The sequence below is a fragment of the Nomascus leucogenys genome, chromosome 18, assembly GCF_006542625.1.
Source record: "Nomascus leucogenys isolate Asia chromosome 18, Asia_NLE_v1, whole genome shotgun sequence".
In the NCBI taxonomy this organism is placed as follows: domain Eukaryota; kingdom Metazoa; phylum Chordata; class Mammalia; order Primates; family Hylobatidae; genus Nomascus; species Nomascus leucogenys.
In genome coordinates, this window is record NC_044398.1 from 79,367,790 (window position 1) to 79,650,703 (window position 282,914).

Sequence of the window (282,914 nt, forward strand, 5' to 3'; positions counted from 1 at the left end):
CAGAGCGAGACTCCTTTTCAAAAAAAAAAAAAAAAGGCTGTTACAGAGCTGTATGGCAGGGCCACCCCTGAGACTCCAGACCTGTAGAGCCATCAGCATGCAATACCTGCCTGAGAGAGCCCAGGTACCTCTCTTCACCTGCTGAGAGCTGCTGGGTTGGAACTGTGCCCAGCAAAACCATAGGGTAGGGCTGCCCCGGGGCTGTGGGGGTCCAACCCCCAGCCCAATGCATCCTGAAGGCAAGATACTGAGTCAAGAATTATTCTCAAGCTTCAAGAGTTAATGTTGTTTGCCCTGTTGGGTTTTTAACTTACTTGGGACCTATTACTCCTTTCTTCTTGCCTATTTCTCCCTCTTGGAATGGGAATGTCAATCCTATTCCTGGCCCATCATTGTGTTTTGGAAGCACATGTATTTGATTTCACAGGCTCACAGCTGGAGGAGAAGTTGCCTCAGGATGAGTCATGCCTTGAGTCTCATCCATATCTGATTTAGGTGAGACTCTGGACTTTATAGTTTTGAGTTGGTGCTGGAATGAGTTGAGACTTTTGGGGCTACTGGGACGGACAAATGTATTTTTGGGTTTTTTTTTGTCTGTCTTTTGAGACAGTGTCTCCCTTTGTCCCCCAGGCTGAAGTGCAGTGGTACAATCTTGGCTCACTGTAAACAACTTCCACCTCCCAGGTTCAAGCAATTCTCATGCCTCGGCTTCCAAGTAGCTGGGATTATAGGTATACACCACCACGCTCAGCTAATTTTTTTATTTTTAGTAGAGACAGGGTTTCACCGTGTTGGCCAGGCTGTCCTGGAATTCGTGACCTCAAATGATCCGTCTGCCTCAGCCTCCCAAACTGCTGGGATTACAGGTGTGAGCAACAAGCGTCCGATAAATGTATTTTGCATGTGAGTAGGACATAAATTTGGGGAGCCAAAGGCGGTAAGCTATGGTCTGACTGTGTCATTCAAAATTCATCTGTTGAAAATTGCTAATGTGACAATACTAAAAGGTAGGGCCTCCAGGAAATGATTAAATCATGAGTACAGAGCCGTCATGGATGAGATTAAGGCCCTTAAAAAAAGATTTGAGGGCCACCACAATGGCTCACACCTGTAATCCCAGCACTTTGGGAGGCCAAGGCAGGCGGATCACCTGAGGTCAGGAGTTCGAGATCAGCCTGGCCAACACGGAGAAACCCCGTCTCTACTAAAAATACAAAAATTAGCTGGGCATGGTGGTGGGCACCTGTAATCCCAGCTACTCGGGAGGATGAGGCAGGAGAATCACTTGAACCCAGGAGGGAGAGGTTGCAGTGAGCTGAGATCATGTCACTGCATCCAGCCTGGGTGTCACAGCGAGACTCTCTCAAAAAAAAAAAAAAAATTATCGGCTGGGCACGGTGGCTCACACCTGTAATCCCAGCACTTTGGGAGGCTGAGGCGGGCAGATCACGAGGTCAGGAGATCAAGACCATCCTGGCTAACACGGTGAAACCCCATCCCTACTAAAAATACAAAAAAATTAGCCTGGTGTGGTGGCGGGCGCCTGTAGTCCCAGCTACCTGGGAGGCTGAGGCAGGAGATTGGTGTGAACCAGGGAGGCGGAGCTTGCAGTGAGCTGAGATGGCACCACTGCACTCCAGTCTGGGTGACAGAGCAAGAGTCCGTCTCAACAAAAAAAAAAAAAAAAAAAAAAGAATTATCACAGATGAATGGATAAGCAAAATGTGGTATACACATATAATGGGATATTTTTCAGCCTCAAAAAAGAAGGAAATTCTGACACATTCTACAACATGAATAAACTTTGAAGACATGCTAAGTGAAACAAGCTAATTACAAAAGGGCAAATACTGTTATGGTTCCACGTACATTAAGTACCTACAGTAGTCAAATTCATAGAGACAGAAAGTAAAATGATAGTTGTCAGAGGTTGAGGGAAGGAGGAATAAGTTTTTGTTTAATGGGTACAGTTTCTGAAGATGGTAACAGTTGCCCAACAATGTGAATGTACTTAATGTGACTGAACTGCACATTTGAAAATAATTAAAATGGGGCCAGGCGCAGTGGCTCACACCTGTAATACCAGCACTTAGGGAGGCCGAGGTGAGTGGATCACTTGAGGCCAGGAGTTGGAGATTAGTCTGACCAGTATGGTGAAACTCTGTCTCTACCAAAAATACAAAAATTAGCCAGGCATGGTGGCGGGCGTTTGTAATCCCAGTGACTGGGGAGGCTGAGGCTGGAGAATTGCTTGAATCCTGGAGGCGGAGGTTGCAGTGACCTAAGATCATGCCACAGCACTCCAGGCTGGGCAACAGAGCAAGACTCCGTCTCAAAAACCCACAAAAACAAAACAAAACGGGTTAATGGCGTATCTACAGACACTGAATCCCAATAGACCATATCTGGGTTCAGTAATTTATATTTCTAAAAAGATCCCAAGACTTAGAAATCACTGATGTATATCATCAAACACACTGGTCACGCTTACAATACTATATATAACCTAAGCATGATCACAGAACGTAATGTAACTTTTTTTTTTTTTTTTTGAGACGGAGTCTCCCTCTGTTGCTCAGGCTGGAGTGCAGTGGCGCACTCTCGGCTTACTGCAACCTCTGCCTTCTGGGTTCAAGCAATTCTCCTTCCTCACCTCCCGAGTAGCTGGGACTACAGGCGCCCGCCACCACCCCCGGCTAATTTTTGTATTTTTAGCAGAGACAGGGTTTTACTATGTTGGCCAGTCTGGTGTCGAACTCCTGACCTCAAGTGATCAGCCCGCCTCAGCCTCACAAAGTGCTGGGATTACAGGCGTGAGCCATAGCGCCCCGCCCGTAATGTAACTTTGGGGGAAAGATATGGGTGGCTTACGTTTCAAACATTTCTGAATTTTTGAGTTATCTCAACTTGAAGCAAAGGCCCAGCAGTTCAATATCAGGAGTAATAAACGGTAAAGAAAACAGAAACAAAGTACAATCAAGCAATGCCAATCAGCAGGAGACTGTGACATGGCCCTTCTTAAGCCAGAGTAAACTCTTGTGAGCTTGCCACTAACTCCCATTTTAACAAAATTATTCATTTTAGGAAACCGCAAGGTTTTTTTTGTTTTTAATTTTTTTAATCTTTGCAAGACCTGTCAGATCAGAAGGTTGTATTATTTATTTGGTTCTAGATAAAATTTTGAACTATATCGAAATTATAAACTGGCTTTCTGGAAAGGAAATGGTCCTAGACAATTTATAGGCTAACGAGCAGAGACCCACCATAACAAAATTTTGTCCCCAAAACGAAACAATAGAACACACGTGGGTGGATCCTAGCAGGGAGAAGGGGTGGGCGGGGTCAGGCACTGGGCGGAGCCAGCCCCTCGGCTGAGGAGAGCCCAGTCCGGTCTCCGCCTCCGTGACGTCCCGGGAAGCGCCGCCCACAGCTGCCCGGGACTCCGGTGATCGCCGCGGCTCGCTCGCGCCCCGGAAACTGCCCCTTCTCGGGGGTCATGATGGGCAGCAAGATGGCGTCTGCCAGTAGGGTCGTTCAGGTAAAGCAATTTGTCGCGTTTCCGCATCTTGGGCGGTAGGGACGGTGCTGACTATGGCGACGGCGTCGGGGAGTAAAGGCGGTGGCAGAGGCTGAGCGGTGACCGCGCCTCTGCGGAGGGCCAGTGGCGGCGCCCGCGGGTGTGTGTGAGGATGGGACTCTGAGCCTGTTGGACCGGGCAGTGAGGTGGGTCCGGCGCTGAGGGTTCGAGCCTTGCGGCAAGCGTGCAGCAACTTGGCAGGTAGGTCCTTTACCTACTGCCGGGATCCCCGGCTCCTCCGCCAGGACCTTGTTAGTCTTAGGCGTGTGCGGGTGAGGCGGCCCTGGCGGTAGCCGTCTAGGATTGGCTGTGGTGCCCCCGCTCAGCCAATCGGAAGGAAGGCGGTAGCGGGGCGTGGAAGGAAGCGAACCCTGGATCTGACCCAGTGTCCCTTCAAGGTCTCGGGAATGGTCGGGCAACTGGCCCCGCGTACTGCGTCCTCGCCTGAGCGGGTTCTCCCCAACCTCTCCAAGCGTCTCGCTACAGGCCAGATGAGGGAAATAGAAAAATGTTATTTAAGCTTAATTAGTGTGTGTGTGTATATTAGTGTGTGTGTGTGTGTGTGTGTGTATAAGCGTTGGTTTCACAAGCCTATTTTCCCTTGGTTTAGATAGACAGCTAAAGTAACTTTGTTAATCCACCTATCAGCTACTAACTCCTGATAGCCTTTTTATTTGTTTCTTCAGCTGTGGTTCTAACTTAGGCAAAATTACTATATAAGTGGAACACAACCTCCACTTTTGTGGTTGGTTTACGTAGTCTTTGAACCCTGAAACTGTATTATTTTATAATTGACTTTTATTTTTGATATGAGAAGTACATTCCTCTTTATATAAGTACATCTCTTAAAAGACCTTTTTCTAAGTTCCTGAAATTGTTGTCTGAATGATAATCCTAGATCCCAGTCTTTGGTCCCATTGCAATGAATGATCCTTACTTATTCAGTGGGTAGTTATTGAGCATTGACTAGTTAAAGATTCTGTAAGGACTGAGAGTATCTGACAAAAGTCTGTTATCCATAATATATAACCATATGTATCAATAATATATAACAATTTAAAAATGGGTAAAAGACTTAGCGTGTTGCACAAAAGATACCCAAATGAGCAATGAACGTTTTAAAAGGTGCTCAATATCATTACTTGCCAGGAAAATAAAAATTAAAACCATGAGGTCCTACACATCCACCAAAATGACTAAAATTTAGAAGTCAGTGGTGATGAGAATAAATGTTCATAGAAAAAAAAGAGTTACTAGCAAAGAACTGGGGTCCAGAGCTGAGGAGTTCAGCCTGGCAGCAGGAGTGTGGCATCTCAGCAGGCAGGTACTGTACATACTGCCCTCGGGTCCCTGGCTCTATTTCTGATAGCCCCCAAACCACAAACAATCTGTATGTCTGTCTTTTGCATAAACAAATTGTGGTAGTTTGTTAAAATAGTAGAGTCCAAAGCAATACTAACAGCTGATGTATGCAAACAAATGAAGAAACTGTGAGATATACAGTAAGGAATGGTCTATGCCCTTCTAACATAGGAACAAAGACCTGTACTCACCTATTTAGAATTCAAACCAGGTTCGTGACTGCGCTCTAAAAAAAAAGAAAAATAAAAAGAATACAACCAATATGCTAATATAATATCACTTGAGCCTAGGAGTTTGACGCTGCAGTGAACCACAATCACCCCCACTGCACCCCAGCCTGTGTAACAGGCTGTGTAACAGAGCAAGATCTGGTCTCAAAAAATAAATAATAAAGTATGTGCTAATATTATGTAATAATTACATATAACATTAGCAAAATTTGTTGAGTATCTCTGTGACAGGCCTATAAAGCTAGAACTACAGTACCAGTAAGAGATAGAGTTTAGGCCAGGCTCACTGGTGTATGCCTGTAATCCCAACACTTTGGCAGTTTGAGGCAGGAGGATGGCTTGAGCCCAGGAGTTCAAGACCAGCCTGGGCAACATAGCAAGACCCCATCTCTATAAAAATTTTAAAAAATCAGCTGAGCATGGTGACGTGCACCTGTGGTCCCAGCTACTCAGGAGGCTGAGGTGGGAAGATTGAGCCCGGGTGATCAAGGCTACAGTGAGCCATAATCATGCCACTGTTTTCCAGCCTGGACAATAGAGCTAGACCCTGACTCAAAAAAAAAAAAAAAAAAACAACATAGAGCTTAGAATTTGGTTGTTGATCCATATCTTGAAGGAAGAGAAGAGTGCCAAAAGACTGATTGGTACAAACTGATAGGAAGTCACAAAGCGTGGTCTCAGAACATTAAGTAAAGACAAAGCCGGCTGGGCACAGTGGCTCACACCTATACTCCCAACACTTTGGGAAGCCAAGGTGGGAAGATTGCTTGAGCCAGGAGTTCAAGATTAGCCTAGGCAACATAACAAGACCCCATCTCTATAAAAATTAGCCAGGCAGGAGGGGTAGTGTGTGGGTGTGTACTTGTAGTCCTAGCTACTCAGGAGGCTGAGGTGGAAAGATCACTTGAGCCCAGGAGTTTGACGCTGCAGTGAACCACGATCACTCCACTGCACCCCAGCCTGTGTAACAGAGCAAGACTCTGTCTCAAAAAAAAAAAAAAGAAAAGAAAACAAGAACTCAACAATAAGAAAATAAATAAAAATAAATGACTGAATTTTAAAATAGGCAAAACAGCTGGACACCTCATCAAAGAAAATACACACACTTTGGGATGCTGAAGTGGGTGGATCGCTTGAGCCCAGGAGTTCAAGACCAGCCTGGCCAACATGGTGAAACCCTGTCTCTACAAAAAATACAAAAGTTAACTGGGTGTGGTGGTGCACGCCTGTAGTCCCAGCTACTTGGGAGGCTGAAGTGGGAGGATCGCTTTAAGTGGGAGGATTGCTTGAGCCTGGGAAGTTGAGGTTGCATTGAGCTGAGATCACACCACTGCACTCCAGCGGGCAACAGAGTGTAATCCTGTCTCAAAAAAAAAAGAAAACTGATATATTTAAATGACATAAAATAGGTGTCATGAATGACACCTAGGTCTAATGAAAAGATACTCAGTCAGGCACGGTGGTTCATGCCTGTAATCCTAGCACTTTGGGAGGCCGAGGTGGACGGATCACTTGAGGTCAGGAGTTCGAGACCAGCCTGGCCAACATGGCAAAACCCCATCTCTACTAAAAGTACAAAAATTAGCCAGGTGTGGTGGTGTGCACCTGTAATCCCAGCTACTTGGGAGGCTGAGGCAGGAGAACTGCTTGAACCTGGGAGGTGGAGGTTGCAGTGAGCCGAGATCGCGCCATTGCACTCCAGCCTGGGCGACAGAGTGAGACTGTCTCAAAAAAAGAAAGAAAAGATATTCAACATCATATGTCATTAGAGAATTTCAAGTTAAGACAGCCATTACACACCTATTAGAATGGCCAGAATCCAAAACACTTGACAACACCTAATGTTGACAAAGGTGTGAATTCTCATTACTATCCCACCTAACAGGAACTCTCATTCATTGCTGGTGGGAATGCAAAATGGTACAGCCACTTTGGAAGACAGTTTGGCAATTTCTTTCTTTTTTAGGCACATACCACCATGCCTGACTAATTTTTGTATTTTTTGTAGAGTCAGGTTTTCACTATGTTGCCCAGGCTAGTCTTGAACTCTTGGACTCAAATGATCCACCTGCCTTGACCTCCTGAAGTGTTGGAATTACAGGCGTCAGCCACGGCGCTGATCCCAGTTTGGCAATTTCATACAAAAGGAAACATAATCTTACCACACGATCTAGCCATTACACTCCATAGTAGCTACCCAAGTGAGTTGAAAACTTATGTCCACATAAAAGCTGCACACAGATGTTTATGGCAGCTTTATTCATAATTACCGAAATTTAGAAGCAAACAAGATATCCTTCAGTAGGTGAATTGATAAACTGTGGTACATCTAGATATTGAAATATTATTCAGCACTAAAAAGAAATGAGCTATCAAGCCATGAAAAGGCATGAATAAATCTTAGATGGGGCCGGGTGCGGTGGCTCATGCCTGTAATCCCAACACTTTGGGAGGCCGAGGCGGGCAGATCACAAGATCAAGAAATTGAGACCATCCCGGCCAACATGGAGAATCCTCATCTCTACTAAAAATACAAAAATTAGCTGGACATGATGGCACATACCTGTAGTCCCAGCTACTCAGGAGGCTGAAGCAGGAGAATCACTTGAACCCGGGCGGAGCTTGCAGTGAGCCGAGATCGCACCATTGCACTCCAGCGTGGGCGACAGAGTGAGACTCTGTCTCAAAAAAGAAAAAAAAAAAAATCTTAGATGGATAGTTTGACCTTTTCTAGAATGTCATATGGTTGCAATCATACAATGGGAGACTTTTCAGATTGGCTTCTTAGTTATCCAACTAATATACAATTGGAGTTATTTGTTTGTCATATTTGTATTTAGAATCTAAAAAGACAGTTGAGAAGGGGAAATTTTTGTTTTGTTTTGTTTTGTTTGAGACAGAGTCTCTCTTTGTCACACAGACTGGAGTGTAGTGGCATGATCATGGCTCATTGCAGCCTTGACCTCCCGAGGTTCAAGTGATCCTCCTGCCTCAGCCCCCCAAATAGCTGGGACTAAAGGTGTGCAGCACCACTCGCAGCTAAGTTTTTGGTATTTTTTGTAGAGACAGAGTTTTGCCATGTTGCCCGGGCTGGTTCAAACTCCTGAGCTCAAGAAATCCACCTGCCTCAGACTCCCAAAGTGCTGAGATTACAGGTGTGAGTCACCACACCCAATCAAGAAGGGGAAATGTGGGCATAAGCTAAATATTAGATGATAGTAGGAATTATTGTTAGTTAAGTGTAGCAAAAGTATTGGGGCTCACCTGAACAAAAACTTGGATGAACTAAGGTGTCTACCATGATTATATTTGGAATCTCATTAGTTAATAAAGTGACTTTTTTTTTTTTTTGAGACAGGATCTTGCTGTTGCCCAGGCTGCAGTGCAGTAGCATGATCTTGGCTGATTTACTGTAGCCTCAACCTCTTGGGATCAAGTGATCTTCTCACCTAAGCATCCCAAGTAGCTGGGACTACAGGCCCACGCCACCATGCCCAGCTAACTTTTTAAAATTTTTAGTAGAGACAGGGTCTGACTATATTGCTCAGGCTGGTCTCTAACTCCTGGGCTCAAGTGATCCTCCTGCCTCAGCCTCTCAAAGTGCTGGGATTACATGCATGAGCCACTGAGCCTGACTTCACTGCTTTCAAATTGGAAAAAAAAAAGTATTGGAGTTATGATTTAACAAAAATTCTGTTTGTCAGTAATGTGTGGAAGGCATTAACAGATGAGATGGGATTAAATGTATGGGATTTGTTTAATCAGGGAAGGGATTATGAAATAAGATTGACTATATTATTGTTGAAGTTGTGTGATGAATATATCAGGGTTTATTTTATTTTATTTTATTATTATTTTTTGAGACGGAGTCTCACTCTGTCGCCCAGGCTGGAGTGCAGTGGCACCATCTCGGCTCACTGCAAGCTCCACCTCCCGCGTTCACACCATTCTCCTGCCTCAGCCTCCCAAGTAGCTGGGACTACAGGCGCCCGCCACCACGCCCGGCTAATTTTTTGTATTTTTAGTAGAGACAGGGTTTCCCATGTTAGCCAGGATGGTCTCAAACTCCTGACCTCATGATCCACCCACCTCGGCCTCCCAAAGTGCTGGGATTACAGGTGTGAGCCACTGCGCCCGGCCTATATCAGGGTTTATTTTATACCATTCTACTTTTTTGCATTTAAAACACTTTCTAGGGCTGGGTGCAGTGGCTCATGCCTGTAATCCCTGTACTTTGGGTGGCCAAGGCAGGAGGATCGCTTAAGCCCAAGAGTTCAAGACCCACCTAAGGAACATAGGGAGATCCCATCTCCACAAAAAATTTTAAAAATTAGCCAGGCGTGGTGGTGCACACTCATAGTCCCAGTTACTTTGGAGGCTAAGGTGGGAGGATCACTTGAGCCTGGGAGGTTGGGCTGTAATGAGCTGTGATCATACCACTGCACTGGGCGACAAGAGCAAGACCCTATCTCAAAATAAAAATTTTTTTGTTAAAAAGTAGGGATACCAAACAGTGCGAATTAAATTTTTAAGACCATATTATTATTATTGTTGGGTTTTTTTTTGTTTTTTTTGTTTTTTTTTGAGATGGAGTCTCACTCTGTCGCCCAGGCTGGAGTGCAGTGGTACAATCTTGGCTCACTGCAACCTCCACCTCCTGGGTTCAAGTGATTTCTCGTGCCCCAGCCTCCTGAGTAGCTGGGATTACAGGCCTGTGCCACCACACCCAGCTAATTTTTGTATATTTAGTAGAGATGGGGTTTCACCATGTTGACCCGGTTTGTCTTGAACTCCTGACCTCAAGTGATCCGCCCGCTTTGGCCTTCCAAAGTGCTGGGATTACAGGTGTGAGACACCGTGCCCGGCCTATAAGGCCATATTAAATCATGTTTTTAAGTATATAAAAGCAATGTTGCAAATGATTCCTTCTCTGCAGTGTATGTATATTTGTATAAGTATATAATACATATTTACATGCCTATACAGTTAGACCTAACTTACAAATGGTTTATTCACTTATTTGGCAACTGTTACTTGGGCATTTACCATGTAACAGGAATGCTGCTGCAGAAGTGCTTAATTTTCTGTCTCTGACTGTCCAGGAGCTTAGCGCTGTCCTATAATCATTGGCTAACTTATCTGTCCTCTGAAAACATGAGGAGAGTTTTTAACTCAGACTTTGGAATTTGGGAAAGGTTCTTAGAGAAGAGTGACATTTGAGCTGTTGTAAAGGATAAGCAGTCAGAAGGATAGGCATGGAAGTGGAATGGGGTGGGAGGGAGATTTCATGGCAGAGGACGTAAGCTCTAGATGGAATGAGGATAAATAGCAGGATGAATTGGGGAAAGGAAAAATACTTCAGAATACTTGGAGCAACCGGTACATAAGAGAGTAGGGGAGAAAGGCTGGCAAAGTAAGGAGAGGCCAGATCACAATGGGTGTTGTGAGTGCCAAATGAGAGTTTGAACTTTATCCCGAAAGCTGTAGAACATTTTTCAAACTTTTTTTTTTCTTTTAAGTTGTAGAGAGGGAGTCTCATCTTCTTGCTCAGGCTGGTCTCAAACTCCTGGGCTCAAGCCATCCTCTTGCCTCAGCCTCCCAAAGTGCTGGAATTACAGGCATGAGCCACTGAGCTCAGCCAGTTTTCAAACTTTTAAATAGGGGAGTGACAATAGGATAGACAGAACATTCTCTTAAGAAGCTTGGCTATGAAAGTGAAGAAACAGTTAATAGAGAAGTTTTTTTTTTTTTTTTTTTTTTTTTTTTTTTTTTGAGACAGAGCCTCTCTCTGTCACCTAGGCTGGAGTGCAGTGGCTTGATCTCGGACTTCCACTTCCCGGGTTCAAGCAATTCTCTGCCTTAGCCTCCCGAGTAGCTGGGATTACAGGTGCCCACCACCACGCCCGGCTAATTTTTTTATTTTTTTAGTAGAGACGGGGTTTCACCGTCTTGGCCAGGCTGTTCTTGAATTTGTGACCTCATGATCCACCTGCTTTGGCCTCCCAAAGTGCTGGGATGACAGGCGTGAGCCACGGCACGCAGCCTTTTTTTTTTTTTTTTTTTTTTTTTTTTGAGACAAAGTCTTTCTCTTTTGCCCAGGCTGGAGTGCAGGGGCACGATCTCGGCTCACTGCAACCTCTGCCTCCCAGGTTTAAGCAATTCTCCTGCCTCAGCCTCCCGAGTACCTGGGACTACAGGTGTGTGCCACCACGCCTGGCTACTTTGTTTGTATTTTTAGTAGAGACGGGGTTTCTCCGTGTTAGCCAGAATGGTCTCGATCTCCTGACCTCATGATCCACCACTCACCTCGGCCTCTCAAAGTGCTGGGATTACAGGCGTGAGCCACCATGCCCAGCCGAGAAGTTTTTTAGTGTGGAAGACTTGAGCATGATTTTATGGTGAGGTAGAGAATACATTCCAGCATTTTCTCACAGCCACAGAATTACAGTGGTGAATTTTTAGGTCAATCCCATACCTATTTGCTTCTGTGCCCATATAAAATGCATAATATGTACTACAAATATATTGCAGATAAACACACCTCAGTCTCATTCGTTACATAGCAATTTATAGATTAGTTGAAAATAGTACTTTGTTCATTAGATTCTTAGCATTGTATATTCAGAAGATTTCATATTGACAGGTTCATTTAAGGTCTTCTATACCACTATCTGGAATTTTATGGACAAAATTGTTAATACTTTTCAAACATCTGTTATAAAAACAGTATTCCAAAAATATGTATTCCAGGCCAGGCATGGTGGCTCACACCTCTAATCCCAGCACTTTGGGAGGCCTAGTCAGGCAGATTGCCTGAGGTCGGGAGTTCGAAACCAGCCTGGCCAACATGGTGAAACCCTGTCTCTACTAAAAATATAAAAATTAGCTGGGCGTGGTGGCGGGCACCTGTAATCCCAGCTACTCGGGAGGCTGAGGCAGGAGAATCACTTGAACCCTTGAGGCAGAGGTTGCAGTGAGCCATGATTGCAGCACTGTACTCCAGTCTGGGCGACACAGCAAGACTCTGTCTCAAAAAAAAAAAAAAAAAAAAGTATTCCTATGGGTATAGGAAAAAGACTAAAATAAAGTGCTATCAAATGTTTTAATTTGGGCTGGGCATGGTGGCCCACGCCTGTAATCCCAGCACTTTGGGAAGCCAAAGCAGGTGGATCATTTGAGGTCAGGAGTTCAAGACCAGCCTGGGTAAAATGGGGAAACTCCATATCTACTAAAAATACAAAAATTAGCGGGGTGTGGTGGCGCAGGCCTGTAATCCTGGCTACTCAGGAGGCTGAGGCAGGAGAATTGCTTGAACCTGGGAGGTGGAGGTTGCAGTGAACAGAGATTACGCCGCTACATTCCAGCCTGGGTGACAGAGGGAGACTCCATCTCAAAAAAAAAAAAGTTTTTATTTGTTTTATGTGGGTCTTGGGATGATAGTGTTTTCTTCTTTTGCTTTTCTGTGTTCTTCCAAATGTTTTACACAGAACTTGTGTTACTTTTGTAGTCAAAAAAAGTATTCTTTAATTTTCTAATTTTCAAAATGATTGTTTTTTCTTACCTGTTAGGTATTAATATAGTAGGGAAATAACACTCAAAACAAGTCAGGAGGCCAGGTGCAGTGGTTCATGCCTGAAATCCTAGCACTTTGGGAGGCTAAGGCGAGAAGATTGCTTGTACCTAGGAGCAAGAGGTGGAGGTTGCGGTAAGCCCACATCATGCCAGTGCACTCCATCCTGGGCAACGAGCCAGACCCTGTCTCAACAAAAAACTTAAAAAGTCAGTAAATTTCTGCCGGGTGTGGTGGCTCACACCTGTAATCCCAGCACTTTAGGAGGCCAAGGTGGGCGGATCATGAGGTCAGGAGATTGAGACCATCTTGGCTAACACGGTGAAACCCCGTCTCTACTAAAAGTGAAAAAAATTAGCCGGGTGTGGTGGCACATGCCTGTAGTCCCAGCTACTCAGGAGGCTGGGGCAGGAGAATCGCTTGAACCCAGGAGGCGGAGGTTCCAGTGAGCTGAGATTGCACTCCAGCCTGGGCGACAGAGTGAGACTCCATCTGAAAAAAGGGAAAAAAAAAGGCAGTAAATTTCTAATGTTTTTTGTTTGAGATGGGGTCTCACTCTGTCGCCCAGGCTGGAGTGCAGTGGCAAGATCTGAGCTCATTGCAACCTCTGCCTCCTTGGTTCAAGTGATCCTCCCACCTCAGCCTCCCAAGTAGCTGGAACTACAGGCACATAGCACCACATTTATCTATTTTTTTTTTTTGAGACGGAGTCATTCTGTGGTCAGACTGGAGTGTGGTGGCACTATCTCTGCTCACTGCAACCTCTGCCTCCTGCGTTCAAGCGATTCTCCTGCCTCAGCCTCCTGAGTAGCTGGGATTACAGATGCGCACTACCACCACGCCCTGCTAATTTTTGTATTTTTAGTAGATATGAGGTTTCACCCTGTTGGTCAGGCTGCTCTCGAATCCTGACCTTGTGATCCACCCGCCTCGGCCTTCCACAGTGCTGGGATTACAGGCGTGAGCCACCATGCCCAGCCACCTTTTTGTTTTTTTTTTTTTTTGAGATGGAGTCTCACTCTGTAGCCCAGGCTAGAGTGCAGTGGCACGATCTCAGCTCACTGCAACCTCCGCCTCCGGAGTCCCGGTTCAAGCAATTCTCCTGCCTTAGCCTCGCAAGTAGCTAGGATTACAGGCATGCACCACCATGCCCAGCTAATTTTTGTATTTTTAGTAGAGATGGGGTTTCACCATGTTGGCCAGGCTGGTCTTGAACTCCTGACCTCGTGATCCACCCGCCTTGGCCTCCCAAAATGTTGGGATTACAGGCGTGAGCTATCACACCAGGCCTTGTTTTTCTCTTTTTGTTTTTGTTTTTGTTTTAATTTTTGGTAGAGACGGGGTTTCACCATGTTGCCCAGGCTGGTCTCAAACTCCTGCACTCACACAATCTGCCCACCTGGGCCTCCCCAAATGTTGGAATTACAGGCATAAGCCACTGCGCCCAGCCAGCTTTCATTTTTACCAATCAATAAGTCATGCAACGTAAACTCTACATCATCTCCTCCATTGGGTTGCTTTGAAGTGAAGTACACCTTCGATAGTACAATGAAAGTCTTGTGATATATAAAGTACAAAGTTGTGTTTACCAGGTAGACAAGTTAATAATTCATACACCAGCTTTCCTGGTTGGGGAAGAGTATAATTTAAAGTTGCTGTCAAAGAGTAATTTTAACAAAAGTATCTACTTATGAGGTTTAGTAGATCATTTCTTTTAGTTAATGAGATTGTTTTTCATGCATATTATTTTTCCTTTAGGTAGTCAAACCACACACTCCATTAATAAGGTTTCCTGACAGAAGAGACAATCCTAAACCCAATGGTGAGTTGTATTTTATTTCGATTTCTTTTAAAATTGTGTACATGAATATTTATAAATGAGTATTTTATTATAGGCAATATTTCTCATTTTAAAATCAGTTAAGACTATTGTAGCTTAGATCAAAATAGTGCCTTATGTAGCATGCAAGTAGAAATTAACTTATGGCTGGGCGCGGTGGCTCACGCCTGTAATCCCAGCACTTTGGGAGGCCAAGGCAGGTGGATCACCTGAGGTCAGGAGTTCAAGACCAGCCTGGCCAACATGGTGAAACCCTGTCTCTACTGAAAAATACAAAAAAATTAGCCAGGCGTGGTGGCGGGCTCCTGTAGTCCCAGCTACTCAGGAGGCTGAGGCATAGAATTGCTTGAACCCAGGAGGCAGAGGTTGCAGTGAGCCGAGATCATGCCACTACACTCCAGCCTGGGTGACAGGGCAAGACTTTGTCTCAAAAAAAAAAAAAAAAATTATTACCTCTATTTTATTTTATTTTTTGAGACAGGGTCTTGCTCTGTTGCCCAGGCTGGAGTGCAGTGGTGTTATCTTGGCACACTGCAGCCTCCCCCTCCCGGGTTAAAGCAATTCTCGTGCTTCAGCCTCCTTAGTAGCTGGGATTACAGGCATACACCAGCACGCCTGGCTAATTTTTGTATTTTTAGTAGAGGCAGGGTTTCACCATGTTGCCTAGGCTGGTCTCGACTCCTGATCTCAGGTGATCTGCCTGCCTCGGCCTCCCAAAGTGCTGGGATTACAGGCGTGAGCCACTCACCGGGCCTTTATTACCCCTATTTTAAAAGGTAGTGACTCAACAGAAGATGTCTCTGAATTTCTAGTGAGTTTATACGGGCAAAATTTTATCCTACGTTTATTCTCTCCTATCCTTTAGAAGATTCTCCCATGCTTACATTTGCAGAGACTGGGAAAATAATAACCATTCCTGTTTCTCTCCTCACCAACCATCTTTTCTTTCATTCATTCATTTATCTGTTCATCTCAGTAAATATTTTTTGGATTGCCTTAATCCTTAGCATTTATTCAAAATTAATGGGAGAAGATTCTGAAAGGGTTCTGTTTTTCTCTGATTCCCGCCCTTTTTTAAAAAAACCAGATCCTCTGTGCCTCTCTTGATCTTTAATTCAGGCAATTTTAACACATTTTATAGGTATATTTTTAACTTATTGTAACTATTGAAGAATGAAGATGCTTAAACAAGTGTAAAGATATTGAGAAAACTACCCTCATTTACATTTACTGACTTTCTTATTCCTTATTGTAAGATATTACCTGTAAACTCCACCATGTGTTGGCCTATGAGGGGTTATGTGACATAAGCTTAAGTAGTGTAGGTTCCCCTAAAGGGCTGAATTCCACTAACTAGAAATTTCATTATTTTACATTTTTGTAATTCATTTACTTAAGACCGCCCCTTAGCTGGGTGCAGTGGCACATGCCTATAGTCCTGACTACTCACAGGCTGAGGTGGGATGGCTGGCAGGATGCTTGCTTGAGCCCAGGAGTTCAAGATCAGCCTGGGCAACAAGGCAAGACCCCATCTCTAAACAATAAATATATAAAAATTTTAAAGCTACCTCCTTAGTTTTTAAAAACCTTTATGAAATTATATATAGCCAACTGAGTTACTCTACAATATTTACCTTTTGGAATTATAATACTTCAAGAGTTATTTGAAGAATGACTTCATTTCAAGAATGACTTGATTATTTGATAGTATTTTAAGACTCAGTATTTTGACATCTGAACAATTTCTCTAATAAGGTCTTTTTTTTTTTATTTCAGTATCAGAAGCTTTGAGATCAGCAGGGCTACCATCTCACTCTTCTGTAATTTCACAACATTCTAAGGGAAGTAAATCACCAGATTTGCTGATGTATCAGGGTCCACCAGACACTGCAGAAATAATAAAAACATTACCTCAGAAATACAGAAGGAAACTTGTGTCTCAAGAAGAAATTGAATTTATCCAAGTATGTCATTGCTCTTTGTCCCAAGACTACGCAAAACACCATAACATTTTGGCTTTGGGGATTTCATTTGCTGATTTACATGCTATTCCTATTGTCTTGTCAGAGTGTGGTCAGAGCTAAGACAGGATGGTCAGGTAGGCCAAGACTATGAGAAAGAAACCATAGTCAAATCCCTCTGTAAATATGTGTGATATATCAATATCAAAAGATATAATCACATAAAAAACAGTTCTTTGGGGTCCTCAATAATTTTTCAGAGTGTGAAGAGCTTCTGATACCAAGAAATTTAAGGACGGGTCAACCTTGAGTCCCTTCCAGGTCTGAAATTATGTTTATAAGAATTGATAAGAGGGCTGGGCATGGTGGCTCACGCCTGTAATCCTAGCACTTTGGGAGGCCAAGGCAGGTGGGTCACCTGAGGTCAGGAGTTGGAAACCAGCCTGGCCAATGTGGTGAAACCCCGCTTCTACTAAAAATACAAAAATTAGCTGGGTGTGATGGCGGGCGCCTATAATCCCAGCTACTCGGGAGGCTGAGGCAGGAGAATCTCTCTAACCCTGGAGGCGGAGGTTGCAGTGAGCCAAGGTCACACCACTGCACTCTAGCTTGGGCAAGAGTGAAACTCCGGAAACTCCATCTCAAAAAAAAAAAGAAAAGAATTGATACGAGTACCCAAAAGTTTTGACTAATTCAAAACTATTTTTTAAAACTGAAGATTACGGCTGGGCGTGGTGGCTCACGCCTGTAATCCTAGCACTTTGGGAGGCCGAGGCAGGTGGATCACAAGGTCAGGAGATCGAGACCATCCTGGCTAACACGGTGAAACCCCATCTCTACTAAAAATACAAAAAATTAGCCGGGCGCGGTGGCAGGTGCCTGTAGTCCCAGCTACTCGGGAGGCTGAGGCAGGAGAATGGCGTGAACCCGGGAGGCGGAGATTGCAGTGAGCCGAGATCCCGCCACTGCACTCCAGCCTGGGCGACAGAGCCAGACTCCGTCTCAAAAAAAAAAAAAAAAAAAAAAAAAAACCGAAGATTACTTACTGAAGATTGTATAAATTTGTAAAATTGCCATCAAAACATTTCCTGCGTCAATTTAACATCTAATCTTACTGCTTTATTTTTTCCTTTTCAGCGTGGAGGTCCTGAATAACCATGGTGGCTGCTGTTTGTCATCAGACAATAGAATTGTCTTTACAATAAAGGACTTCCAGAATGACAGATGAGAAACTGTATATTAAACACCTTTAATAAATATTATGAAAAAAATGAAATATAGAAAATTTAGGTGGACACTTGTATTTCCTAATTTATGTATCTTGGTCAGCTTCTCCACAAGCTTACCTAATTGTTTATATACTTTATACTTATTAAAGTATATATTTTTAAATGTTAGCCTATTAATTTACTCTTGATTATCAAACATTACCAGTGTTAAACTATTAAAAGCACACAATGTGTAGTAAACTATCATAGGGTTCCCGTAATTTCACTTTACTTTCTGTTCAGACATGGAAAAATTTATCAGTCAGAATTGCTGTTTTAGGGACATGATTTTCCTGAAATTGGGTGAGGATTAGTGAAATAATTGCTCTATTACTTGTTCTTAATTCTCTGTTCTCTAATGTTTTTTCATTCACAAGTTTACTGGAGTATAACTGGCTTAGTAAGTATATCCTACTCGGAATGATAAAAATATAGTCAAGCTAAAATAGGTGACTATACTATTAAGATAGAGGAGATCATACAAAAGATTCCAAAGATAGTCAAAAAGTGTAAAATGGAAAATAAGAGATCAAAATGAATCTAGCATAGGAATAAAGATTTCACTAGAAATTGCAATTTATTATGTTTCAGAGGTTGTAAGGAAGTCTTGTTCTTTGGTTTATTTTACTGTTTTGTGATCTTGTATGCAAATCCTGATAACCATTAACTTTCTCAAACTTAATGTCTGAAAGCCTCATAAAATCAACATATTTACTTATTAAGCAGTTTATGAAACTTTCATGGGGCCCCTCCTGTGCCAAGGGTATGTATACTGTGAAGTAAAGCCTCACAAAGCTAAATAAATTCTCTTCCATACCTTTAATGATTTCTACAATATGCTTTAAAGAAGTCCTCCCTGAGAGTTAAGGGTAGGTCATGAGCAAGAAATAGAATTGGTTTTGAGTATGCTTCTGTATTTACTGAGTTGCCTGTGGGTTAATTTTTACTTATTTCTATTACTCCACAGAGTTGATCTACTTCTCTTATAAATTTTTTGCTGTGGCCTAGTGTAAATGTTGTTCAGCACAAATATGAGATAGGGATTGGAGTTTGATGCTGGCAATAAGCTGTTCAGGTGACTCATTGAAAAACATGATTCAGGCCAGGTGCAGTGGCTCATGCTTTGTAATACCAGCACTTTGGGGAGCCAAGGCAGGTTGATCACCTGAGGTCAGGAGTTCAAGACCAGCCTGGCCGACAGGTGAAACCCCGCCTCTACTAAAAATACAAAAATTAGCCAGGCAATGTGACACGCACCTGTAATCTCAGCTACAGGGAAGCTGAGGCCAGAGAATCACTTGAACCCAGGAGGCAGAGGTTGCAGTGAGCCAACATTGCGCCACTGCATTCTAGCCTGGTCAACAGAGCGAGACTCCATCTAAAAAAAAAAAAGAAAAGAAAAACATAATTCATTTCTTTATTATTTAAAAATGTATTGCCAGGTGTGGTGGCTCATGCCTGTAATCCCAGCACTTTGGGAGGCCAAGGCAGGTGGATCACCTGATGTCAGGAGTTCAAGACCAGCCTGGCCAACATGGTGAAAACCCACCTCTACTAAAAATACAAAAATTAGCTGGGCATGGTGGCAGGCACCTGTAATCCCGGCTACTCAGGAGGCTGAAGCAGGAGAATTGCTTGAACCTGGGAGCTAGAGGTTGCGGTGAGCCGAGATTGCACCATTGCACTCCAGCCTCTCCAGCCTGGACAATAAGAGAAAAACTCCGTCTCAGAAAAAAAAAAAAAAAAAAAAAAAAAAGCCCAGGGCCATTATTTTGCTTTCAGAAATAAATTCGGATTCAGGTAGTGAAGAGTGGTATGAGTAATACTGTGAGCCAACAGTTAGAAATCCTAATACCGAACTGTGGATGTATATCTGAGGGCAATCTTTACTACAGCTGCTGCTGTGAAAGTCAGAATGAAGAAAATCTGTCACTGTTAGAGAATTTGTGAGTATAGGTATGGCAAAAGGTATGCCAGTGGGAATTGCTGTCACAGGATGAGCTCCCAAGGACAGTATTATAGACTTCTGGTGAGGCTTACAGTCAAATAGCCTGTATTTTCATTTAGAGGTTAGGCAGTTAAATATATGTAATCAGCAAATTGCTTAATTTGTCCAAGTTTCCATTTTTCTTTCCAGTACTACACAGTGTGATAGGCAGGATCAAATTAGTGTATTATCTATTACTTTGTAACAAATGACCCCAAAATTAAGTGGCTAAACTCTTAATTTCTCTGGTTTCTCTGGGTCAGGAATTCAGAAGCAGCTTCACTGGGCAGTTTTGACTTAGTGCCTAATGCGGTTGCAGTTAGAAGCCACTGAGGCTACAGTCATCTGAAGGCTTGGCTGAGGCTGGCTGATCCACCTCCAAGATGGCTCACTCACAGAGCTGACAAGCTGATGCTGGCTGTTGGCAACAGGCCTTAGTTTCTCTCCACATGGTTGCCTGAGTGAATTCATGACATGGCTGGCTTTCACCAGAGCAAGCATGCGAGTCAACAGCATCCTTTTATGTTCTAGCCTTATAAATCACACTTCAGCCCTATTCTATTGGTCACACAGAACAGCCTGTCTCATTGTGGGAGAAGACTGCACAACAGGATTAATACCGGAAGGCAAGGATCATCATAGCCATCTGACAAGCTGGCTAATACAGATGCATGGAAGTGCTTTTAAACTGAAAAATGCTTTGCAAATGTGTAATGCTATTTTTTTTCTTTTGGTTCAAAGTGCTCAAATGATATATATACAGTGTCTCACTGTCTCAGAATATCATCTAAATGCTGTCTTCATTATCCTATTTTAAATGTCCCAGAATGGGAATTTACTTGTCAGCAGCATGCTGTAATATACTGATTATCAACTCATACGCCATGGCACACTTGGGGACCTCAAGTCTCAGAACGGTATCATCAAATTTAGCTCACTAGCTTCTCTCTCTCTCTCTCCCTTTTCTTCCTTTCTTTCCTTCGACGGAGTTTTCACTCTTGTCGCCCAGGCTGCAGTCCAATGGTGCGATCTCTGCTCGCTGCAACCTCCGCCTTGCGGGTTCAAGTGATTCTTCTGCCTCAGCCTCCCTAGTAGCTGGGATTACAGGTGACTGCCACCACACCCAGCTAATTTTTGTATTTTTAGTGGAGACAGGGTTTCACCATGTTGGCCAGGCTGGTTTGGAACTCCTGACTTAAGGTGATCCACCTGCCTCGGCATCCCAAAGTGCTGGATTAAAGGCGTGAGCCACTGCACCTGCCACTCACTAGCTTATTTCTACAAGTGAGGTTAAATTATTATTTCAGTGATACCTGTCAGCAGAAACTAGGACAACAGCATCACTAGGTATGACTTGCCTCAAGACAGATGGTGTGTTTTCTGCAATGTGTGAGTTTTGCCTAAACCCAAGTAATGACAAGGGACTGAAAGATAATGGCTAGCATATAGTAAACACTTAACTGTCAAACGTTATTCTAAGGGCTTTGCAGGTGTGAGGTCATTTAAGCCTTGGAGCAATCTTTTGAGTAGATCCTATTAGGGACGCAGAAACTGGAAACAAAGTAAGTAATTTGCCGTAGTTGTATCTAGTGGCTGAATACTGATAGGGCCGCTATTCAAATGCAAGCAGTCTGATTCCAGAGTTAAAAAAAAATAACTAAATTATTGGCCTTGGTATTTTGCTACTTTCTTCAACATATCTCTGAAACTTAGGATTTTCAACTCTTAGAAATACCAAATGTAGGCTGGGCGCGGTGGCTTACGCTTGTAATACCAGCACTTTGGGAGGCCGAGGAGGGTGGATCACATGAGGTCAGGAGATTGAGACCAGCCTGGCCAACATGGTGAAACCCCATCTTTACTAAAAATACAAAAATTAGTTGGGTGTGGTAGAGCAGGCCCGTAATCCCAGCTAATCGGGAAGCTGAGGCAGGAGAATCGCTTGAACCCGGGAGGCAGAGGTTGCAGTGAGCTCAGATCGGGCCAGTGTACTTCAGCCTGAGCAACAGAGTGAGACTGCCTCAAAAAAAAAAAAAAAAGAAAAAAAGCCTGGGGGAGGGGCGCACATTTCCATGTTGACAGCTGCTCTGGCTCAGAACCTTTTAATTATCCACTAGTAGAGCCATCTGGATTACTGCAATAGTTCTCTAATAGGCCTTCTTTCTTTTTCTTGTCCCTCAAAATCTATAATATAGTCTCCCAGCAGCAAGAGTGAACCTTTTAAAAGCGAGTCAGGTCATATCACTTGTCTGCTGCAATCCCTCCAGTGGGTTTTCAGTGATGCCTTTCTTGTACCACCCTATTTAAAACCTCCATCCCTGCCCCTGCCCTGATTTGCTATCCTTTATCTGCTTTATTGTCTCTATAGCACTTACCACCTATGTATCATAACACATATTTGACTTGTTTTTTATCTCCTCCCATTGGAAGGCAGGGATCTTTGCTCCCTGCTGATATCTCAGATTCTACAATGGTGCTTGGCACATAGATAACACTCAATATCAGCATCCTAAGAGAGGGAAAAATGAAAAAGGAAAAGCACTCAATGTATGTTTTTGAATAAATGAATTAGTGTGTTATGACAATTTATGATAATCAAGGGGTTGGGTACTCATTACTAAGTTAATTGAGCTCTGTCTCAATTCAGTTCATGTCTAAGCTTTCCGCATGTTTCATTTAATACCCACAATCACCTGTGATGCAGTTCATTTTTTTTTTTTACATTTTACCGAGTAGAAAACTGAGGACTAGAAGCTGATTCCCATAGCACGTTTCGGTTGAGTTGGATTTTGTTTTCCTGGGCCTGCTTCTTCATAAAGGGACTGGACTAAGAATACTCTTGACCAGCCCGTAAGAACTTGGCACTCGTCTCAGTAATCTGAGATAGCAGGGTTTGGCGTTCATAGCAACCATGGCGACAGGACGCGCTCGAGCAAGAACCAAAAAGCGAGAACAGGTACAAGGCCAAACCTTCTACATTGACAGACACCTACCAAATCCCGAACATGGAACACCAAATTAGAACGCTGACCAGTCCCTGGTAATGTAGAAAATACCCAAGTTAAAACGGTAACAGAGTGACACAGCAGACCTTGAAGATGCCCCACTTCAGGCACCGACAGGCGTCACGTGACGGGTGGGGAACGCAAACCGCCTGGGCCTAGCGCAGCTTCCTCCGCCCACCACGGAAGTGGGGCGGGGATACTAAAGCGACAGAGCCAAGTGGACGGAAGTGGCTGTTGGAGGCTTTAAGGTAGCTTTAAATTCGTGCTGTCCTGGGAGCTCGCCCCTTTCGGCTGCAATCGGGCTTTACGGCGCCGGATGGCTCTGGACGTGAAGTCTCGGGCAAAGCGTTATGAGAAGCTGGACTTCCTTGGGGAGGGACAGGTGAGGCTCTCTGGAGGGACGGGGAGGGCCCCGAGCTGACAGCCCCGCGCCGCCTCCACCTTTGCCGGTTTTCCCGTGGAGGGCAGAGGTCTGGCTTGGCTGCTCGTTCTCGTTGGGGGAAACCGCCCAGACGCACTTGCTGCCCCTTTACATCCTGGGGGTGAATCCCTGAGCGGCCTTTCCTTGCTGAAGAGTAGCCTGGAGCTGGACGGAGACTGACCCGCCGCGTTTCCAGCCGCCGCGAGTCTGCTCAGGAACTCTGGGCTCTTTGCTTCGCGAAATGTAAAAATGCAAAAAGGCAAACACAAAAACTCCCATAAACTTATGTTATTCCTATTCTTCTTTCTAGTTTGCCACGGTTTACAAGGCCAGAGATAAGAATACCAACCAGATTGTCGCCATTAAGAAAGTGAGTTACCTTTTTATGTTGTTTTTCTTCAAGTCTCCTTGAAGATGTCTGTATTATTAATTGACTGATAGCCATTTTATTAGTGTTGACCATACTCTGATAATGAGTTAATCATGTCATTTTCAGAGACAAAATAATTAGTGCTTTGTGTTCCCAAACGGAACTCTAGGGTTGAACCCGTTTTAATTTCTATTGAAATGAAGAAGAAGCTGTATGTTATTTTCACTGCATAAACTCGTATGTTGTGGGCAAGTACTGCCCATCTTTTCGGTCCTCAGAACTATTTGATACCATGATCTTTCTAGGTCACTGTTTATGCCTCACCTGCATCCACTCAGTGTGTCGTATCTGTATTTTCTGTGTACGGATTTACCATGAAAGACTTTCATGAGCATTAACAACATTGATGTGAAGTCTAAAATGAGTTCAGTATCTTCTTACATTCATTCAAAAGATTTGGGTCGGATTCAGTAGCTTCTTATATTCATTCAAAAGACTTGCGTCGGGCCGACAGCGGTGGCTCAAGCCTGTAATCCCAGCACTTTGGGAGGCCGAGGTGGGCGGATTACTTGAGGTCGAGATCGAGACCATCCTGGCCAACATGGTGAAACCCTGTCTCTACTAAAAATACAAAAATTAGCTGGGTGTGGCGGCACGTGTCTGTAATCCCAGCTACTCGGGAGGCTGAGGCAGGAGAATCACTTGAACCTGGGAGGTGGAGGTTGCAATGAGGCAAGATGGCGCCACTGTGCTCCAGCCTGGTGAAAGAGGGAGACTCCATCTTAAAAAAACAAAAAAAAAACAAAAAAAAAACCTTGGGTCATAATTACATAACTCACGTTCACCTACATTGTTTCTTTTAACCTTTAAAACAATCTGTAAAGTGGTTAAAAGTAACCCTATTTTACACTTGAGGTACCTGAGGCTGAGCGATCAGGTGATTTGTCAAGATCACACAGTTAGTAATTGCCGAAGCTGGGATTTAAATCCAGGTGTCCTGATGTTGCTTTTGTTACCGTTGCTACTTTGAATCTGCTTCTCCTCCTTCAAAAACCCTAACTCCTTGGAAGTTATCCATATTTAACATTAATTCCCCCCTTTTTTGGTCATCTTCCAGCCTCCAGGCACTCTCTTGCATTCATTTAAAACCTGGCTGACTCCTTCTCAATTATTCCTGCCATAATTTTTTTATTTTTTATTTTAATTTTATTTATTTATTTTTTTGAGACGGAGTTTTGCTCTTGTCGCCCAGGCTGGAGTGCAATTGTGCGATCTCGGCTCACTGGAACCTCTGCCTCCCAGGTTCAAGCGCTTCTCCTGTCTCAGCCTCTCCAGTAGCTGGGACTACAGGAACCTGCCACCATGCCCAGCTAATTTTTGTATTTTTAGTAGAGACAGGGTTTTGCCATGTCAGCCAGGCTGGTCTCGAACTCCTGACCTCAGTTGATCCACCCACTTCAGCCTCCCACAATGCTGGGATTACAGGTGTGAGCCACCGTGCCTGGCCTTTTTTTTTTTTCTTTTTTCTTTTTTAACTTTTTTACTTTTGTTATGTCCTTGTTTTCTGGTTTATGTTTTGTGATCCACCACTACAGCCATTCCCTTTAAAACCCTTAACTCTCCTGAATCTTTCATCATCTTTCTTTCTTTTGTGGTGGCAGGGTGGGAGGAGGTCTCACTCTGTCGCCCAGGTGGAAGTGTTGGAGTCTAGTGGCACAGCCATAGCTCACTGCAGCCACGAACTGCTGGACTAAAGTAATCCTTCCACCCCAGCCTCCAAGGTAGCTGGGACTATAGACACATGCCACCAAGCTTGGCTTAGTCGTCTTTTTAATTCTCTCTCTGGTTCACTATATAATAGCCACACTGACTTTTCTGTCCCTGTACAAATTAAATTTATTCCAGTCCCAGAATCACTGGATCATTGCATTTGGTCTGGTTTCTTGGTTGGTATATTTTCCCTCTAGAACATGGCATGGCTGATTCCTTACCATCCAGGTTTCACTCAAATGTCTCCTCCATAGAGGCCTTCTTTGTTCATTCCAGCTAAAACAGGTATGCCTCCCTCCTTCCCTATGCTTTGCTGTATTTCTGTCATCGATGTGGCATTTGTCAAAATTTGAAATCCTCCTATCTATGAGTTTATTGTCTGTTTAATTCCATTCACACTGTACCTAGGGCCATGGCTAGTACATTTGTAGACACTGTTAAAAATGTATTGGCCTTTCGGCTGGGCACGGTGGCTCACGTTTGTAATACCAGCACTTTGAGAGCTCGAGGGGGGCAGATCACCTGAGGTCAGGAGTTCAAGACCAGCCTGGTCAACATGGTAAAACCCCTGTCTCTACTAAAATGCAAAAATTAGCCAGGCATGGTGCCCCTGCTAGTCTCCTGGCCTCAAGTGATTGTCCTGCCTAGGCTTTCCTAATTGTTGGGATTACATGTGTGAGTCACTATGCCTGGCCTATTTCTTGAGGTGTTTTTTCTCCTCCAGTTTTAGACGTTGTGTATACTTTCTACTATGAACATTGAGGATTTGGTGTTGTAGACCTTATTCCAACACTCATAATTTCTACTCCCATTCATTTGCTAGCATGTGTTTAATTTTATAAAAAGGGAAGGAATGATTAAATAAGTTACTCTGTACTCATTCACCTGTTGTGTCTTGGACTTTAGAAATACTGATTTATCTCATCCTTTTAAAAAGATTATGTGGAATTTGTTTCCCAATTTATTTAACCAATCCCCTATTGATGGCCTTTTGGATTATATCTCCTTTTTCAGTGTGTGTCTCAAATCTGTGTATCTCAAAACAATACATAGTATTGCATACTTTTTTTTCCTTTTCCTTTTTTTTTTTTTTTTCTTTTTTTTGTGAGACAGCAACTTGCTGTGTGTTTCCCTGGCTGGAGTGTAGTGGCACAATCACAGCTCAGTGAAGCCTTGACCTCCTGGTCTCAAACATTCCATCTGCCTCAGCCTCCCAACCAGCTAGGAGTACAGGTGCATGCCACCATGCCCCACTAAATTTGTTCTTTTTTTGTGGAGACAGGGTCTCACTATGTTGACTAGGCTGGTCTTCAACTTCTGGGCTCAAGTGATCCTTCCACCTTAGCCTCCCAAAGTGCTGAGGTTACAGGTGTGAGCCACTGTACTCAGCCAGTATTGCATACTTTAAGCTGTATATGTATATTTGGTATATATATATATATATTTTTTTTTTTTTTTTTTTTTTTTTTTGAGACGGAGTCTCGCTCTGTCACCCAGGCTGGAGTGCAGTGTTGCGATCTCCGCTCGCTGCAAGCTCCGCCTCCCGGGCTCACGTCATTCTCCTGCCTCAGCCTCCGGAGTAGCTGGGACTACAGGCGCCCGCCACCACGCCCGGAGAATTTTTTGTATTTTTAGTAGAGACGGAGTTTCACCGTGTTAGCCAGGATGGTCTTGATCTCCTGACCTCGTGATCCACCCGCCTCGGCCTTCCAAAGTGCCGGGATTACAGGCGTGCGCCACCGCGCCCGGCCGGGTATATTCTTCTGCAACTTCTTTTTTTTCTTTTTTTTTTTTTTGAGACAGGGTCCCACTCTGTCACACAGGCTGGAGTGCAGTGGCGTGATCTCGGCTCACTGCAACCTCCACCTCCCCAGGCTCAAGCAGTTCTCCTGCCACAGCCTCTCAACTGCTGACCTCAGCTGTTCCGCCCACCTCGGCCTCCCAAAGTGCTGGGATTACAGGCTTGAGCCACCACACCCAGACTGCAACTTGTTATTCTGAGTCAACATATTTCCGAAATCCTCTATATCATATGATACATGTAGATCCAGTTGATTCACGCTCATTGATTATTAGATTCCATTATGTGACTACACTGAAATTTTCTATCCAAACTCTCATTGATAAACATTTAGGTTGCTTTTCAATGTTTTCCTCTAATACATTCCTTCTCTGGATAGTCATCTGTGAGTCATCTTGTATGCAGGTTTAAGTTTCTCTAGAGAATGTATCTATAATTGAAACAAATTATGAATTGTTGCTTCAGAGTATCACAACCAGCTTTACCAGATATGGTCAAATTGCTCTCCAGAATGATTGGACCAGTTTACTGTCCCACCACATTCTCAACATCATTTGCATTGTCAGACTTTAAAACGTTTGTCAATTACGTAGATTGAAAATGGTATGTACTTATTGTTTCAATTAACATTTCTCTGATTACTGGTAAAGTTCATCATCTTACACTTACTGGCTTCTTAGATTTTCTCCTGTTTTCTGTTGGATTACTTACATTTTTTTGTCCTGTTGATTTATTGGACTTATTCATACTTTTTGTTTTTTTTTAATAGAGACAAGGTTTCACTTTGTTGTCCAGTCTGGTGTCAAACTCCTGGCCTTAAGCAATCCTTCAGCATCAGCCTCCCAAAGAACTGAGATTACAGGTGTGAGCCACAGCAACCAGCCAGAATTCTTTTATATTCTGGATATTGATCCTCTGTCAGAAATATACATTGCATATATCATCTCCCAGTCTTTGGCATGGCTTTTAGTTTATTTATGGTATCTTTGAGGTACTTGAAAGTTAATTTTTTTTTTTTTTTTTTTGAGACGGAGTCTCGCTCTGTCACCCAGGCTGGAGTGCAGTAGCGCAATCTCGGCTCACTGCAAGCTCCGCCTCCCGGGTTCACGCCATTCTCCTGCCTCAGCCTCTCTGAGTAGCTGGGACTACAGGCGCCCGCCACCACGCCCGGCTAATTTTTTTGTATTTTTAGTAGAGACGGGGTTTCACCGTGGTCTCGATCTCCTGACCTCGTGATCCGCCCGCCTCGGCCTCCCAAAGTGCTGGGATTACAAGCGTGAGCCACTGCGCCTGGCCGAAAGTTAAATTTTAATATGATTGAATTTGTTAATTTTTTTGAAACCTTTAAAGGCTTCCTTTTTATGTGCTTTCCTGTTTCTGGATTACAAAGAATTCTCCTGTATTTTCTTCTAAAATTTTTTAAATGTTGATTTTAATACTTAGATCTTTATTCCATCAACAAGTTTTTTCTTTGTTGTATGATATGAGGATCCAGTATTTTTTTTTTTTTCCAACAGAGACAGGGTCTTTCTTTTTTTTTTTTTTTTTTTTGAGACAGAATCTCGCTTTGTCACCCAGGCTGGAGTGCAGTGGCGCAATCTCGGCTCACTGCAAGCTCCACCTCCCGGGTTCACGCCATTCTCCTGCCTCAGCCTCCTGAGTAGCTGGGACTACAGGCGCCTGCCACCACACAGGGTCTTTCTATGTTGGCCAGGCTGGTCTTGAACTCCTGGCCTCAAGCCATCCTCCTGCCTCAGTCTCCCAAAGTACTTGGATTACAGGCATGAGCCACTGTGCCTGGCTAAGATTGAGTATTTTTTCTCCAGTTGTCCCAGTACTATTAATAGTCTGTCCTTTTCCCGATGAGTTGTAATGCCATATTCCCCATACCCTTGCAATACCAAGTTCCAGTATTGGAACTTGGGTCCAATTTCTGGGCACACTATTCTGTTCCAGTGGTGGGTTTGTTTTTTTTTTTTTTTCCCATTGCTGCTGAAATACTACAGTGACTTTAATAAGTCTTAAAATCTGTCAGCTCCCATACACCTTGTTTTTCTTCTTCAAAATCGTTTTGACTACTCTATGAGACAGTTGGGAAATCTGAATCAGGAAAATTTGAATAGGAACTAGATATTAGATACTACTGTGGCATTATTGTTAATTTTGTTAGGTGTCAAAATGGCATGGTTATGTAAGAATGTCTATTTTAGAGATGCTTACTTAAGTATGTTGGAGTGAAATGACATGAAGTCTGGGGTTTTAAAATATTTTAGCCAACAGAAAGGAGAGGTTGGATGAATGAAGTAAGTGTGGCAAAATATTGTTCACTGTTGAATCTGGGTGATGGAGTAGAGGGCTTTATAAAATTACTCTATTTTTTATTATGTGTGGACAATGTAAGAATTTTAAAATCAACTGTTCTTAGCTCCTTCCTTTTTTTTTTTTTTTTTTTTTTTTTTTGAGACGGAGTCTCCCTCTGTCGCCAGGCTGGAGTGCAATGGCGCAATCTCGGCTCACTGCAACCTCCGCCTCCCAGGTTCAAGCAGTTCTGCTGCCTCAGCCTCCTGAGTACCTGGGATTACAGACATGTGCCACCACACCCAGCTAATTTTTTGTATTTTTAGTAGAGACGGGGTTTCCATGTTGGCCAGGATGGTCTCTATCTCCTGACCTCAAGTGATCTGCCTGCCTCGGCCTCCCAAAGTGCTGGGATTACAGGTGTGAGCCACCGCACCTGGCCTCTTTTTTATTTTTGAATGTTACTCTTTGTGTATATGCACCACATTTTCTTTCTTCATTCCTTTGTTGATGGACGCATAGATTGCCTCCAAATCTTGGCTATTGTGAATAGTGCTGCAATAAACATGGGAGTTCAGTTATCTCTTGGACATACTGATTCCGTTGGTATATATACATAGCAATGGAATTGCTAGATCATATGATAGCTCTATTTTTAGTTTTTTGAGGAACCTCCAAACTGTCCGCCATAGTGGTTGTACTAATTTACATTCCCACCAACAGTGTACCTAGGGTTCCCTTTTCTCCACATCTCTCACCAGGATTCATCCTTATCTTTTGGATAAAAGCCATTTAAACTTAGGTGAGATGCTCTCTCACTGTAGGGTTTTTTTTTTTTTTTTTTTTTGAGATGGAGTCTTGCTCTGTCACCCAGGCTGGAGTGCAGTGGTGCAATCTCGGTTTACTGCAACCTCCGCCTCCCGGGTTCAAGCAATTCTCCTGCCTCAGCCTCCTGAGTAGCTGGGATTACAGGTGCGCACTGCACCACCACACCTGGCTAATTTTTGTATTTTTAGTAGAGACATAGTTTCACCATGTTGGCCAGGCTGGTCTCGAACTCCTGATCACGTGATCCGCCCGCCTCAGCCTCCTAAAGTGCTGGGATTACAGACATGAGCCACCGGGCCCGGCCCTCATAGTAGTTTTCATTTGCATTTTTCTGATGCTCAGTGATGTTGAGCACCTTTTCTTATGCTGTCTGCCATTTGTATGTCTTCTTTTGAGAAATATCTACTCATCTTTTGCCCATTTTTTAATTGGATTATTAGATTTTTTTCATATAGAGTTTGAGCTTCTTATATATTCTGGATATTAATCTCTTATCACATGGATAGTTTGCAAATATTTTCTCTCATTCTGTGGGTTTTCTCTTCACTGTGTTGTTTTCTTTGCTCTGCAGAAGCATCTTAACTTGATGTGATCCCATTTGTCCATTTTTGCATTGGTTGCCTGTGCTTGTGGGGTATTACTCAAAAACTCTGCCCAGTCCAATGTCCTGAAGAGGTTTTCCACTGTTTTCTTTAGTAGTTTCATAGTATGAAGTCCTCAATTTAAGTCTTTAATCCATTTTGATTTGATTTCTGTATATGATGAGAGATATGGGTCTAGTTTCATTCTTCTGCATATGGATATCCAGTTTTCCCAGCACCACTTATTTATTTTGTTTGCAGCAAAGAAATAGTTTAATTGTTACAGGGCCAACCAAGTGAGGAAGACAGTAGATAATTCTCAAATCTGCCTCCCTGAGAATTCGGAGGCTAGGGTTTTTCAAGGATAGTTTGGTAGGCAGTGGGCTAGGGAATGGGGAATGCTGATTGGTTGGGTCTTGGATAAAATTGTAGGGAGTTGAAACTGTCTTCTTGCCCTGAGTCAGTTCCTGAGTAGGGGTCACAGAACCGGTTGAGTCAGTTTCTTCTTATGGGCTCCTGGACCAAGTGGCACCAATTGGTCCATCAAAATGCAAGGTCTGAAAGATACCCCAACCACCAGTTTTACATTTTATGATAGTGATGTTATCTATAGGAGCAATTGTGGAGGTTGCAAAATTCTTGTTACTTTTGGCTACATAACTCCTAAACAATAATTCTAACCTCGTGTAATTTTACAAAGATGCTTTTAGTCTCTGAGCAAGGAGTGGGTTAATTTTGGGAAAGGACTGTTAATCATCTTTGTTTTAAAGTTAAACTCTAAACTGAATTTCTCCCATAGTTAGCATTGCCAACACTCAGGAGTGAGCAAAGAGCTTGTGAGATTAAAAGCAAAGATAGGGCCAGGGGCAGTGGCTCATGTCTGTAATCCCAGCACTTTGGGAGGCGGAGGCAGGCGGATCACCTGAGGTTGGGAGTTTGAGACCAGCCTGACCAACATGGAGAAACCCCGTCTCTACTAAAAATACAAAATTAGCCGGGCGTGGTGGTGCATGCCTGTAATTCCAGCTACTCGGGAGGCTGAGGCAGGAGAATTGCTTGAACCCAGGAGGTGGAGGTTGCGGTAAGCTGAGATTGCACCTTTGCACTCCAGCCTGGGCAACAAGAGCAAAAACTCCGTCTCCAAAAAAAAAAAAAAAAAAAAGCAAAGATGGAGTCAGCTATATCAGGTTTTGCTCACTGTTGTAATTTTTGCAAAGGTGGTTTCAAAAATATGCCTTTTGGCATGTTGATTATTGTGAGCTGGTTATCCTGAGAAACTGCAGATACAGGAGTAGTTCTGAAAAGTTGCCCTTTTTTAAGGGAAGTGTACGTTTGTAAAGGAGTATCTGTTTGACAGGGTGTCTCCCTCTCTGCACCAGGAAAAGAAGAAAGACTAGAAAGACTAAATCTCTAGAGACTGTCAATGCAGAAGGCATCAACTTAAATCTGTACAGCAAACCTAACCTCTGCTTAAGGCACAGCACCATTTATTGAAGAAACTGTTTTTTCCTCATTGTATGTTATTGGCACCATTGTTGAAAATGAGTTTGCTGTAGATGTATGGATTTTTTTTCTGGGTTCTCTATTCTGTTCCATTGGTCTGTGTGTCTGTTTTTATGCCAATATCATGCTGTTTTGGTTATTATAGCTTTGTTGTATGAAGTCGGGTAATGTGATTCCTCCCTTTTGTTCTTTTTTCTTAGGATAGCTTTGGCTATTCTGGGTCTTTGTGGTTCCACACGAATTTTAGGATTATTTTTCCTATTTCCATGACGAATGTCATTGGTATATTGATAGAGATTACATTGAATCTATAGATTGCTTTAGGTTGTATGGACATTTTAACAATATTGATTCTTCCAATCCGTGAATATGAATTATCTTTCCATTTTTTTGGTGTGTTGTCTTCAATTTCTTTCACCAGTGATAGTTTTTTTGTTTTTTTTTTGTTTTTTTTGTTTGTTTGTTTGTTTTGAGACGGAGTCTCGCACTGTTGCCTGGGCTGTGGAGTGCAATAGTGCGATCTCAGCTCACTGCAACCTGTGCCTCCTGGGTTCGTGCCATTCTCCTGCCTCAGCCTCCTGAGTAGCTGGGATTACAGGCGCATACCACCACAGCCGGCTAATTTTTTGTATTTTTAGTAGAGACGGAGTTTCACTGTGTTGGCCAGACTAGTCTCGAACTCCTGACCTCATGATCCGCCCTCCTCGGCCTCCCAAAATGCTGGGATTACAGGTGTGAGCCACCGCACCCATTCAATAGTTTTTATTTTAGAGATCTTTCACTTAATTTGGTTAATTCCTAGATATTTAATTTTATTTGTAGCTGTTGTGAACGGGATTACTTTCTTGATTTCTTTTTCAGATTGTTCACTGTGGGCATATAGCAGGGCTACTGATTATTGTATGTTGATTTTTGTATCCTGCAACTTTTGTGAATTATCAGTTCTAGTCGTTTTTTGGTAGAGTCTTTAGATTTTCCCAAATACAAGATCATATCGTCTAGAAACAAGAAGAAGAATTTGACTTCTTTGCTTGCTCTACCTAGGACTTCCAGTACTGTATTGAATAACAGTGGTGAAAGTGGGTATCCTTGGTGTGTTCAAGCTCTTAAAGGAAATCAGTTTTTCCCCATTCAGTATACTGGCCATGGGTCTGTAGTATATGGCTTTTATTATGTTGAGGTATGTTCCTTCTATACCCAGTTTTTTAAGAGTTTTTATCATGACGGGATGTTGGATTTTATCAAATGCTTTTTCAGCATCAATTGAAATGATTATATAGTTTCTGTCCTTCATTTGTTGATATGATGTATCACGTTGATTGATTATAGCATATGTTGAACCATCCTTGCATCCCCAGGATAAATCCCACTTGGTCATGATGATCTTTTTATGTATTGTTGAATTCACTTTGCTAGTATTTTTTTGAGGATTTTTACATCAATGTACATCAAGGATATTGGCCTGTAGTTTTCTTATTTTGGTGTGTCTTTGTCTGATTTTGGTATCAGGGTAATACTGGCCCCATAGAATGAGTTTGGAAGTATTTACTTCTCTGTTTTTTGGAATAGTTTCAGTAGTATTGGTATTAGCCCCCTCCTCTCCCCCCTCCTCCGTCCTTTTCCCCTCCCTTCCCCCTCCCCTTCCCCTCCCTTACCCTACCCTCTTATTTATTTATTTATTTTTCTTGCTCTATCGGCCACCCAGGCCTGGAGTGCAGTGGCGTCATTTCAGCTCATTGCAACCTCCACCTCCTGGGTTCAAGTGATTCTCCTGCCTCAGCCCAAGTAGCTGGGATTACAGGCATGCACCACCACCCCCGGCTACTTTTTATATTTTTAGTAGAGATGGGGTTTCACCATATTGCCCAGGCTGGTCTCAAACTCCTGACCTCAAGTGATCTGCCTGCCTCGGCCTCCCAAAGTGCTGGGATAGCCACTGTGCCCAGCCTAGCCCTTCTTCAAATGTTTGGTAAAATTCAGCATTGAAGCCATCAGGTCTTGGGCTTTTTGCTGGGAGATTTTTTACTGTGGCGTCAATCTCATTACTTGTTACTGGCCTGTTTAGGTTTTCAATTTTTTCCATGGTTCAGTCTTGGTAGTTTGTATGTGTCTAGGAATGTATCTATTTCTTCTAGGTTTTCCAGTTTCTTGGCATATAGTTACTCATAGTAGCCACTACTGATCCTTTGGATTTCTGCGGTATTGGTGGTAATGTCCCCTTTTTTCACATCTGTTTTTATTTATTTGCATCTTCTCTCCTTTTCTTTTAGTCTAAAGGTTGGGTAAGTTTTTTAGTGGTCAGGGTTTTTATTGGGACTGGTCATGTAGGCATTTTCTGCCTGGCATGTACCAAAAATCCAGACTTAATCATGGCGGAAGGTGAAAGGGAAACAAGGCACCTCTTATGGTGGCAGGAGAGATTTTTTTTTCTAGAGCAGGAGTGGAAGTTTGTTTGTTTGTTTATTTTTTGAGTTGGAGTCTCGCTCTGTCGCCAGGCTGGAGTGCAGTGGTGCGATCTCGGCTTACTGCAATCTCCACCTCCCAGGTTCAGGTGATTCTCCTGCCTCAGCCTCCGGAGTATCTGGGATTACAGGCGCCTGCCACCACGCCCGGCTAACTTTTGTATTTTTAGTAGAGATGGGGTTTCACCATGTTGGCCAGGATGGTCTTGATCTTCTGACCTCGTGATCTGCCCACCTCGGCCTTCCAAAGTGCTGGAATTACAGGTGTGAGCCACCGCGCCCGGCCAGAAGTTTATAAAAAGCTTTAGAGTAGGAAAGAAACAAAAGTGCACTTGGGAGAGATCCAGGTGGGCAACTTGAAGAACATGTGTCCAATTTTGATGGTCTTTTCAACACACCAACTTGTTATTTTGTTGATCTTTTGTATTTTTTTGTCTCAATTTCATTTATTTCTGCTCTGATTTTTATTATTTTCTTCTAACTTTGGGATTGGTTTGCTCCTGCTTTTCTAGTTCTTTAAGATGCATCATTGTTTATTTGAAGGTTTTGGGTTTTTTTTTTTTTTATGTAGGCAGTTATAGCTATAAACTTCCCTCTGAGTACTGCTTTCCCTGTATCCCAAGGTTTTTCATATGTTGTGTTTCCATTATCATTTCTTTGAAGAAATTTTTCAGTTTTCTTCTTCATCTGTCCATTGACCCACTGGTCATTCAGGACTGTATTGCTTAATTTTCGTGTATTACACAGTTTCCAAAATTCCTCTTGTTATTGATTTCTGGTTTTATCCTATTGTGGTCAGAAAAGATACTTGATATGATTTCAGTTTTTTGGAATGTTTTAAGACTTGTTTTGTGGCCTAACATATGGTCTGTCCTTGAGAATCATTCATTTGCTGAGGAGAAGAATGTTTAATCTGCAGCCATTGGATGACATTTTCTATAAATATCTATTAGGTCCATGTGGTCTGTAGTGTGGATTAAGTCCAATGTGTCTTTGTTGATTTTCTGCATGGATCTGTCCAATGGTGAAAGTGGGGTGTTGAAGCCTCCAGCTATTATTGTATGGGGTCTGCCTTTCTCTTTAGTGCTAAAAATATTTTATATATCTGAGTACTCCCTTGTTGGGTGCATATATAGTTTCAATTTTTATATCCTCTTACTGAATTGACGCCTTTATCATTATATAGTGACTTTGTCTCATTTTACAGTTTTTGCTTGAAATCTGTTTTATTTAATATAACTACTCTTGTTCTTTTTTGGTTTCCATTGGCAGTGAATATCTTTTTTTCCATCTCTTTATTTTTAGTCTGTGTGTCTTTATAGTTAAAGTGTGCTTCTGGTAGGCAACAGATCATTGGGGCTTCTTTTTTTATCCATTCAGTCACTCTGTGTCTTATGATTGAAGCTTTTAGCCCATTTATATTCAGTGATATTATTGATAAGTAAGAACTTTTATTCCTGCCATTTTCTTACTTGTTTTCTGGTTGTTTTGTGGTCTTTTCTTCCTTCTTTCCTTCCTTCCTGTCTTCCTTGTAGTAAAGGTGGTTTTCTCTGGTGGTATGTTTTAATTTCTTAATTTTTATTTTTAGTGTATCTATTGTATGTTTTTAGATTCGAGGTTACATGAGGCTTGCAAATAATATTTTAAACTGATGACAACACTGATTACATAAACCAATAAGCAAAAAGAAAACTAATAAAACTCTACGTTTTAACTTTGTCTCCCCACTTTGTTGTACTATGTCTTGAAAAATTGTTATTGTTTTTGATTGGTTCATTTTTTATCTTTCTGCTGGATATGAGTAGTTTACATACCACAATTACAGTGTTATAATATTATGTGTTTTTCTGTGTACTTACTATTACCAGTGAGTTTTGTATCTTCAGATGGTTTCTTCTTGCTCATTAACGTCTTTTCTTTCTGATTGAAGAACTCCCTTTAGCATTTCTTGTAGGACAGGCCTGGTGTTTATGAAATCTCTCAGCTTTTGTTTGTCTGGGAAAGTCTTTATTTCTCCTTCCTGTTTGAAGGATATTTTTGCTGAATATACTATTCTAGGTTAAAAGTTATTTTCCTTCAGCACTTTAAATACATCATGCCAGTCTCTCCTGTCCTGTAAAGTTTCTACTGAAAAGTCTGCTGCCAGACATATTGGGGGCTCCATTATATGTTATTTGTTTCTTTTTTCTTCTTGCTGCTTTTAAGATCCTTTCTTTTTCTTTTCTTTTTTTTTTTTTTTTTTTTTTTTTGAGACCGAGTTTCATTGTTGTTTCCCAGGCTGGAGTGTGGAGTGCAATGGCATGACCTTGGCTCACCGCAACCTCCTCCTCCCAGGTTCAAGAGATTCTCCTGCCTCAGCCTTCCCAAGTAGTTGGGATTACAGTCATGCACCACCACGCCCAGCTAATTTTGTATTTTTAGTAGAGGCGGAGTTTCTCCATGTTGGTCAGGCTGGTCTCGAATTCCCGACCTCAGGTGACCCACCCTCCTCGGCCTCCCAAAGTGCTGGAATTACAGGTGTGAGCCACCGTACCTGGCCTAGGATCCTTTCTCATTCCTTGACTTTGAGAGTTTGATTATTAAATGTGTTGAGGTAGTCTTCTTTGAGTTAAACCTGCTTGGTATTCTATAACCTTCTTTTCTTTTTCTTTTTTTTTTTTTTTTTTGGAGATGGAGTCTTGTTTTTCTTGCCCAGGCTGGAGTACAGTGGCACAGTCTTGGCTCACTGCAACCTCTGCCTCCTGGGTTCAAGTGATTCTCCTGCCTTAGCCTCCTGAGTAGCTGGGATTAGTGGCGTGAGCCACCGTCCCCAGGCCAGTGTTCCATAACTTTCTTGTACTTAAATATTGGTACCTATTTCTGCGTTTGGGAAGTTTCCTCTTATCCCTTCGAATTAACTTTCTTCTTTGCCTCTCTCTCTACCTCCTTTTTAAGGCCAAAAGTGCTTAGATTTGCCCTTTTGAGCCTGTCTTCTAGATCTTGTAGGCATGTCTCATTTCTTTTTAATTTTTTTTCTTTTGTCTCCTCTGTTTTCAAATAGCCTGTCTTCAAGCTCATTAATTCTGCCTTCTGCTTTATCAATTCTGCTATTAAAAGGCTGATGTGGCTGGACACAGTGGCTCATGCCTGTAATCCCAGGACTTTGGGAGGCCGAGGTGGGTGGATCACTTTAGCTCAGGAGTTTGAGACCAGCCTGGGCGACATGGTGAAACCCCATCTCTACAGAATATAGAAAAATTAGCTTGACATGTTGGTTTGTGCCAGTGGTCCCAGCTTCTTGGGGGGTATGAATGGAGAGGATGGCTTTAGCCTGGGAGGCGGAGGTTGCAGTGAGCCGAGATTGCACCACTGCACTCCAGCTTGGGTGACAGAGTGACAGAGCAAGACTCTGTTTCAAAAAAGGAAAAAAAAAAAAAGGGTTGGGCATGGTGGCTGACACCAGTAATCCCAGCACTTTGGGAGGCCACAGTGGGTGGATCATTTAGGTCAGGAGTTGGAGACCAGCCTGACCAACGTGGTGAAGCCTCGTCTCTACTAAAAATAGAAAATTAGCTGGGCATGGTGGTGCATGCCTGTAATTCCAGCTACCTGGGAGGCTGAGGCAGAAGAATTGTTTGAACCCAGGAGGCAGAGGTTGCAGTGAGCTGAGATTGTGCCATTGCACTCCAGCCTGGGCAACAAGAGCAAAACTCCGTCTCCAAAAAACAAAGACTGATGCATTCTTGAGTATGTCAGTTGCATCTTTCCACTCCAGAATTTCTGCTTAATTCTTTTTAATTCTTTTGAGTATTTGTTGAATTACCTGATAGGATTCTGAATTTCTTCTCTGTGTTATCTTGAATTTCTTTGAGTTTTCTGAAAACAGCTATTTCGAATTCTCTGACTAAAAGGTCACCTATCTTTCTCTGCAGGATTGACCCCTAGTGCCTAATTTAGTTCATTTGGTGAGGGTATGTTTTCCTGGATGGCCTTAATGCTTGTGAGTGTTCACTGCCATCTGTACATTGAAGAGTCAGGTATTTATTATAGTCTTCGCAGTCTGGACTTGTTTGTACCATTCTTATTGGAAGGTATTCCAAGTATTCAAAGAGAATAGAGTGTTGCGATCTATGTCTTTGGTCACTGTAACCGTATGTGCATTGGGGGTACCCCGAACCCGGTAATGCTGTAGTTCTAGACTCATAGAGGTACCATCTTGGTGGTCTTGGATAAGGTCCAGAATTCTCTGTATTACCATTCTGTCTTCCCCTTTCCTCAGGTGGAGAAGTTGCTCCTATGTCCACCAGCACCACAGGCCCATGGGGAGGGGAGTATTGCCAGGGTACCACCAGTGTTCACTTAAGGCCCAGGGCTCCTCGGTCAGCTTATGCTGGATGCTGCCAGGCCTGGGACTCACCTTCAGGGTAGTGGGTTCCCCTCTGTTTCAGGGGTAGGTCCAGAAATGCCATCCAAGAGCCAAGGCCTGGATTCAATGACCCTAGTAGCCCACCTGGTGCTCTTCCCCAGGGCAACCAGGCTGGTCCCTAAGCTGCAAGACAGAATCTCCTTTACTCTTCCCTCTCATTTGCTCAAACAGGAGTCTCTCCTGGTAGCCACTACAGCTGTGAATGTGCTGTGTCATACCTGAAGCCAATATGTCTCAGAGTTTCACCTGAGGCCCATGGTGAGGCCCTGGTTACCACTGCTGATTATTCAGGGCCCAGGGGCTCTATAGTGAGCAAATCATGAATCCTAAATGGCCTACTTTGAGAAATTCTGTGGGTTTTTTTTGTTTGTTTGTAGAAGTAGGATTTCCTGTTCTGTTGCCCAGGCTGGAGTGCAGTGGTGCAATCATAGCTCACTGCAGCCTCGAACTTCTGGGCTCAAGCAATCCTCCCACTTCAGCCTCGCAAGTAGATGGAACTACAGGCACGTGCCCCGGTAACTTTTTTTTGTTTTGTTTTGTTTTGTTTTTTTGAGACGGAGTCTTGCTCTGTCACCCAGGCTGGAGTGCAGTGGCACGATCTCGGCTTACTGCAAGCTCCGCCTCCTGGGTTCAAGCGATTCTTCTGCCTCAGCCTCCCAAGTAGCTGGGACTACAGGCGTGTGCCACCATGCCTGGCTAATTTCTGTATTTTTTTAAATGGAGACGAGGTTTCACCATATTGGCCAGGCTGGTCTCGAACTCCTGACCTCGTGATCCGCCTGCCTCGGCCTCCCAAAGTGCTGGGATTACAGGCATGAGCCGCCACACCCAACCAATGCCCCGGTAACTTTTTACATTTTTTTTAGAGACGGGGTCTTGCTATGTTGCCCAGACTGATCTTTAACTCCTGTACTCAAGCGATCCTCCTACCCAGGCCTCCCAAAATACTGGGATTACAGGCATGAGCCACCTGTGTTTTTGTTTGTTTGTTTGTTTGAGAAAGTCTCTCTATGTTGCCTAGGCTGGAGTACGGCAGTGTGATCATGGCTCACTGTAGCCTGGGCTCAAGCAATCCTCCTGCTTCAGTCTCTTGAGTACTTGGGACTGTAGGTGCGTGCCACCACTCCTGGCTAATTTTAAAAAATGTTTAGTAGACACAAGGTCTTGCTATGTTGCCCAGGCTGGTCTTAAACTCCTGGGATCAAGTGATCCTCCCACCTTGGCCTGTCAAAGTGTTGGAATTTACAAGTGTGAGCCACCACGCCCCACCAGTGTTTTCTTGATTACTGACAGTTTTTTAAAAAACAGTGAGAGAATGTTCTTTACCCGGGTAATTTATTTTGCGTAAGACTAAACCTGCTAATGTACTTTGTTATGTTTATTCAGAGTAACAACATTTTAACCATCACAATTTGGAATTTTGCTTTTTGAAAAATGTGTCTAAGAGCATATTATTGGGCTTATTACCAACTATACAGCATGTTATTTTCTGTATCTTTCCTCCCAAGTGGGCTAATTTGAAGTTACGTATTTATTTTTAATCAGGATACCCTTAGTTATTTGGTCCACGTTGAACCTTGAAAAGATAAAACAGATTTTTCTTAATTTTATTATTTGAATGTGTAGTTCAGAAACTTAAGGGACAAGGGGTAGGTATTTGATTCTCTCTTATATTGTTTATCTTTCTGATCATGATTCCTACTCTTTTTGCCTAGTAGGTACATATCGGTTGCTAATTTTTGTTTTCTGTGGCGAAGTATTTGAAGTGTTTACATATTATTCATTGATTCTAAATAATTTAACACATTTTTAATATATTTGGGTTTTTTTCTCTTTCTACCAGATCAAACTTGGACATAGATCAGAAGCTAAAGATGGTAAGTATTTCATGTAATCTGACAGATAGGAAAAGTTTTCTCCTCTTTTTTTTTTTTTTTTTTTTTAAAAAAGACAGGGTCTTGCTCTGTCACCCAGGCTGGAGTACAGAGACACAATCGTAGCTCACTGCAGCCTCGAACTTCTGTACTCAAGCAGTTCTCCCACCTCAGCCTCCTGAGTAGCTAGGGCTGTAAACATGTGCCACCACTTGTGGTTAATGTTTTATTTTTTGTAGAGACCAGGTCTGGCTGTGTTGCTCAGGCTTCTCTCAAACTCCTGGCCTCAAGCTATCCTCCCACCTCGGCTTCCCAAAGTGCTGGGATTACAGGCTTGAGCCACCATGTTTTCATTCTCACTGAAGAAACGAGCAAAGTATGAATTAATAAGAGTTAGTAATGGTTCTGGATAGAGTTACTGCAGGGTCCCCGAAGAGTAAAGATAGACTCAGCATAGAGAAGGAGTATTTGGTGATTTTTACCAACTGGATGTTCAGAGAAACATTCCAAATCACCCACATAAATGGAAGGCAGCAAGCTTAATTAGTCTTTCTGTCTTCATTACTGTTTTAGATGTTACAAGCCATTGCTTTTTCTATTTCTGAGTTTCTAATTACTTTGAAAATTCAGGGTACATTTTCATGAAAGTACATAAAGCTTATTATGGAATAGATACACGAGGAAAAGATTTCATTAAACTTTCTTCCAAAGTCTTATTTATTAGGAGTCATCTTAAAATAGCTCTTATAAAAGAGATCCATTGTCTGTGTAGGTGCCAATACTATATCTTATTTTTATTTTATTTGAGACAGATGCTCTGTTTCCCAGGCCGGAGTGCAGTATCGCGATCTCGGCTCACTGCAACCTCCACCTCCCGGGTTTAAGCGATTCTCCTGCCTCAGCTTCCTGAGTAGCTAGGATTAAAGGTGCACACCACCATGCCCAGCCAATTTTTTGTATTTTTAGTAGAGATGGGGTTTTGCCATGTTGGCCAGGCTGGTCTCGATCTACTGGCCTCAAGTGATCTGCCCACCTAGGCCTCCCAAAGTGCTGGGATTACGAGCCACCGCGCCCGGCCTGTATCTAATTTTTAATTTTGAAATCTGTCATTTGTATTGGAAAATATAATATCTTATCACTAGTTTGCTTTTAGCACAAACAATATGCCACTAATATTTGTAGGGCAAGAGTAGGGACGCTTATCACCTATATGCTGCACACTTCTATATGTTGTTAGTCTAGTAGTGGTCTTCAGATCCTGATATAGATAAAGTGAAATTTTTTTCACCATTTGCCATAGTCTTTGTTAAGCTATTTGAAAAGTAAAGCAATATAGGCCTGGTGTGATGGCTCACGCCTGTAATCCCAGCACTTTGGGAGGGTGAGGTGGGTAGATCGCCTGAGCTCAGGAGTTCGAGACCAGCCTGGCCAATATGGCAAAACCCTGTCTCTAACAAAAATACAAAAAATTAGCCAGGCGTGGAGGTGCACGCCTGTGGTCCCAGCTACTCGGCAGGCTGAGGTGGGAAAATTACTTGAGTCTGGGAGGTGGAGGCTGCAGTGAGCCGAGATCATGCCACTGCACTCCAACCTGGCTGACAGGGTGAAACCCCATCTCAAAAAAAAAAAAATAAAAATAAAGCAATGTAAAAGAACAACAGATTTGACATAAAAATTGTCAAAGTAGCCCTTATTTTTGTGTGTAATGTTCACTATTTTCTGAGATTACTAACCTTTCTTTAAAAATATGTGTTTGTGGCTGGGTGCGGTGGCTCACGCCTATAATCCCAGCACTTTAGGAGGCCAAGGCGGGTGGATCACGAAGTCAGGAGTTCGAGACCAGCCTGACCAACATGGTGAAACCCCGTCTTTACTAAAAATACAAAAATTAGCCAGGCGTGGTGGCACGTGCCTGTAATCCCTGCTACTCTGGAGGCTGAGGCAGGAGAATTGCTTGAACCCGGGAAGCAGAGGTTGCAGTGAGCCGAGATCATGCCACTGCACTCTAGCCTGGACGACAGAGTGAGACTCCGTCTCAAAAAAAAAAAAAAAAAAAGTGTTTGTAAGGTTTGAGATTTCAGAATTATTCACTTTTTGCTTTGCCTTTTTATATAGGTATAAACAGAACCGCCTTAAGAGAGATAAAATTATTACAGGAGCTAAGTCATCCAAATATAATTGGTGTGAGTATGATCAAAACTGTTACTGGAATTTGGGACTCTGCCTTTTCTTAACATAATGGATGTTGATTAAAGGCTCAGCACGATGACTTGTTCTAGATGAGCCCTGCAGAAGCTTAAAGGAAATACATTTCTTATCCCAGTTGTTTTGATAGGCATTGTCTTTAAAACTATACCACTGATTAAATAAATGAAATATTGACATGTAGGCTAATTTTGTCGGAAATAATTTTGAAGTCTAGGGAGCTCTAGCATATAGTGGCTGAGCGTGTCAACCTGAATTCAAAACCTTTCTTTCTGCCTGTGTGAGACCTTGAGTGTTTTCACTCACAACTCCCCAGAGTCCCTGCCTCATAGGGTAGTTGTGAGACTAGCCAATTGAATAGATGTAAAGTATCTGGAATAGTGCCTACCATAGAAAATGTATTCATTCATTCAATGATAGCTGCTGTTATTTAGAGGATTTCTTAAGAATCACGTTTGGGACTTTTCTTTTGAATTGGAGACTGGAATGAGGTTTTCATTTGTCAGTTTCTTAATTCTAACTCCAAATATTTGGGGAAAGAGGTTGGGTATTTTTTTTAAGTAAAATTTAATATTTTTGTGCTTCAAAATACTAATTCCTTTAGTACTGCCTAAAAAAGGACAAATGTCAAATTTAATCAAATGATTTAAGCTTTATAGGGAATTACCAAGAGTTTAAATGCTTTTTAAATTTTTAAAAATTGCCTCAGTTGCTATGATACTGTCAGGTATTAAATAGTGAATCACATTTTAATTTTTTAACTTTGCAGCTCCTTGATGCTTTTGGACATAAATCTAATATTAGCCTTGTCTTTGATTTTATGGAAACTGATCTAGAGGTAAGATTAAGATTCCTGGAGAAATTCCTTTGTCCCAGTTTATCAAACAAGAACCTAAATATTTGTTTTCTACCTAAGAAGATACTGGTAGTAAAAGAAAAAAAGCTTAATTTTGTTGAAATTTGGATGTACTCTGAGTCAAAAGGATCTCTTGAGTTATTTTCTTCTAATCATTTAGTGATATTCCCAGTGTTACATACAAAGATTTGGATTTCATTGGCATTTCTGCCTTCTCAGTTCCCATAGCTAGTTGACGTCATTTTTGGAGAAATGAGCATTAGACCTATAAGATTTTTTTTTTGTTTTTTTTTTTTTGTTTTTGAGATGGAGTCTCACTCTGTTCACTCAGCCTGGAGTACAATGGCGTGATCTCGGCTCTCTGCAGCCTTCACCTCCTGGGTTCCAGTGATTCTCTCACTTCAGACTCCCAAGTACCTGGGATTACAGGTGCCACCACGCCCAGCTAACTTTTATATTTTAAGTAGAGACGGGGTGTCACCATGTTGGCCAGGCTGGTCTTGAACTCCTGACCTCAAGTGATCTGCCCACCTCAGCCTCCCAAAGTGCTAGGATTACAGTTGTGAGTCACCATGCCCAGCGACCTATAAGAATTTAAAGTTTATTTCTGGCCAGTGCAGTGACTCACGCCTGTAATCTCAGCATTTTGAGAGGCCAAGGCAAGAGGATTGCTTAAGCCCAGGAGTTCAAGACCAGCCTGGACCACATAGTGAGATCCTGTCTCTACTTTAAAAATTATATTAAAAAATAAACTTATTTCCATATAATCAGAGTAATGTCATTCTTTTGAAAGCCAAGTTTTCTTTGTTTGTTTTTGTTTTTGTTTTGTTTTTTTGAGACAGAGTCTTGCTTTGTTACCCAGGCTGGAGTACAGTGGCGCGATCTCAACTCACTGCAACCTCTGCCTCCCAGGTTCAAGTGATTCTCGTGCCTCAGCCTCCCGAGTAGCTGGGATTACAGGCGCCCATCACCATGCCCAGCTAATTTTTTTTGTATTTTTAATAGAGACGGGATTTCACTATGTTGGACGGGCTGATTTCAAACTCTTGACCTCTGGCGATCCACCTGCCTCAGCCTTCCAAAGTGCTGGGATTATAAGTGTGAGCCACCATGCCTGGCCTCTTTTTTCTTTTTCTTTTTCTTTTTTTTTCTTTTTTTTTGAGACGGAGTCTCGCTCTGTCGCCCAGGCCAGAGTGCAGTGGCGCAATCTCGGCTCACTGCAAGCTCCGCCTCCCGGGTTCACGCCATTCTCCTGCCTCAGCCTCTCCGAGTAGCTGGGACTACAGGCGCCCGCCACCACGCCCGGCTAATTTTTTGTATTTTTAGTAGAGACGGGGTTTCACCGTGTTCTCGATCTCCTGACCTCGTGATCCACCCGCCTCGGCCTCCCAAAGTGCTGGGATTACAAGCGTGAGCCACTGCGCCCGGCCTCGGCCTCTTTCTTTTAGATAAATACTAGCAGTGGTATTGCTAGATCACAAGATTATTGATTAGTGGTATCGATCACAATATTAGTGATGCTATTATAGATCACCATACTAATGGTATTGATGCTGGAAGGACCTATCACAATAGGCTATGGACTCACCACTAGGCTATGGATTGCACCACTGCACTCCATCCTAGGTGACAGAGTGAGACTCCCATCTCGAAAAAAGAAAAAAAGAAACAAAAACATATGCCAGAATTCAGTTGGTACACAGATGTTTGGTTTATTAATAATTTTCAAAACTGGAACAATTCAAACATCCCTCATTCTAACTGTACAAACAAACTGAAATACTACTCAGGAATAGAAACACGCTATTGATAAATGCAACAACACAGGTGAATCTGAAATGCATTATACTAAGTGAAAGAAGCCAGGCTAAAAAGACTATGTATTGAATCATTTCATTTATATGATATTCTGGAAAAGGCAAAACCAGATCAGCAGTTATGGGGGCTTTGGGGTAAAGGAAAGGAGTAAGTACAGAGGGGCCTCAGGGAATTTTGGGAGGTTACGGAACTATGCTTTGATTATAGTGGTGGTTACATGACTGGATGCATTTGTCAAAACTCATGGAACTATACACTAAAAAGGGTATGCTTTACCTTAAATCTGATTTTAAAAAAAGAAAAGGGGAACTTTCAGTTCCTAACTGATAAATCTAGAATAAACTGACATTAGGCACAGCTCATAAATAATGCCATCAAAACTCAGTCTTACACTTTAAATCAGCTCCGTTTTGTTTTTTTTTTTGGAGACAGAGTCTTGCTCTGTCACCCAGGCTGGAGTGCAGTGGCTGGATCTCTGCTCGCTGCAAGCTCTGCCTCCCAGATTCACACCATTCTCCTGCCTCAGCCTCCCAAGTAGCTGGGACTACAGGTGCCCACCACCACGCCCGCCTAATTTTTTGTATTTTTAGTAGAGACGGAGTTTCACCGTGTTAGCCAGGATGGTCTCGATCTCCTCACCTCATGATCCGCCCACCTCGGCCTCTCAGAGTGCTGGGATTACAGGTGTGAGCCTGGCCAAATCAGCTCCGTTTTCTTCTCTGTTGCATTCTTCATGTGTACAGTTCTCAATATGGTGTTCCAGATGTTCTAGGTATATGTTTGTAGAGTTTAGTAATACCTGAGGAACGAAAGTGCTTTCTTTTCTTTGATGCTAGCACAAGTACTTGCCCTGGTTGATTGACTTGTCTTGTATCCCTGAACCAGCCACTTGGCCAGGAGACTGCAGTGTGATAATGGGGATGCCTGGGTCATGTGCCTACCTCTGGAGGCCTTAGGTTGGCTCAGTCCTACCTTAACCATTTGGACTAAGCTGAGAAGAGACAGCTTCCCAAAGGAACACTTAACTGCTATTGTCAGAAGACGCAAGCAAAAACAACAGGTGTTTGCTACTTTCATGCAAAAGCAGTAGAGGACAAGGCACTGCTTTCTTTTCAAACCAGAAATGCTCTGCCTACCCATCTAACTCTGGAGATTCTGACAATTCTTCCTGAGGAAACTTAGATAACCTCTCTTGAGAGTCTCCTGTATTGATACTTACATTTTAAGTCTGTAAATTGTTTTATGTGGTAGAGTTTATTTGAAATAATAAAGGGTACCTGTATATTGTATACTTGCTTTACAGGTTATAATAAAGGATAATAGTCTTGTGCTGACACCATCACACATCAAAGCCTACATGTTGATGACTCTTCAAGGATTAGAATATTTACATCAACATTGGATCCTACATAGGGTAAGGTTTTTAATATTGCTTCTTTATACTAGTCAAGTTTGATATAGCCAATTTGGTACATAATGGTCTGAATATGTAAATTGTTTAACAATTAATTTATAGCTGACCATTTTATCCCATCTTTTTCCTATATATTGTTCCCTTCGCTTGTTGCAGCAGTTGGTGCTGTGAGGACTCCATATTACTTTGTGAAATTTAGAACTGGAAGAGATCCAGTCCCTTATTTTATTTATTTATTTATTTATTTATTTATTTATTTATTTATTTATTTGAGATAGTCTTGCTTTGTCGCCCAGGCTGGAGTGCAGTGGCGTGATCTCTCACTCACTGCAAGCTCCGTCTCCTGGTTTCATGCCATTCTCCTGCCTCAGCCTCCCGAGTAGCTGGGACCACAGGTGCCCGCCACCACACCTGGCTAATTTTTTGTATTTTTTTTTTTAGTAGAGACGGGGTTTCACCATGTTAGCCAGAATGGTCTCGATCTCCTGGCCTCATGATCCGCCCATCTTGGCCTCCCAAAGTGCTGGGATTACAGGCGTGAGCCATTGCGCCTGGCCCCTAAGTGACCTGACCATGGTTATATTTTTTTTCAAGGTTGGCTGCTGATAATGGACAGAGTATTAAAACATAGGTTTTGACCCAGGCATGGTGGCTCACTTTTGTGTTCCCAGCACTTTGGGAGGCAGAGGCAAGCAGATATCTCGAGCCCAGGAGTTCTAGACCAGCCTGGGCAATATAGCGAAAACTCGTCTCTACAAAAAATATAGAAATTAGCTGGGTGTGGTGGTGCATACCTGTAGTCCCAGCTGCTCAGGAGGCTGAGGTCGGGGGATCACCTGAGCCCAGGAGGCGGGGGTTGCAGTGAGCTGAGACCTCAGCACTGCACTCTAGCCTGGGTGACAGGGTGAAACCGTGTCTCAAAAAACAAAAAACAAAAAAAGTAGGTCTTTTGGCTTTAACTTCAGTATTCTTTGTGCCATAATGTTGTTGTTGGGAAAAAATATAGTTATAGTGATGGTCTTGGATTAACTCATACAATGCCAAAATACTAGAAAAGTAATGTTTCTTGTAGCTCTAAAATTCAAGGTACAAAATACAGTTTATGAAATAGTGGGAACATTCAGCTTTTAGAACAACGCTGATAATTTAGCTAGGTAGATGCTAGCTACCTAGCTATTTAGATAAGTAGCTAAGAATATATAATTTATAACTAGTAATTCTCATATCGTAAGTTTGGAATCCCTCTTAGGTTATTGCTGATGTCTTTTTAGCATAGATTTTGAAGAATGCCATTCTCATTCTTATATTATACATTAACAAATGTGTATCATGAAAGTTCATATTTATTATTAAATTAATAGGAACCATTTATTGAATGCCTACTATGAGCCAGTTATTACACTAGACTACAGAAAATATCAGATTTTATCCTCACAGAAACTCTATGAAGTATGTAAATTATGGCTTAGTGAAATTAAGTGCCTTACCAAGGTTATATATTATAACCAATTCAATTTTGCTTTGATGGGATTTTATATCATTGGAAAAAAAATGATTGTTTAGATTTCAGGTGTTACCTTGTTTTTGCTAAGTTTAAAGTTATGCCAACTAAATGTAGCACTACAGTGTTCTCCCCTACCCTGCTTATTTGTTTGTTTAAAACTTCCGTCATATAGGATCTGAAACCAAACAACTTGTTGCTAGATGAAAATGGAGTTCTAAAACTGGCAGATTTTGGCCTGGCCAAATCTTTTGGAAGCCCCAATAGAGCTTATACACATCAGGTTGTAACCAGGTAAGAATCCCTTAAAGCTACATGTACAGGAGGTTGATCAGAAATGAGCATCAACTGGCTTCTCTGAACTATCTTGGCAGAGTTAAGGAATCATTGTTGATTGATATCCTCTTAAAAAATACTGCCATTTGGCCAGGCGCAGTGACTCACGCCTGTAATCCCAGCACTTTGGGAGGCCAAGGCAGGCGGATCACGAGGTCAGGAGTTCGAGACCAGCCTGGCCAACTAAAAATACAAAAAATGTATTTGTCTGTACTAAAAATACAAAAAAATTAGCCGGGCATGGTGGCACGCCTGTAATCCTAGCTACTCAGGAGGCTGAGGCAGGAGAATTGCTTGAACCCGAGAGGCAGAAGTTGCAGTGAGGTGAGATCGCGCCACTGCACTCCAGCCTGAGCGACAGAGAAAGACTCCCTCTCAGGAAAAAAAAAAAAAAAAATGCCATTTTTATGTTAGGTATACTTTACCATGATGAAAAAATACATAGCCCCTTTTCAAACAGAGTCTAACTCAATCCTAAGACATTTACCTTGTAAATGGGAATAATTTATACTTTTACATTTTAGTTAGATAATCTAGAATTTCAGTGGCTATTCTTCTACCTAATCATCTGATTTATTGGACCCGTGTTTATTATGTTGGTCAGTGCTGATTCTGTATCCTTCTATGTAAATGAAAATACTGTAAACAGAGCAATGTCTTGATATTTGAATTTTTCATATTGGTAATTATATTTTCCATTTGTATTTTCGATGTGAAAAAACAGAAAATCACATTAAATAGGAATGATAGATTTTATAATTTTTGTCCCAGTGGCATTTTGTTAATTTCCAAGACCGTTTTAAGGATCTGCAGATTTTCAAATTCTCTATTTTTTCTTTTTCTTTTTTGAGACAGGATCCCGCTCTGTTGCCCAGGCTGAAGTGCGGTTGTGCAAACAGTACTCACTGCTGCCTTGACCTCCTGGGTCCAAGCAATCCTGCTACCTCAGCCTTCCAAGTATCTGGGGCCACAGTCATGCCCCACCATGGGTGGCTAATTTTTTTAAAGTTTTTATAGAGATAGGTTTCGCCATGTTGCCCAGGCTGGTCTCAAAGTCCTGCACTCAAGCGATCCTCCCACCTCAGCCTCCAATAGTTCTGGGATTACAGGTGTGAGCCATTGTGCCTGGCCCCAAATTCTCTAGTTTAAATTATTTTGCCACCTTCTTCCAAATAGATGTCACTGAGTATAAATCACCTAAGCCCTGAGTAAGAAGTAGGGGATGTGAGTAATTGTTTATGTAATTGCTAGAGCAGTTAAGCTCAACATTCAGGAACTCATAGACACAGGGGCCTGTGTACAAGAGCATTGTTAACAGAGCTTTCTTATCTACCAGTTTCTCATATTTTCTCTGTCTATAAATCAAATTAAGATGAAGACTCTGGCCGGGCGCGGTGGCTCACGCTTGTAATCCCAGCACTTTGGGAGGCCGAGGCGGGCGGATCACGAGGTCAGGAGATCGAGACCACGGTGAAACCCCGTCTCTACTAAAAATACAAAAAATTAGCCGGGCGTGGTGGCGGGCGCCTGTAGTCCCAGCTACTCGGAGAGGCTGAGGCAGGAGAATGGCGTGAACCCGGGAGGCGGAGCTTGCAGTGAGCCGAGATCGCGCCACTGCACTCCAGCCTGGGTGACAGAGCGAGACTCCGTCTCAAAAAAAAAAAAAAGATGAAGACTCTGAGAATTGACAATGGGATTTAGCAGTGTGGACATGACTGATAAGGTTGATAAGAACAGTTTTGGTGGAATGGTAAGGATGAAAGCCTGATTGAAAAGGTCCTTGTGTGTGTGTGTGTGTGTGTTGTGTTTTGTTTTGTTTTGAGACGGAGTCTGTCACTGTCACCCAGGCTGGAGTGCAATGGCGCAATCTTTGCTCACTGCAACCTCTGCCTCCTGGGTGCAAGCAATTTTCCTGCCTCAGCCTCCCAAGTAGCTGGGAATTACAGGCACCCGCCACCATGCCCAGCTAATTTTTTGTATTTTTAGTAGAGACAGGTTTCACTATGTTGGCCAGGCTGGTCTCAAACTCCTGACCTCGTGATCCACCAGCCTCGGCCTCCCAAAGTGCTGGGATTACAGGCGTGAGCCACCGCACCCAGCCTGAAAAGGTTTTAAGAGAGGATGGAAGAAAAGGAATTAGAGACAGTAAGAATAGACAATTCTATGAACTAACCAGAGAATGAGGAGGCACCTATTAGGGGAGGTAGGGTCCAGAGAAGTTTAAGACTTGAAAAATACTAGTATGTTTGTACACTGTTGGGAAAAGTCTAGTAGAAAACAAAAGACTGATGCTGTAGGAGAAAAAGTAGAGAACTGCAAGAGTATTATATTTAAAACTTCATGAAAGAGTATGGCATCTAGTCCTTAAAGTAAGGGATTGGCTTTAAAAACAGACAAGGATCGTGCAGCTGTAGAGATAGAAGTGCTTTGATAATTTCATGCTAAAATGATACTAATTCTTTTTGTTCTTTAGGTGGTATCGGGCCCCTGAGTTACTATTTGGAGCTAGGATGTATGGTGTAGGTGTGGACATGTGGGCTGTTGGCTGTATATTAGCAGAGTTACTTCTAAGGGTAAGTCTAAATTAATGTACACACTTTAATATTGTTGTTGCAGTTATTTGTTCTTACAGTTTGTGTAAGAATTCTTGTCCTAGGCCAGGCACGGTGGCTCACGCCTGTAATCCCAACACTTTGGGAGGCCGAGGCAGGTGGATCACTTGAGGTCAGGAGTTCAAAGCCAGCCTGGCCAACATGGTGAAACCCCATCTCTACTAAAAATAGAAAAATTAGCTGAGCATGGTGGCGGGTGCCTGTAGTCCCAGCTACTCGGGAGGCTGAGACAGGAGAATCGCTTGAACCTGTGAGGCAGAGGTTGCAATGAGCCAAGACTGTGCCACTGCACTCCAGCCTGGACAACAGAGCAAGGCTCCATCTCAAAAACAAAAAAAAAAAAAGAAAAAAAAAGAAAAAGAATTCTTGTCCTGCCAATGTCCTTACAACAAAAAGCCTACAAATAGTCCAATTTTTAAAAAGCCAAGTGCAGCATTTTTTAATGTTAATATGAAATGAGAATATATTCCATTTAGAACAATAAGAACTTTATTGTAGATAGTTTTATACTTCAGAACATAGAAATTCACTTGTAATATGGAAGTATCTCTATAATAACTAAATATGTTCAGATAAACTTTTGTCCTCCTGAGGGGTTTTTTGTTTGGGGCTGTTTTAAGTACGCTTTAGGAGATGTATAATACCAACCACTGCAGCTACTACTCTGTATAACTTAAACCTTGTGTGAGACCATTATTTTAGTTCTGTTGAAACAGAACAGATACAATGTTACTATAGCATTTCTGTGACTGAGACCATCATCTTACAGTAAAAAAAAATCCCCTATTTCCCCTCACCAGAGAGATGCTGACTTGGATACTTCTCTTTAGCTATGAAGTTTAGATCTCCAGAAAGACTAGCCCTTATGAATGATGAAGGTAAAGGGATACAGAGGAATCCTGAAGCTGGGAGTTTTTTTCTCTCCATATTCCGACCCCTGCTCTCCCTCTCCTTAAGCCATATGTATTTAAAGAAATTCAAACCAAGATTGAATAGCTTTTTTATCTCCTTGAACACAGAAAACAACTTCTGTACACCAAAGAGAAAAACACTAAACTAAAAATGTTTAGTTTAGGCATAGTGGTGGCTCACGCCTATAGTCCCAGCTACTTGGGAAGCTGAGGTGGGAGGATCACTTGTACTCAGGAGTTTGAGGCAAGCCTGGACAATATAGCAAGATCCCAATCTCTTAAAATAAAAGTAAATTCTGTGCATCATTTTGAGAAACTTACCCAATGGGCATTTGTAGAAACACACATTCAAACTTGGAAGGCAATATGGGAATCACAGTGCTAACAGGGGGTCCTGTGAATCAGCTGGCATGATAACTCTGCTACTTAACCTGAACACAGAGTATACCAGAAATTCACATTGAGAATTTATCAACCACCACAATCCATTCATGGCCAAGAAGAAAACAGAATTCCATAGCCCCTAATGTTATGACTGATCACTGCATTGAGAAAGCAAGTGAAGAGAGACAGCAGTTGAGAGTAAACAGGTGAGAGATTGTGGACCTGTTAACAATCATACTTGGAAATTTATTAGTCATTGGCATTGTTGCTGGAATCATCTTTAAAGTTATAAGGAAAATAACATGCAGACTAAAGAATCGTTCTTCTACCATACCTTTTGTCCTGTTTTAAGCTGTCCCTGCGCTCAATTGAAAAGGTAAAAATGTTGCCCATATGAATGCTTAGCCAGGGATCACCAGATAGTTATTAAGGATCTTCAGATAGTAATGAATACTTCCAAAATGAAAGGCAGACTGGAACAAACTAAAAAGAAACTTGGAAAAAATGGAAACAACCAAATCAGAAGAAAATTCACCGCCCCCAGCCCCCTTTCCAAATCTTCAGAGATCTAAGAGATTATAGTGCATCTATAGAATAAGCACACCATACTTTTTAAAAAGGGGAACAATCAAATAAGAGATACTTGAAATATTAAAAATAGAAGATAGCCAAAGGCAAACAAAAACAGTGAAAGGAATGGGAAAGTAAGCTGCAAAACTCTTTCATTAAGTAAAATCAAAAGATGAAGAGATGGCCAGGCACAGTGGTGCACACCTGTGGTCCCAGCTAGGTGTGAGGCTGAGGCAGGAGAATCTCTTCAGCCCAGCAGTTCAAGACCAGCCTGGATAACATTGTGAAACCCTGTCTCAATAAAAAGATAGATGGACTATAGTAGAGAAAAGATAAAATTAACAGATTGATCCAGGATTGATTCTAGAATGTACCAAGAGAAAACAAAGAAAATGGAGGGTAGGAAATCTCAAAATAGTGAAGCATTGCTAGATGTGAATCGTCAGACTAAAAGTGCCATGAAGAGTACAATTTTGAGGCTGGGTGCTGTAGCTCATGCCTGTAATCCCAGCACTTTGGGAGGCCGAGGCGGGCGGATCACCTGAGGCTGGGAGTTTGAGACCAGCCTGGCCAACATGGAGAAACCCTATCTCTACTAAAAATGCAAAATTAGCTGGGTTTGGTGGCACATGCCTGTAATCCCAGCTACTCGGGAGACTGAGGCAGGAGAATCGCTTGAACCCGGGAGGTGGAGGTTGCAGTGAGCTGGAGATCACGCCATTGCACTCCAGCCTGGGCAACAAATGTGAAACTCCGTCTAAAACAAAAAGGCCAGGCACGGTGGCTCATGCCTGTAATCCCAGCACTTTGGGAGGCTGAGGCAGGCAGATCACGAGGTGAGGAGATCGAGACCCCATCTCTGCTAAAAATACAAAAAAAATTAGCCAGGCATGGTGGCGGGCGTCTGTAGTTCCAGCTACTCGGGAGGCTGAGGCAGGAGAATGGCATGAACCTGGGAGGTGGAGCTTGCAGTGAGCCGAGATTGCACCACCGCACTCCAGCCTGGGTGACAGAGCGAGACTCCGTCTCAAAAAATAAAAGTAAAAAAAGAGTACAATTATGAAAATTACATAGAAAACTTTTTAAAAAAATACTATAAAGGCTCTGCATAAATAAATGAAAAAAATACCTGTACCAAGACACACTGTTGTGAAATTTCAGAATATGAAGGGATAAGGAAAATTTTATTTCCACAGAGAAGAAAAGCAGCATACATAGAAAAGAAAATAAAGTGTTAGTGAAAAAGAATGACATGAGCCTTCTCAACAGCAGCACTGGAATCTGGAAGTGTTCACATTGTGAGGGAAAATGATGTTCAACCTAGAATTCTTTGCCTGTTCATATTTTCAGTTAGCTCTGAGGGCAACTACAATTTATTACATCAGAAATTTACATCTAGGCCAGGCGGGGTAGCTCACTCCTGTAATCCCAGTACTTTGGGAGGCCAAGGCGGGTGGATCACTTGAGCTCAGGAGTTTGAGACTCACTTGGGCAATGTAGTGAAACCCCGTCTCTACCAAAAATATAAAAATTAGCCAGGCATGGTATTGAGTGCGTGTTTTCCCAGCTACTCAGGAAGCTGAGGTGGCAGGATCACTGGAACCTGGGAATTTGAGGCTGCAGTGAGGGTGAGATCGTGCCACATCACTCCAGCCTGGGTGACAGAGCAAGACACCGTCTAAAAAAAAAAAAAAAAAGAAATCAAGAAATTAGCCAGACATGGTAGTGCATGCCTGTAGTCCCAGCTGCTTGGGAGGCTGAAGTAGGAGGATTGCTTGAGCCTAGTTGTCAAGGCTGCAGTGAGCCACATTTGTGCCACTGCATTCCAGCCTGGGCAACAGGCTGGGGTTCACCTTTAATTCGGCTCTGCAGGCGCTTCCGCGCTCTCCACCTGGTGTGTATAGGGCATTTGGGGCCTTTAGAGGGCGCACTTGCGGTCAGCAGGCTGAAGAGGCTGCAGCGGCGAAGGCTGGGGAGCCAAGCTGAGCTGATGCAGAGATAGCACAGGAGAAAAACAGAACCGAAAAATTCACACCAAATTAGAGGAGACAGACCTTGTCTCAAAAAAAAGAAAGTTTAGGGCTGGGCGCGGTGGCTTATGCCTGTAATCCCAGCACTTTGGGAGGCCGAGGCAGGTGGATAACCTGAGGTCAGGAGTTCGAGACCAGCCTGGCCAACATGGTGAGACCTGGTCTCTACTAAAAATACAAAAACTAGCTGGGCGTGGTGGCGGGCGCCTGTAATCCCAGCTACTCGGGAAGCTGAGGCGCTTGAACCCACAAGGCAGAGGTTGCAGAGAGTAAACCAACAGGAAGACATGAGATGCAGGGAACATAAGATTCAACACAGGAAAGAGGCAATTCAAATTCTCATTTAATAGTGAAGGAAAGTTCTGGGAAAGCAGGTATGCATCAGGCCTGGAGAGTAGCTAGTCCAGATGGGAGCAGGTGGGGTGAGGACTTCAGCAGGAGTGGCTTCCAGGAAAAAAAAAAAAAAGGAACCAATGGATATGATTGGTTTAGTCATATAGAAATTGATATTTAATAACTGGAATATTTAACTTTTGTATAAACCAAGTTGCCAAAGAGCAGGCATTACAAGTTGGTGGCGGAGGGCTAGGAAATCATTACCTTTAGGAAAACCAAATTGTATAAGAAGGGGAATTAATCTTAATTTTGGCTCTGCACTGAGCAAAAGTTACATAATTATCAAAAGTGAGAGGGAGATGATGGGTCAAAGAACAAATTTTTATTATAAGTCCTTAGTACTATTTAGTGTTTTAACAAGGTTCATGTATTTAATACAAATAAGACATTTTAAACACACAGCTTAAGTCCCAAAGCAGCTCTTTCTTTAGGGAAAAATAGTTTTTTTAGTATGGATATTTTCAAACATGCAAAAGCAAAGACTAGTAAAATGAGCCTCTATACTCATCAGCCAGTTTCAATAGTTTCAACATATGATCCATTTTATCAGTACTCTCCCACACTAGATATTTTTGCCACAAATCCCAAACATGTAATTTTATCCATGTTTCTTTAGTATTTTTCTCTATAAGGATTCCTTTTTTTTCTTTTTTTTTTTTTTTTTTTTTTTGAGACAGCGTCTTACTTTGTCGCCCAGGCTGGAGTGCGGTGGCGTGATCTCAGCTCATTGCAACCTCTGCCTCCCAGGCTTAAGCGATTCTTGTGCCTCAGCCTCCCAAGTAGCTGGGATTACAGCCGTGCACCATGACACCTGGCTAGTTTTTGTATTTTTTAGTAAAAATGGTTTTGTGATGTTGACCAGGCTGGTCTCGAACTCCTAGCCTCAACTGATCCACCCGCCTCACCCTCCTAAAGTGCTGGGATTACAGGAGTGAGCCACCACACCCGGCCATCTATAAGGATTCTTTAATCATAACCACAATACCACGGTCATCTGAAAAAAGTGAACATTAATTCCTTAATAAAATCAAGTCTGTATTCAGATTTTCCTACTTTTTCTCATAAATGTCTTTTATATAGGCTTGTTCAAATTGGAGTGTGAAATCCATACATCAGACAGGTTAGTTTCATTTTTACATCATACAAAAGCATACCAATTCTTAAAATTTGTTTAAATTACAAACTTGTCCACAATTTGGCCTGCAAAGTGAGGGTACAGGTGCCCTACAAAAGAAAAAAGATAATCCTTTTGGGTTTAAGAAGAAAATTAGTATGTCTAAAAATAGTTGTAATATTATTTAATATCCTTTTAGTTTTTTTTTTTTACGATGGATTCTTGTTCTGTCGTCCAAGCTGGAGTACAGTGGCTCCATCTCTGCTCACTGCAGCCTCCATCTCTCAGTTCAAGTGATTCTCCTGCCTCAGCCTCCCAAGGAGCTGGGACTACAGGCGTGCACCACCATGCCTGGCTAATTTTTGTATGTTTGGTAGAGACAGGGTTTCAGCATGTTGGCCAGACTGGTCTTGAACTCCTGACCCATCTAGAGTAGGTGCTCTTTCGATGTGGTCCAGGATCTTGTACTTACTCAACACACCAAATTGTATATGCTTGTTTATGTGTATCAGCACTGCTTACCACCTCCACCTAAGGGGAGGGCAGGGAATGTCTCATTTTCCTCTCTCAATTCCTGAGGCTTAGCACAATGCCTGTTATATGGTGAGTGTTTATTAAAATTTGGAGTGAATAAAATGGATAATAAAGGTGCTGTTCTGTTGGTTAGTAGTGGCAGGATCTAATAACATACCCAATACACTTCATACTAAATTTTCAATATTTGTTGCAGAGTTTTTAAGTTTTTCTTAATTAAATTTATAGTATTTGTCTAACACATATCAAAAACCACCTCGAAGGCCGGGCATGGTGGCTGACGCCTGTAATCCTGGCACTTTGGGAGGCCGAGGTGGGCAAATCATGAGGTCAGGAGATCTAGACCATCCTGGCTAACACAGTGAAACCCTGTCTCTACTAAAAATACAAAAAAAAAAAAAAAATAGCCAGGCGTGGTGGTGGGTGCCTGTAGTCCCAGCTACTCTGGAGGCTGAGGCAGGAAAATGGCCTGAACCCAGGAGGCAGAGCTTGCACTCCTGCACTCCAGCCTGGGCAACAGAGCAAAACTCTGTCTCAAAAAAAAAAAAAAAAAAAAAAAAAAAAAAAAAAAAAAAAAAACCACCTCGAAGCCTGGCGTGGTGGTAATCCTAGCACTTTGGGAGGCCGAAGTGGGCAGATCACTTGATGTCAGGACTTTGAGACCAGCCTGGCCAACATGGCAAAACCCCGTCTCTACTAAACATACAAAAATTAGCCAGGCATGGTGGCATGCCCCTGCAGTCCCAGCTACTCGGGAGGCTGAGGGAGGAGAATCGCTTGAAATCAGGAGGAAGGTTGCAGTGAGCCAGGATCGCATCACTCACTGCAGCCTGGGTGACAGAGCGAGACTCTGTCTCTCTAAAAAAAGAAAAAAATTTAAAAAAAAAAACCCACCTTGAAAAGTCTCCCTCTTACTTTCTTTCAGGTTCCTTTTTTGCCAGGAGATTCAGACCTCGATCAGCTAACAAGAATATTTGAAACTTTGGGCACACCAACTGAGGAACAGTGGCCGGTAAGCCTTTATGCATTTTCTTTGAAATGTAATTAGGACTCTGTAAAGTTCTTAAACTGTCATATACTTTATATAGTGCTGTCACGTGAATATTAAAGACATTCATTATAATATGTACTCAGAACATTTTAAATGATAAAGTATATAAAGTAAGAAGTTACAATTGTGATATACCATCCAACCCCTTGTATACATGTAGTCCTTTCCCCCCACCCCAGTAATCCCGACCTCGGAGTAATAACTAGTAACAATTCAGTGTAAAGTCATGTTAGTTTATACGCACACTGAACATAAAAGGGTTGCATGTTCTTTCACTCCTTGACAAAAATGGGTTCATGTCGTATATATACATGGTGTGAACCCATTATATATACAAAACCCATTACACACACATGCACACACGTAGGTATACATATATGTATATATGATGTTTCTCTTAGATTTTTTTAAAATCAATTTTTGTTTGTTTTTTTTTTTTTTTAATAGAGATGGGGTTTCACCATGATGCCCAGGCTGGTCTCAAACTCCTAGTCTCAAGCAGTTCTGCCTCGGCCTCCCAAAGTGCTGGCATTACAGGCATGAGCCAGCGCACTTGGCTAACATGATTTTCTAAATAGTAATTGCTTACCGATGTTTCTCTTCGATTTTTTAAAAATTAAACTTTTTGGCAGGTGCGATGGCTCACGCCTGTAATCCCAGCACTTTGGGAGGCTGAGGCGGGCAGATCATTTGAGGCCAGGAGTTTGAGACCAGCCTGGGCTACAGAGTGAGACTCTGTCTCCAAAAAAAAAAAAAAAAAATTAAACTTCTTATTTTGAGAATATTATTCACATGCAATTGTGAATATATAATTCACAATTATATATTGTGGCTGGGCACAATGGCTCATGCCTGTAATCCCAGCACTTTGGGAACTGAGGTAAATGGGTCACTTGAGCCCAGGAGTTTAAGACCAGCCTGGGCAACATAGTGAGACTTCGTGTCTATAAAAAACAAAAATTAAAAATTAGCCAGGCATGGTGGTGCACACATTATGGTCCCAGCTACTCAGGAGGCTGAGGTAGGAGGATTGCTTGAGCCCAGGAGGTCAAGGCTGCAGTGAGCTGTGATTGCACCACTGCGCTTTACCAGCCTGAGTAACAGAGTGAGTCCCTGTCTCAAAACGATAATAGTAATACTACAGACATATTTCACGGACCCTTTACCTAGCTTTTACAAGATGGGAGCATCTTATAAAATCAGTACAGTATCACACCAGGATGCTACAGTCAAGATACAGAATATCACCACAAGAATCTCTCATGGTATTCTTTTATAGCTATGCTTACTTGCCTTCTACCCACTCCTTAACTCTTGGCAATCACTAATTTGTTCTCCAGCTCTGTAATTTTGTCATTTCAAGAATGTTATGTAAATGGATAAATGGAATCACACAATATGTAACTTTGTGGGATTAACTTTTTCATATCCATCATAAATGGAAGTTCATCCAGGTCATTGCATGTTAATAATTCATTCTCTCTTTTGTTAACTGCTGAGTATTGTGTGGATTTATTTCAGTTTCTTCAACCATTCACCCATTGAAGGACATCTGTATTTGTGGTGTTTCCAATGTGGGGCTATTACCAATAGAACTGCTCTAAACATTTATGTACAGTTTTTTATATAAGAATATATTTTTATTCCTCTGGGATAAATGCCCAGGAGTTCAGTTCTTGAGTCATATGGTAGTTACATATTAATTTTTAAATAACCTGCAAAACTCCAGAGCAGCTATACTGTTTTACATCCTCATCAGCAGTAAATGAATTCTCCAGTTTCTTGGAATCCTCTCCAGCATTTGGTGTTGTCACTTTTTAATTTTAGGCATTCTAATGAGTGTGTCATGATAGCTCATTTTGATTTTAATTTTTCACTGCCCTAATGGTTAATGGTGTTGAATATCTTTTCTTGTGCTTATTTGCCATCTTTAGTTAAATGTCTCTTTCCCATTTTCTGATTGGATTCTTTGATTTTTGACTGTTGAGTATTGAGAGCTCTTCATATATTCTAGATAGTAGTCCAAAAAGTATATGTAGTTTGCAGATGTTTTCCCTTGTGCTGCCTTTTCATCCTCTGCAAAATTGTAATCAGGCTTGTCACTTTTTCTTTAATTGATCATCCTTTTGATGTCAAGTCAAAGAGCTCTTTTGCCCAGCCCAAAGATTTTTTGACAATTTTTTTTTTTTTTTTTTTCCTCGAGACAAGATCAGGCTCTGTTGCCCAGGCTGGAGTGCAGTGGTGTGATCTCAGCTCACTGCAACTTCCACTTCCCGGGCTCAAGCCATCCTCCCACCTCAGCCTCTTGAGTAGCTGGGGCTGTAGGCGTGCACCACCACGCCCAGCTAGTTTTTGTGTTTTTTGTAGAGACAGGGTTTCTGCATGTTTCCCAGGCTGGTCTGAAACTCGTGAGTTCAAACGATTTGCCCGCCTTGGCCTCCCAAAGTGCTGGGATTACAGGCATGAGTCACCATGCCCTTGGCTGTGACAATTTTTTTTTGTATTTTTTTCTACAAGTTTTGTGGTTTTACACTTAAGTCCAAGATCTGTTTAGAGTTTACCTTTATATGATGTGTGAGACTTAGGGCAAGGTTCAGTTTTTGTTTTTGTTTTTTTCTTTGAGATGGTCTCACTCTGTTCCCCAGGTTGGAGTGGGGTCTCATTTTCTTGTCCAGGCTGGTCTCGAACTCCTGAGCTCAAGTGACCCTCCTGCCTCAATCTCCCAAAGTGCTGGGATTACAAGCGTGAGCCACCACACCCAGCCAAGTTCAGATTTTTGCACATGTATGTCAAAGTGCTCTAGCAGTATTTGTTGAAATGACTGTCTCTTCATTTAGTTTTTCACTTTTTTCAAAAATCCTTTTGGCAGATTTGTGTGGATTTCTAAGTCCTTTATTGAGTTCCATTGATTTATGTATCTATCTCTCTGCCAATACAACACAGTCTTAATCAAAGTAGCTATATATTAAATCTTGAAATCAGGTAAAATGAGTCTTCCCACTTTATTGTTCTTTTTCAAAATCATTTTAGCTACTGTAGTCCTTTGCCTTTCCATATAAATTGTAGAATAATTGGTCCTATATCTAAGATAATTTTGCTAGGATTTTGATAAAAATTACATTAAACTTGCAAATCAATTTGAGGATAATTAATATCTTTCCTCTGTTGAATATTCCAATATGTGAACGTGGTATGTTTCACCATTTATTGAGATCTTTTGATAATTTTCATCAGCATTGTATAGCTTATAGTATATTACCCTATACATGTTTTGTTACATTTTTCACCTGTTTCATTTTTCTTTTTGGGCTGATTAGAAATAGTACTGTGTTTTTAATTTTGATGTCCACATATTCATTGCTAGTGTACAGAATTACAATTGATTTTTAAATTTTCAATTTGTATCATTTTCAGCCTTGCCTTACTACTAGTTCTAGGACTTTTTAATAGATTTCTTGGAATTTTCTATATAAACCACCATATCACCTGAAAATGATTTATTTCATTTGCAATCTATATGCCTTTAATCCTTAAGTTTGAATTATACAATTATTTTTACAGGACATGTGTAGTCTTCCAGATTATGTGACATTTAAGAGTTTCCCTGGAATCCCGTTGCATCACATCTTCAGTGCAGCAGGAGACGACTTACTAGATCTCATACAAGGCTTATTCTTATTTAATCCATGTGCTCGAATTACGGCCACACAGGTATTTTAGTGTATCTTTTTTATACTAGGAAATATAAAAATAATCTTAACTGTAGCATTGATAAAAATAGAATTTCATAAAATTAACATTTTTTAAATACTGGAAAGATGTGTTTTTGTTTTAAGAAATAACAAACTTTGTATCTTTTCCCCAAACTACAAACACTATTAAGACTGAGATTAAATTATATGCACCCAGAGACACAGGAGAGTTTACACTTATTACACTTGCTTAGGGACATTTAATTGGCTTGTAAATACTTTACTTAGAGAGAAAAAGAAAACCAAGGCTTTTTATTTGTTAAGAAACTCGTATATTTCAGTTGAGCTCTTTCGAATTCATTTAAATCTTGTAGCAAGCCTAATGCTGAAAGTAGTTTGTTCGGCTTATTTTTCCTTCCCTATATAATGCAATCCAGGTATGCATGCTGGTCATCTTCACATTCAGAACATGGGGAGGAAATGGTATAGTCAGATATAATTGTATGCTTACAAAAGCTTGAAAAATATTTGAAATAAAACAAAAACTGAAACTAACTGCTGTTTAAAGGAAATAACAATCAAACTCATGAAAAATTTGGAAAACCTAGAATAACTTAGGGCAAAGCAGTGTACAGCACAGTGCAGTGATTTTACCTCATGAAGGGAGAGACTAATGAAAGTGGGATCACAGGTCTTTATGGAAACATATTAATGTACAGTAATATTAAGCATACAAAATAGATTTTTTTCTCTTTAGGTTTGTTCCAGGCTACAAAATCATTGTTTAATGCATTTGCTTGTATAAGCCTTCTCTTTTTAGCAATATGTGCTATGTGAATATAGAGATGGATGGATGGATAGATGGATAGATAGATAGGTAGATATAGATGGGTAGGTAGGTAGGTATATGCTGGGTATTTACCATTAGAATTATTCTTCTCTTTTTTAAAAATTTTTATTATTTTTATGTCCATGTGTACACATACTCTTTTAATTTCAAACAAGTAATTTGTTGCCTTTTCACTCATACTTTTATGTGTATTATTTCCATCATAATAAACTTGAGACCACATTTAATTATCTAGAAAGTTGTTTTCATTGGTAGTATAGTTTGAAACTTAACAGAAAAATACTAGTTGTTGTATTTGGGTTGTATTTTAATAGAATGAAGTTTTTAAAGTGAGTTTGGTTTCATGGATGTCTTTATTAAAGTTGGAATGAGGTATTTTCTTAGATCCTTAGCCCAGAATTAGCCTAATTTGCATATAGAACTGCTGTGATTTAGAAGTAATGCCTTCAAAATGCAGCTGTAGGCTGGTGCAGCGGCTCACACCTGTAATCCCAGCACTTTGGGAAGTGAAGGAGCAAGGATAGCTTGAGCCCAGGAGTTGGAGCCCAGCCTGGGCAACATGACATCATCTCTACAAAAAATAAATAAATAAAAAATGAAAATGCAACTGTTGAAGTAAGGAATCTCTAAGTTACTGCAAATAATATTGGGAGTGGTGAGGAATGCTTGCAAAGTTTATATGGGCTTCATCTTTCTTAAAGGATTATTCTAAAGGAAGTATTTATTTATTTATTTATTTATTTATTTTTTTTTTTTTTTGAGACAGAGTCTCGCTCTGTCACCCAGGCTGGAGTGCAGTGGCGCGATCTCGGCTCACTGCAAGCTCCGCCTCCCGGGTTCACGCCATTCTCCTGCCTCAGCCTCTCCGAGTAGCTGGGACTACAGGCGCCCACCACCATGCCCGGCTAATGTTTTGTATTTTTAGTAGAGACGGGGTTTCACCGTGGTCTCGATCTCCTGACCTCGTGATCCGCCCGCCTCGGCCTCCCAAAGTGCTGGGATTACAAGCGTGAGCCACCGCGGTTTTGAGACGAAGTCTTGCTCTGTTGCCCAGGCTGGAGTGCAGTGACACTGCAACCTCTACCTCCCAGGTTCAAGTGATTCTCCTGTCTCAGCCTCCCTAGTAGCTGGGATTACAGGTGCACACCACCATGCCTGGCTAATTTTTGGATTTTTACTAGAGACAGGGTTTCACCATGTTGTCGAGGCTGATCTCGAACTCCTGACCTCAGGTGATCCATCTGCCTCAGCCTCCCAAAGTGCTGGGATTATAGGCATGAGCCACCCTGCCCTGCCAGAAGTATTTTAAATCATTGTAGCCACTGGACAGCACTATGCTGCTGATGTAAATAGACAAGCATGTGAACCCAGGAGGTGGAGGTTGCAGTGAGCCAAGATTGTGCCACTGCACACTCCAGCCTGGGCAGCAGGGTGAGACTCTGTATCCAAAAAAAAAATAGATAAGCATGACCTGACAAACTTGTCATTTAGGATATAATTATTTTTATCAGAATTGTGGACCCAAGTCAAGAAAATGTCATACTATAGCACTATAGTGGGGGGAAGAAAGAGAAAATGTATTATAGAACATCGGCCTGGTAATTAATAGAAATAATCTTGGAGAAGCCCTTCCAAGTAAAATTTCTTCCATTTGCAATGGATTGTTGAATTAGAATCCATTGGTTCCAACCTACTGTATTTTTTTTTTTTTTTTTTTTTTTTTTTTTTTGAGGGAGTCTCGCTTTGTCTCCCAGGCTGGAGTGCAGTGGCGTAATCTCAGCTCACTGCAACCTCCACCTCCCAGATTCACGCCATTCTCCTGCCTCAGCCTCCCGAGGAGCTGGGACCACAGGCGCCTGCCACCACGCCTAGCTAATTTTTTGTATTTTTAGTAGAGACGGGCGGGGTTTCACCATGTTAGCCAGGATGGTCTCAATCTCCTGACCTTGTGATCCGCCTGCCTCGGCCTCCCAAAGTGCTGGGATTACAGGCATGAGCCACCACGCCTGGCCATACTATATTTTTTAAAAAGCCTTATTTTTTAAGAATTTATATTTTACATGACTTGGAATTTGAATATATATGGATAGTGTGGGCAACTTGTAAGTTCTTTTTAAATTTCTCTCTTTGCATTTTGAACTGTAGAGCTCAATATGTAGAGAATGGAAATGTACAATATTTCACTAAGGATAGCTCATAATTAGTATAGGTTGAGCATCCTTAATCCAAATATCTGAAATGCCCCAAAATCCAAAGCTTTTTGAATGCTGACGTGATGCCACATGTGGAAAATTCTACACATAAGGACATTAACACAAACTTTGTTTTACGTACAAAATTAAAAATTTCGTCAAATTAAAAATATTTTATAAAATTACCTTCAGCCAGGCGCGGTGGCTCACGCCTATAATCCCAGCTCTTAGGGAGGCAGAGACTGGAGGATAGCTTGAGCCCAGGAGTTCAAGACCTTCCTGGGCAATATAGCAAGACCCCATTCTCCACAAAAAAAAAGTGTAAAATTACCTTCAGTTTATATGTATAAGCCGTATATGAAACATAAATTTCATTTTTAATCTTGGCTTCCATCCCCAAGGTACGTCATGTATATGCAAATATTCCACAGTCCAAAATCTGAAGCACTTCTGGTCCCAAGCATTTTAGATAAGAGATATTCAGCCTGTATAGGCTATTTAATTATGGAAAAATTAGAACGGAGTCTCTTTTTCTTTTCTTTTTTTTTTTTTTTTTTTGATATGGAGCCTTGCTCTGTCGCCCAGGCTGGAGTGCAATGGTGCGATCTCGGCCTACTGCAACCTCCACCTCTGGGTTCAAGCAATTCTCCTACCTCAGCCTCCCGAGTAATGGGGACTACAGACGTGCACCACCACGCCCGGCTTATTTTTGTATTTTTAGTAGAGATGGGGTTTCGCCACATTGGCTAAGCCGATCTTGAACTTCTGACCTCATGTGATCCACCCACATCAGCCTCCCAAGGTGCTGGGATTACAGGCATGAGCCACTGTGCCCGGCCAGTCTTTTAATGGAATTATCAGCCAATCTTAGGATCCTAGATGTTTATTTGTAGTAATTTCCATTTGTAAATACTTGACATTAATTTTGTTTTGTTGGGAATGAGGGCATTCACATAGTATTTTTAATGCTCCCTATAATCTTGAAGGTAAGATTTTCCTTAACACATTTCAGATACTCACCTACCTTACTTTTGGTGTCTTTTCTTTTAAAAGGCACTAAAAATGAAGTATTTCAGTAATCGGCCAGGGCCAACACCTGGATGTCAGCTGCCAAGACCAAACTGTCCAGTGGAAACTTTAAAGGAGCAATCAAATCCAGCTTTGGCAACAAAAAGGAAAAGACCAGAGGCCTTAGAACAAGGTAAGATTCCCACTTTTATAAGAAATCAAATGAATTTAGAAAACTCCAAATAGCTCATGTATGGCTAGCGACTGAACAACAGCAAAGAAATGTAGCTTGCTAGCTATTTAATTTTTATAAATTTAATTGTATGAAGTAGAGAGACTGTGCTGTTTTAGGTATGTTTACTTTCATTGTGAATACTTCAGCAACTTTTGTGTATACCTCAGAATTATGGGAACTATCTATGTGTACCTTGTTCCCTTCATAAATTCCTTCTGTAAACTGCATGCTAAATGTTTAACAAGTGCTGCTGGAAAAATGTGTCAGTGAAATAATGTAGTTGGAATGCAGTGACTGGTTAAAATTGCTATGAGAATGTGAACTTTGTTAAATGTGAACAACTTTTTTTTTTTTCTTTTTTTTTTTCTTTTTCTTTTTGGTTCCTAGGAGGATTGCCCAAGAAACTAATTTTTTAAAGAGAACACTGGACAACATTTTACTACTGAGGGAAATAGCCAAAAAGGCAAATAATGGAAAAATAGTAAACATTAAGTAAATGCTGTAGAAGTGAGTTTGTAAATATTCTACACATGTAAAATATGTAAAACTATGGGTTATTTTTATTAAATGTATTTTAAAATAAAAATTCTGGTTTTTCTGATTAGAGTGCAAAAGTGAGAAAAGTTCAATTCTCTTGAAATGTAGAATTGAAAATGCATTAGGGAAAACTTAATAAAAATTATTACCAGTTATTCGGAAGATCTGACCCATATAGTATCACAGATCTGTAGTAGCATGGGTAGAGTTTAAAAATAAAAATGTTGGCCAGGCGTGGTGGCTCACGCCTGTAATCCTAGCACTTTGGGAGGCCGAGGCAGGTGGATCACAGGTCAGGAGATCGAGACCATCCTGGCTAACACAGTGAAACCCCGTCTCTACTAAAAATACAAAAAAAATTAGCTGGGCGTGGTGGCGGGCGCCTGTAGTCCCAGCCACTCAGGAGGCTGAGGCAGGAGAATGGCGAGAACCCAGGAGGCAGAGCTTGCAGTGAGCCAAGATGGCGCCACTGCACTCCAGCCTGTGTGACACGGCGAGACTGTCTCAAAAAAAAAAAAAAAAAAAAAAAAATGTAGTGGTGTAGTAAATACTACCCAAACTTAACAAATATTAATATACGGAATGTACTAAAAAAAAAACATTGCAGATAAAATTGAGATTCCCCCCAACCTTTTTTCTGAGGCAGGGGACAAAGTCTCACTCTGTCACTCAGGTTAGAGTGCAGTGGCGCAATCTCAGCTCACTGCAAACTCTGCCTCCCAGGTTCAAGTGATTCACTTGCTTTAGCCTCCTGAGCAGCTGGGATTGTGGGCACGCACCACTACACCTGCCTAATTTTTTAAATATTTTTAGTAGAGATAGGATTTCACCATGTTGGCCAGGCTGGCCTCTAATTCCTGACCTCAAGTGATCTCCCCACCTCGGCTTCCCAAAGTGCTGGGATTACAGGCATGAGCCACTGCACCTGGACAGAGAGGTTCCCTCTTAATTCACTTTTTTTTTTTTTTTTTTTTTTTTTTTTTGAGATGGAGTCTTGCTCTGTCACCCAGGCTGGAGTGCAGTGCCGCGATCTTGGCTCACTGCAACCTCTGCCTCCTGGATTCAAGCAGTTCTCCTGCCTCAGCCTCCCAAGTAGCTGGGATTACAGGCATGTGCCACCACGCCCGGCTAATTTTTTTTTTGTATTTTTAGTAGAGACAGGATTTCACCATATTGGCCAGGCTGGTCTCGAACTCCTGACCTTGTGATCCACCCGCCTTGACCTCCCAAAGTGCTGGGATTACAGGTGTGAGCCACTGTGCCCAGCCAATACTTCATTTTATTTCTATTTTTTCCTTTTCACTTTCCCCAGAGGGAAATGACTCTATGAAATTGGTGTGTATCTTTCCATGATTTTATGCTACTATTCTGTAAGAATGCATGTAGTGAGATGCATAACAATGTACAGCATTGTTTTGGGTCTCAAAATTGTGTATAAATTGATAGAATCTCTCTCTCCTTTTTTTTTTTTTTTTTTTTTTGTGAGAGAGTCTCTGTTGCCCAGGTTGGAGTGTAGTAGTGCAATCATGGCTCACTGCAGCCTCGAACTCCTGGGCTCAAGCCATCCTTCCACCTCAGCATCCCCAGTAGCTGGGACTACAGGTGCATACCACCATGCCTGGTTAATCTTTTTTTTTTTTTTTTAATGAGACAGAGTCTTGCTCTGTTGCCCAGGCTGGAGTGCAGTGGTGCAATCTCAGCTCACTGCAACCTCTACATCCTGGGGTTCAAGTGATCCTCCCACCTTAGCTTCCCAAGTAGCTGGGATTACAAATGTGTACCACCATGCCCAGCTAATTAAAGTAACACAAAGGTATTAGCTCACAGTTCTGTAGGCCATATATCTGGCTCAGCTGTGTTTTCTGCTTAGGGTCTTACAAGGCCAAAATCAAGGGGTTAGTCAGACTACAGTTTTATTTGGAGGCCCCTGGAAAGAATCTGCTACCAAGCTTATGCAGGTTTTTTTTTTTTTTTTGAGACGGAGTCTTGCTCTGTTGCCCAGGCTGGAGTGCAGTGGCATGATCTCGGCTCACTGCAACCTCTGCCCCCCGGGTTCATGCCATTCTCCTGCCTCAGCCTCCCGAGTAGCTGGGACTACAGGCGCCCACCACCACACCTGGCTAATTTTTTGTATTTTTAGTAGATACGGGGTTTCACTGTGTTAGCCAGGATGGTCTCGATCTCCTGACCTCGTGATCCGCCCGCCTCGGCCTCCCAAAGTGCTTGGGATTACAGGCGTGAGCCACCACACCTGGCCACTCATGCAGTTCTTATAGTTGCAATCCTTGTGCTCCATTGCCCCATTTCCCTTTTGACTGTTAGCCCAGGGCCTCTCTCAGCTTCTTAAGGAACCTTCCATGCCTTTGTCCTGTGGCACTCACCACAGGACAGCAGCAGTGCATCAAACCCACTTGTGCTTCAGATCTGTCTGATTTCCTTATCTCTGTGTGTGTGTGTGTGTGTGTGTGTGTGTGTGTGTGTGTAGACAGGGAGCTGCCAAGGGAGAAGCAGCTAAGAGTCCAGGAGATAATAGTGCCAAAGGCATCTGAGGACACTCATAAAATGTGTCTAACACGTGAGGCAGGATAGGAGTGTATTATTCCGTTCTCACCCTGCTATAAAGATACTACCCAAGACTGAGTAATTTATAAAGGAAAGAGGTTTGACTCACAGCTCCACATGGCTGGGGAGGCCTCAGGAAACTTACAATCCTGGCAGAAGGGGAAGCAGGCATGTTTTACATGGCAGCAGGAGAGACTACCATGTATAAAACCATCCGATCTTGTGAGAATTCACAATCATGAGAACAGCATGGGGGATACCACTCCCATGATCCGATCACCTACCACCAGGTCCCTCCTTCAACCTGTAGGGATTATGGGGATTACAATTCAAAATAAGACTTGGGTGGGGACACAGCCAAACCATATCAGGTAGTCAAGGAAATGACCATGTTCTCATGACCATACAGCCAACACAATAAACCTCAGCATTCACATTGTAATTGAGCTCATTTAAGCAAAGCTATCTTCAGTAGGGACTTTCCCTTCTAGAGAGCATGCACATTTTGATTTTACCTGTCCTCAAACTGATCCTTTGCACATATAATAATAAAAAACATACCTCTAGGTGGAAATTCAAGATGCTAATGAGACATGTGATGTACGAACAAGCATTAATAGCTACTGCACCTGTGCAGAGGACCACCCAGGACATGATTACTAGCAACACCTCACCTCCTTATGAATAATAATGCAAAATTCCCATAAAGGGAGTTTCTCCAGCAATGATCAATGCTGTCTCACCCTTATGAGCAGCCGGCCCTGAATTCTCTCTCTCAGGTGTACTGTCTATTCTGCACCTAACTTTCAAAATATTCCTTTTGCAATAAGTTATGCTGCATCTCCTTTGCTGGCTCGTTTAAATTCTTTTAAACCAAGAAGATAAGAACTGAGGTATCACAACAGCTGTCAACACATGCATTTTGCTTTATTCATTTGCTTTATCTTATGGAGCTCTCCATTTTGTAGAGTATTCCATTGTATGGCTGTACAGTAATTTAGATAAACATTTTTGTATTGATAGCCTTTTCTTTTGGAGACGGGTCTCTGTCACTCAGGCTGGAGTGCAGTGGCACAATCACAGCTCAACTGCAGCCTCAAGCTCCTGGGCTCATGCCATTCCTCCTGCCTCAGCCCCCTGAGTAGCTGGGACAAGAGGTGCATGCCACCATGCCTTGCTGAGTTTTTGTATAGATGGGGTTTCACCATGTTGCCCAGGCTGGTCTTGAACTCTGGACTGGTCTGGACTCAAGAGATTCAGACCAGATCTGTGAGCCACTGCACCCGGCCTTGATAGCCATTTGTTTTCATACACAGAGCAGCATTTAGTAGCCATTTAAGATATCTGTGCGTCAGGCTACAAGAAATACAAATGTACAGGGTAAAATCCTAGCTGGATCAAATATGAGCTTTGTAAATTTTTAAAAACTTTTTTATTGAGTTGTGGTGGTGTATGCCTGTAATCCCAGCACTTTGAGAGGCTGAGGCAGGAGGATCCCTTGAGGCCAGGAGTTTGGGACCAGCCTGAGCAACACAGTGGGACCTTGTCTACACACACACCCCACCCCCACACACCCCAATTCACATACCACAAGCAAACTCCTAGAAATCACCTTGGCTCAGGCAGCTTCTTCAGATTCCTGAGACCCCATTTCCTGGATCATCACAACCATCTCACAGGATGCAATGAAAAGAGCTGTTAAGCACTTTATAGACTTGGCTACAAATCTGTGCAGATTTGGTTGCAAAATGTTACTACCCTGACAAGAAGCCATGAACGTAGCCGGCAATGACTCAATATACTTCTGCCAAGGTTCCACCATCATAACTGTCTTATTGAAGTTAAGGAAATTGTTATTTCTAAACTTTATACGGTAAATGAAAAATACTGAACAAGGCAAATAAGATAAATGAATTCCAGAAATTAACATTCAGTCACTCCTAGGTATTACTTTTTAGAGCATTAAGATACATTGCTATATTGTTGATTTAGCCAATCTAAGATCCCTATAGTCAATCAAAATAGTTAAATAATTTTTTGTTTTCCCAAAAATCATTATTATTTTTTGTTTTAGGATGTTGGCAAACACTGTAATGTGTTTTTTTTTTTCTTTTTTTGAGACAGTTTCACTCTTGTTGCCCAGGCTGGAGTGCAATGGCACAATCTTGGCTCACCACAACCCCCGCCTCCCAGGTTCAAGCAATTCTCCTACCTCAGCCTCCCGAGTAGCTGGGATTACAGGCATGTGCCACCATGCCTGGCTAATTTTTTGTATTTTTAGTAGAGACGGGTTTCTCCATGTTGGTCAGACTGGTCTTGAACTCCAACCTCAGGTGACCCACCATGCCCAGCCTGTAATGTAATTTATAAATACAGTAATGTAATTTATAAATAAAATGTCAACACAGAATGCTAATTTCTTGTAGAAAATGTAGAAAATAGGCTGGGTGTGGTGGCTCACGCCTGTAATCCCAGCACTTTCGGAGGCCAAGGCGGGCAGATCAATTGAGGTCAGGAGTTCAAGACCAGCCTGGCCAACATGGTAAAACCCTGTCTACTAAAAATACAAAAATTAGCTGGGCATGATGGCACATGCCTGTAATCCGAGTTACTCGGGAAGCTGAGGCAGGAGAATCGCTTGAACCGGGAGGCGGAGGTTGCAGTGAACCGAGATCACACCACTGCACTCCAACCTGGGTGACAGAGCAAGACTCCATCTCAAAAGAAGAAAAAGAAAATGTAGAAAATATTTGATTTAAGCGACCTCCTAAAATTCAGAAATACCTAGGAAACACAACTTCTCAAGATGCAGCAAAATTTACAAAATCATTTTTCAAAGTATCTTGATACAAACAACTCAGTTCCAATTTCAACTGGCTTGTCTTTAAAATATGATACTTGATGGCAAAGAATGGGATCTTTTAAGAGTTCTATAGTTTGGATCTATTTGAGAGTGCTGGATTGAACAAATGCAGCCCACAGAATTTAAAATGCAGACACTTGAATGTATAGGATCACCCAAAACAGAGAATTCTGAAGTCTTACGCCAGGGGTTGTTGAAAGGGAAATTCTGTTTTATAGGATTTTTTTCTTTATTCTCTTTTGAAGCAGTGTCTTTGTCTTCCAATGCCCGAGCAAGCATGTAACTAACTTTTCTTTGATGAGCCAAAGCTTCTTCTTTATCATTAAGCTGCATGCACAGAAATTAAATATGTACAAGTTAGTCAATAAATCACAGAATATATTCAGAGAAATATTGTACTATTTTATAAAATATTCAACCCTAATATTCATATTGATCTGTCCATCAGTATGAATAAATTAGGTATCACCTGATCCCCAAACATTATACTACGTGTTATTCACGATTCTTTTTTTTTTTTGAGACGGAGTCTGGCTCTGTCGCCCAGGCTGGAGTACAGTGGCAAGATCTCCACTCACTGCAAGCTCCACCTCCCAGGTTCACACCATTCTCCTGCCTCAGCCTCCCAAGTAGCTAGGACCACAGGTGCCCACCACCACACCCAGCTAATTTTTTGCATTTTTTAGTAGAGACGGGGTTTCACTGTGTTTGCCAGGATGGTCTCGATCTCCTGACCTTGTGATTGGCCCACCTCTGCCTCCCAAAGTGCTGGGATTATAGGCGTGAGCCACCGTGCCCAGCCAGTTCTTTTTTTTTTTAAGACAGGGTCTGGGTCTGTTGCCCAGGCTGGAATGCAGTGATGCCATCTTGGCTCACTGCAGCCTCTGCCTCCCAGGCTCAAGTGATTCTTGGGCCTCAGCCTCCCGAGTAGAGTAGCTGGGACTATAGGCGTGCACCACCACACCTGGCTAATTTTTGTAGGCTGGTCTCGAACTCCTGGCCTCAAGTGATCCACCCGCCTCGGCCTCCCAAAGTGCTGGAATTACAGATGTGTGCCACCATGCCAGGCTGACAATTTTTTTTTTTTTTTTTTTTTTTTTTGAGACAGAGTCTTGCTCTGTCACCCAGGTTGGAGTGCAGTTGCACGATCTTGGCTCACTGCAAGCTCCGCTCTCCCAGGTTCACACCATTCTCCTGTCTCAGCCTCCCACATAGCTAGGGACTACAGGTGCCAGCCACCACACCTGGCTAATTTTTTGTATTTTTAGTAGAGACGGAGTTTCACCATGTTAGCCAGGATGGTCTCAATCTCCTGACCTCATGATCCGCCCGCCTCGGCTTCCCAAAGTGCTGAGATTACAGGCGTGAGCCACTGCCCAGCCCCGACAATTATTTTTTAAAAGAACAGAAGACAGCATTGAAAATTTTGCAAGTCATCTGGAAATGAAGGGAAAATGTAGATCTATATGAAGTGTGTATAGATAGATATATAATATCAACATATAAAAAATATATCAACGTGCATATTTATAAAAGAATGTTGAAGTTATTAGTATATAAAATTGCTTTCATATATTTGTATGCAAATATATAACAGTCTAGAGATAAGTATGTTCATATAACCTGAGTCTCAGTGTCTTAGTTTGAGTCATCTGTGGAACGTGGGTAGCAGGACTGTAAAGGATATGATGTGTGAGGAAATGTCTTGAACACTTTAAAAATGCCTCAATAAACAGGCAGACTTGTCACAAACTGTATATATATAAATGTAGATGGCAAAGCTGGCTGGAGTTAACCACAGGAGCCCCCTGTTTTCCAAGATGGAGCCTTTAAACCTGCATGGAAAGAATATGGATGACGAGAAAAGAGGAGCTGAGGGAGATAAAGATCATGAAGGTGGAGTCTGGTACTCCAACTGGGAAAAGGACATAGAAGGCAAGTGCAAGTCTAGAGAGATGAAGAGTTGAATTAACAGGAAGCAAATAGATTAGCTTAACCTAGGGGTGTCCAATCTTTTGGCTTCCCTGGGCCACACTGGAAGAAGAATAATTGTCTTGGGCCACACATAAAATATGCTAACACTGGCTGGGCACGGTGGGTCACGCCTGTAATCCCGGCACTTTGGGAGGCCGAGGCGGGCAGATCACTTGAGGTCAGGAGTTCAAGACCAGCCTGGCCAACATGGTGAAACTCTGTCTCTACTAAAAACACACACGCAAAATTAGCCAGGCATGGTGGTGGGTGCCTGCAGTCCCAGCTGCTCTAGAGGCTGAGGCAGGAGAATTGCTTGAACCCGGGAGGTGGAGGTTGCAGTGAGCCGAGATCGCACCACTGCACTCCAGCCTGGGCGACCAAACAAAACAAAAAACCAAAAAACAAAACAAAACAAAACTTTAATACACTAACACTAATGATAGCTGATGAACTAAAAAAAAAACTCAAAAAGATCTCATAATGTTTTAAGAAAGTTTATGAATTTGTGTTGGGCCACATTCAAAGCTGTTCTGGGCTGCATGCTGCCCACAGACCATGGGTTGGACAAGCTTGGCTTAACCATAACCTGCAAAAAAAAGAAAGCAAAGACACTAACCAAATCTATGAGCATCTTAAGGACCTCTTGAGGACTGTCCTGGTCTTCCATCCTCTTAGAACTGTTTTCTGAAGGGAGCATATCCAACAGTCTCTGCCCGAAGGTTTTCTTACTCCTTGGAGATGGAAATCCTAAAATTGAACATGAAAATCCGCTGAGACATTAAAATATCCTCACTGATATACTTCCAGCAAAAGAGGTAACTTGATCTCTAGGACAAGTGAGTCCAGGAGCACACAGTGGAATGTAGTGAGCAGAGCACTGCCTTCAGAGCCAGGAGCAACGCAGGTGAGAGGCAGCAAGAGTGCTACCCTGCCATGCAGCACAGCCACCCCTCTGTGCCAGCTGACACACAGGCCACACAAGAACACAGTCCATATCACTGGATCATCACAGTCTTCAAGAGCTGCCAGAAATGCAGATCTGCCATGACATCTTCCAATTCTAAATGTCAGCCACTAGTCTTATTGTTTGAATACACTAAGGCAACCTAACAAAACATGTCTGCAGGCCACAGGGGGCCTCTGAGCCATGCAAACTCTGCTTCCGAACCGCAAAGACCTGGACCTGAATCCTCATTCAGCCACTTACTAACTGTATGACCTCGGGTGAGTTTTCTTGGCTTGATTTCCTCATCTCTAAAATGAGAATAGCATTACCTTTTTCTCAGGGAACTGTGCCATTAAATAATAAATCACACGGGCTGGGGAAGGGGAAGTGAGTTAACTGTTTCATGGGACAGGGTCTCTGTAAAGAAAGATGAAAATGTTTTGGAGCTGGATGATGATGAAGGTTACATTACATAATGTGAATATACTTAATACCATTTAAAAACGGTTCAAATGGTAAACTATATATATATATATATATACACAATTTTTTTTTTTTTTTTTGAGACGGAGTCTCGTTCTGTCGCACAGGCTGGAGTGCAGTGGCGCAATCTCGGCTCACTGCAAGCTCCGCCTCCCGGGTTCACGCCATTCTCCTGCCTCAGCCTCCCGAGCAGCCAGGACTACAGGCGCCCGCCACCACGTCTGGCTAATTTTTTTGTATTTTTAGTAGAGACAGGGTTTCACTGTGTTAGCCAGGATGGTCTCGATCTCCTGACCTCGTGATCCGCCCACCTCAGCCTCCCAAAGCACTGGGATTACAGGCATGAGCCACCGTGCCCTGCCTAAATCAATTATTTAAAATTCTGCCTTCGGTCTCTCTCAGTGCCTTACTGGAACTCAGACTTTGGGAGCTATACCCCTCTGAATTGAATTTTTTGTGGGAATTTTCCTCAGATTTGTCAATGGCTGAGTGTGATATTGTAATACAAGAAATATATATTTGGTCTTTGCCCTCAGTTCCTGACACAGAGCTCCTAAAATCCTAGTAGATAGGGGTGTTAGGTGAATCTTTTCTCATAGTTGGTCTTTGACCCCAGTTCCTAACACACAATTCCTGACTGTAATTTCCTCAGTGCTAGAAGCATCTGACACGGAGCCCCTAAATCCCTTGGAATTTCCTGGGTAATAGGTGCATGTTTTGTTCTAATGAGGCTCTTGGTGGGCTCCTGGACAGCCTCAGGACGGGGGCTGGTTGTCAGGGGAACCAATCTTGTGATTAGAAAGCTGGAACTTTCAGCCCCAGTCCCCAAACTCCGGGGAAGAGAGAGGGGCTGAAGGTTGAGTTGATCACCAATGGCCAATGACATACCATGTCCATGTAATGAAGCCTCCATAAAAACCTAAAAGGGTCTGGGGAGCTTCCAGATAGCTGAGCATGTGAGGTTCCTGAGGGGTGGTGCGCCAAAGAGAGCATCCCTTCCCACGTGCCTTGCCCTGTCCATCTCTTTATCTGGCTGTTCATCTGCATCCTTTGTAAGATCCTTTATAATAAACTGGTAAACGGAAGTGTTTCCCGGAGTTCTCTGAGGCATCCTAGCAAATCAATGGAGCCTGAGGAGGGTGTCATGGGAGTCCCAATGTATATACAGCCAGTCAGTCAGGAGCAGCAGAGACAACCCCGTGCTTTTGACTGGCATTTGGAGTGCAGGCCATCTTGTGGGACTGAGCCTTTAACCTATGGGATCTGACTCTAACTCCAGGTAGACGGTGTGAGAACTGAGGGAAATGATAGGATACCCAGCCAGTGTGTGGGGAACCCCCCACCCCCAACATCTGGTGTCAGAAGTGCTGAGCTGAGTGGTGAGTGCTGTGTAAATAGGAAAACCCTTTGGTTTTTCCTGTCTCTTACACTGAGGAAGGTAGGAATTATGGAACATCAAATGCACATATTCTCAAGTGCTGAAATGAGTATGAATCTAGCTCTTGAGAAAAATGCAGCTTTGTCTACACTGCACTATCCTAATGGCCAAGCTCCACACAGGGTTGCAGGCCTTGCATGCATGTGACAGGGTCTGACAGACTTTCATAAGATTAAGATTACTTTAACCCTGACTTTCCCCTTCGTCTCTTCTTTTTCCCATCACTTTTCTTTCCACCTCTATCAAAACAAACAAATATTTACAATCTGACTTTCTAAGAAGATCTGCCTTCAATTAGCACAAAACACCAGGGCTTTCCTCAAAGAGGATTTTACAATCTGCTGCTATTAAGGGCTTAGCTGAGAGAGGAGGTGTCTGAGGAAGATTATCTACACATAGCTGTGGTCCATGGTAGAACCAGGTATTCTTAGTGTTTTCCACTTGTTCCTAAAAGGCTAAATACATGGACCATGTTAGCTTTTTCCCTGGAAAAATCACCTACCCTGGATTGAACATTGAAGTTGTACCTTGGCCGGGCGCGGTGGCTCACACTTGTAATCCCAGCACTTTGGGAGGCCGAGGCGGGCGGATCACGAGGTCAGGAAATCGAGACCATGCTGAAACCCCGTCTCTACTAAAAATACAAAAAATTAGCCGGGCATGGTGGCGGGCGCCTGTAGTCCCAGCTACTCGGAGAGGCTGAGGCAGGAGAATGGCGTGAACCTGGGAGGCGGAGCTTGCAGTGAGCCGAGATCACACCACTGCACTCCAGCCTGGGTGACAGAGCGAGACTCTGTCTCAAAAAAAAAATAAATAAATAAATAAATAAATAAATAAAGTTGTACCTTCAGCTTTTATCAAGAGATCATTATAGAAAATGACCATATTATCTAAATACATTATTTTGTATTTATTATAAGACATTGTTGGCCAGGTACAATGGATCACATCTGTAATTGCAGCATTTTGGGAGGCCGAGGAGGGAGGACTGCTTGAGCCCAGGAGTTTGAGACCAGCCTGGGTAACATAGTGAGACCTCACCTCTACAAACAAATACAAAATTTAGCCTGGCATGGTGGCACGTGCCTGTAGTCCCAGCTGCTAGGGAGGCTGGGGTGGGAGGATTGCTTGAGCCCATGAAGTAGAGGCTGCAGTGAGTCATGATCACACCACTGCACTCCAGCCTGGGCAACAGGACAAGATCCTGTCTCAAAAGAAAAAAAAAAAAAAAGCTAAAACATTGTTGGGAATTTAGCCATTATATTTTCTCAAAACTTTCGTATCAGAAAACATTTTTAGAAATTAATTTCAGGATAATATGAATGACTTTCTCAGAATGAGTGTTATAAAACATTATATTTTCCTGTTTTGCCCTGGCTTCCATCTAATGAGCACTCCAAACTTGTAGCTTCTATGATCTGTTTTTCCCTACTCTGTAGTTCTGATTTACTGCTTGTTTGTATCATCCCTCTGCATCACTTCTTACCCTTTTCAGCAAAGAAAAGGAGGAAAGCTTAGTTAACGAAACTAAAATTCACAACAGCTGACTCCTATACTGTTAGTAATATATACTGTTCGAAAAGAAATATTTCAAACAAAATGGCTATCTATTATAAAGGTTTCATTTTATTATTTTTTTTTTTTGAGACAGAGTCTCGCTTTGTCACCCAGGCTGGAGTACAGTGGCACGATCTTGGCTCACTGCAACCTCTGCCCCCAGGTTCAAGCGATTCTCCTGCCTCAGCTTCCCGAGTAGCTGGGATTACAGGTGAGTGCCATCATGCCCAGCTAATTTTTGTATTTTTAGTAGAGATGGGGTTTCTCTATGTTGGCCAGGCTGGTCTCGAACCTCAGGTGATCTGCCTGCCTCAGCCTGCCAAAGTGCTGGGATTACAGTTGTGAGCCACTGCGCATGGCCAAGTTTCATTTTTCTTTTTTTTTTTTTTTTTTGAGACAGTCTCGCTCTTTCCCCCAGCCTGGAGTGCAGTAGTGTAATCTTGGCTCACTGCAACCTCCACTTGCCAGGTTCAAGTGATTCTCCTGCCTCAGCCTCCCAAGTAGCTGGAACTACAGGCACCTGCCACCATGCCCAGCTAATTTTTGTATTTTTAGTAGAGATGGGGTTTCACCATGTTGGCCAGGCTGGTCTTGAACTCCTGACCTCAGGTGATCTGCCTGCTTTAGCCTGCCAAAGTGCTGGGATTACAGGTGTGAGCCACCGCACATGGCCAGGTTTCATTTTTCTTTTCTTTTTTTTTTTTTTTTTTTTTTTTTGAGACAGTCTCGCTCTTTCCCCCAGCCTGGAGTGCAGTAGTGTAATCTTGGCTCACTGGAACCTCCACTTGCCAGGTTCAAGTGATTCTCCTGCCTCAGCCTCCCAAGTAGCTGGAACTACAGGTGCCTGCCACCATGCCCAACTAATTTTTGTATTTTTAGTAGAGGCAGGGTTTCACCATGTTGGCCAGGCTGGTCTCAAACTCCTGACTTCAAATGATCCACCCACCTCGGCCTCCCAAAGTGCTGAGATTACAGGCGTGAGCCACCACACCCGGCCACCAGGTTTCATTTTAAATATTTTCTATGATGGTGTTCCCCTAAGATCATTTTAAATATTACAAGATGTGTATTAGTCTTTCTAAATTCACCTGAATATGAGATATTAGAATTAGAATTATAGATCTGACAGATAAGAAAATATTTAGAAATACAGTCATCCTAGAATTTTTCTATAAAACATTTAAAATTCTTATAAACTTCACTTGATTCTTTCTCAACTGATAAATGGTTTCAAATTATAATTCGGCATTTTAAATTGAAGCAATATGAATTGTACAGAATAATACTGATAAAAATTGATATGAACTACTTAGAGAAACTAAGATTTCTAAAAAATAACAGCTACTTTGTTTATACTGGAAGATCCTCAATTCTCTCATGCTATTTTAATATATTTTTTAATATACAGATATAATAATACTCAATACTGATCATTAACTTTTTTTTTTTGAGATGGAGTCTCATTCCATCACCCAGTGGTGCGATCTCAGCTCACTGCAACCTCTGCCTCCTGGGTTCAAGCGATTCTCCTGCGTCAGCCTCTCAAGCAGGTGGGATTATAGGCGTGTGCTACCATGCCCGGCTAATTTTTGTGTTTTTAGTAGAGATGGAGTTTTGCCATGTTGGCTAGGCTGTTCTTAAACTCCTGACCTCAGGTGATCCACCCTCCTTGGCCTCTCAAAGTGCTGGGATTACAGGCGTGAGCCACTACACCCAGCCTGGCCGTAAACTTTTGATGGGCTCATGTACCAAAACCTAAACTTCTGCTTCATGTTTTCTAAGAATATTTTATTAATTTGTCCAACTTAAGGTTTTTCCTCTATTCCTCAATATCCTTCTGAGAAGGATACATTTCAATAAAGTTTAATTAGATAGATACATTTAATGTCATGTTTAAATGACATTTTTCACATTACTTCCTTCTTGGCAGTTTCCCTTTAATCACCTAGCACTTTTATTGTAAAGTTTTTTCACTAAACATGGTCTTATTTAAATGAAACAGAAGAGTACTAGAAAAGAGATATTCCTGTTATGGTTTGTAGATTCCAATAGTTCATCTGCACATGTAATATCCAATGACTCCTTTTCTTCCATAGTTGCTAAGTTTTTAAGTAAACCACAAACACATGTGAAGTTTCAATTATTTTTGCCCACATTGGATTAAGTGTGCTTCATCAACTTGGATTATAAACAAAACAAAATTACACCTACTTATTGCCATTATAATTCATAGTTACCATCCTCTTTAAGGCGCTTCCAATTCATCCATTTTGTTGCTTTTTTACTCATTTTATCCATTTGTGTCAATTGTAGTGCCTGGTCATTTTTTCTCATTAATTGTTGCTCAAATGCAATTCTGAAAGCATCTGCCATCACGTAAGCTTCTTCTTTACTCTTCTGCAAAAGTTCCAACTGATTTTGAAAGAAAGTTTAGAGGTGTCAGAGGCAAAACCAGAACAATTCTTGCTGAATGGGGAGTCAAATTAACATATGCAATCTCCCTGCCTAGCACTGGTCTATTGCCTGTGTCTGATCTAGTTTATCTGCTTATGCTAATTAATACTTGCTACTTCTGCAGTAGCAACTTACTCTGATCCAGATTATCCGCAGTTTCCCTTGTGGTGCCTGTCAACTGCCTGCTAATCTAACCCCTGGACCTCACTACCCCATGCAGGCCCTGCTCAAGTCCTGGGACAAAGGGCCCAACATGAAAGATAAGAGGATGCCAAAGGCTGCATTTCAACTCCGCTTTGGGCCATTCCAGACCACACCACTGAAAATAATGATGAATACCACCTTTCAAATACTTCTCATAGATGACCTTGACTTTGATCAATGTAATCTCATGTTTTTCTTTTCTTCTTCTTTTTTTGTTTTTTTTGACGGAGTCTCGCTCTGTCACCCAGGCTGGAGTGCAGTGTCACAATCTCAGCTCACTGCAAGCTCCCCCTCCTGGATTCAAGCAATTCTCCTGCCTCAGCCTCCTGAGTAGATGGGACTACAGGTGCATGTTGCCACGCCTGGCTAATTTTTTGTATTTTAGTAGAGGTGGGGTTTCACTGTGTTGCCCAGGCTGGTCTCGAACTCCTGAGCTCAGGCAATCCACCCGCCTCAGCCTCCCAAAGTGCTAGGTTTACAGGCGTGAGCCCCTGCACTCGGCCTTTTTTTGTTTGTTTTTGAGACAGGGTCTCTCACTCTGTCACCCAGGCTAGAGTGCAGTGGTATGAACACGGCTCACTGTAACTGTGATGTCTTAGGCTCAAGTGATTCTCCCACCTCAGCCTCCCAAAGTGCTGGGATTACAGGTGTAACCCATTGCCCCCTCATGCTTTTCTTAATGAATGGCTACTGTCCAACTGTTGGCTTTCCTATATACTTTAAAGACTTTATTTTGGCTGTGTGTAGTGGCTCACGCCTGTAATCCCAGCACTTTGGGAGGCCGAGGTGGGCGGATCACCAGGTCAGGAGTTCAAGACCAGCCTGGCCAACATAGTGAAACCCCATCTCTACTAAAAATACAAAAATTAGCCAGGAGTGGTGGCAGGCGCCTGTAATCCCAGCTACTCAGGAGCCTGAGGCAGAGAATCACTTGAACCCAGGAGGTGGAGGTTGCAGTGAGCCGAGATTGCACCACTGCATTCCAGCCTGGGCAACAGAGCAAGACTCTGCCTCAAAAAAAAAAAAAAAAAACTTTAATTTTTTTCAATGTAATTTTGTCCTATTTTATTCTATTTTAAGTTCTAGGATACAGGTGCAGGATGCAGGTTTGTTACCTAGGTAAATGTGTGTCATGGTGGTTTGCCACACCTAAGGACTTTAAATTCCATAACTTCAAAGACCAAATATAATGGCAGCTATCATTTGAATTAATGTCTGGCATGTTCATGGTGCTGTGCTAAACATTTTATGTCTATTTCCTCACAACAACCATCCAAGGTAGTTATTACCCTCCACTTAACACAGTAGGAAAACTGAGACCTACCCCATCCAAAGCCACACAGCTAGTAAATGGTGGAGCAAAGATGCAAACCTAGGTCTGGCTGGGACAAAGTTTCCTTTCACTGTGCCTTGCTGCTGTTCAAATACACTCCATGCTTATCTCTCCATTAATCAGTGTTGCTGATCCTGGTGATTTTAAGCATAAATGTACATTTTCCTTCTGTTATATAGTAATTTTAGGGCCATGTATAGATGAGAACAATATAAATTTTAGGAATATTAATTATGAGCTTAAGCAAATGACTTTAGGTAACTTCAAATATCATGCCAAGTACTTTTTTTTTTTTTTGGAGACGGAGTTTCGCTCTTGTTGCCTAGGCTGGAGTGCAGTGGTGTAATCTCAGCTCACTGCAACCTCCGCCTCCCAGGTTCAAGTGATTCTCCTGCCTCAGCCTCCCAAGCAGCTGGGATTACAGGTGACCGCCATCACGTCTGGCTAATTTTTTGTATTTTTAGTAGAGACGTGGTTTCACCATGTTGCCCAGGCTGGTCTTAAACTCCTGACCTCAGGTGATCTGCCTGCCTTAGCCTCCCAAAGTGCTGGGATTACAGGCGTGAGCTACTGCACCGTGCCCCAAGTACTATTAATATTTGTATTTTGGAACCAGGTAAACAAAATCCAGTTAATAAGTTGATGCTATCACATGAAAACTAAGCATAAGTTCCATAGTCAATAACTACTAAAATGAAGTTAATTATTGCAAACATGTCCATTTATTCTACTATTAATAGAGAAACAAAACTAAAGCTTTTGCTGTTGCGATAACGCAATACCTCTTGTTTGAGCTGAAGAAGCAGTTTCCGAGTGGACGCTGCCATTCTGGCACAAGAACAGGGGTTCCCTCCAGGCCCATGACAAAGGCAGGCTCCGAGGACTGCAAGCTGTAAATTGAAAAGCATTGCTTCTGTTACTAAGTGTCGCACTGTTTTAGCTGCACACAAACACAGGGGCATTTACACACATATCCATGCACACTACTACTCAGGCATCTGATCCAAAAAAACTGGAAAGGAAAAACAAAATAGAAGAAAGCTGAGACTGGGATCTTAGAATACAAATAGAAATTAACTACAAATGACGAAAAGAATGTCATGACTTGGACACAAACAAAAGGGAATTTTACTTTCCTTCATCTCACTCTTAAAACCTTTAATCCTGGCGCCACTCTCCTATAGGTCTGAGTCCTTGGCAGGAGTTTAGCCTAACAATATCGTTAACGCTAACATCCACAGCACACCTTTCCTGTGACAGTGTGGCCCTGATGCCTGGCATTCACTACTGCCAGTTTCCTCTAAGCTGAGTCATCTACTCAGAAATGACGAGGGAATTTTAATATATAATGAGAAAAAGTCATCCCTCCACTCCTAAAAAAAATAAAAAAATACGATTGATTCCTGTGTAAAAGAATAAAACTTTAGCACCATCCAAACTTATGCCAAGGGTGAAGTTAAGCCCTGGAGACTGAGTCAGGTAGCATGTTTGAAATTCTGCCTCTAGATTAGAGAGTAACCCTCTTCCTCGTTGCTCTTGTTCTGTAAATGAGGAGGAGAGAACAGAGACCAGATCTTTCTGCTTCCATCACTGACCTCTGTTACAGATTAGCTGTCTTATTTTCTTATACCTAACTCAGACTAGATGACTTCCAAAAGAACCCCATGGCTGTTACATCTTCAGTGTGGAATGTTAAATATACCTTCCCCAAAAGAAAACGATCACCTCAACTAATAAGATCTCTGTAACTATGCACCAAATCATACCATCAAAAGATGTTGAAATTCTGTTAAACTTCCCTAAACATTGTCCATATAAGCCAGCACAAACTTCTACACTTTAGAACACTGACTTTTTTTTTTTTTTTTTTGAGACGGAGTCTCGCTCTGTCACCCAGGCTGGAGTGCGGTGGCGCGATCTCGGCTCACTGCAACCTCCACCTCCCAGGTTCACGCCATTGTCCTGCCTCAGCCTCCCGAGTAGCTGGGACTACAGGCGCCCGCCACCACGCCCGGCTAATTTTTTTTTATTTTTTAAGTAGAGACAGGGTTTCACCGTGTTAGCCAGGATGGTCTCGATCTCCTGACCTCGTGATCCGCCCGCCTCAGCCTCCCAAAGTGCTGGGATTACAGGCGTGAGCCATTACACCCGGCCTAAAACACTGACTTCTTTGGAATATGTGGCTCCTTGGGTGATCCATCCTCAACTTTTGTGCTTGAATAAACTCTTTAAACTAGATTCTGGCCAGGCGTGGTGGCTCATGCCTGTAATCCCAGCACTTTGGCAAGCCAAGGCAGGTGGATGACCTGAGGTCAGGAGTTCAAGACCAGCTGGACCAACATGGTGAAATCCCATCTCTACTGAAAATACAAAAATTAGCCGGGCGTGGTGGCTCATGCCTGTAATCCCAGCTACTTGGGAGCCTGAGGTAGGAGAATCACTTGAACCTGGGAGGCAGAGGTTGCAGTGAGCTGAAATCATGCATTGCAACTCCAGCCTGGGCAACAAGAGCAAAACTCTGTCTCAAAAATAAATAAATAATAAACTAGATTCTGATCCCTTATTTTTGGTTGACATTTGGTTGACCACTGTAGTTGGAAGAAAAGTAGTATAATAATTTTACTTTTTAAAACTCCACTTTAAAAGCTAACCACAAGTGGGCCAGGCATGGTGGCTCATGCCTGTAATCCCAGCAATTTGGGAGGCTGAGGCAGGTGGATCACCTGAGTTCAGGATTTCGAGACCATCCTGCCCAACATTGTGAAACCCGTCTCTACTAAAAAATACAAAAATTAGCTGGGCATGGTGGTGGATGCCTGTAATCCCAGCTACTTGGGAGGCTGAGGCAGGAGAATCGCTTGAACCCAGGAGGCAGAGGTTGCAGTCAGCAGAGATTGCACCATTGTACTCCAGCCTGGGCAACAGAGCAAGACTCCATCTCAAACACAAAGCTAACCACAAATACTTTCCCAACATATTCCAGTATGTACCAATTTCACAGGAGCAATCTATACAACATAGTGTGCCATATATTTTATTTTATTCTTATTTATTTATTTTTGAGATGGAGTCTCACTCTGTCACCTAGGCTGGAGTGCAGTGGTGCGATCTCAGCTCCCTGGAACTTCTGCCTCCCAAGTTCAAGCTGAGATTTCAGGCATGTGCCACCCTACCCAGCTAATTTTTTTTTTGTATTTTTAGTAGAGATGGGGTTTCACCTTGGTGGTCAGGCTGGTCTCGAACTCCTGACCTCAAATGATCCACCTGCCTCGGCATCCCAACGTGCTGGGATTATAGGTGTGAGCCACTGCAGCTGGCCTGTGCCATATTTATTTATTTATTTATTTATTTATTTTTCTGAGACAGAGTTTTGCTCTTGTTGCCCAGGCTGGAGTGTAATGGCATGATCACGGCTCACCACAACCTCCGTCTCCCAGGTTCAAGCAATTCTCCTGCCTCAGCCTCCCAGTATCTGGGATTACAGGCATACACCACCACACCCAGCTAATTTTGTATTTTTACTGGAGACAGGGTTTCTCCATGTTGGTCAGGCTGGTCTCAAACTCCCGACCTTAGGTGATCCACCTGCCTCAGCCTCCCCAAGTGCTGGGATTACAGGCGTTAGCCACCGCACCTGGCCCATATTTTAAAGTTTCATATGGGCTAGGTGTGGTGGCTCACACCTGTAATCCCAGCACTTTGGGAGGCCAAGGCAGGCAGATAGCTTGAGCACAGGAGTTCGTGACCAGCCTGGGCAACATGAGACACTGTCTCTACAAAAAATAAACAAAAAACATTAGCTGGGTGTGATAATGGTGTGCACCCGTAGTCCCAGCTACTTGGGAGGCTGAGGTCAGAGGATGACTTGAGCCCAGGAGGTCTAAGCTGCAGTGAGCCATGACTGTGCCACTGTACTCCAGCCTGAGCTACAGAGTGAGGCCCTGTCTCAAAAACAAAACAAAACAAAACAAAAAAATAAATTAAAAATAAAGTTTTGTGTGGAATTTACTGTAAAATTGTTATCTAAGCATCTTCCTGTTGCTGTACATTTCACATGGATGAGCTGACATAAAATATAATCCTATTTTAGAGGCTTTTCAGAGAGGAAAATTCCACTGCCTCCCTTAGTGTAAAGGCCATTTCGGAACATTCTTTCTCACATCAATGATAACCGTGAAGCACAGAGTGAGCTTTCAGTTGAGCTGAATGTACAAATGGTGGATCTGTGGCGAAAGGTCTTTTCCCTTTTCATTTTCCTACTTCTGATAATCGCCCATGCCTAAGTTGCCAAAAGCAACTAAGACCTGGGAAGGGCCAATATAAATCACAGCAGGTTTCGGCCAGGACCCGACTCCCCGTGCTACTTCCTCACCTCAGTGCTCCCTCACCAGCTGTGTCGGGGCCTTTGTTCCTGCCTGGCTGGAGGTAAGGCTGGCCCATAGTCTACTCGAGACTATCATAAAACACCCTGTCCCTAAACTTTCTTTAAGCTGTTTCTTGCATTTTTCCTTTTTGCTACTATACTAGTTTTCCACCCATGGCAGTAGAACATGGTGCTCAAAAGCACAGACTCTAAGCTCAGTCTACAGGCTGCAAATCCCAGCTCCACCATGCACTAGCTATGTGACACCAGGCAAATTACCTAACCCCTCAATGCCTCTGTTACCTCATTTGTGAAGTGGGGGTTATAACAGTACCCACTTTATGGGGTATTTGTGTAGACTAAATACGTCAATGTATGTAAAGCACTTAGAACATCATCTGAACTTGCTCAGGACTATGCAGGTATTTGCTATTATTATTACCAATTTTTCTTAAGTTCTACAATAAGTGCATGGCTGCCCCCTATCACTCTACTGCTCCATTATTTTTTTGTGAGTCCCAGGCCCCTTCTGACCTCATTAGCCAAACTCCCACATTGCCAGCCATTGGCATTGCACCAGCAGATTTTTTTCTGAACCTGGCTTTACCACAGGTTGACCTTGCCACCTCAGGAAAGTAACTGAACTAATTTGAGCCTTAGTTTCCTCTTCTCTAAAATGGTGAAAATACCTGCTTTGCAGCCCTCACAAGACTCCGATGAAGATCAGATACAACAATGTGTATGAAAGCACTCAAACGGTTAAGTCCCGACCCACATGTGAGACATTCCCAACACAGCTTCTGCTGGAACTGTAAAGATGAGAATAAACGGGGCAGAAGTGGCCAGCACATTCCCTCATGTCCAAGAATGTCCTGTATGAAGGGCATGGAACCAGCAGAACTGGAAGAACCAACCTGGGCCCAGGGGCGTCTCTCACTGTCATCCTCAAATTGCTAAGTATGTGCTATCCTAGAATGTGTACACAAGGGCAATGAGGGAAAGAAAAGGAAAGTAGAAAATGTCCCTTCTGTTCAGCTTTCCTGCATGCTTACCTACCTCAAGACCTGAAGCCTCTGCAGAGCCACTTTTATCACAGCACATGTTTTCCTGAGCCATCTTCTGCTGTTTGATATCAAGCATGGCGAGGGCCTCCAAATACCGTTGATTCAAAACTAGGAAGGGCCATATGAGAAAGTATTCATTATGAAGCCTAACTCCACCTTCATCCAATCTAGTTACCCCAACATCACATGTTCATTTCGTACAAGCAATACACTACCCACAAGATCTGGCTCCATTCAGAAAACCTATCTGATAGAATAGTGAGTATCACATAAGATCATATATATGTAATACTAGATGAGATGGTGTCATTTTTAATGGAAAAGCATCTTAACTTTGCAACTGAAGTTGGATTCCTGTTTCCTCTTGGAAAATTTGTAGGATTTTCCAAAAGGGAATATGTAAAAGGAAATTATTCAGAGACTTTATGGTTAGTGAGAAAACTGGATGGTGAGATCTCATATATTGTATCCATATCAAACATACCAGCTGTCCAAGCTCTATCAGATTTTTGTATTAGGAGTTTTCACAAGAAGATCTCAAACCAAACATTTAGAAAGAGAGGGGTCCTGCTGTCTACTGGAGAGCAGAAAACAGTATCTTTTCCCTGTCACTGCAGGGTGGAGTGGTAGGACAGAAGGGGAGGACTTATGGTGGTGAGCAGCTTCTGTCCTGAACTTATCTAACACAGGAGACATCTGGAGTCCCTGGTGCTGAGAAGCGCCAGCTGTGTGTGCAGATCTCAGCTGGAGGAGTTTATACAACTCAGCTAAGACACAGCATAAAGTGCCGCTCTCAGCCCCAGGGCCTAATTTAGAGCTTTTTTTGTCCTTTTCTTCTTTTTTTCCTTCCTTTTCTTTGTTTAAGAGACAGAGTCTTGCTCTGTCACCCAGGCTGGAGTGCAGTGGTCCAATCATAGCTCACTGCAACTTCAAACTCCTGGGCTCCAGGGATCCTCTCACCTTAACCTCCCAAGCAGCCAGGAAGTTGCAGTGAGGTGAGATTGCGCCATTGCACTCTAGCCTGGGCGACAGAGCAAGACTCCCTCTCAAAAAAAAAAAAAAAACCAGGTGCATGCTACCATGTCTGGCTAATTTTTGTTTATTTTTTGTAGAGGAAGAGTCTCGTTATGTTGCCCAGATTGGTCTCAGACTCCTGGCCTCAAGCAATCCTCTCCCCTTGGCTTTCCATAGCACTGGCCATTACAGGCATGAGCAACAGCGCCTGGCTTGTGTTTTGTCCTCTTCAAGCCACCTCTTTAATTTCTGCTAAGAAGGAAGAACTAGCCTCTTCTCTAAATTTTTAGGGCTGGGTGCAGTAGCTCACACCTGTAATCCCAGCACTTTTGGAGGCCAAATTGGGAGGATTGCTTGAGCCAGGAGTTGAGCCCTCACAAAGTGAGTCACCCCCATCTCTACAAACATTTTTTTTTTAATGTTGCACTTTGGGAGGCCAAGGCAGGTGGATCACCTGAGGTCAGGAGTTCAAGACCAGCCTGGTCAACATGGTGAAACCCCGTCTCTACAGAAAGACAAAAATATTAGCTGGGCATGATGGCAGGTGCCTATAATCCCAGCTATGTGGGAGGCCAAGGCGGGAGAATCCTTGAACCCGGGAGGAGGAGGTTGCAGTGAGGTGAGATTGCACCACTGCACTCCAGCCTGGGCGACAGAGTGAGACTCCGTCTCAAAAAAAAAAAAAAAAAATCTGGGCATGGGGTGGGTGTCTGTAATCCCAGCTACTCAGGAAGTGGAGGCAGGAGAATCACTTGAACCTGGGAGGCAGAGGTCATAGTGAGCCGAGATTGTGCCACTGCACTCCAGCCTGGGCAACAGAGTGAGATTCTGTCTCAAAATAATAATAATAATAATATATTTTTTAATTAGCTGGACATGGTGGAACATGCCTGTAGTACCAACAACTTGGGAGGCTGAGGTGGGAGGATCTCTTGAGCCTAGAAAGTCGAGGTTGCAGTGAACTGAGATTGTGTCACTGCACTCCAAACTGGGCAACAGAGCAAGATCCTGTGTGAAAATAAATAAACAAATAAATAAATAAAATATGTAAAAAGTTAACATCAGTTCGGACATGGTGACTCACGCCTGTAATCCCAGCACTTTGGGAGGCCAAGGTGGGTGGATCATTTGAAGTCAGGAGTTTGAGACCAGCCTGGCCAACATGGTGAAACCCTGCCTCTACTAAAAATACAAAAATTAGCCAGGCGTGGTGGCAGGCACCTGTAGTCCCAGCTACTTGGGAGGCTGAGGCAGGAGGATCACTTTAACTGGGAGGAGGACGTCGCAGTGAGCCAAGATGGCGCCACTGCACTCCAGCCTGGGCAACAGAGTGAGACTCCACCTCAAAAAAAAATAAAAATAAAAAGGCCAGGCGCGGTGGCTCACACCTGTAATCCCAGCACTTTGGGAGGCTGAGGCGGGCGGATCACAAGGTCAGGAGATTGAGACCATCCTGGCCAACATGGTGAAACCCCTGTCTCTACTAAAAATACAAAAATTAGCTGGGTGTGGTGGCATGCGCCTGTAGTCCCAGCTACTCAGGAGGCTGAGGCAGAAGAATTGCTTAAACCCAGGAGGCAGAGCTTGCAGTGAGCTAAGATTGCACCACTGCACTCCAGCCTGGCGATACAGTGAGACTCTGTCTCAAAAAAAAAAAAGTTAACATCAAATATCTTAGTATCCTTGCATCAACTTTTATCGTAAGGTAGACCATTATATAAGAGATATAGAACATATAAATTATATACATATATATATCATTTCTACTTAGGTTCTTCAAATATCAGGTGCTCTACAATTTTGCTTTAAGTGAAAACTAAATAAAAAGGAGAAAATGGGGAGAAATTGCTTAATAGGTATGAGATTTTACTTTGGAGTACTGGAACTGTCTGGAACTAGACAGAGGTGGTGGTTAGGCAACTTTGTGAATGCCACTGAATTGTTAACTTATTTTTTCGAGACCGAGTTTCGCTCTGTCACCCAAGCTGCAGTGCAGTGGCACAATCATGGCTCACTGCAGCCTCAACCTCCTGGGTTCCAGCAATCCTCCCACTTCAGCCTCCCAAGTAGCTGAGACTACAGGCCAGTCCACCACATCTGGCTAATTTTGGTTTTTCTGTTGTTGTTGTTGTTTGTTTCTAAAACAAGGTTTTGCTATGTTGCCTAGGCTGGTCTCAAACTCCTAAGCTGAAGTGATCCTCCTGCCTTGGCCTCCCAAAGTTCTGGGATTACAGGCATGAGTCACTGTGCCTGGCAAGAATTGTTCACTTTTTTTTTTTTTTTTTTGAAATGGAGTCTCACTCTGTTGTCCAGGCTGGAGTGCAGAGGCACAATCTCAGGTCACTGCAACCTTGGCCTCCAGAGTAAAAGGGATTCACCTGCCTCAGCCTCCTGAGTAGTTGGGACTACAGGTGCGCACCACCATGCCTCGCTAATTTTTGTATTTTTGGTAGAAATGGAGTTTCATTATGTTGGCCAGGCTGGTCTTGAACTCCTGACCTCAGATGATCTGCCCACCTTGGCCTCCCGAAGTGCTGGGATTACAAGCATGAGCTACTGCGCCCAGCCAGGAATTGTTCACTTTTAAATAGTTTTATGTTATGTGAATTTCACCTTGATAAATTTTCTTAAATTTAAAAAACCTAAATGATACATTTCTTCCCTCTATTATACTTAATGTATATTATTTCAAAATACTAGCATGTTATCTTTACTGATACATGTGCTCTTAATACAAAAATCATCATTACCTGCATTGTCAGACTTCAGCATTTTAATTTCTTCTGTTTTCACTTTCAAATTCTCTTTGAGGACTGCATTTTCACAGTTTAGCCTGGAAAAAAGTAGCCTTCAAATAACTAAAACATTAAAACTTCCTTGCTGAGTGAGAATATTTTTATTGCCATAATTGGAACACAAAAATCTAAATATAGTTTTTCCTACTTCAAAATAGTGTGGAATTTACATGTATCATAAAAATAAAAGCGATTTAAAGGAATGTGGTAAGTTTTGTTTTTTTTTTTTGAAATGGAGTCTCACTCTGTAGCCCAGGCTGAAGTGCAGTGGGACAATCTCAGCTCACTGCAACCTCAACTTCTTGGGTTCAAGTGATTCTCCTGCCTCAGCCTCCCAAGTAGCTGGGATTACAGGCGTCTGCTACCACACTTGGCTAATTTTTGTATTTTTAGTAGAGATGGGGTTTCACCATGTTGGCCAGGCTGGTCTCGAACTCCTGACCTCAAGTGATCAGCCCGCCTCAGCCTCCCAAAGTGCTGGGATTACAGTTGTGAGCCATCATGCCCAGCCAAGATTTTAAACATACCCCTTTTTTTTTTCTCTCTTTTTGAGACAGAGTCTTGCTCTGTTCCTAGGCTGGAGTGCAGTCGTGTGATCTCAACTCACTGCAACCTCTGCCTCCCAGGTTCAAGTGATTCTCCTGCCGCAGCCTCCTGAGTAGCTAGGATTACAGGTGCCTGCCACCACGCCCGGCTAATTTTTGTATTTTAGTAGAGAAGTGGTTTCATCATGTTGGCTGGGCTGATCTCAAACTCCTGACTTCAAGTGATCTGCCCATCTCGGCCTCCCAAAGTGCTGGGATTACAGGCGTGAGCCACTGCACCCGGCCTAAACATACTCTTAACCCTTCTTAGTTGAGACATAATCAGAACCAGAAATATTTCTAAGCCATCCATTTTGCATACTCATTCTCTTTACTTAATAACCATTTGAATATCAACTATATGCTTAGGTCACCTTCAGAAACTTACATACATAGGTCCTCATGTAAACTATGGACTTCGGGTAATAATGATGTATCAACATTGGTTATAAAAAATGTACCACTCTGGTGGGGGATGTTGTCAGTGGGCGAGGCTGTGTATATGGGAAATCTCTGTACCTTCTGATCAATTTTGTTGTGAATCTACAACTGCACTAAAAAAAAAAAAACCAACGAAGTATTTCACGGAAAAAAAAGATACATAGGGTACACCCATGTTCATAGCAGCATCATGCAAAATAGCCAAAAGGTAGAGTTAACTCAAGTATCCATCAGGAATGAATGGATAAACAAAATGGCGTACATACATAACATAGAATATTATTCAGTCTTTCTGTTTTTTTTTTGGATACAAGGTCTCGCTCTGTCATCAAGGCTAGAGTGCAGTGGCCCAGTCTCAGGTCCCTGTAGCCTCTACCTCCTGGGTTCAAGTGATTCTCCTGCCTCAGTCTCCTGAGTAGCTGGGATACAGGTGTGTGCCACCATGCCCAGTTAATTTTTGTATTTTTGGTAGAGACAGGGTTTCGCCACATGGGCCAGGTTGGCCTAGAACTAACTCCTGGCCTCAAGTGATCCACCTGCCTCAGCCTCCCAAAATGCTGGGATTATGTAGAGAGCCGAAAGCCAGAGGATCATGACCAACTTAGCATTCCACTGAGGCTGTATGATCCAACAGCAAACTGTTTATCATGAATGCAGGATGTAGGCAAACTCACATCTGCACCTGCCGCCAGAAGGTTTGCTGAGGGCAGTCACTCTCTGGCGCCATGCTCCTTGAGGTTATCTACTGGAACATCTGGATACTACTGTTCAGAGAATGCCATTCTGCAAGCCTGCACCGAGTCAAGCAGCTGACTGAAAACCACCTCCTCCCTATCTCCTTTACTCAGTAAATACGAAGGGCGCTAAAAGCTCAGGGCCCTTGTTCACTAGAGCAAGGAGCCCCCTGACCCCTTCTTCCAAATATACTCTTTTGTCCTTATTTTTATTCCCACGTCCGTCCCCCTTTGTTCAGTCCAACAGGGACTGGGGCGTGATAGGATTGTGTGAGCCACCATACCCAACTGAAATGACTGACTTTATAGTAAGTGTATAACTTAAAGTTATTAAATAAACTCACACAAATAAAAGAGTTGTTCCAAAGATATTTTTTCTCTCTTTGGAGTTGATTGTCAGAACATAAAAATTTACCATCTTAACCATCTTATTTTTCATCTTTTTTTTTTTTTAACAAGATGAGGATCTTGCTATGTCATCTAGGCTGGTTTTGAACTCCTGAACCAAGCAGTCCTCCCACCTCGGGCTCCCAAAGTGCTGAAATTACAGATCTGAGCCATCATGCCCAGCACCTCAAAAGATTTTGTTTGAAAAAAACAAATAGTTCCAATTCTAAAATAATTCTTACACTGTATTTTAAGATAGAGTTTATACTATTTTGGTTTTAGTTTTTTTGTTTTATTTTTGAGACATGGACTCACTCTGTCATCCAGGCTGAAGTGCAGTGGCACAATCATGGCTCACTGTAGCCTCCAACTCCCGGGCCCAAGTGATCTTCACACCTTAGCTTCCCATGTAGCTGGGGCTACAGATGCAAGCCACCACACCCAGCTACTTTTTGTATTTTTGTAGAGATAGGGTTTCAACATGTTGCCCAGGCTGGTCTCAAATTCCTGGACTCAAGTGATCCTCAGATCCAAGTGCCTCAGATTCCCAAAAGTGCTGGGATTAAAGGTGTGAGACACCACACCCAGCCTATGCTATTTTTTTTCTTTAAGGAAAATTAACACTAACAAAAATATGTGACTAGTAAGTGGATAAGCAATAAAAATTTTATAATCTTTTGCACTTGGCTCAAAGAAGAAAGCATAAATTACTTTTGAATTACATACATTTTAAAGGTTGTCAAAGAAAAATAATGGAGTAATATACAAACCTGTCATATTTTTGGATCCAAGATTCCTCTATATTTTTAAATCTATTATGATCAAATTCTATTTCCCACTGCAAGGCATTTATTTCCTATGGAAAGAAAATAGTACCTTCATGGCAAATTACTACAAATAAATCATTTCAGGACATTGTGAATAGCTGAAATAAATCATATAATCAGTTCTCAGAAGTGGTTTAAAGAGAAAAATTAATTATTGCTATAAAAGTATCTCTGACATTTGCAAACACATATAATATGCCTCTTTAGCACTCAAAACAACTCTGCCAAAACTCACTTAATATAGAAAAAATTTCAAATTGTTTGCCTTCAAAATTTGCTGGACTGCTACACCTAGATTTCTCAGTGCCCACCTCCGCTGCATGTAGAGACCTCAAGCAAAATCCACTCCTGGAAATCTTAGCTCAATTGTCCCATCAAGGGAGAAGACACCAAGCACAGGAGACATGACCATCTAGGATGATTCCTAACTACCTTTATAGTGAAGATGAGATGGTCAGAAAGACATACGTCCTGCCAGGCAAGGATAAGGATTTAAAAAAAAAATTTTTTTTGAAGAAAAATGGGCTAGGCATGGTGTCTCACTCCTGTAATCCCAGCACTTTGGGAGACCAAGGTGGGCAAATTACAAGGTCAGGAGATCGAGACCATTCTGGTTAACACGGTGAAATCCCGTCTCTACTAAAAATACAAAAAATTGGCCGGGCGTGGTGGCAGGCACCTGTAATCCCAGCTACTTGGGAGCATGAGGCAGGAGAATGGAGTGACCCCGGGAGGCAGAGCTCATAGTGAATGGAGATCGCGCCACTGCACTCCAGCCTGGGCGACAGAGCAGGACTCCGTCTCAAAAAAAAAAAACCGAAGAAGAAATGAGAAGTACCAATTTGGCAGGCCTCCTACTACCTTAACATGGGGAAATAAAAATAACCTGAATTCATTGTGCACATGACAATCTGTTTTAGATTGTAAACTCCAAAAGGGAAGACCATCAGAACTGAAGCACACCTAGCAGAGGGTATGCACAAATGACAGATCCATTAGTATGGTGAGTTTAGGGAAATTATATTTAAAGCTTATTGGATTCAATAAGTCTACACTGAAAGCACCAAATACCTTCTCCAAGGATCTGTTTTGTTCCGTAGTTTTTTGAAGCACTGCCTGCGTATGACTTGTGGCTTTGCCAAGTATTGCCTAAGAAAAATAAAACTAGCATCAGTATAAATTAAATCTGTAATCACTCCTATGTACATCATGAAGTTCTCTTCTATTTTAAGGCAATGGAAAATTAAGATGAATTGAGATAAGAATTTCCCAGTGACCACCTTTTATGGAGAGTCTGATAGTTCAGAAGTCAGGAGATCTTGGTTTGGCTCTTTTCCCATGAATGTGGAAATTAATGAATGAATTTTCCACACAAAGAAAGTGTTCAGAACAGTACTATTCTTCAGTCAAAAAGTGGAAACCACCTGATATGGTTTGGCTCTGTGTCCCCACCCAAACCTCATTTTGAATTGTACTCCCATAATTACCACGTGTTGTGAGAGGACCCAGTGGGAGATAATTTGAATTATGCGGGCGGTTGTCCCCATACTGTTCTCATGGTAGTGAAAAAGTCTCACAAGATCTGATGATTTTATCAGGCGTTCCGCTTTGGCATCTCTCTCATTTTCTCTTGCTGCTGCCATGTTATAAGTGCCTTTTGCCTCCCGCCATGATTCTGAGACCTCCCCAGCCATGTGGAACTGTAAGTCCAATTAAACCTCTTTTTCTTCCCAGTCTTGCGTATGTCTTTATCAGGAGCATAAAAATGGACTAATACAGTAATTTGGTACCAGTAGAGTGGGGCATTGCTGAAAAGATACCCAAAAATGTGGAAGCTACTTTGGAACTGGGTAACAGGCAGAGATTGGGACAGTTTGGAGGCTCAGAAGACAGGAAAATGTGGGAAAGATTGGAACTTTCTAGAGACTTGCTGAGTGTCTTTCACAAAAACACTGATAATGATATGGACAATGAAATCCAGGCTGAGGTGGTCTCAGATGGAGATGAGGAACTTGTTGGGAACTAAAGCAAAAGTGACTCTTGTTATGTTTTAGCAAAGAGATTTGTGGCATTTTGCCCCTGCCCTAGAGATTTGTGGAACTTTGAACTTGAGAGAGATGATTTAGAGTATCTGGTGGAAGAAATTTCTAAGCAGCAAAGCATTCAAGAGATGGCTTGGGTACTGTTAAAGGCATTCCATTTTAAAAGGGAAGCACAGCATAAAAGTTCAGAAAATTTGCAGACTGACAACGCAATAGAAAAGAAAATCCCATTTTCTAAGGATAAATTCAAGCTAGCTGCAGATATTTGCATAAGTAATGAGGAGCCAAATGTTAATCCCCAAGATAATGAGGAAAATGTCTCCAGGGCATGTCAGAGACCTTTGCAGCAGCCTCTCTCATCACAGATCCAGAAGTCTTGGAGGAAAAAATGGTTTCGTGGGCAGGGCCCAGGGTCCCCGTGCTGTGTGCAGTCTAAGGACTTGGTGCCCTGCATCCCAGCCACTCCAACAGTGGCTGAAAGGGGCCAAGGTACAACTTGGTCTGTGAATATAGAGGGTGCAAGCCCCAAGCCTTGGCAGCTTCCACGTGATGTTGAGCCTGTGGGTGCACAGAAGTAAAGAATCGGGGTTTGGGAACCTCCACTAGATTTCAGAGGATGTATGGAAATGCCTGGGATGTCCAGGCAGAAGTTTCCTGCAGGGATGGGGCTCTCATGGAGAACCTCTGCTAGGGCACTGCAGAAGGGAAATGTGGGGTTGGAGCCCCCACACAGAGTCCCTACTACACCACTGCCTAGTGGAGCTATGAGAAGAGGGCCACCATCCTCCAGACCCCAGAATGGTAGATCCACCCATGGCTTACACTGTGCACCCGGGAAAGCCACAGACACTCAATGCCAGCCTGTGAAAGCAGCCAGGAGGGAGGCTGTACTCTGCAAAGCCACAGGGGCAGAGCTGCCCAAGGCCATGGGAACCCACCTCTTGCATCAGTGTGACCTGGATGTGAGCCCTGGAGTCAAAGGAGATCATTTTGGAGCTTTAAAATTTGACTGCCCTGCTGGATTTTTTACTTGTATGAGCCCAGTAACCCCTTTGTTTTGGCCAATTTCTCCCATTTGGAATGGCTATATACCTACATCCTCATTGTATGTAGGAAGTAACTAGCTTGCTTTTGATTTTACCAGCTCATAGGCAGAAGGGACTTGCCTTGTCTCAGATGAGACTTTGGACTGTGGACTTTTGGGTTAATGCTGAAATGATTTAAGACTTTGGGGGACTGTTGGGAAGGCATGATTGGTTTTGAAATATGAGGACATGAGATTTGGAGGGGCCGGAGCAGAATGATACGGTTTGGCTCTGTGTCCTCACCCAAATCTCATCTTGAATTGTACTCCCATAATTCCCACATGTTGTGGGAGGGACCCAATGGGAGATAATTTGAATCATGGGGGTGGTTTCCCCCATACTGTTCTGGTATGTGAATAAGTTTCATGAGATCTGATGGTTTTATCAGGGGTTTCCACTTTTGAATCTTCCTCATTTTCTCTTGCTGCTGCCACGTAGGAACTGCCTTTCACCTCCCACCATGATTCTGAGGCCTTCACAGCCATGTGGAACTGTAAGTCCAATTAAACCTCTTTTTTTTCCCCCAGTCTTGGGTATGTCTTTATCGGCAGCATGAAAATGGACTAATACACCACCCAAATGTCCATCAACTGGTGAATGCATAAGCAAAACATGGTGCGTCTACACAATGGAGTATTACTTGGCAATAAAAAGGAAGAAAGTACTGATACATGCTACGACATGTATGAACCCCTAAAACATGCTAACTAAAAGAATCTCAATGCAAAAGAACCCAGTCATATATCTTATGATTCTATTTATATTAAATAGAAAAGGCAAATCTACAAACAGAAAATAGATTCCTGGGGATAGGGGTGGGAATGAGGAATGACTGCTGATGGGCACCAAGTCCCTTTTTTGGTGTTGGAAATGTTCTAAAATTAGATTATAGTGATGGTGGTATAACTCTTATATCCAGTAAAAACGAATTGTAGTGTACATTTACATGTGAACTTCATGATATATAAATTATAAAGCTCTTAAAAATATATATACCTAAAAAAACCCTCAACTATATTAAGTCCTTCTGCTTTGGTTTTAAAAGTTAAAACCATACCAACATTATTATTGGAATGTGTAAGTGGTGAAAGTTTAAAAACAACTTCTTACCATGCTTTGAAGAATTTTCAATGCTTCCTCTTTACCTCTGAGTTGTCTTTGAGATGCCTCAAGTTCAGTTTTTAAAATTTCTACCTCCTGAGGACAGAAAGAAAATTAGTCTTCCTATCTGCAAGATATGCAACCCTAAAATTATCAGTTTGGCTAGTCTACATTTACCCTTGGCTCAAACCACTTACAAATGAGGCTGAAAATTCTTCTAAACTTAGTGAGTGAACCAGACCTACTAAAACTGAAAGCCTCGGCCAGGCAAGGTGGCTCACGCCTGTAATCCCTGCACTTTGGGAGGCCGAGGTGGGTGGATCACCTGAGGTCAGGAATTCATGACCAGCCTGGCTAACATGGTGAAACCACGTCTCTACTAAACATACAAAAAATTTGCCGGGCGTGGTGGTGCATGCCTGTAATCCCAGCTACTCTGGAGGCTGAGACAGGAGAATCACTTGAACCCGGGAGGCGGAGGTTGCAGTGAGCCGAGGCTGAGGCACTGCACTCCAGTCTGGGTGACAGCAAGACTCTGTCTCAATTAAAAAAGTAAAAAATAGCTGGCCATGGTGGCTCACACCTGTAATCCCAGCTACTCCGGAGGCTGAGGCATGAGAATTGCTTGAACCAGGAAGGTCTCTGAGACAGTTTCACTCTGTCACCCAGGCTGGAGTGCAGTGGTGTGATCTCAGCTCACTGCAACCTCTGCCTCCCAGGCTCAAGCGATTCTCCTGCCTCAGCCTCCCGAGTAGCTGGGATTGCAGGCACGTGCCACTACTGCCCAGCTAATTTTTGTATTTTTAGTAGAGACAGGGTTTCACTATGGTGGCCAGGCTGGTCTTGAACTCCTGACCTCAAATGATCCACCTGCCTTGGCCTCCCAAAGTGCTGGGATTACAGGCATGAGCCACTGCCCCCAGCCCGTTGGCTTTCATGTTGTTTACATACTGAGGTTGCAGTTCCTTATGTAGGGACTCAAGGTGAGGAGGCAGCTGCAGGCCCCAATCCAATGACTAGTGTCCTTATAAATCGAGGGAAATTTGGACCCAGATTCATAGAGAGAAGGCCATGTGACAGGCAGAGGCTGGATTTCTGCAGCTACCAGCCAAGGAACACCAAGGATTGCAGCAAGCATCAGAAGCTAGGAAGAGGCAAAGGACTCTCCTCTAAAGCCTTCAGAGGGAGCACAGCCTGATGAAACTTTGGTTTCAAACTTCAGCCTCCAGAACTAAAAGCAAACAGATTTCTGTTGTTTTAAACCACCAGTTGTGGTACTTTGTCTCGGCAGCTGAATACAGTAGCTTTCACGGGACGAGTCCCAAACACACGCTAAGGTGGGCTTCCTATTTCCCAAAGGACAGACACTGCTCGCAGAAACTGCTATTTCCACCAAGGCAGTGGGCTACTCAGTCTGCCTGAGACTCTGGGCTTCTGACTTTAATGAGGTTAAATTAAGTCAGATTGTTTGAAGCCACACATACGGGGAAGGCAGGTGGAAGGAAGTGATAACTTACTTTCTCAAGGAGGAGATAGGAGAAGTGGGGTGGAAAGGAGAACTGGTGGGCATGTTTACATAAGTGGTTTCTTTTAAGAGATGAGGTGGATAAGAAACAGAAGAGGCCAGCTGAAAAAGATGAGCTCTCAAGTTCAGCAAGAATATCTGGAAAACCAAAATTTGCCTTCCACACAGATTTGGTACCATTTAAACAAAATATCTATCAATGGACTTTATTCACTTGAGAATTTTTTTTTTTTTGTAATCAAAAGTCTCTTACTGGTCCTGCTTCCATGAGTAGCAGTGACCAGGGGAAAAGGGAGAGGAACCAGCCAGCACAGGGAGGGGTCATCTCCACAACATTCCATTTATACACAGAACTAAACAGACAAGCACAGAGTCACTATTGCAGTTACCAGTCAGCAGCAAGGGAAGGGGGAGGAATGGGTGGGGAGTGGGGGTGTTGTTAAAGAAAATACAGGCCCCCCCATAACTGGGGTGCCTGGGGGGAACTTGGTCTTCTTCAACCCAAGAAGAATCAGAAGATCGAAAGCAGTTTCAGAAAGCCAGAACCATCAGGGATGGAGGGAGGAGGAAAATCCAGGGGGTGGGGGGTCTGTTTGTCAACTGGGGTGAAGGGATTGCCCTTCCTCTGCTGGGATTCCCCCAGCCCCTCCTATCTGGATGGAAGGGGGCAGCCTGCAACCCCCAAGGACAGGTGTGGGGCTGCCAGATGCTCTAGGCAGGGGGCCAGAAGGGGCTCACAAAGGCTTGCCCTCCAGGGAGATGATGGCACTGCCCCCCAGCTTCTCTGCCAGGGTGCAGTGGTCCTTGACCTCCTCATAGTAGTTTGCTTGTAATTCTTGCTTGATTCCTGTCAGCTTCTTGTTGATGGCGTCCTTGGAGCTGGCACTGATAATTTTGCTCTTAAGGGGCGCAGACTCAGGGGCCCAGAAGATAAACACCAGGTCCTCCTTCTTGCTCTCCTTGGTCTCGTAGGTTGCGTCATAGAGGGCACAGAGGCAATCCTTATCTGGTAGCATCTTGACAAAGATGGCATAGGGGTCATCAATGTTCTGGTCCACATCGCCCAACAGGATCTCCTTGCCCTCCCCTTCAAGATGATGTTCTTCTTGTCTTCACTCAGGCAGAAGAGCACCGCCTTCTTGCGCTTCTTCACCTCCTCTGGTGTTGAAGACTTACACACCTTCATGTCGTTGAACACCTTGATGACACCATCAGAGACAGCCACGCCAGAGGCCATGTTTCCGGAAGCGAGAAGGAGAGGGTACGGAGAGCTGCAGAAGACAAGAGCACTGCAGCCGCTGCTGGGACCCAGGTAAACCGAGAATTTTTATATTAGCTAGAGTACCTACCTCTAAAGTTTCATGAAGACATTGCCTTAATTCTTCATTTGACAATTCTGAATTCGAATCTACTTGGGGGGGAGGAGAAAAGAATCTATTAGGGGAAAAAATTTGAATATTTTAACTAATTAAACAGGACATTTGTTTACAAATTACCAAATACAGGTATCCCCTAAATTGCAAAGAGAAGAAAATTATAATATACCACCAGGTGCAGTGGCTCACACATGTAATCCCAGCACTTTGGGAGGCCAAGGTGGGCGGATCACGTGAGGTCAGGAGTTCAAGGCCAGCCTGGCCAACATGGTGAAACTCTGTCTCTACTAAAAATACAAAAATTAGCTGGGCGTGGTGGTGCCTGCCTGTAGTCCCAGTTACTTGAAAGGCTGAGACAGGAGAATCACTTAAACCTGGGAGGAGGAGGTTGCAGTGAGCGGAGATCGTGCCACTGTATTCCAGCCTGGGCGACAGAGTGACTCTGTTTCAAAAAGAAAAAATTATAACAGACCAAATTATGGTAAAAATAGGAGTGTAAAACATTTCACAAATGAAAAGACATATACTGTACTTTTGAATAAAAAAAATTTTTAAATAGACTCTAAGGATCACTTGAGGCTAGGAGTTAGAAACAAGCCTAGGCAACACAGACCTCCATCTCTACAAAATATAAAATAAAAAATTAGCTAGACGTGGTGATGTGCCAGTAGTCCCAGCTACATGGGAGACTGAGGTGGGAGGATCACTTCAGTCCAGGAGTTTGGGGCTGCAGTGAGCTATGACTGTACCACTATACTCCAGCTTGAGCAACAGAGCAAGACCATCTAAAAAAAAAACAAAAAAGGACTCTAAAATAAAACTGATGTTAATGAGTTGGTTAATTGCTACATTCAAACAAAAATATAGAAAAACATGAATATTGGTGAGTAAAATAAATAGATTTTGCTGTTTTGGCTTAAGCTTGAATGATGTAGTGGTATAAATACATAAGAAATAACTTTGTCTGGGCACAGTGGCTCACGCCTGTAATCCCAGCACTTTGGGAGGCCGAGGCGGGCGGATCACTTGAGATAAGGAGTTCAAGGCCAGCCTGGCCAACATGGGGAAACCCCGTCTCTACTAAAAATACAAAAATTAGCTGGGCATAGTGGTGCCTGCCTGTAGTCCCAGCTCCTCGAGAGGCTGAGGCAGGAGAATTGCTTGAACCTGGGAGTTGGAGGTTGCAGTGAGCCGAGATTGCACCATTAGACTCCAGCCTGGGGGACAGAGCGAGACTCTGTCTCAAAAAAACAAAAAAAAAAGGCCGGGCGCAGTGGCTCACGCTTGTAATCCCAGCACTTTGGGAGGCCGAGGCAGGCGGATCATGAGGTCAGGAGATCGAGACCACGGTGAAACCCCGTCTCTACTAAAAATACAAAAAATTAGCCGGGCATGGTGGCGGGCGCCTGTAGTCCCAGCTACTCGGAGAGGCTGAGGCAGGAGAATGGCGTGAACCCGGGAGGCGGAGCTTGCAGTGAGCTGAGACTGTGCCACTGCACTCCAGCCTGGGCGACAGAGCAAGACTCCGTCTCAAAAAAAAAAAAAAAAAAAATTAAACAAACAAATAAAATAAAATAAAATAAATTGGCCAGGCGCGGTGGCTCACGCCTGTAATCCCAGGACTTTGGGAGGCCGAGGCGGGTGGATCACGAGGTCAGGACATCGAGACTATCCTGGCTAACACAGTGAAACTCCGTCTCTACTAAAAATACAACAAATTAGCCGGGCGAGGTGGTGGGCGCCTGTAGTCCCAGCTACTCGGGAGGCTGAGGCAGAAGAATGGCGTGAACTCCGGGGGGCGGAGCCTGCAGTGAGCTGAGATCGCGCCATTGCACTCCAGCCTGGGCGACAGCGAGACTCTGTCTCAAAATAAATAAATAAATAAATAAATAAATAAATAAATAAATAAATAAAATAAAAAACCTGAAGGCTGAGCGCGGTGGCTTACACCTGTAATCCCAACACTTTGGGAGACTGAAGCAGGCAGATCACCTGAGGTTAGGAGTTCAAGACCAGCCTGTCTACATGGTGAAAACCTGTCTCTACTAAAAATCCAGCCTAGGCAACAGAGCAAAATTCTGTCTCAAAAAAAAAAAAAAATGCCGGGTGCGGTGGCTCACACCTGTAATCCTAGCACTTTGGGAGGCTGAGGAGGGTGGATCATCTGAGGTCAGGAGTTCTAGACTGGCCTGGCCTACATGGTGAAACCCCATCTCTACTAACAAATACAAAAATTAGCCGGGCATGGTGCTGAAATTTCATTAACATGACAGTATCTAAGGCAAAACCTAAATCATGTTTGTACTGTGATGGATGATACAGGTTTCCAAGGAGGGACAGAGTGACTCTGGGTTGGTGGTGACAAGTTCTATTCTATTAATACTTGTGGTAGGCAGAATATGATGTCCACATGCCAATTCCCAGAAGCTGTGAACACATGGCAAAAGGAACTTTGCAGATGTGATGAGATTAAGGATTTTGAGATGGGAGAGTACTTTGGATTATCCAAGTGAGTCCAGTGTACCTCATAAGAGTCCTTATAAATGAAAGAGGGAGACGAGAAAGTCAGTGTCAGAGTGATATGATGTGAGAAAGACTCAGCCATTGTTGGCTTTGAAGATGGGGAGGGGGCCATGAGCCAAGGAATGCAGTAGCCTCTGGAGCTAGAAAAGGTAAGGGAGTAGAGTCTTCCCACTGAACCTCCAGAAGGAATGCATCCTGCCAACACCCTGGCTTTAGCCCACTGAAATTTATTTGGGACTTTTTTTTCCACAGATAGAGGGTCTTGCTTTATTGCTCAGGCTGCAGTGTTCCTGCATCAGCTTCTCAAGTAGCTGGGACTACAGGTGCACATTACTACACCTGGCTAATTTTTAAACATTTTTTTGTGGAGTTGTGGTCTTTCTATGTTGACCAGGCTGGTGTCGAACTCCTGGCCTCAGGTGATTCTCCCACCTTGGCCTCCCAAAATGCTGGGATTATAGGCATCAGCTACCACACGTAGCCTGTTTGGGACTTCTGACCTACAGAACTGTAAAATAATAAATTTGTGTTGTTTTAAGCCATTAAATGTGTGGTATTTTGGAAATTATCTATTAGTGATAGGGCCAACTTTAATAAAAAGAAAAGTTCATAACTCAACAAAATGGGAACTCACACTATTACTATTTAAATCTTATTTATACCCCAGTGTTTCTTCATGCTGTTTGTTTGTTTGAGACGGAGTCTTGCTCTGTTGCCCAGGCTACAGTGCAGTGGTGTGATCTTGGCTCACTGCAACCTCCGCCTCCCGGGTTCAAGTGATTCTCCTGCCTCAGCCTCCCGAGTAGCTGGGATTACAGGCACCTGCCACCATGCCTAGCTAATTTTTTTGTATTTTTAGTAGAGACGGGGTTTCACCATCTTGGCCAGGCTGGTCTCAAACTCCTGACCTTGTGATCCACCCACCCCAGCCTCCCAAAGTGCTAGGATTACAGGCGTTGGCCACTGCACCTGGCCTCTTCATGTTTTTATAAAGGCATCTTGGCATCATGCTCAGTTTTCAACATTTTGCTTGCAAAACAGTATCCATTCGCTATACACAATAAGGAATTGGAAGAAAAATATAAAAATAATCCCATTCTAATTTCAGAGGGATTTTGAAGGATGGGGACAAACCCTGAGCTATCATGTATTTTTGTAAATCTGAAACCATGTTTCTTAAATCACTCTCATGTTGTTCTAATTTGTGTTTGTTCAACTTTGAGGGGAAGTTTCAGAAGAGGAAGTTTTACAACATAGATTACAAAATATTTAGCCAGATAAGAGCTGGTGCCATGGTACAGGCATGGGCTTATCCACAAATTCCCGATCATTTTGGAGTTGTAACATTTTATCACAATATGATGCTAAATTTTATTATTTCCATAAGGTAAGGTATAATTTCTTTTTGGTTATGATAAATTAAGACGAACTGTTTTGACAATTTTTGAGAGTTTCATGACATCCTAAAATAACCAGAAGCATCTCTGTTGTTCCTGGAACACTCCTTTCCCAAAGGTCCACTGCCTTACTCCCCCTTTCATTCCGGTGCTCAGGCCAAGGTGGGAGGACTGCTTGAGGTCAGGTGTTTGAGACCAGCCTGGGTAACACAGTGAGACCTTGTCTCCAGAAAAAAAAAATTTTTTTTTTTTGAGACAGAGTCTTGCTCTGTTGCCAGGCTGGAGTGCAGTGGCACAATCTCAGCTCACTGCAACCTCCACCTCCCAGGTTCACGCAATTCTCCTGCTTCAGCCTCCTGAGTAGCTGGGATTACAGGTGCATGCCACCACGCCTGGCTAATTTTTGTATTTTTAGTAGAGATGGGGTTTCACCATGTTGGTCAGGCTGGTATCGAACTCCTGACCTCGTGATCCACCCGCCTCAGCCTCCCAAAGTGCTGGGATGACAGGCGTGAGCCATGGCGCCTGGCCGAAAAAACTTCTTTTAAATTAGCTGGATATGGTGGAACATGCCTGTAGTCTCAGCTACTCAGGAGACTGAGGCAAGAGGATTGCTTAAGCCCAGGACGTTGAGGTTGCCATGAGCTGTGATCATGCTACTGCACTCCACCTTGGTGACACAGTGAGACCCTCTCTTTTTAAAAAAGAAAAAGGCCGGGTGCGGTGGCTCACGCCTGTAATCCCAGCATTTTGGGAGGCTGAGGTGGGTGGATCACTTGAGGTCAGGAGTTTGAAACCAACCTGGCCAACGTGGTGAAACCCCATCTCTACTAAAAATACAAAAAAAAAAAAAAAAAAATTAGCCAGACATGGTGGCGTGTGCCTGTAATCCCAGCTACTTGGGAGGCTGAGGCAGTAGAATAGCTTGAACCCGTGAGGCGGAGGTTGCAGTGAGCTGAGTTCGTGACACTGCACTCTAGCCTGGGCGAAAAGAGTGAGACTCCACCTCAAAAATAAATAAATAAATAAAAATAAAAATAAAAGAAAAAAAAGTCAACTCCTTACAGAAGCCTTCCTAACCCTGACTTGAAATACTAGCACCCCATTCCCCATAATCGCTCACTATCCCTTCACTTACCAGTGCCCAGTGTTACACATCTGTTGATTTGCAGGGTTTTGGTTTTTTTTTCTTTTTCTTTTTTTGAGACAAAGTCTTGCTCTGTTGCCCAGGCTGGAGTGCAATGGTACAATTTTGACTCACCACAACCTCCGCCTCCCAGGTTCAAGCAATTCTTGTGCCTCAGCCTCCCGAGTAGCTGGGACTACAAGCACGTGCCACCACACCCAGCTAATTTTTATATTTTTAGTACAGATGGGGTTTCACCATATTGGCCAGGCTGGTCTCAAGCTCCTGACCTCAGGTGATCCACTCGCCTGGGCCTCCCAAAATGCTGGGATTACAGGCATGAGCCACTGCACCCGGCCTGTAGGTTTATTTTCTATCTCCTCTGTTAGAATGTGAAATCCATGACATTAGGGCCTTTGTCTATTTTGTTTACTGACATTATTCTCAGAAATTAGACCTGTGCCTGATACCTAATGATGCCCAATAAATATTTATTGACTACAAAAAAAGTACATCACAAAAAAGGCAAGGCTGGTAATCACTTACAGACATCATTAACAAATATATTAGATGCATAACTACTGTACTTCAAATCTGTACAATTTTAGAAATATAAACATCACCTACTTTTGTACTACCACCAGTCCCAAGAGATGAATGAAGATAAATTTCTAAAGGCTGGGTGCGGTGGCTCACACCTGTAATCCCAGCACTTTGGGAGGCCGAGGCGGGCAAATCACTTGAGGTCAGGAGTTTGAGACCAGCCTGGCCAAGATAGTGAAACCCAGCCTCTACTAAAAACACAAAAATTAGCCAGGTGCAGTGGCTAAGCTGTAATCCCAGCTACTCCAATGGCTGAGGTAGGAGAATCGCTTGAACCCTGGGGGCGGAGGTTGCAGTGAGCCGAGATCACGCGCCACTGCACTCCAGCCTGGGTGACAGAGCAAGACTCTGTCTAGAGAAAAAAAAAAAATTCTAAAATGCAATGTGATTATTTATTTTAGATTTTGGAAGTGTTATAGCTTTGACACTATTCACAGGAGAAAGAAAGGAGAGGAAATTCAGCATTCTTACCAGTGCTACTTTGTCGTCTGTAATTGGAAATTCTGGACACTTGAGGGAATGTATCTTGCAGGCTGTTATGCTTGGAATACTGAAAACTCGCTTCACTTCTTTCTTCTCCTTTTCTCGGAAATGGAGGAGGGCTAAAATTCTTTCCATCTGATCTTTTTCTAGACCTATGTGAAACTTCTACCTCATAAATCCCACCAGGTTTCCTTCCAAGGCCATACCCTAAATCACCTTCTGTCATGTCATCCTCTTCTGTTTCCCAGAGCTGCACGTCTGACTCACTTGATGACCTCGCCACCTTGCTCATGAGCCAAATGCCGTCTTTAGCATAAGAAAGAAAGGGTTGTCTGTAGTTAAGAAGAAGAGTAGTTAGGAAATCATCAGTAGATCCAGCAACCCCACTTCTGGGTATTTACCCAAAACATTTGAAATCAGTATGTCAAAGAGATGTCTGCATTCCCATGTTCACTGCAGCATTGTTCACAATAGCCAACATGTGGAATCAACCTAAGTGTCCATCAAAGATGAACAGGTGAAGAAAATATGGTGTAGTGTGTGTGTGTGTGTGTGTGTGTGTGTGTGTGTGTACACGATGGAATACTAGTCAGCCTTGAAAAAGAAGGAAATCCTGTCATTTGAGACATCATGGACAGAACTGGAAAACATTATGCTAAGTGTAATACGCCAGGCACAGAAAGATAAATGCCACATGTTCTTTCTTATGTATAAAATAAAAAACTATCAAACTCAAAGGAGCAGAAAGCAAAATGGTGGTTACCAGAGGCTGGGGGATGGGAGGAATGGGGAGATGATGGTCAAAGGGCGCAAAGTCCTAGTTAGATGGGAAGAATAAGATTCTTTCCTTTGCCATACATTGCACAGCACGGTGAATATAACAAAAATGTATTGTACATTTCAAAATTGCTCATAAATTTCAAATGTTCTCACCACAAAAACGATAACATGATGGATATGTTAATCAACTTGATTTAATTACTCCAAATTGTATTCATAAATCGTAACATCATTTTGTACCTCATAAATATAGACAGCTATAATGTCAATCTGCAATTAAAAAAACAAAAAACCTAACAAACAAAATGAAAAAACCCATCAGTAAAGTCATGTGTCACTTAATGATGGGAATACATTCTGAGAAATGTGTTGTTAGGCAATTTTGTCATTGTGTGAACATCGTAGAGCATACATACACAAACCTAGATAGTATAGCCTACTATACCCCTGGGCTACATGGTGTAGCCTACAGTTCCTAGTCTACAAACCTGTACAGCATGTTAAAGCACTGAATACTGTAGGAAATCGTTACACATGGGTCAATATTTGTGTATGTAAACATACCTAAACATAGAAAAGAAACAGTAAAAATACAGTAGTATCTTATGGGACCACCACTGTCTATGTGGTCTGTCATTGACTGAAACATAATTTGGTAAACAACTGTATAATAAAGCTGAATTTTTCAGGGAAAAAAGTTTCTTCCTGTATTATACAGGCACGAATATCCCAGCAATGCACTCACATATAAATGCCCTTGCAATCCAATTATAAGTATTTAACATTTCAGAATTCTTTTTTTTTTTTTAGACAGAGTTTCGCTCTTGTTGCCCAGGCTGGTGTGCAGTGGCACAATGTTGACTCACCGCAACCTCCACCTCCCGGGTTCAAGCGATTATCCTGCCTCAGCCTCCCAAGTAGCTGGGACTACAGCCATGCGCCACATGCCTGGCTAATTTCCTATTTTTTTTTTTTTAGTAGAGACGGGGTTTCTCCATGTTGGTCAGGCTGGTCTCAAACTCCTGACCTCAGGTGATATGCCTGCCTCGGCCTCCCAAAGTGCTAGGATTACAGGCGTGAGCCAACGCACCCAGCTGGGTTTTGTTTTTTCATTTGTTTGTCTGAGAGATGAGGTCTAGCCATGTTGCCCAGGCTGGTCTCCAACTCGTGGGCTCAAGTGATTCTCCCAACTCAGCCTCCGGAGTAGCTGGGATGACAGGAGTGAGGCACCACATGGGGGTGGGGAGCAGATACACTCCACACTCAATAAATACTTGTTTAATAACTGAATAAAGGAAGAGAGAAATAAAGAAACAAACTGAAATACAATCATCCCAAGGAATCCAAGGGGAACTGGTTCCAAGACCTCTGTGTATTTCCTCAGATCCTCAAATTCTTAGCCAGGCATGGTGGCTCATACTTGTTAATACCAAGGCTTTGAGAGGCTGTGGCTAGGAGAGGATTGCTTGAGCCCAGGAGTTTGAGGCCAGCCTGGGCAACACAGTGAGAACCTGTCTCTACAAAAAATTTTTTTTAAATTAGCTGGTGGCACATGCCTACTCAGGAGGCTGAGGTGGGAGAATTGCTTGGGTCTGGGAGGTGGAGGCTGCAGTGAGCCATAACTGTGCCTCTACACTCCAGCTTGAACTATAGAGCAACACTCTATCTCAAAAAAAATTTTGTTAATTTATTAATAAAAAAGGTATCATATTTGCATATTATCTAGGCACATCCTCCTATGTACTTTATATATATTTTCAATTGTCTCTAAATTACTTATAATATCTAATACAATGCCTATACATCACTTCATTCCCGTGGATTTAACCTCGTACTCTGAGTGCTGCAAACTCGTCTTTGTTTTTGGAACACTGTGGATTTTTTTTTCCAAATATTTTCAACCCTGGTTGGTTGAATCAACCAACTGGAACCCACGGAGCTCCTATCCTACCTCAGGCCATGCAGAGCAGGTTTGCTTAGACTGTACTTGCTTTTAGGGCAGAAAAACAAAGCCAGCACCCTAGCAGGACTCCACAGCAGATACAAAGGAGTTACGCCTCCCTTTCTTCCCAGCAGAAAACTTCTCCTGGCAAAAATGCCTACCAATCAACTAGTATCACTGAGCCCTCCCCATGTGGAGGCCACCCCAGTCACCTACCTGGTGACAGCGAAGCAGCCAGGAGAAGCAGAAATGCTCAACCTTGTGCCTCCAGTACAGAGTGCAGTTAAGAGGGACTTTCACCACCAGGCATTTCAAAACAGCTGCTTTGCTATAGCTATTTAGAAATATTTCATCCTTCTCTCAAGTCTCATTTTAAAAAAAAGTGGAGTGTGGGGGTATAAACACATCTAACATTTTTCTCTAAATATCCTGCTGTTTAAGTAGTTGCTTCCAAAACTTCCAAAGAAATTTAATCTCAGTCTTGCATTTGTTGTGGAGATCTCTCTATTCTTCCACTATTAAAACCTTATGTAGATACCAAATAAATCTGACCATGTATTAAGGCATTTCTGTCATTTTTAGGGTCAAAATGCCATATATTTTCAATGTTAAAAACAAAGACCCTTAAAAGATTCAAACAGATATGTCATAAAAGAAGATACATGGATGGAAAGATGCTCAGCATCATTAGTCATCAGGCAATTATAACTTAAACCACAGTGAGATTCTACCTCACAGCACTGACAATTCCAAGTGCTGCTGAGGATGTGGAGTAACTGAAAGTCTCACACATTGGTGATGTGAGTTAAACATGGTACAACCACTGTGGAAAACAATTTGATAGCTTCTTATAAATATGTGACATGGCAACTGCATTCTTAAGGATTTACTCAAGAGAAATAGAACCCTATGTCCATATAAAGATGTGTGCATGAATATTCATACATCACTCAATTTGTCAAAAATTGGAAACAACCCAAGTGTCCATCTCCAGTAAAACAAAGAAATTATAGTCTGTCCATACAACAGAATGTACTTGTCAGTAAAGAACAATGCATTTCTGATATATGCAATGAATTTCCCAGACATTACGCTAACAAAAAAGCACATACTAGGCCAGATGTGGTGGCTCCCGCCTGTAATCCCAGCATTTTGGGAGGCTGAGGTGTGAGGATCACTTGAGGCCAGGAGTTCGAAACCAGCCTGGACAACATAGCAAGATCCCCATCGCTAATTAAAACAATAAATAAATCAACAGCAGCATATACCGTATGAAATACTGGCAAAAACTAACATACAGGCTGGGTGCGGTAGCTCACGCCTGTAATCCCAGCACTTTGGGAGGCTGAGGCGGGCGGATCACGAGGTCAGGAGATTGAGACCATCCTGGCTAATATGGTGAAACCCCGTCTCTACTAAAAAATACAAAAAAAAAAAAATTAGCCAGGCGTGGTGGCGGGCACCTGTAGTCCCAGCTACTCAGGAGGCTGAGGCAGGAGAATGGCGTGAACCTGGGAGGTGGAGCTTGAAGTGAGCCGAAATCGCGTCACTGCACTCCAGCCTGGGTGACAGAGTGAGACTCCGTCTCAAAAAAAAAAAACAAAAAAAACTAACATACAATGATGGTAAACAAATTAATGGTTGCTTGGCATGGGAGAAATGACCACAAAGGGCATGAGGGAAGTTTTCTGGGGTAATGGAAAACTTCTATATCTTCACTAGAGTGGCCACTTATCAAAACTCATTAGGCTAGGTGTGATGGTTCACGCCTACAATCTCAGCAGTTTGGGAGGCCAAGGTGGATGGATCACCTGAGGTCAGGAGTTCAAGACCTGCCTGGCCAACATGGTGAAACCCCCTCTCTACTAAAAAATACAAAAAATTAGCCAGGTGTGGTGGTGCACGCCTGTAGTCCCAGCTACTTGGGAGGGTGAGGCAGGAGAACAGCTTGAACCTGGGAGGCAGGGGTTGCAGTGAGCCGAGATTGGACCACTGCACTCCAGCCTGGGCAACAGAGTGAGACCCTGTCTCAAAAAAAAAAAAAAAAAGATGTAATAATACCTAGCACTTGTTGCCTGCTTTCCATGTGCTAGACAGTTTTAAGTGCCTTAGATTATTATATTTATTCTTTACAAACACTCTGCAAGACAATACCATTATTAAGTATGAAAATTAAACTGAAGCAGAGACTGAGTAACACAGCCAACCACAAGTGGAGATGGATTTTAAGAGACAGGGTCTTGGGCTGGGCATGGTGGCTTATGTCTGTAATCCCAGCACTTTGGAAGGTCGAGGTGGATGGATCACGAGGTCAAGAGTTCAAGACCAGCCTGGCCAACATAGTGAAACCTCGTCTCTACTAAAAATACAAAAATTAGCTGGGTGTGGTGGCGGGCGCCTGTAATCCTAGCTATTTGGGAGGCTGAGACAGGAGAATCACTTGAAACCAGAAGGCAGAGGTTGCGGTAAGCCAAGATCGTGCCACTGCACTCCAACCTGGGTGAGAAAGCAAAACTCTCTGTCTCAAAAAAAAAAAAAGAGCATCTCATTCTGTTGCTCATTGCTTAGGCTGAAATGCAGTGATGCATCCACAGCTCACTGCAGCCTCAACCTCTTAGGCTCAAGTGATTCTCCCACCTCAGCCTCCAAAGTAGCTGGGACTACAGATGTGTACCACCTTGCCAGGCTAATTTTTAATTCATCTTGTAGAAACAGGGTCTCGGACCAGCCAGTCTTGAAGTTCTGACCTCAAGGGATCCTTACACCTCAGCCTCCCAAAGTCCTGGGATTACAGGCGTAAGCTACCACCCCTGGCCCAGAGACAGATTTTTAATCCAGATGTCTGATGTCAGAGCCAACACTCTTAGCCACTATTTTGTATTATTTGCAGAATTTCAATGAAATTAACATCACAGTATACCAAGTTTCTATTATTTATGACTTCAGATAGAACTTAAAGTCTAAAATACCTAGTTTGAGCAATATCTAACAGAGATTCTGGATCCATTTTTTCCCAGATTTTTATAAAATCATCTTGGTTCTTTTGCAAGATTATTTCCTTAAAAAGGAGATTTATCTATGTTGTCAAGGTAGATAGGAAGATATTTATTGAATCAAAGAATAATCCCTCGGGAGGCTGTGTTTCACCTCTAGTGCAGTAGACTCCTGCTTATTAAGGCAACCTCTGGCCTGTGTTAAGAAGGGTGTGGTCAGGATTAGGCAGGCAGCAGAGAAGAAAATGGAATTGGTCAACACAAAGGGGAAAAGCTGTAAAAGGAAAAAGTAAGCAATTGTAGAGTTAGCTAAGAACATTTTTCAACGCACCACATAAATTCAGGCATCATGGGTACGTCTTCCTGCTATTCAGAGTTGAATATAATGAGGTGGTGGTGGTGTTGTTTTGTCTGTTTTTTATCCCTGCCTACTGTTTCTTAAACTTAACTTCAGGATGGGAATGGTGGCTCACACCTGTAATCCCTGCACTTTGTGAGGCCAAAGCAGGACTGCTTGAGCCTAGTAGTTCAGACCAGCCTGGGCAACACAGTGAGACTCATCTCTACAAAAAAAGGAAAAGAAAGAAAATTGCTGGGTATGGTGGTGCACACCTGTAGTCCCAAGCTACACAGGAGCCTGGTGGGAAGTCGAGGCTGCAGTGAGCTGTGATCACGCCACTACACTCTAGTCTGGTGAACAGAGCAAGACCCTGTCTCTAAAAATAAATAAAATGTAACTTCAGGGACTGCTGACTGTATATTCTCCCACCTTTTTTTTTTTTTTTGAAACGGAGAATGCTCTGTCCCCCAGATTGGAGTGCAATGGCGTGATCTCAGCTCACTGCAAGCTCTGCCTGCCAGGTTCACACCATTCTCCTGCCTCAGCCTCCTGAGTAGCTGGGACTACAGGTGCCTGCCACCACGCCTGGCTAATTTTTTGTATTTTTAGTAGAGATAGGGTTTCACCGTGTTAGCCAGGATGGTCTTGATCTCCTGACCTCGTGATCTGCCCGCCTCAGTCTACCAAAGTGCTGGGATTACAGATGTGAGCCACCCCACCTGGCCTATTCTCCCACTTTTTATATGCTAATAGTAAGGTAACATGAAATACCATACAAATTAAACTTCACTTTTGAAACACATTACCTCCAAGAAAGTGAAAATATTTGAAGTCACTAAACTATTCAACCAGTTTAATGTATTCAGGGTTGATGACCAGGGAAGCAGCAGGATGTGTTAACGGAGAAGGCACTGACTCGAGAGGTCTGGGTTCAAATCTCACTTCACCACTTGCCGCTTTTTGATCTTAGGTAAGTCATTTAACTTCTTAGAGCCTGTTTTATTTCTTAACAGGGGTTTACGCATAACTACTTTATCAGGACACTTTTGGACACCACTGATATATTTGAAATCAGCTATGGTAGCCAAATCAATGTTTATTGAATTTGAATACTATTTTCTTCAATTGTCAATTTAGGGGACTAGATTTTTGGTTCTTCAGAGCTCTAAAATTGTTTCTGTATCAGCATTTTCCAAAGTGTGCTCCATGGAACATATTCTCCAGACTATTAGGTTTTGCTAGGAATAAAAGTGTCCTTTTGGTTTTATTGAGGGCTTTTTTTTTTCTTTGAGATGGAGTCTCGCTGTATCACCCAGGCTGGAGCGCAATGGCGCAATCTCAGCTCACTGCAACCTCCGTCTCCTAGGTTGTAGCAATTCTTGTGCCTCAGCATCCCAGGTAATTGGGATTGTAGGCACCTGCCACCATGCCCACCTAAAATTTGTATTTTAGTAGAGACAAGGTTTCACCATGTTGGCCAGGTTAGTCTCGAACTCCTGACCTCAGGCAATCTGCTCGCCTCTGTCTGCCAAAGTGCTGGGATTACAGGTGTGAGCCACCATGCCCGGACTTTTTTTGTTTTAATTTTTTAAATTAAAATGAGTCTGTATTTATGCCTGTTTTATGTTCAATCCATTCAGCGATTTACTCTACCATTTAATTTCTAATTGGACAAAATTAGGAAATAATAAAATATGTTGAACAATAAAGAAACAGTTAAATCTTGGTTTAACAACTTTATAAAATACTATGCAATTAAACAAAATTAACTAAATAAGTATTAGAGTTATAGTATATTTAACATAGTTTAAGAATAATCTCCAGCCTGGGCAACAAGAGTGAGACTCCATCTCAAAAAATAAAAATAAAATAAAAATAAAAATAAAAATACTATGTAGTGTAGACTAGGCAGCAACATGATAAATGCTCACATATACAAGTGTAAAACATAAAAAGCAGAATTCAAAGTTGTCTGTACTAGGGACAAAGATTAGAAGAAAAACAAAAGATAAAAATAAATTAGTAGGATTAGAGTATTTTTCCATATACCACTTTTACAATATTGTATTTTTTAACAGTACCACAAAATCTAAGAATATCTACAGCTGATTCTGTACTATATGGTAATCTTGAATAGATAAACACAGAGGTTCCTTCATACTTTATACCTTTGACTTTTTTTTTTTTTGAGATGGAGTCTCGCTCTGTCACCCAGGCTGGAGTGCAGTGGCACCATCTCAGCTCACTGCCAGCTCCGCCTCCTGGGTTCACACCATTCTCCTGCCTCAGCCTCCTGAGTAGCTGGGCCTATAGGCGCCCGCCACCATGCCCGGCTAATTTTTTGTATTTTTAGTAGAGACGGGGTTTCACCGTGTTAGGCAGGATGGTCTCGATCTCCTGACCTCGTGATCCGCCTGCCTCGGCCTCCCAAAGTGCTGGGATTAGAGGCATGAGCCACTGCGCCCGGCCTACCTTTGACTTTTAAAAGACGGCTTGAACCAATATATGCTGTCTAAAATAGATGTGTCAACTTTTGGGATTAAAGTATTTATTTTTACATGGACGGAGTCTCAGTCTGTTGACCAGGCTGGAGTGCAGTGACAGCTCACTGCAGCCTCGACCTCTGGGCTCAAGTGACCCTCCCATCTCAGCCTCCCAAGTAGCTGGGACTAGAGGCATGTGCCACCACACCTGGCTAATTTTTTTTGTTCCTGTAGAGGCTAATTTTTGTATTTTTTGTAGAGACAAGGTCTCCTTATATTGCCCAGGCTGGTCTCGAACTCCTGGGCTCAAGCAATCCTGCCTCAGCCTCCCAAAGTGCTGAGATTACAGGTGTGAGCCACCATGCCCAGCCAGTGGGACGGAGTTTTTTTGAGACGGAGTTTTGCTCTTGTCACCAAGGTTAGAGTGCAATGGCGTGATCACGGCTCACTACATCCTCTGCCTCCTAGGTTCAAGCGATTCTCCCACCTCAGCCTCCCGAGTAGCTGGGATTATAGGTGCCCACCACCACACCCAGCTAATTTTTGTATTTTTAGTAGAGATGGGATTTCACCATATTGGCCAGGCTGGTCTCGGACTCCTGACCTCAGATGATCCACCTGCCTCGGCCTCCCAAAGTGCTGGGATTACAGGCGTGAGCCACCGAGCCTGGCTCGGATGTATTTTTTTCTATTCCAGTCCAGGCATACATGACTTGCCCCAAATACAATGGTAATTAGCAGCAGAGCCAGGACTAGAAACAATATTTCTGGCTCTTTGTCCAGTCCTCTGGCCACTTGGGAAAGGCTGTAGGATGAATAGATTATAGTCTGTTAGCAGTCATCTCACTTTTCCACTAAAACAACTCTTTAAAAGATAACCAGTTACTTCCTCATAGATAAATCCAAGATCAAGTTTCATTCCTCAGTCTCCTCTACCTTTGCAGGAGCTGTGACACTACTGACTCACTAAGTCCAGGTCCACCTGACTCCTGAAGCCCCAAGAAATAGAAATCTGATCCTCCTCCTTCCCTGACTCATATCTCCTCATATCTGTCCTCTAAGGCTCTTTTTCTTTTTCCTGTCCCTTTTGTAAATGTTTGGCTTCCTCTCTTACTACTCTTAAATACACATCTCCAACTGGATATTCCGCCAGCAATCCAAGCACATCGTGCTCAAAAACAAATTCACGGCCGGGCACAGTGGCTCATGCCTGTAATCCCAGCACTTTGGAGGCTGAGGCGGGCAGATCATGAGGTCAGGAGTTCAAGACCAGCCTGGCCAACAAAGTGAAACCCCGTCTCTGCTAAAAATACAAAAATTAGCTGGGCACGGTGGTGTGCACCTGTAGTCCCAGCTACTCGGGAGGCTGAGGCAGGAGAATCACTTGAACCCGGGAGGCAGACGTTGCAGTGAGCCGAGATTGCGCCACTGCACTCCAGCCTGGGCGACAGAGCAAGACTCCGTCTAAAAAAACAAAAAAAAAATTCACTATCCTCCCAGCCTCCAATCCAAGTCTCCCTCTGAGTCATCTATTTCTGCAAATGCATCAACCATGCTCCAAAACACTCAGGAGCAAAACTTTAGAATTGTTTTTTCCTCTTTGGTCTTCACATGCCTTCAGTTGCTAGGTCTTCTAGACCCACAAAAATCTCCCCAAACCATGTCATTCTTTGCACATTAATTTCACTGCCCTGGTGGAACTTCTCTTTAATTCCCCAAGACTAGCCTGATAATTCCCTAATTGGTCTACTTCAAGCCAACCTACATACTGCTGCCAAGTCAGTAATATCCAAGTGCAAACCGAATGATGTCTCTCTCTTGCTGTAAAACATTCCATGGCTCCCATGGCATGTATAATTATAGTCAATGTCACCCTGTTTTCCTTTTTAAAAAAAATTTAGGCTGGGCACAGTGGCTCACACATGTAATCCGAGCACTTTGGGAGGCTGAGGTGGGCAGATCACCTGAGGTCAGGAGTTCGTGACCAGCCTGGCCAACATGGTGAAACCCTGTCTCTACTAAAAATACAAAAATTAGCCAGGTATGGTGGCAGGCGCCTTTAATCCCAGCTATTTGGGAGGCTGAGGCAGGAGAATCGCTTGAATCTGGGAGGTGGAGGTTCCAGTGAGCTGAGACAGCACCATTGTCTGTCGCCCATGCTGGAATGCAACGGTGCGATCTCGGCTCACTGCAACCTAGACCTCCTGGGTTCAAGCGATTCTCCTGCCTCAGCCTCCCCAGTAGCTGAGATTACAGGCGCCCACCACCATGCCCGGCTAATTTTTGTATTTTTGTAGAGACGGGGTTTCACCATGTTGGCCAGGCTGGTCTAGACCTCCAGACCTCAGGAGATCTGCCCACCGGTCTCCCAAAGTGCTGGAATTACAGGCGTGAGCCACTGCGCCCAGCCGAAACTGTTTCAAAAAAATAAAAATAAAAATAATGTATCCAACTGAAGTGTCACCCTGTTTTCTACAACAAAGCTACAGTTTTCACCTCCAGTTTCATCTGGCAGTACTCCCTGGATGTACTCTGTGCTTCCACGTAAGAGGAACTGCACTTACTCCCAGGGCTCCTCCCTCAGCTCAGCTTGGTCACCTGCAAGCCTCTGTTGGTGCCATTCTTCACCCCAGAAATGCTGTCTCCTCTCAGACCCCCCTCAGTTCAGGACAGCACTCCCTCCAGTAGCCTTCCTGACTCCCTTGGACCAGATGTGATTTCTTCCATATCTGAGTCTTCCCAGTTCTGGGAGGTTTTACTGAATCTTTTTAATAGTGCTCACTTCCTACCTGACCTAGACTGACTGTATATTCCCTTGTGCAGAGACTTTGTGTGTCTCGTTTGCTTATGCACAGCAGGTGTTCCAAAGATATTTGATAGAATCGAAAGAGAAAACCGATTCCTGCCCGGAAACCTTTGGACAGAAGAATCTACATTCAGTAGCCTGACAACTCTGCCTTAGCAAACAAGTTGGTCAAACATGCCTAACTCCCTGACAAAGAGGAACTAACTTGAGCCCTCCCTGGTGAACAATGGCCTGCTGCACTTTGCTTTAGGATTTTGTTTCTTAATTTTTCATTTTAGAATAATTTTAGATGTACAGTAAATTGCAAAGATAGTACTAAGAATTCCTGTATACCTTTTACCCAAATTCCTCTAATGTTAACATTTGTGCACGATTTGTCAAAATTAAGAAATTAACATGGGTACGTGCTATTAGCTAAACCATAGCCTTTATTGTTTTTTCCACTAATGTTCTTTTTCTGTTTCAGGATCCAAACCAGGATACTGGCGCTATAGTTTTATGAGGCTCAAAATTAACAGAAAAGAAAAAAAATAAAGCAGGTGGGGAGGGAGACAGAGAGAAATAGGGTCTCTGAAATCTATTTCTTATTTTTTTCTTATCAGACGAGGCCACTAAACTGGCATTCAGGGAAAGGGAGCCAGTTTGGGCAGTTTGTCCACAACCTGCAGAGTTTCCACGAACCTGCGCATCCCGCCCCCGCCCTGGGTCCTCCCCACTCCCGGTTCCCACCTGCCAGGTCTGACCCCGGGTACCCTCTCAAGGTCCGTGGCGGGGACCGGAGCCCGGACTCTGGCTCAGCGAGCAGCGCCCTCTTACCGCCCCGGCGCCCCAGTCAGCTCGCTCACCTGGCAAGCAGCCTCCTCTCCGTGCGCGTGCGCAGCTGCCGCCGCGCGTCCTCTGGGCCACCACGTGACCGCGTGGGCGCAGTCCCAGACCGGAAACGCCGGTGAGGTCGCCCTGGGCCTTTGAGGCAGCTTGCGCTACTTTTTCGCGACCTCACTCGGTTCCTGTGTGCAACCTGATGTTAGCTCTGTCCACCTTCAGCTCCAAAGCCAACCACAGGTAACCAATATACAAACAATGACATGAGATTTAGAAAAACAGCAAGACGGGGCGTGTGTCAATACAGGTAAAATTCGGTGGTTCAAACATTGAGGCTCAGACCGGCGCGGGGTTCCACATCTGTAATCCCAGCTTTTGGGAGGCCAAGGCGGGAGGATCGCTTGAGGCCAGGAATTCGAGACCAGTATGGCCAACATAGTGAGTCCCCACTCTACAAAAAAGTTAAAAAGTAGGGCCGGGCACAGTGGCTCACGCCTGTAATCCCAGCACTTTAGGAGGCCGAGGCGGGCGGATCACGAGGTCAGGAGATGGAGATCATCCTGGCTAACACGGTGAAAACCCTTCTCTACTAAAAATACAAAAAATTAGCCGGGCGTGGTGGCGGGTGCCTGTAGTCCCAGCTACTCGGGAGGCTGAGGCAGGAGAATGGCGTGAACCCGGGAGGCGGAGCTTGCAGTGAGCCGAGATCATGCCACTGCACTCCAGCCTGGGCAACAGAACGAGTCTTCGTCTCAAAAAAAAAAAAAAAAAATTAAAAAGTAGCGGGTGCGGTGGTGCGTACCTGTAGTCCCAGCTACTCGGGAGGCCGGGAGGCTGTCAGGTGGGAGGATCCCGTGAGCCTGGGAGATCCAGGCTACAGTGACCACTGCACTCCAGCCTGGGCGACGGAGCGGAGACAGTGTCTCAAAAAAGAAACAAACCAAAACCAAAATATTAAGTCTCTAGGAATCCTGTAAGAGAAAGGTAGATCGGGCCAGGCGCGGTGGATCATGCCTGTTAACTCAGCACTTTGGGAGGCCGAGGTGGGTGGATCACCTGAGGTCAGAAGTTTGAGACCAGCCTGGCCAACATGGTGAAACCCCATCTCCATTAAAAATACAAAAATTAGCCGGTCGTGGTGGCAGGTGCCTGTATTCCCAGCTGCTCAGGTGGCTGAGGCAGGAGAATCACTTGAACCCGGGAAGTGGAGTTTGCTGTGAGCCAAGATCGCGCCACTGCACTCCAGCCTGGGTGACAGAGCGAAACTTTGTCTTAAAAAGAGAGAGAGAGAGAGGGAGGGAGGGATGGAGGGGGAGAGAGAGAGAGAGAGAGAGAGAGATCTAAGCTGAGGTTCAGAGGTAGGGGCAGTCATTGAAAAACAGGCTTGTGGGGGCGGGCGTCGTCCACTGCAAGGATGTGCTGTCTGGCTCCCTCTGGAGCCCTTGAGCCTGTGGATGGTGGCCTCGGCGGCCCGCAGGCCATGCTGGAGTATCTGCCAACCTGATGAAGACGAGGACGTCCCATAAGTTCCAGACAGACGTGGCCGCCAAATTAATGAGGAAAGAAAAGGAGTCTTCTTTTTTTTTAAAGACAGAGTTTTGCTCTTGTTGCCCAGGCTGCTGTGCAGTGGCGCGATCTCAGCTCACTGCAACCTCTGTCTCCCAGGTTCAAGTGATTCTCCTGCCTTAGCCTCTGGAGTAGCTGAGATTACAGGTATGCACCATGCTCAGCTAATTTTGTGTTTTTAGTAGACAGGGGGTTTCTCCATGTTGGTCAGGCTGGTCTCGAACTCTTGACCTCAGGTGATTTGCTCGCCTTGGCCTCCCAAAGTGCTGGGATTACAGGCGTGAGCCACCGTGCCTGACCAAAGGTGTCTTAGGCTTAGAAAAATGATAAAAGATATAAAAGCTGCCTAGGAGTGAAACTACTGGTCATATGAGGCTCCTTCAGGGTGAGCAAAGGCCTGAAAACCAGCATGCAGATAAGGAAGGAAAGAGACCATCAGTCCATGCAGTTGTCAGCTGGCTGGAAGCTGAGGAGAGTCACTTGTGGAGGCACCTGGTCTTTGTCCCCCATGTCCCAGACAAGCCAATATCTCACCTTCAGAACTAAGATGCTCGGGAAACCAAGACAAGGAACTGTGTATTGCAAACAGCATTACCCTAGAGAAGAGGTGGCAGGAGATGACCTACAAAAAAATGGAGCAATAGCCTAGAGCAAGAAACACAGAACAAAAGAGAACTGAGACATTACACCACGTCCTGGAAGGTCACATGAGACAAGCACATATTCAGGGGCTTCCAGCATCCTCAGATGGGGCTAGACACTTTTTACATAGACATTCAAGACTAGAGAAGTCAGGGACATCTGATTTATACCACGAAATACATACACAGCAGATGTGTGCCTGTGGAGCAGAATTCTGGAAAAGCTCACAGCCCAGAACATAATGCAGACTCCCCCAGCCACAGCACCTTCCCATCCTGAGAAGAGTGCTGATTCTCCATCTGAGCACCCATTCTCCTGCAACATTATGGGAGAGGAGTTCACCTAAGGATCAGACCAGTGTCTCCAAACCCAGCTCCCCACCTCTGCGTGTTGGTGGCACTTGTGGGTGAAGGGGAGATGGTATGAAAAGACTCACAACAGGAGTCACCTGAACAGGGTGGGGCTTGGTGGAAACTGACATTTGTTCCTGTTGGAGGCAAATGTGGAATTTGGCATCTTGCCCTAGCATCAGACACATGAAATTCTCCAGTGCCCAGGACTTTTGACAGTGACTTCAAAGCACAGCTGGGAGACCCATGTGGCCCAGGCTCTACCCAGGCAGGAGCTCAGCTTCACTCACAGCAGAACTCCTAGTGCCAAGAACACCATGGGTGCATAGCAGGTGATCAAAATAATTGTATGTGGCTGAATCAGTGAGAGGTAAGAGAGAGGACTTGAGGCCGGGTGCAGTGTCAGCTGTCCATGCAGCTGACAACTGCATGGACTGATGATCTCTTTCCTTCCTTATCTGCATGCTGGTTTCCAGGCCTTTGCTCACCCTGAAAGAGCCTCGTATGACCCAGTAGTTTCACTCCTAGGCAGCTTTTATATCTTTTATCATGACTGTAATCCCAGCACTTTGGGAGGCTGAGGCGGGCGAATCACAAGGTCAGGAGATCAAGACCATCCTGGCTAACACAGTGAAACCCCGTCTCTACTAAAAACACAAAGCATTAAGTCGGGCCTGGTGGCACGTGCCTGTAATCCCAGCTACTCGGGAGGCTGAGGCAAGAGAATCGCTGGAAGTCGGGAGACGGTGGTTGCAGTGAGCTGAGATTGCACCACTGCGCTCCAGCCTGGGCCACAGTGCGAGACTCCGTCTCAAAAATAAAAAAAAAAGAGAGAGGACTTGATCCTAGCAGCAAACTAAGAGACCTCATTAAAACCTAAAATGTGAGGCCCAGCAAGGTGACTCATACTTGTAATCCCAGCACTTTGGGAGGCTGAGGCTGGAAGATTGCTTAAGCCCAGGAGTTCAAGACCAGCCTGGGCAACATAGTAAGACTCTGTCTGTTAAAAAAAAATTAGATGAGCATAGTTATAGTCCTAGCTGCTTGGGAGGCTAAGGCAGAAGGACTGCTGAAGCCCAGGAGTTTGAGGTTAGAGTGAGCTATGATTGCACCACTGCAATCCAGCCTGGGCAATGGAGCGAGCCCTGTCTCTCTCTACAAAAATCATATATATATAATATATATATAATAGATACATATTATATATAATGTATGTAATATATAATATATACATTATATATAATATATACATAATATATATAATATACATTTAGTGTGTGTGTGTATGTGTGTGTGATATCAGAAAAAAAAAAAACTATTCTTCGTGAAGTAAAAAAGAGCCTGACTTTGGAGGCATATAAGCATGGCATTGGGTTCAAATCAAGCTCTGACCATTACCAAGCTCAGCCTCAGCATCTCTACCTGTGAAATTGGCTTGATTCAGTACCTACCACACAGGGCTGCTATATGAATTAATGTTTGTGAAATATTTAGAATGGTGCCTGACACATGTTTCACAGTAAGAAACAACTATTGCTATTATTAAGTGCTTTGCACTTTGGTTTTCACAGAGCTAACAATGTTTACTGTCTAGCTTTGCGTCTTTGAAATATTTTTGAGGTCTAAGAATGCCCTTTTAAAACCTCTCAACACTCCTGGAAGAGTTCACACTTTGAGCTTCAATAACTGCCTTTTTTTTTTTTTTGAGACAGAGTTTCACTCTTTTGCCCAAGCTGGAGTGAAGTGGCGTGATCTCGGCTCACTGAATCCTCAGCCCCCTGGGTTCAAGCAATTCTCCTGTCTCAGCCTCCCGAGTAGCTGGGATTAGAAGCGCCTGCCATCACGCCTGACTAATTTTTGTATTTTAAGTAGAAACAGGGTTTTGCCATGTTGGCCAGATTGGTCTCAAACTCCTGACCTCAGGTGACCTGCCCGCCTCAGCCTCCCAAATTGGTAGGATTACAGGCGTGAGCCACCATACCCGGCCAATAGCTGGCATTTTTGTCAATTAGTTAACAGTATGCTTAGAGCAAGTCCCTGTAGAAAGTGTCCATGGGCATAAGCCACAGGGAATACAGTGCGAGGCCTGCCACCCAGGACAGTTCTTTGTTAGCTACCCGGTGGCAGCCCGGACACCTGAAGATAGAGTTGAAGACACCTCTAATGCAAGAGGTGGGTGCCCCGGAGATGTGGCTGATTCCTCCAGCCCCGCCATCGTGCAGCTTCAGGACTTCCTGGAGAGCTTTACATGCAAGCAGAAAAGTCCCAGAATAAAGCAATGTGGATATTGCAAACATTTTTTTTTTTTGAGATGGAGTCTCTCTGTGTTGCCCATGCTGGAGTGCAGTGGCTCAATCTCGGCTCACTGCAAGCTCCACCTCCTGGGTTCACACCATTCTCCTGCCTCAGCCTCCGGCGTAGCTGGGACTACAGGCGCCCGCCACCACGTCTGGCTAATTTTTTGTATTTTTAGTAGAGACGGGGTTTCACCATGTTAGCCAGGATGGTCTTGATCTCCTGACCTTGTGATCCACCCGTCTTGGTCTCCCAAAGTGCTGGGATTACAGGTATGAGCCACCATGCCTGGCCAATTGCACACATTTTTAAAAGAACTGGAGGGGTGAAGAGGACCAGCTGTCCCTATTGGGCCAGGACTGCCCTGGTTTTAACACTAAATGTCCCACATCCTGATAACCCTTAATCCCAGGCAAATCAGGCCAGATGGTCATCTACTTGGAGGTTATCAAAGGAGGTGGGTTTTAGCGTCCCTTCCCTTTCCTGTTACATTGAGACCATGAGGTGCTATTAACTTGATTTAGTTTCTTCAAAAATGCCAGAAATTGAGCTAATACGTTTTCCTTATATTTGTTAATTGAATTAGACTATATACAGTCTGCATGTTTACCTTATTTTCCATTATATAATGGCACCAAATATTGCAATAATTTTTTTAAATTAATGTCTTTAGTAGTGGATTGCTAGGTGTTGAAATGCTTTAATATATTTATGAAAACATTTGTACAAATAATTTTATCCTCCACATGACATTTAGAAAAGTTTAGTCTGGCTGGGCATGGTGGCTCACTCATGTAATCCCAGCACCTTGGGAGGCCGAGGTGGGTTGATCACCTGAGGTTAGGAGTTTGAGACCAGCCTGGCCAACATGGTGAAATCCCGTCTCTACTAAAAATACAAAAATTAGCTGAGCGTTGTGGTGCGCACCTGTAGTCCCAGCTACTCGGGAGGCTGAGGCAGGAGAATCACTTGAATCACTCCGGGAGGTGGAGGTTGCAGTGAGCCAAGATTGCACGACTGCACTCCAGCCTGGGCGACAGAGTGAGACACCATTTAAAAGAAAAAAAAGAAAAGAGAAGAGAAGAGAAAATAAGAAAATAAAAGGAAAGGTTTTGTCTGAAATTCCATTACTGAAAGTTCCTGGGGTTGGGGGAGGTGGAAGGCAGTATCTTTTTGCTGTTATATTTCTTATACTGCAGTGTCAGTGAAACTACATCATCCTTTGTAAAATCAATAAAATCCCTGATAATTAAAAAAAAAAAAAAAAGAACAAAAGAAAAGCAGGCTTTCATTACTGAGAAACCAAGCAGGCATTGTAGGCCAAAGGAATTCCTGGAGCAAAGGCATGGAAGTGGAAACCAACAAAAGGGAATGGCCCTGTGGGCTTAGAAAGCTACTACTGGAGACTGTTACCTATTCCTGGTGGTTTTCTGAGATGGGTGCTACCTACCTATAACCCCATGAAAGCATGCTGGATCATAACTTCATTACCTTGGTGAAATAATTTTGGTTTTATTTCCTAATATCCTACAACCTTGGAATAACTGAAGGGACGTGGTAGTCATCAAAAAACTGCTGGGTCTAAAGATCATTCTGCATTAACGACAAAGACAAGTAATAAACACTTTCCTCACAGTGACAAACCTCTTTATTCTTTCTCTTCTCAAGATCCAGCTCACATTTGCCTTAACCACTTATACCCCAAAAGTAAACATATCTAGGTATACTGGGAAATATACGAGACTTAAAATTGAGGCTCTAAAATTTCTCCTGATTATAAATAAGATCAATGCTATGTGCACATTAGATGCTCAAGGATTTAAGATTATTTTAAAAGATTAATACATAGGCTGGGCGCAGTGGCTCATGCTTGTAATCCCAGCACTTTAGGAGGCCGAGGCAGGCAGATCACGAAGTCAGGAGTTCGAGACCAGCCTAGCCAACACAGTGAAACCCCATCTCTATTAAAAATACAAAAATTAGCCAGGCGTGGTGGCAGGTGCCTGTAATCCCAGCTACTCAAGAGGCTGAGGTAAAAGAATCACTTGAACCCAGGAGGTGGAGGTTGCAGTGAGCCGAGATTGCACCACTGCACTCCAGCCTGGGCGACAGAGCTAGACTCCATCTCAAAAAAAAAAAAAAAAGATTAATACATTTATAATTTTAAAGTCAGTTTGCCTAGTATCTATTATGGTAGAGTAGGCACATCAAATAGCTTTTGCAAACCAAAAATAATTTTTCTTCACTTAAAACTCTGACACGTATTTAAAACAGCAGTCTTTACCCTAAAAATATTTCAAGGTTTACTCCCACCTGTCCCCCTTAAAAAAACTTTAAGATAACCCTAATTTCTTTGTCAGAACTTTTCCAAAATTTAGAACTGTGGAGGCATGGATATAAAATTTATTTTTGGACTGGGCACGGTGGCTCGCACATGTAATCCCAGCACTTTGGGAGGCTGAGGCGGATGGATCACCTGAGGTCGGGAGTTCAAGCCCAGCCTGACCAACATGGGGAAACCCTGTCTCTACTAAAAATACAAAAATTAGCCAGGCATGGTGGTAGGTGCCTGTAATCCCAGCTACTTGAGATGTACTCAAATTGCACATAGAGCTTTTAAAGACTTTCAGCATATATTTGTTAAGCAATAGTTTAGCAGCATTGTACATGTATTTTTTGTCTTTTTTTGTTACCTGAGCATGTTTTTTAAAAATAAATTTTATTTTAATTTTTTTTGAGACGGATTTTCAGTCTTGTTGCCCAGGCTGGAGTGCGATGGCACAATCTTGGCTCACCACAACCTCTGCCTCTTGGGCTGAAGCAATTCTCCTGCGTCAGCCTCCTGAGTAGCTGGGATTACAGGCATGCGCCACCACGTCTGGCTAATTTTGTATTTTTAGTAGAGATGGGGTTTCTCCGTGTTGGTCAGGCTGGTCTCGAACTCCCGACCTCAGGTGATCTGCCCACCCTGGCCTCCCAAAGTGCTGGGATGACAGGTGTGAGCCACCGCACCCAGCCAGTACTGCATTCTTTTTATGGCCAAATAATATTTAGTTTTATGGACATACCGCAATTAACTTATACCATTCAGGCCGGGTGCAGTGGCTCACGCCTGTAATCCCAGCACTTTGGGAGGCCGAGGTGGATGGGTCACCTGAGGTCGGGGGTTTGAGACCAGCCTGGCTAACATGGTGAAACCCCATCTCTACTAAAAATACAAAAATTAGCTGGGTGTGGACGAGTGCCCTGTAATCCCAGCTACTCAGGAGACTGAGGTGGAAGAATCACTTGAATCTGGGAGGCGGAGGTTGCAGTGAGACAAGATCGTGCCACTGCACTCCAGCCTGGGTGACAGAGTGAGTCTCCATCTCAAAAAAAAATTATACCATTCATCAGTTGATGAACATTTGGATTATTTCCAATTCTGGGTAATTATGAATAATGTTATAAACAGTCATGGACAAGTTTTTGTATGGGCGTATGTTTTCATTTCTCATGGGTATAGAACTAGGAGTGAAATTGATGGGCCATATAGTACTCTATATTTAACATTTTGAGGAACTGCCAAGTGGTTTTTCAAAGTGGCTGCACCATTTTATATTACCACTAGTTATGTGTAAGGGTTCCAGTTTATCCACATCCTCATCAACACCTGTTATTGTTTGTCTTTTTGCTTTTAGTCATTCTAGTGGGCGTGAAACAATCTCTCATGATGGTTTTAATTTGCATTTTTCCTAATGACTAATGATGTTGAGCATCTTTTATGTTCTTATTGGCAATTTGCATATCTTCTTTGAAGAAATGTCCATTAAATTTCATTGTCCATTTTTCAGTAGGGTTATTTATTTATCTTTTTATGATTAAGTTATAAGAGTTCTTACTACTACTAGACTCTAATCAGATATAATTTGCAAATATTTTCTACCATTGTGTAGGTTGTCTTTTCACAGTCTTAAGGGTGTCTATTGAACCACAAAAGTTTTTAAATTTTGGTGAAGTCTGATTTGTCTATTTTTTTCTTTAGTTGCTTATGCTTTTGGTGTCATACCTAAGAAGGCTTTGCCTCACAAAGGCTGATGAAGGTTTACTCCTATGTGTTCTTCTAAGAATGTATTTTTTTAGCTGTTACGTTTAGATCTGTGATCCTTTAGAGCTTTAGAGTTACTTTTTGTGTATATGTGAGGAAAAGATTCTTCTTTATTCTATTTTTTTTTTTTTTTTGAGATGGAGTTTTGCTCTGGTTGCCCAGGCTGGAGTGCAGTGGCACACTAACGGCTCGCTGCAACCTCCGCCTCCCGCGTTCAAGCCATTCTCCTGCCTCAGCCTCCCGAGTAGCTGGAATTACAGGCATGTGTCACCACGCCCAGCTAATTTTGTATTTTTAGTAGAAATGGGGTTTCTCCATGTTGGTCAGGTTGGTCTTGAACTCCTGACCTCAGGTGATCCGCCCGCCTCAGCCTCCCAAAGTCCTGGGATTACAGGTGTGAGCCACTGCGTCCAGCATCATCTTTATTCTTTTGTGTGTAGTTTTTCCAGTTGTTTCAGCACTATTTGTTTAAAAGATTGTTCTTTCATAGCATTAGGAGAAATACCTAATGTAGGTGATGGGTTGATGGGTGCAGCAAACCACCATGGCACATGTATACCTATGTAACAAACCTGCACGTTCTGCACATGTATCCCAAAACTTAAAGTATAATTAAAAAAAGAAAAAGACAAACACACAAAAAAACAAAAAACAAAAACAAAACACAACAAACAAAAAAGATTGTTCTTTCGACATTCATTTGTCTTGGCAAGCTTATGAAAATTAATCGGTCATAAATATAAGGACTTATTTTTGGTCTCTCAATCCTATTCCATTAATCTGTATGTCTATTCTTATGCCAGTACTACCCCGTCTTAATGTGGCATTAGTAGTAAGTTTGAAAATCAAGAAATGTGAGTCCTGCAACTTTGTTTTGGCAGTTCTGAGTCCCTTGAATTTCCGTATGTATTTTAGGATTAGCTTGTCAGTTTCTACAAGGAAGCCAGCTGGGAATTATGATATGGATTGTGCTAATACTGTACATCAATTGGCAAGTATTGCCATTTTAGCAATGTTAAGTTTTCTGATCCATGAAGATGGGATAGCTTTCTTTTTTGTGTGTGACATGGAGTCTTGCTCTGTTGCCCACGCTGGAGTGCAGTGGTGCGATCTTGGCTCAATGCAACCTTTGCCTCCTGGGTTCAAGCAATTCTCTTGCTTCAGCTTCCTGAGTAGGTGGGATTACAGGCATGCACCACCATGCTCAGCTAATTTCTTTTCTTTTTCTTTTTTTTTTTTTTTTTTTGAGACAGTCTCATTGTGTTGCCCAGGCTGGAGTGTAGTGGCGCAATCTCAGCTCACTGCACCCTCCACCTCTCAGGTTCAAGCAATACTCCTGCCTCAGCCTCCTGAGTAGCTGGGATTACAGGCATGCGCCACCACGCCCAGCTAATTTTTGTATTTTTAGTAGAGATGGGGTTTCACCATGTTGGTCAGGCTGGTCTCAAACTCCTAACCTGGTGATCCACCCACCTCAGCCTCCCAAAGTGCTGGGATTAAAGGCATGAGCCACCGCACCCGGCCAGGTCTTTTTTTTTTTTTTTTTTTTTTTTTTTGAGACATAGTCTCATTGTGTCCCCCAGCTGGAGTGCAGTGGGGCAATCTTAGCTCACTGCAACCTCCACCTCGTGGATTCAAGCGATTCTCCTGGATCAGCCTCCCAAGTAGCTGGGATTACAGGCTCCCACCACCACACCCAGATAATTTTTTTTGTTTTTTTTTTTTGAGAAGAAGTCTCGCTCTGTCACCCAGCCTGGAGTGCAGTGGTGCAATTTTGGCTCACTGCAAGCTCCGCCTCCTGGGTTCACGCCATTCTCCTGCCTCAGCCTCTGGAGTAGCTGGGACTACAGGCGCCCGCCACCACGCCCGGCTAATTTTTTTTGTATTTTTAGTAGAGACGGGGTTTCACCATATTAGCCAGGATGGTCCTGATCTCCTGACCTCACGATCTGCCTGCCTCGGCCTCCCAAAGTGCTGGGATTACAGGCGTGAGTCACTGCGCCCGGCCTATAATTTTTGTATTTTAGTAGAGATGGGATTTTGCCATGCTGGCCAGGCTGGTCTCGAACTCCTGACCTCAGGTGATCTGCCTGTCCCAGCCTCCCAAAGTGCTGGGATTCCAGGCATGAGCCACCGTGCCCAGCCTTATTTATTTGTTTGTTTATTTTTCAACTTAACATCCTTTTTTTTTTTTTTTGAGATGGAGTCTTGCTCTGTTGCCCAGGCTAGAATGCAGTCACACCATCTCAGTTTACTGCAACCTCCACCTCCTGGGTTCAAGCAATTCTCCTGCCTCAGCCTCCAGAGTAGCTGAGATTACAGGCGCCTGCCACCATCCCTGGCTGATTTTTGTATTTTTAGTAGAGATGGGGTTTCACCATGTTGGCCAGGCTGGTCTCGAACTCCTGACCTCAGGTGATCTGCCCACCTTGGCCTCCCAAAGTGCTGGGATTACAGGCATGAGGCATCGTGCCCAGCCAACAGCAATTCATCCTTAATATAAACTTTTTAATATGTGTTGGGAATTATTCCCCCATCTTCTATTTGTTGGGAGAAATTTTAAAATAAGTGGTATTGGCTCTTTTTTAAACATTTAATAAAATTCACCAGTGGCTCTCTCTTCTTCCTGCTCTAGCCATGTAAGACGTGCCTGCTTCTCCTTGGCCTTCTACCATGATTATAAGTTCCCTCAGGCCTCCCCAGCCATGCTTCCTGTATAAGCTGTGGAACCATGAGCCAATTAAACCTCTTTTCTTTATAAACAATAAAAAAAAATCGCCAGGTGTGGTGGCTCACACCTGTAATCCCAGCACTTTGGGAGGCCAAGGTGGGCCGATCACCTGAGGCTGGGAGTTCAAGATCAGTCTGGCCAATATGGTAAAACCCCATCTCTACTAAAAATACAAAAAATTAGCTGTGTGTGGTGATGGGCGCCTGTAATCCCAGCTACTCGGGAGGCTGAAGCAGGAGAATCACTTGAACCCGGGATGCAGAGGTTACCCTGGGCCGAGATGGCACCATTGCACTCCAGCCTGGGCAACAAGAGCAAAGCTCCATCTAAAAAATAATAATAATAAATTAATTAATTAATTAATTTAAAAAATCACCAGTGAAGCCATCTGTGCCTGGACTTTTCTGTGTAGGAAATTTTAAAATTACTAATTTGTTACGTTTTCTTGTTATAGGCCTATTCATAATTTGTATTTCTTCTTGAATCAGTTTCACAAGTCTGTGAATTTCTAGGAATTTGTCCATTTAATATAAATTATCTAATTTGTTGGCATACAGTTATTTATAGTTTTCCTTTATAATCCATTTGATTTCCATAGTCAGTAGTGATATCCCCTCCCTTCTCTTTTTTGTTAATCTAGATTAAGTTTTGCCAATTTTGTTGATTTTTTTAAATCAAGTTGTTTTATTATTTTGATAATTCTGTACATATTCTAGATACACACCTGATATCAGATATTCATTTTGCATTTTCTCCAATCTGTGGTTTGTGCTTTCATTTTCTTTCTCTTTTTTAAAATTTGTAGAGATGGAGTCTTGCTATGTTGCCCAGGCTGGCATGCAGTAGCTATTCGCAGGCACAGTCATACCTCACTACAACCTTCAACTCCTGGGCTCAAGTGATCCTCCTACCTCAGCCTCCCTAGTAGCTGGGAATAGTTGGGACTAGGGTGAGCACCACTGCCCTGGCTCTTTGTGCTTTCATTTTCTTTTTTTTTTTTTTTTGAGACGGAGTCTCGCACTCTCGCTTGGGCTGGAGTGCAGTGGCGCGATCTCGGCTCACTGCAAGCTCTGCCCCCCGGGTTCATGCCATTCTCCTGCCTCAGCCTCCTGAGTAGCTGGGACTACAGGCGCCCACCACCATGCCCGGCTAAATTTTGTATTTTTTAGTAGAGACGGGGTTTCACCATGTTAGCCAGGATGGTCTCGATCTCCTGACCTTGTGATCCGCCCGCCTCGGCCTCCCAAAGTGCTGGGATTAGAAGCATGAGCCACCACGCCCAGCCTGTGCTTTCATTTTCTTAACATTGTCTTTTGAAGAAAGAAAGAGTTATGAATTTTGCTGAAGTCCCATGTATCAGTCCCCTTATGGTTTGTGCTTTTTGTGTCTTATCAGAAAAATCTTTTTTCTAATCCAAGACACTAAATTTTTTCACATGTTGAAAGATTATTCTTTCCTCCATTGACTTGCCTTTGGACTTCCATCAAAAATTGCCACAAGGCTCGGTGGCTGTCACCAGTAACCCTAACACTTTGGGAGACTGAGGCAGGATGATTGATTGAGCCCAGGAGTTCCCGACCAGGCTGGGCAACGTGGTGAAACCTTGTTTCTACACAAAGTTAAAAAATTAGCCAGTTGTACTGGCGAGCACCTGTAGTTCCAGCTACTTGGAGGCTGAGGTGGGAGGATCACCTGAGCCTGGGGAGATTGAGGCTGCAGTGAGCAAAGAGCATGTCATGGCATTCCAACATGGGTGACAGAGCAAGACCCTGTCTCAAAATAAAAAAATGGCCCGTCAACTATTGTCAGCTTCAGGTGTGTGTGGGGGGACTTTAAAAAGAAAACATTAAAAAAATGTGCCCATATGTGCGGATTTCTTTGCTTTTTTTTTCTTTCTTTTTTTTTTTTTTTAGACAGGGTCTGTCTGTGTTGCCCAGGCTAGAGTGGTGCAGTGGCGCAATCTCAGCTCACTGCAACCTCCACTTCCTGGGTTAAAGCAATTCTCATGCCTCGGCCTCCCGAGTAGCTGGGATTACAGACGTGTGCCACCATGCCCGGCTAATTTTTGTATTTTTAGTAGAGAGGAGGTTTCACCATGTTGACCAGGCTTTTTTTTTTTTTGAGACGGAGTCTTGCTCCATCGCTCAGGCTGAGCACAGTGGCGTGATCTTGGCTCACTGCAACCTCCGTCTCCCAGGTTCAAGCAATTTTCCTACCTCAGCCTCCTGAGTAGCTGGGATTACAGGCACCCACCACCACGCCTAGTTAATTTTTGCATTTTTAGTAGAGACAGGGTTTCACCATGTTGGCCAGGCTGGTCTCAAACTCCTGACCTCAGGCACCAGCCTCAGCCTCCCAAAGTGCTGGGATTACAGGCGGGAGCCACCGTGCCTGGCCTTTTTGAAAATTTTAAGATGGTGTCTCACTCTGTCACCCAGGCTGGAGTGTAGTGGTGCGATCTCAGCTCACTGCAACCTCGAGTTCCTGGGTGTAAGCGCTTCTCCCGCTTCAGTCTCCTGAGTAGCTGGGATTACAGGCACGTGCCACCACACTCAGCTAATTTTTGTTGGTTTTTCTTTTTTCTTTTCTTTTTTTTTGTGATGGAGTCTCATTCTGTTGCCCACATTGTAGTGCAGTGGCACAAACCACTGGCCTTGTATGTTTTGTACAGACAAGGTTTCACTAGCTACTCGGGAGGCTGAGGTCAGAGGATCACTTGAGCCCAGGAGGTCGAGGCTGCAGTGAGCTGTGATGGTGCCACAGCACTCCAGCCTGGGTGACACCGCAAGAGTCTGTCTCAAAAAAAAAAAAAAAAAAGGAAAAAAATTAGTCTACTAAATGTTAAGTTTGCATACAATTTGTCTTTGGGAATTTACTCAACAGATAAACTTGCTCATATACATAACGCATATGCATTAGGGAACACAACTTAGTGAGTGAAAGCCTGCCTAAGATAGAACCCCGTAGCTGATACTTTTTAGCTATTATCTTGGATAAGCCACTTAACTCATCTGTGCCTTGGTTCCTGTAATGGAAATAATAATAATATCTACCTCAGAGAGTGGTCATGTGGATAAAGAATTCACTTTTGAAGTGTGTTTAGAAGTTCGTGGCATAGTAATATATTTACTCTTTATTATTCTTACATCATTGTAATAGTAAAAAGCTGGAAACAACCTAAATGTCCATTAGTAGAAGACTGATTAAATCAAACTTGGCATGTCTTTTTTTTTGAGACAAGTTCTCACTCTGTCCGCCCAGGATGGAGTGCAGTGGCTCAGTCATGGCTCACTGCAGCCCCAACCTCCTCAGGCTCAGGTGATCCTCCTGCCTCAGCCTCCTGAGTAGCTGGGACTATAGGCGCATGCCACCACGCCGGGCTATTATTTTATATTTATTTATTTATTTTTTTTGGAGACAGTGTCTCACTCTGTTGCCCAGGCTGGAATGCAGTGGCATGATCTGAGCTCACTCCAACCTCCGCTGTCTGGGTTCAAGCGATTCTGCCTCAGCCTCCCAAGTAGCTGGGATTACAGGTATGCACCACCATGCCTGGCTAGTTTTTGTATTTTTAGTAGAGACGGGATTTCACCATGTTGGACAGGCTGGTCTCGAACTCCTAACCTCAAGGGATCCACCTGCCTTGGCCTCCCAAAGTGCTGGGATTACAGGCATGAGCCACTGTGCCCAGCCTTTTTTTTCTTTTTTTTAAATAGAGACGAGGTCTCACTATGTTGCCCAGGCTGGTCTCGAACTTCTGAGCTCAAGTGATCCTCCCACCTCGGCCTCCCAAAGTGCTGAGATTACAGGAGTGAGCCACTGTGCCTGGCCTATTTTTTTTTTTTTTTTTTTGCGACGGAGTGTGGCCCAGGCTGGAGTGCAGAGGCACTGTCTTGGCTCACTGCAAGCTCCGCCTCCTGGGTTCACGCCGTTCTCCTGCCTCAGCCTCCCGAGTAGCTGGGACTACAGGTGCCCGCCATCACGCCTGGCTAATTTTTTGTATTTTTAGTAGACACGGGGTTTCACTGTGTTAGCCAGGATGGTCTTGATCTCCTGACTTCGTGATCTGCCTGCCTGCGCCTCCCAAAGTGCTGGAGTTACAGGCGTGAGCCTCCGTGCCTGGCCTGGCCTATTTATTTACTTTAATTAATTAATTAATTTTTAGGAATAGCGTTTCACCACGTTGGCCAGGTTGGTCTCGAACTCCTTGGCTTAAGCCATCCGCCTGCCTTGGACTCCCAAAGTGCTAGGATTACAAGTGTGAGCCACAGTGCCTAGGTACTTGGCATATCATTAATGGCATTTTTTTTTTTTTTTTTTTGAGATGGGAGTTTCACTCTTATTGCCCAGGCTGGAGTGCAATGGTGCAATCTCAGCTCATTGCAACCTCCACCTCCTCGGTTCAAGCGATTCTCCTGCCTCAGCCTCTCAAGTAGCTGAGATTACAGGCACCCACCACCACGCCTGGCTAATTTTTGTATTTTAGTAGAAACAAGGTTTCACCATGTTGGTTAGGCTAGTCTCAAACTCCTGACCTCAGGTGATCCACCCACCTCAGCCTCCCAAAGTGTTGGGATTACAGGCATGACCCACTGGGCCTAGCCTCATTAATGCCATTTTATGCAAACATTAAAAAGATGAGGGGCAAGCAGTCATGGTGTTCTGGATGCTGGAGGGCCTACTTGACCCATCACCAGAAGGTGTTGCTGCTTTGTAACCAGGCACTACACCACCTCAAGCCATGGTGCATCCAGAGATAAATAATGGTATATTTTGCCTGTTTGATGAGAGCCTGGTTTGAAGAGCATAGGGCAAAAAAAGGATATGATGGGGGCTACCCTGCTGCTGAGGGAGGCAGAGGAATTCTGGTATTGTCAGCATTCACAGCCATTCTCTTCCCTGACTCTCTGGGGGTACTTCCTATGAGAGATACGCTACAAGTCTCTGGAGTGGTGCTTAGATGACTGGAATCCTTCTGAGAAGGCAATGTACCCTGATTACTTAGCCAAGAGAGAGCAGTGGAAGAAACTGCAGAGGGAAAGCGGGGAATGAGAGGTTAAGCAGCTGCAGGAGGAAATCCCACCTGGTGGTCTAGGACTGAAGCTTTGCCCCCTGTGGTGGTGTATTGTGACCAGACCCCGGGAGTGGCCCATGTAGAGAGAGAGACCTCACCCTGTCATGCCTGCAAGTGAAGTTAAGTTACAGAACATACACACACTTACCCTAATAAAAATCGCTGAAATGGTAAAAATCAACAACAAAGACCGTAACAAGTGTTGGCAAGAATGTGAAGAAACTGAGTCCTTAATACATTGATGGTGGGAACATAACATGCTGCAACCACTTTGTGACATTTCCTCAAAAAGTTAAACAGGGTAGCCCTATGACCCAGCAATTCCCCTCCCAGGTGTATGCCTAAGAAAACTGAAAACATACATCCACACGGAATCTTGTACATGAATGCTCATAGTATGCTACTATTATGTATTCAACTTCACAATACCCAAAGTGGATACAACCCAATTGTGCAAGTGATGGAAACATAAGCAAAATGTGGTAAATCCATATAATGGAATATTATTCAACCATAAAAAGGAATGAAATATTGGTACATGCTATAACTTAGATGAACCTTGAAAACATTATGCTAAGTGAAAGAAACTGGACACAAAAGGCCACATACTGTATAATCCCATTTATATGAAATATCCAGAATATGCAAATCCATAAAGTAGACTAGTGACTGCGAGGGGATGAGGAGGAAAGAATAGAGAGTGACTGCTAAAGGGCAGAGGATTTCCCTTTATCATCACTGCTTCCCCCACAGTTGACAGTTACATAACCTTGTTAATAAGCTAAAAACCAATGGATTATAAATTTTATTTATGTTTATTTTTAGAGTCTAAGGTTTCACTATGTTGCCCAGGCTGGTCTTGAACTCCTGCCTCAAGCGATTCTCCACCTCAGCCTCCCCATTTGCTGGGATTACAGGCATAAGCCACCATACCCGGTTCTGATTATACACTTCAAAATGGTAAATTTTATTGTATGGTATGTATGATATGTATATCTCAACTAAAAAAAAGAACAGGGAGGTCTGTACTGAGATGATATAATCTTCAAATATATTAAGTGAAAAAAGAAAGGTACAGAATAGTGTGCACAATATACTGTTATATTCTTTAAAAAATGTACACATGTACATATACACTGTGCAGGCATAAAACCTCTAAAACGACATATAGGAAACCAGTAACATTATTTCCTAAAGGGAAGGAACCTGGGGTGCCTGGGGATAGGGTGGTCTGGAAGGGAGACCTAACTTTTCAACATGCTGTTTTGTACCTTTTGAACTTTGTATCGAGTAAAACACTTAACTTTTTTTCTAATTTAAAGAAAGAAAAAAGGAATACTCTGTTGCTTTATCTTTAGTTTTATTTTAAGAGATCATCTGCATTTTTTTCTGTAATAAACTTAAAAGATATCCACCCATTTTGTCAGATGATTTATTTATTCTTTAGCAATTTAAGTATTAAAATCACAGTTTTTGTCTCAATCCTTAATAATACTATATTCATTCTATTTCATGTTTAGCTTTCTCATGGAGAAAAAGAAACACAGGCATAAACCTATATACTATCCACCTGCTGGTCCTGCAACGTGATTTTAATAAAGTGTTACTGATACTTGAACAATTTCTATGATGTCGGCAGAGATATCAACAAGTATCAACAAGAGTGATTATTAAGTAGCTAGCCTTATAAGTCAAGAGTTATGATCTTTGATCCACTGCTCAATCCATTTCAAGATCTGATCTACATTATTTTCTAGCTCTTCTGGTTTATTACTGGGCAGCTGATGCACGATTTCTTCCTTGTAGGATGCTGTGGCTTCTTCATAAAGAACTTGAAAAATCTCACACTGAATATTGTCTGTTAGTTTCTTCTCATTATAACCCCTAGAAGGCAGGGAGGTTAAGCAAACAAAAAGCAAAATAAATGGCATTAACTGGAGTTTTAGAAACATACCAGAAACTGGACACTTTTCAATACACGAAAAATTACTGAAATGGTCTCTTCACCTAGAGAGGAGTGACTGGTGCCTGTTTATATGACAGAGTTTCTTGACACTAGGGTTAAACTAAAGATCACCAAACCAGCATTTAGGTTTGTTTGAATTTTTCCCCTCACAATTTGTCAGCTACTCAATAAATTCCCAATGAATTAGTAAATTAGCAAAACTCTAAAACTTAGTAATAAAAAGATTTGTAACCCAATTAAAACTTAAGCAAAGGATCTGAGTAAATATTTCTCCAAGAAAGATATACAACTGTCTAATAAGGACATGAAAAGATGTTCAGCATCTCTAGCTATCTAGGAAATGCAAATCAAAATTACAATGAGATATTACTTCACATCCAGTAGGATGACTACAACCAAAATATGAACAATAACAGCTGTTGGTGAGGATGTAGACAAATTAGAACCCTCATACACAGAGAGTGTGAATATGAGATGATGCAGCTGCTATGGAAAACAATCTGGCAGTTATTGGAAGGGTCAAATACAAAGTTTCCATATTACCCAGAAATTCAATTCCTAGATATGTAAACAAGAGAAATAAACACATGATGTCCACACAAAAACATGTGCAAGAATGTTATGGATACAATATTCATAACAGCCAACAAGTGAAACAACCCAAATGTCCACAACCTGATAAATGTATTTAAGAAATAATATATCCATACAATGGAATATTATTTGGCAATAAAAAGAAATGAAGTACTGGTATATGCTACAACATGAATGAACCTTGAAAACAAACTAGTTTGACAGGAGACAGGCATAAAAGTCCACATCCTGTATGATTTCATTCATATGGAATGTCTAGTATAGACAAATCCATAAAGATAGAAAGTAGGTTATTGGTTGCCTAGGGCTGGGGAACTGAGGGTAAATGGGGAGTGACTACTACTGGGTATGGGTTTCTTTTTGGGGTAACAAAAATTTTCTATTTTTTTTTTTTGAGATGGGAGTCTCGCTCTGTTGCCCAGGCTGGAGTGCAGCGGTGTGATCTCGGCTCACTGCAACCTCCGCCTTCCGGGTTCCAGCAATTCTCCTGCCTCAGCCTCCTGAGTAGCTGGGATTACAGGTGCACGCCACCACGCCCAGCTAATTTTTGTATTCTTAGTAGAGACGGGGTTTCACCATGTTGGTCGGGCTGGTCTCAAACTCCTGACCTCATGATCCATCCACCTCGGCCTCCCAAAGTGCTGGAATTACAGGCGTGAGCCACCGCACCCACCCCCAGAATTTTCTAAAATTGGTTGAGGTAATGATTGTACAACTTTTTGATATACAAAAAAACAAATGAGCAACTGATATACACACCTACTACGTACCCATAAAACTAGAAAAAAAACCCTGAATTATGTACTTTAAATGGGTGAATGTAAACTAAATCTCAATAAAGTGGATATTTTTGTTTTTTGGTTGCTTTTGAGACAGGGTCTTGCTTTGTCAACCAGGCTGGAGTGCAGTGGTGCAATCACAGCTCACTGCAGCCTCAACCTCCCAGGCTCAAGCATTCCTCCCACCTCGGCCTCCAAAGTAGCTGGGACCACATGTGCATGCCACCACACTTGGCTAAATTTTTTATTTTTGTAGAGACCGAGGTCTTGCTATGTTGCCCAGGCTGGTCTCAAACTCCTAGGCTCAAGCAATCACCCTGCCTCAGCCTCCCAAATTGCTGGGATTACAGGTGTGAGGTGTGAGCCGTCCTGCCTCCCCCTCACCACCCAACCATGCCCAGCCTAAATCTGTTACTTTTTTACAACCTTTTCAGTAGTTAAAAATACTAACTAGCTCTCTCATAGTTTTTTCATACCTTAGTCATACCCTTGGCTATATATGTAAAACAGTAATTTTTTAATCAAAATTTTAAATTGTCTTGATTGAAAAAAAGCATATGTACCATATAGTCTGTATTACTTCTCTGCCCCAAAACTTTTAATGGCTTTTCACTGCCTAAAAAAGATAAAAGTTTTAGGTTTAGCCCCAATTTAACTTTTTCTATATGTGTATTTGCTGCCATACTATTCTGTGCAAGGATTTACAAGTATCCCAAATAATAGTGGTTAGTCAGATTTGATTATAATCAGTGAAAACCACACATTCTGACCCCAACCTTAAGCAAAATTCTGGAGCTTTCCTTTCTGAGATTGCTCTCTAATTTCTCTAGAATCCCCATATTCCCACAGCTTTGATCAAAAGACAGTGGGGATAAAAGACTTCCCTAAAAGTTTCTCTTTACTGGTTCTTCCGCATTAAATCTGATGCTCTATTTGTGGGTTTAACTCGGTATCTATTAAAGACGGTGAAATGCTGGTTTATTTTGTTAGTTTTTCATAAACTTTCCCATTCCTGATGTGGGGATAATTTGAGTGGGTAGTGTTCAGTCAATAAGCAAAGAATATGTTAGGGGCTTGGCTGTTTTCCTAGCAAGGGTTTACATCAAAGAAAAAGCACAGCTAAATAGGGTTTCTTTCTTTTTTTTTTTTGAGATGGAGTCTCACTCTGTTGCCCAGGCTGGAGTGCAGTGGTGCGATCTCAGCTCACTGCAAGCTCCACCTCCCAGGTTCACGTTGTTCTCCTGCCTCAGCCTCCAGAGTAGCTGGGACTGTACAGGCGCCTGCCACCATGCCTGGCTAATTTTTTTTTGCATTTTTAGTAGAGACAGGATTTCACCATGTTAGCCAGCATGGTCTCGATCTCCTGACCTCGTGATCCTCCCACCTCGGCCTCCCAAAGTGCTGGGATTACAGGCGTGAGACACCGTGCCCGGCCGACTAAATTGGGTTTCTACACAGTACATTTTACTCAGTCAGACTGTCAGTTGAGATATTAATTTACTCAAAAAATACTGCCCATATTTTAAAGTAGTCATATTTTCAAATAAAACCCTTTATTAGCTGGGTGCTATGACTCACACCTGTAGCCCCAGCACTTTGGGAGGCCGAGGTGGGCAGATTGCTTGAGCCCAAGAGTTCGAGACCAGCCTGGGCAACATGGGAGACCCCATCTCTACAAAAAATACAAAAATTAGCCAGGCAAGGTGGCATGTGCCTGTGGTCTCAGTCAGGAGGCTGAGGCACAAGAATTGCTTGAACCAGGGAGGTGGAGGTTGCAGTGAGCCAAGATCACACCACTGCCCTCCAGCCTGGGTGACGGCGAGACTCTGTCTCAAAAAAACAAAACAAAACAAAAAACAAAAATCTTTTATCGTGGCCAATTTCAGGAATCTGAATAAAAGTTAATATTATGCTTTAAGAATCTGATGTTTTTCCTTTCTTACCTTGTTTCAAGTCTTTCGTACAATACATTGGTATCTGTTCTCAGCACAAAAACTATATGAAACCAGCGTTCAGGGAAGAAATCACAACCATGGTAATCAACAATAACTCCACCTTCTCTCATCTGGTTATCTAACTCATCAACTACCTGTAAGAAAAGTTTAAAAAAAAATGCTTCTTAAGAAAACTGAAGTCAACTTTCCTATGAAATTCAACAAATGCATACTTTATGAAAAAGTCATACTTACTCTGTCTTCATCTAAAATGGGACAATCATACTCTTCATCATAGCCATCATACAATTGCTCTAAAAGAGATTTAGAATTGCTTGTTGAAATATTTTCTAAGTAACTTTAAGTAATTTTCAATTAATTCTAGACTTTAGGAAAGGAAATGTATCATCAATTATTCTTTTAGATACAAGGGTGAATACTAACAAAATAAATGTCACATAAACACCAGATATAAAGGAGCCATACTAACTGATAAATTGGAATTTTGTCTAGAGGGAAACTTGGATAGCAATATATCTAAAACTGCTTTAAATATCAAAACTGAAACCAACTAAAAAGAGTGAATAACGAACTTCAGAATTTGTGGGGCTATTAGGACTACACTATTTTTGTTAAACTACAAATTGGTGGGAAGAGGAAACACCTGAACAGATACAAACGCACTCACATACATTTAAAAGCAGATTAATTTATCAAAAGCAGTAACAGGCCAGGCGTGGTGGCTTTGCGCTTGTAATCCCAGCATTTTGGCAGTACGAGGTAGGAGGATCTCTTGAGCCCAGGAGTTCAAGACAGCCTGGGCAATATGTTGAGAACCTGTCTCTACAGAGAAAAAAAAAAAAATTAGCCAGGCATGGTGGCACACACCTGTAGTTCCAGTTGCTTGGGAGGCTGAGGCGGAAGGATTGCTTGAGCCTGGGAGGCGGAGGTTACAATAAGCCGAGATCACACCACCGTACTCCAGGCTGGGCGACAGAGCAGGACCCTGTCTCCAAAAAAAAAAAAAAAAAAAAGAAAGAAAGAAAAAAGCAAGAACAGATTCTTTATTCCAGAAATGAATGCTCTGTCACTGAGCTCACATCCTCATGGGGATAGAGAAGGGTCAGGACCCAGATGCTCCTGAACAGTATCTTTACTTCTAGATTTCCAGCATCCCAAACTGCCGTTCCTCATAAGAGTTAAATAGTCTCATTTCAGAAGGCAAAACAAAAATAATGTTCAAAGTTACAAAGGAGGCAAATTTAAATTTAACATAAGAACGTTCTAACAAATCACAGCTGGTTTTCAAAAGAAGTATTTTTTCAGGAGGTAAGACATACCATCTTACCCTTGGCCCCAGCCCTTCGGAGGTATTAATCTAAGGCAAGCTTAGATCATCCATTAACCATCTCTCAGAGCATGTTATATAGCAGTCTTCCCACCTCTTTCCCCTTAATATTTTGGTACGGGTTGAAATGAGGTTAAAATGAACATAAATTCTTTTTTTTTTTTTTTTTTTTGAGACAGAGTCTCGCTCTGTCGCCCAGGCTGGAGTGCAGTGACGCAATCTCGCCTCACTGCAAGCTCCGCCTCCCGGGTTCACGCCATTCTCCTGCCTCAGCCTCTCCGAGTAGTTGGGACTACAGGCGCCCGCCACCACGCCCGGCTAATATTTTTTGTATTTTTAGTAGAGACGGGGTTTCACCGTGGTGTCGATCTCCTGACCTCGTGATCCGCCCGCCTCGGCCTCCCACAGTGCTGGGATTACAAGCGTGAGCCACCGCGCCCGGCCAAAATGAACATAAATTCTGAAGGGACACAGGAGTAGTCTGATGGTCACTGGGGGGCACAGAAGCAGTTGTAACTCCTTGTCTTGCCTGGAGGGTCTGTGGACTGATTCTGGGCACATAAACCACCTTTCTAGCACTCTAGTGTAGCCTCTGCCTCCTTGGGCTATTGCTCACCTACCAGAAACTCTACCAACCTAAAAAATTAAACTGTCTTGGTATGAAGAAAACTGGTTAACAATTTAGAAAACAATCTAAATCCTTTCTTTATACCACAAACCCCAGATGGAGCTATAAAGGAATGATTCATTTCAGTTTGTTGAGTGGCAGAAGAAATAAAAAGACTGATCCAGTTATTTAAAATGTTGACTCTCTGTTCCTTGAGAAATAATCAAATTCTAAGAAAAGTAACAGAATGGGAGAAAAAGCAAAGGACTGAAATGTAGATAATATAAAGACCTTAAAACCAAAATTACAATTGCTCAATAAACAAGAAAAGAATTCACACAAGATGGAAGACTGGAAAAAAATCAGTAAACACACATGAAAAAATATTGAACTTTCCTAGCTATTAAAGAGATGCAAATTAAAATGAGTCTGTATTTATGCCTGTTATATGTTCAATCCATTCAGATATTTACACTACCATTTAATTTCTAACTGGACAAAATTAGAAAATAATAAAAAATGTTGAATAAGAAAATAGTTAAATCTTGATTTACCAACTTTATAAAATATTATGTAATTTTGTAAAAATTATGTAATTAAAGTGAATAAGTATTAGAGTTATACTATTATAGTTAACATAGTTTGAAAATACTATGTAGTATAGACTAGGCAGCAACATGATAAATGCTCACATATACAAGTGTAAAACACAAAAACCAGAATTCAAAGTTGTCTTTACTAGGGACAAAGATTAGAAGAAAAACAAAAGCTTTGGAGTATTTTTCCATATACCATTTTTACAATATTGTATATTTTTTTAACAGTACCACAAAATCTAAGAATACCTACAGCTGATTCTGTACTATGTGGTAATCTTGAATAGATAAACACGGAAGTTCCTTCATACTTTAAATCTTTGACTTTTAAAAGATGACTCTGGCTGGGTGCAGTGGCTCATGCCTGTAATTCCAGCACACTGGAAGGCCGAGGTGGTTGGATCACCTGAGGTCAGGAGTTGAGACCAGCCTGGCCAACACGGTGAAACCCCATCTCTACCAAAAATACAAAAGTTAGCCAGGTGTGGTGGCAGGTGCCTGTAATCCCAGCTGCTTGCGAGGCTGAGGCAGGAGAATCACTTGAACCCGGGAGGAGGAGGCTGCAGTGAGCCGAGATCATGCCACTGCACTCCAGCCTGGGTGACAGAGCAAGACTCTGTCTCAAAAAAAAAAAGAAAGATGACTTGAACCAATATATGCTGTCTAAAATAGATGTGTTAACTTTTAGGATTGAAGTCTTTATTTATTTTTTTTGAGACGGAGTCTTGCTCTGTTGCCCAGGCTGGAGTGCAATGGCACCATCCCAGCTCACTGCAAGCTCTGCCTCCCGGGTTCATGCCATTCTCCTGCCTCAGCCTCCCAAGTACCAGAGACTACAGGTGCCTGCTACCACGCCCAGGTAATTTTTTTGTATTTTCAGTAGAGACGGGGTTTCACCATGTTAGCCAGGATGGTCTCAATCTCCTGACCTCGTGATCCGCACCCCTTTGGCCTCCCAAAGTGCTGGGATTACAGCCGTGAGCCACCGCGCCCGGCCAATTTTTCTATTTTTAATAGAGACAGGGTTTCACCACTTTGGCCAGGCTGGTTTCAAACTCCTGACCTCAAGTGATCCGCCCGCCTCAGCCTCCCAAAGTGTTGGGGTTACAGGCGTGAGCCACTGCGCCCAGCCATGTTAATGTATTTTAATAAAATAGTGTAATCTAAACTTTTATTTTTGAGTCAGGGTTTCACTTTGTCACCCAGGCTGGAGTGCAGTTGTGCGATTTCAGCTCACTGCAGCCTCAGCCTCCAAGGTTCAAGTGATCCTCCTGCCTCAGTCCCCCCAAGTATTTGGGACTACAGGTGTGTCCTATCATGTCTGGATAATTTTTATATTTTTTGTAGAGACAGGTGTCACCATGTTGCTCAGGCTGAATCAAACTTCTGAGCTCAAGTGATCAGTCCACCTTGGCCTCCAAAAGTGCTGGGAATGCAGGCATGAGCCACTGCGCCCAGCTGTAATCCAAACTTTTAAACACTCATTCCAAAAAACATTTACTAAACACCATATACCAGTGACCTAAGGGATAATGAGGACATAATTTATAAAGTGAACAAGTAGACAAACAATCCTTCCCTCAAAGAGTTTAAAATAAAATGGGAGAGGACCGACAAGTCACCTGGAAATTATAATATTTTAATGTTATGGTTCATGGTGATATGGGAGCAATAAGGATGGGCACCTAACATAAACTTGGGATGTTAAGAGAGGCTTCCTGGAGGAAGTGATGTCTAAGTAGAGATTTGCGGTAGTTATAGACATAAAAAAGCACTAGGGAAGACTCTTCTAAATAGAGAAAACAAGATATTCAAAGGTAGAGACTAGGAAGGGGCAGGCCCTTTCAAGGGAGGGAAAGTCAGAACAATGAGAAAATAAGTGGTAAGGGGTAAGCTGAGGCCAGATCAAAAAGGGCCTTGAAGGCTGCATGAAGGAGTTCAGACTTTATCCTAAGGCCAAGGAAAATCATTAAAGGATTTTCAGCATTAAATGACATGATAAATTCCAAATTCAAAAAAATCTTTTTTTTTTTAATGCAGAATGAGTTGGAAGGAACCAAATCCAGAAACAGGGACTTCTAGTCTACTGCAGATTTTTAGGTAAGTGATGATTGTAGCCTGTACCAGAGAAATGAACGGATCCTAAACTTCATTTCAAATTTCAAAAAAACAATAAATTTTATGCTACTTTAGAAAGTTTCAATTAGAAGCCAAATTTATACTTGCCTATACATAGGATCTTAAGCAAAGATGAAAAAGGTTGATTCGGTTAAATGACTGAGAGATTAGAAAATTAAATCAACTTTCTAAACAAAGTTTTGCGGTTTATTTTTTTAATTCCAGGTACAGATATATTGCTTGCAGAAAAAAAATCAACTGTGGGGCCAGAGTTAAAAGGCTGAGCATGGTGGTTCGCGCTTATAATCCTAGTACTTTCAGAGGCCAAGGTGGGAGGATCGCTTGAGCCTAGGAGTTCGGGATCACCCTAGATAACATAGCAACACCCCACCTCTACCAAAAGAAAAAAAAAAATTAGCCCAGCATGGTGGTGCCAGCCTATAGTCCCAGCTACTCTGGAGGTTAAGGTAGGAGGACTGCTTGAGGCTGGAGTGAGCCAGGATTGTACCACTATATTCCAGTTAGGGTGACAGCGATACCCTGTCTCAAAAAAAAAAAAAATTTTTTTTTTTTTAATTTTGAGACAGAGTTTCACTCTTGTCACCCACGCTGGAGTGCAATGGCATGATCCTGGCTCACTGCAACCTCCGCCTCCTGGGTTCAAGCAATTCTCCCACCTCAGCCTCCCAAGTAGCTGGGATTACAGGTGCCTGCCACCACGCCTGGCTAATTTTTGTATTTTTAGCAGAGATGGGGTTTCACCATGTTGGCCAGGCTGCTCTTGAACTTTTGACCTCAGGTGATCCACCCGCCCTGGCCTCCCAAAGTGCTGGGTTTACAGGTGTGAGCCACTGCGCCAGGCCCCACAAAAAAATTTTTTAAAGCTCATTCTTACCTTAAAAAACCTTCCCAGCTGCTGCTGTTTGTCAAACTGTAAAATCATGACATGTTTAACTGCCATCCTAGAACTTATATACACTCAAGTGAAAGCTGTTCTTTAATCATATTGGGATGCTAGTTGTTTTGACACTGCTGCCAATACTTAAAATTTTTATTTTCATATTTCTTCTTTTGAAAACATATTCACCACATTTACCTCAACTCAACAAGAAGCTGATAACTCTAAAGCAATTAGAACAAGAAATTAACCGGTTTAGAGTGAATAGTTGCCTTTAAAATACCTGGCTTTTTATGTGAAAAGAAAAGGGCAATTAATTCTGCATAGTGAAGTTAGGGAGCCAAAGATATGACATTGGAGTTGGGCCTCCAAGCAGTTGTAAGGAAGATAAGGGAACCTATAAAGAGAAGAGCATGCATAAATACTTGAGGTGGAAAATTCCTAGTGTGAGAACAGGGTATGATGGCTGCACTGAAGGGGACATAGGGGAGAGAATGGCTGCAGGTAAACTGTGGCCATTTTATAAAGAATCTCCTATATTTCCTTAAGGAGAATGGACTATGTGAGTAAAAAGTTCAAATCATGTCATTCTCCTTCCCCGCTTTTAAGAAAATGATAGTGTAGAAGAGGGAGGAAAGAGATACTTAAGAAGTCAAACAGGAGATTCTCGGTAGGATTCTAGGCACAGCACCAGGAGTCTTGATGAAATAGGGGTACTGTAGGGATGTGTCGGAGAAACCATCAAGATTTAAAGGCCAAGTGGATCTGTGTGGAGAGAGTGAATGTGTATTTACATGCTTGGGAGGTAGAAATCAGAAGAGTGGGCAAGTATAGTCAAGGATGCTTTTAGAGCACGTGCTTTAAACATACTAATTTAGAGCTGTAAACTTCTGGGAACTATCCAGGTGGTTGTCTAATAGGTGTCTAGAAATTGGGCTGTTTTAATTATAAATTTAAGTCATCAGCACAAGGGAGTGAATGAGTGAGATTACTAGTGGGAGGGGCAGAATTACAAGATGGCTGCAGTGAAATCATGGGGGAACAGGTGGAAGGGGAAGGACCAGAGGCAAAGATGGGGAGAGAACAGTGTCAGAGAGGTCAATAGAGGAGTTAGTTTCCAAGGCTTCCAGTGGGAGTTGATAAGGGGAGAGAAAAATGTGATTCAGAAAAGGATAGAAGAGGGATCAGCATTTTTTTTCTGTAAAGGGCCAGATAACACCTTACGCTTTGCAAGCTAGTCTTTAGCTCAGAAGTCATACAAAAACAACAGTAGCTTGCCAACCCCTGGGTTAGAGATATATCAAGATTCTAAGTGTTCAAAGCCAAGCTATGCTTTACAATTTCTACGGAAAATGGATCCAATGTCAATATATTACTTCGTCTAGACCTATGGGTATCCTGCAGTTAGGAACAGAGGCTGAAGACTGAAAAACTGCTGCCAGGAAAATTAGGGATGCTAGTAACAGTATAAAAATGATTGTATATAGGAAAGGATATCAAGTGAAGAGGAGTCTTGAGACTGGAAGAATAGCAATAAGAGAAGCATTCTTATAGTCATACCACAGTAAGACTCTTTTTTTTTGAGACAGAGTCTCGCTCTGTCGCCTAGGCTAGAGTGCAGTGGCGTGATCTCGGCTCACTGCAAGCTCCGCCTCCCAAGTAGCTGGGACCACAGGCGTCTGCCACCATGCCCGGCTAATTTTTTGTATTTTTAGTAGAGATGGGGTTTCACCGTGTTAGCCAGGATGGTCTCAATCTCCTGACCTCGTGATCTGCCCGCCTCGGCCTCCCAAAGTGCTGGGATTACAGGCGTGAGCCACTGCGCCCGGCCCACAGTAAGACTCTTAATAGTTTTGTTTTTTTTTTTTTTTGAGATGGAATCTCTCTGTTGCCCAGGCTGGAGTATAGTGGCACGATCTCGGCTCACTGCAACCTCCACCTCCCAGGTTCAAGTGATTCTCCTGCCTCAGCCTCCTGAGTAGCTGGGATTACAGGCGCCCTCAGCAACGCGGGACTGATTTTTTTTTTTTTTTTTTTTTTTTTTTTTTTGAGACTGAGTCTAGGGCTCTGTCTTGCCCAGGCTGAAGTGCAGTGGTATGATCTCGGGTCACTGCAGCCTCCGCCTCACGGGTTCAAGTGATTCTCCTGTCTCAGCCTCCCGAGTAGCTGGGATTACAGGGACCCACCACCATACCTGGCTACTTTTTTGTATTTTTAGTAGAAATGGGGTTTCACCATGTTGGACAGGCTGGTCTTGAACTCCTGACCTTAGGTGATCCACCCGCCTCGGCCTCCCAAAGTGCTAGGATTATAGGCGTGAGCCACCGTGCTGGGCCAAAGTGCTGGAATTTACAGGCATGAGTCAGTTTTCTTAAACTTAATTCCTATCTAATTTTTTTTTTCTTTTTGCCTTGGTTTTGGGAGTGAAGATGACCTCTCTCAACTACTGCAATTCCACATGATCACTAGGATGATAGTAAACTTTTAGAAATACGTTTAAAACTAGGGTTTTCTTAAAAGCCTCATTTCTTTTTTTCTGACTTTAGTGAGCATCAGAATAAGCCTTTTTTCTTTACAGCAAGATTTCTCAATCTTATTACTATTGACATTTTGAGTCTGGTAATTGTTACTAAGGGAGACAGGGGACTGTCCTGTGAACTATAGGATCTTTAGTAGAATCCCTGGCCATCACCTCCTCCTCCATGTGACAACCCAAAACGTCTTCACACATTGCTATACCCCCAAAGGGCAAAAATCACCTAGTTGAGAATCACTGCATTATAGATGATTGCCTGGTTTCCCTTAAAATATATCCCCACTTGAAATAAAAATGAGGTTGGATGCCTCAGAATATTTCCAGATATATTCAAACAGGATCTGGGTTAAAAAATCTGGTATGTCAAACCTTACAAAGTACCTCATCAGGCCGGACGCAATGGCTAACACCGGTAATCCCAGCACTTTTGGGAGGCCAAGATGGGAGGATCACTTGAGCCTGGGAATTGGGGACTAGCCTGGGCAACACAGTGAGGCCTTTTGTCTGTAGTCCCAGCTACTGGGGAGGCTGGGATTGCAGTGAGGGGAAACTGTGCCACTGCACTCCAGCCTGGGCCACACAGCAAGACCCTGTCTCAAACAAACAAACAAACAAACAAAACCCACAAAGTACCTCCATCAAACTCCATGTCAAGTCAGAGCAGAAATCTTTTATCTGGCATTACAGGAGGGGAAAAAAAATACTTTTCCTTTAAGACTTAGATCCCATTTTCATGAAACAATCTCACTAATAACAAAGAGGATGGTTGGGACTATACACAACTGACTAAAATGGTGTTGAGTACTCGAGGTACGCTGGCTCTCATCTGTAATCCCAGCACTTTGGGAGGCTAAGGCAGAAGGATCACTTGAGCCCAGGAGTAAACCAGCCTGGGGAAAAAAGCCAGACCCTGTCTCTGCAAAAATAATTTTAAATTAGCCCAGCAGGATGGTGTGAGCCTATAGTCCCAGCTACAAGGGAGGCTGAGGCAGGATGATCACTTGAGCCCAGGAGTTCAAGGATGCAATGAGCTATGATCAGGCCACCACACTCCAGCCTGGGCAACAGAGCAAGACTCTGTCTCAACCAAATGAAATGGTTGTAAGTACTGGTAGGAGAGGACCCAAAGAAGAGGAAGACAAGTGCCTTATACTGGATTGTCCTTGGTCTGGTGTTACCATTGCTCTCAATGCTATTAATGCTCTAATTAGTTTAGAAATGTTAAATTGAGTGAAAGTAACATTGGAATGCATGAATGAAATTGATTATTATGTGACTCAGAAATCACTTGTCAAAAATGGTGGTGTTCAACAGTGAAGAACAAAACCACGTTTCATATAGATATAAAACAGCAAGGCCAGGCTTGGGGCAGTGGCCCACGCCTGTAATCCCAGCACTTTGGGAGGCCAAGGCGGGCGGATCACGAGGTGAGGAGATCGAGACCATCCTGGCTAACATGGTGAAACCCCGTCTCTACTAAAAATACAGAAAATTAGCTGGGCGTGGTGGCAGGCGCCTGTAGTCCCAGCTACTCAGGAGGCTGAGGCAGGAGAATGGCGTGAACCTGGGAGGCAGAGCTTGCAGTGAGCCAAGACTGCGCCACTGCACGCCAGCCTGGGCGACAGAGTGAGACTCCGTCTCAAAAAAAAAAAAAAAAAAAAAGGAAAGGCCAGGTGCGGTAGCTCACACCTGTAATCCCAGCACTTTGGGAGGCCGAGGTGGGCAGATCACTTGAGGCCAGGAGTTCAAGACCAGCCTGGACAACATGGCAAAAGCCCATCTCTACTAAAAATATAAAAATTAGACAGGTGTGGTGGTGCACACCTGTAATTCCAGCTACTTGGGAGGCTGAGGTGCAAAGATAGCTGGAACCTGGGACATGGAGGTTACAGTGAGCTGAGATTGTGCCACTGCACTGCAGCCTGGGCAACAAAATGAAATTCTGTCTCAGGAAATAAAGTAAAATGAAATGGAAAATGAGTAGTTGTATGATAGCAAATAAAAATCTAGGTTTTAGAAACTATAACCTTGATAAATTGATGTTCTTTTGGACAAAAAAATTTTTTAAATTAAAAAAAATATATAAATAAACTATAACCTAATTATCAGCCCTGGATCAAAAATGAACATGATACTGGCTTATAGTATGAGAATATGAAAAACAAAGATGCTCAAAATTAACCTGCAAAAAGAGACACAAATTTTTTTTAAAAAGTGGAGACATACTGGGAGACACTAAGGGTCCTTAATATAACCAAAAGGACAGAAAAATGGGATCTAGGAAGTTGGGCAATTGAGGAAGATAATCAAAGCAGGTTAAGAATTCACTATGAATAAAAATCCTGACCAACTGGCCTCTCCAAAGAGGAATCAGTTATACTTCAGCAATCTGAGAGAACAGAAGACAAGAGTGACGTACACACCAAAGATCATACTATGATCTATATATCTGAAGACGTTTAAGGTGACACTCTAGTGGTCAAAAATAGACTGCAGTACTGCATATTGCTGCAACTGCCAACTGTTACTCCTGTTGGTGACAACAGGGAGAAAATTGCTTTTAAAAACATAACTGCCAAAGCACCAACAATCAAATGAATGAATGAGTTTATTTTTCTTACACTTTTAAGGCTGATGAAAAACCTTCATTTCAATTGAAAAGTATGGTAACTGTGTTTACTCATTAATTATTATGAAAGTTTTCTAAAACACAACTTGAAAACATCCAGCATGCATGTTTAATATCAGTACAATGAATTCAAGACCAAGTATACATGTTACATTCAGCAAGACTAGATTACAAATTATCATAGTCATCATCATCATCATCGTCATCATCATCATCTTCACGTTTTCTTTTCAATGCATTTGATGATTCATTGGCAGTATTTTGTGATGATACCATATTAGTGGTAATAAGAATGTTTTTGGACCCGATTAATGATGGATTAATCAGAACATTCTGAACTGCTGAGGTTGCAGGAATTGAAGCTTTTACAGCTGGAGACTGAGAAGTAGGCATCTGTACTGTAAACCTTTGACCTGTGAGGGACATGGGAGTCCCTACTTTAGTTGAAACAGACATGGTCTGTGGGGTTGGTGTGCCTAGTGTGGGAGTACTTGGTCTGCTAGTAACTGAACCAACACTTAACCGCGGGACTGTTATTCTTCCCGCAGAAGTTGATGCCTTTTTCTGTAAAGATTTCAGCCTATAGTTTGGAGCTGTTAAGCAGTATCTATCAGGTGGCAACCTAGGACCTGAATATGGCTTGATCAATGGCAAAGGGGTTTGATTTCTTTGCCTTGCAATATCTAATAAAAAATCTCTTGGGGGAGGAGAGGTAAAAGACTGATCAGCGCGGCACTGGATTGCCAATCGCACATCATCTGCATCAACAGTAGCTTTCTTAGCATGGCTTGAATAAATTTTTGCATCATCTAGAATTGTGGTCACATATCGGAAGGCAAACTCCAACATCTGATTTATAACTCTTGGCTCATATTCTGTAATCCCCATATCCTTCAGGATTTGTGCCATCATCTGTGCATCTTTCGGCATGCTCTTGGGAGAAGCCATCTTGCCAGACTCCATGATATCCGATGATCAGACTTTAGATCATTTGAAAAAAATATGTACATTAGATCAATATGAAATAGTTACTTTAGTAGCAACTGTCAGGAGCTTAAAAAAATTTTAAATCTATGTTAAACTGTAAAAAATTTTTTTAAATTTAAACCATATGTTTTCTTAATTTTAATGAGGCATACTTAAGGTCGCTTTAATTTATTGAGTTCCTACCATGTACAAATCATTGTCGACTATAAAAAGCTGAAGACACAAATAAGGGAGCGATAAAAGATTAGGGGAAAACAGGGTAAAATAAATAAAAACAATGATCATCTTAGAATATATGCAGTTGCATGCAAATCTCACACTAATCTAAGATACCATAGCATAGTCATGTCCTACACCTGAGCTCAAAACAGTCTCTTTCCAGTGAGACCAATATACTCACTGTGCTCATATATATGTTTAGCAGTACCAAACCTTTGTTTGCTCAACTTAAAAACATTCTCCTTATTCACATTCTACCTATCCGAAATCCAGTCTCTTTATAGGAGCCTTCCCAACTATTCACAAGAATTGCCAGCCATTTTCAAGGCAGAAGGGAAAATGGTCAAAATAACCAGGATATAGCATTAGACACTTAATATTTCTGTGGATTCCCTAACAGAGTATATATTCTTTAATGGCAATCTCTGTTTTTTGTACCCTATGACAATACCTAGCACTCACACTCCACTTATCAGACTTTAAAAAACAAAACAAAACAAATCTAACACCAAAGTGTCCCTTACCTTCTCGAGCTAAATCACCCACATTAATGTATTTCAGTCCTGATTTTGACGCAAGTTCTTTGCCTAGTGTGGTTTTTCCAACCCCTGGTGTACCTGTAAGACAAGCCACAGAAAAATACTGTTTGTGAAATACTACTTATCACACTGCAGTCCACCTTCTGCCCTTCCTTTTTTTATTTTTGAGACAGAGTCTCACCTGGCCTCTGACCTTAAAAGTTCTTCACTACTGAAATGAAAAATTTCCTAATTAGCAATCATATGTAAAATTTTTTTTTTTTGAGACAGAGTTTCGTTTGTCGCCCAGGCTGGAGTGCAGTGGCGCGATCCTGGCTCACTGCAACCTCCACCTCCCAGGTTCAAGCGATTCTCCTGCCTCAGTCTCCTCGGTAGCTGGAATTATAGGTGCCCACCACCATGCCCAGCTATTTTTTGTATTTTTAGTAGACGGGGTTTCGCCATATTGGCCAGGCTGGTCTCAAACTCCTAACCTCAGGTGATCTGCCCGCCTCGGCCTCCTAAAGTGCTGGGATTACAGGTGTAAGCCACCATGCCTGGCCATATGTAAATTAGCATGTACTACGAGCTAATAAAAATTTTCCAAAGCTAACTGAATGTCAGAATATTACCCAGTGTATTGATTCCCCAGGGGTGGGGCTCAGCAGATTCTGACGCCAATTCAAACTGCCTGCTGCTACCGAGGAACTGCTGAGAATAAAATTAGCCACCTCGTGCTGGGTGCAGTGGCTCATGCCTGTAATCACCGTACTTCGGGAGGCTGAGGCGGGCAGATCACGAGGTCAGGAGATCGAGACAATCCTGGCCAACATAGTGAAACTCCATCTCTATTAAAATACAAAAATTAGCCGGGCGTGGTGGCGTGTGCCTGTAATCCCAGCTACTCAGGAGGCTGAGGCAGGAGAATCCCTTGAACCAGGTAGTTGGAGGATGCAGTGAGCCGAGATCGCGCCACAGCACTCCAGCCTGGCAACAGAGACTCCGTCTCAAAAAAAAAAAAAAAAAAAAATTAGCCACCTCGAATCAATTACAATAATTTATTTACCTTTTTCTTTTTTTAAAGACAAGATATCTCTTTGTTACCTAGGCTGGAGTGCAGTGGAACTTGGCTCACTAGAGCCTCCACCTCCTGGGCTCAAGCAATCCTCCCATCTCAGCCTGTCCGGTAGCTAGGACCACAGGTATGCACCACCATGCCCTGGTTAAATTTTGTAGAGGTGGGGTTTGGCTATGTTGCTTAGGCTAAGCTCAAACTCCTGAGCTCAAGCAATCCCCCCACCTCCACCTCCCAAAGTGCTGGGATTTACAGGCATGAGCCACCCACCTGGCCTATTTGCTTTAATTTATAAAGATTTAAAAACTGTTCATGGCCAGGTGTGGTGGCTCACGCGTGTAATCCCAGCAATTTGGGAGGACAAGGCGGGAGGATCGTTTAGGCTCAGGAGTTCGAGACCAGCCTGGCCAACATGAGACTCTGTCTCAAACAAAAACAAAAACAAAAACAAAAACTGTTCATGTTAAAATTAAGCAGTCTGAAAGACACCGTATTACCTCTACTGACCCCTTGCACCCTTCCATAGAGATAACCACTGTAAACCAGTTTCCTATACAGGTATATATTCCCAAAGAAACCCTATTTATGTTTGCATATAAATGTACATGTATGTACAAACTCTTTGTAATATATATAAATACAACATATATTCCCTTTTACATAAATGACAATACTATATACATTGCTCTTTACCTTCCCCTTCTGATACCTATTAAAATTACATTTCAAGATCATCAAATTCATAATTTTCAGCTTTTCAGGTTTAACATCCCTGAAATTAAACTTGAGCATAAAGATAACAGGGATAATCCAGTTCCCATACCCAGAAGAGTAACAGTCACCTCAAGTCCACTATAATACACCGAGTCTGAACCCTGGACTCAACATGTTTTCAATAAAATGTTCACTTTAGAGTTTTGACAATGACTTAATAACCAGGGCACTATGTTTGATCCATACAAAAAGATGTAAAATCTTCCGCTTAAGGAATCTAAAATTCTAAACGTTATTTGTGAGGTGGTTAACCTGCACCTCTCAGAAACAGGCATGTCTTGTGCGCTGCCAACAATTTTACGTTTGGGTGAATGATATAACTTTACTGTTCCCAGAAGGAGTCTTAATTTTTCTGTACGTTGCAATAAAATCTACATGCATTAGATTTTTCCACGAATGGCCTACAATTTGATAAACACTTTCAGGACTAAACGGCTAGCAAAAATATTCGTTAAAGTCGTTACGCAGCATTTTAGCTCCCTTCACTGATAACACGCACCCTGAGTATGGCTTCAAAGCCCCACTCCTACGCGAGAAACGACCCGAAATGCTCACTGTATGCCTTCCTTTTAAGGGGCATGGGGAGCCACTATGGACCTCAACAAAAGCGTACAGTAATTTCGTCACGTCACAAACATCTGAACTCGTTTAACCGAAATCTAATCTGAGGCGTTTACCAGAAGCAAAGAAAAAATAAAATACGGCCCACGGAGGCCTAAGGAGTGAGGCATCCACCATTAAGGGCTCTACCGGGAAGCAGATATGGCCTTACGTTATTCCGCTAAAAATCCCAAGGCCAACCCTCCAAAGAATCAACAACCCATTTTACAAACGAAATACCAGATTCAGAAAAACTAAGCAGGTTGCCAAGCTGGAGAGCTGGATCTGCCGACCTCTCTCCACCTCCTCCGGGAGCCTCAGGCCAACGGAATTAACGTTCCGCGTCCCCTCCCCCGCCTCCCGCAACGCCCGCGAGGGTCGGCTCCCGGGGCGCCGACAACCGCCTCGTGGCCCTCGGCCTGCCTCTGAAGAGAGCAGTGAGGGGCCCCCACCTGGGCGCCCGACGCCCAGAGCACTCTGCGCCCCTAACCTGCCCCAGCCCAGCCCCTGCTGGCCGCGCGCCCTGACCGGTGAGCAGGATGTTCGGAAGCAACATGGTCCCCGCCGCGACGGCTTCGGGCGCCTAGCTCACGTGCCCTTTGCACTACCGGGAGGAGCCGGAAGGGGCGGGCGGCAGCAAAAGCCCAAGGCCCCAAAGGCCTCGAGGCCCACCGCGGCGCCCCTAGTCTGCCCCGGCGGCCCAGCCGCGGCCCACTGGTTACCTGGCTTTCGATGACACATTTCCATCGCAAAGTTGGAGGGTGGACATAACTCGGGTCGGTATTTCGGTTCAGGCAGTGCGCTGGATGCCTAAGTCACACACACCTTCGGCGGTCCCCGCCCTTCGCTTGCGCCGACCAGTCTGGAAGGTCCCCGGGAGGCCGTACCTCCGAGAGGCTCGGCGTTGAGCTCGGGCAGGGCCAGGTGGCTGCCCTTTCACCTAGGGTAGACCCTGGTCGCCTCCGCTCTTCGCCCAAAAGGGGATGCAGCTCCGGGAAAGTAAGGCCGCCGCGGCTGCGGCTATATTATGTATCTGTCTTAGAGACGCGAGTCTATCTGCCTTCAAGCTTTCCTGGGCTCTCGTCGCTCCTCCTCCCGACCCGCCCATCCCATCTAGGGATGAGAAGATTGAGGGTGCAGAGCCCTGTCCTGCAGCGGGGATTTGCGAGCTCAACCCGGCACCCCACTGATTACAGGATTACGTTGGACGAATATTTGAGCTTAGTATTCCCTGTTCACTGTGTGGGGTGGTGGTGGGTCGGCTAGCAATAGTCTTGAAGGTCTACCTCTGACATCTCATTTCAGGAACCTGGCATCTTCAGGGACAGTTATCTGCTTTTTAAAGGAGGTAATTGTCAATCTTGTTTTCAAGAGTGAATAGAGCCCTGACCGTGACAACAGTCTGCATCTTTTTTTTTTTTTTTTTTTTTTTTTTTGAGACGGAGTCTCACTCTTGTCGCCCCGGCTGGAGTGCAACCTCTGCCTCCTGGGTTCAAGTGATTCTCCTGCCTTAACCTCCGGAGTAGCTGGGATTACAGGCGCCCACTACCACGCCCGGCTAATTTTTGCATTTTTAGTAGAGACGGGGTTTCACCATGTTTTGGTCAGGCTGGTCTCAAACTCCTGACCTGAGATGATCCGCCCGCCTCGTCCTCCCACAGTGTTGGGATTACAGGCGTGAGCCACCGCGTCCGGCCCCTGGTCTGCATCTTTTATTTCGAGCTACAAACTATATTTACTCAAATAGGTGTTTTTTTTCCACCTGTATACCATTTGAAACTTCACAGCCTCTAATCGTGAACGATTTGGGGCGGAGGGCTAAACAATGTGTTTTCTAGTGTGTCGGGGTGTTTATAGGCTATGTGTGCCTCCAGACTGTAAAGTAGTCCAGTATACTTTCCAGTGTAGGCCTTAAACTTTTCTTCTGGCTAACTTAAAATCGTTGAATTCACTAGTTTGCATAAACATTTAAGAATTTGAAAACGCGGTTGAAAAACACAGTGTTACCAAGAAATTTTCTAATAACATGTTCAAATGAAAACAAAAATTTTACAGTAAGACTTAAATTCTTCGTCCACAGCAAGTGAATTCATGGTATTTTACTTTTTTGGGAAATATTGGAAATGAAGAACTGCAACTGTAATTCGAAATAAGGAAAACTTTAATTTTCAGTATAAAAATTGCTCAAATAGAATTGCCTGATTTTAATGACAAAAGGTAAGTACGTAGTATGTGTGGTATTTTTCTGTTTTTCTAATACATCATTGAGTTCATGTGAAAAACTCTGTAACACCACAAGTAGATTATTTGATACAGTTATAGTCATTAAAATTATTTTAGAATTTTGATTTCTTGTATCACTTAAATTTACTGTTCTTTTTCACTAATTCTGGAGCCTTTATTGTGTTGTTGATTATATCAGTATACATTTATTACTATAATTCTGCATTTACAGTTTTTCTTCATTTGAGGGCTTCTCTTTTTTTCCCCGCTAGGTGAATTATAGTTTAATGTACTACAAGTCTTAAACTACGGATGGGAACTATTACAGTTTATAATGTCAAAAACTTTTCTTAGACCAAAGGTATCTTCCACAAAGGTATGATACACTAGAATGGCCATGTAATAATTGCCTTAAAATAATTACTAATTTTTATATATATTCTTAATAACTTATTACTGCTATCAAAGTAATAGAGCCCAGTATCTATTGTAATTAATGATTTAAGCAAGTCTGGTAGTAAGTTGTGAAACAAGTGTTCTCTAAAAGCGCAACCTTAATTTTGAAAAAGTGTTTTACAATCCCAGTCAGAAAGGCTGAAAACATTTGAATGAAAGAACATAGAAGAGAGAAATATGAGTGGTAGTTGGTGTTATAGCTTAACCAAAAGCACTACTTCTTAGAAGTAATGTGATTCAGTGTGTCAGTTCTCAGCAAGGTAGGGGTTAAGGTGGGATGGGGGTCAGACAGTTTCATGCATGCAGGGTAGCTGTTTCCCTAAGTAGTGGCTCTAAATTTTCTTTGATGTTAAGTAAGTTACTTAACTTTGCTGTTTATCTTTCTCTTTTTTTCAGTATATGGGAGTCCACATTTATGTAAGAAATGAAACTATAAAATGTATAAATAATTTGCAAATCAGAATTGCTGTCGAAAGTTTTACTATAATGAAAGATATTTTCATACACTCAAAAATATAGAGGAAAGGGGCCAAAATTATAGTACCAGTCACAATCTTTTGATGAGGACGAAATGAATCAGGTAGCTATGACTGGAATTTTTTCCAGTGGTCTTCCTTTTTTAATCCACTGCCGATAATATTCCTAACTCTCTGTCTTAAAAGAAGAGTGAAGTGTGACTTAGCATTCGTATTTATAAGCCCCAAATTGTCTCCCCAAGCCTACTTTCAGCTCCAACTTCTGGTTCGTTTTCTTCAAGAGAGGAACATTGTCTAATAAATAGCACACAACTATGATTGAGTATTCTTGAAGGAAATATATAACTTGGTTTCTTTTTGTTAGCCAGGCAGTAGATTCTACAACCAGATCTGAAGCTATATTTTTCTAGATTTATGCTATTAGAGTGTTAAAAAAATCTAGTAAAAGTTTCTAATTTCTAATTATTTGTAATTATTAGCTAATAATTTCTAATTATTAGCAAAAAAAATTTTTTTTTTTGAGACAGGGTCTCACTCTGTTGCCCATGCTGGAGTGCAGTGGGGTGATCATGGTTCACTGCAACCTTGACCTCCCGGGCTCAAGTGATTCTCCCACCTTAGCCCCCCAAGTAGCTGGGAATACAGGTGTGTGCCACCATGCCTGGCTAATTTTTTATTTTTTGTAGAGCTGAGATCTCCCTGTGTTATGCTAGCTGTTCTCAAACTGCTGGGCTCAGCAGTCCTACTGCCTCTGCCTCTGAATGTGCTGGAATTACAGGTATGAGCCACCACACCCGACCATTCCTAGGCATTTCTGAGTGACAGTTCCCCCTCTGGAAAGCCTGCCTCAATTATAAAAATATTAGTTGCCTCGAACACTGAAGAAAAATATAATCCAGTTGTAATTACAGATTACAACGTTATGATCTTTGGCCTATATCTTCACTAAGTCTTCAAGCTGATACGGATTATTTGGATGTATGAAATGGTTCTTAGTTTGTGAATGTATTAACCTGGCCAAGGCAGATGTGTTATTGCTATTTCTGTTAAAATATTATCATTTGTTTATTTTGTTTTGCTTTTTTTAATAGGTAATTTTAATATGTTTCAATCCTACAGAGAGTTAAAAAAATCATTCTAGTGTTTGTTCTGGGAAGGTTACAATTAATAAAAATAAGTTTGTGTTCTTTACTCCTTTAAGGTCAAGTAGACAAGTATGCACTTGCACTTACTGTAAAGTAGAAAAACAACTATTACAGAGAGAGTTTTATTTAAAAAGAGTTAATTTGTAAGATTTTTAGGCCGGGTATGGTGGCTCATACCTTTAATCCCAGCTCTTTGGGAGGCTGATGTGAGAGGATCACTTGAGCCCAAGAATTGTTTGAGACCAGCCTGGGCAACATGGCAAAAACCCATATCTACAAAAAATACAAAAAAATTAGTTGGGCATGGTGGTGCATGCCTATAGTCCCAGTTACTCAAGAGGCTGAGGCTGGAGGATTGCTTGAGCTGAGATTGTACCACTGCACTCCAGCCTGGGTGACAAAGTGAGACCCTGTCTCAAAAAAAAATTTTTTTAAAGGTTATAAATTTATGAATATGTTGTTTCCAGAGTAGTTCAGTTATTTGGGGGAATAGATGGGAGAAAATGTGATTATATTTACATGATTTCTTTTTTTTCAGGTAACAGACTGGGTTGACCCATCATTTGATGATTTTCTCGAGTGTAGAGGCATCTCTACTATTACTGCCACATCATTAGGTGTGAATAACTCAAGTCACAGAAGAAAAAATGGGCCTTCTACATTAGAAAGTAGCAGATTTCCAGTGAGAAAAAGAGGAAAACTATCTTCCTTAGAACAGATTTATGGTTTAGAAAATTCAAAAGAATATCTGTCTGAAAATGAACCATGGGTGGATAAATATAAACCAGAAACTCAGGTACTGAAAAGCATGCAGACATATCTACATAATTTAATTTCAGGGTGCATAAGGGTGGATGGGAAGCAGAGGGATGTACATTTTCAGATTTTTTACTCATAAGAATCTTTCTAAGTGTTAGAAAAAATTCTGGATTTTTCTATTTTCCAAGGCTCAGATTTTTCTCAATAGTTATTCTAAAGTTGTATGATTAGTTGTCTTAGATTTAATTTAATCCCAACATAGAATTGATCTTTTTAAAAATTTTTGTACTAAATGTAATACTACTCTCTACTGCCTTCTCAAAATGTATTTCTGAATTTTAAAAAATGTTATAACTGCAAACTTGCCAAAATTATCATACAGAGGTATCAACTTAAGAATATAATTTTTCCATAATAGTATAAAAATTCAAGTATAATCAGAAGGATCATTTTATTATATAGACTGTTACCGATTTGCTACTTCTTTTTGTTAATAATGCTTAGGTTCGTATGTGCTGATGTACCAAAAAATCTTCAGTTAAGAAGTTTTGTTTTAAATTTGAAATTTTTGTTGTAGCATGAACTTGCTGTGCATAAAAAGAAAATTGAAGAAGTTGAAACCTGGTTAAAAGCTCAAGTCTTAGAAAGGCAACCAAAACAGGTAACTAAGAAATGTGTTTTTAAATATTTAACATCAAATATTTTTCTGATTTACAGTGTGTTGTTAGAAGTTAAAGTTTTATGATGATTTTGCTCAAAATAAGTCTAGATCTCCTCCAGTAGAAAGCTCCCTAGTGGGGCATGGTGACTCATGCCTGTAATCCTAGCACTTTGGGAGGCCAAGGCGGGAGGATCACTTGAGCCCAGGAGTTCGAGAGCAGCCTGGGCAACATAGGGAGACTGTCTCTACAGCTAATTAGCTGGGCATTGTGGTGCATGCCTCTGGTCTCAGCTACTTGGGAGGCTGAGGTGGGAGGATCGCCTGAGCCCAGGAGGTGGAAGCTGCAGTGAGCTGTGATCACACTAGTACACTCTGGCCTGGGCAACAGAGCAATACCAAAAACCGTAAAAAGCAAAACAAAACAAAAAGTGAAAAAGAAAGCTTCCTGACTTTACTACTTCCAACTTGACTAAAAGACTCAGAGACTTTGAGTTTTTCCCTTTATTTGTAACTTTTTCTTCATGTCTTATTGTTAGCATAAAGAATCAGTAAACCAATTAGGGTACTAGTGTATTTAGCACATCAAATTATCTCAGGCTGAGGAAAGGAGGCAAATTACCTCAGGCTGAGGAAAGCAGGCAAATTACATGTTAGTTTCTCTACTAAATATAGCCAAAAACAGTCATTATTTATTTTAGACCGATATTTTTTGTTTCACTTCCTTACTGCACAATTACCTTGAACCCCCAAGGTAGACTATTCTCTCCTTCCATCAGTCTCGCTTTTTAAATGTTTTTATTTTGAGATTTTTCAAGCATAAAAGAAAATAGAATAATAAAAATATATATACAGAATATACTCATTGTTTGGCCCTTAAGTATTTAAAGTAAATTATAAACATTGTGACATTTCAGTTAGACTTTTAGATACTTCAGTATGTCTCTGTGTTTTCTTAAAAAAATGATTTTCCTAATTAATTATGCATACCATTATTCTCTCTAACAAAATTAACCAGGATGCCCTAATGCTGTCTAATGATCAATTCATATTCACGTTTCTGCATTTGTCCCCAAAATGTCTTTTGTAGCTGATTTGTTTCAAACAGGATGTAATCAAGGATCACGCGTTGCATTTGGTTGTCATATCTCTTAGGCCTTTTTTTTTTCCCTGAATCTAGTAATAGTTTACTAACCCTTTCTTTTTCCAAGGCACTGACTTATGAAGGAGACCAGGCCGGTTGACTTGTAGAAGTCTCACACTGGATTTGTTAGGTTGTTTCCTCCTAATGATGATTAACTTGTTCTTCTGTCCTGCATTTCCTATAACCTGAAATTTTGAATCAAGGGCTTGATTAGACTCAAGTTGAACATTTTTGCAAGAATAAAAGTCATGTTGTGTGTTGTATAGGGCGTCAAACTGGAAAGTATTTGTGGTTCTCCTGCTGTCTTAAGTTTGGTCACTAGATTAAAGAGATGAAAGTCAAAAATCTTCATTGTAGAGTAACTTCCCCTCACAACTGGCACATAATCCATGGGGAGATACTGTAGCAGCATGTGAGTGCCCAGTTCTCCATCAGTCGTCCACCTAAGTGCTGTAGCTTCAATTTTTCAATCCTTGCCTGAATCACTTATTTTATTAGAGTTGCACAATAGTGACTTTCTTATAGTTCTGTTATTTCTACAGTTATTACTGGCATTTTTCTACAAAGAAAAGTTTGCCATCACTAGCTAGGGTTGTTTAGTTACCTTGAAATACATTTCCAACTAGAAAGGCAGGATAAGTTTTGTATCTTTTCCTTTTTTAAAAAATAGACTTTTATTTTTGGAGCAGTTATAGGTTCACAGCCAAATTGGGTAGAAGGTACAGAGATGTCCCACATATGCCCTGCCCCCACACATGCATAGCCTTCTCCCGTTACTAACCTTCCCTCACCAGAGTAGTACATTTGTTAAAACTGATGAACCTACGTTGACACATCACTAACACCCAGAGTCCATTGTTTACATTAGGTCTTTCCTTTAGTTTTCGACCTTGAGATGAAGGAGTTGGTGTTTTAGTTGCTTTGATGGTAACAGATCCTTCTCTTTTTTTCGAGAGAGAGAGTCTCGCTTTGTCGCACAGGCGAGAGTGCAGTGGCATGATCTTGGCTCACTGCAACCTCTGCCTCCTGGGTTCAAGCGATTCTCCTACCTCAGCCTCCCGAGTAGCTGGAATTACAGGCATGCGCCACCACACCCAGCTAATTTTTGTATTTTTAATAGAGACAGGGTTTCACCATGTTGGCCAGGCTGGTCTTGAACTCCTGACCTCAGGTAATCTACCTGCCTCGGCTTCCCTAAGTGCTGGGATTGCAGGTGTGAGTCATCACACCTAGCCAATCCTTCTCTCTTGAACCAGGCTCCTTTCTTTCTGGCCTGTGGATCTAAACCTTTTGGTTTAGGGCTAAGATCATGAATTTAAGATGGATTTTCAGTGTCAGCATTGGTATTCCTCTGATGTTTCATGGAAATCTCATCTCTCGTCTCCGAATACAGATTTTTGGGCAGTCTATCTGACACACCTCTTATATCCAAGCTTTTTCTTATTGATTTGTTTTTGGTCAGCTCAGCTAATAGTTTTTATTTTTCAGTGTCCATTGTGTTTTCTCACTTAACAATACTCTGTCAGTATAAACATTATCATGTCATAAACCTACATTGGTGTTACTATTATTATTCTACCAGTTGGATAAACTTAGGTATATATGTACATATATATATGTGCATATATATATGTACATATATATGCGCATATATATGTACATATATGTGTGCATATATATGTATATAGGTATATGTGTACATATATACGTATATAGATACCTATATACGTATATAGGTATATATATATATATACCTATATACGTATATAGGTATTGGGAAAAGTATTTTCTTTATGGTTTCAAAAGTTTTCCCCCTAAGGGGTTGGACTTTAATCATATACTCTATTCATCTATTTAATTTTTTAGAGACAGGGTCTTGCTAGAGACGATTGCCTAAACTGGATTGCAGAGGTGCTGTCATAGCTCACTACAGCCTTGAACTCCTGGGCTCAAGCAGTCCTCCCACCTCAGCTTCCTGAGTAGCTGAGGACTACAAGCGTGTGCCACCACATCTGGCTAATTTAAAAAAAATTTTTTTTGTAGACATGGGGTCTTATGGTGTTGCGCACGCTGGTCTTGAATTCCTGGCCTCAAGTAGACCTCCCACATTGGCATCCCACAGTGTCAGAATTAATAGGCATGAGCCACACCATGCCTGGCCCAAATCACTTACCCTTTATTTTACAGAAGTTTCAGTGATGTCAGTAATTAGAAAACGTCTTTATTCAAAAAAATTGGTAAGATCTAGATTTATCAATGGGCAAACTAAATTTACTTTTCAAAATTTATTTTAAATATAATATACCAAATATTTGCAGAGTTTAGTTTTTCAGGACAGCTTCTTTCCTTCAAAATTCAGTAAAACTCTGTTACAGTGTAGACAAATGGGATTAACAAAATTCTTCATGTTATAATGTCCTGATAAGAAACTACCTCCTAGTTCTCTTACTGGAAGGGAAACTTGCTATGTGGCTATACCCAGTCTGTCAGAAAACAGGCACTTAAGTATATTATTACATGAGAAAAATGTATAATACCTGTGCATAGGCCTCTTTTTCTTTGTAAAGAAGTGATCTGTCTGGTATTGTAGTTCTCATTATTCAAGGTAGTTATGTTCTGTAAAGTTGCTGAATTAGCAAATACTGAACCATTATTTCTAAGAAAAACACTAAATTAGGTTTTTGCAAACCTCTGGTAATATTTTTGTCAACCCATCAATATATAGCCTTGTTTTATATGTGTTTTTATTTAAAGTTATTTAATGTTCAGTCATGCTTCAATTACTGATGGGGATACATTCTGGGAACAATGTGTCATTAGGTGACTTCATTGTTGTGAGAAGATCATAGAGTGTACTTAGACAAACCTCCACCTAGGCTATATGGTATAGCCTCTTGCTCCTATGCTACAAACTTGTATAGCTTGTTACTGTATTGAATACTGTAGGCAATTATAACACAGTGGGAACTATATGTGTAAATAAACTATATGTGTAAATAAACTGTATGTGTAAATAAACATACCTAAAGCATACCATTAAAAAGTACAGTAAAAAGGCCCCGGCCCTGAGCTTGGTGGCTCAGGCCTATAATCCCAGCACTTTGGGAGGTCGAGGTGGGTGGATTACCTGAGGTCAGGAATTCGACACCAGCCTGGCCAACATGGTGAAACCCCATCTCTACTAAAAATACAAAAATTAGCCAGGCATGGTGATGTGTGCCTGTAGTCCCAGCTATATGAGAGGCACAAGAATCACTTGAAACCGGATGACGGAAGTTGCAGCGAGCTGAAATCGTGCCACTGCACCCCAGCCTGGGCAACAGAACAGAGACTTTGTCTCAAAAAAAAAAAAGTTTGGTAAAAACATGGTTATAAAAGATAAAAAATGCTATTACACATTTATATAGGGAACTTACCATGAATGGAGCCTGGACTGGAAGATGGTTAAGTCAGTGAGTGCGAGTGGTTAGTGACAGTCTGAGGACATTACTGTGCACTATTGTAGACTTTTATAAACATTGTACACTTAGGCTACACTAAACTTAAAAAGTTTTTTATTTAATAAATAACCTTCACTTACTGGAACTTTTTGTAAAGGCCACGTGAAGGACATTATGTAGCATTTTTACTTTATAAACTTTTAGATTCTTTCATAATAACACTTAGCTTAGAACACAAATAAATGGTATGGCTGTACAAAAATATTTTCTGTCTTTATATCTTTATAAACTTTCTTTGTATTAATTTAAAAAAATTTTTTAAGCTTCTTTTAACATTAGAAATGAAGACACAAACACACCTATTAGCCTAGGCCTACACAGGATTAGGATCATTAATAGCACTGTCTTCCATCTCTATATCTCATCCACTGGAAGGTCTTCAGAGGCAACAACACGTAAGGAGCTGTCATCTCTTATGACAACAGTGCCTTCTTCTGCAGTACCTCCTGAAGGACTTGCCTGAGGCTGTTTTATAGTTAACTTTTTTTTTTTTTTTTTGACAGAGTTTCATTCTCGTTGCCCAGGCTGGAGTGCAGTGGCGCGATTTTGGCTCACTGCAACCTCCACCTCCCGGGTTCAAGCGATTTTGTTGCCTCAGCCTCCTGAGTAGCTGGGATTATAGGAATGCACCACCACGCCCGGGTAGTTCTTGTATTTTTAGTAGAGACGGGGTTTCTCCATGTTGGCCAGGCTGGTCTTGAACTCCTGACCTCAGATGATCTGTCCGCTTCGGCCTCCCAAAGTGCTGGGATTATAGGCGTGAGCCACCGTGCCTGGCCAACTTTTTTTTTTTTTTAAGAACAAGTAGATTCTAGTAATAAAGATAGGCACTGTAAATACATAAACCAGTAAGATAGTTGTTTATTATAATTATCAAGCATTATGTATTACACATAATGAGATATACATGTAACACTTTTATACAGCACAGTAGGTGTGTGTACACCAGCATTACCACAAATGTGAGTGATGTTTTGCATTATTGTTACTAGGAATTTTTCAGCTCCATTATAATTTTATGAGACTACTGTTTATATGTGGTTCATCACTGACTGAAAATTGATTATCTGGCACACGACTGTATATTGTTGATCCGTATAATTTGAACTCGTGAACAGCGCTATAAGTCATGCACTGCCCTTTTCAAAAGTGGAGCAGGCTCTCTTTGTCCAAGTACATAGATTCTTATTAAAGGAAAACAAGCAAGAATTATAGCCTACCATTGTATGTAGGAAATCTTTTGATATTTCTGTAGCTTTAACTTTTTTTTTTTTAATCAAATTTACGGTGTGAGGGAATGTTACTGGGATCCGTAACCTCTAGTCTCTCATTAGAGTCCTATCTCTGGTAAATATGTTTCTTTTTTTTCCTTTTTTTTTTTTTTTTTTTGAGACAGGATCTCACTCTAATGTGCAGGATGGAGTGCAGTGGCACAATCTTGGCTCATTGCAGCCTCCACCTCCCAGGCTCAAGTGATTCTTCCACCTCGGCCTCCTGACCAACTGGGACTATAGGCGCACACCACCATGCCCAGCTAATTTTTTGTATTTTTTTGGTAGAGACAGGGTTTTGCCATGTTGACCAGGCTGGTCTCAAACTCCTGGGCTCAAGGAATCTGCCTGCCTCAGCCTCCCAAAATGCTGGGATTATAGGTGTGAGCTGCCGTGCTCTTCCCAAATATGTGTCTTAATATGCATTTCTGAAAGAATCTAATAACCAAACTGGGGTCTTTCCGTAAGAATATTGTATTTGTATAACAGTAAATTATATCATCCAATAAGATGTCTTTATTAAGTATAAATTTTGCTGGGAGTGGTGGCTCACGCCTGTAATCCCAGTGCTTTGGGAGGCCATGGCGGGCAAATCACAAGGTCAGGAGATCGAGACCATCCTGGCTAACATGGTGAAACCCTGTCTCTACTAAAAATACAAAAAAATTAGCCGGGCGTGGTGGCGGGCACCTGTAGTCCCAGCTACTTGGGTGGCTGAGGCAGGAGAATGGCATGAACCCAGGAGGCGGAGCTTGCAGTGAGCCGAGATCACGCCACTGCACTCCAGCCTGGGTGAAAGAGCAAGACTCCGTCTCACAAAAAAAAAAAAGAATAAATTTTATGAGTTCTGGTAACCTCTAAAAATCTTTGTTTCAGACATCACCTCCCTAATTTAGCCAAAGTTTAGTATTTGGCTACTAAATAGTCCTTGGGAGGGACATAATGCAAAAATTGAGAAATTATCAGAAGCGGAATTTAGAGTTGAAGAGTTAAGATTCTCTTATTTCCATATTTGCAGATGTTTTTGTATGGAAAAGGGAGGAAAAAGGCAATTTAAAAAAAAGAAAAAAGAAAGCTGGTTTATTCCAGCAAGCATTATTATGAAATTTAATGTGCTTATATGAGACATTCAGCAAATATTTATAGAAATAAATAATATTTAGAATGAAAAGTCAGAAATAATATTCTAGCATTCCAATGATTTTGGTTTTTAATTGATATTTGTATTTGATTTTAGGGTGGATCTATTTTATTAATAACAGGTCCTCCTGGATGTGGAAAGACAACGACCATAAAAATACTATCAAAGGAGTATGGTATTCAAGTACAAGAGTGGATTAATCCAGTTTTACCAGACTTCCAAAAAGATGATTTCAAGGGGATGTTTAATACTGGTAAGATTTGCTGTGAAGGTAGTGGAAGTAGTGGGGAAAACCTGTGCTTAAGGGAGCTTTCAGATAAAGTTCTATGAGTGCATTTTTTCCCATACATCTCGCTTTCAGAGGGATGGAATTTCACAGACCAGGTGTGATGGCTGTCACATGGGAGGCTGAGGCAGGAGGATTGCTTCAGGCCAGGAATTAAAGACCAGGCTGGGCAACATACAAAGACCCTTTCAACATACAAAGACCCTGTCTACAAAAATAAAAAAATTAGCTAGGTATAGTGTTGTGCACCTATAGTTCTAACTACTCAAGGGGTGAGGTGTGAGGATCACTTGAGCCCATGAGTTCAAGGTTGCAGTGAGCTATAGTGGTGCCATTGTGCTCCAGCCTGGGCAACAGAATGAGACACTGTCTCAAAAAATAAATAAATAAAAGTTATTTCAGGAGAAGGAAAGAAAGCATGTCTCCAATGGAAGAGAATGGAACTTTTTGAAGATTAAGTCTTAACTGTTTTGTTAACATATTCTTCTGTTTGCATTATTTATCTACTTTTTTTCTAAGATCTGGCTAGGAGGTTAGACAATATTAACTAAGATATTTTATTTGTTAAATCAAGCCTTAAGATGTGTTAAAAAGAACTTGCCCCCCAACAAGATAGCTTAGATCAGTAAGTACCTGTTAGAACAATATCAAATGAAAGCAAAAGGCAAAGATGTCTTTGGAATTTGGAAGGAGGCCTTAAGATAACGATTTAAAAATTGATAATAGTAACAATTTTATTTATTTATTTTTATTTTTTTTGAGACAGAGTCTCACTCTGTCGCCCAGGCTGGAGGAGTGCAACCTCTGCCTCCCAGACTCAAGCTATTCTTATGCCTCAGCCTCCTGAGTAGCTGGGATTAGAGGCATGTGCCACCGCACCCAGCTAGTTTTTGTATTTTTAGTAGAGATGGGGTTTTGCCATGTTAGCCAGGCTGGTCTCAAACTCCTGGCCTCAAGCGATCCACCTGCCTCTGCCTCCCAAAGTGCTGGGATTACAGGCGTGAGCTACCATGCGTGGCAATAATACCAATTTAAAGATGTAATACATTATAAGTTCAGCATATGCTTATGTACCTTAGCACTTCATTTTTATCTTTCATAGTTTCCCATATTGCAACTCTAGGTGGTGAAACTAGGGATAGCCAAATCTCCTAGGCCATTTTGAAGGGAAAAGTGTTCTGTAGAAGGATAATTTTATTTTAATGTGGAGTGTTCCTCAAAATCCCTTCTCTGGACTCTTCTTTAATGCACTCCCTTGTGCTACTAGTATCCCATCCTGCTGGGGCTTTTACTGTTTTCTTTATTATTATTATTACTATTACTATTTTTTTTTTTGAGACGGAGTCTTGCTCTGTCGCCCAGGGTAGAGTGCAGTGGTTTGTCTCACTGCAAGCTCCGCCTCCTGGGTTCAAGCAATTCTCCTGACTCAGCCTCCCAAGTAGCTGAGATTACAGGCGCCCACCACCATGCCCGGCTTATTTTTGTATTTTTTAGTAGAGATGGGGTTTCACCATGTTGGTTAGGTTGTTTTCGAACCCCTGACCTCAGGTGATCCAACCACCTCGGCCTCCAAAAGTGCTGGGATTACAGGCGTGAGCCACCACACCCAGCCCATTATTATTATTTTTTTTTTAAGAGACAGAGTCTCACTATGGTGTCTAGAATGAACTTCTTAAGCGTTTAAGGGATTCTCATGACCCAACCTCTGGAGTAGCTGGGACTACAGACGTGTGTTCCTGCATCTGGCTTTTACTGCTTTCTAAATAGTAGCATTACTTTTGACAGTCTGATAAGCTTTAACGTAAACAGTCTTCAATATGAAACATGTCTTCAGAGAGCTTCCCTCATTCTCAAGTTCACTAATCAGTTATTCTGTTTTTGTTGTTAAACCTTTATCACTCCAGCCTGACCAACATGGAGAAACCCCGTCTCTACTAAAAATTCAATAATTAGCCAGGCGTGGTGGTGCGTTCCTGTAATCCCAGCTACTCAGGAGGCTGAGGCAGCAGAATCACTTGAACCTGGGAGGTGGAGGTTGCAGTGAGCCAAGATTGTGCCACTGCACTCCAGCCTGGGCGACAGAGCGAGATTCCATCTCAAAACAAACAAACCAAACCCTTATCACTGAAGGTAATTCATTTATAGGCTTGAACTCATTTAGAGATTCTTCATTGGGTAGGCCACAGTCATAAATATTTTTACCAATTATATGAATGTTATACTGACAGCTGTGTTCTTAGGTCAGTTAACTCAGGGTCGCACTCTGTCACCCAGGCTGGAGTGCAGTGACACAATCTTGGCTCACTGCAACCTCCGCCTCCTGGGCTCAAGCTATTACCCGCCCAGCCCCAACCCCCACCTCAGCCCTGCAAGTAGCCAGAACTACAGGCACAAGCCTCCACACCTGGCTAATTTTTGTATTTTTTTGTAGAGACCAGGTTTCACCATGTTGCCCAGGCTGCTCTTGAATTCCTGAGGTTAAACGACCCACCCACCTCGGCCTCCCAAAGTGCTGGGATTACAGGCGTGAGCCACTGCGCCTGGCTACATGTTGACTCTTGTCTTTTGAAAGGAATATCCTATTTTAAATTTAAATGATTTTTCCTAATTAGGAAACAGTCAACAGTATTGTGAGATGCATCAAGTATGTGTGTGTGTACATACAGATGTATAATATTAATGTATATAATTTGTTGAAAATAAAAGTGGTTATGTGTTTCCTTTCAGAATCAAGCTTCCATATGTTTCCCTATCAGTCTCAGATAGCAGTTTTCAAAGAGTTTCTACTAAGAGCGACAAAGTATAACAAGTTACAAATGCTTGGAGATGATCTGAGAACTGATAAGAAGATAATTCTGGTTGAAGTAAGGACAACTTTTAAAATCTTTTTCTTTTGAAACGGAGTCTTGCTGTGTCACTGTCACCCAGGCTGGAGTGCAGTGGCGCGATCTCAGCTCACCACAAGCTCCACCTCCCAGGTTCGCGCCATTCTTCCTCCTCAGCCTCCCGAGTAGCTGGGACTACAGGCGCCCGCCACCACACCTGGCTAATTTTTTGTATTTTTTAGTAGAGACCGGGTTTCACCGAGTTAGCCAGGATGGTCTCGATCTCCTGACCTCATGATATGCCCGCCATGGCCTCCCAAAGTGCTGGGATTACAGGCGTGAGCCACCATGCCTGGTCTAAAGTCTTTTTTTGTTTTTTTTTTTGAGACAGAGTCTCACTTTAACCCCTAGGCTGGAGTGCAGTGGTGCAGTCTTGGCTCACTGCAACCTCTGCCTTGTGGGTTGAAACAATTCTCATGCCTCAGCCTCCCCCGAGTAGTAGGGATTATAGGAACCTGCCACCATGCCGGCCTAATTTTTATATATTTAGTAGAGATGGAGTTTTGCCACGTTGGCCAGGCTGGTCTGGAACTCCTGACCTCAAGGTAATCTGCCTGCCTTGGCCTCCCGAGTGCCGGGATTACACATGTGAGCCACCACACCCAGCCAACTTTTAAAATCTTGCTGCAGTTATTGACTAAACAATTGTGAGATATATCTTACCTGATAACGTTAATTGTCTCTATAGTAGTGATATTGGTAAAATACAACACAAAGGCTTTGTAATAGTAGAAACCTAAAGTCTCTTTTAGTAAACTTGAATGGAATAGCTGTAGGATAAGGAATGTTATAAATTTTAATGGTTTAAGTATAGAAAAACAAAAGAGAAATTTGGAAAATTGCTTCCTAGTGAAAATACTGTAACTGGAAAGCAACCCTAAGAAATTTTGTCTAAAAATTGGGATCCCCATTGATGTATATTACTGTTTGGGATATCATCTATTTCATGTTTCCTTTCACTTCTATGAAAGTTCTGTTTAAAATACATTGAATAAATATATTTTTGCGTATCTCAATAAATATAAATTTGAAAAATAAATTTGCAATGGAATAAATCTATACTATTATTTATTTTTTATTTTCAATAGGATTTACCTAACCAGTTTTATCGGGATTCTCATACTTTACATGAAGTTCTAAGGTAGGTTTCAGTGAAGTATTCTAAAACTCCAAATTAAATGAGAAGTGGCTTAAATTTCAACATTGCTGTATTTTGTTATTTTAGGAAGTATGTGAGGATTGGTCGATGTCCTCTTATATTTATAATCTCGGACAGTCTCAGTGGAGATAATAATCAAAGGTTATTGTTTCCCAAAGAAATTCAGGAAGAGTGTTCTATCTCAAATATTAGGTAAGAAAGAAATTTCTGCTTATAAAGGTCTCATACATGTTATATTTTTAAATTAATCATTTAACTGCTATCTTTCTTTATAAAACTTTTAGTTTCAACCCTGTGGCACCAACAATTATGATGAAATTTCTTAATCGAATAGTGACTATAGAAGCTAACAAGGTAAGTCTCTGATAATTAAACCTTACTGATAATTATAGAAAGCCTAGCTTAAATAATATTATGTAAACTGAAGGAGTATTATTTTAATTTTTTAGAATTAAAACATTTTATTATACTCATAAGGCATGTCATTTTAGCAAATGTAGGAAATACTGATTTTAAAAATCTTTAACATTTTTCTACTATTAAACTTCCACTTTCACATTGAGGTAAATTTTTCCTTTGCTTGGTTTACTGTTCTAAATTGTGTCTATCAGCAAGAAAATGTTTTCTGGCATGTAGGTGTGGTAGTTATCAACAATTCAACTCTTCCTGTTGTCCTGTTGTCACTTTTTTATTTTCACATTTTTTTTAATTGTGGTGAAAAACATGTATCATAAAGTTTGTCATCAACCATTTTCAAAGAAACACTTCAGTATTGTAAAGGCTATTTACATTCATATACAGCTGTTGTCACTTTTTTTTTTTGGAGACAGGGTCTCACTCTTTTGCTCAGACTGGACTACAGTGGCATAATCATGGCTCACTGCAGCCTTGACCTCGGGCTCAAGTGTTCCTCCCACCTCAGCCTCCCAAGCAGCTGGGACTACAGGCTGGTACCACCATGCCTGGCTAATTTTTTAATTTTTTTTAGAGACAGGGTCTCCCTGTATTGCCCAGGCTGGTCTTGAATTCCTGGCTCAAGTGATCCTCCCTCCTCGGCCTCTGAAAGTGCTGAGATTTCAGGCATGAGCCTCTGTGCCCAGCTTCTTTTCACTTTTAGTACGTCATTTTTTCTATATTTCAAATCAAGATGATGTTAAAAACTGATGGACCTTCTGCTCCCAGCGTCATGTTTTTAGGGAATCTTGTTGGTATAAATCAACCAAATCTTGCATGAAACATAATTTTTGTTGCACTGCTAGGACCACAGGAACTGAGGGAAATCTCCAAGGGAGAGGTTGTTTTGAGGATTAAACACGTTAGTGTAGAGCACCTAACAATAAATAACAGATATTAATAGTGAAAAATGAGAAACAAACTGAGTCCAATAATATAGGAAGCAATTACTGTGATGAATTATTATGCCATTAGTGTTTTGAAAATATTTAATGGGTCAGGTGCAGTGGCTCACGCCTGTAATCCTAGCACTTTGGGAGGCCGAGGCAGGTGTATCACCTGAGGTCAAGAGTTCATGACCAGCCTGACCAACAGGCGAAACCCCATCTCTAATAAAAATACAAAAATTAGCCGGGTGTGGTGGCAGGCACCTATAATCCCAGCTACTCAGGAAGCTGAGGCAGGAGAATAGCTTGAACCCAGGGGGTGGAGGTTGCAGGGAGCCGAGGTTGTGCTACTTCACTCCAGCCTGGGCAACAAGAGCGAAACTCTGTATCCCAAAAAAAAAAAAAAAAAATTACCTGGGCATGGTGGTGTGCTCCTGTAGTCCCAGCTACTCAGAAGCCTAAGACAGGATGATCACTGGAGCCTAGGACTTTGAGGCTGCAGTGATCTAGATGACATGACTGTAGTCTGTCATGGACAGAGCTAGACCCTGTCTCTAAAAAAACATCTACATTCTCTACTATAAGCATGAGAACTGCAAATTGAGCCATGGTGCATGCCTGTAGTCCCAGCTACAAAGGCTGACAATAGTGGGAGGATTGGTTGAGCCTGGGAGCTCAAGACCAGCCCAGGTGTGATATAGTAAGACCTTGTGTCAAAACAAAAATTTTTTTTTAGTGAATTGATTGGTTCAAGTGACTCTGGTTTAAAAAAGAAGAAATAATTGGTGTAATTGTGGCTTTTTCATCCTCACCAGACTGTATAATGTGTTGAAAACCCTAGTAAAGGAATTTTCATGTAAATTTCATAAATTTGTTAGATTATTTTGTGTATATTTAATTTTATCACATTCTGTTGCATTTTGAGGGTTTTTTTGTGTGTACACATATATGTTGTGTTATATCTGTGTGTACGTAGTGAGAAAGAGTAAAAACTTCAAAATACAACCTGGTCAAAGTGAAAAAGTAAAATAATACAGTATTTAATATTTCCTGAAAGTATACCTTAAACTGTAAGAAGTCATTGAAGCTTGTACCATTCATAGACCAGTGTTTAGCATGAAGGCTTTTTAGTTTTTTATTATTATTTTAAGGTAATTTTTTTTTTCTTGCTCTATTGCCCAGGCTGGAGTGCAGTGGCAAGATCATAGCTCACTGCAGCCTTCATCTCCAGGTCTCAAGTGATCCTGCCATTTCAGCCTCCCAAGTAGCAGGGACTACAGGCACATGCCACCATGCCCGCTAATTGTTTTGATTTTTTGTAGAGATAAGGTCTTACTACCTTGCCTAGGCTGGTCTCAGACTCCTCAGCTCAAGTGATCCTCCTGCCTCAGCCTCGCAAATTGCTGAGATTATAGGAATGTGCCACCGTGCCCTTTTTAGTATTTAAATTTAAAAGAATCTAATTTACTTTAATTAAGTTTAGAAAATAGGTTGGGGTTTTTTGTTGTTATTTTTAAGAAAATACTTGTTTTAAAATTTAATTTTCTTATTTTAGAATGGAGGAAAAATTACTGTCCCTGACAAAACTTCTCTAGAGTTGCTCTGTCAAGGATGTTCTGGTGATATCAGAAGTGCAATAAACAGCCTCCAGTTTTCTTCTTCAAAAGGTAACTATGGAAGATACAGTCATGTGGCATTATATAGGTGACTGACTTAATTGATTCAATGAAATCAAACATTTTAACTTACATTTGGTCTATACCTATTTATCCTTCTTTATTATTGAGACAGTGGCTTAATTAAATGTATACACATGCATACATACCCTTCTATGAATATGTCGTAGTATATATCCTTGTTTCTGTTTGAGATAGTTTACCTTTCAAAGTTAATTTAGAACGAGATTTCCTGGATAAAAATTCTGCCTCTGCCACTTACCAGTTATATAGGCGTATGCAAGTGACTCTTATCTTTCTGTGCCTCTGTTTTCTCACCTTTTATGTGAGCACTTACCTCTTAGGGTTCTATGAAGAATATGTGAGGTGATACTTATAGAGTGCTTCTTACAGTGCTTGATTCATGTTAAGTGTTCAATAAATGGCCAGCCATTAATCAGTTTAATAATACTGTGCTGTTGTAGGTTTACTTTTGAAATTATTATTACTTAATTTTGAAACGGAGTCTCGCTCTGCCGCCCAGGCTGGAGTGTGGCATGATCTCAGCTCACTGCAAGCTCCGCCTCGCGGGTTCATGCCATTCTCCTGCCTCAGTCTCCTGAGTAGCTGGGACTACAGGCAGCTGCCACCACGCTCAGCTAATTTTTTTGTATTTGTAATTGAGACAGAGTTTCACCGTCTTAGCCAGGATGGTTGCGATCTCCTGACCTCGTGATCCGCCCGCCTCGGCCTCCCAAAGTGCTGGGATTACAGGCGTGAGCCACTGCCTCTGGCCTGAAATTATTTTTATAATAATTTATGAGATATGTTTAATAAATTTATTTCCTGTTAATATTAAAAAGTATACATTTATGAGATTATGTTTAAATTTACTGTTAATGTGTAGAAAGATGTTAAAAGATAGTTTCACTAATGACAGTGAGTTACATTTTTACTGTAATGATCATAGTTTACTGCATAGTCCTCCTTCAGAAGGCATTTAGCAGACTACTTAATGCTTAACATTGACAATTGACATCAAAGAGTGGGCCAGGAACTACGTTAGCAATTATGTTTTTTTCATTTAATTCTCATATCAACCTGATGAGATAGACAGTACTTTGATTCAAATCCAGATCCTGTGCTCTTTCTGCTGTTCGAGGTAGCTTTTAAGCCATGCACTCTTGAGTTCTAAATAGCAGACTTAAAAATGAAACTTGGGGCAGGCATGGTGACTCATGCCTGAAGCCAACAAGGTGGGTGAATCACTTGAGCCTAGGAGTTTGAAACCAGCCTGGGCAACATAGCAAGACCTTGTCTCTACAAAAAAATTAAGGAAAAAAAATAAAAACCCAAGAAATTTGATCACATGCATATTCATAAATTGGATACTCTCAACATCAATAGAGAGGTTGTTAAACATAGATTGCAGAACCAGACTGCCTGGTTATTCACTCACTGATGACCTTGAGCCAATGACTTCACCTCTTTGTATCTCATTTCATTAACTGTCTAATAATAATTGGTCAGGTGCAGTGGCTCTCGCCTGTTATCCCAACATTATAGGAGACTGAGGTGGAAGAAAGCTTCAACCTCAAGAGTCTGATACCAGCCTGGGCAATATAGCGAGGCCTCATCTCTAATTAAAAATATATATATATAGCCAGTATGGTGGTGCGTGTAGTCCCAGTTACTTGAGAGGCTGAAGTGGGAGGATTACTTGAGCCTGGAGGTTGAGGCTTCAGTGAGCTATGATTGTGCCACTGTACTCCAGCCTGGGTGATAGAGCTGGACCCTGTGTCAAAAAAAAAAAAAAAAGGCCAGGCATGGTGGCTCATGCCTGTAATCCCAGCACTTGGGGAGGCCAATTAGTGTGGTTGGGAGGTCGTGACCAGCCTGGCCAACATGGTGAAACCCCATCTCTGCTAAAAATACAAAAATTTAGCCGGGCATACGCCTGTAATCCTAGCTGCTCAGGAGGCTGAGGCAGGAGAATCACTTGAACCCAGGAGGCAGATGTTGTGGTGAGCCGAGATCACACCACTGCACTCCAGCCTGGGCAACAGAGTGAGACTCCATCTTAAAAAAAAAAAAAAAAAATTCTCCCTTCACAGGATTGTTATGAAGATTAAATTCATATGTATCACATGCCAAGAACAGTACCTTGCACATAACACGATGAGAAACCAAGGCGATGTGACTGTACAGGTTGAATATCCTTTATTTGCAATTTTTGGGAATAGAAAGATTGCAGATTTTTTTAGATTTTGGAATATTTGCATTATACGAATTGAAAATCCCTCATCTGAAAATCTGAAGTACAAAGTGCTCCAATGAGCATTTCCTTTGAGCATCATATTGGCACTGCAAGTTTCATATTTTGGAGCATTTTGGAGTTTGAATTTTTGGATCAGGAATGTCAACCTATATTAGAGATTGTGCTATTGTGCATGTGAAAGTTTGAAATCTGCATTATGAAATAACTTTCAGATAATACTTTATTCCATTTTAATGTTAGTAACCCAAAGAGGATTCTGACTCAGTTAATGTCATTTATAATTTTTGTTTATTAGGAAAACATATTTTAATTAGAATATTTAGTGTAACTATATCTGAAGTGTTCTTAGTTTTAATTTTCATATTTTAATTTAAATATTGTCACTTGGATGTATATTATTCAGGAGAAAACAACTTATGGCCAAGGAAAAAAGGAATGTCTTTAAAATCGGATGCTGTGCTGTCAAAATCAAAACGAAGAAAAAAACCTGATAGGGTTTTTGAAAATCAAGAGGTCCAAGCTATTGGTGGCAAAGATGTTTCTCTGTTTCTCTTCAGAGCTTTGGGGAAAATTCTATATTGTAAAAGTAAGAAATTTTTACATTTTTAAAATCTGTTGGATATCACATAGTCTTAAAATGGAAATAAAATGTCACTTTTAAAAAAATGTCACATATTTTGGTTCTGCTCTACGAGTTAGCGCTAGGTCAGATACTGTTTGCCTAGGCCTAAGACATAGTAGGAAATCAGAATATTTTCTGACCATAAGCAGGATTAAAAGTAAAAACATGCTATTGCAGGCCATATCCATGTGTGTACATCTTGAAAATTATAGTTTGCTGAAGGTAAGAGAGCAGATCATCTAGACTTTTAGTGGCAAGTGTTGGTAGCCTAAAGCCCTCTTAACACTGGCCTCCAGCCAACGAGCCTTAGACAGATTACCAAGTAGTTTAAGGTTTCTTTCAATCCTCTTGTATTTCTAATTTACAAGCTTTCTGTCTCCCCAACCAGAGATGTTTATTGCCTTTTCTGTCTTTTTTTGATGACGCTCCCCCTCAGTTCTTTCACTCCCTATTGCCCATTTTAGTGTCCCAAATAGTCCCTCCTTTTGATAGCAAATGCCTGTTTTCCCTCCTTTTGATAGCAAATGCCTGTTTCCCAAATAGTCCCTCCTTTTGATAGCAAATGCCTGTTTTCTTTCCTTTTCCTAAAGGAAAGAAACTGGGATTTCTAAATGGAAACCTTCATACCATCTGTGAAAAATGGGCATCACTTAGGTGGCAGTGAGGACACTCCTCTGTCACTGGATCCTCTTACTTTGAACCTAAGTGACTATTCCCACCTGATTCTTTTCTTTCTCTCCTTTCTTTTTTTTTTTTTTTTTTTTTTTGAGACGGAGTCTCGCTCTGTCGCCCAGGCTGGAGTGCAGTGGTGCAATCTCGGCTCACTGCAAGCTCCACCTCCCGGGTTCACGCCATTCTCCTGCCTTAGCCTCTCCGAGTAGCTGGGACTAGAGGCGCCCGTCACCACGCCCGGCTAATCTTTTGTATCTTTTAGTAGAGATGGGGTTTCACCGTGGTCTCGATCTCCTGACCTCGTGATCCACCCGCCTCGGCCTCCCAAAGTGCTGAGATTACAAGCGTGAGCCACCGCACCCGGCCTCTCTCCTTTCTTTTCCTCCCCAACATACGTTTATTGTCTCTTGCATTAGTGAATGGAATTCGTATTCTTTCGTGTAGAGAGCAACATCTTCCTACATGGTAAATAAAAGAGTAAAGACCACTGTACTGAGATGAGAAACCAAGGGAAGAAAGCAACCCAAAGCTGAAAAAGGTGAAATGGGAGTGCATTAGGAAATCGAATATTTTAAGTCTAGAGAAGCCATAATCTAAGCATCAGAATTGTTAATTTAGTTCTTGCTAATATGAAAAAAATAGATGCTTGCTTCCAGTTGTTTTTTATTTATTTATTATTTTTTAACAGTTTGCTTACTATGTTGGTATTATATGTCTAAAATTTTCAAACTCTTCAAATGAGAGGTGCTATATAATTATAAAGAAGGTATTATCTTTAATAATTCCAGAAATTTTTTATAGGAGCATCTTTAACAGAATTAGACTCACCTCGGTTGCCCTCTCATTTATCAGAATATGAACGGGATACATTACTTGTTGAACCTGAGGTAAGTTATTTAATGACAGTACAGGTTACAAAGGATATATTATTTGTGTGCATATATATTTGACCATTGCATTTTTACCAAATTTATGTACATATGCTTCTTTTTATAGGAGGTAGTAGAAATGTCACACATGCCTGGAGACTTATTTAATTTATATCTTCACCAAAACTACATAGATTTCTTCATGGAAATTGATGATATTGTGAGAGCCAGTGAATTTCTAAGTTTTGCAGATATCCTCAGTGGTGACTGGAATGTAAGACCATTTGACTTAAAATGTTTATGTTTATAGTATTTCCTTAGAATTAAGAAAAGAAAGTTTACTTTTATCCCTAATTGTCTGACATTATTTTATGTGACTCTTCTTCATAACTATGCTAAAGTTAATGTGACCAACTCAGTGTTTATAATGAAGCTTCAGTAGCAAATCTGATTTTTCTGCTGATAATATAGCACCAATTGTTTCTAAAGTTATTTTCTTTTTTTTTTTTTTTTTCTGTGTGTGTATAGAGACAGGATCTCACTATGTTGCTCAGGCTGGTCTCAAATTCCTGGACTCAGACAGTCCTCTCACCCGAGCCTCCGAAAGTGCTGGGATTACAAGTGTGAGCCACCACTCCTGTCTCTAAATTTTCTGGTTTTGTGTTATGGTGGTTTTTTTTTGAGAAGAGGCTGTATCCACAGCTATGTTACCCAGTCTGGTCTTGAACTACTGGGCTTAGAGGATCCTCTCCTCTCTGCCTTCGAAGTAGCTAGAAATACAGGCACACACCACCATGCCCAGCTTATTTTCTTTTTTTTTTTTCGAGACAGTATCTTACTTTTTTGCCCACACTGGAGTCCATTGGTACAAACACGGCTCACTGTAACCTTGACCTTCTGGGCTCAAGCGATCCTCCAACCTCAGGCACTCCCCCGTCGAGTAGCTGGGACTACAGGCAAGCACCACTATCCTTAGCTAATTTTTTTTCCTTTGTTTTTAGAGACAGGGTTTCACCATGTTACCCATGCTGGTCTCGAACTCCTGAGCTCAAGCGATCTGCCTGCCCTGGCCTCTCAAAGTGCTGGGATTACAGGAGTGAGCCACCATGCCCAGCCCCAGCTTATTTTCTGATTTTAAAATTAATACATACTCAAAATATGACAACCATTAAGAAGTAGATACAAGAGAAAGAACTGTACATGTTGCTATACTTTCTGCTAGTTTTTAAAATTTTCTTTTACATATTTGAAACTATTTACCATAAAATTTGTATTTTGTTCTTAACATCTTAACACTGCCCTTACCAGTACAACAGCCACCAACCACATGTAGCTGTTTGCATTTAAATTTAATTAAAAATTCAGTTCCTTAGTCATACTAGCCACATCTCCAGTACTTGATAACTGCATGTGGCTGATGGCCACTTTATTGAACAGCCCAGATACAAAACATTTCCATCATTGCAGGACGTTCTGTTGGACAACACTGTTTTGATATGTTAATATTTCTGTGTGTTATAAATGTTAAAATAAGGCCAGGCTCAGCGGGTCACACCTGTAAACCCAGCACATAAGGAGGCCGAGGCAGGTGGATCACTTTAGCTCATGAGTGCGAGACCAGCTGGGGCAACGTTATGAAACCGCATCTCTACAAAAAATACCAAGAAAATTGCTTGGGTGTAGTGGTCCCAGCTACTCAGGAGGCTGAGGTGGGAGGGTGGCTTGAGCCTGGGAGGCAGAGGTTGCAGTGAGCTGAGATCACACCACTGCACTCCAGCCTGGGCAATAGAGCCAGACCTTGTCTCAAAAAATTAAAAAATTGAAATAGCAGTAATAAGTAAAATTAGGAAAGACACAGAAAAACCATTTATGATACAGAACTTCATTACTCAGCAGTTGAATTTGCTTAACTTTTAAAATAATTGTTTCTTATTTTGAAATTTTCCAACCTATAAATAAATTAAAAGGATAGTACAATGAGCCAGGAGCGGTGGTTCCTGCCAGTAATTCCGCACTTTGGGAGTCCAAGGCAGGAAGATCACTTGAGGCCAGAAGTTTGAGAACAGCCTGGGAAACACAGTGAGACCCCATCTCTAGAAGAGATTTTAAAAATTAGCTAGGTATGGTGGCATGCACCTGTAGTCCTAGCTACTTGGGAGGCTGCGGTGGGAGAATCACTTGAGCCCAGGAGTTTGAGGTTATAGTGAGCTGTGATCGTGCCACCACACTCCAGGCTGGGCAACAGACTGAGACGCTGTTTTAAATAATAATACAAAACAACGAAAAGAGTATAATTGACTTGTTTGTGACACCAAGGATAAATGCTTGAGGTAATGGATACCCCATTTACCTTGAGGTAATTATTACACATTGTATGCCGGTATCAAAATCACTCCTGTAATTCATAAATATATATAGCTACTAGGTACCCACACAAATTAAAAATCTGAAGAAAAAAATGATAGTACAATGAATAGCTGCATATCCTTAACTTTTGTTTGGCAGTTTGCATATTTTGCCACTTTTTCTTAATCTCTATATATATTTACATATTTGTTTCTCGCTGAATAATTGGAAAGTATTAGTAATTGTGAACATCGTGACACTTAAGCAGCATAAGGACATTGTTCTATTACAACTACCATAGCATTATCATACCCCATTGAAACTAAAATATAACTAGTTAATATAACTGGCCTCCCAAAGTGCTGGGATTACAGGCGTGAGCCACTGTGCCCAGCTGCATAGTCATATTTTAGTTTCAATTATATTGTAGTTATATTAGCTAATTAGTTACATAAACTAATTAGTTATATAATTAAGTTAACTTTCCAGAGAAACTTGACACTAATCTAGCAATATATTGTCCCTATTCAGATTTCCTCATTTGCCTCAAAAATGTATTCAAAGTTGTTTCCCCCACCCCTGTCCAAGATCCAGTCAGGGTTTACACATTTAATTTGATGGATATGTCCCAGTGGAATTTGCTTTAGATAAGTTTATAATGCTGTTATTTATAGGGCTGTAGTGATGTTGAAGAAAGTGAACACATAGAAAATATGGTTAGTATTTTTGTATTTATCAGGAATATCAGTAATGCTGTTTTATAAATCTCTTTTTTTTCACATCTTGTCTCATTTGTTAGACACGCTCTTTACTCAGGGAATATAGCACATCTATAGCTACGAGAGGTGTGATGCATTCCAACAAAGCCCGAGGATATGCTCATTGCCAAGGAGGAGGATCAAGTTTTCGACCCTTGCACAAACCTCAGTGGTTTCTAATAAATAAAAAGGTAAAAAAAAAAAAGAATTCTGTACTTTCAATATGTGAACTTTATGGTGCGTGAATTATAACTCAAAGCAGTTATTTTCTTTAAAACATAACAAAGGAAAAAATATTTCATTTTTAATAGTTGCTAAGGTCCACAATTAGATTCTGAGTTTTTATAAAACATAAAAAGGTGACTCTTAAATGCTTATACAATTTTTTAAGGGAAAAAAAACCATCAAAATTTGAAAACATTAGTTCAGTTTTATTGAAATCAAAGCATAGTTACATTTTATTTTATTTTTTATTTTTTTATTTTTTGAGACGGAGTTTTGCTCTTTTTGCCCAGGCTGGAGTGCAATGGTATGATCTCGGCTCACTGCAACCTCCGCCTCCCAGGTTCAAGCAGTTCTCCTGCCTCAGCCTCCCAGGTAGCTGGGATTACAGGCGCCAGCCACCACGCCTGGCTAATTTTTTGTATTTTTAGTAGAGACAGGGTTTCACCATGTTGGCCAGGATGGTCTCGATCTCTTGACCTCATGATCCTCTCGCCTCGGCCTCAAAGTGCTGGGATTACAAACGTGAGACACCATGCCCGGCCGTATTTTATTTATTTATTTATTTTTTATTGAGACAGAGTCATTCTGTTGCCTAGGCTGCAGTGCAGTGGTGCCATCTCGGCTCACTGCAACCTCCACCTCCTAGGTTCAAGCAATTCTCCCACCTCAGCCTCCTGAGTAGCTGGGATTACAGGCGTCTACCTCCATGCCCAGCTAATTTTCATATTTTTAGTAGAGACGGGGTTTCACCATGTTGGCCAGGCTGTTCTTGAACTCCTGACCTTAAGTGATCTGCCCGCCTTGGCCTCTCAAAGTGCTGGGATTACAGGCATGAGCCACTGCGCCCAGCTGCATAGTTATATTTCAGTTTCAATTAAAAACAAACTTTAGGGCCAGGCATGGTGGCTCACACCTGTAATCCCAGCACTGTGGAAGGCCAAAACAAGAGGATCACTTGAGCCCAGGAGTTTGAGACCAGCCTGGGCAACATAGTGAGATCCCATATCTACAAGAAAAAGAAAAAAATTATAAATAAACCCTAGTTCAACCTGAGAATGCTGATTGGAAAATAGAAATCCCTAGTATATAAAATTTCAGTTAGGCAGGAGGAATGAGTTTTTTTTGTTTTTTGTTTTTGAGACGGAGCCTCGCTGGCCAGGAGGAATAAGTTTTAAGCTCAAGAGATATGTTGTATAACATGGTGACTATTAATAACAATGTGTCATGTATTTGAAAATCATGGCCGGGCATGGTGGCTCACGCCTGTAATCCCAGCACTTTGGGAGGCTGAGGCAGGCAGATCACGAGGTCAGGAGATCGAGACCATCCTGGCTAACACGATGAAACCCTGCCTCTACTAAAAATAAAAAAACTTAGCCGGGTGTGGCGGCATGCGCCTGTAGTCCCAACTACTCTGGAGGCTGAGGCAGGAGAATGGCGTGAACCCAGTCGGAGCTTGCAGTGAGCTGACATCGCGCCACTGCACTCTACCCTGGGAGACAGAGCAAGACTCCATCTCAAAAAAAAAAAAACACAGAAAATCACTAAAACAGTAGATTTTAAGTGTTCTCACCACACACACAAAATATATGTATGTAAGGTAATGCATATGTTAATTGGCTCGATTTAGCTATTCTACCATATATACATACTTCAGAACACCATGTTGTATACCTATAAATACATACAGAGCTTGTCAATTTAAATTAATCAAAGAAAGGAGAAGAAATCTTGGCCTTGCCTGTATGTAGACAAGGTATTCACCTAATGTGTTCTTACTCTCCACAGCTAAAAATGTAGATGATTGAATTATTTAGAGGTAAAAAATTGGTGGCACACAAGTTGAAAACAAAATACACAACAGAGTTTTCAAAATGAATTGCCAGTCTTTAAAAATCAGACTAATGATTAAAAGTCAGATATGAATTTCGGCTGGGCGCTGTGGCTCACACCTGTAATCCCAGCACTTTTGGGAGGCCGAGGCAGGCAGAACACGAGGTCAGGAGTTCGAGACCAGCCTGACTAACATGGTGAAACCCCATTGCTACTAAAAATACAAAAGTTTTCCAGGTGTGTTGGTGCGCTCCTGTAATCCCAGCTACTCAGGAGGCCAAAGCAGGAGAATCACGTGAACCCGGGAGGCAGAAGTTGGAGTGAGCCGAGATCATGCCACTGCACTCCAGCCTAGGCAACAGAAAAAGACTCCATCTCAGAAAAAAAAAAAAAAGTTAGATATGAATTTCTAGCTTCAGAATTTCTGGAATCTCCTGGTTTAAAAAAAAAAAAAAAAAAAAAGGCCAGGTGCAGTGGCTCACACCTGTAATCCAAGCACTTTGGAAAGCTGAGGTGGAAGGATCACTAGAGCCCAGGAGTTTGAGACCTGCCTGGGCAATATGGTGAAACCCCATCTCTATTAAAAAAATAAAAAATAAAAAAATTAGCTGGGTGTGGTGGCACACACCAAGAGTTTGAGACCAGCAATATAGTGAGATCCCATATCTACAGGAAAAAGAAAAAATTTTTTTTTGTTTTTCCTACCTAGTCCCAGCTACTTGGGAGGCTGAATTGGGAGGATTGCTTAAGCCTGGGAGGCAGAGTTTGCAGTGAACAATGATTGTGCCACTGCACTCCAGCCTGGGCAACAAAGTGAGACCCCCATCTCTGAAAAAAATAAAAGGAAAGTGAAGTATAACACTGGCTCATATTTCTGGGTAGCAGCAATCACCTCGCCATGTAGCATCTGCCCCTTTGAGATGAGAGTAGTAGGCATCACTGTCCCCAGCTGGTTCATTCACTTATATTGCCTGCTTGACTTCTGTAATACCTGAATTCATGACCCCTGGACTGGGTCGTCTCTGAGATGTCTTCCAGTTCTAAAATCATACAGCTGAAAATTACCCTGTAATTTATTACCTAGGACATTTTTTCCAACAGGTTTCTTGGAGAATTTAATGACTTCTAAGCAATTTATATCTCATTGACTTGCTTTGTCTTTTATAGCATATACATTAATTTTGCATTGTAGCTGCATATAAATTATCTAAGAAGGGCTTCTTGAAGGCAGGGATTGTGCTTTTCTCTTGCTCACCATAACACTGTGTTGACTAAAGAAAACATTATTTCATTGAAAAATATTTTCCTGTATTTTGTGATGTGTGTGCTCATTAACAATTCCTTTGAGTTTTAAATTTGGTTTTCTTATGCATTCAATGTCTTTTAAAAATTCTTGGCCGGGCGCGGTGGCTCACGCTTGTAATCCCAGCACTTTGGGAGGCCGAGGCGGGCAGATCACGAGGTCAGGAGATCGAGACCACGGTGAAACCCCGTCTCTACTAAAAAAAATACAAAAAAATTAGCCGGGCGTGGTGGCGGATGCCTGTAGTCCCAGCTACTCGGAGAGGCTGAGGCAGGAGAATGGCGTGAACCCGGGAGGCGGAGCTTGCAGTGAGCCGAGATTGTGCCACTGCACTCCAGCCTGGGCGACAGAGCGAGACTCCGTCTCAAAAAAAAAAAAAAAAAAATTCTTGTTTATCAAATGTGGAATAGTTGTGTAGGTAAAATACTTTATTAAACAATGCTAAAAAAACTACAAAGGACTACTTAAATAAGCTATTAAAAGTATATTTGTGGCATATAAACCTACAAGTTAATATAAACTTATCGTGTAAGTTTATATAATAAACTTACTTTGTCTAGGAATATATATTTTTAATTTCATTTTTCCTTTCATCTTTTTTTTTCTTTTCTATACAGTATCGGGAAAATTGCCTGGCAGCAAAAGCACTTTTTCCTGACTTCTGCCTACCAGCTTTATGCCTCCAAACTCAGCTATTGCCATACCTTGCTCTACTAACCATTCCAATGAGAAATCAAGGTAATAACATAGGTTTTTCTTTTCTTTTAAGAAGTAGGGTTTATTTATTTATTTATTTTATTTTATTTTTTTAGATGGAGTCTCACTCTATTGTCCAGGCTGGATTGCGGTGGCATGATCTCGGCTCACTGCAACCTCTGCCTCCTGGGTTCAAGCAATTCTCTTCCCTCAGCCTCCTGAGTAGCTGGGACCACAGGCACGCGCCCCCACACCTGCTAATTTTTGTATTTTTAGTAGAGATGGGGTTTCACCATATTAGCCAGGATGGTCTCGATCTGCTGACCTTGTGATCTGCCTGCCTTGGCCCCCCAGAGTGCTGGGATTACAGGCGTGAGCCACCGCATGCGGCCAGAAGTAGGGTTTTATAGCAATATCTTTTTGTGGGTCAACTTACTGCTATATGCAGTGAGATACTTTTTTTCCTTTTATTTTTTGATCCAGATAATTCTGGATCCTTTATGTTGTTTTTTTTTTAAAAAAGCATCAAACAGGCCAGGTCCAGTGGCTCATGCCTGTAATCCCAGCACTTTGGAAGGTCAAGACAGGCAGATCACTGGAGGTTAGGAGTTCGAGACCAGCCTGGCCAACATGGCGAAACCCTGTCTCTACTAAAAATACAAAAATTAGCCAGGTGTGGTGGCACGCGCTTGTAATCCCAGCTACTCGGGAGGCTGAGGCAGGAGAATCACTTGAACCCAGGAGGTGGAGCCTGTAGTGAGCCAAGATCGCACACCTGCACTCCAGGCTGGGTGACAAAGTGAGGTCTGTCTCAAAAAACAAAAAGCATCAAATGATATAGAAATATATAACGGGCCGAGCGTGGTGGCTTACACCTGTAATCCCAGCACTTTGGGAGGTCAAGGCTGGGAAACACCGTTTCTACTAAAAATACAAAAAATTAGCCAGGCATGGTGGCATGCGTCTGTAATCCCAGCCACTCGGAAGCTCGGAAGGCTAAGGCAGGAGAACCTTGAACCCGGGAGGCAGAGGTTGCAGTGAGCCAAGATCAGGCCATTGCACTCCAGCCTGGGCGACAGAGTGAGACTGTCTCAAAAAAAAAAAAAAAAGAAGTTTCTAAAGTAAAAATTGAAAGTACTTCCCCTACAACCACAGGTTGCTTTGACAGATTAATGTAAATTCTTCCAGATACTCTTCTGTGAATGTGGAAACATGCAGAATGAGGCAAGCTTTAATTTGCTTATGTCACTTACTGTGGATAGCCTTTCATATCTTATAAGTTAATGTCAGAGCAGCAATCTAACTCATTTTTTTCCAATTTATAAACATTTTATTTAACCTTATGGATATTTTGGTGGATTTCAGTATTACAAAAATGCCTATTAATAGTATATTTTCATTATATTTCTATGTTATGAAATTATAATGCTACAAACATTACTATGCCTGTGGCAGTATACATCTGCACAAGTTTTGAAAATGTTATGCATTCATAGGCAAAAATGGGATAACTTTTGGGCAGTGGTCATGATTAATCTGTTGATCAGAATCCAGAGATTGCCCTTCTCCTTGCCAATTGCTTTAAAAGTACACTAGTTTTTGGCCAGGTGCAGTGACTCATGCCTGTAATCCCAGCCCTTTGGGAGGCCAAGACGGGCGGATCACAAGGTCAGGAGATCGAGACCATCCTGGCAAACACGGTGAAACCCCATCTGTACTAAAAATACAAAAAAAAAAAACCACAAAAAACAAAAACAAAAAAAACCGGGCCTGATGGTGGGCGCCTGTAGTCCCAGCTACTCGGGAGGCTGAGGCGGGAGAATGGCATGAACCCAGGAGGCGGAGCTTGCAGTGAGCTGAGATCACGCCGCTGCCCTCCAGGCTGGGTGACAGAGCGACACTCTGTCTCAAAAAAAAAAAAAAGATTACACTAGTTTTTAAACTTTTTTTTTTTTTTTTGAGACGGAGTTTCACTCTCGTTGCCGAGGCTGGAGTGCAATGGCATGATCTTGACTCACCGCAACCTCCGCCTCCCAGGTTCAAGCGATTCTTCTGCCTCAGCCTCCAAAGTAGCTGGGATTACAGGCATGTGCCACAACACCCGGCTAATTTTTTTTGTATTTTTAGTAGAGGTGGGGTGTCACCATGTTGGCCAGGCTGGTCTCGAACTCCTGGCTTTAAGTGATCTGCCCACCTCGGACTCCCAAAGTGCGGAATTACAGGCGCGAGCCACTGTGCCCGGCCACTAGTTTTTAAACTTTATTTTGAAATTATTTCAGGCCGGGCACGGTGGCACACGCCTGTAATCCCAACACTTTGGGAGGCCAAGGCGGGCGGATCACGAGGTCAGGAGATCAAGACCATCCTGGCTAACACAGTGAAACCCCGTCTCTACTAAAAATATAAAAAATTAGCCAGGCGTGGTGGCGGGTGCCTGTAGTCCCAGCTACTCGGTAGGCTGAGGCAGGAGAATGACGTGAACCCGGGAGGCGGAGCTTGCAGTGAGCCGAGATCGCGCCACTGCACTCCAGCCTGGGCGACAGAGCAAGACTCCGTCTCAAAAACAAAAAGAAATTATTTTAAATGTAAAGATGCAAGAATAGTACAAAAAAATTCTTGTATATCCTTCACTAAGTTTCCTCATTGTTACATTTTTTTACCATATTTGCCTAATTATATTCTCTCTCTTTATAAGCATGCACATATATGTATTATTTTGCTAAACTAGTTTTGAGTAAATTGCAGGCATGATATCCCATTATTCTTAAAAACTTAAGTCTGCACTTGCTAAAAACAAGGACATTTTCCCGCATAACCACAGTATGCAATCAAATCAGGAAATTAACATTAATACCATTTATTTTATAGTCCCCATTCAAATTTTTCCAATTGTCCTAATAATATCCTTTTTTTATTATTTTTAATTAATAGAGACGGGATCTTGCTATGTTGGCCAGGTTGGTCTTGAACTGCTGGCCTCAAGCAATCCTCTTGCCTCAGCCTCCCAAAGTGCTAGGATTATAGGCATGGGCCACCGCACCCGGCTCTAATAATCTCCTTTGTAAATGATAACTCCCCATTTCTTGTCCAGAATCCAATGAAAGATAACCTGATGCATTTAGTGATTTAGTTTCCATGTGTTTTTAGTCTCCCTTTATCTGGAACAGTTTTGTAGTCTTTCCTTATCCATGACATTTTAGAGGGATATAGGACAGTTACTGTGTATACTATCCCTCAATTTGAGTTTGTCTGGCGATTCCTCATTATTGGATTCAGGATATGTATTTTTTTGGCAGAAATACCACAGAAGTGATCTTAAAAAAAATTGGCAAGGGGAGGAAAGATATCTGGATTCTGACCAACAGATTCATCATGTCCACTGCATAAACATTATTTTTGCCTATGAATATACAACATTTTAAACACTTTAAGTATCAGTACTTACAAAAGCTATAAGATAAAACACTTCATTGTATCAAAGTAGATATTTACTGTTTAATCCTTTCTTCTGATCACTGATAAGGTCAACTCTATCTTTAAAATTTCTGGGCCAGGCATGGCGGCTCATGCCTATAATCCCAGCACTTTGGGCAGCCAAGGTGGGAAGATCGCTTGAGCCCAGGAGTTTGAGACCAGCCTAGGCAACACAGTGATAACTTGTCTCTACAAAAAAATTTAAAAATTAGCTGAGTGTCATGGCTTGCATCTGTAGTCCCAGCTACTTGGGAGGCTGCAGTAGGGGGATCACTTGAGCCCAGGAAGTGAAGGGTGTAGTGAGCTGTGATCACCCCACTGCACTCTAGCTTGTCTAGCTTGGGTGACAGGGCGAGACCCTCTCCAAAAAAAGAAAATAAAATTTCTGAGATGTTTTGGTAAGTTATATGGTAGATTACTAATATTTTTAATATGACACAAATTCTGTTTTCTGTTTTGAAGATTAGCACTACAGACAGGTGATCATTAATGAAATATGGCCCTTAAAATACACATTACAAAAGAGAAACTGATGGTAAAATTGCTGGTGAAGTAAACTTTTATCATTTATCCACTAATTAAAAATTCAGATTCTGGGATCACATTTCTAAGCTGTTCATATCAAAGACCTGTTTTTTAAAGATCCTGATTATAGGCAACAAAAGCAAAAATAAACAAGTAGAAAAAAAATGAATACATCAAAACTAAAAAGCCTCTGCACAGCAAAGGAAACAACAGAATGAAGAGCCAACCTACATAATGGGAGAAAATATTTGTAAATTGTACATCTGATAAGGGGTTAATAATCAAAATATATAAGGAACTCAAAGAATGCAATAGTAAGAAAACAACCCAATTAAAAAACAGGCAATTCCAGCCTGGGCAACATGGTGAAACCCTGTCTCTACAAAAAAAATAGATAAAATTGGCCGGGCGTGGTGGCTCACGCCTGTAACCCCAGCACTTTGGTTGGCCGAGGTGGGTGGATCGCCTGAGGTCAGGAGATCGAGACCAGCCTGGCTAACATGGCAAAACCCACCTGTACTGAAAATAAAAAAGATTAGCTGGGTGCGGTGGCGGGCGCCTATAATCCCAGCTACTCAGGAGGCTGAGGCAGGAGAATTGCTTGAACCCGGGAGGCGGAGGTTGCCATGAGCCGAGTTTGCACCATTGCACTCCAGCCTGGGCAACAAGAGCAAAATTCTGTTTCAAAAAAAAAAAAAAAAAAATAGATAAAATTAGCTGGGTGTAATGGCACACACCTGTAGTCCCAGCCACTTGGAGGCTGAGGTGGGAGGATGGTTTGAGCCTGGGAAGGGAAGGTTGCAGTGAGCCGAGATCACGCTGCTACATTCTATCCTGGGGGACAGAGTGAGATGCATGTCTCAAAAGGCAAAGGACCAGATAGACATTTCTTAAAAGAAGACTGGCTGGCCAGTAGGTATATGAAAAACTGCTTAACATTAAGGCTTAACACTAGTGATCAGGGTAACACACTTTAAAACCACAATGAGATATCATATCACAGCAGTTAGAATGGCCATTACCAAAAGACAAATGATTAACAAGTGTTGGCCAGGGTGTGAAGAAAAGGGAATCACAGAGTTAGTAAGAATGTAAATTAGTACAGCTGTTTTGAGGAACAGAATGGAGGCTCCTTAAAAAACTGAAAATAAGCCGGGCGCAGTGGCTCACACCTGTAATCCCAGCACTTTGGGAGGCCGAGGCGGGTGGATCACGAGGTCAGGAGTTTGAGAGCAGTCTGGCAACATAGTGAAACCCTGTCTCTGCTAAAAGCACACACACAAAAAAACACCAAAAAAAACTAAAAATAGGCCAGGGGTGGTGGCTTACGCCTGTAATCCCAGCACTTTGGGAGGCCAAGGTGGGTGGATTACATGAGGTCGGGAGTTCGAGACTAGCCTGACCAACATGGTGAAACGCTGCCTCTACTAAAAATACAAAAATTAGCTGGGCGTGGTGGCACATACCTGTAATCCCAGCTACTTGGGAGGCTGAGGCAGGAGAATCGCTTGAACTTGGGAGGCAGAGGTTGCGATGAGCCAAGATCATGCCATTGCACCCCAGCCTGGCAACAAGAGCAAAACTCTGTCTCAAAAAACAAACAAAAAAACTCTAAAAATAGAACTACCATATGATCCAGCAGTCCCACTACTGGACATATATCCAAAGAATATGAAGTCAAGGCCAGGCGCAGTGGCTCATGCCTGTAATCCCAGCACTTTGGGAGGCGAGGCAGGCAGATCACTTGAGGCCAGGAGTTTGAGACCAGCCTGGCAAACATGGTGAAACCCCGTCTCTACCAAAAATATAAAAAATTAGCCAGATGTGGTGTTGTACTCCTGTAATCCCAGCTACCCTGGAGTCTGAGGCAAGAGAAGTGCTTGAATCCAGGAGGTGGAGTTACAGTGAGCTGAGATTGTGTTGCTGCACTTCAGCCTGGGTGACAGAGCCAGACTCCATCTCAAAAAAAAAAAAAAAGAATATGAAGTCAGTATGTTGAAGAGATATCTGCCCTCCCTCCCATGTTTTATTGCAGCATTATTCACAATAACCAAGATATAGAGTCAGTCTAATTGTCCATTGGATGAAGAAAATGTGTATACACACAATGGAATACTATTCAGCCATAAAAAAGAACAAAGTCTTGTCATTTGCAGTAACATGGATGAACCTGGAAGACCTTATTTGAAATGAAATAAGCCAGGCACAGAAAGACAAATATTGCATATTTTCACTTATATAGGAGCTAAAAAAGTTGATCTCATAGTAATAGAGTACAGAATGGGATTACCGTGGGCTTGGGTGGTAGGGGAGATGTTGATCAAAGCATACAAAATTTTGTTATGTAGGAGGAATAAATTCAAGAATTCTATTTTACAACATGGTGACTATAATTAATAGTAATTTGTGTGTGTGTGTGTTTGTGTGGTTTTGTTTCTTTTTTTGAGTCAGAGTATAACTCTTGTCACCCAAGCTGGATTGTGGTGGTGTGATCACGGCTTACTGCAGCCTAAACCTCCTTGGCCCAAGTGATCCTCCCACCTCAGCCTCCTGAGTAACTGGTAACCACAGGTGCGCACCACCACACTTGGCTAATTTTTGTATTTTTTTTTTTTTTTTTTGTAAGGACGGGGTTTTGCCATGTTGCACAGGCTGGTCTTGAACTCCTGGGTTCAAGCAATCCTCCCACCTCAGCCTCCCAAAGTGCTGGGACTACAGGTGTGAGCTACCACACCCAACCAATATATTGTATTCTTGAAAAATGCTGAGAGTGAATGTAAAGTGTCTTTGCCACAAAAATAATAACTCTGTGAGGTAATATATATGTTAATTAGCTATAGTCATTCTACAATGTATATATTAAAACAATATGTTGCCCACAGTAAATACATAAAATTTTATTTGTTAATTAAAATAACTCTGTAGTAGATTTTTTTTTTTTTTTTTTTTTTTGAGTTGGAGTCTTGCTGTATCTCCCAGGCTGGAGTGCAGTGTCACCATCTTGGCTCACTGCAACCTCCACTTCCCAAGTTCAAGCGATTCTCCTACCACAGCCTCCTGAGTAGCTTGGATTACAGGCGCACACCACCACACCCAGCTAATTTTTGTATTTTTAGTAAAGATGGGGTTTTACTATGTTGGTCAGGCTGGTCTCAAACTCCTGACTTCAGGTGATCTGCCTGCTTCGGCCTGTGTAGTAGAATTTTTAACAGGTAAGTATCCAAAGGTCCTCATAGTGTTACATGTGCAAACTTTAAAAGGTTTATAAAAATTAGTAAAAGTAAAATGTTTTGGTTTTTCTTATCCATTTTTATACTGTTTCTGCTTTTATTTACTATGTCATTTTCAGCCATTATTTCTTTAAATATTTTTCTGCTTCTTTCTGTCCTTCTAGTCTTTCATTAGGGTATGTTCACTTGACAGTGTTCCACATTTTTCTGAGATTTTGTTCTTTTTTTTTTTTTTTTTTTTTTTTTTTTGAGACGGAGTCTCGCTTTTTCACCCAGGCTGGAGTGCAGTGGCTCAATCTCGGCTCACTGCAAGCTCCGCCTCCCGGGTTCATGCCATTTTCCTGCCTCAGCCTCTCCGAGTAGCTGGGACTACAGGTGCCTGCCACCACGCCTGGCTGATTTTTTGTATTTTTAGTAGAGACGGGGTTTCACCATGGTCTCGATCTGCTGACCTCATGATCTGCCCGCCTCGGCCTCCCAAAGTGCTGGGATTACAAGCGTGAGCCACTGCGCCCAGCTGTTCATATTTCTTTTGTCTTCTATAAGTCAATCTATGTCCAAGTTTTTTTTTTTTTTTTTTTTTGGAGACAGAGTCTCCCTCTGTTGTCCAGGCTAGAGTGCAGTGGCACCATCTCAGCTCACTGCAATCTCCACCTCCCGGGTTCAAGCAGTTCTCCTGCCTCAACCCCCCGAGTAGCTGGGAATACAGGCACGTGCCACTATTCCCGGCGGGGTTTCGCCATGTTGGCCAGGCTGGCCTTGAACTCCTGACCTCAGGTGATCTGCCTGCGTCGGCCTCCCAAAGTGCTGGGATTATAAGCATGAGCTACCACGCCTGGCCTATGTCCAAGTTTGATGATACTTCTGGTTCAAATCTACTGTTGTGCCCCTTTAGTGAATTTTTCATTTTAGTTATTGTACTTTTTGACTCCAGAATTTTCATTTGGTTCTTTTTATAATTTTTGTCTTTTTGTTGATACTCTTCTTCATGAGACATTGTCATTACAGCTTTCTTTACTACTTTAAGCATGATTTCCTTTTCTACTTTGAAAATATTTTTAATGGCTTATCTGAAGTGTTTTTCTGTTAAATTTAATGTCTGAGCCCTCGCAAAGGCAGTTTCTTTTACCCACCTTTTTCTTGTGTGTAGGTCACACTTTCCTGTTTCTTTACATGTCATAATTTTTGTTGAAAACTAGATGTTTTAGGGAATATATTGTAGCAATTCTGGAGAATATTGATTCTCCTCCTCTGGGGCTTGTTTTCATTGTTGTGTGCTTGTTTATTTGTTTAGTGACTTAGCTAAACTCATGTAATGAAGTCTGTCTTTTGCAATATGAAGCCTTCCTCCCTCTTCAGAGAGCTCATCCTTGGCTGTGCCCACAGTTTACTTGGGATGATGGTGGTTTTAGCAGAGCTCACTTTGTCTCTTTCCGTGATATCTCTGTATAGCTCTTTGCTTCCTTTGTTATCACACTGTTGACTACCCTAATTACTTTTTTTTTTGAGGAAAGGGTCTCGCTCTGTCACCCATACTGGAGTGCAGTGGTACGATGGCTCACTGCAACCTCTGCCTCCCAGGCTCAAGCAATTCTTATGCTTCAGCCTCCTGAGTAGCTGGGACTACAGGCGTGTGCCACCATCCCCAGCTAATTTTTCTATTTTTAGTAGATATGGCGTTTCACCATGTTAGCCAGGCTGGTCTTGAACCTGACCTCAAGTGATCCACCCACCTTGGCCTCCCAAAGTGCTGGGATTACAGACGTGAGCCACTGCGCCTGACTGCTCCCTAATTACTATCTAATTGCTCTGTTTTCAGCAGTGTTCTAGGACAAAAATTTCTCCACAGTCTGATCCAATTTAATTTGGGCAGGTGTAGGCTTTCAAGCCAGTTTCTGAGGGTTGTTCTGAAACCAGGAAGGCTCTTCTTAGTTGTCTCTTTCCCTGGTTGTTTCTTATGAACTAGTTGGCTTATGCTTAGCTTGTTCTTATTTAAGAGGAGCTGGTTTCTGGGGTGCCCTTTAGGCTTGAACTTCCCCACACTATGTTTCAAATAAAGTGAGTTCCTTTGGGGAAGGCTTCAGAGCTTTTTCCTATGGACTGCCTCTCCTCTGGGCAAAATCTCTAAGCCACTTATTCTGGGTGGGTGCCCAGCTGCAGAGGTAGCCTCTGATTATTTTGGCTTGCCTCTCCCAGTGTGGACCCTCTGCTATGTAACAAGCTGGGGTAAGGGAGACTGCAGTTGGGACAGGGGACAGTGCCTTTGGGTTAGAAACTCTTATCCTATGAGTAGGGCCAGGTGGAGAAAGGAAGCCCCAAACACCCTGCTGCACTCCAGTAGGAAGGAGTCCTTAGTTCTTGGCTGTACCTACCTGGAATGAAATGTTCATCAAGCTGAGCCCTCTCAGCTCAGGGCTGGGAATGGGAGGGAGGAGATAATGGCTCAAATGTCTCAGATTCTTCATGTTTGATTTTCTTGAATAGATCTTTTCTCATTTGCTGTATGCTATTAGGACAATTTCCAGAGACTTTAAATGATTGATTTTTGAAAGTTTTCACCGATTTTGCTTATCTCTGGGAGTGGGTGCACAAGAGCTTATGCTGTCATCCTGAAAGTTTACTATGTCATTCTTTTTCTTTTTGAATTTTTAATTGTGATAAAGTATACAAAGCATAAAGTTTATCATCTTAACCATTTTGAATTATGCAGTGCAGTAGTGTTAAGTATATCTACCTTGTTCTGCAACCAGTTTCCGAAACTTTTGCTTCTTGCAAAACTGAAATTCTGTAACTATTAGCATTAATTCCCCATTTTCCCTTCCCCCTGGCAGCCACCATTCTACTTTCTGTCTCTATTAATTTATGACTCTAAATACTTCATATAAGTGGAATCATACAATATTTGTTCTTTTGTGACTGGTTTCACTTAGAATGATGTCATCGCAGTTCATTTGTGTTACAGCATGTGTCCTTTTTAAAGCTGAGTAATATTCCATTAGATGTATATACCATATTTGGTTATCCATTCATCTGTTGATGGACACTTGGGTTGCTTCCACCCATTGATTATTGTTAATGCTGATATGAACATGGGCATACAAATATCTTTTTTAAACTCTGCTTTTAATTATTTTGGGTATATACCCAGAAGTGGAATTGTTAGATCATACAATAATTCCATTTTTAATTTTTTGAGGACGCACTGTACCGTTTTCCACAACAGCTACACCATTTTACATTCACATGAGCAGTGCACAAGGGTTCCAGTTTCTCCACATCCTTACCCACACTTCTTGTTTTCTGGTTTTTTATAACAGTCATCCTAATAGATGTGAATTGGTATCTCACTATGGCTTGGATTTGCATTTCTCTAAAGATTAGTGATGTTCAGCATCTTTTCATGTGCTTATTGGCCATTTGTATATTTTCTTTGGAAAATTGTTTACAACTTTTAAAAAATCTGTTTCAGCTCAGATTTCTTTTATCCAAGATATTGGAAGGCTCCCTCTGAAGCGACACTTTGGAAGGTAAGCTGATCATCTCAATTTCCAAAAAGCTGATAATGAAATGTCTACTGAATATGTTCAATATGAATCAATAACTGTTATCTGTAACATCCAAGAAAGACATACTGTACCTAATAATTTATAAACATAATTGTATTGTAGACCCTTCCTTTTCTTAAATATAACAGCATATTTTCACCCACTCCCAATGGACTATACCAGATTAAATGGAAGCGTGGAATCACAAAGGCAGAGGAATCTTTAAGATCCTCCAATTCAGCAAATCTAGAAACCCCTTTCCAGCTTTCCTGTTGAGAGATATTCTTAGCCTATGCTTGAAGACCTGCAGTGACTAGGAACTGCCTCAGAAAGTAGAAGAGTCCTTCATATTTTCTTATTTTAGAAAATTTAGACAAGCAAAAAATAGATGTCTGTCTATCTATATATATACTATTCATTTTATTGGAAAGTAGCTTCTGTGCCATTATCAGTGATTAACACAAAACCTATATTTCGGTTTGACTTAGCTTATTTGTAAGATCGAATTAAGCACTCAGGAATTGCTTAAAGATTTTTGAAATGGCCGGGAGTGGTGGCTCATGCTTGTGATCCCAGCACTTTGGGAGCCTGAGGCAGGTGGATCACCTGAGATCAGGAGTTCAAGACCAGTCTGGACAACATGGTGAAACCCCTGGTGAAACCCCATCTCTACTAAAAATACAAAATTTAGCCGGGTGTGGTGGCACATGCCTGTAATCCCAGCTACTCAGGAGGCTGAGGCAGGAGAATCGCTTCAACCCAGGAGGTGGAGGTTGCAGTGAGTCAAGATCATACACCATTGCACCCCAGGCTGGGCAACAAAAGCAAAACTCCATCTCAAAAAAAAAAAAAAAAATTAAAAAATCTTGCTTACTGAATGCATAGACAAAAGTAAGTGATAGAAATGGCACCTCTGACTCCTCCTACCTTTTCTCCTATTTCTGGTCCCAGATGGAAAACTCCTGTGATGTGAGCTTTTTTCCCCCTCTCTACCCTCAAAGATTCATTGAGGCCTTTGTAGTGTTAATGTTTTTTTCTGTATACTGGCTTAGCTATGTGGAGCCCATCTTTCCTATCACAGAAAGATCATGATGGATGGATCTTGAAGCATTGTCCCACTGGGATGTGATCAGGGCTTATACATTTCATAAACACTGCTTTTCTTCTCACATCCCTCTGAATGAAAGCAGGACCAAGTCTCTTTGATGGCCTCTCTCCCCCACCCACTAAGATTGTGGTATCAAAATAAAGACAAGTATGTTCTATTGTATTTTTGCTCCTGAGATGTATTGGGTTGCTGCAATTTATACAAGCCTAAATTGAATGAGAATCTTCACTATTTTATTATTGGTTCAACTACCTACTTGATGTGACTTGAGAGGCAATATTTTCTTTTTTTTTTTTTAGACAGAGTCTCGCTTTATCGCCCAGGCTGGAGTGCAGTAATACGATCTTGGCTCACTGCAAGCTCTGCCTCCCAGGTTCATGCCATTCTCCTGCCTCAGCCTCCCGAGTAGCTGGGACTACAGGCGCCTGCCACCACGCCCGGCTAATTTTTTGTATTTTTAGTAGAGACAGGGTTTCACCGTGTTAGCCAGGATGGTCTTGATCTCCTGACCTTGTGATCCGCCCACTTCGGCCTCCCAAAGTGTTGGGATTACAGGCATGAGCCACCGCGCCCGGCCACGAGAGGCAGTATTTTCAGTGCTATATATTACAGTGACTGGTACTATCTTTTATTTATGTTGACCATATTTAAAACCATCGTTCATATGTTTAGTATTTAGTATTAAATATTAATACTTAATATTTAATAGATGTTTAATTTCCTATAATTCAACCTACACATTATTTTTGCCCATTTAGCTTTTTTTCAGCTTTTACTATCCCAGCCTTACAGATAAGTCATCATGCATTTCAAATACTATTTACTTAGGATGAATTCCTACAAATGAAATTGCTGGATCAATAGGTATATACCTTTTGGGGCTTTTCCTCTTTATTGCCAAATTGTTGACAAGAATATTTTGCCAATTTTATATCCACTTACAGTGTATCAGTATGTTCTTTTCTCCTAACCCTTGCCACCACTGGGTTTTAAAAGTATCTTTGCCAGTTTAGAAGATGACAGTAATAGGCCAGGCGCAGTGGCTCATGCCTGTAGTAATCCCAGCACTTTGGGAGGCTGAGCTGGGTGGATCATCTAAGGTCAGGAGTTCGAGACCAGCCTGGCCAACATGGTGAAACCCCATCTCTACTAAAAATACAAAAACTAGCTGGGTGTGGTGGTGCCTGCCTATAATCCCAGCTACTCCAGAGGCTGAGACAGGAGAATCGCTTGAACCTGAAGCGGAGGTTGCAGTGAGCCAAGATCGTGCTACTGCCCTCTAGCCTGGGTGACAGAGAAAGACTGTCTTAAAAAAAAAAAAAAAAAAAAAAAAAAAAAAAAAAGATGACAGTAGTAGCTCATTATGTTAATTTTCATTTTTAAAATTACAAATTAGATTTAACAATTTTAGTAACCATTTGTATTTGTTTTATAAGTTGTCCATGTTTGTGCCCATTTTTCTATTATATTTCATTTTTTCCTTTTTAATTTGTAAAAATTCTTTACTGAAGGCTGGGTGTGGTGGCTCACACTTGTAATCCCCGCACTTCGGGAGGCGGAGGCAGGTGGATCACCTGAGTTCGGGAGTTCAAGATTACCCTGGCCAACATGGTGAAACCCCATCTCTACTAAAAATACAAATTAGTTGGGCTTGGTGGCGTGTGCCTGTAATCCCAGCTATTTGGGAGGCTGAGGCAGGAGAATCGCTTGAACCTGGGAGGCAGAGGTTGCAGTAAACTGAGATTGTACCACTGCACTCCAGCCTGGGCAATAGAGCAAGACAGTCTCAATAAAAAAAAAAAAAAGAAAAAATCTTTACTGAAGACATTATTTCTTTTATTTTTAGGTGTTTTTGTTGTTGTCGTGGTTTGGTTTGGTTTTTTTGTTTGTTTGTTTTTTGTTTGGAGACAGAGTCTTGCTCTGTTGTCTAGGCTGGAGAGTGGCACGAGCTTGGCTGGCTGCAACTTGCGCCTCCTGGGTTCAAACAATTCTCCTGCCTCAGCCTCCTGAGTAGCTGGGATTACAGACGTGTGCCACCACGCCTGGCTGATTTTTCTATTTTCAATAGAGATGGGGTTTCACCATGTTGGCCAGGCTGGTCTTGAACTCCTGGCCTCAAGTGATCTGTCTGCCTTGGCCTCCCACAGTGCTGATAGTACAGGCATGAGCCACCGTGTTCAGCTCCTTTTTGTATTTTAAGTTGTAGGAACTTACTCACAGTTTGTCATTTACCTTGTAGTTTTGTTTCTATAGTTAAAGGGACTAGCTAAACAGCACAATGTAGGTAAATGAAAGATGGCTTCATAATCATCACACTCATGGTGTAATTTAACAATCTCTTCCTTTGGTTCTTATTAATGCCTGCACTGTGAATCCGACAGATTGAAAATGGAAGCCCTGACTGAGAGGGAACATGGAATGATAGACCCTGACAGTGGAGATGAAGCCCAGCTTAATGCAGGACATTCTGCAGAGGAATCTCTGGGTGAACCCACTCAAGCCACTGCGCCGGAAACCTGGTCTCTTCCTTTGAGTCAGAATAGTGCCAGTGAACTGCCTGCTAGCCAGCCCCAGCCCTTTTCAGCCCAAGGAGACATAGAAGAAAACATAGTAATAGAAGACTATGAGAGTGATGGGACGTAGAAGCCAGCCTTCTAATCAGATTGCTACTTCACAGCTTCATTTTTGTTTCATTCAGTGGTACTTCAGCAGAGTTAATATGCTTTTCTGATGAATTACACAACAGTTTGTTAATTCTTCATTCTTGTAGTATTTCATCACAAGAAACCTCTTCTGTCATCTTGAAGTAAATAGAAGATCAAGACTTCAAATCTCTTAATTTTTTCTGTATTTATTAAATCTGTGAGTGGTTTAAGGAGCGGTCAGTGTGTATAAAGTGTGTTTGAACATTATGCCAAATATCAAAATGTGAAGGACTAATTCAGGATGCAAAAACGTTATGGGGGGTTGTAAATATGAACTATACAACAGTTTAGGATGCAATTATGAGTGTAAACTGTGTGCCTTATTTACACTTTATTGTCTCCAGCTTCTCAGATAAAGTTTTGATGTGTTGTACAGTGGAATATCTTAGATACTTTTTGGAAAGTATTTACATAAGTTATATCACAATTAAAATGTTGAATTTCATTTTGTTTCTCCTGTCTTTTAACATTATCTAGCATGCACTGTCTGCCATGGGTCCTTCGGCACAGTGCACGAATCTCCCTCCCCCAGTGTCAAACTTTTCAAAAGATAGGGAAGAGGATGGCAACATTGCGATGAGAACTGTAAACTATCTTTCCAAAAGAGCCCAGTGTGTAGTCATTGCCGCGAGGTGCCGGCTGGTGGCACCGAGCAGCCTGGGCCCAGAGCGGGAGTCGGGCCGACAGATCCGGGCGGGGCAGAGCCGGGCGGGGAAAGCTGGGCTCGTCCCGTCCCGGCCCCACCCCCACCCCGGGAGCCCGATACCGGTTTCCGAGTCCCGGGCGGCGTGCGCGCTCTTCCTGGTGGCTGCGCAGGTAAGTGGGACCGGGGTGGGCCCACGTGACCGGGAGAGGAGGGCCCGGCGGCCCCCGGCCCAGGTGTGCGGGGACGGAGGGGTGCCTGCGCTCGGCGCTCAGCCTGCCATAGCCCGCGGGGGAGGCCGGAGCCAGGGATCCGGGGAGGCCCGCGTCCCGCCGGGTTTCGCTTTGAGGACGCAGGTGCGGCCGAGCTGCCGTCCTTCCGGGCGTGGGGCGGGGCGCCCACCTCGGGGCGATCCCGGTGTTCCTTACCTGGGAGGTCTTCCGGCTTAGTTTCGGCCTCGTTGGGGCGGAATCTCCAAAGACAGTGGGCGTCAGCCAGAAACGCGAAGACGAACGCCTAGCCGGCGCGGGCAGAACCGAGGACACAATGAGATTTGTGGAACCGGGCGCCCAGAGGCTGGCGCAGGGGAGACCCCACAGCGAAAATGCTCGGTACCCCCGGGCAGTCGTGGGTTAGTTAGAACTGCAGACCCCTTCCCGACCCCTCGGAAGCGCAGAAGTATCGAAATCTACCGTTTCTTGGGTCCAGCAAAACTTTTAAGCCAGGTAAACCGGTGGTTCTCTTTGTGTAAAGGTGACCAGGCATGATTCCTGTGACACTTTGCTGGGGGAGCCATTTCTCCTGCCACTGCCGCGGCTTTCCAAGATGAGTGTCCAAGAGTGGAGTAAGGGTCCGGGGGCCTGAGCAGGACAAAGACGCACGCTGCCGCGGCCTGCGCGACCAGAACGGACTCTCAGTGACATCCTGAAAGACATTAGGGGTATCCAGATATTTAAGATGTAATGAAATACAACTAACCATTCCCTTCTAAAAATCACATTATCTTGCTTTTCCACAACTCTTTAATAATTGCTTGTTTTTTCTTTAAAAATGGATAAAGTGGTTTGATTCAAATAAGCCACTTCACAGGTGAAGAGTTAAATCCATTACAGTGAATCGTATGTTTACCAGTGAATTGAATTAAGCATAGCGTATCCCGTAAATGCTGTGTAAAACTTGCTAAAATCATTTGTTGTGCTTTTGCTTCTACATTTCTTAGGAATGTGTTTCAAAAACTAGAGTCGTAATAGCGTTTCTAGAACTTACACTTTTTTAGAGAAAGAAAGAGAAAGGTACAAAAATAACTGATTGTTATAATATACAGAGCCGCTTTGCATTGGGCACCCTGCTGGGGCCATCACAGTTAATCCTCTAAGGTCGGAGTGCCCTATTAGAAGACCCTGGGTTTCCACCCCATTCCCTTGTCTCCAGTCTGTACAAACCCTCTGTGCCTTGCTTGCCCTCTTAACATCTCTACCTGGATTTTTAACGCATCTGAAACACTCTTCAGTCTGTTGCTCCCCAAGGCTAAGCTGGAGGGGTGGAGAATGAAGTATAGATAGATAAAATGATCAGATGTCTGGGGTTTACTTCAGAGGACTCTATTGGCAGAGGAAATAGTATGGGGAGTATAAATGAAACAAGTTTGGCCATAAATTGATAAGCGTAGAAGCGGGATGTGGGTACACAAGGGTTCATAATACTATTCTTTCTACTTTTTATTATGTTTGAAAAATTCTATAATAAAAATTTTAAATACCTGTCTAGCATTTGACCTCTTCTCACGATCTCAGTGATCCACTGGATTATTTCAATGGCCTAGCCAGTCCTCCTGTTTTACCTCTTGCCTTCTGGAGTGTACTCTCAACACAGCATCCATAGTGATACTGTTAAAACAAGTCAAATCATGTCACTCCTCTATTCAGAATCCTCCAGTGGCTTCTCATCTCACTCCTATCAAAAGACAAAGTTGTTTCTTTCCAGTGGTTTTCGAGGCCCTACATGATTCAGATGGCCTCAGTTCTACTATTCACCTTCTTACCCACTTTGCTGCTGCCACAGTAGCCTCCAGGCCTAAATATTTCTCGAACATACCAGGCACTCCTGTCTCAGGGCATTTGCACTAGCTATTCCTTCTGCCCGAACACTTGTCCCTGATAATGACCTGGCTTCCTCCTTCACCTTCAGTTCTATACTCAGATATCCCTTTCTCTATGAAGATATCTCTGGCCACTCGGTTTAAGATTGTAACATCCTGTCCCCATTGCAGTCTTTACCCCATTTCTCAACTTTGTTCTTTAGCATACTGTATATTTCATTTATCTATCATCTGTCAATCTGCCGGGCACTCCCCCAGTTAAAGCATCATGAAGGCAAGGATTTCAGTCTGGTTTGTCCACCAGTATACCTTCAGCATGCCTGTTGCAAGGCAGGTTAAATGTGGGGTCTTTGTTTTCCAAAGTAAAATAAAATAAAGCCTTAGGAATTTCCAAATTGTTCAACAGTATAAAGATGGGGTTATCAGACCAAGTGCAGTGGCTAACATTTGTAATCCCAGCACTTTGGGTGGCCAAGGCAGGAGGATGGCTTGAGCCCAGGAGTTCAAGACCAGCCTAGGCAACATAGTGATACTTAATGTCTACTAAAATTTTTAAATAATTAGCGGCCGAGTGTGGTGTCTCACACCTGTAATCCCAGCACTTTGGGAGGCCGAGGCGGGTGGATCATGAGGTCAGGATATCAAGACCATCCTGGCTAACATGGTCCCCATCTCTACTAAAAATACAAAAAATTAGCCGGGCGTGGTGGCGAGTGCCTGTAGTCCCAGCTACTTGGGAGGCTGAGGCAGGAGAATGGTGTGAACTTAGGAGGCGGAGCTTGCAGTGAGCCGAGATGGCACCACTGCACTCCTGCCTGGGCAACAGAGCGAGACTCCATCTCAAAAAAAAAAAAAAAAAAAAAAAAAAAAGAATTAGCTGGGTATGGTGGCATGCACCTATAGTCCCAGCTACTCAGGAGACTGAAGCAGCTGGAGTGCTTGAGCTAGGGAGATTGAGGCTGCAGTGAGCTATGATTGTGCTGCTACGCTCTGGCCTGGGAAACAGAGTGAGACTCTATCTTGAAAATATTAAATAAATAAACAAAACAATAACAAAAAAGATGGGGTTATCCATTTTAATTTTGAGACCTTCATAGTATCAAGTACAATACTATGTGCCCAGTTTAAGTCTTCAGTAATGAGACTTGGCAGGGTGTGAATGAAAAAAATTTTTTAAGTCTTCAAGGAAAATACTTATAAACAATTTGAGAGAAATTCAGCATACCTTAAACCTAGTAGTTAATTCACAAATGGTTTCCTTCTTTCTGTATATGGGTGCAGAGCATTGATTTCATGAATCAACAGGCTTAGTAAAAGTGCATTTTCTTTGCTTTATTTTTGAGGTGGATTGAATACCTTCTGAGATACTTGAGTCTCTCCTTGGGAACAGTAAATCACCTGAATTGCTCTGGAAAGAGTAATAGTAATGGTCATTGCTGCCATTCTCTATTGTGCCTTGGGGGAGCCTTTGCCTTTGGTGATGTTGTCTCTGAGATTCAACTTTTTTACATCTAGTTTCAATTGTTAATATTTTAGACTGGAAGAAGCAAGTCCTCTAAAATGACTTTGTTGATTTAGGAAGGGGAAGGGCTGTGCACTCCCTGTTTTTTAACAGACTGCCTCTCCTAGCCTATTCCAAGTGAAAATGAAGAATATTTGCTGACCCATCAAATTTCGCTACACTCAAACTCTTAGTATTTTGATTTAGATGTTTGAGGAAATGACGCTACTTGGGAGTGTGTTCACGTTCTGTTTTGTTAAAGTTTTGTCACTTTTGTTCTTTATTTTATTGTTAATAGGGCTCACAGATAAATTAGATTTACAAATACTTCATTTTTCATTTCTTTTTTTTTTTTTCTTTTTTTGGAGACAGAGACTCGCTGTGTCACCCAGGCTAGAGTGCAGTGGTGTAATCATAGCTCACTGTAACCTCCGACTCCTGGGGTCAGGTGATTCTTTCCTCCACCTCAGCCTCCCAGGTGGCGGAGACTGTGGGCACAGCACCACACACGGCTAATTTTTAAAAATTTTTTGTAGATACAGGGTCTCACTATGTTGCCAGGCTGGTCTTTAACTCCTGGCCCTAAGTGATCCTCCTGCCTTGGCCTCTCAGAAGTGCTAGGATTACAGGCATGAGCCATCATGCCCAGCCTAAGATTTTTAAATCTTGATTGCACTTAAAATGGCATAGAATGATGACTGTATCCCTGGGTAATATAATTGTTTAAAATATACAAAATCTATTGTTTTAAAATATACATATTTATCTTTTTTCTTTTTTTTTTTTTTTTGAGACAGGGTCTAGCCTTGTCACCCAGGCTGGAGTGCAGTAGTGCAATCTCAACTCACTGCAACCTCGGCCTCCCGGGTTCAAGCGGTTTCAAGCGGTCTATACCTCAGCCTCCTGAGTAGCTGGGATCACAAGCGCATGCCACCACTCTTGGCTAGTTTTTGTATTTTTAGTAGAGATAGTGTTTCACCATGTTGGTCAGGCTGGTCTCAAACTCCTGACCTGAAATGATCCGCCTGTCTTGGCCTCCCAAAGTGCTGGGATTACAGGCATGAGCCACCGCACCCGGTCTCATATTTATCATTTTTGTATATCATAATAATTAGACATGATCCTGTTGGTCTCCTAAATACTTTTTGCTACTACATGAATAAAATCAGCACCATTGAGAGGATAAGTAACTAATCATAAGTGATAACTTTAAATTTGGCCACAGGTGTGAAAATCACAAATGTCGTCAAATGATGGAAGATCCAGGAATCGGGACAGGCGCTATGATGAGGTACCAAACGACCTGCCTTATCAAGATAGCACCATAAGAACCCACCCAACTCTTCATGACAGTGAGCGGGCAGTGAGCGCTGATCCCTTGCCACCACCCCCTCTCCCATTACAGCCACCATTCGGCCCAGACTTCTACTCAAGTGACACAGAAGAACCAGCTATAGCGCCAGAGCTCAAACCAGTAAGGCGCTTTGTCCCCGACTCCTGGAAGAACTTTTTCAGAGGGAAGAAAAAGGACCCCGAATGGGATAAGCCAGTGTCTGATATCAGGTACATCTCCGATGGAGTGGAGTGTTCACCACCAGCCTCTCCAGCAAGACCAAACCACAGTTCGCCCCCTAACTCCTGCAAAGATCCCTACGGAGGGTCAGAAGGAACGTTTAGTTCCCGGAAAGAGGCTGATGCAGTGTTTCCCCGGGATTCCTGTGGATCTCTAGACCGACACACACAAACAGTTCGAACATACAGTGAGAAGGTGGAGGAGTACAACCTGAGATACTCCTACATGAAGTCGTGGGCAGGCCTGCTGAGAATACTGGGTGTGGTGGAGCTGCTTTTGGGGGCCGGCGTCTTTGCTTGTGTCACAGCTTACATTCACAAGGACAGTGAGTGGTACAACTTGTTTGGATATTCACAACCGTATGGCATGGGAGGCGTTGGTGGACTGGGCAGTATGTATGGGGGCTATTACTACACTGGCCCTAAGACCCCTTTTGTACTCGTGGTTGCTGGATTAGCTTGGATCACCACCATTATTATTCTGGTTCTTGGCATGTCCATGTATTACCGGACCATTCTTCTGGACTCTAATTGGTGGCCCCTAACTGAATTTGGAATTAACGTTGCCTTGTTTATTTTGTATATGGCCGCAGCCATAGTCTATGTGAATGATACCAACCGAGGTGGCCTCTGCTACTATCCGCTATTTAATACACCAGTGAACGCAGTGTTCTGCCGGGTAGAAGGAGGACAAATAGCTGCAATGATCTTCCTGTTTGTCACCATGATAGTTTATCTCATCAGTGCTTTGGTTTGCCTAAAGTTATGGAGGCATGAGGCAGCTCGGAGACATAGAGAATATATGGAACAACAGGAGGTAAGTGATTTCATAATCCCTCATTTGTGTGTGTATGTTTGTTTTTTTCGGTTATTTATTTGCTCCCTTGTTAAAAAATGTATAGTGCTCAAAACAGAAAGCTTTCATAGAAATCTTTTCTTCCTTTTTTTTTTTTTTAAATGGTCTGAGATTCAAAAGTCCTAGTGCAATATCTGACATGCTTTGACTGGGATAATCCACTCTGGTGTTTGGCTGTTATATAACATTGCAAGTAGACACCAGATGTGTAATATATAGTTTGTTGGCTGCATTATTATGTCTGTCTGAAGCTTAAGGGAAAGATACAGCTACTGAATTTTTGCAAAGAAGAAGAATATACTCAGTAAAATAAGTGTCTCATCGTTAAAGTAAGTTTGAGAACAATCTTAATTCTTTAATAAAAACTCCTAATTTTTCATTTAAATGTTATGATTTACTTTCTCCCAGTGAGTTGAATAAAGCCAAATAAGAATATGGTAAACCATGTTTGATTTTTTTAAGTATTGAGAGATTGAATTGTAATGAATATACTCTTAAAACTTGCCCAGTGGTTTTGATAATTTATCTTTATTTGAGGAAGACGTATGGTCCAAAATGAGAATGGAAGTCCTACATTGTTTTTACATTTCTAGAACTTAATAGGATAATAATGAGAATAAATAATAATGAGAACAATAAGAAGAATAAAATAATAATAACTGAAGGATGAGATAAAAGCCCTACCTAAAATTATTTTGGTTGAACAGTAGTAAATGTTAGAGTATGTTCCACTGGCTACATTATTCTCTGAAGTTAGTTGATATTTTGCTTTCTTCCAAGGAGATGTGTGTAGTAGACTCTCCTATGCCACTGGAATTTTCAGTATTTACCTTAAAATTTTTTGTAATTTTAAGTTAACTGTATTATGAATTTTTGCTTTTCCACTTTTCCTAAGACTTCTTTGATACTATACAATTGCACATGGTATATATTGGGCAAAACTATAAATAAAAATTAAATCATGTCCTTATAACAGCACACACTGACATATGTATTTTGTTTTTAATCTTTTGCTTGAATCTGATGCATAACAACAAATAGCCCTTTGGTTTTAAAATTTTTTTATTTTTTTTTTTCTTTAGAGATGAGTATTTGCCATGTTGTCCAGGCTGGTTTCAAACTCCTGGACTCAAGCAATCCACCTGCCTTGGCATCCCAAAGTGCTGGGGTTACAGATGTGAGCCACCATGCCTGGCCCTTCTTTTCTTTTGGTTTTTTTAATTTTCTTTTTTTTTGTTGTTTTTTTTGTTTTTTTTGAGATGGAGTCTCACTCTGTTGCCAGAGTGTAGTGGCACTGTTGCAGGAAGTCAGGGACCCCGAACGGAGGGACCGGCTGAAGCCATGGCAGAAGAACACAAATTGTGAAGATTTCATGGACATTTATTAGTTCCCCAAATTAATACTTTTATAATTTCTTACTCCTGTCTTTACTGCAGTCTCTGAACATAAATTGTGAAGATTTCATGGACACTTATCACTTCCCCCAATCAATACCCTTGTGATTTCCTATGCCTGTCTTTACTTTAATCTCTTAATCCCGTCATCTTCGTAAGCTGAGGAGGATGTATGTCGCCTAAGGACCCTGTGATGATTGAGTTAACTGCACAAATTGTTTGTAGAGCATGTGTGTTTGAACAATATGAAATCTGGACACCTTGAAAAAAGAACAGGATAACAGCGATGTTCAGGGAACAAGGGAGATAACCTTAAACTCTGGCTGCCTGAGAGTCGGGCGGAACAGAGCCATATTTCTCTTCTTTCAAAAGCAAATAGGAGAAATAGCACTGAATTCTTTTTCTCAGCAAGGAGCATCCCTGAGAAAGAGAATGCCTCCCTAAGGAGAGGCCTCTGAAATGGCCACTTTGGGGACAGCTGTCTTTTACAATCGTAGATAAGGGATGAAATAAGCCCTGGTCTCCTGTAGTGCTCCCAGGCTTATTAGGACAAGGAAATTCCCGCCTAATAAATTTTGGTCAGACCAGTTGTCTGCTCTCAAACCCTGTCTCCTGATAAGATGTTATCAATGACAATGCATGCCCAAAACTTCAGTAGCAATTTTAATTTCGCCCCGATCCTGTGGTCCTGTGATCTCGCCCTGCCTCCATTTGCCTTGTGATATTTTATTATCTTGTGAAGCATGTGATCTCTGTGACCCACACCGTATTTGTACACTCCCTCCCCTTTTGAAAATCACTAATAAAAACTTACTGGTTTTACGGCTTGGGGGCATCACGGAACCTGCTGACATGTGATGTCTCCCCCGGACATCCAGCTTTAAAATTTCTCTCTTTTTTACTCTTTCCCTTTATTTCTCAGACTGGCCGACACTTAGGGAATATAGAAAAGAACCTACGTGAAATATTGGGGATGAATTTCCCCCATTATCTGGCGCCAGGCTGGAGTGCAGTGGCACAATCTCGGCTCACTGTAACCTCCGCTTCCAAGGTTCAAGCGATCCTCCTGCCTCAGCCCCCCAGTAGCTGGGATTACAGGGACATGCCACCATGCCCAGCTAGTTTTTGTATTTTAGTAGAGACAGGGTTTCGCCATGTTGGCCAGGCTGGTCTTGAGCTCCTGACCTCTGGTGATCCATCTGCCTTGGCCTCCCAGAGTGTTGGGATTACAGGCGTGAGCCACCGCACCCAGCCTTAGATTTTCTTTTTACACCTAGTAGAATGGGAAACAAATCGTTTTGTTGTCGTTGTTGTTGTTGATGGTTTGTTTTGAGGAAGGATCTCACTCTGTCACCCAGCCTGCAATACAGTGGCACAATCATGGCTCACTGCAGCTTTGACCTCCCAGGCTCAAGCAATCTACCTCCGAGGTAGCTGGGACTACAGGCATACACCACCACACCTGGCTATTTTTTAATATTTTTTGTAAAGACAGGGTATCACTATGTTACCCAGGCTGGTCTCGAACTTCTGGGCTCAAGCAATCCTCCTGCCTCAGCCTCCCAAATTGTTGGGATTATAAGTATAAGCCACTGTGCTTGGTGGAAAAAAATAGTTTTATAACAAGTACCTACATGTTATACAAAGAACTTTGACATGTGTCCATGTGATCTCTCTATATATATTTTTTAAATTTTTTGTAGAGACGGGGTCTTGCCATGTTGCCGAGGCTGGTCTCAAACTCCTGGCCTCAAGCGATCCTTTCCCCTCAGCCTCCCAAAGTGCTGGGATTACAGGCATAAGCCATCGTGCCTAGCTTGATTGTCACAGAATAATTTATCTTGCTAGAACTCTACATAGATTCAAGTTATTTCTAAAAATGTGTCTTAGCACTTTAAGCATATTTCTTACATTTTTGTCTTTTTATGTAACAAACCTTCACATGTATTAAATTTTTGTTTCTTAAAGTTACAATTTATTTCTTAAATGTACATCTCTGTGTACAAAGTAAAAAATGTTAATTCTAATCAATATGAAATTCAGATAGTGAAACACATACTTCCTCATAATTTTATGCTAGTTGCGTAAATTATTAAATCTTAATATTTAAAAATTCTATGTGAATAGAATGATCAACATAATACTTTTATTTCTTTTTCCTTTCTCAACAAAAACTTATGTCTATGAGACTTTTCATAATGCCTAATTAGACTTCAGTCACCTGATGTTGAAGGTTGTGCCTGTCTGTACATTGCTGTAACTTCCTAAAAGTTAGAAGATGTAATGGCCTAGGGCTTTTTTCTATTAATTTTATAGAGTAATTGTCCTAACTCTTTAATCATGCAAAGTAATGGGAGGCAAGAGTAAATAAACTTTGAGGGTAATTCAGAGTGGTTTATCTAACAGTTTCCACCATCCCCGTATTCCCTACTCCTCTCTATGCCCTGATTGACAGGGAATTACAGTTATCCCTCTTCTCAGTTCTCCACTGGCCCTTCAAAACCTAGGCAAAAAGAGGATGAGAAACACCCATCAAGTAGAGGATCGACCTCTTAAAATTGAGATTGGGCTATAAATGTAAATGGATGAAAATATTTGCAAAGTAGCTTCACATGCCTTTGAAAAACTATTTGAACTCTTTTTGTTCCAGATAAATGAGCCATCATTGTCATCAAAAAGGAAAATGGTAAGAATAAAGTTTACTTCACATTATACTTTAGATTTGTTAATACTTTTCTCTTAGGTCTATTTATCTACATAGTAGTATTGTACATCTGTGAAATGTAGCTATTGGCCAGGCGTGGTGGCTCACACCTGTAATCCCAGCACTTTGGGAGGCTGAGGAGGGTGGAGCACTTGAGACCAGGATTTCAAGACCAGCCTGGCCAAAATGGTGAAACCCCGTCTCTACCAAAAATACAAAAATTACCTGCACGTGGTGGCACGCACCTGTAATCCCAGCTACTCCAGAGGCTGAGGCATGAGAACCACTTGAATCTGGGAGGTGAAGGTTTCAGTGAGCCGAGATCACGTCACTGCACTCCAGCCTGGGTGATAGAGTGAGACTGTTTAAAAAAAAAAAGAAAAAGTGTAGCTATTAGATCGAGTTCATATTAGGACTTTGAGCTTTTTTCCAGATACTAAAAGGACCAAATTAAACAATCATATCTGTAGCTTCTTTTAATTTTGTTAGATGAAAATTTATGCAAGTAAACAACATATGTTTGAAATTTAATTATTTTTTAAATGAAAGTGATTCTCCCAAACTTTCTTCACTTGTATTTAAAGTTCTGTGCTGTTCTTTGTATCCTTCTCACCTTGCTTTCAGATGCCAAATTTTTTACTACACAGGACAGTTAAAAAAGAAATTAATAATAATAATTCTTTTTTTTTTTTTGGAGACGGAGTCTTGCTCTGTTGCCCAGGCTGGAGTGCAGTGGCGCCATCTCGGCTCACTGCAAGCTCCGCCTCCCAGGTTCACACCATTCTCCTGCCTCAGCCTCCTGAATAGCTGGGACTACAGTTGCCTGCCACCGTGCCCGGCTAATTTTTTGTATTTTTAGTAGAGATGGGGTTTCACCGTGTTAGCTAGTTTCACGAGGTCAGGATGTTCTCGATCTCCTGACCTCGTGATCCACCCGCCTCAGACTCCCAAAGTGCTGGGATTACAGGCATGAGCCAGCGTGCCCAGCCAATAATACTTTTTTTTAAAGATGACAAATTTTATAGTGTCAGGGAATTTCTATTCCACAATTTACCAGCTGTGTGGCAGTAGACAAATTATTTTTCTATGCCTTCATTTCTTCATGTGTGAGATTGTAATAATAATAATTCCTACCTCGCAAGTTTGCTGAGAGGACTCAGTGAGATGCTGTTATCATTATTTACATATATGTAATAATTTATTTTAATAATCATAATTTTACCCTCATTGAAAATTTTACCCTCATTTTTTGAGATACTGGACATTATTATTTTTTATTTTTTTGAGACGGAGTCTCGCTGTGTCGCCAAGGCTGGAGTGCAGTGGTGCGATCTCGGCTCACTGCAACCTTCACCTCCCAGGTTAAAGCAATTCTCCTGCCTCAGCCTCCTGAATAGCTAGGATTACAGGCACCCGCCACCACGCCCAGCCAATTTTTGTATTTTTAATAGAGACGGGGTTTCACCACGTTGGTCAGGCTGGTCTCGAACCCCTGACCTCGTAATCCACCCGCCTCGGCCTCCCAACGTGCTGGGATTACAGGCGTGAGTTACTGCGCCTGGCCTGGACATTATTTCTTAGCAAGGAGTTGAGAATTCAACCTTTGGATTTGTTTCTCTGAAAAGAGAGCATATTTACTTGGTTGAAAATTCAAAAGAGTCTGTCAGCCAGGCTGAGGGCAGCCCCAAACTCCTGGGCTCAAACAATCCTCCCACCTTAACCTCCCAAGTAGCTGGGACTACAGGCATGCACCACCATGCCAGTTAATTTTTAAATAATTTTTAGTAGAGAAGAGGTCTAACTATGTTGCCCAGGCTGGTCTTAAGTGATCCTCCTGCCTCGGCCTCCCAAAGCACTGGGATTATAGGTGTGAGCCACCTCGCCCAGCCAGCAAGTGAACTTTAGAATCAGACAATCTAAAGCTACTTACCAGCTCTGTGATCCTGGGGAAATTGCTTACTTTCTCTGAACTTCAGTTTCCTGTTTGTTGTTCGGTCTAATACCAGGGGGTGCCTTCTTATTTTGTGTTTTAATTAATATAATTTTTTAAAAGCAAATAAGACCACTTTTAAAAGAAATAATAGATATAAGATAAGATCACATAGAGACAGCAACAAATTCTGGAGGCTGTGCTTTAAGTGCTGTGCAGGTTTATATTATAAGCTAGAAAAGCCAGAATCTAATGTGGACATGGAACGTGATGGTATGGGTTTGAGGTCAGGAGTCTGTGCATTATTATATTATACACTCAAAGGGAGAGAGAATCAAGAATTGGAGAAGTAAATGCATACTGAAACACATAGCTAGTTCTCCCTATATCTTTTCCCTTTTTTTTTTTTTTTTTTTTGGTTTGTTTTTTTGAGACGGAGTCTCGCTCTGTCACCAGGCTGGAGTGCTGTGGCATGATCTTGGCTCACCGCAACCTCCGACTCCCTGGTTCAAGCGATTGTCCTGCCTCAGCCTCCCTTAGTTCTGTCTATTTCTAACCTGACAGATATTCATTCAGCCCATTTTTAAGTTGAAAAGTTTAATAATTATATTCATAACATTACTTGGACTAGTTTTTGCTGGAAGCAAAGAACGGTCATGTTACTCTGGGGCACTGGGCCATTTTCCCCCTTCCTTTGACATGTCTGTCATCAAGAGTACTGTCTAAGAGTGGCCTTTCCCGTGCTGGGGCTTAATGCAGTCTTCCCACAAAAACCTGACGAGGATTTAATTCTTTGTCTCATATGTGGTTTTAGATTTCTTCCCAATAGAGAATGGGTGCAGTGGCTCACGCCTGTAATCTGAGCACTTTGGGAAGCCAAAGCAGGTGGATCTCTTGAGGCCAGGAGTTTGGGACCAGCCTGGCCAACATGGTGAAACCCCATCTCTACTAAAAATACAAAAATTAGCCAGGCATGGTGGTGCATGCCTGTAATCCCAGCTACTTGGGAGGCTGAGGCAGGAGAATGGCTTGAACAGGGAGGCAGAGGTGGCAGTGAGCCAAGATCGTGCCACTGCACTCCAGACTGGGCGACAGAGCGAGACTCTGTCTCAAAAAAAAAAAAAAAAAAAAAAATAGTTTTTTCCCAATAGAGTTTTCCAAACTCATGATCAGGAAGGTTCATCCAAAAAGAGCAGAAAAAAAGTTAAGACCATGAAAATAAAAAAAATTTAGGCCGGGCATGGTGGCTCACACCTGTAATCCCAGCATTTTTGGAAGCCAAGGTGGGTGGATCACCAGAGGTCAGGAGTTTGAGACCAGCCTGGGCAACATGGCAAAATCCCATCTCTACTAAAAATACAAAAAATTAGCCGGGTGTGGTGGCGCAAGCCTGTAATCCCAGCTACTTGGGAGACTGAGGTGGGAGAATGACTTGAACCTGGAAGGCGGAGGTTGCAGTGAGCTGAGATCGAGATCGTTACCACTGCACTCCAGCCTGGGCAATAGCGTGAGACTGTCTCAAAAATAAATAAATTAAGTAATTAAAATAAATTTAAAGCAGATGAAATGTCTACATGGAAATATTCTGATTCCTTCAGGCTCCCTTTCTATATTAAAAGGTAAGTCTTAGAATTAGGGATGGGCAAGTAAGAAAAATGATTAGTTCTTCCTTAAAAAAATTTTATGTAGAAAACAAATTAATGATGAACCCTCTGCCCAAAGCAGCTTTGACCAGGAGATCTGAGATTGATGCTGGGACTGCTGCTGAGATCCAGAGGATCAACAAGCTCATAGCAGCTTCCTTAGCGCCATGAGATCTGGGTTGTTAAACATTTAGGAGTTAAACCACGTGCCCATATGGGGGTCAAAAAAAAGAAAACAAGTTAAAGAGAAATAGAAATTCATTTATTCAAGCCAAAAAAGCTCCCCGTAGTGTTTAATACCATTATTCATTTTCAAGACTAAATATAGCCTGGCGTGGTGGCGGGCGCCTGTAGTCCCAGCTGCTCGGGAGGCTGAGGCAGGAGAATGGCGTGAACCTGGGAGGCGGAGCTTGCAGTGAGCTGAGATCGCGCCACTGCACTCCAGCCTGGGCGACAGAGCAAGACTCCGTCTCAAAAAAAAAAAAAAGAAAAAAAAAGACTAAATATATAGGAATTCATTAGGATGAAGAAATGGCATCCTAATCAGCAAGAAATACAGCAGAATAAATACTAACTTCAAAATGTGTTGCCTAAAAATATCCTGGCTTAATTTCATTTCCTCGGGGTACTCTGCTCACCGCTCATGTTTTTGCAGATTTGGAGACCAAGTGGTGAGGCATGCTTTCTGCATCTAGGTGATCTGGCTTCTTTCCCACCTGGAGCCAGGGTTGGAGAGCTTTTCCTTTTCATAACCTTCCCCTAGGGCTGGTTAGCAGCCTCCACACCTAATCCAATCTAAAGGGTGTGCTATTTGGTGAGTTAAAGTGCTAGTGGTTTTTAGAATGAGCTAATATTAAACCAAAGCCAGTTTCAGGGTAAGGAAATCAGGAAACAGGATTTTTAAAGCTTCCTGGCAAGATGAAGATTAAGGTTTTAAAATCCTGTTTGGTTTTTTATTTGCAGTGAAGTAGGGGCCCTCCCAGGCCACTCTCAGTTTAGTTCAGCAAGCATTTCTCGAAGGCTTAAGAGGTCAGTAGAGGGGAGGGAGGTTTCTGCTCCAAAGAGGAATCATGTTCCTAAGCACGATCTTACTTTCCAGTAGCAGTATGGCATTACTTGCCCTGTCCATCACAAGCTCACTTCTAGTGTGCTACTAGAACTTCATGCAACTTTAGGATATGAACAATATACATTTAAGTTAACAGGTTTCTTTATGTTATTCATTTAAAGTATCAATGAACCAGGCCAGGCACCATGGCTCACACCTGTAACCCTAGCACTTTGGGAGGCCAAGGAGGGAGGATAGGTTGAGCCCAGGAGTTCGAGGCTGCAGTGAGCTATATGATCTCGCCACTGCACTCCAGCCTGGGTGGCACAGCAAGACTCTGTCTCAAAAAAAAAAAAGTATCAATGAACCAAATAGTTCTGGGGTTTTTATTTATTTATTTGTTTGTTTGTTTGTTTGTTGGAGACACGGTTTCACTCTGTCACCCAGGCTGGGTGGAGTGGCATGATCACGAAGGTGCATGCCACCACACCCAGTTAATTTTTTATTTTTTGGCCAGGCATTGTGGCTCATGCCTGTAATCCCAGCACTTTGGGAGGCCAAGGTGGGTGGATTGCCTGAGCTCAGAAGTTCGAGACCAGACTGGGAAACATGGTGAAACCCCATCTCTACTAAAATACAAAAAATTAGCCAGTCATGGTGGTGTGCACCTGTAGTCCCAGCTATTTGGGAGGCTGAGGCAGGAGAATTGCTTAAACCTGGAGGCAGAGGTTGCAGTGAGTCAAGATCATGCCACTGCACTCCAGCCTGGGCAACAGAACGAGACTCTGTCTCAAGAAAAAATATTTTTTTTTAATTTTTTTTGTAGAAACAGGGTCTCCTTATGTTGCCCAGGCTGGTCTCAAACATCTGGGCTCAAGCAATCCTCCTGCCTTGGTCTCCCAAAGTGCTAGGATTACAGGAATGAGCCACTGCACCTGGCCTAGTTCTGGGTTTTATTTATTTATTTATTTATTTATTTTTGAGGCAGAGTCTCGCTCTGTCACCCAGGCTAGAGTGCAGTGGCACAATCTCAGCTCCTTGCCACCTCCGCCTCCCGGGCTCAAGCCATTCTCCTGCCTCAGCCTCCTGAGTAGCTGGGATTACAGGCGCCCACCACCACGCCTGGCTAATTTTTGTATTTTTAGTAGAGACAGGGTTTCACCATGTTGGCCAGGCTGGTCTTGAACGCCTGACATTAAATGATCCACCCCCCCTCGGCCTCCCAAAGTGCTGAGATTACAGGTGTGAGCCACCTCGCCTGGCCCAGTTCTGGGTTTTAATTGTGGCTTTTCTACTTAATAGTTACGTGACCTTGGAGAATTGACTTGACCTCTCTGAACCTCACTTCTGTTTTTAATTTTTTTTTTTAAGAGACAGAGTCTTGCTCTGATGCCCAGGCTGGAGTGCAGTGGACCATTCACACTCCCTGCAGCCTCGAACTCCTGGCTTCAAGTGATCCTCCCACCTCAGCCTGCCAAAACGTTAGGCTTACACGTGTAAGCCCCTGTGCCTGGCCTCAACCTCACTTCTTTTCTTTTCTTTTCTTTTCTTTTCTTTTTTGAGACAGAGTCTCGCTCTGTTGCCCAGGCTGGAGAGCAGTGGCGCGATCTTGGCTCACTGCACACTCTGCCTCCTGGGTTCACGCCATTGTCCTGCCTCAGCCTCCCAAGTAGCTGGGACTACAGGCGCCCACCACCATGCCCGGCTAATTTTTGTATTTTTAGTAGAGACGGGGTTTCACCATGCTGGCTAGGCTGGTCTCAAACACCTGACCTCGTGATCTGCTGACCTCAGCCTCCCAAAGTGCTGGGATTACAGGCATGAGCCACCGTGCCCGGCCAACTCATTTCCTTTTCTAATCCACTCAGTGGTTACTTACAATTAAATCATCCCAAATTGCCAGTATCATTACTTTCTCTTTCCATTTAAGTAGGCTTGTTCCATTTTTATCCTTGAATTTATTTTGAATTACATGTTTTATTCTTTTACGGTTAGTTGGGGTGTAAATTCTAAATAGGTAAGTTCTGAAGACTGCGTGTTTGACATTGCATCATCCACCTTTGACATGTACACGATTGGGGCTGGAGTGTGTTTTACCTACTGTGTATTACCATATCCCAAATGTGATTCCCTTAGCTATTACAGAAACGTTCAGAACAACTTTGTGACTATAAAACATGTAATTGTGATGTGAAATGTTAACTCTTATTTCCACTCTTCTTCCTCCTGTCTTCCTCCCCATTTCCTTCTTCTTTTTTTCTTTTTTTTTTTGAGCCAGAGTCTCACTCTGTCGCCCAGGCTGGAGTGCAGTAATGCAATCACAGCTCACTGTTACCTCTACCTCCTGGACTCAAGCAATCCTCCCACCTCAGCCTCCAAGCCTCTCGAGTAGCTACTAGCAGACTACAGACACACACCGCTGCATCTGCCAGATTTTTTTTTTTTTTTTTTTTAGAAAGAGTCTCAGTCTGTCTTCCAAGCTGGAGTGCAGTGGTACAATCTTGGTTCACTGCAACCTCCGCCTCCTGGGCCCAAGCGATTCTCCTGCCTCAGCCTCCTGAGGAGTTGGGATTACCAACCCGCCACCACTCCCAGCTAATTTTTGTATTTTTAGTAGAGATGGGGTTTCACCATGTTGGCCAGGCTGGTTTCAAACTCCTGATCTCAAGTGGTCTGCCCACCTCAGTTTCCCAAAGTGCTGGGATTACAGGCGTGAGCCACCATGCCTGGCCTTAAACTTTTTATAGAGATGGAGTCGTGCCATATTGGCCAGGCTGGTCTTGAACTCCTGGCCTCATGTGATCCTCCCTCTTTGGCCTCCCAAAGTGCTGGGATTATAGGTTTGAGCCACCCTACCTGATCTTTCACCTCATTTTCTAAGAATAAATTCAGAGGGTTTTTTTCTACCTATATTTATTAACAAATCCTCTTTTTCTCCCTAACTGCAGTGTGAAATGGCCACCAGTGGTGACAGACAAAGAGACTCAGAAGTTAATTTCAAGGAACTGAGAACAGCAAAAATGAAACCTGAACTACTGAGTGGACACATCCCCCCAGGCCACATTCCTAAACCTATCGTGATGCCCGACTATGTGGCGTGAGTATCAGTCTGAATTCTTCCTCAAGGTAGAAGTTGAGGGGCCCCATTTGGTCCTTTCATTTTCCAGTTTGTCTCCAAGTTAATACTCTGTGCTTAAAATCATGTATGTAAATAGTTGTTATCTGAGAGGTAATGTATTGAATTGAAGGTACAATATGATCAGTAAGGAATAAGATAAGCTGATTCAGCTTCTTTTAGTGAAACAATTACATCTTTGGCTTATGTTTTTCCCCCAGAAAATACCCTGTGATTCAGACAGATGATGAGCGAGAACGCTATAAAGCTGTGTTCCAAGACCAGTTTTCAGAGTACAAAGAGCTGTCTGCAGAAGTTCAGGCCGTCCTGAGGAAGTTTGATGAGCTGGATGCAGTGATGAGCAGATTGCCACATCATTCGGAAAGCCGACAGGTTAGTGTGTGCAGCTGCCTAGGAGGAGCACTGAAATCTAGAGGATGAATAAAATCTGGCTTTTTTTTTTTTTTTTTTTTTCTGTGAGACAGAGTCTTGTTCTGTTGCCAGGCTGGAGTGCAGTGGCACAATCTTGGCTTGCTGCAACCTCCACCGCCCGGGTTCAAGAGATTCTCCTGCCTCAGCCTCCCGAGTAGCTGGGATTACAGGCACATGCCACCACACCCGGCTAATTTTTTTCTATTTTTAGTGGAGACGCAGTTTCACCATGTTGGCCAAAACTGGCCTCAAGTGATCCACCTGCCTTGGCCTCCCAAAGTACTGGATTGCAGTCATAAGCCACCGCATTCGGCATAAAATCTGGCTTTTTTTTGTTTTTTTTGAGACAGAGTCTCACTGTGTCGCCCAGGTTGGAGTGCAGTGGCGCAATCTCGGCTCACTGCAAGCTCCACCTCCTGAGTTCACGCCATTCTCCTGCCTCAGCCTCCGGAGTAGCTGGGACTACAGGCACCTGCCACCACGCCCAGCTAATGTTTTTGTATTTTTAGTAGAGACGGGGTTTCACCGTGTTAGCCAGGATGGTCTCGATCTGACGTCGGGATCCGCCCGCCTCGGCCTCCCAAAGTGCTGGGATTACAAGCGGGAGCCACCACGCCTGACCCCCAAAATCTGGCTTTTAAAAAAAATTATAACCATTTACATCTGCTTTCTGTGTCTAGGAAAGCATTTGAGATCCTCAAGGTGTCTAGTCAAGATGAAAATTTAAATTATGTAACTTAATATCTTTTGTCTTCAATCATTAAACAGTATTTCTTCTTTTTTTTTTTTTTCACTCTGTGCTTACATTTTATTTTCTTACTTAAGTAAAATACAAATTTGCCTAAGATACATACTGAGTCAGTTAGGGTCCCAAAGGAGACAGATAGCACATTCTAACTAGGATAATTCACAAAGGTTTATTCAGAAAGGGAATGTAGGGAAGCCACGAGGGGCATTGAATTCCCCTGCTAAGCCAGAGCCCAGCAGTTAGCACCCCAGGCCCAAAGGCAGAGCGCCCGTTGAGTAAGAGTAGAGAGCAGAAATGGCCAGGCGCAGTGGCTTATACCTGTAATCCCAACACTTTGAGAGGCCAAGGCGGGCAGATTGCTTGAGCCCAGGCATGCAAGACCAGTCTGGACAACATGGTGAAACCCCGTCTCTACAAAAAATATAAAAATTAGCCGGGCATGGTGGCAAGCACCTGTAGACCCAGCAGGAGGCTGAGGTGCAAGGATTGCCTGAACCCAGGAGGTGGAGGTTGCAGTGAGCTGTGGTTTTGCCACTACACTCCAGCCTGAGGGACAGAGTGAGAACATGTCTCAAAAAAAATAAAATGAAATAAAAAGCAGATATGAGATATGCTACAAATGTGAGTTGCTGGACACACACATCAGACAGGTAGCTATGATTATGACAAAGAGGAAAACCAGGAGTGGAAATGGTAGTTACAGAGGCTTAAGCTTTTTTGTAGTGCTCTTCCCCGCCCCCCACATTTTTCACATTTTGAAATAGGAATATTGAAATAGGAATGCCTTATAACCTGTGCCATTTTTTAATTTTTAATTTTTTTTTTTTGAGATGGAGTTTTGCTCTTGTTGCCCAGGCTGGAGTGCCATGGCGTGCTCTCGTCTCACTGCAACCTCTGCCTCCCGGGTTGAAACGATTCTTCCACCTCAGCCTCCCAAGTAGCTGGGATTATAGGCATGCGCCACCATGCCCAGCTAATTTTGTATTTTTGTTAGAGACGGGGTTTCACCATGGTGGTCATGCTGGTCTTGAACTCCTGACCTTATGATCCGCCCGCCTCAGCCTCCGAAAGTGCTGGGATTACAGGCGTGAGCCACCGTGCCTGGCCACCTGTGCCATTTTTTAATCAGATGTACTCTTTTTTTTTTTTTTTTTGAGATGGAGTCTTGCTCTGTCACCCAGACTGGAGTGCAGTGGCACAATCTCGGCTCACTACAACCGTTGCCTCCCAGGTTACGCGATTCTCCTGCCTCAGCTTCCTGAGTAGATGGGACTATAGGTGCACACCTGGCTAATTTTTGTATTTTTAGTAGAGACAGGGTTTCCCCATTTAGGCCACTCTGGTCTCGAACTCCTGACCTCAGGTGATCCACCCACCTCAACCTCCCAAAGTGCTGGTATTACAGGCATGAGCCACTGCATCTGGCCCAGATGTACACTTTCTAATTGAGATCTCATTCACATATAATAAATCCACCCTTTTAAAGTGTACAATTCAGTGAATTTTAGTATAGTTACAGAGTTGTGCAATCAGCACCACTCAAATTCTACAACAGTTTCATCACCCCAAAAAGAAACCCCATATTGGCTGGGGGCGGTGGCTCATTCCTGTAAGCTCAGCACTTTAGGATGCTGAGGCAGGCAGATCACTTGAGATCAGGAATTCGAGACCAGCCTGGCCAACGTGGTGAAACGCTGTCTCTACTAAAAGTACAAAAATTAGTTGGGCGCGTTGGCAGGCTGAGTAATCTCAGCCACTCGGGAGGCTGAGGCAGGAGAATCACTTGAACCCAGGAGGTGGAGGCTTCAGTGAGCCAAGATTGCACCACTGCACTCCAGCCTGGGCAACAGAGCGAGAACCTGTCTCAAAAAAAAAGAAAAAAGAAACCCTTTACCCATTAGCAGTTATTTCCCATTCTCAGCTCTGTCCAACCATTGACAACCACAAATCTACTTTCTGTCCGAATGGATTTGCCTAGTTTGAACATTTCATATCAATCTTTTGTGTCTGGCTTCTACATTTTGCATAATGTTTTCAAGGTTCATCCATATTTTAGCATAAGTCAATACATATTCCTTTTTGTGGTGGAATAATATTCTGCTATGTGGATATACCATATTTTGTTTATCCATTTATCAAGAGATAGACATTTGGTCATTTCCAAATGTCTATATAGTCATTTCCACTCATTGGCTGTTATGAATAATGCTGGTATAAATATTTGTGTAATCTGTCTTTTTAAAAGAGGCTGTATTAATCTATTACATGTATGATTAAATTTTAAAAACACAGCTTTGTAAAAACTAAATGTCAGTCTGGCTGTGGTGGCACATGCCTATAGTCCCAGCTACTCGGGAGGCTGAGGCAGGACAGTCGTGTGAACCCGGGAAGCGGAGGTTGCAGTGAGCCAAGATCGTGCCACTGCACTCCAGCCTGGGCGACAGAGCAAAAAAAAAAACAAAAAACAAGAAAACTAAATGTCAAATTTATGTATGGGAACACACACACACACACATTTATGTATGGGTACACACACACATATATATATAAATTTTTTACCTGAGAAGGTAGGTGTCTTTGTTTCAATCACAGACTCTTTGTTAAGTATACATTTAAATCACATATCACTATGAGTTAACTAAGCCAAATGTGTATTACAGTGACATTTTCCTAATCCTGGAGCAATGGAATGATGTTGGCTAAGAAACGCCAGTACCAGGAAGCAAGAGAAATTCAGCAAATACTGAGGTCGAATGTCAGTACCATTTGGAAAATAAGCAAGGCCCACAGGTCTAAGAAGGGTGACCTAGTTTAGAGGCCGTCAAAGGAGTGCAGGAAGGCATGAGGCCCCAGGAATCTGGATCAACACAGGTTGGGAAATGCAGGATTGTTGGGAGAAATAATGCAGAAAATCCTGACCTGTAAGGCCGAGCGTGGTGGCTCATGCCTGTAATCCTAGCACTTTGGGAGGCCGAGGCAGGCAGATCACCTGAGGTTGGGAGTTCCAGACCAGCCTGACCAACAAGGAGAAACCCCATCTCGGCCAGGCGTGGTGGCTCACGCCTGTAATCCCAGCACTTTGGGAGGCCGAAGCGGGTGGATCACCTGAGGTCAGGAGTTCTAGACCAGCCTGGCCAACATCATGAAACCACATCTCTACTAAAAATACAAAAATTAGCCAGGCATGGTGGTGTGTGCCTGTAATTCCAGCTACTCAGGAGGCAGAGACAAGAGAATTGCTTGAACCTGGGAGTCAGAGGTTGCAGTGAGCTGATACTGTGCCACTGCACTCCAGCCTGGGCAACAGAGCGACACTTCATCTCAAAAAAAAAACAAAAAAACAAAAAAAAGAAACTATCTCAACTAAAAATATAAAATTAGCTGCACATGGTGGTACATGCCTGTAATCCCAGCTACTCGGGAAGGCTGAGGCAGGAGAATCGCTTGAACCCAGGAGGCGGAGGCTGTGGTGTGCCGAGATCACGCCATTGCACTCCAGCCTGGGCAACAAGAGCGAAACTCCGTCTCAAAAAAAAAAAAAATTGCTGGGCGCAGTGGCTTGCACCTGTAATCCCAGCACTATGGGAGCCCAAGGCAGGTGAATCATGAGGTCAGGAGATCGAGACCAGCCTGGCCAACATAGTGAAACCCTGTCCCTACTAAAAATACAAAGAATTAGCTGGGCATGGTGGTGGGCACCTGTAATCCTAGCTACTCGGGAGGCTGAGGCAGGAGAATGGCTTGAACCTGGGAGGCAGAGGTTGCAGTGAGACGAGATTATGCCATTGCACTCCAGCCTGGGCGACAGAGTGAGACTCTGTCTCAAAAAAAAAAAAAAAAAAAAAAAAACCAAAGAAAATCTTGACCTTGACCTGTAATCTTTGAGCCAGCACCCAGTAGTATCTGGTTTGTGTGCTTTGTATGAATGGACAAGGGCTGCAGCACGTGGTCTGCAGTTGGGAAATCAAGAGGGTCCTGATGACAGTACAGGTTGAGAGACCAAGTCTTCCCATGATGTTTCCACACAATATCAACAACAGCCATTACCTGTGATTTTTAACAAGACAGGGCTTGTAAGTAACCCAATGGCAGGCCCACGGTTATTATTATCAGTGTATCCTCCAGTCCTTATCTAAAGTAGAAATATTAACCGTATTACAAAAGTTAGCTTCTCCTTGGCCACAGGCTGAGCTTTGTCCTGGGCAGGAGGCCACAGGCTCATTCATTTTCCCACCATGTCCCCATCGAAGCATGTGAGGCATTTCAAAGCCCAGTGGGCCTGTTTGGAGGCAGATTCTCTCACAGACATGGTTGTGCACCACTGAAAAATAGTCACATGACTTTTCTGAGCCCATAACATAGAAATATTGCCCCAAACAGTCCCTCTGGTCCTCACCACTCCTTAAATTCAGTGACAGACTCTAGATGGATGTTACAGCTCATCTCTGCCTGCATCTCCAGCACAGCAGTGCTAACCCCAACAGCAAGTTTATTCCTTGTCCAGGATCTGTTATTACAGATTACAATTAAATCGCCAGGTTTATCTTCACTGCTGGCAGGCATTCAAAACACAAACATACTCATGATCTCAGTATGTAAGAGAGACTGAAGAATTAAAATAGTTCAGGCAAGGGGGCTCATGGCTGTAATCCCCACACTTTGAGAGACAAGGCAGGAAGAGTGCTGGAAGCCAGGAGTTCAAGATGAGCTTGGGCAACATAGCAAGACCACGTCTACACACAAAAAGTAAAAATTAGCAGCCAGGCATGGTGGCTCACACCTGTAATCCCAGCACTTTGGGAGGCCGAGGTGGGTGAATCACAAGGTCAGGAGATCGAGACCAGCCTGGCCAACGTGGTGAAACCCCGTCTCTACTGAAAATACAAAAAATTAGCTGGGCACAGTGGCAGGTGCCTGTAATCCCAGCTACTTGGGAGGCGGAGGCAGGAGAATCACTTGAACCTAGGAGGCAAAGGTTGCAGTGAGCTGAGATTGCACCACTGCACTCCAGCCTGGGTGACAGAATGAGACTCCGTCTCAAAAATAAATAAAAAAAAAATAAATAAAAATTAGCCAGGCCTGGTGATGTGCCGTATAATCCCAGCTACTCGGGAGGCTGATACAGGAGGATCACTTGAGCCCAAGAAGTTTTGGTTACAGTGAGCTATTACCCCACTGCACTCCAGCTTGGGCAACAGAGCAAGACCCTGTCTCAAAAAACAAAAAACAAAAAAAAAAATGAAGAAAATATACTGGGAAAAGGATATGGATCAGTGATAGAAAAAGTTCTCAGGCCAAGCTTTTATTTTGTTAGTATTTTTATTTATTTATTTATTTATTTTTGAGACAGAATTTCACTCTGTTGCCCAGGCTGGAGTGCAGTGGCGTGATCTTGGCTCACTGCAACCTCCGCCTCCTGGGTTCAAGCGATTCTACTGTCTCAAACTCCTAAGTAGCTGAGATTACAGGTATGAGCCACCATGCCTGGCTAATTTTTGTATTTTTAGTAGAGACGGGGTTTTGCCATGTTGGCCAGGCTGGTCTCGAACTTCTGATCTCAGGTGATCCACCCGCCTCAGCCTCCCAAAGTGCTGGGATTACAGTTGTAGGGCAAGCTTTTAGAACTATAAATTACTGGCTGGGCACAGTGGCTCATGCCTGTAATCCCAGTACTTTGGGAGACCAAGGTGGGCGGATCACTTGAGGCCAGGAGTTCGAGACCAGCCTGGGAAATATGGCAAAACCCCATCTCTACTAAAAATACAAAAATTAGCTGGGCATGGTGATGCACACCTATAGTTCCACCTACTTGGGAGGCTGAGGCTCAATAATAGCTTGAGCCAGAGAGGTGGGAGTTGCAGTGAGCTGAGATCACACCACTGCACTCCACCCTGGGCAACAGAGGGAGACTGTCTTAAAAAGAAAAAAAAAAAAACACTGTAAATTATTATATTTATTTATTTATTAGGTTTGCATTGTCTGACAATCTCTATGCATAGGTTTGCATGGATGAATGAGGGCATTGCTATAGTAATCTGTTCATTTGGATAGGCCATTCAACTCCTTAACAAAGTTCATATTTATTATAAAACTTAGAAAAAAGTTACGAGGAGCCTTATATTAGCTATTTTCAAAAGTTGCATACTCTCAAACTTCTTAATCCCAACACCTAATAACTCGAAAAAGAACTTTCCAAAGGGGATGAACTTTCCAGAAAGGATGAACATAATCATAGCTAATGTGTTTATTATGTGGCAAGCACTTTATAAGGATCATTTCAAATAAGTGAACCTTCTTACAACCCTTTGAGGTCATTATGGTTTTATTTCCATTTTACCAATAAGGAAACTGAGCATGCCAGCTGTATAACCCTGGGCAAGCTATGTATCCTCTCTAAGGGCCCAGGGCTTGGGTCTGGTTGCATGTGGTCAGGGCCCTTTCTCTCTTTTATCGCCTGGGCCTAGCAGATAGTAAGCCTTCAAATATTTGCCTGTGAGTTGAATTTTTGTGTATGAATGTTTTCATTAGTTTCTTAGGTAAAAATTGTTTTTTGTTCTAATTCTCAGTGTGCTTTGAGATATGATTTGAGTAAATGCAAATGTTTTAACGTAATTATACAATATATTATTTTTAGGAACATGAGAGAATTTCAAGAATCCATGAAGAGTTTAAGAAAAAAAAGAATGTGAGTAAAACAGTTTTCTTCTTCAAACTGTATTCTTATCCAGGTACATACGTGATAATTGACAGACTCTATATTCTGTTAGATAAAATAGTTCCTTTTTGTATTTCATGAGATGCTCCTTTAAAGGGAAAATGGCTGCTGGATGCCATTTCTTGTCGTGTCTGTTCTGAATACATTTTGCTGTGTCCTGATTTAGCAACCTAGAGAAATGAGCATTAATCAGGAATTCTCCACCTGTTCCTTCAAAAAGATGAACTGATTTTACATCTTTCCAACTCTAACTTAATCTCAAAATCAGTAGAGGTGGCTGGACACTGGCTCAGGCCTGTAATCCCAGCACTTTGGGAGGCCAAGGCGAGTGGAACGCTTGAGCCCAGGAGTTTGAGACCAGCCTGGGCAACATGGCGAAACCCTGTCTCTACAAAAAAATACAATAGCCGGTAATGGTGGCACATGCCTGTAGCCCCAGCTACTTGGGAGGCTGAAGTGGGAGGATCACTTGTGCCTGGGAGGCAGAGGTTGCACTGGGAGACATACGCCACTGTACTCTAGCCTGGGCAACAAAGTGAAACCCTGTCTCAAAAAGAAAAAAAAAATCAGTAAAGGCTGGAGAGACTGTTTATTAATATTTTCTATACTTTTTTTTTTTTTTTTTTTTTAAAGAGATGGGGTTTGGCATGTTGCCTAAGCTGACCTCAAACACCTGGGCTCAAGCAGTCCTTCCACCTCAGCCTCCTGAGTTGCTGGGACTACAGGCACATACCACTGTACCTGGCTTTATTTACTTTTTTATGTACATCAGATATTAAAATGAAAGGCGCCTCAGCACTTTGTACGTCTGCTTGATTTTGCTGTGAACCTAGAACTGCTCTTAAAAAAAAAAGTACATTTAAAAAATGTGTAGAGAGCTTAACTGTTACCCTGAGTTCAGAATCTGCTGTAGAGACTTTTGCTGTGTATGATCATTTCCTGGGTGACAATGTATGTTTCTGTGTTTTTCACTGAGGAAGCCAGGAGCCAAAATAATACTTATATTTCTTTTATAGGATCCTACATTTCTGGAAAAAAAAGAACGCTGTGATTACCTAAAGAATAAACTTTCTCATATAAAGCAAAGAATTCAAGAATATGATAAAGTAATGAATTGGGATGTACAAGGTTATTCTTAACCCTTATTTGAAACCACTTTATTTTTTATTTTATTTTATTTTTTTGAGATGAAGTCTTGCTCTGTTACCCAGGCTGGAGTGCAGTGGCACGATCTCGGCTCACTGCAACCTCCACCTCCCGGGTTCAAGCAATTCTCCTGCCTTAGCCTCCCCAGTAGCTGGGATTACAGGCGTGCGCCACCACGCCTGGCTAATTTTTGTATTTTTAGTAGAGGCGAGGTTTCACCATGTTGGTCAGGCTGGGAAACTACTTTTTTTTTTAAATAGCAAGTTTACTATTTATTTACTGCCTTTTTAATGCTAGCCTCTGTGGTAGAGAAGCAAGCACTTCCCGAATCAGCTTCCAGTTGGTTTAACCAGTATGCAACATTAAAGATTTTACTCAGACATTTTTAAACAAATTCAAATGTACTAAGGGCCTTTACTAAGAATGGAAAAAATCCTGTGTTCATCTTTCATCTGTGACTAATTTCATATTCATCTATCTCATTTAAATGTGTCATCATTTTAGAGATCGTATCCTGGCAGTGTGATGGGCAAGTGGACTATTAATTCTGGTGCTACTTTTTCCTTTTTTACTCAGGCAGGTTCCTAGGATTTTTCTGGGACAAATTTCTCTTCCTAGAGAAATTCCTAGGGGATTTCTAAAGGATTTTTCTAAGGGAAAAAGGGTGACATCTTTCAAAGGTATCATTTATTTCCTTGAAAGGTGTTTGAATCCCAGATCAACATTTTCATACATGCTGATCTTGGGCAAATTGCTTAATCTCTCTGTGCCTTTTCCCTCTTCTGTAAAATGGGGCTAGTAATAGTCCCTTCCTCATAGAGTTGTTGGGATTAAAGGAGTTACTAATATGGTAGGGACTATATCAGTGTTTGTGAAGTCTACAGAAGTGTTTGTGAAATGAATAAATTATAAAGAATGAGTCTCAAGAAAAGGTCCTTAATGAGCAAGCCCAACCTACTTAACTAAAAGCCCAAGTGTCTGGTGCCTTTCTGTTTTGTGGTGTTAACTCATGGCCTTAGCCTGATGCTTCACTGTGGCTCTGTGGCCCCTGGGGTTCCATATGGCCTCCCTGTCTTTCATCAGTGTGACTGTACATCTCTCCATCTCCCCACAGTCCAGCCTGCCCTGGACACATTGAATTGTATGAATGGTATTGCTTTTCTTTTTCTTTTTTTTTTTTTGAGACGGAGTCTCGCTGTGTTGCCCAGACTGGAGTGCAGTGGCGCGATCTCGCCTCACTGCAAGCTCTGCCTCGTGGGTTCATGTCATTTTCCTGCCTCAGCCTCCCGAGTAGCTGGGACTACAGGCGCCCGCCACCACGCCTGGCTAATTTTTTGTATTTTTAGTAGAGATGGGGTTTCACTGTGTTAGCCACGATGGTCTCGATCTCCTGACCTCATGATCCGCCCACCTCAGCCTCCCAAAGTGTTGGGATTACAGGTGTGAGCCACCATGCCTGGCTGGTATTGCTTTTCTGTCCCCTTTGGACATACATGCTACAGTCCCATGATGTACCATTTCCTTGGAAACTCCCTTTGAATTTTTGAATTTTGGGGATACTTCATCTTTCTTTCTTTCTTTCTTTTTTTTTTTGAGATGCAGTTTTGCTGTTGTTGCCCAGGCTGGAGTACAGTGATATGATCTTGGCTCACAGCAACCTCTGCCTCCTGGTTTCAAGTGATTCTCCTGCCTCTGCCTCCCAAGTAGCTGGGATTACAGGCACCCACCACCACGCCCAGCTAATTTTTTGTATTTTTAGTAGAGACAGGGGTTTCACCATGTTGGCCAGGTTGGTCTCAAGCTCCTGACCTCAGATAATCCACCAGCCTCAGCCTCCTGAAGTGCTGGGATTCAGGTATGAGCCACCGCGCCCAGCAGGGATGCTTCATCTTTCTAGGAATTATCTTGGCTTTGGACTTTATTCATAAGAAATGTTTTATTTCTGTTAGTATGAACAATAGACGGCCTTAACAAAGTTTTTCTTTAAACAAAATCATTCTTGTTGGATTTTATTCAGCAGCGTCTATCATGTAGATAAATTCCCAGGTGTAGCATTACAACTTCTGACTAATATAGCTGCCATTCGGACAATTAATGTTCAAAGAGTTTTCTAAAGTGACAAAACCAAAGAAAAGCATGTGGAAAAGCAGAAGCTTAGAAAGTTGTGGTCACTGAATGCACTCCCTGGTTTTTATGTGTCAGTGAAATCTTTATGCATTCATTGTTAATATTTTAATTCCATGGCTTCCCAGGCTGTGCTGTGTCTGAAGGGGTAACACCTAGGGAAGCATGAGGCCCCTTATGGTACCCCCCAAATGGGGAGTCAATACTTTCTCTTTTATGTATTGAGCCCTGTGTTAACATTTCACTTAAGAAGAGCACCAGTGCTTTAAAAAAAAAAAAAAAAAAAAGTAAAATATTACCATTTTGATAGACTGTAAAGAGTTAGATTCCTGTTGAAGTGTTAAGGAAATTTAACTTTGTGAAACTTGTAAAATAAAGTTTATAAATGTAGCTAATCTTTGAAAAACCAATGCGGTAACACTGATTTGTAAATGTTGTGGTCAATCCCTAGGTGCATTAAAGTTTCAGTCACCTGCCGTGTGTGTGTGTGTGCCCTTTTATGTTTGCCTTCCTAGCATTCCTGTGTTCAGTGTGCATGTTCTTGAAAATATTTTCACTTGTCAGAAAATAAACTGGAAAGTCATTGAAAACCTGTAGGTCACAATGCTCAGGTGACTCACTGTTTCTCCTTCCCCCATTATTTGCAATAATTCAAAGTCCAGGCCATTGTATTAGTTTCCTAGGACTGTCATGACAATGTACTACAAACTGAGTGGCTCAAAACAACTGAAATGTGTTGTATCACGGACCTGCAGCCTAGAAGTCTGGAAGCGAGGTGTCAGCTGGGACATGCTCCCTCGAAAACCTGTAGGGGAGTCCTTTTCTAGTTTCTGGTGGTTTGCTGGCCATGTTTGACGTTCCTTGGCTTGTAGATGCATCTCTCCAATCCTCCATTCTCAGATGGCCTTCTCCCTGTCTTGGCTATATGAGTCATATTGAATGAGAGGCCCACCTTCTCCAGCACGACCTCCTGTCAACTCATTACATTTGCTAGGACGCTATTTCCAAGTAAGGTTACGTTCTGAGGTGCTGGAGGTTAGGAACTTCAACATTATCTTTTTGAGAGGCCACAGTTTAGCCTGTAATACCTACCTTTGGCAAGTTACAAGATTCAGAAGGAAAAGTACTTCCCTGTACATTTTCTTTCTTCCATATGATTTTTTCTTTTATTTTTTGTGGTGGAGACTCACTCTGCCACCCAGGCTGGGGTGCAGCAGTGTGATCGGCTCACTGCAACCTCTGCCTCCTGGGCTCAAGCTATTCTCCTGCCTCAGCCTCCCAAGTAGCTGGGATTACAGGCACTCACCACCACACCCAGCTAAATTCTGTATTTTTAGTAGAGACGGGGTTTCATCTTATGTTGGCCAGGCTGTTCTCGAACTCCTGACCTCAAGTGATCTGCCCACCTTGGCCTCCCAAAGCAATCCCCCTGCCTCAGCCTTCCAAAGTGCTGGGATTACAGGTGTGAACCACTGCACCCAGCCCTTCCATATTGTTTTAACATGTATTCTAATTTGAAAATTAATATGAGGATATGTCAGTATATCTAAAACTTGAAAAAAGTATATGCCAGTTATATGTCAAATGCTTTTATTGTGCCAGATGTGTTAGCATTAAAGATACTGAAATCAGTGAAACAGAGACTTTGGGGGTGGTAGTGAAGTACGTATTTCTAGAAATTGTTTCTGATATTGAGATGCACCGACGTTTGAAACATACAACACAGGAAAAGTTTACAATTTTTTCTGACCATCTTTTTTTAACTATTATAATTTTTTAAAATAATGAGTATAAAAGCTTAGAAAATAGAAAACAAAAGTCCTACCAGTACCAATTCTATTCCCTGGCAGTATATACTGTTTGGAGTATACCCTCCCAGACCTTTGTGGTGTGTATAATCACTTTTATTTATGTATTTATTTTTACAAAAATAGGTTTAGGCATTTTGTTTTTGAGATGAAGTATTGCTCTGTTGCCCAGGCTGGAGTGCAGTGGCATGATCTTGGCTCACTGCGACCTCCCCCTCCTGGGTTCAAGTGACCCTCCCACCTCAGCCTCCTGAGCAGTGGGGACTACAGACACACACCACCACGCCCAGCTAATTTTTGTATTTTTAATAGAGATGTGATTTTGCCATGTTGGCCAGGCTGATCTTGAACTTCTGACCTCAAGTGATCTGCCCACCTTGGCCTCACAAAGTGCTGGGATTACAGGCATGAGCCACCACACCTGGCTATAAAATCACTTTAAAATTGTCTACTTTAATGCTTTCAATGGGCTTTTTGGGGATTGCCGTTGTTGTCGTTTTGATATGGAGTCTTGCTCTGTTGCCCAGGCTGGAGTGTGGTGGTGCTACCTCAGCTTACCACAACCACCACCTCCTGGGATCAAGCGATTCTCCTGCCTCAGCCTCCTGAGTAGCTGGGATTATAGGCGCACACCACCATGCCCAGCTAATTTTTGTATTTTTAGTAGAGACAGGGTTTCAGCATGCTGACCAGGCTGGTCTTGAACTCCTGACCTCAAGTGATCTACCTGCCTTGGCCTCCCAAAGTGTTGGGATTACAGGCATGAGCCACCGCGCCCAGCTGCTTCAGTGGGTTTTTAAAGGAGATTATGACAGATCTGCTCCAGCATGTAATAGACCACCTGTTGTGTAATAGACAAACTGACTGGGGATAGGCAGAAGGTAGGAGGGATGGTTTAGCCCCGCAGAAGGAGAAGAAGGTTAACTTCTGAGCTCATCACAACCAAGACTCCATTTCTTACTATATGGCTTTGACAAATTAACATCCCCAAACATCAGCCTCCTTAACTGTGACGTGGCGATAATAATACCTGATGAAATTGTTGTGAAAATTAAATAATGTAAAACACCACGAATATACTTGCTCAATAACTAGTGGCTAGATACTCAAGATATACTTTTCATTGTGTTAAATAATAAGGTGGCTATAGACTATCAAAATGACTATTCTTTTGAATAATAAAAGTTATAAAAAGCTTTTTAAAAAAGTATATAGGTAATATATTTATTATAGAAAATTGATTAGGTCAGGGGCAGTGGCTCATGCTTGTAACCCTAGCCTTTTAGGAGGCTGAGGTGGGTGGATCACTTGAAGCCAGGAGTTTGACAACAGTCTGGCCAACATGGCGAAACCCTATCTTTACTGAAAATACAAAAATTAGCTGGGCGTGTTGTTGCACACTGCAGTCCCAGGAGGCTGAAGCACAAGAACCGCTTGAACCTCAGAGGTGGAGGTTGCAGTGAGCTGAGATCGTGCCACTGCACCCCAGCCTGGGCGACAGAGCAAGACTCTGTCTCAAAAAAAAAAAAAAAAAAAAGGACAAAAATTAGCCTGGTGTGGTGGCGCACGCCTGTAATCTCAGCTACTCGAGAGGTTGAGGCATGAGAATTGCTTGACCCCAGGAGGTGGAGGTTGCAGTTAGCTGAGATCATGCCACTGCACTGCAGCCTGGGTGACAGAGTAAGACTCTGCAAAAGAAAGGAAGGGAGGGAGGGAAAGGGAGAGAGAGAAAGAAAATAGAAAGGGAAGGGAGGGAGGGAGGGAGGGCACGGCGGTTCACGCCTGTAATCCCAGCACTTTGGGAGGCTGAGGCGGGTGAATCAAGAGGTCAGGAGATCGAGACCATCCTGGCTAACATGGTGAAACCCCGTCTGTACTAAAAATACAAAAAAATTAGCCGGGCGTGGTGGCAGGTGCTGTAGTCCCAGCTACTTCGGAGGCTGAGGCAGGAGAATGGTGTGAACCCGGGAGGCAGAGGTTGCAGTGAGCTGAGATCACGCCACTGCACTCCAGCCTGGGCAACAGAGTGAGACTCCGTCAAGGAAGGAAGGAAGGGAGGGAGGGAGGGAAGGAGGGAGGGGGGAGGGAGGGGGGAGGAGGGGAAGGAAACAATTGAGAAAATGGGCTGGGAACAGTGGCTCATACCTGTAATCCCAGCACTTTGGAAGGTCTAGGTGGGAGGATCACTTGAGGCCAAAAGTTTGAGACCAGCCTGAGCAACACTGAGACTCCATCTCTACAAAAAAATTTTTTTAGTTAGCTGAGTGTGGTGGCACACACCTATAGTTCCAGCCACTTGGGAGGCTGAGGCAGGAGGATAATTTGAGCCCAGGAGTTCAAGGCTGCAGTGAGCTATGATCATACCACTGCATTCTAGTCTGGGTGACAGCAAGATCTTGTCTATAGAATAATAAATAAATTTCTTAAAATAATAAAAAATTTTTAAAAAGGAAGGTTTAGAAAATTAAGTTCTTTGTGTGTGTGTGTGTGTGTGTGTGTGTGTGTGTGTTTTTTTTGAGACAGAGCCTCACTCAGTTGCCCAGGCTGGAGGGCAGAGGCGCAATTTCAGCTCACTGCAGTCTCCGCCTCCCGGGTTCAAGCAATCCTCCCACCTCAGCCTCCCAAGTAGCTGGGACCATATGTGTGCACCACTATACCCAGGTAATTATATTGTATTTGTTTGTTTGTTTGTTTTTGAGGTGGAGTCTCACTCTGTCACCCAGGCTGGAGGGCAGTAGCACAATCTCGGCTCACTGCAACCCCTGCCTCCCAAGTTCAAGTGGTTCTCCTGTGTCAGCCTCCCAAATAACTGGGATTACAGGTGCACACCACCACACCCAGCTAATTTTTGTATTTTTAGTAGAGACAGGGTTTTGCCATGTTGGCCAGGCTGGTCTTGAACTCCTGACCTCATGTGATCCATCCTCTTCAGCCTCCCAAAGTACTGGGATTAAGGCATAAGCCACCACACCTGGCCCTATTTTTTTTTTTTTTAAGATGGAGTCTTACTCTGTCGTCCAGGCTGGAGTGCAACCTCCGCCTCCCGAGTTCAAGTGATTCTCCTGCCTCAGCCTCCTGAGTAGCTGGGATTACAGGTGCCTGCCACCATACCTGGCTAATTTTTATATTTTTAGTAGAGACGGGGTTTCACCATGTTGACCAGGCTGGTCTGAAACTCTTGACCTCAGGTGATCCACCCACCTTGGCCTCCCAAAGTGTTGGGATTACAGGCGTGAGCCACCGTGCCCAGCCCTATTTTGTATTTTTTATAGAGACAAGGTCTTGCTATGTTGCCCAGGCTGGTCTCGAACTACTGAATTCAAGCAATCCCCCTGCCTTAGCCTTCCAAAATGCTGGGATTACAGGCATGTACCACCGTACTGGGCCAAAGATGAATTCATACTTCTCCTCCCAAGCACACACAAATAAAATTGTCCGTAATTTCACCCCCCAGAAATACTCACTGTTAACATATTGGAGCACATCCTTTCATTCTCATCTTCCTCATTTGTTTTAGTCTGCTTTGTGTTGCCATAAAGGAATGCCTGAGGCTGGGTAATTTATGAAGAAAAGAGGTTTATTTGGCTCATGGCTTTGCAGGCTGCACAAGAAGCATGGTGCCAACATCTGTGTGTGATGAGGCCTCAGGCTGCCTCCACTCATGGTGGAAGGTAAAGGGGAGCTGGTGTGGAGAGTCCACATGGTAAGAGAGGAAGCAAGAGAGCAAGGGGGAAGTGCCAGACTTGTTTAAACAACCAGCTCTCCAGGGAAACCACAGAGCAAGAACTCACTCTTCCCCTTCCCGGGGAGGGCATGAATCTATTCATGATGGATCTGCCCCATGACCCAAACACCTCCCATTAGGCCCCATCGCCAAGAGTGGGGATCAAATTTCAGCATAAGGTTTGAGGGAACAAACACCCAAACTCTAACAACATGTATACATTTATATAAACATTAATATGCTTAAAGAAAGAGTTTTGGTATTTACAAAAGTGAAATTGTATAGCACATTGTGTTTTGTGTTTTAAGAATTACTAAAACTGGCTGGGCGCGGTGGCTCACGCCTGTAATCCCAGCACTTTGGGAGGCCGAGGCAGGCGGATCACGAGGTCAGGAGATCGAGACAACCCTGGCTAACACGATGAAACCCCGTCTCTACTAAAAATACAAAAAATTAGCCGCACGTGGTGGCGGGCGCCTGTAGTCCCAGCTACTCGGGAGGCTGAGGCAGGAGAATGGCGTGAACCTGGGAGGCGGAGCTTGCAGTGAGCTGAGGTTGCGCGACTGCACTCTGGCCTGGGTGAAAGAGCAAGACTCCATCTCACAAAAAAAAAAAAAAAAGAATTACTAAAACTAATTTTGTATTATTCTGTTTTTATTCTCCTTGGCTAAAACTAGATCATGTAATTTTTCTGAATTCTGAGTCTTTGTTTTCTATTTATTTCATTCCATTGTATTATCATTGCTTTAGTTATGATGTTCATACTGTATGGTGGAAAGAAGAGGGAATGGGAGATAGGCCTAAGTTCAAGCTGTGTGGCCTCAGGTAAGTCACTTAACTCTTCCATGCAGTGGAATCACATGAGATAAAAGTATCTCAAATCATATTGCAAACCATAAAACTCAATGAAATTCCCTACATTTACCTTTACATTTTTGTTTTGATACTGTTACTGATAAATTTTCATTAACAGAAGTATGCTTCATTATTAATAACTGATGGCCTAAGTATGTTTATCACATCATCTCCTCATTAGGCTATTTTTGGATGTTTGTACATACTGGTGCAATCTACTAGATCCATGATGGCATTCACACATTCACATAACATTCCCATTTCAATTGATTCACTTGACTACAGCCACAACTTTGAGACTCTGTCTCAAAAAAAAAAAAAAAAAAAGAAGAGGAATGTATTTATTTATTTATTTAGTTAATCTTTTGAGTCAGAGTCTCATTCTGTCCCCCAGGCTGGAGTGCGGTGGCACGATCTTGGCTCACTGCAGCCTTCGCCTCCCAGGTTCAAGCTACTCTCCTCCCTCAGCCTCCAGAGTAGCCGGGACTACAGGCGTGTGCCACCATGCCCAGCTAATTTTTGTATTTTTAATAGAGACGGGGTTTCACCATATTGGCCAGGCTGCTCTTGAACTCCTGGCCTCGAGTGATCCGCCTGCCTCGGCCTCCCAAAGTGCTGGGATTACAGGCCTGAGCCACTGCATCCAGGCAAGAGGAATTTATTAACACGCATCATAGAGCTTACAGAATTGCTGGGAGAGCTGCAGTTCTGAGTTGGAGACTATGCAGCAGGCCAATGTCCAAAATCATACCTAAAAGGCCCTCTGATGAAAACAGCTCTCCTGCTCCTGCTACCCAGTATGCCAAGTGCTTCACCAAGCCTCCTGACTCCCTCAGGTGCTGGAAGCCCCCAGGACTCAGCTTCTGAGTGATCAAGTGTGAGACATGGCTTGGTGGGACGGAGGTCAGGTGCCATGCTCGGGTTGCAAGGGAGGCTCAGGGAGCAAGGGCCTTTATAGCTTCAGTTACTGGGCGGGGCTTCCCATCGGGATCATCAGTAGGGAACTCCCCAAAAGTATGAAGGGATTTCTATGCTGACAGCCAAAAAGAATAACCAATATCTCCTACAGAATACTAGTTGTCCTAACTATGGGCGTAGTTGGGGATTATCTTACTCATTTATGAATGGGTCAGATATATAAATGACAGCCACTGTCAGAACATCCCCAAATTTAAAGCTTCCAGGGCTGAGAGGAAAGGCAGGAAGGGTCCTGACTGATGTCATAGATACAGAAGATGTGTTTCTGGCCTCCAGCTTTGAGATTCAGAAAACATTATCACCCAAAAAGCATGGCAATACAATAATTTCTCAGCCTCTCCAGTTTAGGTCAAATCCTATGACCCAGGTGTTGTGGCCCAGACCTGTAATTCAGCACTTTGGGAGGCTGAGGCAGACAGATCACTTGAGCCGAGGAGCTCAAGAACAGCCTGGACAAAATGAAGAAACCCCCTGTCAACAACAACAACAACAACAAATTAGCCAGATGTGGTGGCACACACGTGTAGTCCTAGCTACCTGGGGATCTGAGGTGGAGGATCGCTTGAACCCAGGAGGTTGAGGCTGCGATGAACCATTCATGCCACTGCACTCCATCATGGGTGACAAAGCAAGATGCTATCTCAAAAATTTTAAATATCTTCCTATTATATGCTCTTATACACCTGTACTTCTCTTTAAAATGAGTACAATCGTTTGCCAAAAGACATGTACAAGAATGTTCATAGTAGCTGTACTCATGATAACCCCAAATGGGCAATAAGCCAGATGTCCATCAATAGCAGAGCAGTAGAAAGGAGAGATAAATTCTGGTAAAGCTGCACTGGGGAATACTACAGAGCAATAAAAAAGAATGAACTGCTGTTAAATGTAAACTATGACATCATGTTTTAGGTAAAATTAAGTGATAGTGATTTGTGTCAGAATGGAGGTTGCTTTGGAAGAGCAAGTATGAACTGGGAAGGGGTATGAGGGAGCCTCTAGGGCATGAAAATGTGCTCTATACTGCTTTGGATGGAAGTTACATGGTTGCATACTTTTTTATTTTTACTTTTTGACAGGGGTGTCTCACTCTTTCGTGCAGGCTGGGAGTGCAGTGGTGCCACTATGGTTCACTGTAGCCTCAACCTCCTGGGCTCAAGGCTCCCAATTAGCTGGGACCACAGGTGCATGCCTCAGCCTCCCAATTAGCTGGGACCACAGGTGCATGCCACCATGCCCAGCTACAGGATGCATACATATGAAACATGGTAGAACTCTATCCTTGAGATGCACGCACCTTGTGCGCTTAACATATGTCTGTTATATATCAATTAAAAAGTATTTTATTACTATTTTAAACAAAATGAGTTACTAAGCAAATAATTATTGAATATATAAGTATTTTAAAATATCTTCTTTATATAAAAATCCTATTAAATGATTAAAGATATGTTTTAATACCTCATATTAAGGAAAAATATATTCAAGCATTAGAAATTTATATGTTAATCAAGTAACTTGTGCTTCAAATGCTATTTGGACGTATTTTTCTATTACTTCAGGATCCTACTTTTCTGGCATATATATGCCGCCTTTAAAAATAATTAAATTTCAGGCAGGCCACCATGACTCATGCCTGTAATCTCAGCCCTTAGGGAGGCTGAGACAGGCAGATCACTTGATCTCAGGTGTTCGAGACCAGCCTGGGCAACATGGTAAAACTCTGTGTCTACAAAAAATAGAAAAATTAGCCAGGTATGGTGGCATGTGCTTATAATCCCAGCTACTTGGGAGGCTGAGGTAGGAAGATCACTTGAGCCTGGAAGGCAGAGGTTGCGGTGAGCTGAGATCACAGTACTGCACTCCAGCCTGGGCGACAGACAGAGTGAGACCCTGTCTCAAAAAAAAAAAAAAATGCATTGAGATAAATAAACTCCATCTTCTATGTTCAAATAAAAACATTTATTTTTTGTTTGTTCACTTAATTTGTTTTCTTTTTCTTTATTTTCCTATTTTTCTACTTTTTTTACCCAAGCATTTGACATGCATAATGAACACATTTATAAATGTCCATATTTATGAAAGACATTGAGTCATCTTATTAAAACAATAAACTTGAGTTAATCTTAAATAAAAAGATTTTGCTAGATCAAATAGGTTTTGTTTATATTTTAACACTCGCCAGGTGTGGTGGCTCATGCCCTTAATCCCAGCACTTTAGGAGGCCGAGGTGGGTGGATCACTTGAGGCCAGGAGTTCAAGACCAGCCTGGACAAAGTAAGAAGATTCTGTCTCTGTTAAAAAAAAAAAAAAAAAAGTTAGCTGGGTGTGGTTGCATGCGCCTGTAGTCCCAGCTACTTAAGGTGCTGAAGTGGGAGGTTCACTTGAGCCCAGGAGGTTGAGGTTGCAGTGAGCCGTGATTGTGCCACTTCCCTCCAGCCTGAGTGAGACCCTTTCTCAAATAAATAAATAAATAAAACTACATTTGATTTACTTTCTTTTAAAATAGTTATTTTAGCCAGGCGCAGTGGCTCACGCCTGTAATCCCAACTTTGGGAGGCTAAGGCAGGAGGATCACGAGGTCAGGAGTTCGAGACCAGCCTGGCCAACAAAGTGAAACCCCATCTCTACTAAAAAATAGAAAAACCAGCCAGGCATGGTGGCATGCACCTGTAATCCCAGCTACTTGGGAGGCTGGCAAGAGAATTGCTTGAACCTGGGAGGCAGAGATTGCAGTGAGCCGAAATCACGCCACCGCACTCCAACCTGGGCAACAGAGCAAGACTCAGTCTCGGAAAAAAAAAAAAAAGAAAGTTATTTTAAAACTCCAACCTCTGATGATAGAATCCAGAATAGGAGTTACCTGTGAGAGATGTTTATTGGCTGGGAAGGAGCATGAGGGAGCTTTCTGGGTACTATACCTTCATCTGGTTCATTGCTTACCAGGATATATACATATTTAAAAATCCATCAAGCTAAACATTTAAAATTAGTGCCTTTTACTGTACATATATTATACATGTACTTTACCTCAATTTTTTTTCTTTCTTTTTTGAGACAGAGTCTCTCTCTGTCACCCAGGCTGGAGTGCAGTGGCGTGATCTCGCCTCACTGCAACCTCCACCTCCAGAGTTCAAGTGACTCTCCTGCCTCAGCCTCCCGAGTAGGTGGGATCACAGGCGTAAGCCACCACACCCGGCTAATTTTTGTATTTTTAGTAGTGACGGGGTTTCAACATGTTGGTCAGGCTGGTCCCGAATTCCTAGCCTCAAGTGATCCACCCACCTCGGCCTCCCAAATTGCTGGGATTACAAGTGTGAACCACTGCGCCCGGACAGGGTCTTGCTCTGTCTCCCAAGCTGGAGTGCAGTGATGTGATCTCAACTCACTGCATCCTCTGCTCTCCAGGCTCAAGCAGCCCTCCAGCCTCAGACTCCAGAGCAGCTGGGCAGCTGGGACCACAGGAGCAAGCTACCACGCCCAGCTAATTTTTTTTTTAAGAGATGGGGTTTCCATGTTGCCCAGGCTGGTATATCTCAATTTTTTTTTTTTTTTTTTGAGACGGAGTTTTGCACTGTTGCCCGGGCTGGAGTGCAATGGCACTGATCTCAGCTCACTGCAACCTCTGCCTCCCAGGTTCAAGCGATTCTCCTGCCTCAGCCTCCCGAGTAGCTGGGATTACAGGTGCCTGCCACCATGCCCGGCTAATTTTTTGTATTTTTAGTAGAGACGGGGTTTCACTATGTTGGCCAGGCTAGTCTCGAAGTCCTGACCTCCAGATCTGCCCGCCTTGGCCTCCCAAGTGCTGGGATTACAGGCGTGAGCCACCGTGCTTGGCCCTCAATTTCTAACAATTATACTGTATACATGTTTGACAAAAGTATGTTCCCAGTTTTTGTTTTTTTAAGTAATGTTGTTGTTGTTGTTTTGAGACAGTGTCTCACTCCTTCGCCTGGGCTGGAGTGCAGTACTGTGATCTCTGCCCACTGCAACCTCTGCCTCCTGCGTTCAAGTGATTCTCCTGCCTCAGCCTCCTGAGTAGCTGAGATTAGTGAGCCACCACGCCCGGATAATTTTTGTATTTTTAGTGGAGATGAGGTTTCACCATGTTGGCCAGGCTGTTGTCGAACTCCTGACCTCAGGTCATCCACCCACCTCAGCCTCCCAAAGTTCTGGGATTACAGGCATGCGCCACTGCGCTTGGCCAAAAAAATGTAAATTTAAGAATACAATGCTTTCATAAATTGGGAACTGCCTGTAGTGTTCTAGTGATCTCTGGGAAACATTTACAAAGTTCTGGAGAAACAAAAATCTTACAACTATTGGCTTCATGAGCCATATTTGAAACCCAAGCCTGTGTGTGTGTGTGTGTGTATGACTTTAAGCCAAACCCCACATCTAAGATGGTAGATATAACCATTTCATCCCCTTTTCCCCTATGAGTGGTTCTAAAACAAAAAGTCTGCAAGTGAATGGGCCTGATTTATACCTGTTTAAATGCTTTTATTCAACTTAATTGCATTCATGCCTATGAATTCCCTTTGTGTATAGGGCAGGAGGCTGAAGGATGTATGACACGTGGGGAAAATGCTGTTAGTTAATGTGTGAACAGAGTGAGACTCCACCTCAAAAAAAAAAAAAAAAAAAAAAAAAAAAAAAAAAAAAAAGAAGGGCAATGGATTTGAATGGCCATTTTTCAAGGAAGATGTACACATGGCCAATAAGTACATGAAAAAAATGCTGAACATCACTAATCATTAGGGAAATTCAAATCAAAACCATAATGAGATACCACTTCGCATCTATTAGGATGGCTATTTATTTATTTTTTGAGACAGTCTTGCTCTGTCGCCCAGGCTGGAGTGCAGTGGCACGATCTCGGCTCACTGCAACCTCCGCCTCCCGGGTTCAAACGATTTTCCTGCCTCAGCCTCCCGAGTAGCTGGGCTTACAGGTGTATGCCATGACGCCTGGCTAATTTTTTGTATTTTTAGTAGAGATGGGGTTTCACCGTGTTAGCCAGGATGGTCTCGATCTCCTGACCTCGTGATCCACCCGCCTCGGCCTCCCAAAGTGTTGTGATTTATAGGCGTGAGCCACCGCGCCCGGCTGGTCATTGCCCATTTTTAAATTGGGCCGTGGTCATTTTGTTGTTCAGTTGTAGGAGTTCTTTATATATTTTGAAATTGATTTAGTTTTGAACTTGGCTAAATCCATCTGTTTGTTCATCATAAGAGTTGTAAAAATATATTCCAGAAAATAATCTCAGCTAAATTATCTTTGGATACAAAAATAATATAATCTGATAGGGGGCTTAATGATGGTAGAGTTTATCTAGGTCAACAGTTGTTACTGTTGGGCTGCTGGTTGGGCTGGCCAAATAAGTATAGTAGGTCACAAAAAAATTAAAAGTATAGAAGTCAAGCAACAAGGCCAAGACTCCTTTGAGACCTGCAGCTGCGTTTTCTGGGTACCCAGTACCCAAGCCTTGTGCTTGGTACTTGTCCTCTGTACTCCAAACCTGGGTGTCCATAAATTGGGTAGAAAATGGCAGAAACAGCTGGGCGCAGTGGCTCACGCCTGTAATCCCAGCACTTTGGGAGGCTGAGGTGGATGGATCACCTGAAGTCAGGAGTTTGAGACCAGCGTGACCAACGTGGTGAAACCCCGTCTCTACTAAAAATACAAAAATTCGCTGGGTGTGGTGGCAGATGCCTGTAATCCCACCTACTCAGGAGGCTGAAGTAGGAGAATCGTTTGAACCCAGGAGGCAGAGGTTGCAGTGAGCCAAGATCATGCCACTCCACTCCAGCCTGAGAGACAGAGTGAGACTCCATCTCAAAAAAAAGAAAAAAGAAAGAGAGAGAAAGAGAAGGAAGGAAGGAAGGAAGGAAGGAAGGAAGGAAGGAAGGAAGGAGAAGGAAAGGGAAGGAAGGAAGGGAGGAAGAAAGAAAATGGAAGAGACAGGTTTCACACGTGTTTTTGGTTTGTAGCAGTGGGGAGGAAGTGCTTCAGTGAATCATTCACAGATCCTCTAGGTCAAAAGATTCTGAAGAAAATAGAACGCATACTTGGTGAAACTGTTGTGGGACATGTGAATGAAATTAGGAATATATGATGGGAGAGCTCATTCGGAGAACTGGGAGAATGGGGATTCAGGTATAAATATTGAGTAAGAGAATAGGAAAGTGTTATCAGAAACAAATACTTGGGACCATGGTATTAAAATTATCATAAAACAAACCTCCTGATTATACTTTCCATCTCCAGAGCTGGTTTCGGTATCACTATTTTACAGGAATATTGCACCTGGCAGAGTTAAGAGGCAATCTAAATATTTACTTTCATGCTGCAACCTTTGCCCTGTTTGCAGTCTAGTTTCCCTGAGCCTTTAGAAGACAAGATACAAGCATTTGAATTTTGAGATAGTTTCATAAATATCGCAAATAACTGAAGCACCATGCTAACAAAACCTGACCTTTTCAAAACAGCAACACAAAGATTGGTTATATCTAATGTTATAGAAAATTATTTTTATCTAGTTATCTCATTATAATAATTGAACATATATTCTGAATAAGAAGAAGGAAAACTATGTAAAATTTTACCAAAATCAATAAGTTAATAAGCCTTTTAGCTTTTTTCTTTTTCTTTCTTTCTTGTTTTTGTTTGTTTGTTTTTGTTTGTGGCTATTTCAACTCCAGATAAGCTCTTTAAATAAAATAATAAACACTTTGGGAGGCTGAGGTGGGAGGATCACTTGAGCCTAGGAGTTTGAGACTAGCCTGGGTAACATGGCAAGACCCCATCTCTAAAAAAAAAAAAAAAAATCATTAAGGCTGGGCTGGCTGGCTCATGCCTGTAATCCCAGCACTTTGGGAGGCTGAGGCGGGTGGATCATGACGTCAGGAGATTGAGACCATCCTGGCTAACACGGTGAAACCCCATCTCTACTAAAAAAAACAAAAAATTAGCCAGACGTGGTGGCAGGCGCCTGTAATCCCAGCTACTTGAGAGGCTGAGGCAGCAGAATGGTGTGACCCCGGGAGGTGGAGCTTGCAGTGAGCCAAGATTGCACCACTGCACTCCAGCCTGGGCAACAGAGCGAGACTTCCTCTAAAAAAAAAAAAAAAAAAAAAAAAAAAACCATTCAAAATAAGCTGGATGTGGTGGCGCATGCCTGTGAGCCCAGCTACTGGGGAGACTGAGGCAGGAGGATCACTTGAGCCCAGGAGGTCCAGGGTGCAGTGAGCCATGTTCATGCCACTGTACTCCACCCTGGGTGACAGCGGGAGACCCTGTCTCAAAACAAAAAACAACAAAGAAACCAAACTTTGTTATGTTGCTCACCTTTCTTTTCTGAGGGGCTAGGGTGGTGTGCATTGGAGGGGTGGCCAACAAGTTCAAAAGACCAGGAGGGATGTTACTTCCTTTTCTTTTCTTTTTTGAGACAGTCTCATTCTGTCACCCAGGCTGGAGTGCAATGGTGCAATCACGGCACACTGCAGCCTCAATCTCCTGGGCTCAAGTGATCCTCTCACCTTAGCCTCCCAAGTAGCTGGGACCACAGGTGCACCTTACCATGCCTGGCCAATTTTTAAAAATTTTTTTGTAAAAACACCGTCTCCCTATGTCAGCCAGACTGGTCTAGAACTCCTAGGCTCAAGTAACCCTCCACCTCTGCCTTCCAAAGTGTTGGGATTATAGGCATGAGCCACTGTGCCTAGCTACTTGCCTTTTTTTTTTTTTTTTTAACAATTTTTAAAAGCTGTGGAAAGCTAAGACCAGTGCCCAATAATAAAAGGAAGATGTGGCTTCAATCTCTTAATATAACTTTGAGGCAGGAACAGAGAAGTTGGAAGTGCTAGATTCAGTCTATAATTATTTTTATTAATTTATTAATTTATTTATTTATTTATTTTTGAGACGGAGTCTCTGTCGCCCAGGCTGGAGTGCAGTGGCGCGATCTCGGCTCACTGTAAGCTCCGCCTCCTGGGTTCACGCCATTCTCCTGCCTCAGCCTCCCGAGTAGCTGGGACTACAGGCGCCCACCACCATGCCCAGCTAATTTTTTGCATTTTCAGTAGAGTCGGGGTTTCATCGTGTTAGCCAGGATGGTCAGTCTATTACTATTTTTAATCCAGGAAGAAGGAAGGGGGAAGAGTCCGTAGCTCTGATTTGCAGCTCTGAATTTCCAAGGACATAACCTAATAAACTCAGCCACCATGCTCTTCCTTCTGTCGTGAAATCTCTGTTTTCTTTTCAACTGAATTGTGGCAGCTGACTCCGCCGCCTCTCTTCCAGGCTCTGAGATGCCCCTTTTCCCGGAATGACTGTCTTAATCCCATCCAAATACTCCAAGAGGAGGGTGGAGAGGTCTCAGAGAAGCTAATTTTTCCCTTAAATTGAAAAAGTGGGGTGGGGTTGGAGCTACTGTTCTTCCTGAAGCTTGCTTCTGCTAGACTTTGGAATTGTCCTCCCAGTGAAAAGGGTTTAAGTTGTAAAAGCCAGCTCAGCAGAGCCCCACCCACATGAATAAAACATCCGTGCAGAAAGATAGCCTCTTGTTTTCTTCTCAGTCAGAAGCCTATGCATGTACTTCACTCTCCCCAGCATCCAATTCATGACCAGGTTCTTTCTTCCTAAATAGCTCTCAAACACTTACCTCCAGGATGCCTTCCATTAATTTTTTCAACAAATTTGTTGCCCATCTACTATACGTCAGGCACTGTGCTAGCTATTGGGAACACAGCAGCAAGCCAAACCTAGTGAAAAAGCCAGGGGAGTTTATCATCTGGCTAACGCCTCCCCAGTCAAACCAAACCAAACCAGCTGGGCCAACCCGCACAGCACTCCTCACTGCTCCCTGTTAACTCTCAGCATTTTTTTTTTTTTTTTTTTTTTTTTTTGAGACAAGGGCTTGCTCTGTCACCCAGGCTAGAGTGCAGTGGCAAAATCGCAGCTCACTGCACCCTTGACTTCCTGGACTCAAGCAATCTTCCCACCTCAGCCTCCCTAGTTGCTGGGACCACAGGCACATGCTGCCGGCCCAAATGGCTTTTTTTTTTTTTTTTTTTTGAGACAGGGTCTCACTGTGTTGTCCAGGCTGGTCTTGAACTCTTGGGCTCAAGCGATCCACCTGCCTCAGCCTCCCGAAGTGCTGGGATTACAAGCGTGAGCCACCATGCCTGGCCTCAAATGGCTTTTAAAGATAAGAAAATGTGCTCAGCCTCACTCATATAAAGTGAAATGCAAGTTAAAATTATACCAAGGCCAGGCGCAGTGGCTCATGCCTATAATCCCAGCACTTTGAAAGGCTGAAGTGGGAGGATTCCTTGAGGCCAGGAGTTAGAGAGCAGGCTGGACAACAGAGCAAGACCTTATCTCTACAAAAATGGAAAAAAAATTTTAAATTAGCCAGGCATGGGGACATGTGCCTGTAGTCCCAGCTATTCAGGAGGCTGAGGTGGGAGGATCACCTGAGCCCAAGGAGGTCAAGGCTGCAGCGAGCTGTGATTGCACCACTGCACTCCAGCCTAGGCAACAGAGCAAGACCCTGACTCAAAAAAAAAACACAAAGTCTTGCTCTGTCGCCCAGACTGGAGTGCAGTGGTGCAATCACAGCTCGCTGCAGCCTTGACCTCCTTGGGCTCAAGTGATCCTCCCACCTCGCCCTCCCAAAGTGCTAGGATTACAGCCATGAGCCACCACGTCTATATTATATATAATGACCATGTTTTCTTTCTGGCTACATTGTATATAAAGAGCACATATTCTTCATCCATTCATCCACTGCTGGACACTTGGGTTACTTCCACTTTAGCTATTGTGAGTAATGCTGCTATGAACATGGGTGTACAAATATCTTTTGGAGTCCCTGTTTTCATATATATATTTTTTTGAGACGGAATTTTGTTCTTGTTGCCCAGGCTGGAGTGCAATGGTGCAATCTCGGCTCACTTAAATCGTTTGGAAGTCGTTTAATATCACCATATCTAGATCAATGCTGTTTTTGAAATTGTTGGATATTTCAGGGATAATTATGGTTTATATAACCAATTGCTTCCTGTTGGATATTTAAGATTTTTTTTTGCTATTAACAAATAATGCTTATATCTATATTTTTGAACATTTGTACAAGTATAAATGCATGGTAAATTCCTAGAGTCAAGAGTTTTACATGTTTTGTGAATTTTGATAGATATTGTAAAGTTGTTCTTCGAAGAAGTTTCATTTATTGTTTTCCCACATGTAGCCAACATTAGGTATTATGAAACTTTTTTATATTGGCCAAAACTCACGGGCAAAAAAAAAAAAAAAAGTCTCATTGTTTTAGCTTGGTATTTATTTGCTTATGGTTGAGGTTAAATATAGTAGAAGTGAAAAACCCAGTACTATAGAAGATAGAGGTGAAGAAATATTCCAGAAAGTACAATAAAAGGAGTAAAATAAAGAGGTTCAAATAGGAGAGTAAAGATAAGAATACTGGTGGATTTTTCTAGAAGGTCTAATATGAGAATGATATGAGAAAAAAAGAAAAAAGAAAATGTAGGATAAAAAAATCATCAAAGACATAGTTCAAAGACATTTTCTATTGAAGGACAGAACTTTCTAGATTGAAAGGGCCTGTTGGCTGGGAAGGGTGGCTCATAGCTTTAATCCTTGCACTTTGGGAGGCTGAGACTGGGGGATCACTTGAGACCAGGAGTTCCAGGCCAGCCTGGCTCACACAGCAAGACCTCATCTCTACAACAAAGATAAAAGAAAGGGACTGCCAAGTGCCTAATGTATTGAAGGAAGGCAGACTCCATAATTGTGAAATTTCAGAATACACAATAAATCATTAACCCTAAACATTTCCAGAGAGGAAAAACTAGGTCACACACAAAGGATCTGGAATTAAAATTGTTTGGCTTCTCATTAGCCACACTGGATGCAGAGAGGGAGCAGTCACCTTCAAAGTTTGAGTGAAAATTGTTACCAAGTTAGATACCCAGCCAAGCTATCAGTTAAGTGTAGGTAGAATAAAGACATTTTCAGACTCGTAAGGTCTCAAAAAGAGATTTTTCTGGGGAAGGTCTGGAAGAGGTAGGTGATTCAAAGGAACTGAGAAAGAGAATGACATAGGATCTAGTAATATGTATCTAATTCAAAACAGGCTGGGCCGGGCGCGGTGGCTCACGCTTGTAATCCCAGCACTTTGGGAGGCCGAGGCGGGCGAACCACGAGGTCAGGAGATCGAGACCATGGTGAAACCCCGTCTCTACTAAAAAAATACAGACACACAAAAAAATTAGCCGGGCGTGGTGGCGGGCGCCTGTAGTCCCAGCTACTCGGAGAGGCTGAGGCAGGAGAATGGCGTGAACCCGGGAGGCGGAGCTTGCAGTGAGCCGAGATTGCGCCACTGCACTCCAGCCTGGGCGACAGAGCGAGACTCCGTCTCAAAAAAAACAGGCTGAAGAATGGCCTAGGATGATGGTAAGGAGAAATTCCAGAATGATACCTGTGTGTCACATATGGGGAACAGTCCAGTTTGGAGACAGTCAGAATGCTCCAGGAAAGAGATCACCAAGGTGATGAAAACTGCAGAACTCTTGATGTGTTTGAACATATTGAGAGGACAGTTAGACTATTCCGGAGAAGACTGGGCCTGAATTAGTGTCAATTACATAGGAAATTAACCTTGGGAATAGCAACGCAGTAGTTCCAGGAAAAAAAAAATGTTTTAAATAGGGGAAAACTTATGGCTTAGCTGAGAATATGTTTATAGGCATAGTAAACTAAACATTGATTATTGTTCTATCCAAAAGGAAGACTTAACTATGTAGAAAGAATTGAGAATGACACTAGTTACATATTTATGCATTACTGGGTTTAAGATGGTTGAAAGAGAATTAAATTCTCTTCTTTCATAGTTGGAGATTCATAGCCAGTAACTGTGAAGAATCACAAAGTAGCACTTATTAGAATACGTGACTATCAAACAAAAGCTTGAAAGTGCTTCTGGCTGGGTATGATGGCTCATGCCTGTAATCCTAACACTTTGGGGAGCCAAGATGGAGGATTGCTTGAGCCCAGGCGTTTGAGACCAGCCTGGGCAATATAGCGAGACCCTGCCTCAATAAAAAAATCAGCCAGGCACGGGGATGCATGCCTGTAGTCCCAGCTACTTAGGAGGCTGAGGCAGGAGGATCACTTGAGCCCAGGAGGTTGAGGCTGTAGTGAGCCGTGATAGCACCTCTGCACTCCAGCCTTTGAGACAAAGCAAGACCCTGACTAGAAAAAAAAGAAAAATAAAGCATGCTCACATTTAACCTTAATGAAAATAAAAACTAATGATGACCCTGTATATACTGTGGAATTTTTAAAAATTATTGGTATTCTTTTTTTTTTTTTGAGACGGAGTTTTGCTCCTGTTGCTCAGTGTGGAGTGCAATGACACCATCTCGGCTCACTGCAACCTCCGTGTCCTGGGTTCAAGCAATTCTCCTGCCTCAGCCTCCCAAGTAGCTCAGATTACAGGCACCTGCCACCACAGCCAACTAATTTTGTATTTTTAGTAGAGACGGGGTTTCACCATGTTGGTCAGGCTGGTCTCAAACTCCTGACCTCAGGTGATCCGCCCACCTCAGACTCCCAAAGTGCTGGGATTACAGGTGTGAGCCACCATGCCCAGAGCCTACTTTCACTTCTTTTGGGTACAAACCCAGAAGTGGAATTGCTGATATATGGTAATTCTATGTTTAATTTTTTGAGGAATCAATATACTTTTTTCCACAGTGGCTGCATCATTGTATATTCCTATCGTCAATGCAGGAGGGTTCCAATTTTTCCACATCCTCACCAATGCTTATTTTCTGTTTTTGTTTTTTTGTTTATTTAATAGCAGCTATCCTAATAGGTGTGAAATTGTATCTCATTGTGGTTTTGATCTGCATTCTCCAGTGATTAATAATGTTGAGCATCTTTTCATCCACTTACTGGCCATTGTATATCTTCTTTGGGGAAATGTCTACTCAAGTCCTTTGTCTATTTTTGAATTGGGTTGTTTGCTTTTTTGTTGAGTTGCAGGAGTTCTTTATGTATTGTAGATAAGAACCGCTTATCAGATATACAATTCACAAATAGTTTCCCCCATTCTGTGGGTTGCTTTTTCACTCTGTTGATAGTGCCCTCTGATGCACAAAATTTTTAATTTTGATATGGTCTGAATTATCTGTTTTTCCTTTGGCTGTCCTTTAGTGTCATATCCATGAAATCATTGCCAAACCCAATGTCACGAAGCCTTTCCCTATGTTTCCTTCTAAGAATTGTATACTTCTAGCTCTTACATTTAGGTGTTTGATCTATTTTGAGTTAATTTTTGTATATGGCATGTGTTAGGGTTCTCCAGAGAAACAGAAGCAATAGGATATTCATAGACAAATAAGAAGGGATCTATTATGGCAGTTGGCTCATGCAAATATAGAGGTCATGAAGTCCCAGAGTGTGGTGTCTGTGGGCTGGAGCTGGAGAACCAGGAAAGCCAGTGGTATAATTCAGTCTGAGTCTGAAGGCCTGAGAACCTGGAGCTTTAATGTCCAAAGGCAGGAAAAGATGGATATCCCAGTTTCAGAAAAGAGAGCACGTTTGCCCTTCCTCTGCCTTTATGTTCTATCCAGGTCCTCAACGATGGGAAGATGCTCATTCACACAGGTGAGGGTGATCTCTACTCAGTTTGATTCAAATGCTAATCTCTTCTAGAAACACCCTCACAGATGCATCCAGACATGATGCCAGCTATCTGGGCATCCCTATGTCCAGTCAAGTTTAACACATAAAATTAACCACCACATGGTGTAAGTAAGGTAAGGGTCCAATTTTATTTTCTTGCATGTGGATATCCAATATTCCCAACATCATTTGTTGAAAAAAACTGTCCTTTCTCCATTGAATGGTACCTTTGTTGAAAATAGCTATATATTTTTAGCAAAACAATAAACATGTTCTCAATGTCATATCACAATATGATACCACGATGTACACTAGGGATACAATTGATACGCTTTTACCCATAAACAAATTGGGGTGGATATGTTGCTGGATACAAAATATACAATCACTTGGTATTTACTTGATAAAAAGAATATGAGCTTGTCCACATGGTTTTATATTGTACAAAGTGCCTTATACATTTAAAAATAACCCAGTCATCGGCCGGGCGCAGTGGCTCACGCCTATAATCCCAGCACTTTGGGCGGCTAAGGCGGATGGATCACTTGAGGTCAGGAGTTCAAGACCAGCCTGGCCAACATGGTGAAACCCCGTCTCCACTAAAAATACAAAAATTAGACAGGCATGGTGGCACATGTCGGTAATGCCAGCTACTTGGGAGGCTGAGGCAGGAGAATCACTTGAACCCAGGAGGCAGAGGCTGCAGTGAACCAAGATTGTGCCACTGCACTCCAGCTTGGGTGACAGAGCGAGACTCTGTCTCAAAAAATAAATAAATAAATAAAAAAGAACGCAGTCATTTCATTACACCTACCTGGCTTCCATGTTATATAAATAGCACAAATTCATGAGAAGCACATAACCAATGAAGTGTCATAGTGCAAGCATATTTTTAGGAAATTATACAAACCTCTGATTTAGCAATATGGATATAGAAGAATCCTATTAGAATATCAAACCGGCTGGGTGTGGTGGCTTACACCTGTAATCCCAACATTTTGGGAGGCCGAGGCGGGCCGACCACCTGAGGTCAGGAGTTCAAGACCAGCCTGGTGGTGGGAACCTGTCATTCCAGTTACTCAGGAGGCTGAGGAAGGAGAATCTCTTGAACCCGGGAGGCAGAGGTTGCAGTGAGCTGAGATCACATCACTGAACTCCAGTCTGGGAGACAGAGCAAGAATCTGTCTCAAAAAAAAAAAAAAAAAAAAAGCATATCAAACTAACACATCTTGAAGTCGAATTCCTTGAAAATTATGGCCTAAAAAGCCTACTTGGCTGGGCCTGGTGCTCACGCCTATAATCCGAGCACTTTGGAAGCCGAGGCAGGTGGATCACCTGAGGTCAGGAGTTTGAGACCAGCCTGACCAGCATGGAGAAACCCCATCTCTACTAAAAATACAAAAATTAACTAGGCATGGTGGCACACACCTATAATCCCAGCTACTCAGGAGGCTGAGGCAGGAGAATCGCTTGAACCCGGGAGGCGGAGGTTGCAGTGAGCCGAGATCATGCTATTGTACTCCAGACTGGGCTACAGAGCGAGACTCCGTGTCAAAAAAAAATGCTCATGCAAATGAGCATCACAAAAATTATACAGTTGGCTAAAGGGAACACCAAATTGATAATAATGAAGCTAAACTAATAACTGACATTTTAAAGGAAAGACTAAGCCAACCTAATACCTAACAAGCTGTCTGAGTCAACACATAAAGTGCTGATAACAAACCTATCTAACTAGAAAATTGAGGAATCCCAAGGATGTAGGTATTTGCATAGTGGGAGCTTCACATAGTTACCAGCAACTCAACTTTTCTTTCCTGGTGTCTCGCTCTGTTGCCCAGACTGGAGTGCACTGGCATGATCTCAGCTCACTGTAACCTCCACCTCCTAGGTTCAAGCAATTCTCCTGCCTCAGCCTCCCGAGTAGCGCTGGATTCCAGGTGCCTGCCACCACCCCCAGCTAATTTTTGTATTTTTAGTAGAGACAGGGTTTCACCATGTTGGTCAGGCTGGTCTTGAACTTCTGACCTCGAATGATCCGCCCACCTCCACCTCCCAAAGTGCTAGGATTGCAGGCGTGAGCCACCACACCCGGCCAACTCTACTTTTCAGTACAATGCCGAATCAATTCCTCTGTCAACTTGACTTAAGTGCTAATACCCCAGGGTTTTAGTTTTTGTTTTTGTCTTAGAAACGGGGTCTTACTATGTTGTCCAGGCTGGTCTTGAACTCCTGGGCTCAAGTGATCTTCCCAGCTTGGCCTCCCAAAGTGCTAGGATTGCAGGCATGAGCCACCACACCCGGCCTAATACCCTAGGTGTTGGATAACAAAGACATGTTATCCTTAATAACTCCTGAAGAAAGTTACTAGGAGTCCTTAGTGCAATATAAAAATTTACGTATAGAAAAGAAAAAACTCCTGCATTTGTTCATAAGAACCAAGGAAAGGACTTCCAATCTGGAATCAGTGTGCTGCCCCTTGGGAGGTGCACTCAGAGAACATAAAGCTAACCCTGAGAAGGATGAGGGAGGTGCGTCCTCCAAGATTTTGAAATTTGAGTGTACAATGAGTAGAGGATGTAAGAGGAGAGGGATAACTCCACAGATCCTTTGAGAGAGAGGAAAGTGACCTACATTTTCTCAGCAAAAGCAGAGCTATCTTCAGCCAGGTTGGAAAGACTGTGAGGACCAGGGCAGTTTGAGATTTATGAAGTGCTCTTTAAAATTTTTAAATTTTTAAGATTTTTATTATTTATTTATTTATTTAAATTTAAAATTAAACAATTTAAAAAGGATTTTTGGCTCAAGGAATTTTCTGCTGCATTAAAGACAAGGGAATATTTACATTTAAATAACAACTCAAGAAATACTAAAGCAGGGCACAGTGGCTCACATCTGTAATTCCTGCATTTATGGGAGGCCAAGGCAGGAGGTTCGCTTGAGCCAAGAGCTTGAGACCAGTGTGGACAACAGAGCAAGACCTGGCTCTACAAAAAATGTTTTAAAAATATTAGCCAGAGGAGAGCGGGCGAGGTGGCTGACGCCTGTAATCCCAGCACTTTGGGAGGCTGAGGTGGGTAGATCATGAGGTCAGGAATTCAAGACCAGCCTGACCAACATGGTGGAACCCCATCTCTACTAAAAATACAAAAATTAGCTGGGCGTGGTGGCGTGCACCTGTAATCCCAGCTACTCAGGTAGCTTAGGTGGGAGAATTGCTTGAACCCAGGAGGCGGAGGCTGCAGTGAGCCGAGATCTTGCCACTGCACTCCAGCCTGGGTGACAGAGCGAAACCCCGTCAAAGAATAATAATAAATAATAATAAATAAAAATAAAGGTAAACAAATATCTCATTTAAGTGTACTCTGTTACCTAATATATTAGAAAGTCTTACCTTAAAGTTTTATTGTCTTGAATCTTTTATGTGGGGTCATAATTAAAATAAATCTTCCAACCTATAAGTAAGTTCATACCTCCTATTGCTCAGGTAAGATAATTTTGAAGTCAACAGATTGTTGCTCTCTTACCTGACACAGCTGGGATCAGTAATTAGAAAGTCAATTCAAAAAAGTAGATTAAAGCTAAACGTCAAAAAGTGACATATGGGTGCCATAGTTTGTCTTAATTTTTTTCATTTTTCATTTTTAATTAATTAATTTTTTTTAGAGACAGAGTCTCGCTCTGTTCCCCAGGTTGGAGTGCAGTGGTGTGAACACGGCTCACTGCAGCCTTGACCTTGTGGGATTAAGTGATCCTCCCACCTCAGGTTACTGAGTAGCTGGGACCACAGGTGTGTGCCACCACGCCTGGCCAATTTTTAATTTTTTCATAGAGAGGGGGTCTTGCCATGCTGCCCAGGCTGGTCTCAAACTCCTGGGCTCACAGGATCCTCCAGCCTCAGCCTCCAAAAGTGTTGGGATTACAGGCGTGAGCCACCCTACCTAGCCAACATTTTTTTTTCTAAAGCAACATCATTATGAGTCTTTTAACAATTAACTTGATTTTTATAGAAATACCTTTTTGTTTGTTTGTTTGGGACAGAGTCTCACTATGTTGCCCAGGCTGGAGTGCAATGGTGTGATCGTAGCTCATGGTAACCTCTGCCTCCCAGGTTCAAACGATTCTCCTGCTTCAGCTTCCTGAGTAGCTGGAATTACAGGTGCGTGCCACCACACCTGACTGATTTTTGTATTTTTAGTAGAGACAGGAGATCATCATGTTGGCCAGGCTGGTCTCAAACTCCTGACCTCGTGATGCACCCACCTCCACCTCCCAAAGTGCTGGGATTACAGGCATGAGCCACTGTGCCCAGCCTAGAAACACCTTTCTGTTAGGGGTCATCATATTTTATTATATTTTATTTGTGTGGTCTTTGTTTGTTTTTATGGCAGGGTCTCACTCTGTAGCCCAGGCTGGAATGCAGTGGCATTGAGAGGTGAAGCCAGTTGGGCTTCTGGGTTGGGTGGGGACTTGGAGAACTTTTCTGTCTAGCTAGAGGATTGTAAACACACCAATCAGCACTCTGTGTCTAGCTAAAGGTTTGTAAATGCACCAATCAGCACTCTGTAAAAACGCACCAATCAGTGCTCTGTGACTAGCTAAAGGTTTGTAAACACACCAATCAGCACTCTGTAAAAATGGACCAATCAGCACTCTGTAAAATGGACCAATTAGCGCTCTGTAAAATGGACCAATCAGCAGGATGGTGGCAGGGCCAAATAAGGGAATAAAAGCTGGCCACCCGAGCCAGCAGCAGCAACCTGCTCGCGTCCCGTTCCAGGCTGTGGAAGGTTTGTTCTTTTGCTCTTCACAATAAATTTTGCTGCTCCTCCCTCTGGGTTCGCACTACCTTTATGTGTTGTAACACTCACTGCGAAGGTCTGTGGCTTCGCTCCTGAAGTCAATGAGACCACGAACCCAGCGGGAGGAACAAACAACGCTGGATGTGCCACCTTTAAGAGCTGTAACAGTTAGTGCGAAGGTCTGCAGCTTCACTCCTGAAGTCAAGCTAGACCACAAACCCACCAGAAGGAAGAAACTCCGGACATATCTGAACTTCTGACGGAATAAACTCCGGACACACCATGTTTAAGAACTGTAACACCGCGAGGGTCTGCAGCTTCATTCTTGAAGTTAGCGAGACCAAGAATCCACCGTAAGGAACTGATTACAGACACAGTATGATCTCAGCTCACTGAAACCTCCACTTCCCAGGTTCAAGTGAGTATCCTGACTCAGCCTCCTGAGTAGCTGGGTTTACAGGTGCACGCGATCATGCCTGACCAATTTTTGTGTTTTTGGTAGAGACAGGGTTTCACCATGTTGGCTAGGCTGGTTTTGAACTGCTGACCTCAGGTGATCCACCCGCTTTGGCCTATCCAAGTACTGGGATTATAGGCCTGAGCCACAGCAGCCGGCCTGCGTCATATTTTATCATTTAAATAATATTTAATTAAATCATACACACACATACACACATACAGTAGCAAGTACAAGTGGGAATAACAGGTTTAGGTACAACGCAACTATTGCTAACCACCCAACTCCACTACTGAGAGCAGAAGTAGTGTTCTCTAGAAACAGGCCTTCTAGGGTGCTGAGGGCATCATAAGATGCTTAAACTGAGCTTATATGTTTCAGAATTAGCTGATATTTTTTAAATGGTCTCTATTATTAAGTAAATAATTATCAAATTTTGTAAGATATGAATTAATTTGAGGACTGAAACTGTATTAGTCAGAACGGCTTTGGTTTCTAATAACAGAAACTCAAATCAGCTTATGCATACAAGGGAATCTTTTGACTTAGAGAACTGAGAAGTTCAGGAGCTGACTTGGCTTCAGGGTTCACTCTCAGTCTGTTTCTGTCATCTTCACTGCTTCTCACAGCATATTTAGTCTCATTCTCTCATATTTAGACTTTCTCTGTGTAACTGCGGAAGATGGCTGGTGTCAGCTCCAGTACATAAGCACATAGTGGGTTACAGGGAAGTGGCTGTCTTCCAGCAGCTTTCTATCATGTCTCTGGAAGCCTCCGATAGGCCTTGGTTTGGGTTATGTGTCCATCTTTGTACCTATCACTACATCAGATGAGCCAGCCTGGATCTCATATCCGCTAATGTGTGGGCAGAACACAATCCCATCAGGACCTCACGGAGTGGAAGAAAGATAAGTTTTTTGTTGTTGTTGTTGTTTTGTTTTTTTTGTTTTGTTTTGTTTTGAGATGGAGTCTCACTCTGTTGCCCAGGCTGGAGTGAAGTGGTGCGATCTTGGCTCACTGCAATCTCTGCCTCCTGGGTTCACACCATTCTCCTGCCTTAGCCTCCCGAGTAGCTGGGACTACAGGCGCCTGACACCACGCCTGGCTAATTTTTTTGTGTTTTTAGTAGAGACGAGGTTTCACCGTGTTAGCCAGGATGATCTTGATCTCCTGACCTACCTTGACCTCCCAAAGTGCTGGGATTACAGGCGTGAGCCACTGCGCTGGGCTGAAGAAGGGTGAGTTATAAATGAAAAGCTGCATGTGTGCTCTAATAGAAGCTAGATATGCAAAAACCACAGATGCCTCCAGCATAGACCATGCCTTTGTTACCAAAATATCAGGTATTCAGGCTAAGTCCTGCTCCTCACAGCACAGAAAACCAATCACTGAGACAATGAGTATTGCCAAGGAAGAAGGCTTTAATTGGATGCTGCAGCTGAAGACATGGGAGCTAGTCTCAAATTCATCTCCTGACTGAGTATAATTAGGGGTTGATCTAGCAGGGAAGAAATGTAACTATGCATGGGAAAACAGGAACTCAACTTGAGAGGTGTAAGGAAGCAATCATGATGAGTGAAGGGCCTGGTGTCTCATTGTCTGGATGCAATGATCTGGTGAGTTTCAGTTCTTTTTCTTCAGGTACTTTTTGAGAGGCTTTTGAGGGTCCTTTCCTGAGGAAGGAACTCAGATAATACAAATGTAAGGTTCAAGCTTAAGACCAGAACTGTCTATGGGACTATTGAGTTGGTTTCACCTTAGCTATTCTTTAATTCCCTCCTAGGACCAAGCCCATGGAAGCAGCTTGCCCTTAAATATTGAATGGCTCAACTGCTAGTAGCACTTTATTCTTCCAAACATTTTCACAGACTGATAAGGTTTGGATGTTCTGTCTCTTCCAAATCTTATGTTGAAATGTGATCCCCACTGTTGGAGGTGGGCTAGTGGGAGGTGTTTGGGTCATGGGGGCAGATTCCTCATGAATGGGTTAGTGCTGTCCTCACAATAATGAGGGAATTCTCGCTCTGAGATCTCTTGTGAGCTCTGGTTGTTTAAAAAAGTGTGGCACCTCCTCCACCTCCACCACTCACTCTCACCATCTGACGTGTCTGCTCCTGTTTTGCCTTCTGCTATGAGTAAAAGCTCCCTAAGGCCTCACTAGAAGCCAAGCAGATGCTGGTGCCATGTTTCCTGTACAGCCTGCAGAACGGTGAGCCAATTAAACCTCTTCTTTTTCCTCTCTCCTTTTTTTTGAGATGGAGTTTCACTCTTGCCGCCCAGGCTGGAGTGCAATGGTGCAATCTCGGCTCACTGCAACCTCCACCTCCCGGGTTCAAGCGATTCACCCGCCTCAGCCTCCCAAGTAGCTGGAATTACAGGTGCCTGCCATCACGCCCAGCTAGTTTTTGTATTTGTAGTAGAGATGGGGTTTCACCATTTTGGCCAGGCTGGTCTTGAACTCCTGACCTCAGGTGATCTGCTCACCTCGACATCCTAAAGTGCTGAGGTTACAGGCATGAGCCACTGTGCCTGGCCTCAATAAACACATTTTGGATAAAAAATAAGTAAATAAATTACTCAGTCTCTGGTATTTCTTTATAGCAATGCAAATGGACTAACACAGAGACATTATTTTATTGTGAGTGGTAAAGGCAGATTAAATGACTTGCTTAAAATTACACAGCTGCTACTTGACTTCAAATTATACTATGAGACTACAGTAACAAAACAGCATGGTACTGGTACCAAAACAGATATATAGACCAATGGAACAGAACAGAGGTCTCAGAAATAACACCACACATCTACAACCATCTGATCTTCGACAAACCTGACAAAAACAATGAGAAAAAGATTCCCCATTTAATAAATGGTGCTGGGAAAACTGGCTAGCCATATGGAGAAAACTGAAACTAGACCCCTTCCTTATAGTTTATACAAAAATTAACTCAAGATGGATTAAAGACTTAAACATAAAACCTAAAACCATAAAAACCCTAGAAGAAAACCTAAGCAATACCATTCAGGACATAGGCATGGGCAAAGAGTTTGTGACTAAAACACCAAAAACAATTGCAACAAAAGCCAAAATTGAGAAATGGGATCTAATCAAACTAAAGCGCTTCTGCACAGCAAAAGAAACTATCATCACAGTGAACAGGCAACCTACAGAATGGCAGAAAATGTTTGCAACCTATCCATCTGACAAAGGTCTAATATCCAGAATCTACAAGGAACTTAAACAAATTTACAAGAAAAAAACAAACAACTCCATCAAAAAGTGGCCAAAGGATATGCACAGACACTTCTCAAAAGAAGACATTTATGCAGCCAACAATCATGAAAAAAAGCTCATCATCACTGGTCATTAGAGAAATGCAAATCAAAACCACAATAAGATACCATCTCATGGCACATGTATACCCGCTGGAATGGTAATCATTAAAAAGTCAGGAAACAGCAGATGCTGGAGAGGATGTGGAGAGAAATAGGAACACTTTCACACTGTTGATATGAGCATAAATTAGTTCAACCATTGTGGAAGATAGTGTGGCGATTCCTTGAGGATCTAGAACCAGAAATACCATTTGACCCAGCAATCCCGTTACTGGGTATACACCCAAAGGATTATAAATCATTCTATAAAGACACATGCACATGCATGTTTATTGCAGCACTATTCACTATAGCAAAGACTTAGAACCAACCCAACTGGATGCCCATCAATGATAGACTGGATAAAGAAAATGTGGCACATATACACCATGGAATACTATGCAGCCATAAAAAAGAATGATTCACGTTGTTTGCAGGGACATGGATGAAGCTGGAAACCATCATTCTCAGCAAACTAACACGGAAACAGAAAACCTAACACTGCATATTCTCTCATAAGTGGGAGTTGAACAATGAGAACACATGGACACAGGGTGGGGAACGTCACATACCGTGGCCTGTTGGGGGTTGGGGGGGAAGGGGAGGGAGAACATTAGGACAAATATCTAATGCATGCGGGTCTTAAAACCTAGATGACAGGTTGATGGGTGCAGCAAACCACCATGGCACATGTATACCTATGTAACAAATCTGCATGCTCTGCACATGTATCCCAGAACTTAAAGTATAATTTAAAAAAAACTATGCAGCTGATTTCTGACAGAGCTGAGTTCATAACTGGGTTTCCTTCGGATGTTTCCCTCTTTTCTTCTCTTGTGTTGCCAGAACTGATATCAAAGGGAAGGAATACAAGAGAAATATTCAACTTCACTACTTCCTTGACAGTTTGATATGTTGTCCCTAGAAGGCCATGATGATGATATGTCATCTCTTTCAGGCTAATTACAGGTACAGATAATGGGTGGTTATTTGGACTATTTTAAAAAATAGAGACAGGTTCTCACTATGTTGCCCAGGCTGGTCTCGAACTCCAGGGCTCAAGTGATCCTTCCGTCTTGGCTTCCCAAAGTGCTGGGATTACAGGTGTGAGCCACCACACCCAAACTTTTTTTTTTTTTTAATAGGTTCTCACTCTGTCACCCAGGCTGGGGTGCTGTGGTGTGATCATGGCTCACTGCAGCCTCAACCTCTTCAGCTCAAGCAAACCTCCCACCTCGGCCTACCAAGTAGTTGAGACTACAGGTGCTTGCCACCATACCTGGCTAATTTTAAAACTGTTTTCATGGAGATAAGGTCTTGTTGTGTTGCCCAGGCTGATCCTGGATTCCTGGGTTCCAGTGATCCTCCCACCTCGGCCTCCCAAAGTGCTAAGATTACAGGCGTGAGCCACCGCACCCGGCCTGAAGATAGTTTCTTAAAGGCAGTGTGGTATATTGGACATAATATAAGATATACAGTCAAATTGTGTTTGAATCTCAGGTCAATTACTTGTATCCTTGGGTAAGTCAGGTAAGCTCCATGAGCCTCTGTGTCCTATTTAAAAAAGGGTGATATCACCATCTATCTACTATACATACTTCACGGGATTGTGGTGAATATAAAATGAGGTAATTGTAGGGAAAGCTTTCCGTTGGCCCTCTGAAGATTTGTTGAGCAATAACTCATAGCCAGGCGTTGTGGCTCACACTTGTAATCCCAGCACTTTGGGAGGCCAAGGCAGGAGGATCACCTGAGGTCAGGAGTTTGAGACCAGCCTGGCCAACATAGTTAAACTCCTACAAAAATTAGCCAAGTGTGGTGGCACACACTTGTAGTCCCAGCCACTTGGGAGGCTGAAGCGGGAGGATTTATTGAACCCAGGAGGTGGAGGTTGCAGTGAGCTGAGATGGTGCCACTGCCTAGGTGACAGAAAGAAAAGGAAAAAAAGAAAACTCACAAAAGGAGATTAATTGGAGAAAAGGCATATACGTGTATTAATGTGCACATATAGTGATTACTTCCAAGCTCCCAATAGGGTGTGGAAGTTTATGTATCATCTTGAGGTTCCGTAAAGAATGGGGTTTGGATAGTGGCAAAACAGGTTATGGGAGAGGGAGAAGAGGCCTGGCAAACCTCACAGGTAGCAGCCTTCACGGAGAATAGATGGTGAAGGTTTTTTTCAGATCTTTAAAACTGTTGGACTCTCAATTAACTTGTTTTAGGTCAGAGAAAGGAAGGCCCTCAGAGAAAACCTAACTGTACTGATGTAGACTTTATTTTTATAGATGTAAATCTCCTCCACAGCAAACAGCCTTTCAGCTATTCTATTTCTAGCCCTTTTGAATAGACATCTTCAACTATGTCAGGGAAATAAATATGTTTTGGGGTGAAACATCTTGGTTTCCTTCATAATGTTTGTAAAAAATACATTTGTAAAGTGTTTTGAAGGGCTCCATAAAATTTGCAAACTATAAGTTTTAAATAACTATGAGGTTTTTTTTTTTTTCTTTTTAAGACAGGGTCTCGCTGTGTCACCCAGGCTGGAGTGCAGTGTCATGATCATAGCTGCATGTAACCCCAAACTCCTGGGCTCAGGGGATCCTCCTACCTCAGCCTTTTGAGTAGGACTACAGCCATGCACCACCACACCTGGCTGAATTTTTTAGCATAACCTAGCCTATCCTAATGAAACCACTGTGATTAGCTTGGCCGTTTTGGACATGGATGTTTTGGTCTATCTCAGTGAAGGTATATGGAAATGTCTGTTTAGTAAAAGAGACATAAGAAGATAATCTTGGCAAGTAATGGTCTTATGACTTCCTGCGTGTTTTTCCTTAAGCAAAAGAATGTCACAGGTCAGGTGTAGTAGCTTACGCCTGTAATCCCAGCACTTTGGGAACCTGGGAGGTGGAGTTTGCAGTGAGCCGAGATCATGCCACTACCCTCCAGCCTGGGTGACAGAGCGAGACTCCGTCTCAAAAAAGTAAAAGAAAATAAAAGGACAGATGAGTGGCAGAGATAAGGCCACTCTCTCTTCTTTTTTTTTTTTTTTTTGAGATGGAGTCTCACTCTGTCACCCAGGCACAATCTTGGCTCACTGCAACCACTGCCTCCCGGGTTCAAACAATTCTCCTGCCTCAGCTTCTGGAGTAGCTGGAATTACAGGCGCCCACCACCACGCCCAGCTAATTTTTGTATTTTTAGTAGAGACAGGATTTCACCATGTTGGCCAGGCTGGTCTCGAACTCCTGACATCAGGTGCTCCGCCTGTCTCGGCCTCCCAAAGTGCTGGGATTACAGGCGTGAGCCACCATGCCCGGCACACTCTCTGTTCTAAGTGGAACTGCTCACCTGGCTGCCCATCTGTCCCTCCCACTCTAGTCTCTGTGACTTGCCTTTTGCCCACACTAATTCTTCTACCTGGAACATTCTCTTCCCAACTTTGCATCTGGAAGTTCATATTCTAAAATATTGCCAGTGCTTCAAGACTGAGCTGAGATAGTATCTCTTTCATTTATTATTATTTTTTAAAAGCTCCTTTAGGCCGGGCGCGGTGGCTCACACCTGTAATCCCAGCACTTTGGGAGGCAGAGGCAGGCAGATCACCTGAGGTCAGGAGTTTGAGACCAGCCTCGCCAACACGGTAAAACCCTGTCTCTACTAAAAATACAAAAACTAGCCTGGTGTGGTGGCACACATCTGTTATCCCAGCTACTCAGGAGGCTGAGGCAGGAGAATGGCTTGGACCCAGGAGGCAGATGTTGCAGTGAACCCGATATCACACCATTGCACTCCAGCCTGGGCAATAGAGCAAGACTCCATCTCAAAAAAAAAAAAAAAAAAAAAAAACTGGGCTGGGTGCGGTGGCTCACGCCTGTAATCCCATCACTTTGGAAGGCCGAGGTGGGCAGATCACGAGGTCAGGAGATCGAGACCATCCTGGCTAACATGGTGAAACCCCATCTCTACTAAAAATACAAAAAATTAGCTGGGCATGGTGGCATGCGCCTGGAGTACCAGCTACTAGGGAGGCTGAGGCAGGAGAATCACTTGAACCCAGGAGGCGGAGGTGACGGTGAGCCAAGATCACACCACTGCACTCCAGCCTGGGAGACAGAGCAAGACTCCGTCTCAAAACAAACAAACAAAAAAAACTCCTTTCTCTTCTTCTCTAAGAAGTGGCTTCCCCCTATGCTGCGTATACTTCAAAAACAATTTATATCAGCCAGGTGCGGTGGCTGACACCTGTAATCCCAGCACTTTAGGAGGCTGAGGCTGGCAGTTCACCTGAGGTCAGGATTTCAAGACAAGCCTGGCCAACATGGCAAAACCCCGTCTCTACTAAAAGTACAAAAAAATTAGCCGGGCATGGCCTGTAATCCTAGCTACTTGGGAGGCTGAGGCAGGAGAATTGCTTGAACCCAGGAGGCAGAGGTTGCAATGAGCTGAGATTGCCCCACTCTACTCCAGCCTGGGCCACAGAGCGGGACTTCTGTCTTTAAAAAAAAAAAAATTTAAATATTTTGACCCCCTGAAGTTAAATCACTTTCTAACTTGTATTACATCAATCGTGTGTGGGTCCCTCCACCTAGATTGTATTCTCTCTGAGGGTGCCCCTCCATCTGATTACTCTGCCCCTCCTTCTGGGAATTTGCACTTCTGTTACTTTAGCTAAGTAAATGAACAGTATTCAATGCTTCAGTACTATTCCTAAGTACTTAAGAGTTGAATTATGCTGCTAATGATATTAATGAGAAACTCACTTGCTTTCCGTGTTTATTTTTTCAAACGTGTTCCTTATAGTAGCAGTTTAACAAGGAAGTTTTCTTTACTCCTTTCCCCTAGACAGAGGGAAAAAATAACAGGAAACCAACCCACAAAAAACAATGAAGATGAATATCAAATATTTGTTCCTTTTTATATAAGAGGAGTTAGGCACAAAATTAGGTCATCATACTAACACTTGAAAGAATCAGAGTTTCTTTGAGTTTTAAGAATTTCCAGGAGAGAAATTTGGCTGTTTTTATTGAAGTGGAGTTGAAACATAGCTGCTTAACAGAAATTAGTAGATATTATTCCAAATATCCACAAGCATCATCTAGAAGCTGCTTTCAAACTTATGATCCAGGAACTTGGTCTGATGCTGCAGGCAGTTAAGTTGCTTTCTTGTTGTGCCTACATAGACATTGTACACTGTAAAAAAATAAAATAAATAGAAGCTGCTACTTATTAAGTACTGTCTATGTGTCACAAACACAGATATTTTATAGAGTTGTCACTGCAACATCTTAAATATTTTCTTCATTTCATAGACAGGGAAACCAAGTTTCATAGATGTTTAAAACGTGCCCCAGGCCGCGTGCAGTGGCTCATGTCTTAATCCCAGCACTTTGGGAGGCCGAGGCAGGCGGATCATGAGGTCAGGAGTTCGAGACCAGCCTGGCCAACATGGTGAAACCCTGTCTCCACTAAAAATACAAAAATTAGACCTAGAGGCACATGCCTGTAATGCCAGCTACTCAGGAGGCTGAGGCAGGAGAATCACTTGAACCTGGGAGGCGGCAGTTGCAGTGAGCTGATACTGTGCCAGTGCACTCCAGCCTGGGTGACAGAGCAAGACTCCATCTCAAACTGGAAAAAAAAAAAAAAAAGTGCCCCAAAGTATACAGCTAGCAAAAAATTAGGATTCAAAAACCATGTCTTTCTGACCCCCACACCCATGCCATCATAGACTTGTTTATTTAGGTACCTGCCTCCTACACCGAACTATGAGGTCCTTATGTCCACATCAGTTACCCCAGTGCTTGGTGCATGAGTATCGAATACTATTGAATACCTTCCAGCTTCCCGTACCCTTTTCATCTTACCTAACTAAATCCTTTTTTTTTTTTTTTTTTTGAGACAGAGTCTCACTCCATCACCCAGACTGAAGTGCAGTGGCGCAATCTTGGCTCACTACAACCTCTGCCGCCTGGGTTCAAGCAATTCTTCTGCCTCAGCCTTCCAAATAACTGAGATTACAGGTGCCTGCCACCACGCCTGGCTAATTTTGTAGTTTTAGTAGAGATGAGGCTTCACCATCTTGGCCAGGCTGGTCTTGAACTCCTGACCTCGTGATCCACCCGCCTTGGCCTCCCAAAGTGCTGGGATTACAGACGTGAGCCACCTTGCCCGGCCACCTCACTAAATCTTACCTCACCAAATCTTGTGTTTGTATTCACTCTGTGCTTCCATCTATGTGAGACAATACATTGCCTTATTATTTAAACTACTTTAAACTTGTTTTTTGTAGCGTTGAGCTGAAATCATCCTGATATAGGAAGCAGAGGCAGCTACTAAATATCCATCGAATAATATTTATTTTGCGCCAGGAATAAGGCCATTTTACATACAACCCTTGCAAGGTGGGTATTACCATCACTTCCATTTAATTTTTTTTTTATTGTACTTTAAGTTGTAGGGTACATGTGCACAATGTGCAGGTTTGTTACATATGTATCCACGTGCCATGTTGGTGTGCTGCACTCGTGGGGGTCTCATTATATTGCTCAGGCTGGAGTGCAGTGGCTATTCATAGGCACTATACCACTACTGATGATTAGCACAGGATATACCACTACTGATGATTAGCACAGGATATACCACTACTGATGATTGGCACAGGATATACCACTACTGATGATTGGCACAAGATATACCACTACTGATTAGCACAGGATATACCACTACTGATGATTGGCACAAGATATACCACTACTGATTAGCACAGGATAGACCACTACTGATGATTGGCACAGGATAACCACTACTGATGATTGGCACAGGATATACACTACTGATTAGCACAGGATATACCACTACTGATGATTGGCACAGGATATACCACTACTGATTGCACAGGATATATCACTACTGATTAGCACAGGATATACCACTACTGATGATTGGCACAGGATAACCACTACTGATTAGCACAGATATACCACTACTGATTAGCACAGGATATACCACTACTGATGATTGGCACAGGATATATCACTACTGATTAGCACAGGATATACCACTACTGATGATTGGCACAGGATACACCACTACTGATTAGCACAGGAGTTTTCAGCTGCTCCGTTTCCAACCTTGGCCAGTTCACCCCTCCTTAGGCAACCTAGTGGTCCCCACTCCCAGAACATCACCATATTGATGCAGAACTTAGTGAGGACACCCAATCAGCCTAGGCTCAAGCGATCCTCCTGCCTCAGCCTTCCTAGTAGATGGGACTACCAGTACCCCCACATAGGCACCACTGGGCCTGGCATCACCTCCACTTTATAAATAAGGAAATTAAGCGTCAGAAGATTAAGTTATTTGTTTAAAGTGTCATAGAGCTGGTAAATACTCAATTTGGGAATCAAAGTAGAATCTTTTGATACCCTGGCTCCCTTACCCACTATACTGATGAAGGGAAGAAGGGGAAGGTGCTCACTCTGTGCTGTGACTTTTTTTTTTTTTTTTTTTTTTTTTTTGAGGCAGGGTCTCACTCTGTTGCCCAGGCTCTGGAGTGCAGTGGCACCATCATGGCTTACCACAGCCTCGACCTCCCCAGGCTCAGGTTATCCTCCCACCTCAGCAACCCTCTTGAGTAGCTGGGACCACAGGTACCCACCACCATGCCTGGCTAATTTTTTTGTAGAGACTGGGTTTTGCCACATTGCCCGGGTTGATCTCCAACTCCTGGACTCAAGCAATCTGCCCACCTTGGCCTCCCAAAGATAAATTAAAGGAGTTTTTTTTGTTTTTTTGTTTTGTTTTGTTTTTGAGACGGAGTCTTGCCCTGTCTCCCAGGCTGGAGTGCAGTGGTGTGATCTCGGCTCACTGTGATCTCCGCCTCCTGGGTTCAAGTGATTCTCCTGCCTCAGCCTCCCTAGTAGCTGGTACTCCAGGCGCATGCCACCATGCCCAGCTAATTTTTTGTATTTTTAGTAGAGATGGGGTTTCACCATGTTAGCCAGGATGGTCTCGATCTCCTGACCTCATGATCTGCCCACCTTGGCCTCCCAACATGCTGGGATTACAGGCGTGAGTCACCACACCTGGCCCATTTTTTTTTTTTTTTTTTTTTAAGATGGAGTCTTGCTCTGTTGCCCAGGCTGGAGTGCAATGGTGTGATATGGGGTTCACTGCAAGATCTGCCTCCTGGGTCCAAGCCATTCTCCTGCCTCAGCCTCCTGAGTAGCTGAGATAACAGATGTGTGCCACCACACCAGGCTAGTTTTTGTATTTTTAGTAGAGATGGGGTTTTACCGTGTTGGCCAGGCTGGTCTCAAACTCCTGACCTCAGGTGATCTGCCTGCCTCGGCCTCCCAAAATGCTGGGATTACAGGTGTGAGCCACCGCGCCCAGCTTAAAGGAGCTTTTAAAAAATAATAATAAATGAAAGTGGTAGTATCTCAGCTCAGTCTTGAAGCACTGGCAATATTTTAGAATATGAACTTCCAGATGCAAAGTTGGGAAGAGAATGTTCCAGGTAGAGGAATTAATGTGGGCAAAAGGCAAGTCACAGAGACTAGAGTGGGAGGGACAGATGGGCAGCCAGGTGAGCAGTTCCACTTAGAACAGAGAGTGTGCCGGGCGCGGTGGCTCACGCCTGTAATCCCAGCACTTTGGGAGGCCGAGGCGGGCGGAGCACCTGATGTCAGAAGTTCGAGACCAGCCTGGCCATCATGGTGAAATCCTGTCTCTACTAAAAATACAAAAATTAGATGGGCATGGTGGTGGGCGCCTGTAATTCCAGCTACTCCAGAAGCTGAGGCAGGAGAATTGTTTGAACCCGGAAGGCGGAGGTTGCAGTGAGCTGAGATTGTGCCTGGGTGGCAGAGCGAGACTCCATCTCAAAAAAAAAAAAAAAAAAAAAAAAAAGAAGAGAGAGTGGCCTTATCTCTGCCACTCATCTGCCACTTATCTGTCCTTTTATTTTATTTTATTTTATTTATTTATTTGAGACAGAGTCTCGCTCTGTCACCCAGGCTGGAGGGCAGTGGCGCAATCTCGGCTCACTGCAAGCTCCACCTCCCAGGTTCATGCCATTCTTCTGCCTCAGCCTCCTAAGGAGCTGGGACTACAGGCACCTGCCACCACGCCCGGATAATTTTTTTGTATTTTTAGTAGAGACGAGGTTTCACCATGTTAGCCAGGATGGTCTCGATCTCATGACCTCGTGGTCTGCCCACCTTGGCCTCCCAAAGTGCTGGGATTACAGGCGTGAGCCACTGCACCCAGCCTTTTCATTTTATTTTTAATTTTTATGAGTGTATGCCTCATCTTCCAGACTAGTGGTCCCCAACGTTTTTGGCCTAGGAATCGGTTTCGTGGAAGATAATTCTTCCATGGATCAGGGCAGAGGGGGATGGTTTCAGGATGATTCCAGTGCATTACATTTCTTGTGCACTTTATTCGTATTGTTATTACATTGTAATAGTTAGTGAAATAATTATTTAACTCACCATAATATAGAATCAGTGAGAGCCCTGAGCTTATTTTCCTACAACTAGATGGTCCCAAATGGGGGTGATGGGAGAAAGTGACATATCATCAGGCATTAGATTATCAGAAGAAGCTGCAACCTAGATCCTTTGCGTCCCCAGTTCACCATAGGGTTCATGATTCTATGAGAATCTAATGCTGCTGCTGATCTGACAGGAGGCGGAGCTCAGATGGTAAGCTCAGAGGGATGGGGAGCAACTGTAAATACAGATGAAGCCTAACGCACTCGCCAGCCACTTACATCCTGCTCTATATCCCGGTTCCTAAATTAGCTATTTCCACTGTGCCAGTCCATGGCAGGAGGTGAGAGGCTCGATTCCTAAGAGGCCACGGTCCGTGGCCTGGGAGTTGGGGACCCCTGTCCTAGAGTATGTGAAGGAAGAGTGCTGTACAAAAAAATATGCTTTAAGCCAGTTGTGATGGCTCACACCTGTAATCCCAGTGCTTTGGGAGACGAAGGAGAGAGGACTGCTTGAGCCCAGGAGTTTGAGACCAGCCTGGGCAACATAAGGAGACCTCATCTCTACAAAACATTTTAAAACTTAGCTGGACATGGTGAGGTGGGAGGATTGCTTGAGCTTAGGAGTTCAAGGTTGCAGTGAGCTATAATTGTGCCACTGCGCTCCAGCCTGGGCAACAGAGCAAGACTCTGTCTTAAAAAACAAAAAACAAAAAGTGTGCTTTGATTTCTTCCTGTATCATCTACCGTCCTTAGTAAATAAAAAGTAACACATCTATTATGGAGGGGAGGGCATTGATTGACTCATTAAAGGCAAAATAGAAAATATATGACAAGAAGGAAAATTATGTCATGAAAAGTCAATATTTTAATGATTTAGAGTCTGTTCCAACTTCTTTTTCTCACACTTACAATTTTTTTTTTTTTTTTTTTGAGACAGTCTCACTCTGTTGCCCAGGCTGGAGTGCAGGGGCGCAATCTCGGCTCACTGCAGCCTCTGCCTCCTGGGCTCAATTGATTCTCCTGCCTCAGCCTCCTGAGTAGCTGGGACTACAGGCACGCGCCACCACGCCCGACTAATTTTTGTATTTTTAGTAGAGATGGAGTTTCACCGTGTTAGCCAGGATGGTCTCAATCTCCTGACCTTGTGATCCACCTGCCTCAGCCTCCCAAAGTGCTGGGATTACAGGCGTGAGCCACTGCGCCCGGCCTACACTTAAAAATTTTTAAAAACTTCCCCTGGTAGTGTTACATAGTATTGATGCTAATAGTTGATAGTATTAGAAAATAACCATAATGCAACAACCAATGCGATGGATCAGCAACGGACACTGAAAGCTTTCATTGGATGAAAGGTTGTTGGGGAATAAGAGAGTCACACAGAATCAAAGCACGGCTCCATGGAATACTTACAAATTACAAAGAGAAAAGAGAGATCTGGAGAGTACCCCCTGAACCAAGCATTCAAACTTATCATCACCCATCCTGGGACAATTTGATAGTGATACCCTCCTGATGTAATGCTCTATGAAGTCCACAACAGCACCTGTGTAGTATTTTTGCCAAAATGTTTCCTTTAAATCTAATAATGAGGAAGGAAAATACAAATCCTGGTTGTGAGACATGCAACAGGACAACTGGACCAGATTCTTTAAAAATGGCAGTGTCATGAAAGACAAAAATGGCAATGGAACTGTTCAAGATTTAAGGAGACTTACATTTTGGAAGGTTGAGGTGGGCAGATCACTTGAGGTCAGGAGTTTGGGACTAGCCATGAGGTCAGGCCAACATGGTAAAACCCTGTCTCTACTAAAAATACAAAAATTAGCCGGACCTGATGGCAGGTGCCTGTAGTCCCAGCTCCTCGGGGGGCTGAGGTGCAAGAATTGCTTGAACCTGGGAGACAGAGGTTGCAGTGGGCTGAGATCGTGCCACTGCACCCCAGCCTGGGCGATAGAGCGAGACCCAGTCTCAAAAAAAGAAAAAAAAAGGCATGATGGTGAGATGTGAGGATGATCCTTGATTGGTTCCTGGATTTCAAAAAAGAACACATATATATATGTATGGAAGATATAGAAGATATTTTTGGAACAATTAGAACAATGTAAATATAATCTATATTAATGTTTGCTTGGAGATGTGTTCATGATATGGTAGTTATACAGAAGTATGTCTTGATTCTTAGGAAATACATGCTGAAGTATTTAGGGTAAGGTATTATTATATCTAAAAGTTAATTTTAGAAAGCTGAACAAAAAAGTGTAAATGTTAGAGTATAAATGGTTGGGCAAAAAAGTATACCATGGGCCAGAAGCGGTGGCTCACACCTGTAATCCCAGCACTTTGCGAGGCCGAGGTGGGTAGATTGCTTGAGCCCAGGAGTTCAAGACCAGCTTGGGCAACGTGGCAAAACCCTGTCTCTACCAAAAATACAAAAATTAGCCAATATCATAACCCGGTCTCAAAATAAATAATAAAAATGTAAAAAATAAAACATTATATTATGTATACTTTTTATGTATAATGTGTGAGAGAAAAAACAAATGTGGGCAATGTTAACAATTGGTGAATTTAGCTGAAGGATATAATTCATTGTACTATTTCTCAACTTTTGTTTGTTTGTTTGTTTCTTTTTGAGACATGGTCTTGCTCTGTTGCCCAGGCAGGAGTGCAGTGGCACAATTGCAGCTCACTGCTGCCTCTGTCTTGGGGGATCAAGCGATCCTCCCACCTCAGCTTTTTGAGTAGCTGGGACTATAGGGGTGTGACACCATGCCCATCTAATTTTTAAAAACTTCTTGTAGAGATGGGGTCTCCCTATGTTGCCCAGGCTGATCTCAAATTTCTTGGCTCAAGCAATCTTCCCGTCTTGGCCTCCCAAAGTGTTGGGATTACAGGTGTGAGCCACCATGCCCAGCCAACATTTCTATGGGTTTGAAATTTTCAACACAGTAAGTTAGGGAAAAAATTAAAATATGGCCAGGCATGATGGCTCACGCCTGTAATCCCAGCACTTTGGGAGGCCGAGGCAGGTAGGTCGTTTGAGGTCAGGAGTTCGAGACCAGCCTGGCCAACATGGTGAAACCCCATCTCTACTAAAAATACAAAAAATTAGCCAGGTGTGGTGGCTGGCATTTGTAATATCAGCTACTAGGGAGGCTGAGGCAGGAGAATCGCTTGAACCTGGGAGGTGGAGGTTGCAGTGAGCTGAGATTGTGCCACTGCACTCCAGTCTGGGCAACAGAGTGAGACCGTGTCTCAAAAATAAATAAATAAAATAAAATAAAATAAAATAAAATAAAATGTTTTTTCCTAATTGTTGGAAATAATACATGCCTTTTCATTGAGAAATTTTAGAAAACACAGAAAAAGCGTTTTAAAACATCATGCGATTATGGTAGAGCTTCTCCTACCATGTCTCATTCCACCCCTGGCACTGTCACCAGACCTCTCAGTCACAAAGGCCAATCTTTCTAATTAAGATTCATGTAGGAAGATGAATAGCAGTCATCTGCATTTCTCCAGATCCTATCAACTTGGTTTCAGATCACCCAGACTCTCTTTCTCAAGTTTAGTCCTTTCTATTCAGCAGCCACAAACTTTAAAGATAAAATGCTCAAGCATTACAAAACATTATTCTAAAAACAGGAAAATACTTAGGTTAACATTCAGAATTTCACAACATTCCAAACATAATTCATCACACTTCAAAGCCTTCCTGTTGCAGTTAGAAGAAAACAGACACTTGGCTGGGTGCAGTGTGGCTCATGCCTGTAATCCCAGCACTTTGGGATGCGGAGGTGGGAGAATTGCTCGAGCCCGAGAGTTCGAGACCAGCCTGGGCAACAAAGTGAGACCCCTGTCTTTACAAAATAAATAAATAAATAAAATAAAAAGTTTGCCGGATGCGGTGGCATGCACCTGTAGTCCCAGCTACTCAGGAGGCTGAGCAGAGGGGATCACTTGAGCCCAGGAGATTGAGGCTGTAGTGAGCCATGATTGTGCCACTGTACCGCAGCCCAGGGGAAAGTGAGACCCTGCCTCAAAACAAAGAAAAAGAAACCCAGACACTTTATGGCACAGCATCCAAGATCTGACCTCTGTCTTCCTTGCGTTTCATCTCCCCCATGCTCCCCTTCCTCTTCCTTCCTTTGCTTTGAATGTCCAAAGTGGTCCTAGATTTTAGCTCTAGAATGTTCTTGTCACAGATCTTTGCATGGCTGGTTCTTTCTCACTAAAAGTCTTGGCTCAAATGTCACCTCTTCAGAGCAGCCATCTGTGACCACTCTATAAGGCAGCTGTTCCTCTACCTGCCTCTCTTAGCTTTCTCTGTCCCCTTAGCTGGTTTAGTCTCTCGAAGTCACTTATCATTATCTTGTTTATTTTCAGTTTCATCATCTTTGTTGTATTTCCTCTCCTATTTCCTCCCCAAACTTCCATAAAGGACCTTGTCTGTCTTGAGTCCACTGTATTTCCAGGGTTTAGAACAGGGTCTGGTATACAGCAGGTACTGAGGTAAATATTTCTTGACTGAATAAATATTCTTCACATACAATTCTCGTATGTGCCACTTACGCTGTAACCTGTGTCAGCCAACAACAACATTTCAGGAACTGTAGTGAGTTTTTGCTTGTAGGCTCCTTGAATTTATCCTAAAGAAACTCCAAGTAAAATCAGAAAAGCTGCCATATGGGGGCCAGGTGCAGTGGCTCACGCCTGTCATCCCAGCAGTTTGGGAGGCCGAGGCGGGCAGATCACTTGAAGTCAGGAGTTCAAGACCAACCTGGGTAACAAGGTAAAACCCCGTCTCTACTAAAAACACAACAATTAGCCAGGTGTGGTGGTGCACGCCTGTAATCCCAGCTACTTGGGAGGCTGAGGTGGGAGGATCGCTGGAACCCAGCAGGTGGAGGTTGCAGTTAGTGGAGATTGTGCCACTGCACTCCAGCCTGGGTGACAGAGTGAGACTCCGACACTCTGTCTCAAACAAAAACAAAAACAAAAAAACAAGAAAAGCTGCTATTTGGAAACCCCTATATCGAATAAAAAGAGTCCCGTACCTCAAAACCAAAGAATAACAAGAGAAATTTGTGATCTGCTTAAAGTGTATTGGTTTCGCACTGACCCAGTTCAAGTGATTTTTCTTCTAGGTTAGGATTCCTTATGCTAAATTATGAGATAATTATTATTACCTTTTTCAGTTTGGGGACACAGGAGGTAAAGAGCCCCATGAAGTTAAAAGTAGGTAAGTGAAGACAGTATTTGGTTAATGTTTACTTTTTCCTCTTTCCTTTTTTGAGCTTAAAAGATTCAGGAAGGCTAGTTCCTGAAAAAGCCTGCAAGGCCAGTTTTCCACTGCAATGGATGACTGATACAATTAAAAAAAATCAGTCCCAAATCTCTTTCTCTGTATTATCCTTATAATTTTGCCAATATTCTGTCCCACACCAAACCCATTTACTCTCTCTTTAGATGATGATCTCAACTTACTCTGATCCTATGAATGTATTTTCTGTTGATATTTGAAAAATGTTATTCACAAAACAAAAATCCTGGATGTGGGTCTCCAACTATTTTCTAAGACTGTTTCTAAACCCTATTCTTAGCAAATTTTGGCTGGGCATGGTGGCTCACACCTGTAATCCTAGCACTTTAAGGCCGAGATGGGAGGACTGCTTGAGCCCAAGGATTTGAGACCAGCCTAGGCAACATTGAGAGACCTCATCTCTGTTTATTTATTTGTATTTATATTTATATATTTTTTAAGATGGAGTCTCGCTCCGTCACCCAGGCTGGAGTGCAGTGGTGCTATCTCGACTCCCTGCAGTCTCCGCCTCCTGGTTTCAAGTGATTCTCCTGCCCTAGCCTCCGAAGTAACTGGGATTACAGGTGCTTCCACCATGCTGGGCTAATGTTTTTCATATTTTTAGTAGAGACGGGGTTTCACCATGTTGGCCAAGCTGGTCTGGAACTCCTGACCTCAAGTGATCCACCCGCCTCGGCCTCCCAAAGTGCTGGGATTACAGGCATGAACCGCTGCGCCCGGTCTGACCTCATCTTTATTTAAAAAAAAAAAAAAAAAAAAATCAGCCAGTTGTGGGTGTGTGCCTGTAGTCTCAACTACCCAGGAGGCTAAGGTGGGAAGATCGCTTGAGCCCAGGAGATAGAGGCTGCAGTGAGCCATGATCATGCTACTACACTCCAGCCTGGGTGACAGAGGTGACTCAAAATAATTTTTTTAAATTATGAAATACAAAATTCCTACAAAAATGTATATAAAACATATATGTACAGCTTGATAAATTGTTGTAAGGCTAACAGCCATGTAACTTGGACTCGGGAAGAAACAGAATATTGCCTATTATTGCCTATAGACAAAAAGTAGTCCTAAAATATAGTAAAACTCTTAAGAACATTTGTTCAGGAATCAGATGACCCATATTTGAATCCTGACTCTACAACTTAGTAGACAACTTGAGTAAGTGATCAATACTTTCTGAGCTTTAGTTTTCCTATGTGTAAAATGGGGAAAATAATAGTACATCATAAAGTTCTTGTAAAGACCAAAAAGTAAAAATAAAAACCCGGCTGGAGCCAGGCGTGGTGGCTCACGCCTGTAATCCCAGCACTTTGGGAGTCCGAGGCAGGCAGATCACCTGAGGTCAGGAGTTTGAGACCAGCCTGACCAACGTGGAGAAAGCCCGTCTCTACTGAAAATACAAAATTAGCTGGGCATGGTGGCTCATGCTTGTAATCCCAGTTACTCAGGGGACTGAGGCAGGAGGATCGCTTGAACCTGGGAGGTGGGGGTTGCAGTGAGCCGAGATCGCACCATTGCACTCCAGCCTGGGCAACGAGAGTGAAACTCCATCTCAAAAACAAACAAACAAACAGATAACCCAGCCGGGCACGGTGGCTCACACCTGTAATCCCAGCATTTTGGAGGCCGAGGCGGGTGAATCACTTGAGGTCAGGAGTTTGAGACCAGCCTGACCAACATAGTGAAACCCTGTGTCTACTAAAAATACAAAAATTAACTGGGCGTGGTGGCGGGCACCTGTAATCCCAGCTACTCAGGAGGCTGAGGCAGGAGAATCGCTTGAACCGGGAGGCAGAGGTTGCAGTGAGCTGAGATCGCACCATTGCACTCTAGCCTGGGCAACGGAGCGAGACTCTGTCTCAAAAAAAAAAAAAAAAACCCAAAAACCAGAAAAAAATAAAAAAACCATGAAACTGCCGGGCACAGTGGCTCACCCCTGTAATCCCAGCGCTTTGAGAGGCCAAGGTGTGGGTATCACCTGAGGTCAGGAGTTCGAGACCAGCCTGACCAACAAGGTGAAACCCCATTTCTACTGAAAATACAAAAATTAGCCAGGCGTGGTGGCAGGTGCCTGTAGTCCCAGCTATTCAGGAGGCGGAGGTAGGAGAATCATTTGAACCCAGTAGACGGAGGTTGCAGAGAGCCGATCACACCATTGCACTCTAGCCTGGGCTACGGAGGAGACTCTGTTTCAAAACAAACAAACAAACAGAAAACCAAAAAAACACTTAGCATAGTACCTAGAACATGTTTTTCCCTGAGTAAATGGTGCTATTATTATTCTTCCACCTGTTGAAGTTCCTGTTCAGGTGCTGAGTCTCTTTGTTTAAATGTGGATTCCTCCCAGGAGGATCTTGCTTAACACACAGGAATAGAGGAGATAAAGGTTTACTCATCTAGTGTAATCATCCTTTTAGAAATTGTCTTCCTAGTGGCTTCCCCATAAATTCTTCCATACACCTGTCCAAGGAAACTGTCCTGTGTGGACCAGGAGCCTCCCCCTCCTCATGACTGGGCAGAGAAACTAGAGGCCTTTCAGGCCGGGCCCTCAGCAACTCCAAACTGAGTTGCCTTGGACACATACCAGTCCTTGAATTCATTTACTAAGCAGGCAAGGCAGAGTGGAAACAGTGGAACTATTTTAATCTCCCGTCTTTTCTCCTCTAAACCCTAGTACTAGAGATGTAAGCCTTGAAATGCTACCAAGGAATGTGCGGGTTTCACAATGGCAGGAGGCCATCTGAGAGGAGGACAAGACTCCACAGGTATGTTGGATTTGGGAAGCAGGGCTATAGTCATTCATTCATCCAACACATAGTTATGGAATTCCTATGTGACAGGGACTATTTCAGGCATATAGGATACAGCAATGGCTTGTTAAATTTATTGAGACTTGTTTCATGGCTCAGCATATAGTCTGTCTTGGTGAATGTTCCCCATTCCCACCAACAGACTTATAAAGATAGTATTGTTTATTATCATCTCAAATTTACGGTGGAATAAAATGAACCTTATGTAGTTTAATTTCCTTTAGTCCTACCCAGCTACCAAGTAGCAACACTGGAATTTGAACTGAGATTTGTGACACCATAATCTGAGCTCTTAAGTTTCTCTTCTACACATAGAAAAGGAGAAAAAAAATGTTTTTTCATCTTATCCATTTGACTGAAGGTAAAGTCAACAAGTTTCTAATCATGGGGTTCTGAAAATAATATTTACATTGCTCTGAGTCACGAGGATTTTCATCAAATAATATTCAATAATGGATACTACTCAATACTACTGTGAGTTGCCAAGAAGGAATATTTGGTAAAAATATAGTAATTAAATTTTGCTATAATTTATGATTATGTAACGTGACTAAATCGAGCATGGCATCATTTAACATCCAACAAATTTTGTTTTGGTATTGAAGAATGATGTGTTTAAGTTTTAAGGCTGGATTTTCTTTCTAGACACTTTCAGCTATGAAATATACACAATATTGGGCAATAGTTAACCGTTCTTTTGATGTCGTGTTGTTTAGAAAATTAATCTCAAGTGAATAAAATAGAATTCATACAATTAATGAATCCTATTATTCCATTTGGATGAACTCAGAACTAACTAGAAAGTAAGTTTCACAGAGATTTTTGAGTTTTGTTCACTCGTGTGTACAGAGTAGGCACTCAGAAAATAGTTGAAGGAATGAAGTGGGAAAGCAAATAAAATATGAAAGCCTTCTACCCAACACAACATGCCTTTGAGTTTAGGTTTAGGGTGGGAATAAGAAAAAAAACATGATATGTATGTTATTATCTTAAAATGATAAAAAGTTTAATTTAAAAACCTTATTTACCAAGAGAACTGAAAACATATGTCCACACAAAACCTTGTACACAAATGGTCATAGTAACATTATTCATAACATCCCCAAAGGAGAAACAACCCAAATGTTCATCAACAGATGAATGATTAAACAAAATGTGATACATCAATACAATGGAATATTATTCAGTTATAAAAAGGAATGAAGTACTGATACTACAACGTGGATGAACCTTTAAAACATTATGCTAAGTGAAAGAAGACAGACACAAAGGGCACATATTGTATTATCCATTCATATAAAATGTCCAGAACAGGCAAATTAATAGAGACAGAGAGTACATTAGTGGTTGCTGAGGGATGAGTGGGGAGGGGAAATGAGGAATGACTATTAATGGGCATGGGGTTTCTTTTGGGGGCAATTAAAATGGAATTAGATGGTGGTGATGGTTGTATAATCTGGTGAGTATACTAAAACCCATTGAATTGTACGTGCCCTTTAAAAGGGTGAATTTTATGGTATGTAAACTCTCTTTTATAAAGTGGAAAAAAACTCCTAAGATCTCCTCTTCAGAACATGTCAAAATACATTATAAAATAATAGACACGTGTTTACAAATCTGAGAGTATTAGGAAATGTTCCCTTGTTTAATTATAAACCAAATGGAATGTTTGGAGATTTCAGTAATCTGACAGGGAACATTAAGAGGATTAACCTGACTTCCCCAGTGTTAACAATACCAATTTAAACTGCATCATTCAAAATCTACATAGTCATATTAAAGCATTTGTAGCAATGACTTCCACGAAAAAAATACCAATTAAATTAATTACCCATTAAAGCTGTCATCATCTGAAATACCTCATATTTATATAGTGCTTTTACTTCCT

At 42.6% G+C, this 282,914-nt stretch overlaps 7 protein-coding genes and 1 pseudogene across 26 annotated transcripts; 4 read left to right on the forward strand and 4 right to left on the reverse strand.

Annotated features, from left to right (window-relative positions):
* Positions 1-3,413: 3,413 nt before the first annotated feature.
* On the forward strand, positions 3,414-18,631 carry MRPS36 (mitochondrial ribosomal protein S36). Its single transcript, XM_003266014.3, has 4 exons — positions 3,414-3,538; positions 14,498-14,561; positions 16,356-16,543; positions 17,678-18,631. Exons 1-4 carry the CDS (start codon positions 3,497-3,499, stop codon positions 17,693-17,695), a joined length of 312 nt encoding a protein of 103 aa, XP_003266062.1. The 5' UTR covers positions 3,414-3,496; the 3' UTR covers positions 17,696-18,631.
* A 3,236-nt stretch (positions 18,632-21,867) lies between these two features.
* CDK7 (cyclin dependent kinase 7) lies at positions 21,868-67,528 on the forward strand. 4 transcript variants are annotated; one of them, XM_030798557.1, is made up of 12 exons: positions 21,868-23,182; positions 23,532-23,591; positions 41,083-41,116; positions 43,229-43,296; positions 44,088-44,156; positions 47,296-47,406; positions 49,083-49,201; positions 51,717-51,816; positions 58,720-58,806; positions 62,407-62,556; positions 66,633-66,780; positions 67,210-67,521. In XM_030798557.1, the coding sequence occupies exons 1-12, from the start codon at positions 23,117-23,119 to the stop codon at positions 67,236-67,238; spliced, it is 1,041 nt and encodes a 346-aa protein (XP_030654417.1). In that variant the 5' UTR covers positions 21,868-23,116; the 3' UTR covers positions 67,239-67,521. The 4 variants fall into 4 exon arrangements, with proteins under 4 accessions (XP_030654417.1, XP_030654418.1, XP_030654419.1 ...); XM_030798559.1 differs by having other exon boundaries at positions 21,873-23,048; positions 67,210-67,528; XM_030798560.1 differs by lacking the exons at positions 21,868-23,182; positions 23,532-23,591 and adding an exon at positions 40,320-40,349 and having other exon boundaries at positions 67,210-67,514.
* Positions 67,529-72,568: 5,040 nt separating this feature from the next.
* Positions 72,569-121,161, reverse strand: CCDC125 (coiled-coil domain containing 125). Of its 6 annotated transcripts, none has more exons than XM_030798571.1 (13): positions 120,717-120,795; positions 114,513-114,632; positions 108,632-108,975; positions 102,485-102,546; positions 99,620-99,706; positions 96,454-96,531; positions 95,326-95,411; positions 92,365-92,447; positions 88,593-88,708; positions 83,956-84,063; positions 81,420-81,594; positions 75,375-75,505; positions 72,569-73,111 (listed from the first exon to the last, which is right to left on the reverse strand). In XM_030798571.1, exons 3-13 carry the CDS (start codon positions 108,933-108,935, stop codon positions 72,806-72,808), a joined length of 1,536 nt encoding a protein of 511 aa, XP_030654431.1. In that variant the 5' UTR covers positions 108,936-108,975; positions 114,513-114,632; positions 120,717-120,795; the 3' UTR covers positions 72,569-72,805. The 6 variants fall into 6 exon arrangements, with proteins under 6 accessions (XP_030654431.1, XP_030654432.1, XP_030654434.1 ...); XM_030798572.1 differs by lacking the exon at positions 120,717-120,795 and adding an exon at positions 114,834-114,875; XM_030798574.1 differs by lacking the exons at positions 114,513-114,632; positions 120,717-120,795 and adding an exon at positions 120,833-121,161.
* Positions 101,360-102,659, reverse strand: LOC115831228 (annotated as a pseudogene). The gene is made up of 2 exons (XR_004026758.1): positions 102,485-102,659; positions 101,360-102,406 (listed from the first exon to the last, which is right to left on the reverse strand). The product of XR_004026758.1 is annotated as a cofilin-1 pseudogene (transcript).
* A 17,736-nt stretch (positions 121,162-138,897) lies between the features above and the next one.
* AK6 (adenylate kinase 6) lies at positions 138,898-158,809 on the reverse strand. Of its 2 annotated transcripts, none has more exons than XM_004091236.3 (5): positions 158,455-158,809; positions 155,290-155,382; positions 143,083-143,141; positions 142,837-142,982; positions 138,898-139,438 (listed from the first exon to the last, which is right to left on the reverse strand). In XM_004091236.3, exons 1-5 carry the CDS (start codon positions 158,477-158,479, stop codon positions 139,246-139,248), a joined length of 516 nt encoding a protein of 171 aa, XP_004091284.1. In that variant the 5' UTR covers positions 158,480-158,809; the 3' UTR covers positions 138,898-139,245. The 2 variants fall into 2 exon arrangements, with proteins under 2 accessions (XP_004091284.1, XP_004091282.1); XM_004091234.3 differs by lacking the exon at positions 158,455-158,809 and adding an exon at positions 158,261-158,341.
* TAF9 (TATA-box binding protein associated factor 9) lies at positions 153,527-158,809 on the reverse strand. 2 transcript variants are annotated; one of them, XM_012497259.2, is made up of 3 exons: positions 158,455-158,809; positions 155,290-155,382; positions 153,527-154,539 (listed from the first exon to the last, which is right to left on the reverse strand). In XM_012497259.2, exon 3 carries the CDS (start codon positions 154,520-154,522, stop codon positions 153,728-153,730), a length of 795 nt encoding a protein of 264 aa, XP_012352713.1. In that variant the 5' UTR covers positions 154,523-154,539; positions 155,290-155,382; positions 158,455-158,809; the 3' UTR covers positions 153,527-153,727. The 2 variants fall into 2 exon arrangements, with proteins under 2 accessions (XP_012352713.1, XP_012352712.1); XM_012497258.2 differs by lacking the exon at positions 158,455-158,809 and adding an exon at positions 158,261-158,338.
* Positions 158,387-204,462, forward strand: RAD17 (RAD17 checkpoint clamp loader component). Of its 8 annotated transcripts, XM_030798562.1 has the most exons (20): positions 158,642-158,731; positions 159,038-159,080; positions 159,813-159,949; positions 160,228-160,331; positions 160,808-160,828; positions 162,571-162,828; positions 163,369-163,452; positions 170,602-170,758; positions 173,519-173,655; positions 174,765-174,817; positions 174,902-175,027; positions 175,120-175,189; positions 177,731-177,842; positions 180,512-180,694; positions 182,204-182,289; positions 182,399-182,545; positions 185,417-185,566; positions 189,354-189,474; positions 200,131-200,188; positions 203,696-204,462. In XM_030798562.1, exons 4-20 carry the CDS (start codon positions 160,290-160,292, stop codon positions 203,955-203,957), a joined length of 2,067 nt encoding a protein of 688 aa, XP_030654422.1. In that variant the 5' UTR covers positions 158,642-158,731; positions 159,038-159,080; positions 159,813-159,949; positions 160,228-160,289; the 3' UTR covers positions 203,958-204,462. The 8 variants fall into 8 exon arrangements, with proteins under 8 accessions (XP_030654424.1, XP_030654428.1, XP_030654421.1 ...); XM_030798564.1 differs by lacking the exon at positions 159,038-159,080 and having other exon boundaries at positions 158,387-158,731; XM_030798568.1 differs by lacking the exon at positions 159,038-159,080 and having other exon boundaries at positions 158,599-158,731; positions 160,808-160,991.
* A 331-nt stretch (positions 204,463-204,793) lies between these two features.
* MARVELD2 (MARVEL domain containing 2) lies at positions 204,794-231,985 on the forward strand. 2 transcript variants are annotated; one of them, XM_003266026.4, is made up of 7 exons: positions 204,794-204,835; positions 209,487-210,650; positions 214,734-214,769; positions 222,357-222,505; positions 222,745-222,916; positions 230,338-230,388; positions 231,435-231,955. In XM_003266026.4, the coding sequence occupies exons 2-7, from the start codon at positions 209,502-209,504 to the stop codon at positions 231,555-231,557; spliced, it is 1,680 nt and encodes a 559-aa protein (XP_003266074.1). In that variant the 5' UTR covers positions 204,794-204,835; positions 209,487-209,501; the 3' UTR covers positions 231,558-231,955. The 2 variants fall into 2 exon arrangements, with proteins under 2 accessions (XP_003266074.1, XP_003266075.1); XM_003266027.4 differs by lacking the exon at positions 214,734-214,769 and having other exon boundaries at positions 231,435-231,985.
* Positions 231,986-282,914: the final 50,929 nt, after the last annotated feature.

Bases quoted from the DNA above. Each gene is read 5' to 3' on its own strand.
- MRPS36 (XM_003266014.3), top strand. From the start codon at position 3,497: ATGATGGGCAGCAAGATGGCGTCTGCCAGTAGGGTCGTTCAG. The intron at 3,539-14,497 runs GTAAAGCAATTT...TTTTTCCTTTAG, and splicing joins CTGCCAGTAGGGTCGTTCAG to GTAGTCAAACCACACACTCC. The intron at 14,562-16,355 runs GTGAGTTGTATT...TTTTTATTTCAG, and splicing joins AGACAATCCTAAACCCAATG to TATCAGAAGCTTTGAGATCA.
- CDK7 (XM_030798557.1), top strand. From the start codon at position 23,117: ATGGCTCTGGACGTGAAGTCTCGGGCAAAGCGTTATGAGAAGCTGGAC. The intron at 23,183-23,531 runs GTGAGGCTCTCT...TCTTCTTTCTAG, and splicing joins ACTTCCTTGGGGAGGGACAG to TTTGCCACGGTTTACAAGGC. The intron at 62,557-66,632 runs GTATTTTAGTGT...TTCTTTTAAAAG, and splicing joins CTCGAATTACGGCCACACAG to GCACTAAAAATGAAGTATTT.
- CCDC125 (XM_030798574.1), bottom strand. From the start codon at position 108,935: ATGAGCAAGGTGGCGAGGTCATCAAGTGAGTCAGACGTGCAGCTCTGG. The intron at 99,707-102,484 runs GTAGGTACTCTA...TTCTGTCCTCAG, and splicing joins GTCTTCATGAAACTTTAGAG to GAGGTAGAAATTTTAAAAAC. The intron at 88,709-92,364 runs GTAATGATGATT...GGCCCTTCCTAG, and splicing joins GCTGAAGTCTGACAATGCAG to TTTTGAATCAACGGTATTTG.
- TAF9 (XM_012497259.2), bottom strand. From the start codon at position 154,522: ATGGAGTCTGGCAAGATGGCTTCTCCCAAGAGCATGCCGAAAGATGCA.
- AK6 (XM_004091234.3), bottom strand. From the start codon at position 158,288: ATGTTGCTTCCGAACATCCTGCTCACCG. The intron at 155,383-158,260 runs GTCAGGGCGCGC...CTTGTCTTACAG, and splicing joins TCCGAACATCCTGCTCACCG to GTACACCAGGGGTTGGAAAA. The intron at 143,142-155,289 runs GTAAGGGACACT...AATCTCTTTTAG, and splicing joins GGGTGATTTAGCTCGAGAAG to AGCAATTGTATGATGGCTAT.
- RAD17 (XM_030798564.1), top strand. From the start codon at position 160,290: ATGTCAAAAACTTTTCTTAGACCAAAGGTATCTTCCACAAAG. The intron at 175,028-175,119 runs GTAAGAAAGAAA...TAAAACTTTTAG, and splicing joins TGTTCTATCTCAAATATTAG to TTTCAACCCTGTGGCACCAA. The intron at 175,190-177,730 runs GTAAGTCTCTGA...TTCTTATTTTAG, and splicing joins TGACTATAGAAGCTAACAAG to AATGGAGGAAAAATTACTGT.
- MARVELD2 (XM_003266026.4), top strand. From the start codon at position 209,502: ATGTCGTCAAATGATGGAAGATCCAGGAATCGGGACAGGCGCTATGAT. The intron at 210,651-214,733 runs GTAAGTGATTTC...TTTTTGTTCCAG, and splicing joins AATATATGGAACAACAGGAG to ATAAATGAGCCATCATTGTC. The intron at 222,917-230,337 runs GTTAGTGTGTGC...TATTATTTTTAG, and splicing joins ATCATTCGGAAAGCCGACAG to GAACATGAGAGAATTTCAAG.